The 288,358-nt window shown below is 35.7% G+C and overlaps 1 pseudogene across 1 annotated transcript; it reads right to left on the bottom strand.

Annotated features, from left to right (window-relative positions):
- Positions 1–106,860: 106,860 nt before the first annotated feature.
- LOC309796230 (protein phosphatase 1G-like) lies at positions 106,861–262,054 on the bottom strand (annotated as a pseudogene). The gene is made up of 4 exons: positions 261,923–262,054; positions 260,014–260,077; positions 108,469–108,854; positions 106,861–108,369 (listed from the first exon to the last, which is right to left on the bottom strand). The product of its transcript is annotated as a protein phosphatase 1G-like (transcript).
- Between the last annotated feature and the right edge of the window lie 26,304 nt (positions 262,055–288,358).

The raw sequence follows: 288,358 nt of genomic DNA, 5'->3' as shown, positions 1-288,358 counted from the left end.
GAATTTTGTCAGAAAGCTTTTTCTGCATCTATTGAGATGATCATATGGTTTTTATTCTTCAATTTGTTAATATGGTGTATCGCATTGGTTGATTTGTGTATATTTAAGAAGCCTTGCATCCCTGGGATACGTCCCCCTTGATCATGGTGTATGATCCTTTTAATGTGTTGTTGGATTCGGTTTTCTAGTATTTAGTTGAGAATTTTTGTATCTTTGTTCATTAGTGATATTGGCCTGTGATTTTCTTTTTGTGATATGTTTGGTTTTGGTATCAGGGTGATGATGGCCATGTAGAATGAGCTTCTGAGGTTTCCTTCCTCTGTAAATTTTTGGAAGAGTTTCAGAAGGGTACTTGCCAACTCTTCTCTAAATGTTTGATAGAATTTGGCTGTGAAGCCATCTGGTCCTGGACTTTTGTTTGTTTCAAAACTTTTAATTACAGTTTCAATTTCATTACTTGTGATTGATCTGCTCATATTTTGTATTTCTTTCTTGTTCAGTCTTAGAAGGTTGTTTCTTTCTAAGAATTTGTCCATTTCTTCTAGGTTGTCCATTTTATTTGCATATAGTTGCTTGTAATAATGTTTTGTGATGTTTTGTATTTCTGTGGTGTCCATTTTAACTTCTTTTTCATTCTTAATTTTATTGATTTGAGTTTTCTCCTTTTTTTTTTCTTGATGAGTCTGGCTAAAAGTGCATCAATTTTGTTTATCTTCTCAAAGAACCACATTTTAGTTTCATAAATCTTTGCTATACTTTTTTTCTCCCTATTTCATTTATTTCTGCTCTGATCTTTATGATTGATTTACTTCCTTCTAATAACATTGAGTTTTGTTTGTTCTTCTTTCTCTAGTTCTTTAAGTGTAAGGTTAGGTTGTTTATTTGAGATTTTTCTTGTTTCTTGAGGTAAGATTGTATTGCTATAATCTTCCTTCTTAGAACTGCTTCTGCTGTGTCCCGTAGGCTTTGGATCATCACGTTTTCATTTTCATCTGTCTCTAGGTATTTTTTGACTTCCTCTTTGTTTTCTTCAGTTATCCATTGATTTTTTAGTAATACAGTGGTTAGCTTCCATGTGTTTGTCTTTTCCCCAGTTTTTTTTCCTGTAATTGATTTCTAATCTCATATCATTGTGGGTGGAAAAGATGTTTGATATGATTTATATTTTCATAAATTTCCCGAGGCTTGATTTGTGGCCCATGATGTGATCTATCTTGGAGAATGTTCTGTGTGGACTTGAGAAGAATGTTTATTCTGCTGCTTTTGGGAAGACTGTCCTATAAACATCAATTAAATCTATCTAGTTTAATGTGTCATTTAAGGCTTGTTTTTCCTTATTAATATTGTGTCTGTATGATCTATCCATTGGTGTAAGTGTAGTGTTAAAATCCCCCACTATTTTTGTGTTACTGTTGATTTCCCCTTTTATGGGTGTTAGTATTTGCCTTATATGTTGTGGTGCTCCTAGTTTGGGGTGCATATATTTACAATTTTTATGTCTTCTTCTTAGATTGATATCTTGATCATTATGTAGTGTCTTTCCTTGTCTCTTGTAGCAGTATTTATTTTAAAGTCTACTTTGTCTGATATGAGAATTCCTACTCCAGCTTTCTTTTGATTTCCATTTGTGTGGAATATCTTTTTCCATCCCCTCACTTTCAGTCTGTATGTGTCCCTAGGTCTGAAGTGGGTCTCTTGTAGACAGCATATATATGGGTCTTGTTTTTGTATCCATTCAGTGAGCCTGTGTCTTTTGGTTGGAGCATTTAATCCATTTACATTTAAGGTAATTATCAATATGTATGTTCTGATTACCATTTTCTTAATTGTTTTGGGTTTGTTGTTGTAGGTCTTTTCCTTCTCTTGTGTTTCCTGCCTAGAGAAGTTCCTTTAGCATTTGTTGTAAAGCTGGTTTGGTGGTGCCGAACTCTCCTAGCTTTTGCTTGTCTGTAAAGGTTTTAATTTCTCCATCAAATCTGAATGAGATCCTTGCTGGGTAGAGTAATCTTGGTTGTAGGTTTTTCTCCTTCATCATTTTAAATATGTCCTGCCAGTCCCTTCTGGCTTGCAGAGTTTCTGCTGAAAGATCAGCTGTTAACCTTATGGGGATTCCCTTGTGTGTTATTTGTTGTTTTTCCCTTGCTGCTTTTAACATGTTTTCTTTGTATTTAATTTTTGACAGTTTGGTGTTTTGGTGACCAGAGCCTGCCCTCAATATTGAGTGGGGTCTCCCCTTGCTCTGTGCTTGTCACTGCCCTTTCAGGGGTGAGGTCTACTCCCTAGTTGTTGGAGTAGAGGTCTCCAGACCTATTTCTTAGCTGTGTTTCTCATCTGTGGTGTGAGGTAGGCAGTATTGGAACACTCCCACTGAGAGAGAAGCCACTGAGTATTACTCTTCTGGAGCTGTTCACCTGTCAATGTGCTCTCTTTTATCCTCTTTCATTCATTGTGCAAGTTCACATCATACAATGTTGTTGACACTGGTATTGGTCCCACCTTAATTGTGGGTATGATAGCAATTGGCCCTGGTGACTCTGAGGCATTGTTTTCACCAGGCCACTGATATAGATGCACTGAGGTCAGGTACAAGGCCTGTGGTAGTCATGCACCTGCACCCGCTGTGGGAGCTATGGTGGCTGCTGAGACACTGGCCTGGCCCAAACCCTGGGTGTATATTCCCACTAAGCCCACAGCTACTAAAGCCAGACCCATCCCAGCTACAGGTGCACTTCTCTTTTCAGATGTTTTGCAAGCTCTGAATTTAAGAAGCTGTCAGAGAAAGTGTAACTTAGTGGTTTGCACAGCCACGAGGTGATATTTCAGCTCTTCTTCCTTAGTCACATGACCCTTGAGGCTCAGGTGTGCTTTCAGCCCCACCTCTACATGTGTTCCTCCCACTGGAGTCTGCTCCAGAGGTTGCTAGAGTACACAAGCCCATCAGGTAGGAAGGAGCCGAGGCCATGTTTGAGGTGAGCAGTCCATCCAGGTGGGAGAGTGCCAGGGTAGCAGTTGAATATATAAGCCCATCAGGCAAATGATAGAGGCAAGCAGGTCACCCAGGCTGGGGAGAGGGGGCAGAGGAGGTGATGGCGGTACACACAAGCTGCTTCTAGCAGGAGGCCTCCCTTGTGCCTGTGGAGGCAGGGGCTGATGCATGAGCAGAAGGGTTACTGTGCTTTGAATTCATAAACAATAACAATGAATAAACCTATAAAGAATTTTGAAAATAATTCAAGATATGTGATATTTTGGTTTACTATATTAACTCAGGCTAGTCTACTAATAATTTAATAAAAAGGTCCAAAATATTTTCCTCCCAACACATACAGGAATATATATAAATATAGATAGAAAGATAGATAGATAGAGATAGAGATATGCTTTTTTTTAGTAATAGCTCCTAGGAATAAAAGCTTTTTGGTGAGGAATTGGAAAACCCCTCTCATTGAGAGAGCAAGATACTGTTGAAGTTAAGGATGCTGATGCAGGTTTGTCATAATTAAGGGTGAGAAGACAAGGAGTGGGGTAAAAATTGCCAGTTTTGACTCTGTACTCCACACTGAGCTGGCAACTTGTGTAAATTAGCTGATTCCTAACATCCCCCTTGCCACCCCACTATTATGCCTTCTTTTACTGCACAAGTTAAAAAAACCCCTACATTTCTCAATCTTGCCTGGAACTAATGTTCTGTAGGTGTTTCAGGCTCCACCAGAGGTTATCACATAAGAACTGAAAGGTGAAAATTTGGTTGAAGCTATGCATATATTGCTGCTTTTGTTTCTTTTGACAGTTAACATCATGCAGGTATTGGATTTTTCTTCAGAAACATCAGCAGAGATTCCAGCATCATGTCACAAATTTTGTGAAGGTGTATAGAGCAAAGAAGACATACTTATTTGTGCTGCTGCAAATCTAGAATATTTATTTCTCTAACTTTTAAGCCAGCAGTTCTGGTAACAACATGCAGGTAATGGAATCAAAGCCCAGGAAGCCAATGTTTGCACTGGCTGCCTTATAATTCTTAGCTCTTGAATGGGGCAGAAGTGTGCAGCACTCCTGCTGAGTTAGTCTATGGTGGTATTCTGAAAATCATTTATGGAGATCCAGCCTAGAACCTGCCTCCAAAATCGATATCTTAAAACTACTTAAAATGACTGGGATTTATTCTCTGATCTGTAGCTAAACTCAAATGCATCATTCAACTCCACCATCTTTTCAAAAAAAATGTAACATTCTCACAGAATCTTGGTTCTTGATTTCTTTCAGGAAAGATGTCATTCTTCCTGTCATTTATAGCAAGTGATGGTTTGGGCAACAACCTTAAAATTTCATAAAAGTGTGCTCATAACTAGTTTCTCAAGTAACTTCGTATTTGTTATTATTCAGTAACATCTTTACATGTATTTATACTTTATGCCTTTTGAGGTAACATTATTCAAGACTAGAAAGGTCAATGTGAAGTAATTCTACTCTATCTTCTTTGAATGTAATTCTTCAGTCCTAAAGAATTACTTCCCAGTCTTAGTATTTTGAAATTCATTGCTACAGTATATGAATACATATTTTTCTCAGTTTATGCTGCTTGATCATAGGTTTTTCAGCCATTATAATATTAGGAAATAGTCTTATTCATTTTTAGCATCATCTAATATAGTCCTTCAATTATCTTTATAATTTCAAATATCCTCTTTCCCATTTATCTTTCTCAAATATCAGAGTCATAGTTTTGTATACTATCTAAATTTGGAATGAGCAGGATCTGTGTATATTTGGGGACACACATTCAATTTTATTTCAGAAAGACTTCCTAATGATTTATTCTGTAGGCCTTTTTCATGGTGGTAATATATAGGGACTGAAGTCCTTAAAGAATTTTGTATTGTAGTTAATAGACCACTGTTACCTCAAAGCTTCTAATCACATAGGGAGAGTCTTATTATTTCTCTATGTCATTCTTTGATTAATACATTTTTGCTTAATTCTGTTCAAAATCAGTTTTCAGGAAAAAAACCTGGGACAAAGACAAAGAAAATAATACATAATATAGAGTTAATATTTGTAATGAATAGCTGCGGAACTTCAGGCAATTTGCTGCTCTTTAGCCAATGAAAACTAGAAGAAAAAATGTTCTCCATGACAAAAACTTTTGTATAAATGCTTCCTGACCTCCTTTGTATTATAACGTATAAAATAATAAAAATAATGTGGGTAAAAACGAAACCAAGCTCAAAGCCCAAATCTCTGTGATTAGCTTAAAATTATTGCTATTCTTCCCACAAATTAATAACATTTAGATTTTATTATTCTAAAACAAGTATTGCAATGGTTTCCAACAGCAAACATTTCTGGGGCAAATTTGCTGTGTTGCATGTGTGTGTATTTCCATGTGCATGTGAGTGTGTGTGCGTGTGTGTGTGTGAAACTAAGTAAATTATTAGTCTTATTGTAGTATATTCTAGTAATAAAATTAAGGGAAAGAAAACTTGTTAACATACTTGTGGAAAGGAGACAAATTAACACATAGAGTTAGATTTTATTTTGATGTTTATAATACTGAAGATAATTATCATGCATTAGCATCAAATTCAGAACATCATGTTTGCATAGTACTGGTTGGGAGATGAAAGATAGGAAAATTGTCAGCCACTCACAGGCATGGTACTACTCTACAACTGAATCTACCAATTTTTAAAACTCAACTCTAATTTCATATTTTCACTTCCTTCCTTATTCTTCTTAAATTCAGTGGTGAACCATAATCATTTCCTTGCTTGTATCCTAAACTTCCTTGTCCTTCTGAAACTTTGTCATATTTGGTTAATTCACAACCTTAGATAAATTCAACTTTATGTGAACTTTTTGCCAGGAGAAGCTACAAGATTACATTTAAAAAGTTGTGGGTATAAGGAGTGGACAATTATGTCTGATCTTTCCAATTATTGCAACTTCCTAAGTTATATCTTCTTATTTCATGGCTTTTAGTACATATATTGATGTTTCAAAAATGTATATATATTGCACAGACCTCTCCCTTAATCTCTAGACATGTAGATCTGGCTGTCAGCTTAATATCTCTACTTGGATATCTATTAGATAGCTATCAAATTTAACATGTACAAAATTGAACAATTCATATGTCAATTCCCCATCTATATCTTCTGGTGTGCAAACAGCTTGAAATTATCTTAACTGCTTTCTATCAAAACCCACATTTAATCAATCAGCTAATCATATTGACCAAACTTTCAAGCTATTTCCTGAAATAAGCACATTTTACCACCTCTACTGCTATTACAATGGTTCAAACATCATCTATCAATTAGAATATTTCAAAAGCCTCTTCAATGGTTACCCAGCCTTGGTCTTTGCCTTTTAAATTCCATTCTGTTAAAAAGTTAGGTATAATTTTTTAAACAGGAGGCAGGTTAGAAAGATTGTAAACATGCACTAAAATGTTACCATTACAAGTAATATAATTACTAAATATATACAAATTTTATTCTATTTATTTCTAAATTTTCTACAACTATATATTAGTTTTACTAAAAAAAAGAAAAAATATATCTACTGACTGTTTTAACTTGGTATTTTGTGTCCGTATATTATAGAGTTTAAGAGCATAGATTCTGGACTCAGAATGCTTATGTTCAAATTTTGGGTTCACCACTTACTAGCTATGTGACCTTGAAAAAAATTACTTAATACAATTTGTTTAATTTTATAACCCCCAAAGGGTAATATTTATAATCCCTACCTCATGGGATTTTGTTATATAAGAATGATATAATTTTGATAAAGCAGGTAAAAGAGTGAATAGCATATAGTAAATGTTATATGTATGTAAGCAGAAGTTAACATCCCCAAGGACATAAGTTTTGTTTGTTTGTTTGTTTTCTCACTGCTGTGTATTAATTAACTACAATAGTAGCTGGCACTTTTAATGAATATCTGTTGAATGCCTGAATTAAACAATGTTCACCCTGAGCTAATCGGATTTACTCTAGAAATTTGAATATCCAAATCTTGATAATGGAATTTTATACCAGAGTTTATAGAGCTGTTTTTGCAAGAAACACAGTGAAAAAGTATGCATAAACATTATGATCAATGTGTTCTAGGATATTGTAGTAAATTTCTCCTGATACAAAAATCACCTATATTTAAAGTTGAAATATTCTGTCCAAGTTTACATTTTAATGACTCTTTTTAAAATGAAAACTGTTCTTTCCTTAATTTATATTTTGTATGAAAACCAGCAAGGCAATATTAGCACTCTGTTTGGTAAAGATATATTTTAAATTCTTTAAAATCATATTAAGAATCATTTTTGACCACTACACAATGAAACTAGAGATCAGCTACAAGAAAAAAAAACTACAAAAACACATACAAGTGGAGTCTAAATGATATGGAACTAAAAACCAAATGGCTTACTGAGAAATTAAAGAGGAAGTAAAATAACTCTAGGGAGACAAGTGAAATTAAAAACACAAAGATCACAAATCTATGGGATGCAACAAAAGCAGTACTAAGCGAGGGGTTTACAGCAATATAAGGCTACCTCAAGAAACAAGAAAAATCTCTAATAAACAACCTACCTTACACCTGAAGGAAGTATAAAAAAGAAGGAACAAAACCCAAAGTTAATAAAAGGAAACAAATAATAAAAATCAGAGTAGAAATAAATAAATAGAGACTAGACAAATAATAGAAAAAATCAATGAAGATAAGAGCTGTTTTTTGAAAAAAAAAACAAAATTGTTATACCTTTAGACAGATTCACCATGGAAAAAAAGAAGGCCTACATAAAATCAAAAATTTAAAAAGGAGAAAATACAAAAAAGCAAAACAGAATCACACAGGATCATAAGAGATTAGTATGAACAATTATACACCAATAATATAGATAATCTAAAAGAAATGGAGAAATTCCAAAAAAAGGATAATATCCCAAGACAGAATCAGGAAGAAGTCAAAAATATGAGCAGACCAATTACCAGTAATTTGTAGTATAAGAACTCCCAACAAACAAAAGTCCAGGACCAACCAGCTTTACAGGAGAATTCTACCAAACATTTAAAGAAGCCTTAACATTCATCATTTTCAACCTGCTCCAAAAAACTGAAGAATAAAAATGCTTCCAACTCTATTCTATGATGTCAGCTTTACCCTCATATCAAAACCAAAGACAACACAAAAATATTACCAATAAATATCACCAATGAACTTTTATGAAAAAATCCTCTACAAAATATTAGCAAACTGAATTCAACAATATTTTAAAATAATCAAACTCTACAATAAAGTGGAATTTGTTTCAGGGATGCAAGAATATTCAATATCTGAAAATCATTGTGATAAAGTACATTAACAAATTGAAGAATAAATATCATATGGTATCTCAATAGATGCAGAAAAAGATTTCAAAAAAATTCATCATTCATTTATGATAAAAATCTCTCAACAAAGTGTGTATAGAAGGAATACACCTCAACAGCTAACATCATACTTAATGGTGAGAAGATGAAAATATTTTCTCCAAGTATCAGGAACAAGACAAGGATGCTCATTCCACCACCCTTATTCATCAGATTATTAGAAGTCCTAGCCACAACAATCAGACAAGAAAAATAAATAAAAGGAACTCAATATGGAAAAAAATGAAGTAAAACTATCACTCTTTGTAGATGACATGACACTATATATAGAACACCCAAGAGTCTGCACCAAAAACTATTAGAACTAATAAAGGAATTCAAAAAAGATGTAAGATACAAAATCAATATATGGACATCTATTGTGTTTTTATACACCAACAATGAAAGAGAGAAGTTAATCAGAAAGAGAAGTTAAGAAAACAACCACAATTAATACTGCATCCAAAGTAATGAAATACTGGTCCAGAGACAAGATGTGGAGTAGAAGGATGTAAACTCACCTTTACTTATGGAAACAACCAAATCCCAACTAACTGTTGAACAACCATTGACAAACAAATGCTGGAACCTACCAAAAAATGATACCTGACATCCAAATACAAAGAAGCCACAATGAGATGGTAGGAGGGGTGAAATCATGATAAAATAAATCCCATACATGCCACATGGGCAACCCACAAACTGGAAAATCAAAATACGACAGAAGTTCTCCCAGAGAAGTGAAAGCTCTGAGCCTCACGTCAGACTCCCCAGCCTGGGGATCTGACAATGGGAGGAAGAGTCCCCAGAGAATCTGACATTGAAGGCCAGCAGTGATTGATCACAGTAATTCCACAGGACTGTGGGAAACAGTAACTCCAAAAGCTATGGTATGCAGCAAAAGCAGTTCTAAGAGAGAAGTTTACAGCAATACAATCTTACTTCAAGTAACAAGAAAAATCTCAAATAAACAACCTAAACTTACACCTAAAAAGCAACTAGAGAAAGAAGAATAAACAAAACCTAATGTTAGCAAAAGGGAAGAAATAATAAAGATCAGAGCAGAAATAAAGTAGATATGAAGAAAATGATAAAAACAATCAATGAAAGTAAAAGCTGGTTCTTTGAAAAGCTAAACAAAATTGATAAACCTTTAGCCAGACTCATCAAGAAAAAAAGAGAAAGCACACAAATCAGTAAAATTAGAAATGATAAAAAAGAAGTTACAGTGCACACCACAGAAATATAAAGGATCATAAGATACTACTACAAGCAACTATATGCCAATAAAATGAACAACTTAGAAGAAATGGACAAATTCTTATAAAGGTACAATATCCCAAGACTGGATCAGGAAGGAATAGAAACAGACCGATTACAAGTACTGAAATTAAAACTGTGATTAAAAAACTCCCAACAAGCAAAAGTCCAAGACTAAATGGCTTCTTAGGTGAATTCAACCAAACATTTGCAGAAGAGTTAACAACTATCCTTCTAAACAATTCCAAAAAAATTATAGAGGAAGAAACACTCCCAAAGCCATTCAATGAGGCCTCCATCAGGCTGATATCAAAACCAGACAAAGATACTACAAAAAAATAAAATTAAAGACCAATCACTGATGAACATAGGCACAAAAATCCTCAATAAAATACTAGCAAATCAAATCCAACAAAATGTTAACAGGGTTATTCATCATGATCATTGGGATTTATCCCAGGGATGCAAGGATTTTTCAGTCTTTAGAAATCAATATGATCATCTCAAGAGATACAGAAAAAAGCTTTTGACAAAATTCAACTCTCATTTATGATAAAAACTCTCCAGAAAGTGGACATAGAGGGAACATACCTCAACATAATAACCGCCATATATTACAAACCTATGGCTAACATCATAGTCAGCGGTGAAAAGATGAAAGCATTTCCTCTAAGATCAGGAAAAAGACGAGTATGTACACATTTGCCACTTTTATTCAACATAGTTTTTGAAGTCCTATCCACAGCCATCATAGAAGAAACAGAGATAAAAGGAATCCTAATTGGAAAAGAAGAAATAAATCTGTCACTGTTTTCACATTACATGATACTATCACTACTAGAACTCATCAGTGAATTCAGTAAACTTGCAGGATATAAAATAAATACACAGAAATCTGTTGCCTTTCTATACACTAACAACAAAATATCAGTAAGAGGAATTAAAGGAACAATCACATTTACTATCATATCAAAAAGAATAAAATACCTAGGAATAAACCTAAGAAGGCAAAAACCTGTATTCCATAAAGTATAAGACACTGATGAAAGAAACTGAAGATGACAAAAAGAGATTGCAAGATATACCATGTTCTTGGATTGGAAGAATCAATACTGTTAAAATGACTATACTACCTAAGGCACTCTACAGATTCAATGCAATCCCTATCAAATTGCCAATGGCATTTTTCACAGAACTAGAAAAAAAATCTTAAAATTTGTATGGAGACACAAAAGACCATGAGTAGACAAAGCAATCTTGAGAAAGAAAAACAGAGCTGGAGGAATCAGACTCCCTGACTTTATACTACAAAGCTAAAGTCATCAAAACCGTATGGCACTGACACAAAAACAGACATATAGATCAATGGAACAGGGTACATGTCCCAGAAATAAACCCAGCCACCTATGGTCAATTAATCTATGAAAAAGAAGGCAAGACTATACAATGCAGAAAACATGGTCTCTTCAATGGTGCTGAGAAATGGTGCTGGAAAACTGGGCAGCTACGTGTAAAAAATGAAATTAGAATATTCTTTAACACCATACACAAAAATAAACTCAAAATATATTAATGACCTAAATGTAAGACCAGTTAATACAAAACTCTTAGAGGAAAACATAGGCAGAACACGCTTTCATATAAATTTCAGCAAGATATTTTTCAATCCATCTCCTTGACTGATGGAAATAAGAACAAAAATAAACAAATGGGACCTAACTAAACTCAAAAGCTTTTGCACAGCAAAGGAAACCATAAAAAAGTGAAAAGATAACCCACAGAATGGGATAAAATATTTGCAAATGATGCAGATGACAAGGGATTAATCTCCAAATTTACAAACAGCTCATAGGTCTCAATATACAAAAAATAAAATAAATAAAATAAAAAAATGGTTGGAAGACCTAAATAGACATTTTACCAAAAAGACATACAGATGGCCAAGAGGCACATGAAAAGATGTTCAACATAACTAATTATTAGAGAAATGCAAATCAAAACTACCATGAAGTATCCCCTTACACCAGTCAGAATGGCCATCATTAAAAAATCTACAAACAATAAATGCTGGAGAGTGTGTGGAGAAAAGGGAATCAACACTGTTGGTGGGAATGTAAACTGGTACAGCTGTTATGGAAAAATTAAAAATAGAGCTACCATATGACCGAGCAGTCCCACTCCTCGATATATATCTGCAGAAAACGATGGTTTGAAAAGATACATGTACCCTAATATTCATTGCAGTGTTGTTTACAATAGCCAAGACATGGAAACAACCTAAATGTCCATCAAAAGACAAATGGATAAAGAAAGTGATGTACATATATACAATGGAACATTAATTAGAGCACAGAAAGAGTAAAATAAAGCCATTTCCAGGAACATGGATGTACCTGGACATTATCATACTAAGTGAAGTAAGTCAGACAAAGACAAATATCATATTATATCACTTATATGCAGAATCTAAAAAGAAAAATAATGCAAATAAACTTATTTACAAAACAGAAACAGACTCACACACTTGGAGAATAAACTGATGGTTACTAGGGTGAAGGCTGTAGGGGAGGAATAATTTCGGAGTTTGAGATGGACATGTACATACTGCTATATTTAAAATAGGTAAACAGCAAGGACCTATTGTATAGTACAGGAAACTCTGCTCAGTACTCTGTAATAACCTAAATGGGGAAATAATTTTAAAATAATAAAAAGAAATAAATAATAAAAAGAAAAATGGCATACCTAGGAATACATCTAACTAATGAGAAAGAGAACCTGTCCTCAGAAAGTATGAAACACTAATGAAAGCAATTGAAGGTGACACAAACTAACTGAGAGATATACCAGGCTCATGGATTGGAAGAATTAATATTTTTTAAATGAGCACACTACTCAAGGCACTCTACAGATTTAATGCTATCCCTACTAACATATCAATGGCTTATTTTACCAAACTGAAAAAGTAACTTTAAATTTGTATGGAGGGGGTTGTAGGAAAATGGAGGAAGAGTAAGACGCGAAGATCACCTTCCTCCCCACAGATACAACAGAAATTCATCTACACGTGGAACAACTCCTACAAAACACCTACTGAACACTGGCAGAAGACCTCAGTCCTCCCAAAAGTCAAGAAACTCCCCACGTACCTGGGTAGGGCAAAAGAGAAAAGAATAAAAAGAGACAAAACGGTAGGGATGGGACCTGCACCAGTGAGAGGGAGCCATGAAGGAGGAAAGGTTTCCACACACTAGGAAGCCCCTTCGTCGACAGAGACTGTGGGTGGCGGAGGGGGAAAGCTTTGGAGTAGCGGAGGAGAGCGCAGCAACAGGGGTGCATAGGGGAAAGCAGAGAGATTTCCACACAGAGGATTGGTGCCCACCAGCACTCACCAGACCGAGAGGCTTGTCTGCTCGGCCACTGGGGTGGGCGGGGGCTGGGAGCTGAGGCTGGGGCTTCAGTCAGAGCACAGGGAGAGGACTGTGGTTGGCAGCGTGAACACAACCTGAAGGGGTTAGTGCACTACGGCTGGCCGGGAGTGAGTCCGGGAAAATGTCTGGACCTGACAAAGAGGCAAGAGACATTTTCTTCCCTCTTTGTTTCCTGGTGTGTGAGGAGAGGGGATTAAGAGCCCTGCTTAAAGGAGCTCCAGAGACAGGCACGAGCTGCGGCTAGAAGTGTGGACTCCAAAGACGGACATGGGTTGCTGGGGCTGCTGCTGCTGCCACCAAGAGGCCTGTGTGTGAGCGAAGGTCACTGTTCATACCCCTTTCCAGGGAGCCAGTGCATCCCACCACTGCCAGGGTCCCGGGATCCAGGGATGGCTTCCCCAGAAGAGTGCACAATGCGCCTCGGGCTGGTGCAATGTCACGCTGGCCTCTGCCACTGCAGGCTTGCCCCACACTCCCTAACCATCCCTCCCCCCAGCGTGAGTGAGCCAGAGTCCCCAAAGCAGCAGCTCCTTTAACCCCGTCCTGTCTAGAAAACAACAGAGGCCCTCAGGTGACCTACACACAGAGGCAGAGCCTAATCCAAAGCTGAACCCAGGGAGTCGTGAGAACAAAGAAGAGAAAGGGAAATCTCTCCCAGCAGCCTCAGAAGCAGAGGATTAAAGCTCCACAATCAACTTGATGTACCCTGCATCTGTGCAATACATGAATAGCCAACGAATCATCCCAAATTGAGGAGGTGGACTTTGAGAAAAAGATTTATGATTTCTTCCCCTTTTCCTCTTGTTGTGAGTCTGTATGTATATGCTTCTGTGTGAGATTTTGTCTGTATAGCTTTGCTTCCACCATTTGTCCTAGGGTTCTATCCGGCCGTTTTTTTTTTTTGTTTTGTTTTGTTTGTTTGTTTGCTTTGTTTTTTTTCTTAATAATTATTTTTTATTTTCATAACTTTATTTTATCTTACTCTATTTAATTTTACTTTACCTTCTTTCTTTCTTTCTTTCTTTCTTTACTACCTTCCCTCCTTTAGACAACAAATCATCCCAAATTGAGGAGGTGGACTTTGAGAGCAAGATTTATGATTTTTTTCCCTTTTTCCTCTTTCTGTGAATGTGTATGTGTATGCTTCTCTGGGAGATTTTGTCTGTATAGCTTTATTTCCACCATTTGTCACAGGGTTTTATCTGTCCAGTTTTCTTTCCTTAATAATTATTTTTTTAATAACTTTATTATATTTTATCATACTGTATTCTATTTTACTTTATCTTCTCTCTTTCTTTTATGCTACCTTCCCTCCTTCCTCCCTTCCTCCCTCCTTTCTTCCTTTCTTTCTTTCTTTTGTTCTATCTTTCTACTTATACTAATTCTTTCTGTCTACTTTTTCTCCCTTTTATTCTGAGCCATGTGGATGAAAGGCTCTTGGTGCTGCAGCCAGGAGTCAGTGATGTGCCTTTGAGAGGGGAGAGCCAAATACAGGACACTAGTCCACAAGACACCACCCAGCTCCACATGATATCAAACGGTGAAATTTTCTCAGAGATCTCCATCTCAACACCAGAACCTAGCTTCAATCAACGACAAGCAAGCTACAGTGCTGGACACCCTATGCCAAAAAAATAGCAAAACAGGAACACAACACCACCCATTAGCAGAGAGGCTGCCTAAAATCATAATAAGTCCACAGACACCCAAAAACACACCACCAGAGGTGGACCTGCCCACCAGAAAAACAAGATCCAGCTTCATCCACCAGAACACAAGCACTAGTCCCCTCTACCAGGAAGCCTACACAACCCATTGAACCAACCTTCGCCACTGGGGAGAGACACCAAAAACAATGGGAACGATGAACCTGCAGGCTGCAAAAAGGAGACCTCAAACAAAGTAAGATAAGCCAAATGAGAAGTCAGAAAATCACACAGCAGATGAAGGAGCAAGATAAAAACCCACTGGAACTAACAAATGAAGAAGAAATAGGCAATCTACATGAAAAAGAATTCAGAATAATGATAGGAAAAATGATCCAAAATGTTGGAAATAGAAGAGAAAGATGCAAGAAACATTTAACAAAGATGTAGAAGAACTAAAGATGAATCAAGCAACGATGATCAACACAATAAATGAAATTTAAAATACTATACATGGGATCAATAGCAGAATAACTGAGGCAGAAGAACAGATAAGTGACGTGGACAATAAAATAGTTTAAATAACTGCTGCAGACCAGAATAAAGAAAAAAGAATGAAAAGAACTGAGGACAGTCTCAGAGACCTCTGGGACAACATTAAACATACCAACATTTGAACTATAGGGGTTCCAGAAGAAGAAGAGAAAAAGAAAGGGACTGAGAAAATATTTGAAGAGATTATAGTTGAAAACTTCCTTAATATGGGAAAGGAAATAGTTAATCAAGTCCAGGAGGCACAGAGAGCCCCATACAGAATAAATCCAAGTAGAAATATGAAAAAACACATGTTAATCAAACTGTCAAAAATTAAACACAAAGAAAACATATTGAACGCAGCAAGGGAAAAACAACAAGTAACACACAATGGAATCCCCATAAGTTTAACAGCTGATCTTTCAGCAGAAACGCTGCAAGCCACAAGGGATTGTCAGGACATATTTAAAGTGATGAAGGAGAAAAACCTGCAACAAAGATTACTCTAACCAGCAAGGATCTCATTCAGATTTGATGGAGAAATTAAAATGTTTACAGACTAGCAAAAGCTGAGAGAGTTCAGCATGACAAAACCAGCTTTACAACAAGTGCTAAAGGAACTTCTCTAGGCAAGAAACACAACAGAAGAAAAAGACCTACAATAACGAACACAAAACAAATAAGAAAATGGGAATAGGAACATAGGTATCGATAATTACCTTAAATGTAAATGGAGTATATGCTCCCATGAAAAGACACAGATTGGCTGAAAGGATACAAAAACAAGACCCACATATATGCTGTCTACAAGAGACCCACTTCAGACCTAGAGACACATACAGACTGAAAGTAATGGGATGGAAAAAAGATATTCCATGCAAATGGAAATCAAAGAAAGCTGGAGTAGCAACTCTCATATCAGAAAAAATAGACTTTAAAATAAAGATGATTAAAGGAGACAAAGAAGGACACTACATAATGATGAAGGGATCAATCCACGAAGAATATGTAACAATTGTAAATATTTATGCACCAAATATAGGAGCACCTCAATACATAAAGCAAATACTTACAGCCATAAAAGGGGAAATCGACAGTAACACACTCATAGTAGGGGACTTTAACACCCCACTTTCACCAATGGACAGATTATCCAAAATGAAAATAAATAAGGAAACACAAGCTTTAAACAAAATATTAAACTAGATAGACTAAACTGATATTTATAGTACATTCCATCCAAAAACAACAGAATACACATTTTTCTCAGATGCTCATGGAACATTCTCCAGGATAGATCATATCTTTTGTCACAAATCAAGCCAAGGTAAATTTAAGAAAACTGAAATGGTATCAAGTATCTTTTCCGACAACAATGCTCTGAGACTAGATATCAATTACAGGAAAATATATGTAAAAAATACAAACACATGGAGGTTAAACAATACACTGGTTAATAATGAAGTGATCACTGAGGAAATGAAAGAGGAAATAATAAAATACCTAGAAACAAATGACAATGGAGACACGACGACCCAAAACCTATGTGATGCAGCAAAAGCAGTTCTAAGAGGTAAGTGTATAGCAATACAATCATACCTTAAGAAACAGGAAACATCTCGAGTAAACAACCTGACCTTGAACCTAAAGCAATTAGAGAAAGAAGAAAAAAAAAGGTAGCAGGAGGAAAGAAATCATAAAAAATCTGATCAGAAATAAATGAAAAAGAAATGAAGGACACGATAGCAAAGATCAATAAAACTGAAAGCTGGTTCTTTGAGAAGATAAACAAAATTGATAAACCATTAGCCAGACTCATGAAGAAAAATAGGGAGAAGACTCAAATCAATAGAATTTGAAATGAAAAAGCAGAAGTAACAACTGACACTGCAGAAATACAAAAGATCATGAGAGATTACTATAAGCAACTCTATGCCAATACAAGGGACAACCTGGAAGAAATGGACAATCTTCCAAGACTGAATCAAAAAGAAATAGAACATATGAACAGACCAATCACAAGCAATGAAATTGAAATTATGATTAAAAATCTTCCAAGAAACAAAAGCCCAGGACCAGATGGCTTCACAGGCGAACACTATCAAACATTTAGAGAAGAGCTAACACCTATCCTTCTCAAACTCTTCCAAAATATAGCAGAGGGAGGAACACTCCCACACTCATTCTATGAGGTCACCATTACCTTTTTACCAAAGCCAGACAAGCATGTCACAAAGAAAGAAAACTACAGGCCAATATCACTGATGAACATAGATGCAAAAATCCTCAACAAAATACTAGCAAACAGAATCCAACAGCATATTAAAAGGATCATACACCATGATCAAGTGTGGTTTATTCCAGGAATGCAAGGATTCTTCAATATACACAAATCAATATATGTGATACACCATATTAACAAATTGAAGGAGGAAAACCATATGATCATCTCAATAGATGCAGAGAATGCTTTTGACAAAATTCAACACCCTTTTATGATAAAAACCAGCAGAAAGTAGGCATAAAGGGAATTTTCCTCAACATAATAAAGGCCATATATGACACACCCACAGCCAACATCATCCTCAATGGTGAAAAACTGAAACCATTTCCACTAAGATCAGGAACAAGACAAGGCTGCCCACTCTCACCCCTCTTATTCAACCTAGTTTTGGAAGTTTTAGCCACAGCAATCAGAGAAGAAAAGTAAATAAAAAGAATCCAAATCGGAAAAGAAGAAGTAAAGCTGTCACTTTTTGCAGATGTCATGATACTATACATAGAGAATCATAAAGATGCTACAAGAAAACTACTAGAGCTAACCAATGAATTTGGTAAAGTAGCAGGATACAAAATTAATGCACAGAAATCTCTGGCATTCCTGTACACTAATGATGCAAAGTCTGAAAGTGAAATCAAGAAAACACTCCAATTTACCATTGCAACAAAAAGAATAAAATATCTAGGAATATACCTACCTAAGGAGACAAAAGACCTGTATGCAGAAAATTAGAAGAAACTGATGAAAGTAATTAAAGATGATTCAAATAGATGGAGAGATATACCATGTTCCTGTATTGGAAGAATCAATATTGTGAAAATGACTCTACTACCTAAAGCAATGTACCGATTCAATGCAATCCCTATCAAATTACCACTGGCATTTTTCAGAGAACTAGAACAAAAAAAATTCACAATTTGTATGGAAACACAAAAGACCCAAAATAGCCAAAGCAATCTTGCGAAAGAAAAACGGAGCTGGAGGAATCAGGCTCCCTGACTTGAGACTATTCTACAAAGCTACAGTAATCAAGGCAGTATGGTACTTGCACAAAAACAGAAAGATAAATCAATGGAAGAGGGTAGAAAGCCCAGAGATAAACCTACGCATATATGGTCAACTTGTCATTGATAAAGGAGGCAGGAATGTACACTGGAGAAAGGACAGCCTCTTCAATAAGTGGTGCTGTGAAAACTATACAGGGACATGTAAATGTAGGAGATTAGAACATTCCCTAACACCATACACAAAAATAACCTCAAAATGGTTTAAAGACCTAAATGTAAGGCCAAAAACTATCAAACTCTTAGAGGAAAACATAGGCAGAACACTGTATGACATAAATCACAGAAAAATCATTTTGGAACCAACTCCTACTGAAACGGAATTAAAAACAAAAATAAACCAATGTGACCTAATGAAACTTCAAAGCTTTTGCACAGAAAGGGAAACCATTATCAAGACCAAAAGACAACCCTCAGAATGGGAGAATATATTTGCAAATGAAGCAACTGACAAACGATTCATCTCCAAAATTTATAAGCAGCTCATGCAGCTCAATAGCAAAAAAAAAAAAAAAAAAAAAAAAACCCAAACAACCCAATCCGAAAATGTGCAGAAGACCTAAATAGACATTTCTCCAAAGAAGATATACAGACTGCCAACAAACACATGAAAGAATGCTCAACATCATTAATCATTAGAGAAATTCAAATCAAAACTACAATGAGGTATCATCTCACACCATTCAGAATGGCCATCATCAAAAAATCTAGAAAGTATAAATGCTGGAGAGGGTGTGGAGAAAAGGGAACACTCTTGCACTGCTGGTGGGAATGTGAATTGGTACAGCCACTATGGAGAACAGTATGGAAGTTCCTTAAAAAACTACAAATAGAACTACCATATGACCCAGCAATCCCACTACTGGGCATATACCCTGAGAAAACCATAATTCAAAAAGAGTCATGTACCAAAATGTTCATTGCAGTTCTATTTACAATAGACCGGTGATGGAAACCACCTATGTGTCCATCATCCGATGAATGGATAAAGAAGATATGGCACATATATACAATGGAATATTACTCAGCCATAAAAAGAACTGAAATTGAGCTATTTGTAATGAGGTGGATAGACCCAGAGTCTGTTATACAGAGTGAAGTAAGTCAGAAAGAGAAAGACAAATACCGTATACTATCACATATATATGGAATTTAAGAAAAAAAAATATGAAGAACCTAGGGGTAAAGCAGGAATAAAGGCACAGACCTACTTGAGAATGGACTTGAGGATATGGGGAGGGGGAAGGGTAAACTGTGACAAAGCGAGAGAGAGGCATGGACATATATACACTACCAAATCTAATGTAAATAGCTAGTGGGAAGCAGCTGCATAACACAGGGAGATCAGCTCGGTGCTTTGTGACCAGCTACAGGGGAGGGATAGGGAGGGTGGGCGGGAGGGAGACGCAAGAGTGAAGGGATATGGGAACAAATGTATATGTATAACTGATTCACCTTGTTATAAAGCAGAAACTAATAAAAAAAATTGTTTGGAAACAAAAAAGACCTCAAGTATCCAAAACAATTGTGAGGAAGAAGAACAACACTGGAGGTATCACACTCCTTGGTTTCAGATTATGCTACAAAATTACAGTAATTAAAACAGTGTGATACTGGCACAAAAACAAACACATAGTTCAATGGAACAACTTAGAAACCCTCTAAATAAACCCACACTAATATGGTAACTTAATCCACAACAAAGAAGCAAGTATATACGATGTGGGAAAAGACAGCCTCTTCAATAAATGTTGCTGTGAAAACTGGACAGTTATGTGAAAAAAATCAAACTGACTACTTTCTCATACCATACACAAAAATAAATTAAATATTATTAAGATTAAAGACTTAAATTTAATACCTAAAATCTTAAAATTCCTACAAGGCAGTGTGCTCTTTGGCATTGGTCTTAGCAATATTTTTTTGTATGTGTCTCCTCAGGAAAGGAAAACAGTAGGAAGAGTAAACAGATAGGACTACATCAAACTAAAACAATTTTGCAGAGTAATGGAAACTACTAACAATCAGAAACACTGCCTACTGAATGGGAGAAGATATCTGCAAACAGTATATGTGACAAGGGGTTAATATCCAAAATATACAAATACTCATGCAACTCAACATCAGAAAAACAAAAACAAACAAACAAAAAAACAGTTAATAAATGGACACAGAAACTGAATTATTTTTTTCAAAGAAGACATACAGATAGTCAACAGGCATGTGAAAATATGCTCATCATCACTAATCATGCGGGAAATGCACATCAAAACCAATGAGATATCACCTCATACCTGTCAGAATAGCTTTCATCCAAAACCCAGAAAATAACAAGTATTGGACTGGATGTGGAGAAAAGCAACCTTCTTGCACTGTTGGTTGAAATGTAAATTTGTTCAGCTACTATGGAATACAGTATGGAGGTCTTCAAAATTAAAAATAGAGCTACATAAGATCCAGCAATTCCACTCCTGGGTATCTGAAAAAAATGAAAATACTAATTGGAAAGATATATGCACTCCTGTGTTCACTGCAGCATTATTCACAATAGCCAAGATATGGAAACAAGTGTCCATTGATACATGAATGGATAAAGAAGATGTGGTATGTATATATCCATACATGCATATATACATATTAGTCATAAAAATAATGACATCTTGCCATTTGCAACAACATGGTTGGGCCTAGAGGGCATTATGCTCAGAGAAAGAGAAATAGTATATTATATCACTTATATGTGGGATCTAAAAAACAAAACAAATTGACAACAATAACAAAACAGAAACAGATTCATAGATACAGAGAACATACAGGTAGTTTCTAGAGTGGGGAGGGATGGGAGAATAAGTGAAATTGGTGATAGAGATTAAAAGATAAAAACTTCAGTGGTTGCCAGGGCTTGGTGGGGCTGGGGATAAGAGACAAACAGGCAGAGAACAGAGGATTTTTAGGGCAGTGAAAATACTCTGTATGATACCATATTGAGACATACATGTTATTATATTTTTTAATATAATATACAAAATATTATACAGCATATTATACAACATATCATATAATGTACAACACCATGAGTGACATTACGTTTAGTCATCATATCTCCTTAAGCTCTGTTCCAAAAGCTTGAAGATAGAGGACAAATATCTTCTTTGGTGAGATTTTGTTAAGGTGTTTGGCCCATTTTAAAATGAGTTGTTTGCTTTCTTATTGTTGAGTTTTAAGAGTTCTTTGTATTTTGAATGAGTACTTTATCAGATGTGCCTTTCGTAAACATTTTCTCCAAGTCTATATAACCTGTCTTCACATTCTCTTGAGATTGTCTTTCATAGAGCAGTTTTTAATGAATCCATCTTTTCAATTATTTATTTCATGAATCATAACTTTGTTTCCCATCCCAAAGATATACTGATAGAAAATAAGGATATGAAAATAAGCTCTATATCTATGTCATCAGGAGAATGCAAATTAAAGTTCTAATTAGATATTACTACATAACTATTAAAATGGCCAAAATTCAGAACACTGAGAACCCTAAACGCTGGCAAGAATATGTGGCAACAGGAACTCTCATTCATGACTAGTGGGAATGCAAAATGGTACAGCCGCTTTAGAAGATAGTTTGGTGCTTTATTACAAAGTTAAACATACTCTTACCATATGATCCAGTATTTATGCTCCTTTGTATTTACCCAAACGATCTGAAAACTTATGTCCACACAAAAGGTTGCACATGGATGATTATGCAAGTTGGCATCCTAGAACAGGAAAACAAAACCAACAAGGTAAATGCTAAGGAAATCTAATGACGTATGGACTTTAGTTAATAACCATGCATTGATATTGGTTAATTAGTTGTGACAAAGGCATTATACAAATGTAAGGTGTTAGCAATGGGGGAAAGTGAGTGTGGGGTATAAAGGAACTCTCTGTACTGTCTTTGCAACTTTTCTGTGCACCTAAACCATTTTAAAGTTAAAATTTTATTTAAAGTATGTACTTTGAAACAATAAGGCAGCTCTTAGGAAATTCCAGAAAATGAAATGTGTTAGATTGACTAATCTCCTTTCTTTTCACAAGAATATTCCAGTTTTAACACTGAAAATTCTTCCTCTTGGTGAAGTCTTAGGTCTCAAGCAAACCATTTTAATTGTTCAACTTAAATGTGACTAAGTAAATCATATTTGAGGTAGCTCTGTGGAGCTTTTAATCCTAAGCCTGAATATATTCATGATTTTCATATGATCTTAGCACTTGTATGTCTTGACACATTGATGGTTGCTAGACTTAGTCTAATCGTAAAACATTTTTGTATTATTATCATATGGCCCATGATGACAGCTCTGTCACCATATCTGCCTTATTTAAACTCACTTAATCCAAGCAAAAGTTTTTAGTATATTTTCAGAGAAAAGAGTTAGAGGTGTATCTCTGATACCATACTAAAAAACCTATTGTCGGCTACTACTGTCTTCTGAATCTGTTCAGGGTTGGTTGCTTGTTTAGGGACTGCCAAAGCACATGTACTGTTGGCAGTATGTCTATGTCTGTGGCCAGTAGGTGAAGAAAAAACACTCCTTGAGTTTGTATTTTATAGCTTTAAACTATTTTTGCTTATAACCCAGAATTTCTTAATGTGATTATTTATTTAATATTTTATTAAAAGAGTTAAGTCTCATATAGCTTTTAAAGAAGCAAATGATTCTTGAGGCTCTATTAGTCATTACACTAGCTATGCCAATATATTCATGTGATTTAGCAAAATGAGGAGGTTTTCTCTGTTGTAAAAATATTTTTCAGAATGTGTGTGTGTGTGTATTTCATTAGTATTTAAAAAATTAGCTATGCCTAGTAGGTGAACTTAATCAGCAAGTATTTAGCTACTGCTTCGTTTCTTAATTTTGAAACTGTAATAAATACTCTTAAAAGAGATAAGGAAGGAAACTACATAATGATCAAGAGATAAATCCAAGAAGAAGGTATAATAATTATAAATATTCTTGCACCCAACATAGGAGCATCTCAATATATAAGACAAATGTTAACAACCATAAAAGGGGAAATTAACAGTACAGAATAATAGTATGGGACTTTAACACCCAACTTGCGCCAATAGACAGATCATACAAACAGAAGATAAATAAGGAAACACAAGCTTTAAATGACACAATAGACCAGGTAGATTTAACTGATATTTATAGGACATTCCACTTAAAAGTGGGAGAATACACTTTCTTCTCAAGTGCACACAGAACATTCTCCAGGATAGGTCACATCTTGGGTCACAAATCAAGCCTCAGAAAATTTAAGAAAATTGAAATAATATCAAGCATCTTTTCTGACCACAATGCTATGAGATTACATAGATAAATGGGGGCTACACACTGCATTGCTAAAAAAACAAGAGATCACAGAAGAAATCAAAGAGAAAATTTTTTAAAATACCTCGAAAAAAATGACAATGAAAAAAAGGCGACCCAAAACCTATGGGATGCAGCAAAAGCAGTTCAAAGAGCGAAGTTTATTTCAATTCAGTCTCAACTAAAGAAAGAGGAAAACTTTCAAATAAACAATTTAACCTTACACCTAAAGCAACAAGAGAAAGAAGAACAAAGAAAACAAAAAGTCAGTAGAAGGAAAGAAATAACACAGGTCAGAGTAGAAATAAATGAAATAGAAAAGAAGAAAAAAAGAACAAAGATCAATAAAACTATAAGTTGGTTCTTTGAGAAGCTAAACAAAACTGATAAAACTTTAGCTAGACCCATCAAAAATAAAAAAGGAGGGGATGCAAATCAATAAAATTAGAAATGAAAAAGGAGAAATAACATCTGACACCACAGAAGTAAAAGGATTATAAGATACTACTACAAACAACTATATGTCAATAAAATGGACAACCTTGAATAAATTGACACCTTTTTGGAAAAGTACAATTTTCCAAGACTAAACCAGGGAGAATTAGAAAATATAAACAGACCTGTCACAAGTAATTAAATTGAAACTGTAAATAAAAATCAACAAAGAAAATTACATGACCACATGGCTTCACAGGTGAATTCTACCAAACATTTAGAGAAGAGCTGACATCTACCTTTCTCAAACTCTTCAAAAAAATTGCAGAGTGAAGAACACAACCAAATTTGTTCTACAAGGCCACCATCCCCATGATAACAAATCCAGACAAATATTTCACAGAAAAAAAGAAAATTACAGACCAATATCACTGATGAACATAGATGCAAAAGTCTTCAACAAAATACTAGCAAACAGAATCCAACAACACATTAAAAGGATCATACACACATGATCAACTGGGATTTATCCCAGGAATGCAAGGATTCTTCAATATATGCAAATCAACCAGTGTGACACACCTTATTTACAAATTAAGGAATAAAAACCATATGATCATCTCAATAGATGCAGAAAAACTTTTGGTAAAATTCAACACCGATTTATGATAAAAACTCTGCAGAAAATGGGCACAGAAGGAACCTACCCCAACATAATGAAGGCCATATATGACAAAACCACAGCAAACATCATTCTCAATGGTGAAAACTGAAAGCATCTCCACTAAGATCAGGAAGAAGACAAGGATGTCCACTCTCGCCACCCTTATTCAACATAGATTTGGAATTCCTAGCCACGGCAATCAGAGAAGAAAAAGAAACAAACTGAATACAAATTGGAAAAAGAGTAAAACTGTCACTGTTCACAGATGAAATGATACTATACATAGAAAACCCTGAAGATGCCACAAGAAAACTACTAGAACTAATCAATGAATTTGGTAAAGTGGCAGGATACAAAATTAATACACAGAAATCTCTTGCATTCCTATACACCAGCGATGAAAATCTGAAAGAGAAATTAAGGAAACACTCACATTCACCATTGCAACAAAAAGAAAAAAAATACCTAGGAATAGACCTACTTAAGGAGACATAAGACCTGTATGCAGAAAACTATAAGAGACAGATGAAAGAAATTAAAGACAATAGAAACAGATGGAGAGATATACCATATTCTTGGATTGGAAGAATCAACATTGTGAAAATGATTCTACTACCCAAAACAATCTATAAATTGAATGCAATCACTATAAAACAACCAAAGGCATTTTTCACAGAACTAGAACAAAAAATTTCACAATTTGTATGGAAACACAAAAGACCCCGAATAGTCAAAACAATCTTAAGAAAAAGAAAATTGAGCTGGAGGAATCACACTCCCTGGCTTTAGACTATACTACAAAGCTACAGTAATCAAGACAGTATGGTCCTGGCACAAAAATAGAAATATAGATCAATGGAACAGGATAGAAAGACCAGACATAAACCCACACACATATGGCCACCTTATCTTTGATAAAGGAGGCAAGAATATACAATGAAGAAAAGACAGCCTCTTCAATAAGTGATGCTGGGAAAAGTGGATAGCTACATGTAAAAGGATGAAATTAGAACACTCCCAAATGCCGTATACAAAAATAAACTCAAAATGGATTAAAGACCTTAATGTAAGGCCAGATACTATCAAACTCTTAGAGGAAAACATAGAACACTTTATGACATAAATCACAGAAAGAACCTTTTTGACACACGTCCTAGACAAATGGAAATAAAGAGAAAAATAAACCAATGGAACCTAATGAAACTTAAAAGCTTTTGCACAACAAATAGAACTATAAATAAGACATAAAGACAACCTTCAGAGTGGGAAAAAGTATTTGCAAATGAAGCATCAGACAAAGGATTAATCTCCAAAATATACAAACAGCTAATGGAACTCTCTATCAAAAAAAAATCAAAACAAAACAAAAGTCCAATTAAAAAATGGGTGGAAGACCTAAATAAACATTTTACCAAAAAGACATACAGATGGCCAAGAGGTACTTGAAAAGATGTTTAACATAACTAATTTTTAGAGAACTGCAAGTCAAAATTAAATGAGATATCACCTCAAAATGGTAGAATGGTCATCATCAAAAAATGTACAAACAATAAGTGCTTGAGAGGGTGTGGAGAAAATGGAACCTTTTTGCCCCATTGGTGGGGATATAAATTGATACAGCTTCTGTGGAGAACAGTATGGAGGTTCTTAAAATCTAAAAATAGAACTACCGTATGACCCAGTAATCTCATTACTGGGCATATGTCCTGAGAAAACCATAATATTCAAAAGGACACATGTACCCCAATGTTCATTGCAGCACTATTTACAATAGCCAGGACATGGAAACAACCTAAATGTCCATTGATAGATGAATGGATAAAGAAGATGTAGTACGTATATACAATGGAATATTACTCAGCCATAAAAATGAATGACATTGGGTCATTTGTAGAGATGTGGATGGACCTAGAGTGTGTCATACTCAGTGAATTAAGCCAGAAAGAGAAAAACAAATATCATATATTAACACATATATTTGGTATCTAGAGAAATGGTACAGATGAACCTATTTTCAGGGTAGGAATAGAGATGTAGACTTAGAGGACAGATATGTGGACACAGGTGGGGAAGGGGAGGGTTGCACGAATTGGGAGATTAGAATTGACATATATACAGTACCATGAGTAAAATAGATACCTAGCAGGAGGACACTCTAAAGCACCGGAAGCTCAGCTCAGTACTCTGTGATGACACACATGGATAGGATTTGGGGACAGACATGCAAGAGGGAGGGGATATAAGTATACATATAGCTGATTCACTTCATTGTACAGCAGAAACTCACACAACATTGTAAAGCAAGTATACTCCAATAAAAAAAAAAAGACAGAGCAGAAAGATTGGAGCAGATCCCTACTGAGAAGTCAGGAATCCAAGCCCCACATCATGATCCACAGCCTGGGAGACCTGAACCAGAATCACTTGTTCCTATAATTTATGCCTTTGTAGACCAGTGGGCCCTATGTTCAGGAGAGGCAAAATGCTGTGGGAAACTGAGACTATACTCTTGAAAGATTCACACACACACACACACACACACACACACACACACACACACATATATATATGAATATATATATAGCTAAACAGAAACAGACTCATGGATATAGAAAACAAACTGGTGCAGACCAGTGGCAAGAGGAAAGAAGGGAGGGGCAAGATAGAGGTATGAGATTAAGAGATAAAAACTATTCTGTACAAAATAGATAAGGAACATGTCTATATTGTAAAGCACAGGGAATTTTAGCCATTACTTTGTAATAAATTTAAATAGAGTATTTAAATTCTGAGTCACTATGCTGTACACCTGAAACTAATATAATGTTGTAAATAAAATTTCTTTCAATTAAAAAAAAGATACAGAAAAAATTTTAAAAGGCCCATCAGAACTGAATAATTAAATAACTGAAAGGAAAAACACACAAGACAGAATAAATGGGAGATTAGAAGATGCAGAACAGATCAGTGATCTGGAATACAGGGTGGTGGAAATCACCCAATAAGAAGAGCAAAAAGAAAAAAATAATCTAAAATATGAGGATAGTTTAAAAGACCTGTGGGAAAACATCGAGCATACTACTATTTTCATTACAGAGGTCCCAAAAGGGAAAGAGAGAAAGGAAGGGACAGAAAACCTATAATGGCTAAAAACTTCCCTAACATGGCAAAGAAACAGATATTCTAGTCCAGGAAACACAGAAAGTCCCAAAGAAGATGAACCTAAAGACATCCACACGAAGACACATTATAATTAAAATGTAAAAAAGTTAAAGGTAAATAAATAATCTTAAAGCGGCAAGAGAAAAAGAGCTAGTTACATACAAGGGAACACCCATAAGATTATCCATTGATATTTTAGCAAAATTCTTACAGTGCAGAAGGGGCTAGCATGATACATTCAAAGTGCTAAGAGGAAAAAAAAACAACTTACAATCAATAACTCTACTTGGAAAAGTTATTTTTCAGGACTGAAGCAGAGATATTTTCCCAGACAAGCAAAAGCTAAAGGAATTCATCACCACTACACTGGCCTCACAAGAAATGTTAAAAGGACTTATTTAAATGGAAAAGAAAATACTATAACTTGGAACAAGAAAATTATGGAAGAAAAAATTTCTCACTGGTAAAGGCAAACATATAGTAAAGGTACTGGGTCAGCCACCTATAAAGCTAGTATAAAGATTAAATGACAAAAGTTATAAAAGTATCCATATCTAAAATAGTTAACTAATACACAAAATAAAGAGATGTAAAATATGATGTCAAAAACATAAAACATATGGGGGGATTAAAATGTAGTGTTTATAGAATGTGCTCAAACTTAAACTAGTGCTCACACTTAAAATGTGCATCTATTTAAAATAGACTGCTATGTACATAGGTTGTTATATATGAACATTATGTTAAACAGACCCAAATACCTATAACAGATACACACAAAAAGAGAAATAAATAGAAATATAACACTAAAGAAAGTCATCAAATCACAAGAGAACAGAAGAATAAAGCAACAGAGAAGAACTGAAAAAAACAACTGGAAATCAATTAACAAATGACAATAAGTACCTAGTATCAATAATTTAGGTAAATGTAAATGGTCTAAGTACTCCAAGACATAGGAAAGTTGAATAGATAAGGAAACAAGACCCATATATATATATATATATATACTGCCTATAAGAAACTCACTTCAGATCTAAGGTAACTCACAGCCTGAAAGTGGAAGAGTTGACAAATATATTCTATGAAAATGGAAATAAAAAGAAAGCTGGGTTAGCAGTATTTATATCACACAAAACAGACTTTAAAATAAATATTATAATGAGAGACAGAGAAGGGTATTACATAAAGTTAAAGGGGTCAGTCCAACAAGAGGATATAATATTTGTTAACAATTATGCACTGAACACAGAAGAACTTAAATATATAAAGCAAACATTAACAGAAATAAAGGGACAAATAGACAACAATGCAATAGTAGAAGGATCTTTAATATCCCATTTATATCAATGGATAGGTCATCCAGACACAAATCAATAAGGAAAAAATGGTCTTAAATAATATCTGAGATCAGATGCACTCGATATATACAAAAAATGTCATAAAAAACAAGAGAATACACCTTCTTTCCAAGTGCACATGGAACATTCTATAGGAGAGATCACATGTTCAGACTCAAAACAAGTCTCAATAAATTTAAGAAGGTTGTTATCATATCAAGCATCTTTTTTGACAACTGTATGAAACTAGAAATCATTTATAACAGAAAAACTGTAAAAAACACAAACATGTGGAGATAAACAATATACTTCTAAACTACTAATGGGCCAATGAAGAAATCAAAGGCGAGATAAAAATATACTTCAAGAAAAATGAGAATGGAAACACAACATTTCAAAATCTATGGGATACAGAAAATCATTTTGAAAAGGAAAGTTTAGCATAATACAGACCTAACTGAGGCAAGGAAAATCTCAAATAAACAATCTAACTTTACTAATCTAATAAAGGAAGTAGAAAAATAAGAATAAATAAACCCCAAAGTTAGTAGAAGGAAGAAAATAATAAAAATCACACTGGAAATAAATGAAACAGAGACTAAAAAACAATAGGAAAGATCAATGAAACTAAGAGCTGATTCCTTGAAAATATAGAAAAAAATTGATAAACCTTTAGCCAGACTAATCAACAAAAAATAGACAACACCCTCAAAATAAAATCAGTAATAAAATATTAAAAGTTACAACTGACATCACAAAAATAAATTATACAACCTAGAAGAAATAAATTCCTACAATCACCCAAGACTGAATAAGAAAGTAATAGAAAATCAAAACGGATGAATCTCTAGTACTGAAATCAAATCAGAAATCAAAAACACTCTCAACAAACAAGGTCAATGTTCAAACATCTTCACAGGTGAATTCTATCAAACATTTAAAAAGGGTTAATGACTACCTTTCTCAAACTATCCAAAAAAAAACAAAAAAGAAAATTGAAGAGCAAGGAAAATTTCCCAACTCATCTATGAAGCCAGCATTGACCTGATAACAAAACCAGGCAAGGACATCACAAAAAGAGAAAAGTATAGGCCAATATTCCTGAGAACATAGATGTAAAAATTCTTAAAGAAATATTAGAAAACTGAATTAAAAAATATATTAAAAGGATCATACACCATGATCAAATAGAATTCATTCTAGGGATGCAAGGATGACTCAATATCCACAAATCAATCAACATGATTTGCTACATTAACAAAACAAAGAAAAAAAATGTGATCATCTTAATGGATGCAGAAAAATCTTTTGACAATATTCAACATCCATTTATGATAAGGACTTTCAATAAAGTGTGTATAGAGGGAATATATCTCAAAATAATAAAAGTCACATATGACAAACCCACAACTAACATCGTACTCAATGGCAAAAAGCTGAAAGCTTTCCATCTAAGATGAGAAACAAGACAAGGATGTCCACTCTTGCCAATTTTATTCAATGTAGAATTGGAAGTCCTAGACACAGTAATCAGACAAGAAAAAGAGATAAAAGGAATATAAATTGAAAAGGAAGAATTAAAGCTGTCACTATTTGCAGATGACATGATGATATGAATAGAAAACCTTAAAGACTGCACCAAAAAATATTAGAACTAAAAGATGGATTCAGTACTGCAGGATACAAAATCAATATTCAGTAATATGCTATATTTCTAGTCACTAATAAGTAACTATCAGAAAGTTAAATTAAGAAAATAATCCCATTTACAATTTCATCAAAAAGGATAAAATACCTAGGAATAAATTTAACCAAGAAGGTGAAATATCTATACTCTGAAAATTATAAGACAATGATGAAATTAAAGATGACACAAATAAATGGAAAGATATTTCATACTGAATGAGTGAAATAATTAATATTGTTACAATGTTCATACTAGCAAAGGAATCTGCAGATTCAATGCAATTCCTATCAAAGTCCCAATGGCATTTTTTACTGAGCTAAACAAGTAATACTATCATTTGTATAAAAGCACAAAATACCCTGAATAGGCAAAGCCCTCATAATAAGAACAAACCTGGAGGTGTCATGATTCCTGATTTTAATCCACACTACAAAGCTATAGTCATCAAAACTATATGTTACTGGCATAAAAACAGACACACAGATCAATGGAAGAGAATTGAAGGCCGAGAAAGAAACCCATGCTTACATGGTCATTAATTTATGACAAAGGAGCTAAGAATATACAATAGGGAAGGCAATGAATGGTGCTGGACAAACTGGACAGTTAAATGCAAAAGAACAAGACTGGACTAGTTTCTCACACCATATACACACACAAACTCAAAAGGGAATAAAGATCTAAATTCAAGTCCAGAAACCATGAAGTTCCTAGAAGAAAATTTAGGCAGTATGCTCTTAGACATTGGTCTTATCAAAAAAATTTTTGATCAATCTCCTCAGGCAATGACAACAAAAGCAAAAATGAACAAATAACACTACATCAAGCTAAAAAAAACTTTTGCATAGTGAAGGAAACCATCAACAAAATGAAAAGGAAACATACTGAATAGGAGGAGATATTTACAAACAGTATATCTGATAAGGAGTTGATATCCAAAATACATAAATAACACACACTCAATATAAAAATAAATAAATAAATAAATAAATAAATAATCCAATTAAAAAATAGGCACAGACCCTGAATACACATTTTATTTCCAAGGAAGAAACAGGTGGGTAACAGACACATGAAAAGACAATCAACATCACTAATTGTCAGGAATATGCAAATCAAACCACAATGAGCTATCACCTCACACCTTTTAGGATGGCTACTATAAAAAAGACAAGAGAAAACAAATGTTGGTGTGATGTGCAGAAAAGCTAATCCTTGTGCACTGTTGATAGGAATGTAAATTGGTGCAGCCATTATGGAAACAGTATAGGGGTTCCTCAAAAAATTAAAAATAGAACTACCATATGATCCTGCAATTCCACTTCTTGATATTTATTCAAAGAAAACAAAAATGCTAATACAAAAAATATATGCGCCTCTATGTTCATTGTAACATTATTTACAATAGCCAAGATATGGAAGCAACCTAAGTGTCTATTAATATATGAATGAATATGAAGAAGTGGTGTATATCTATACAATGAAATATGAGTTATAAAAATAAAATAATGCCATTTGCAACAATGTTGATGAATGTAGAGTGTATTATGCTAAGTGAAATAGGTCAGACAGAGAAAGACAAATACCATATGATCTCACTAATATGTGGAATCTGAAATACAAAATAAATAAAACAGAAACAGACTCATAGATATAGAAAACAAACTGGCGGTCACCAGAGGGGATGGGTTGTGTACACTTGGGCAAAATAATTTCAACTTCCAGTTACAAAACAAACAAGTCACAATCATGTAATGTATAATATGGAGAATATAGGTAATATTTTTTTTAAACTTTGCATTGTGAGAGATGTTTAGTAGACATCATAATGGTCATTTCAAAATGTGTATAAATGTCAAAAACTATTTTATACATTTGGAACTAGTATAATGTTATATGTGAACTATTCTTCAATTTAAAAAAAAAAGAAAAAAGAAGACATAGAGTGGATGGATGTATTAAAAAACAAGACTCAACTATATATTGCCTACCACAGACACACTTTAGCCTTAAGGACACATGTAAGTTCAAATTGAAAGAAAGGAAAAAGATATTCCATGCAAATGGAAACTAAAAGAGAGCAGGGTTAGCTATACTTATATTAAACAAAATAGACTTTAAGCTAAAAACAAAAAAAGAGAGATAAAGAAGTTCATAATATAATCATAAAAAAGTCTATTTATCAGGAAGATATAAAAATTGTAAATATATATGCACTCAAGTTTAGAGCAACTAAATATAGTAAGCAGATACCAACAAATCTGAAGATTGAAGTGGATAACAATACAATGTTAGTAGTGATTTCACAGTCCACTTTCAACAATGGAAAAATCATCTAGATAGAAAATCAACAGGTAAAATTTAGACTTCAAAGATGCTTTAGTTGAAATGTACCTAAGAGAAATATGTGGACAGTTCCTCAAACAACAGCAGAGCACACATTCATCTCAAGAGCACATGAAACATCCTCTAGGATAGACTATCTGTAGGTCACCAAACAAGTACTGGCAAATTTAAGAAGACTGAAAGCATACTAAGTATCTTTTCTAATCAAAGTGGTATAAGAGAACTGGAAAAATCACCTATATGTGAATATTAAAGAGCACACCCCTGACAACAACTGAGTGAAAGAAAATATCAAAAAGAAGAGCAAGAAATATTTTAAAGAAAACAAAAATGCAATCACTGCATATCAAAATGTATGGGACACTGCAAAAGCAATTCCATGAAGGAAGCATATAGAGATAAACACCTATATTAAGAAACACAAAGTATTTCAAATAAAGAAGCTAACTTTACACTTCAAGGAACTAAATAAAAAGAAAAAAACTGAAACCAAAGTTAGCAGAGGAAAGATAAAGAAAAGTTAAGGGCCAGAGGGCTTCACTGATGAATTCTATAAAACATTCAAAGAACTAATGCCAAACCTTCTTAAACTTTACAAAAAATAAATAAATAAATACATAAATAAACAAATAGAAGGTGTGTGAAAACTCAAAACTCATTTTATGAGGTTAGCATTACTCTGAAAACAAAGCCAGGTAAGGGTACTAAAAGAAAAGAAAACTACAGACCATTATTCCGGATAACAAAATCCTCAACAAAATGCTAGCAAATTGAATTCAACAGCTTATTAAATGGTCATAACCCATGATCAAGTGGGATTTATCCATGCAATGTGAGGATGGTTCATCATATGCAAAGTAATAAACATGTGATTCACCAAACTAACAACATGAAGTATAAAATCATATGGTAATCTCAATAGATGCAGAAAAATATTTGACAACATTCAACATGATTTCATTACTATAACTCACCATAAGTTTGTTATAGAAGGAATATATCTCAACATAATAAAGGCCATATATGAAAAGGCCAGAGCTAACAACATACTCAATAGTGAATTGTAGAAATGTCATTCTCTCAAACCAGGAACAAGACAAGGGTGCCCATTCTTACCACTTTTATTCTTGTATTACTGATATTTCTAGCCTGAACAATCAAAAAATCTAAACAGGAAATGAAAAGGTAAAATTATCTTTGTTTGCAAAGGATATAATCTTATATATAGAAAATCCCCAAATACCAACCAAAAACTTAGAACTAACCAATGAATTCACTAAATTTGCACTATACAAACTCAACATACATAAATCAGTTGCATTTCTATACACTAACAACAAAACATCTGAAGAAGAAATAAAGAAAACAATCTCATGCAAGATAGCATCAAAACCAATAAAATACTTAGGAATAAATTTAACCAAGAAAATGAAGATTTGAACACTAAAAATTAAAACACACTTATAAAAGAGGAAGAAGACACAAACAAATGGGAAGATATCTCATGCTCATGGATTAGGAAAATTATTAGTTTTAAAATACCCATGCTATCCAAAGACAATTATAGGTTCAATGCAATCACTATCAAAATTCCAATGACATTTTTCCACAGAAATAAAAAAAAATCTTAAGATTAGTATGGAACCAACAAAGACACTGAACAATCAAAGGAATCCCGAGAAAGAAGAACAAACCTGGAGTTATGAAACATCATGATTTCAAACTATACTAAAAGCTTATAGTAATCAAGACAGTATAGTACTAACATAAATATAGACCTGTAGACCAATGAAACAGAATCAGGAGTCCAGAAATAAACGCACATGCATATGGTCAACTAATATTTCTGAAGGCATCCAAAATCATTCAATGAGGAAATGATAGTCTCTTCAAAAACTGGTATTTGGAAAACTTGATAACCATATGCAGAAGAATAAAATTGGACCATTCTCTTACACCACTCACAAAATTAACTCAAAATGGACTAAAGACTAAACATAAGAATAGAAAACATAAAAGCTGTAGAAGAAAACACAAGGAAGAGTACTCTTTAAAACTGAGCATGGCATCAATTTTAGGATGACATAAAAAGCACAAGCAGGGGGCTTCCCTGGTGGTGCAGTTGTTGAGAGTCTGCCTGCCAATGCAGGGGACATGGGTTCGTGCCCTGGTCCAGTAAGATCCCACATGCTGTGGAGCAGCTGGGCCCATAAGCCATGGCTGCTGAGCCTGTGCTCTGCAATGGGAGAGGCCACAACAGTGAGAGGTTCATGTACCGCAAAAAAAAAAAAAAAAAAAAAAAAAAAAGCACAAGCAACAAAGGCAAAAAATAAATAAATGGGACTACGTAAAATTAAAAATCTTCTTCACAGCAAAAGACATAATCAAAAAAAATGAGAAAACAACCTACAGAATGGGAGAAAATATTTGCAAATTATGTATCTGATAAGGGGTTAATATGAAAAATATATAAAGAACACATGCAACTCAATAACAAAAACCCAAAAGGATCTGACTTAAAAATGGGCAGTGGAAATGAATAGACATTTTCCCAAAAAAAGGCAGAGAAATAACCAAAATGTAAATGAAAGCTGCTCAACATCACGCATCATGAGGGCAAGGTAAATCAAAACCACCATGGGCTATGACCTCACACATGTTAGAATGGCTATTATCAAAAAGACAAGAGAAAATAAATGTTGGTGGGGATGTGAAGAAAAGAGAATCCTTGTGTAGTGTTGGTAGGAATGTATATTGGTTCAGCCACTATGAAAAACACAGTGGATTTTTCTCAAATAATCAAAAATAGAATTATCACATGATCCAGCAATCCCACTTTTAGGTAATATCCAAAAAACTAAAAACAAGATCTTTAAGATATATATGCATTCCCATGTTCATTGCAGCATTATTTAAAATATTCAAGACATGAAAACAACCTAAGTGTTCATTAGCAGATGAATGGATAAAGAAGATGTGGTATGTTTATATATATATATATATATATATATACATATATATATATATATACACATATACACACACACAAACACATACGTATAAAATAAGGTATTATTCAGCTGTCAGAAAGTATGAAAGAATGTAGTCCTGCCTTTTATACACCATGGAGGAACTTGAAGGAATTATGCTAAGTGAAATGTCAGAAAGACAAAGTCAGATATTATGTAATATTGCTTATATGTGGAATCTAATAAAGCTAAACCAATAAAAACAGAGAATAGAGTGGTGATTATTAAGGGCTGGATGGTGGGGGAAATGCAGAGATGTTGGTTAAAGGGTACAAACTTCCAGTTATAAGATGAATAAGTTCTCGGTAATCTAACATAAAGCTTGGTGATTTTAATTAATTATATTGTATTATATACTTGAAAGTTATGAAGAGAGTAGATCTTAAATGTTTTCAACACAAAAATAAATAGTAATTATGTGAAGTGATGGAGGTGTTAGCTAACACTATGGTGATAATCATTTAGCAATATATACATGTATCAAATCAAAAGCTCATACATCTTAAATTTACACACTGTCATTTTTATCTCAGTAAAGTAGTAAAAAATCACTCACCAAACTGGTACATTGTTTACCAAGGATAAACCCACATTGACATATCATAATCACACAAAGTCCATAGTTTAAATTAGGGTTCACTCTTGATGTTGTACATTCTATTTGTTTGGACAAATGTATAATTACATATACCCACAATTTTAATGTCATACAGTGCATTTTCACTGCCCTAAAAACCCTATATGCTCTGCCTATTCATGTCTCCCCCACTGCTCACTCCAGAAAGCCATTGATCTTTTTATTGTCTCCATAATTTTGCTTTTTCAAGAAGTTGGAATCACACAATATTTAGCCTTCTCAGATTGGTTTCTTTCACTTAGCAATATGCATTTAAGATTACTCCATGTCTTTTCATGGCTTGATAGATCATTTATTTTTAGTGCTTAATTATATTCCATTGTCTGGATGGGACAGAAGTCACTTATTTACCTACCTACTGCAGAACATCATGGTTGCTTCGAAGTTTTGACAATTTTGAATAAAGCTGCTATAAATATTTGTGTGAAGGTTCTTGTGTGGCCATAAATTTCTAGCTTGGATAAATACTAAAGAGCATGATTGCTAGATCATATGTTAAAAGCATTTTTATCTTTGTATGAAACTGCCAAACTGTCTTTCAATGTAGTAGTACCATTTTGCATTCCCACTAGCCGTGAATAAGTATTCCCATTGTTCCACATTCTCGCCACCATTTGGTGTTGTTGGAGTTTTGAATTTTGGCCATTCTAATATGTGTGTAGTGATATAGTACTACTGTTTTAATTTGCATTTCCTGTATGACATATGATGTGTGATATCTTTTTGTATTTATACTTTTCATTTTTATGAATATATATTTGCATAAATTTTCTATTTTTACTCCCAGGTATTTCATGTTCTTAAACAAAGTTTACATGGTATTTTATTCAAATGTTCAATTGTTCTTGATAATATGTAAAAATATTATTGAATTATGTATATTGACATTGTTGCCTGTGAAATTGTTAAAATTACTTAATAGGCTGAATAACTATTTAAAAATATTGGAGTATAGTTGTTTTACAATGATATATTTGTTTCTGTTGTACAGCAAAGTGAATCTGTTCACAGCTGGAGAGAAATTTGCCTCAGCCTGAATCATACCTCACATCATACACATATGGATTTAGATGATATTTTAGACTAAGCATTGATGCTGGAAAGGGGTTAAGACTCCTGGATCAGTTGGGCTAGTGTGAATATATGTTTCATGTAAGAAGGTCACGAATTTTGGGGACTAGAAAGTGGAGTGTTACTGGATGAGTTGTGTCTCCCCAGTTTTAGGTTTTGAAGTCTTATTCCTCAGTACCTCAGAATGTGACTATATTTTCAGGTAGGATTTTTAAAGAGGTAATTAAGTTAAAGTAAGGTCAGTAGAGTGACCTCTTATCCAACATGATTAGTGTCCATATAAGAAGAAAAATATTGGACATGGACATGTACAGAGAGAAGATGCTGTGAAGACACAGGTAGAAGATGACCATCTACAGGTCAAGGAGGAAGGCCTGAAACAGAAGGAACAGAAGGATCCGTCCCTAATTACACTGTGATCTCAGACTTCCCAGCCTCTACAGCTGTGAGAAAATAATTTCTCCTTGTTTAAGCCACCCAGTCTCTGCTAGTTTGTTATGTCAGTCCTAGCAAACTAATACACCTATCTTCACTGACACTTCTCCATTGTAGTCCCTCATCATTTCTCAACTGAACAGCAGCAGAATTCTAAATGCTGTCCAAGGTGTCAAGGTAATGGTAACGATCTTATGCTCTTCCTCACCACTGGATATCTGCATGCTTTGTTCCTTCTGCCTGAAGTGTCTTCCTCCACATCTACCAAGCACCCTTTATGATTCTCCCTCAAAGCCAAGTTAAGGATGCTTGTGAAGACTGCCCTGATCATACTCTCTTTTTACTACCATTGTAGTTGATAACACATCCATTATTGGATTTACTTTACTGTTTAGACTGATTTACTTATAGCCCTGTTTCCCCTATGTCATGTGTTCTTAGAGATCAAGGGTCATATCTTTAAATCTTCCTATTCCCAAAGACAAGGAATTGAATTAAAGAGGTGAAATTGTGTTATAAGCAGGTCCTTATGACATTTCCATAGATAAATTCATATGAAATAGGTCCATCAGTGTCTCACTTTATACATTCATTCATTTAATGAATAAAATATATATTAAATGCCTACTAATTTTCAAGCATTAGATAAACTACTAAGGGCTTAAGATGGAAAAAGAAAATAGTCCCTGCTCTCAATAAGCCCACAGTATTTTGAAAGAGGTAAGGAAATCAATGACTTAAATACTGTATAATAAGAGCTGGAATTGAAATATGCACAGAATACTATGGATGCAGATAAATAATGAGGACAATGAAGATTACATAGGTTAAAAATTTTGGTCAGCATCACATAGCAAGTAAGTGACAAACCTGTAATATAAACTAAATTTGCTTTAAGGCAGTGTCCAAACTATCAATCATTATGTTTTCCTTCCTAGAATATCATGGGAAAAATTCTATACCAGTGCCATCAAATAAACTGGGATTCTAGCGTATATGAAGACTCCAGTATCATCTTTTTTTTTTTTTTTTTTTTTTTTTTTTGCCTGAGAGACATCTGCATAGCAGGGCAACATTTGTTTACCAAACTTTTCCTCCTCTCACCTTCTCTAGAATTGCCCTCCCACCCCCAACATCTCTTTTGTCTTCATCTGAAGATGGATTTGAGGCAGTTTCTTGGGCCATCCCAAGGAATTTACTTATTTTTCTTGCGTATCTCCTATATATAAGGTATACATGTTAAGAAACTTTGCTGTTTTTTTCTTGTTATTCTGTCTTTTATTACAGGGGGGTTTCAGTAAAGAACTCAGAAAGGTAGAAGGAAAATTATTTTTCCACCCCTACATACAACTATATATTTTCTGCCAACTGATAAAAATATTCATTTTTGAATATATATGAAACAATTCATTCTGTTCAATGGGTAATATCATTCTGTAAATCTGCTACTAATAATTGTGACCAGTTTTTTAAAGTGCTCTATGGAATTGTAGGTGTTGTTAAAAGCTAAAGTGAAGCATATTAAAAATTTTAAGAATTTATTTGAGCAAAAATCAATTTGAATTGTTTAGTATTCAGTCTAGCAGATAGCAGTTCCAATGAGCTGTACAAAATGAAAGACTTTTATAGACAGAAGGGAGAAGAAATAAGGAAGTTATATTAGGTTAAAAAGGTGGTAGGTTATAGCAAGTGGGAATGAAAAATATTTCCTGCCATACTGCCATCAAGCCACTACAGCCACCCCCAAGGGTGCACCCTGAGGGGACGCAGGATAGGAAAGAAAAGGATACCGGTCCTAGATAGCTAAGGTACATATCAAAGGAATGACTTCACTGAGCCACTACTCTTGAATCTTCCCATATACAGAAAAGTGCTAAACTCCTTAACTTGAGATATCTGGTTTTCTTTAATTAACAGTAATCTTTTGATGTTCCGACTACCTGGTCTTTGTTGCAAAAACCCCTATATATCCTGGCTTCTCCCTTACCTCTTTGGAGAGGTCTCTTTCTTCTATAACTACTTCCTGCTGAGAGTGGGCATAATCTTGCTTAGTTGAGTAGAAATCTCTCTCCACCTGATCTAAATCGAGGTATTCTGTGCCCAAAACCAGCATTCACCCTCGTAGTAACAACAATTTAGCCTGAAACTGTTGGACCCTGTCAGAGATGAACCTTGTAAGCAGTTGAAACAGACAGGGGCCAAACTGGAGGCCTAACAGGATGATCATACCTGGGCCCAGGAAAGAAAGGCAAATTTTGGGGTAAGGGCTGCAGGGTGTAGGACTTCCACCCCAGTTCCCAAGAAGTATCTTGAGTATGAAGTCTCTCAGGGGGGAGTTGTTAGGGAAACTACTGACTGAAACCACCCGCCTTGGCCAGTCACGAAAGAAACCACTTGCATGAGTTATCTTACAACAGGAGGTCCTGGTAAGGAATGCAGAACCAGCAAGCTACCACCAACTGGAAGAATTCAGGAAAGGTCAAAAGGAGAGAGGTGACTCCAGTCCATATGTCCTACCAACCTTCCATAATCCTTCTTGCTGGAATCCATCTTGGCTGAGGGATGCTCTCACCACCAGGAAGGACCCTAAGTCAGTGATTGGCCAGAGACAACCCAGAAACTCACTCCATTATCATAAAACCTGAGACCGCAAGTCACATGGCAGAGCAGTTCTCCTAGGTTCCCTTACCCTGCTGCTTTCCACTCAGGTGCATTTCTGGGAGAGTTAAAACTAAATTATAGTGACCTGGGACTTAGCATATGCGACTCCTTTTGGGGCTAATTTTCTTGTTTTTAACAGTGCCCAGATATCGTGTGTAATAAACACACTACACTGAGGTTTGTTGTACATGAATGTGTGCACACACATGTTCTTGTATGCCTATGAGCATATACAAATCTCAGGAAGTTAAGATTTTACACTTTGATGGTTAAATTCTTCTTGGAGCCTATTTTCTTTTTTTTTAACAAGTAATATATTTTTTTTATTAATTGGCACATACACTTTCAGGATATACATCACTGCTGTTATAAAGATTAATTCCGATGTAACTCTACAATCTGGTGAAGATTTTATGCCTATATCAAGCATTGGAGATTTAAATTTCTTTTTGTGTTTTTCCTGAATTTATTCATTTCAACTTTGTCTTTTGATATAATTCACAATCTTCTCACTCAATGTTACATTAATATTAATAAAGATATTAATAAATTCAATTTCTCTGCAGATATAATTTTCCTGTCATCTCTTTAATTGTTATTGTTATTTTATCATTCTATTTCTCATTATTATTTTTTTAATTATAGCTGACATACCATTCCCTAGTTTATTTTCCTAATTGATAGTTTTTTCTTAAAAACAAACCATTTTAATATTTAATCATCTGGTCTAAAACAATAAAACATATAAAAATCTTATAAAAATAATATATATAATTAGTATGGTCTCCCAAGGTAATCATAAATTTTGTGATATATAAAATACTGCAACTCTTGTTATTTTAGTCCTAAGACTTTCTTCTCATAGTAGAGGGACTGTTATTGTTCCTGCTATCTTGATTGTATTATGTAATGCCAGCAGCATTGTAACAGGGAAGAACTAACCTGACTCCATATTGAATCTATTTCTTTAAGCTGTATCCTTTGTGCTCTATAGTTAATTGCCTCCTGCCCAGCCTTGTTAATTTTGTGGGTAAGCATATTAAACATTACAGGAATTTGACCTGTAGCTTGAAGTATACCTAATATCGCCTTTCCAGAAACTCTCTCTCCCCTGTTTAACTTTTAAAGCTAGAATACTTTTGCTTAACTCACAGATATATGAATCATGAGAAAGATAACTTTCCCTTGCTTGGTGACCACTCATCCACAGAGATAAAGAATTACAGAACAGAAAATAACATCTGCCTTGTTGAATATTTCCAGGAGCATCATCACAAGGTCTATGTTGAACAACTACAAGAAAAATGGATTACCCTGTCCCCTCCAAGGTCTGGTCAGGACCAAGGAGTCTGCAAGAACACATCATCTCTTGACTTCAACGCCTCCTGTCTCTCCCTTTTTGTAGCATAAATGAAGCCTGTATTCAAACTGAACAAGATATTTCTTTAGGATAATAGTCTGCCATTTTATCAGTTTGTTGGCTTTCTGAACAAAGTCACTATTTCTTGTCCCAAGGACCTATTGTCCTGTTGTGTGGTGATTTATTGACCTATCTCTCAACTTACTGGTCTGTCATGAGGTGATAAGTGATCCTTGTTCCTTCCTGATTTCTGTACAGTCTGTAGGAAGGGCCATGAATATCAAGAGAAAAAGGAAGACCTGAAATTTGCCAGCTGAACAAGCATAAGCTCAGTAACAGCATGAGATTAGCAAAGCCTATAGTGAGTGATCAAAGAAAACCTGGGTCATGATTTTAAAAACACAGAGAGATAGGAGAAAAATCTTCTAGATATTTTCCTTTGGATGATACCATCATTGTAATGGTTTTATTATAAGAAATACACACTTCTCCTATGGATTAAAACAAATCAAATTTTCTCAAAGCTCTTTTTCCCCTTCCCTTCAAAATACAGATGTTAAGAATAAAGTATGAAGATATTTATATATAAAAATATTTCAAAAATTTTAGTGAGATTAATTAATCATAAAAAGACATATTATAAAGAAATGGGCTGACAAGGAAAATATATAAATTTATTTCACCTCCAGAAAAATACCATGCTAAACTAAGCTATATATAATATACCATCATATTTAAGGAAGTCAGCACTTCATAATATACATAGAATCTGATCAGACAAACATAATTTTCCTTTAACTATTATTCTATTTACAACATTAATTTTTCATTGGAACCAGAGTGCTACAATTTAGAAGAACACATCTGTTAGGGACTATTGGGTCAACATCCCTGCTACTAAAATATATATTCATTGAATTTCTAAAGAAAATCCTTCATTATAGTTTACAGTTGTTTATCATATAGTTTTTAATATTTGCCAACTTGAATATGCTTTGCTAATAAATACAACATGGGCTTCTGATATTTGTCTTACACACGTGTCAGTTCTGTTAGAAATGTAACTCATGTATAATTGTAACAGAGCTAGACTCTATAGGGCCTTCCCAAGACACAGCTCCCAACCCCATGTCCTCTGCCTGCCTCTTGTTTGTAGAAAAGCTTTAGTCTCCCAGGCCTCCTCTGAGTCACAAAAGCCTAGCTCAAGAATTAATGATTGAAAGAATGTGAACATGTAGAGACAAAAAAAAAATAGCAGTTAGGCAAGGAGAACAGGTAACAATTTAAACAGTAAATCAGCCATATAACAGTCACAGAATGTTTAGTTTCTTCTGAAGGACACAGACAAGAGTGTCTGATGCACACTTCTGACTTGTTTTACATGTACTAAAATCCCCACTAGATGGAAGAAGTTAACTGCATCATGACCATGAGTACATAACCCCCAAACCAGTTGGATCTTGAGGATTGATGATGTTAACCCTTGTGACACCACCCTGTTACCTTACCATCAACCAGTCAGAGAACTGTGCATGAGCTGGTTACATAACCTGCAACCCCCTTCTCTCACCTTGCCTTTAAAACCCCTCCCCTGAAATCCATCTGGGTTTTATGAACATTAGCTGTCTGCACTCCTCACTTGGTGCCTGCAATAAACGATGCACTTTCCTTCACCACAACCCGGTGTCAGTAGATTGGCTTTACTCCATGTGGGCGAGAAGACCCAAGTTCAATAACATAATTTCTTATGAATTTGTATAAAAAATAAAAACTCTATAATTATATTCAATATTATTAATTAGTTTTAGTCATAAAATAATCCATCTTCTTAAGAAATAAAAATCCCAACATTTATTTAAATACAGAATATTTTTAAACAACCTAAAGTCGGAAAATGGAGTCATGAAGAATCCAGATGTCCTGACCAAGAGCGTGGAATAAATCACTGCAGTAAATTAGAGAGAAAGAAGATATAACTGAAAATTATTCAGTTATATTCCTTTAGAACAGTAGTTCTCAAACTTGATAATATATCAGAATCACCAGGAGGGCTTCTTTAAACAATTTCTGGGTCTTACTCCCAGGTTTTCTGTAGGGCTGATGTTAAGCTAAATAATTTGTATCTCTCTAAAGTTCCTAGGTGATGCTGATGCTGCTAGTCTGGAGATCATACTTTGAAATGCGTTGCCTTAGACAAACTGGAAATTAAGTTTAAAACCTTTTGGCATAGTTAACATACTTGACTGGACACAGGTTTCAGTGGAAGTATTTCTTTACTGGTAGTGGAAAATAGTAGTCAAAAGTCTTCAAGGTGTATTTATTTTCATTTTTATTTAAATTGTAATCTCTCTCAACATAAAGTTTTGAAATTCATTTCATTTACTGGGAAAGAGTAAATATTTTCTTTTATGTAGCCTCATAAAATTGATTTTTATGATGAATTTTTAAAAATCATGGTTCTGGGACCAAGAATAAAAATCAGCATTTGTTTTTTTCAAAAAAGATAATCTTCTATTTCCTATGTTATGAACCTTCAATAAGTCATCATGGTTTTGAACAACTGTATTTGGTCCATCTATTTCTACTCCATTTGCCCTTTTAGTTTATCTAGGGGAGACACATATTATGTTTCCTTGACAATATGACAACAACTAAACTAAAGCCAATTCAAAACCCCTTTAGAATTTCAAATGCTTGTTTACACTTAAGTCAAATAAAAACAAATCTAGAATTAGATAGGAAGAAACCTTTAATTAAAAAGAAAGAGTATTTTAATGGGGAGCACACTTGGGATCTCAGAAGTCTGCGAGCATTTTCAAAATCAAACAGAAACATATTTTGTTAAGGCTAAAGAAGAGGCAAACAGAAATAACCAGAATCTTCGGAGGGGAAGCTGGACAAACAAGGGGAAATGGCCAGTGGGTTCTGACAGGGAAGTGTCTTGCTGTACTCAGATAATTGCTAGGAGTACTTGATGAGGAAAGCACATTCCACTGCGTTTGTGCCTGTTCAGTCTTGGGGGCAAGAAGAGTTCAGGGTTCCTGTAGGAAAGAGAGAAACCTGACTAAAATTTGGTCACAACAAAGCAGAAAATAAAGAGCAGGCAATTGTAAACACTTGGCAACTTACAAGAAAAGTGTCAATTAAATTATAGTTAGCGGTCTATAGTTTCTGAATCGTAGTACTTAAGAAAAGTTGACATAAAACAGCAGAGATTTACTTTGTTAGATTTATTACATTTTTTGTAATGTAAATATATAATTTTTGGATAGAACTAAAAGGTTCAGAAAAGTAATATTTAAGTAATATGTTACAATTTTTAATCCTCATTACCATCTACACACACACACAAACACAGCATGATAAAATGAAAAGTAAAATATATTTGCAAGCACAAAGAGTTATGATATTTAACAAAAGTTGTCAAATTATTTAACCTCTGATTTCAGTTTCTTTATCATTAAAATTATTACAATCTATTTAATGTGATGAATAAATTAAATACAAAAACAGTAATAAAATACTGAACATAAGTGCTTGGCACATAGTAAAAATTATAATTTTATATTTAATTAATATTTGTTGAATGAATAAATTAATACTTGCAAGGGGTGGCAGAATATGCCACCCCAATATATTCCACTTTAGCATAGAGAATATTTTAAGCTGAAAGCAACTGAGAAGAAGTAGATACAAGAAAAGCTCCTATTCGTCCCTTAATTGCCTAAAAGCAGGACATAGCTTTTCAAAGGTGTCCTTATTCCCCTCTCTACCAGAAGGAAAAAAAGTTAATCACTCGAGATAAATTTAGACCCTTTCACCCTGGATGCAGCACTAAAGGAATCTATATAACAAACTTTACTCACTAGACGTTATCTACTGTTAGTTTGCTCCAATATATTTACTTTCCACAGTTGTAGCATTTGGAGTCCTAAAACTGCTGTACATTTTTTTCTTTTTATTTCTCTATAAATGTATTGTTCTTTGTGGAAAATACTATATAAACTGGAGTTCTAAGTCACCACTCTGAGTTACTCATTATTTTCTTTAGTATCCCCCATGTATACATGAATTATACATGATAACAGACTTCTATTGGTTTTTCTCTTATTTATCTGTCTTTTATCACAGGGATCTCAGCCAAAAATTTAGAAAAGCGTAAAGGGAAAATTGTATTTTCTGTCCTAAACTTGCTTATCGGAAAGTATACTATAGAAATCAGGTTGGATTAATTGACTCCTTTATTTTCTTGATATTCATTAGTGACCATTTTGCACAATAAAATCATCTCAAAAATTCTCAGTTTCTAAATACAGATGGTCCCTGATTTATGATGGTTTGACTTAGGATTTTTTTGGATTTTATGATGATGCAAAATCAATCCACATTCAGTAGAAACCATCCTTTGAATTTTAAATATTGATATTTTCTTTCTTGGGTTAGTGATTGTGGTACAGTACTCTCTCATGATGCTTGGAAGTGTCAGTGAGCCACAGCTCCCAGTCAGCTAGGCAATTATGAGGGTAAACAACCAGTAATCTAGAGTGTACTGTTTTTGAGCACTTTTAAGGTAGCCTAAGCTAAGCTATACTATTTGGTAGGTTAAGTGCATTAAATGCCTTTTTAACTTACAAAATTTTCAATTTATGATGGGTTTATCAGGACGTAACACCATGATAAGTCAAAGAACATCTGTAAATGAATAATTCTTAAAACTATTCTTTTTTATCTATTGTCATTGAAATCCATGAAACAGTGGTTGCCTTAAAATTCACTTTTTAATCATGTAGAAAAATAAATCAGCCTCTAGAAGACATGGAATTAGTATCTATTACTTTCTTGTAAACTGCCTAATATTCACTATACCTACCTAATAAACAATAAATGTGAGTACCTGGTAGAACATTTAGTAAACAAGTAGAATATTACCTGGGGCTATATGTGTCATGTATAAACATGGATTCTTAATATTTCTGTCTAAGAAAAAAAAATATTTGAAAAAGACTATAGACATTCCAATATTAGCAAATTGTTTATTGTTTCCACTGTAATGATTTTAGCTATAACAAAATTCTTAAGGAAGATAGTAATATCAGAAAGGCATCCATTTATTTTTGTCTTACAAAACAAAAAAGTACTTCTGAAATAGTTACAAATCAATATAACTAACTCATACTTAAAGTTTATAATATTTGGTGTAATAATTTTTAGCATTAATGAAAAAACATTTAGCATTCATGAAAAAACAAATATCTTATTACATCTACTAAAAAATTAAAGTGATTTTCTGTAAGAAAAATTATTAGGTTCTCTTTAAAATTCTTTTTAAAATTTATTTTATTGAAGTAGAGTTGATTTGCAATGTTATGTTAATTTCTACTGTGCAGAAAAGTGATTCAGTTATACATATATATACATTCTTTTTCAGATACTTTTCCACTAAGACTTAACACAGTAAGAGTCATATTTATATTTGATCAATTCAAATGAAATATGAAAATAATAATAATTAAACATGGGTCCATTAGAAAGTCATAATATTAAACAAAATAGTATCCACACTTGAAACGCTGAAAAAGTAAAATTTCTAAAAAGCCCACATATAAAATACAATTAACAAAGTCATTGCTTTTAAAAAATTAAATAAAATTTGTAAGTAGTAGCGAACACTGAGGAAAAAAAGAATTGTGTATTTCAATACAGATCGAAAAGACATAGAAAAAATATATCGAGAATACTATCCACGGATTTATTCACATATTTATGAGAATAATTTTAACAAATTTAATAAAGTAGACAAATACTTTGAAAAAGAAATTTCATAACTGACACAAGAAGACATTTAAAAAATGAATAGTGGTATGTCTATTAAATAAATTAAATCTACTATTAAAGCCTTTCAACAAACAAAAGCTAGAGTGACCTTATCAGGAATTCTTTTTCCAAATATCAAAATATATTTCCCCATTCTGATGATTGTCTTTTTGCTTTGTTTATGGTTTCCTTTACTGTGCAAACGCTTTTAAGTTTAATTAGACCCATGTGTTTATTATTGTTCTAACTTTCATTACTCTAGAGGGTGGGGTGAAAAAAGATCTTGCTGCTATTAATGTCTAAGAGTGTCCTGTCTATCTTTTCCTCTAAGAGTTTTATAATGTCAGGCCTTACATTTAGGTCTTTAACCCATTTTAAGTTTATTTTCATTTATGGAGTTAGGGAGTGTTCTAATTTCTTTCTTTTCCATGTAGCTGTCCAGTTTTCCAGCACCATTTATTGAAGAAGCAGTCCTTTCTCCATTGTATATCCTTGCTTCCTTTGTCATAGATTAGGTGACCATAGGTGCATGGGTTTATTTCTGGGCTTTCTGTTCTGTTCCATTGATCTATATTTCTGTTTTTGCGCCAGTACCATATTGTCTTAATTACTGTAGCTTTGTAGTATAGTCTGATGTCAGGGATCCTGATTCCTCCACCTCCGTTTTTCCTTCTCAAGATTGCTTTGGCTATTAGGGATCTTTCATGTTTCCACACAAATTATAAAATTTTTTGTTCTAGTTCTGTGAAAAATGCCATTGGGAATAAGATAGGGATTGCAAAGAATGTGTAGATTGCTTTGGGTAGTACAGTCATTTTCACAATATTGATTCTTCCAATCCAAGAACATGGTATATCTCTCACTCTGTTTGTGTCATCTTTTATTTCTTTCATCAGTATCTTATAGTTTTCTGCATACAGGTATTTTGCCTCCTTAGGTAGGTTTATTCCTAGGTATTTTATTCTTTTTGTTTCAATGATAAATGGAATTGTTTCCTTAATTTCTCTTTCTGATCTTTCATTCTTAGTGTATAAGAATTCAAGAGATTTCTGTGCATTAATTTTGTATCCTGCAACTTTACCAAATTCATTGATGAGCTCTAGTAGTTTCTGGTGACTTGTTCAAAATTTTATATTTATAGTATCATGTCATCTGTAAACAATGACAGTTTTATTTCTTCTTTGCCATTTTGGATCCCTTTTATTTCTTTTTCTTCTTTGATTGCCATGCCTAGGATTTCCAAAAATAGATTGAATAATAGTGGTGAGAGTAGACAAGCTTTTCTTGTCCCTGATCTTAGAGGAAATGCTTTCATGTTTTCACCATTGAGAATGATGTTTGCTGTGGGTTTGTTGTATATGGTCTTTATTATGTGGAGGTAGGTTCCCTTTATGCCCAGTTTCTGGAGAGTTCTTATCCTAAATGTGTGTTGAATTCTGTCAAAAGCTTTTCTGTATCTATTGAGATAATCATATAGATTTTATTCTTCAATTTGTTAATATGGTGTCTCACATTGATTGATTTGCATATGTTGAATAATCCTTGCATCCCTGAGATAAACCCTACTTGATCATGGTGTATGATATGATCCTTTTAATGTGTTGTTGGATTCTGTTGGCAAGTATTTTGTTGAAGATTTTTGTGTCTATGTACATCAGTGACATTGGCCTGTTACTTTCTGTTTTTGTGATATCTTTCTCTGGTTTTGGCATCAGGGTGATGGTGGCCTTTTAGAATGAACTAGGGATTGTTATTTCCTCTGTGATTTTTTGGAAGAGTTTGAGAAGGATAGGTGTCAGCTCTTTTCTAAATGTTTGATAAAATCAGAAAAGAAAATAACTCATTATAAAAATGCAGGGAATATCTAAATAGACATTTCTCCAAAGGAGACATACAGATAGCCAACAAACAAGTGAAAAGATGCTCAACCGCACTAATTATTAGATAAATGCAAATCAAAACTGCATTGAAGTATCATCTCACACCAATCACAATGACCATCATCAAAATATCCACAAACAATAAATGCTGAAGTGGTTGTGGAGAAAAGCGAACCCTCTTGCATTGTTGGTGGGAATGTAAATTGATACAGCCACTATGGAGAACAGTATGGAGGTTTCTTAAAAAACTAAAAGTAGAGCTACCATATGACCCAGCAATCCCATTCCTAGACATACACCTAGAGAAAGCCATAATTCAAAAGGAAGCATGTACCCCAGTGTTCATTACAGCACTATTTACAGTAACCAGGACATGGAAGCAAGTTAAATGTCCATCAACAGAGGAATGGGTAAAGAAGATGTGGTACATATATACAATGCAATATTACTTAGCTGTAAAAAGGAACAGAATAATGCCATTTGCAGAGATATTGATGGACCTAAGACTGTCATACAGAATGAAGTAAGTCAAAAGAGAAAAACAAATATTGTATAATATCTCTTCTATGTGGAATCTAGAAAAATGTTACAGATGAACTTATTGGCAAAGCAGAAATAGAGTGACGGATGTAGAGGGCAAACATATGGTTACCAAGGTGGTGGGGGGTGGACAAATTGGGAGGGTGGTATTGACATATATACACTAATATGTACAAAATATATAACTAATGAGAACCTACTGTTTAACACAGGCAACTCTACTCAATGATCTGTGGTGACCTAAATGGGGATGATATCCAAAGAAAGACTGATATATGTATATGTATAACTGATTCACTTTGCTGTATAGCAGAAATTAACACAAGATTGTAATGCAAATATACTCCAATAACAATTAATTTAAAAAAACAAACAATAAACAACAAATATCAAAATAAAAGATACAATAGCATCACAAAACATCAAATATTTATGAATAAACTTAAGAAAATATATGAAAGACTGATACATTGAAAATAACAAAATATCAAGATAAATGAAATATAATAAATGGAAGGATAAATAAATCATCCATGTATTAAAATATTCTATCTTTTTTTTTTTTTTTTTTTTTCAGTACGTGGGCCTCTCACTGTTGTGGCCTCTCTCGTTGCGGAGCACAGGCTCCGGACACACAGGCTCAGTGGCCATTACTCACGGGCCCAGCCACTCCGTGGCATGTGGGATCTTCCCGGACCGGAGCACTAACCCACATCCCCTGCATCGGCAGGCGTACTCTCAACCACTGTGCCAACAGGGAAGCCCTCTATCTTATGATTTTTAATGATGCCAATCAGAGGAGGGAGCACAGGTTATGGAGGATTATAAAATAGTGAAGGTTAAGAGGATCTAAATGATCGTAAAGTTTATTTTTATCACTTTATTTTTTAATTAGGCATTTAAATTGTAACAAAAATAAAATACAAATGTACCAATTTGTATGCTACTGACAAGCAGTAAGGTAAGTTTGGTTTTTGTTTATTTTTAACTTTCTATTGGTATAGCCATTTAACAATGTTATGACAGTTTCAGGTGCATATCAAAGTGATTCAGCCATACATATACATGTATCCATTCTCCCCCAAACTCCCCTCCCATCCAGGCTGCCATATATCATTCAGCAGAGTTCCCTGTGCTATACAGTACGTCTTTGTTGGTTATCCATCTTAAATATATCATTGTGTACATGTCGATCCCAAGCACCCTAACTATCCCTTCCCTCCACCCTTCCCCTTGGTAAGCATAAGTTCATTCTCTAAATCTATGGGTCTGTTTCTGTTTTGTAAAAGAGTTCATTTGTATCATTTCTTTTCAGATTCGACATATAAGGGATATTATACAATATTTCTTTCTCTCTGTCTGACTTACTTCACTCAGTATGGCAATCTCTAGTTAAAAGATTGTAAAGTTTTAACATCCCAATTATGATTGTAAAATATTGATTTTAAATAGACTGAAAATTGTGCAGGTATTTTATAATCCTTACAGCAACCACTGAAAAATATATGAAATGATACCATAAAAAGTATAATAGATAAACTGTAATAAAATAATAACCAATGTTTAAATGACCAAAAGAATGAAGGAGAAGAAATGGAATAAGAAACAGAAAGAAAAAATAGAAAGCAAAAATTAAAATGGTAGACCTAAATTCAAACATGTTAATAATTAAAGTAAATCTTCTAAGAACGTGAATTAAAAGTCAGAGTTTATCAGAATAGATGTTTTTAAATGACACAATTATGTCATGATAGTCTGAACAATAAGCACCAAAAGTACCAGGGCTTAATCCCCTGGAATTTTTAAATGTTATCTTCTAAGGAAAAATAGACTGTTTGCAGATATGATTAAGTTCAAGATCTTTACAGAGGGAGATAAACTTGGATTGACAGGTGGTCCCTTAATTCAATTACAAACTTCTTTATAAGACAGAAGCAGAAATTAGAGCACCAAACACAGAACAGGTAGAAGCAACATGAAGACAGAGGCAGAAATTGGAGTGGTGTGGCTACAAGCAAAGAGTGCAGTCACCCAGTAGAAGGTGGATGAAGCAAAGACCTTTCCCCTCTAGAGCCTCCAGAGGGAGTGTGGCCTTGCTAACACCTTGATTTCTGCCAGTGATGCTGTTATTGAACTTTGAGCCACCAAAACTTTGAAAGAGTACATTTCTGTTTTTCTGAGTTTTTTGTTTTTGTTTTTGTTTTTTTGTGTGTGTGTGGTACACGGGTTGCTCACTGTTGTGGCCTCTCTCATTGCAGAGCACAGGCTCCAAATGCACAGGCCCAGCAGCCATGACTCATGGGCCCAGCCGCTCCGTGGCATGTGGGATCTTCCCGGACAGCGGCACGAACCTGTGTCCCCTGTATCATCAGGCGGACTCTCAACTACTGTGCCACCAGGGAGGCCCCATTTCTATTTTTTTAAGCACTCAGTTTGTGGTAATTTATTAAGGCACTCTGTGTTGTCAGATCTAAAATGTCGAGTGTAGACTTGACGTTTTTGAGTCTCACAAGGTCCCAAAGGTCTTGCATGAGTACCCCTGCTCTCGTCTGATATTAACTCCCTACCCAGTGGGAAAGATTTTCACCAGGCTAGTTCCCTTATCAACCAGATCATCTATAACCTACCCTGTCGTTGACCTATCAGGTTTTGCTTTCTTGCAAGCAAGCAAAATTATTCAAAGAAGCCAATCACGTCTTTTCACAGGAACCAAGAAACACACTGCCTTCTTGATCCTACCAAGACTACTTCCCACAGCCCTTTTGGTTCACTCTGCTCACCAATGCAATCCTCCTTATGGCCTTAAATTATATATGGTTTCCTCCTCCCTAATAAACTGATGTGAATCTCATCTGTCTAGTGTCAGGTATATGTGTTCAACCATCTTGCACTGTTTAGGGAGGGAGATTCCTCCTTCACTGACAACAATGTGAACAGTAGTTGATCCAAACAATTGGTGTCACAAACAGGATGGTTCGACCAGGATCAAGGCATCTAGACAGCCTTAATTAACTGCTCTTTTGCTAATTATTGGGTTCCTGATACTGTGAAGGGTACCTAAGATGGAACTCCCAATCACTGGCCAGTTTGTGTTTTAGGGTGGACTGTGTTGAGTTGTTCTTTCAGGTGTTGCCATCTTCTCTCACTCTAAAGTGTCATTCTCACCACCAAGGAGAGAAATATCATTAATTAACTATATTTTATCATGGGATGCCAGCAGGTTCTGGGTGGGCCTGTGTTTGGCAAATTGTCTCTGGGATTCCCACCACTCAGTCTGAGGCAAGGACCATCCACAAGCTGTACAGAGAACAATTGGATGTTGATTTACCCATAGGGGCTAGGGGTCACAAGAACACAGCACCTGGAACTGGTTGGCCTTTGTTTCACTCTTGTGAGAAATAAGGTTAGAGTTCTGAAGGATAAAGGTTCCAGTATACTGCATTTAGCCTGGTTACTAGAGATTGGTCACTTGGAGTGATCACCTGGCCACCCATCATTTGGGAATTTATCCGCATCCAACACATACACCCAAGATACAACCTCCTAAGGACCTACAGCAAGGCATAAACTTAGGCCACCAACAAGAGAGGAATTAGGACCTCTATTCCTGAGGATAGTGACTGGCATTCCAAGAGGAGGAAGAGTCCCCCACCCAAGATATCACCACCCTCATCTTTCCCTATAACTATCCAGAAGGAAAGAATTTTAGTGACCAGATGAAGAACTGATTCCTCACTCACCAGACAGCGATAAAAACTGACTCCACTATGTGGCTAGAAACTCAAAAGGTAAAAGATTAAGCAGCAGGAAAGGGGCAGAAGCCATGGCAGACAATGGTTTCAATTTGTCAACCTCTGGACTGTGTGCCCATCACTCTTCCACTGCATTACTCTGCTACCTATAACTGTATTTGCAATTAAAAGACTAATCCTCAGAATTATAATGGAAAATACTCTGTGAAACTGTGAAGGGGTTGATTCAAACCTGAGGGTCCTTAAACCAGGAAACCATTTCCATGGGGGATGTTCCTAGCCATGAGGATACTAATTTGAGTCTTTCTAGAGAAAGACTTTTATAAATAAGAACAGGGTAAAAGAGAACACTTCCTCCCACCAAGTATATCCAGAGATCCAAAAAAATAAAGGAGGGAGGGAAAGAGAGAGAGAAGCAAGCAGGATACAGGAACAGGGGAATGAAACAAACAAACAAAATTGAAAACAAAAGCCAACTATGTGATCTAATTGAAAGTCCAAAATTTACTAAAAAAATTAATAGCAATAAATAAATAAATAGGAATTAATTTCCTTTTGCACCTTTACCACACAAGTCTGAATTAACTTCAACATCTGCTGAAATGCACTAATTTGCAAAACTTCATGGACTTAATCAATGCTGGGGCTCAAATTACAGTTATACCTGGGGATCCCACTAAATTTAAACATGACACTCCCTATAATTGTAGGTGAGAAACTAAATATAAAATTTTGGATGAATATATATGCTTCATGTTAACCATCAAAACTGATGGTTAAATTTGTCTAAATTTCCCATATTCATAGAATTAACTCCCTAAAATATCCTGTAATAGACATGAACATTCTGATATAATTATTAATAAATTAAACTTAATTATTTGACACTTAAAATTGTCTTAATAACATTGGACCCCATAAGTGCTCCATACTCTTGTCCTCTCCTTCCTTTTTCTCCAACCATAGGCATAGCTCATCCTAGTTTTAAATCAAAGGTTTATCTTTTGTGGTTATTGAAGAGAAATGATTTAAGGACTGAGGCAGAATATCTTAGTTTTCTGGCTATTTTTCTTTGTTACTGATGTCTGATTGAATTTTTATTTTAACTGTAACTTATATTCTAATTGGGAAATATATGAAGTCACTAAAGGAAAAGCATCTAATTAAGATAGACAAAAAGAGCCAAGAGTAAGTTGCATCTGAAAAAAAAATCTAGAAAGGGGTAACTGAGGGGAAAAATGGAAATTGGAATGGAAAAATGAAGTAAACCTGTAAAGTACGACGTGAGATGTTTCCAAGAAACAAAAGAGTTAATAGTGATGAAGAAAGCATCACTTCTCTAGACTCACAGGAGTGCATATTGAGCTTTCTCTGTTGTTTGAACAACCTTTCGGAGAAAGAATATTTCCAGAACAGGATATCCTAAATAGAAAAGAAATGCTCAGGAGTGGAATGAAACATAATAAGGTTATTAAACATCAAGAGAAAGAAAGGGAAGAAAGGAGGCTTTAACCAAGTATATACTGTTACTGAATATATTTGCTTTGTGGTGGGGAGTGCTTGTTGTGAAACAAATGGTATAAAAGAAAAAAACTCTAGCGACTCCTAATTAAGATTTGGAATTATTAGAAGCCTATGAAGAAGAAACTTGTTTTGTTTTAGTTGTAACCATGTTAAAATTTTGTGTGATATTGACAATAATTTGAAATATCTGTGAGTACAGGTATAAAATAATTTGAGTGGTTTGGGGAAAATTAGAGCTGAAAATAAGATAATCTTATCACAGTCAATCATGTCATCAAAATATTGTGATGTACACATGATTAAATGTTGTACCTTTTAAGATAATAAGCTCTTCTGGTAACACTGGAAAAATTGGTAAAAATAGCAAATGTGGCATTTATGTCAGAGAAGAGCCTATAATATGGCCCTAAGATTTGTCATCATTATCATTTTTCACATGAGCAAATAATTTAAAAAGTTTTTTTGAAGATCAAAGATCTTTATACAGGAAAGCTTAACACCACCACAAAATACATGAGAAGAGCATCAGGCTGAGAGATCATAATAAATATAGATTTTTAAATTTAACTTCCTTGTAAATACAGGGAACAAGTGTAGAAAGATAGAGGAAAGACATGTTGTAGTGTATCTCAACTCATTAACAGTTAATGAAGCAGAGGATAATAGGGGTCCAGAAGGAGATGGTGAATATCGGTGAAAAAGGCCAGGAAATGAAGACAGATATGGGTACAATGAGCCAACATAGGTTTTCAAGTTTTGATTTGTATGTAACTCCAGATGCCTTCTCCCAGTGACTCTTAGAATAAAGCCCATGGAGAAGGTAATCTTCAATGGTTAATTATATTTAAAATGTTTTTCCCCAAAAAGGGCATGAAAGTTGACAGTGTTTTTGTTGTTCTAATAATTATTTACAACAGAGTTAAACATAGAATGGTCAGGATTACGAAATAAATGTCAAAATATATTATTTTCCATCTATGCTTGTCTCTAGATAGCTCTCTTTGCAAATCACCCTGTGAAAAACTTAAAAGATGTAAAGGGACTTCCCTGGTGGTCCAGTGTTTAAGAGTTTGCTTTCCAATGCAGGGGGTGCAGGTTGGATCTCTGGTCAGGGAGCTAAGATCCCACATGCCTCATGGCCAAAAGCCAGAACATAAAACAGAAACAATATTGTAACAAATTCAATAAAGACATTAAAAATGGTCCACAATAAAAAATAAATCTTTAAATAAAACAAAAGATGTAGAGAATTTGGTCCTGGGCTCTATCAAATACATGTTACTGAAGTCCCTGAAATATTAGGATAATCCTGGATGCATTTTTCCTTGAATAAATAATTTCATAAGATATTCTTACATTAGAATCATCACATTCTTTTATTTCTATTTTAAGGGAGTTTGTATCTAGGTATATAAATATTGAAAAATAAATTTGGGAAGGTGGACTTTAACAGGAGGAAAAGGAAACAAATATTTTTCATAACTCACAAAAATTTATTAAACTGTTACATGAAACACTAGTATAAACAATTATTATTATTTAGCTTAGGGCCTTGTGAGTATTTTATCAGAACACTTTAGAAAAATATAATACAAACAACTGACTTGGCATTATCAGTTGCTGTTTGTTTGTTGTTTAGTCTATTTTTTATCGTATTTTTAGTTACTTCATATAAAATAAAAAATATATATGAAGCTTAAAACTACTTTCTTATTGGAGGCAGAATAATAACAACCCAAACATGTCCATGGCACAATTCATGGAAATTGTGAATATGTTACTTTATATAGAGAAAGGGACTTTGGATATGTGATTAAGTTACAAATCTTGAGATGGGTTCTTTGTTATCTGTATGGACCCAATATAATCATAAAGGTACTTATAAGAGAGAAGAGGGAGTATCAGAGTCAGAAAGAAATATTTAAGGATTTATGCTACTGGCTTTGAAGATGGATGAACAGGCCATGAGCCAAGGAATGTAGATAACCTCTGGAATCTGGAAAAGGCAAGAAAATGAATTCTTTCTTAGAGTGTTTAAAAGGAACCCAGGCCTGCTAACATCTTGGTTTTAACCTAGTGAGATCCATTTTTGATATGTTACATCCAGAATTATAAGGCAATAAATCTGTGTTGTTGAAAGCCACTAAGTTTGTGGCAATTTTTTACAACAGCAATAGGAAACTAACCACCAATGTTCTTTACTGAGTCTCTACTACATCAAGCACTATGTTAAATTCTAGAAAGATATTAATGAGCAAATTTAACACATAGAGTAATTAATATATCCTTGAATGACAGAGTGAGTTCTACATATCTTCTTCCCAGCAAAACAACCATAACAGGTAAAATTATTTTAAAAACCATCAATAGCAACAACAATATTTAAATTCACTGAAAATTGCCCTAGAGTAACACAGCATATAAGTAAACATTTATTCATGAAAAACTACTAAATACCATTAAGAACAATACTGTAGCCCTTGAGATTCTCCCTCTGCACCCCTCCGTCCCCCTCCCCCATACTCAGCATTCAGATTGATGGAAACTCCACTACAGGTGGTTGTGGCCAAGAACACAGGGTTCTTTCCTCCTCCAGCTTCTAGTCATGTGCTACATCATATCCAGAGGAGGAGATACCTGCATTTCTCACTACTCCTAAAGTCTGTGATGTAGGAGCAAAATTCTAAGACAGTATGGCCAAAAGGTCACCAGGCATGACAGGTGAATACTGGGCATGAAATTGTCCTCATCCAAGCTTGTTTGTAGGGCAAAGTTTCAACGTTGCTGAGGCAAGCCAAAAAGATTAGAGGTTGCTACACTAGCTCAGCATCTTGTTTGCAAATTGAATGTAATTCTGGGAAAACCAGAACATTGTCCCTGCCCCTAGCTCTGGAGCAATGGTTCAGAGATTTTGCTCAGGTGTAGATGCAGGATTTAAAAAGAGAGAATTCTGAGATCCCTCCCAAAAGATATTGACTTTATTTGAAACACTGTATAAGGAACTTCAGGTTTAGAGGTTTGGTCCATAATGGTTATTTATGGGGTAAGTAATTAAAAGGAGGCTGTTAGCTCCAAGAGACCAACAAGCTAAATCACAGGCCAGAAAATTTACCAGAGAGAAACAGAGAAGCAGACAGCTAAGAAAACACTTTCTGGGATCAGGACAAACCTCAAACACTGGACTTATAAACTACCCCTGTAAAGTGGCCCAAATGTAATTGCCTCAAAATGTGAAACAATTTATGCCCCAGGGTACTATTGAAAACAATAGAGGAATCATGCTATAATTACTGGAGTTTAACAGCTATGGGTGATCATTGAAAAAGATGGTCAAATAGAATCCTATGAAATCATTGTCATCCCAGAGTGACTGTGCGTAAACTCAAGGCTGTATCATCTCAGCAGTGGAACAAAAAGGTTTCACACTGTGGAAAAATAAACTTGAAAAAAAGTCCAACTAAGCCACAGAACAAATAAACAAGTAAGTAACAATAGTAAAATGCTCTGAAGAGAACCCTTGCCCAGAGTTGCTACATTTATTATGAAAAAGGTCCAGTTTTTAACATAAAATCACAAGGAATGAAAAGAAATAGGACAGTTTGACAGAAACATAGAATTTCTTTTTCATCAGGTAACAGAAACCACTGGAAAAAGACCTAGTTGTTGCACATAACAAATATTTACAAACAAAAAACTATTTAAATATTTAAAGAACTAAGTAAAACTATGTTTTAAAAGGTAAAAGAAGGGATGTTGACAACTTTTTATCAGATACAGAAAATTACTAAAGATATAGAAATTATAAAAAAATCAAATGGAATTATGGAGTTGAAAAGTACAATAATTTAAATTAAAATGACCATTGGAGGTATTCAACAATTGATTTGAACACACAGAAGAAAGAATTAGAAAAATTGAAGATAAATTGATAGAGATTATGTAATCCAACTATGGAGAAAATAAATGAGAGAGCATAATTCAAAATGGATTCTCATATATTTATAAAGTTAATTGTAATTCCCAGGTTGGCTATTAAAAAATAACTAAAAAAATATATACATGGAAAAGGAAATGAGAAAGGAATCAAAATGATACACTACAAAAATCAATTAAACATGGGAGTGACATCAGCAAGATGGTAGACCAGGAAGCTCCAGGCCCTTGTTTCTCATTGAAATATCAACTAAACTGCTACAGATGATTAAAAGAGCTTTGTGGGAGTCTTAGAAATCAGTTGGGTCTGCAGTAACCCAGAGAAAAAGCCACACTCAATAGGAAATATCATGGCATACTTGCTCACCCTAGCCCACCCACTCACTGGTGTGACATGGTGCAGTCAGGAAGAAACAGCTCAATTATAAATTCCCTCCTTTCACATAAAAGAAAAAGAGTGAAACTTATTTGTCATGTTCTGGTCTAACTCTGGATTGCCCCCAAAACAGGTTTCTGTCATTCTAGACTTGGAGGCCACAAGAGCATGGCAGCATAGTTAGCATAGCTAAGACCACAGAAGGCAGTGAGAAAGACCACAAAAGGCACAGAGTGCATGTAAAAACTACAGGGGTATAAAAGACCCACGGAAGCATGGAAGCAAGAGAATACTGGTAGAGTAATAAAATGGAAAACCTAAGGCCCAAAGAAGAACCATAGATGAGACTCTAAAGGAAACTAAGAAAATTGAAAGATATCAAATATGTGGGGAATTAGTGGAAAAAGTAAACACAGAGACAGGCCTAAGGAAAGTGCATGCCCAGAAAAGATCTGAGAAGATCTTAAGTTTTCATGCTGAATTTCTTTAAAAAAATTATTGAAGTATAGTTGATTTACAATTACAATGTTTTGTTAATTTCTTCTATACAGCAAAGTGACTCAGATATATATACATATATATATATATATGTATATGTGTATATATATATATATATATATATAGTAAATTACAGATTTTTCTTAGGTACACAGTCAATAAATTACATACATTAGGTCATATCTTATTAAATGTAAAACACTGAGATCATTAAAGTAACTTTTTCTGATCAATATAGAATGAAACAAAAAATCAGTGAAACAATGAGGATAACTGGAAATCCACAAATATGTGGAAACTAAACAACATCTTTTTAAAAAGGCAATGTGTCAACAAAAAAACTCACAAGGGAAATTAGAAAATATCTTGGCACAAATGAAAATAAAGCCATAATTTACCAAAATTTATGGGATGCAGTCAAAGCAATGCTAAGAGGGAAATATATGGCTGTAATGCTTACATTAAAAAGGAAGGAAGATCTCAAATCAGCAACACCTTAAGGAATTCAAAATTAAAAAAAAAAACCAAAAAGTCACAGAAAGAAGGGGAAAATAGAGATTAAAGTACAGATAAACAAAATAGACAATATAAAAACAATAGTGAAAATCAATGAAATAGAGTTAGTTCTTTGAAGAGATCAACACAATTGACAAACCTTTAGCTAGATTGATTAAGATTAAAAGAGAAAAAACTCAGATACATAAAATCAGCAAGGAAAATGAGGACATTACTATTGATTTTACAAAGAGTTTTAAAAGGTTAGCACAGTAGTATGAACAAAACATGGAATAGTCTACTTGAAAAGGAAAATATCCTAGAAACAAAAAACCTTCGAGATTGAATTTAAAAAACAAAACAAATCAAACAAACAAAAAACACAGAAACTCTGAATAGACTGTAACTAGTAGGACAATTGAATCAGTAATCAAATATCTCCCAAAAGAGGGGATATGGAAACATATGTATATGTATAACTGATTAAATTTGTTATAAAGCAAAAATAAAAAAATTAAAAAAAAGAATAAAAAAAAATATCTCCCAAAAAAGTAAAGCCCAGAGTCAATATAGTGGTAAATTATACCAAATTTTTAAAGAAAAATGAGGACTAATCCTCTTAAAAATCTCAAAAAATTGAAGAGAAAACACTTCTAAAGTTATTCTATGAAACAAATATTACTTTAATACCAAATCCAGGGAAAGACGTTACATGAAAATTATAGACAAATATCCCTTACTTATATTGATGCAAAACTCCTCAACAAAATATTAGGAAAATGAATTCAACAGTTTACTAAATGAGTATACACCATAACTAGAGAAGATTTCTTCCTGGAAAGTAAGAATGGTTTAACAAATGCAAATCAATCAGTGTAATATATCACATTAATGGGATAAAGGGGCAAAAGAAACATGATAATCTCAAATGGCACACACACACAAAAGCATTTGATGGAATGCAACACCTTTTATTGATTAAAAAATAAAGGCAAATAAAAAAAACCTAGCAGTAGTAGGAAACTACTTCAACATAGTTAAGATCATATATGAAAACCTTACAGGTAACCTCACACTTGATTGTGAAAATCTGAAAGGTCTTTCCTCTAAAATCAGAAACAAGGTAATAATGCCCAGTTTTACAACTCTTTTATTCAGCAATGTACTGGAAAACCTTGACAGAACAATTAAGCAAGAAAAATAAATTGAAAGCATCCAGTTTGGAAAAGAAGTAAAATTATCTCTGTTCACAGACAACATTATTTGATATTTAAAATATAATAAAGTTTCCTCAAAAAACTGTTAGAACTAATAAATGAATTCAACAAAGTTGTAGAATACAAAATTACAGTATGCAAAAATCAGTTGCATTTCTATGCATTAATAATGAAAAATTGAAAAGGAAATTTAAAAAATAATTAAATTTACAATAGCACCAAAAAAAGTAAAATACTTAGGAATCAACTTACCCAAGGAGGTGAAAGACTAATATACTACAGACTAGAAAATGTTGAAAGAAATTTAAAAGGACAAATAAATGGAAAGACATATTTTGCTTAAGCATTGACAGACTAATTATTATTAAGATGTCAATATTACCCAATGCAATCTACATATTCAATGCAATCCTTATAAAAATTCCAATCACATTTTTTATAGAAATAGAAAATCCACTCTAAAGTTAATATGGAATTTCAAGGAAACTCAAAAAGCCAAAACAATCTTGAAAAAAAAAAAAGAATAAATTTGGAGGTCTCACACTTCATGATTTTAAAAGTTACAGCAAATCCCCAGTAATCAAAACAGTATGGCATAAAGACAAACATATATAGACCAATTAAATAGAATAGAGAGCCCAGAAATAAACCATCACATATGCGTTTAATGATTTTTGACAAGGGTGCCAAGACTATTTGTTGGGGAAAGGATAGTCTTAAATCAATGATGCTGGGAAAATTGGATATCCATATGCAAAATAATGAAGTCAGAACTTTACCTTACATTATATACAAACATGTACTCAAAATGAATCAAAGACCTAAAAAAGTTATAAAACTAAGAAGAAAAGATAAGGGAAAAATGTCATGACATTTGATTTGGCAATGATTTCTTGAATATGATACCAAAAGCACAGGCAACAAAACAAAAATAGATAAATTGGACTACATAAGAATTAAAAACTGTTGTGCATCAAATGACAATATTAACAGAAAGAAAAGGCAACACACATGATCAGAGAAAACATTTGCTAATCATATATCTGAAGAGGGATTAATATTTAGAATATATAACAAAACCCTATAACTCATCAATAAAATTCCAAACAAGCAATCCAATTTTAAAAATGAACAAAATGCTTAAATAGACATTTTTACAATGAAGATATACAAATGGTCAATAAGCACACAAAAAGATACTCAATATCACTAATAATTAGGGAAATGCATATCAAATCACTTCCCAGCCATTAGGATGGGAATTACCAAAATAACAGAATAAAAAAATGTTTAAAATATATGGAGAATTTGGAACTCTTGTGCATTACTGGTGGACATACAAAATTATGCAGCCAATGTGGAAAATATTATGGCAGTTCTTCAAAAAATTAAATGGAAATTTCATATGACTCAGGTTAATTCCTAGGTATATACCCCAAAAAGCAGGGATTCAAACAAATACATGTACACCAATGTTTGTAGTAACATCATTCACAATAGCCAACAATTGAAAGTAATCCAAGTGTCCAGTGACAGATGATTGAATAAATAAAAAAAAATAAACAATCGGCTATTATTCAACCATAAAAACTAATGAAATATATGTCATATGCTACAATGTGGATGAACCTAGAAAAATTTATGCAAAAGGAAATGAGCCAGACAAAAAAGGACAAATATTGTGTGATTTGACTTGTAGGAAATAATAAGTATAGGCAATTTCATAGAGACAGAGATTAGGTTAGAGTTTACTAAGGTCTGTATTGAGATGGGAATGGGGAATTATTCATTAATGGGTACAAAATTTATACTTGGGGTGACAAAACATTTTGGCAATATGCTGATGGTTGTACAAATTTTGCACAGCAAAGGAAACCATAAGAAAGACCAAAAGACAACCCTCAGAATGGGAGAAAATATTTGCAAATGAAGCAACTGACAAAGGATTAATCTCCAAGATTTATAAACAGCACATGCAGCTCAATAACAACAACAACAACAACAACAAGAAAACCCAAAAACCCAATCCAAAACAGGGCAGAAGACCTAAATAGACATTTCTCCAAAGAAGATATACAGATTGCCAACAAACACATGAAAGAATGCTCAACATCATTAATCATTAGAGAAATGCAAATCAAAACTAAAATGAGATATCATCTCATACCAGTCAGAATGGCCATCATCAAAAAATCTAGAAACAATAAATGCTGGAGAGGGTGTGGAGAAAAGGGAACGCTCTTGCACTGTTGGTGGGAATGTAAATTGATACAACCACTATGGAGAAGAGTATTGAGGTTCCTTAAAAATCTAAAAATAGAACTACCATACGACCCAGCAATCCCACTACTCGTCATATACCCTGAGAAAACCATAATTCAAAAAGTCATATACCAAAATGTTCATTGCAGCTCTATTTACGATAGACAGGACATGGAAGCAACCTAAGTGTCCATCATTGGATGAATGGATAAAGAAGATGTGGCACATATATACAATGGAATATTACTCAGCCATAAAAAGAAACGAAATTGAGATATTTGTAGTGAGGTGGATGGGCCTAGAGTCTGTCACACAGAGTGAAGTGAGTAAGAAAGAGAAAAACAAATACCATATGCTAACACATATGTATGGAGTCTAAGAAAAAAAAAACGTCATGAAAAACCTAGGGGTAAGACGGGAATAAAGACATAGACCTACTAGAGAATGGACTTGAGGATACAGGGAGGGGGAAGGGTAAGCTGGGACAAAGTGAGAGAGTGGCATAGATATATATACACTACCAAATGTAAAATTGATAGCTAGTGGGAAGCAGCTGCATAGCAGAGGGAGATAAGTTCAGTGCTTTGTGACCACCTAGAGGGGTGGGATAGGGAGGGTGGGATGGAGGGAGATGCAAGAGGGAAGAGATATGGGAACTTATGTATATGTATTACTGATTCACTTTGTTATAAAGCAGAAACTAACACACCATTGTAAAGCAATTATACTCCAATAAAGATGTTAAAAACAAACAAACAAAACGAACAAAAAACATTGTAAATGTTATTAATGCCACTCAATTATACATTTAAGAATGGTTGAAATGACACATTTTATGCTATATATATTTTACCATGATAAAAATAAAAGAATGAAGCACTGATACATGCCCAAACATGGACAAACCTAGTAAACATTATGCTATGCAAAATAAATAAATAAATAAATAAAGGTAGACACAAATAGCCACATATATGATTCCATTGATATGAAATGTCCAGAATAGACAAATCAAGAGAGACAAGGGATGTGGAAAGTTACATATTGGAATTAATTTTGAAATGGTATAGGATTTCTTTATGAGGTGATGGTAATATTTTGGAATTAGATAATGGTGATGGTAGCACAACATTCTGAGTATACTAAAAACAACTAAATTGTACACTTTAAAATGCTTATCTTTTTATGTAAGTTTAATCTCAATTTTTTAAATTATCAAAAAAAATGATGTCTGTTTTATCACTAAGTTAATATGGCATCACTTCAAATATTTTTGCTTAGATTTTGACTTTTATTTGTATTCAGTGTGAAATAATAATATGACAATAGCTTTCAAAACTATTATTATTAGGAAGGAATTAATAATACAGAAAAAAAATCAATGGTTATTTTAAAAATTATGGCTCAGACAAATAGGAATATGCCAAGCATCTGCAGTACAAAAGTGCAGACAAGCAGAAACAATAGATTCACTACTGTTAAATTCAGAAGTAGTAAAAGGGAATGTAGTAAAACATTGGAACGGATGATAGAGATAGGGTACTTAGGAATTTTACCCCAAGCAAATGGGAAATCAATTTTTTAAAATGTCAGAAAAAAATACTCAGGTAAATATTATGGCGGAAAATTGTTTGGAAATGTTCTGCTTATAGAATGAGTTTTTTATACTGTTAATTTCTAGAAGACATAGGATTGTCAGTCATTTTTTTAAAATCAAACTTCGAAGCATTATTTCGGAGCTCCATTTACTTTTTTTATGTATTAAGTGTTTATTTGTTTTGTTTTGTTTTGTTTTTGTTTTGTTTGTTTTTATTGGAGTATAATTGCTTTACAATAAACTCAAACATTGCTGAAAGAATAAGAGGGAAAGGAGAAGAAACACCAGTCAAGAGACTAAAAATGTTAAATATACAATAAAAATCATTTTTATCAATCCTAAATAGTTCTCTAATTACCTCAAGGTAATCTTCAAGAAGCAATAACCTCCCCAGTGAGCCATACTTCAGAGACAGATTTTATTGTATAGGATGTGGCTATAGCTTTCAAAATTCATTTAAAAGACATAATATTAAATTTATTGATTTAAAGACAAATTTTATATCACATTTGGGAAAATACTTTGTAGTACCAACTGTTTTAAGTGTATGAATTTCACACCAAGCCTTTTCTTCCCCACAATCCTCAAACTTGTTTTTATTAGTTTCTTTCTCATTTTCACTGAAGGCTGGCAGGGACTTTGTGCTCTGTCTACATGTAGACATTCACCTGACAGTAAATGTAGGATTTAATTGACTAAATGCATGACAGGTGTATTTTAAATTATACGATAAATGGTGGAAGTAAACTGTGCATATGAATTAGTGTTATAATCTACTTTCTTGTTTCTTCCTCATTTTTGTAAAAAATAAACCATGTTTTGTGAAAAGAGGGTTCTGTTCATTGGTTTCAGCTTTGAGCAAAGAAGACTAGACCAGATTCCAGTTGTTTACATTAAAATTCCTCTACTCTTTGGTTTCTAACCTCTTCATTAGAATTACACTATATGGTATGCAGCCCAATAAGTGAGTTTTTATTTAAAAACTGTAAGTGAGTTTTTATTTAAAGAGACCCTGTTAAAACCCATCCATCTTTTACCTGTTTATTTTGATTTTATGCATGCTTCTATTTGGTCCACAGTGAATTTTTCCCATTTTAAAAACATAAAATAGGGCCTCCCTGGTGGCGCAGTGGTTGAGAGTCCGCCTGCCGATGCAGGGGATACGGGTTCGTGCCCCGGTCTGGGAGGATCCCATATGCCGCGGAGCGGCTGGGCCCGTGAGCCATGGCTGCTGGGCCTGCGCATCCGGAGCCTGTGCTCCGCAACGGGAGAGGCCACAACAGTGAGAGGCCCGCATACCGCAAAAAAAAAAAAAAAAAAAAAAAAAAACATAAAATAAAATAAACAGTAAATAATGAGGTCAGAAAAAAATTAAAGACACGGATTTTCTGTGGTCCCAGGAATCATACATTTGAAACATTTCATCACTAATGTCCATGCACTCATTAGAAATGAAACATGTTTAATTAAAGAGTTTCCTTCAGAAAATATGAAATGGAAAAAAAATCAGGTTATGCACACAGTTCATTAGATAACATAAACAATTGGTTAGGAAAGTAAAACAGTGATTTGTGTGACATATATAATCTACTGAGAATCTCAATAAAGAGAACACTGAAATAAAATATTTCCAACAATGTTAGAGAAGAAATACTAATAAATAATTATAACAATACGACTATTACTAGTTTTATGGTGCTGACTAAACACCAGTCACTTTTCTAACTATTTTGCACATAATTAATCCTCACAAAAACCTATGAAGTAGCTACTACTGTTATTCTTATTTACAGATGAGTGAACAGAGTGACAAAAAGGTTAAGAACTTGCTCAAAGTTAGGCATAGAATAAAAGGAAATATCAGTATTTTAACCTAGGCAGCTTTGCTTCTGCTTCTAGTGTTCTTGAACATCAGACTATCTTTTCATTTTATTAATATCCAAAATGATAATAGCGGTTACTAGTTACCAGGTTCTTACTATGTGCTAGGTGCTCTTTCACTCTAACACTACGAAGTCAAAATTATTTTCCCTTTCCTGCAAATGAGGAACCTGAACCTGTGCCTCAAGGATGTTAGATAATATGCCAAGGTCCTAAAACTAGTAAGTGGCTGAGCCAAAATTCAAAGAGTCCATTCTCTTAGGTACAATACTACATTGTTTCCTATGGATATCATATACATATAAAATAGAACATAAACATATGTATGTGTAACAGGAAAATAACACGTTAATTGAAACCAAAATTGGTGTAAATAAGGAAATTGTTGCGTTCTAAGGAAAGTGGTATATTTCACACCAAAAAGAAATAAATATTTCTATAATTCTTCCTATCCCTGGTCAGGGAGGAAGAAGAGATTTTATAAATTCCCACAACTGTTTAGCTGAATGAATTAGTGACTATTTTCATATGCAAAAATATTCCTACAGCTAAAAAAGATGCAGGGGTAAAAATGTTCTGCAAAATTAAACTGGGAAGAATAGTTTCTCAAGGACAGTAAGTGGAGGAAAGGCTGATAGTGGGAGGTTGTCATGAAGGAGATAACTGAAAAAACCCTCGATAAGTCAAATCTTCTGTCAGACTGGAACCTACTGAATTCTTGTGAGAGCGACACTTTTTAAAAAAAGGGGCCTATGTTTTGTATCTAGTTTGAGCAGACTAAAGTAAACACGGGTAGGCTAGTGAGTTGAAAAAGTTTGGAGATCTCTTAAGATGGATACAGGGCTCCTGGCTTCAGTGGGGCAGAATTTTATCCAGTTGTATGAGTACTTATATTTACAGTCATATAATTTATCTGTAAACACAACTTTTATATAACCACACACACACACACACACACACACACAGAAATTGGCAGAAACAGCAACTTCATATATTATGGTTTGCCAGAATTAAAACAGGCAAGAGATAAGGAAAGAGGCTCAGTATATAATTTTTGTATCTTAGTAGGGCAGGATTTAAATCAAAATCTTTTTTAACTCATTTTTATGAATAACCTATTTTTTTCAGAAATTGTATACTATTTTGATTGTTTTGACTGTCCCTTCCAATTATATTGAATGCAGACTTAAATATCTTTTGTTACAGAATCAATACATGAAAATTAATAATTATAGCAATTTTTTTTCCTGGGTACTTCCTTGCTATAAGTAGATAAATATAGGATTAGTACTTCTCCTTAGTCCTGATTGGAATTTTCTCACAATATTGGATCTGAATGTGGAGAATGGGAATGGCTCATTCCATTCCACCATAGGAAATATGTAGCTGAAATATCCCCAAACTTTCTGTTTGTTTACTTACATCTTTGGATGGTAACGTCTTACCATTATTCACCTTTTCCCTTCTCATATTCAGAGCCTGCATCTGGGCAGCTAATTACACCAGAAGCCATAATTGCTATGATCAGTTCTCCATCTGTTATTGGCAACTGACTCTAAACAAAATACAAAGAAAATAGAGGTAATGGAGGGTTAAATATCAACTCTCACCAATGGGCTGAACTCTTGACTTTTCCATTTGCCTCAGTTAACTAGCTGTCTGCAACTACATTAGCAGTAGCAATACAGACTGGTCCTCTCTGGGTCAGGCTTTTCTGATCACTGCACTCTAGACCTGCACATGAGTTCATCCTCTTTATCCAAACTTATCTGCAACCAATCTTCTCAAAATATTTTTTTAAGGCACAAAATAAGAAAAGCACAATTTAGAAGTTTCTGGAGTGACTACTCCATAACTGTCTCTTTTTATTATCAGGTTCACTTCTCTCCCCTTTAGAAAAAGTGGTGTAGCTCCTTTACACTAAAGTTTTAATGATGATATTTATTGGACATCCCAGAAGAATGTGGATTTTATGGAATAACTCATCTGCTCTAAGCTGTGCCTCAGAGGGCATCCTTTATATATGTGAAATAATGAACCTTTAACTTAGATGGGTATGTCCTACTTAGATAAAGCTCTCATACTCAGCTTTTGGTTACTTAAGAAGGCCACAGATACATACTGGAGATTTTTTTTCTTTTGCACATTGATCAGTCTTGCTTGCAAGTAAACACACTCCATGTGAATATAAATCTATCCTGGTATTTTTGCAAATATTATCATTTTAATTGAAAGCTAATCCATTGTAATACTTTATACTCTATAGTTTAACTTGTGACTGGCTTTAGAAACGATAATTGAGTAAAGGTTTGGCTTTATTAATTTATTTCAATTATGCCTTATTATACCTGCTTTTCTTAGTACAAATATAATAGACATAATCTAAAAAAGCAAATACACACAACACATAAATTTATCCATGCTAGAGACTGAATATTTGTGTTCCCCCATAACTCATTTGTTGAAACCTAACACCAAAAGTGATGGTATTTGGATGTGATGCCATTGGGAGGTGATTGGGTAGTGAAAGGAGACCTCATAAATGGAACTAGGATTTTGTCAGAAATAACACAAGCTAGAAGACAAGAGAGAGGCATCCTTAAGAAAAATGGAAAAAAAATGAAATTCTGTACTCAAAGAAAATATCTTTCAAATATGAAAGCAGAATTAATAAGTTTTTAGACAATAAAAATGAGATAATTTATTACCAGGAGATCTGAACCAGAAATGTTAAAGGACATTTTTCAGACAGAAGCAAAATATATCAGATGGAAATCCAGGTCTATTAAAAATTAATTTAAAAACATAAACTTGGCAAAAATATATAAACATTAGGAAAGACAATGTTTCACACTTTTCATTTTTAAGAGATTTATTGAGATATAATCCACATACAATTCACCCATTTAAGGTGCACAGGTGACTGGATTTTAGTGTAGTTACAGAGTTGTGCAACCATCATCACAATTTATTTCATAATATTTCAATTACCTAAAAAAGAAATCCTGCATGACTCAGCTGTTAATTTCTGCAGTGAATTGAATAATGTCAAAAAATTCAAGTCCAACCAGGACCTCTGAATGTGATCTTATCTGTAAGATGAATCTTTGCAGATGTAATTAAAAATCTCAATATGATACCATATTAAATTCAGAGTGGGACATAAATCAGATGACTGATGTCCTTATAAGAAGAGAGGGGCAGGCGAACAGGAGCTGCAGGCCTGGGTTTGCTGCAGCTGTGGAACTCAGGGACATGGGATCAGCCAGAGGCCGAGGAATAGAAGCTGCCTGAGGCCACTAGAGCCAGCGGACACTGAGATGTCAGCTAACAAGTTCGAGAGCCAATTCCTGATCATTGGAATTCATACACCTTTCTGGTTTTGATGGATAAGGGCAAAGAAGGGAAAAAAAGTCTTGTGGATGAAAGGCTCTTGGAGCTGGAGCCAGGAGTCAGTGCTGTGCCTCTGAGGTGGGAGAGCCAACTTCAGGACACTGGTCCACAAGAGACCTTCCAGTTCCACATTATACCAAATGGTGAAAAGTTCCCAGAGATCTCCATCTGAGCACAAGCACCCAGTTTCACTAAATGACCAGCAAGCTACACTGTTGAACACCCAATGCCAAACAACTAGAAAGAAAGGAACACAACCCCACCCATTAGCAGAGAGGCTGCCTAAAATCATAATAAGTCCACATACACCTGAAAACACACCACGAGATGTGGAACTGCCCACCAGAAAGACCAGATCAAGCCTCATCCAACAGAACACAGACACTAGCTCCCTCCAACAGGAAGCCTACACAACCTACTGAGCTAACCTTAGCCACTGGGGACAGACAACAAAACAACGGGAACTAGGAACCATCAGCCTGCAAAATGGAGACCCCAAACAAAGTAAGATAAGCAAAATGAGAAGACAGAAAAACACACAGAAGACAAAGGAGCAGGATAAAAACCCACCAGACCTAACAAATGAAGAAGAAATAGGCAGTCAAGCAGAAAAAGAATTCCGAATAATGATAGTAAGGATGATCCAAAATCTTGGAAATAGAATAGACAAAATGCAGGAAACAATTAACAAGGACCTAGAAGAACTAAAGAAGAAACAAGCAACAATGAAAAACACAATAAATGAAATTAAAAATACTCTAGATGGGATCAATAGCACAAAAACTGAGGCAGAAGAATGGATAAGTGAGGTGGAAGATAAAAGAGTGGAAATAACTACTGCAAAGCAGAATAAAGAAAAAAGAATGAAAAGAATTGAGGACAGTCTCAGAGACCTCTGGGACAACATTAAACACACCAACATTCGAATCATAGGGGTTCCAGAAGAAGAAGAGAAAAAGAAAGGGACTGACAAAATATTTGAAGAGATTATAGTTGAAAACTTCCCTAATATGGGAAAGGAAATAGTTAATCAAGTCCAGGAGGCAAAGAGAGTCCCATACAGAATAAATCCAAGGAGAAATACGCCAAGATGCATATTAATCAAACTGCAGAAAATTAAATACAAAGAAATCATATTAAAAGCAGCAAGGGAAAAACAACAAATAACACACAAGGGAATCCCCATCAGGTTAACAGGTGATCTTTCAGCAGAAACGCTGCAAGCCAGAAGGGACTGGCAGGACATATTTAAAGTGATGAAGGAGTAAAACCTGCAACCAAGATAACTCTACCCAGCAAGGATTTCATTCAGATCTGATGGAGAAATTAAAACATTTACAGACAAGCAAAAGGTGAGAGAGTTTAGCACTACCAAAGCAGCTTTACAACAAATGATAAAGGAACTTCACTAGACAAGAAACACAACAGAAGGAAAAGACCTACAATAACTAACCCAAAACAATTAAGAAAATGGGAATAGGAACATCCATATTGATAATTACCTTAAATGTAAATAGATTAAAGGCTCCCATGAAAAGACACAGATTGGCTGAAAGGATACAAAAACAAGACCCATATATATGCTGTCTACAAGAGACCCACTTCAGACATAGAGACACATACAGACTGACAGTAAGGGGTTGGAAAAAGATATTCAATGCAATTGAAAACCAAAAGAAAGCTGGAGTGGCAATTCTCATATCAGAAAAAATATACTTTAAAATAAAGTCTATTAGAAGAGACAAAGAAGGACACTACATAATGATCAAGGGATTGATCCAAGAAGAAGATATAACAATTGTAAATATTTATGCACCCAACATAGGAGCACCTCAATACATAAGGCAAATACTAACAGCCATAAAAGGGGAAATTGACAGTAACACATTCATAGTAGGGGACTTTAACATGCCACTTCCACCAATGGCCAAATCATCCAAAATGAAAATAAATAAGGAAACACAAGCTTTAAATGATATATTATAAAAAATGGACTTAATTGATATTTATAGTACATTCCATTCAAAAACAACAGAATACACATTTTTCTCAAGTGCTCATGGAACATTCTCCAGGATAGATCATATCTTGGGTCACAAATCAAGCCTTGGTAAAATTAAGAAAATTGAAATTGTATCAAGTATCTTTTCCGACCACAATGCTATGAGACTTGATATCAATTACAGGAAAAGACCTGTGAAAGATGCAAACACATTGAGGCTAAACAATACACTACTTAATAACGAAGTGATCACTGAAGAAATAAAAGAGGAAATCAAAAAATACTTAGAAAAAAATGACAATGGAAACATGAGGACCCAAAACCTATGGGATGCAGCAAAAGCAGCTCTTAGAGGGAAGTTTATAGCAATACAATCCTACCTGAAGAAACAGGAAACATCTCGAGTAAACAACCTGACCTTGCACTTAGAGCAATTGAGAAAGAAGAAGAAGAACAACAACGAAAAACAAATTTCACAGAAGGAAAGAAATCATGAAAATCAGATCAGAAATAAATGAAAAAAAATGAAGGAAACAATAACAAAGATCAATAAAACTAAAAGCTGGTTCTTAGAGAAAATAAACAAAACTGATAAACCATTAGACAGACTCATCAAGAAAAAAAGGGAGAAGGCTCAAATCAATAGAATTTGAATTGAAAAAGGATAAGTAACAAATGACATTGCAGAAATACAAAAGATCATGAGAGATAACTACAAGCAACTCTATGCAACTAAAATGGACAACCTGGAAGAAAGAGACATATTCTTAGAAGTGCACAAACTGCAAAGACTGAATCAGGAAGAATTAGAAAATATGAGCAGACCTATCACAAGCACAGAAATTGAAACTGTGGTTAAAAACCTTCCAACAAACAAAAGCCCAGGACCAGATGGCTTCACAGGCGAATTCTATCAAACATTTATAGAAGAGCTAACACCTATCCTTCGCAAACTCTTTCAAAATATAGCAGAAGGAGGAACACTCCCAAACTCATTCTATGAGGCCACCATCATCTAGATACCAAAACGACACAAGGATGTCACACACAAAAAATACTACAGGTCAATATCACTGATGAACATAGATGAAAAATTCGTCAACAATATACTAGCAAACAGAATCCAACAGCACATTAAAAGGATCATACACAACAATGAAGTGGGGTTTATTCCAGGAATGCTAGGATTCTTCAATATATGCAAATCAATCAATGTGATACATCATATTAACAAATTGCAGGAGAAAAAAACACATGATCATCTCAACAGATGCACAGAAAGATTTCGACAAAATTCAACACCCATTTATGATAAAAACCCCACAGAAAGTAAGCATAGAGGAAACTTTCTGCAACATAATAAAAGCCATATATGACAAACCCACAGCCAACATCATTATCAATAATGAAAATCTGAAAGCATTTCCACTAAGATCAGGAACAAGACAAGGTTGCCTACTCTCACCACTCTTATTTTACATAGATTTGGAAGTTTTAGCCACAGCAATGAGAGAAGAAAAGGAAATAAAAAGAATCCAAATCGGAAAAGAAGTAAAGTTGTCACTGTTTACAGATGACCTGATACTATACATAGAGAATCCTAAACATGCTACCAGAAAACTACTAGTGTGAATCAATGAATTTCATAAAGTAGCAGGATAAAAAATTAATGCACAGAAATCTCTGGCATTCCTATACACTAATGATGAAAAATCTGACAGTGAAATCAAGAAAACCCTCGCATTTACCACTGCAACAATAAGAATAAAACATCTAGGTATAAATGTACCTAAGGAGCGAAAAGACCTGTATGCAGAAAATTATAAGACACTGATGAAAGAAATTAGAGATGACACAAATAGATGGAGAGATCTACCATGCTCTTGGATTGGAAGAATCCACATTGTGAAAATGACTGTACTACCCAAAGCAATCTACAGATTCAATGCAATCCCTATCAAACTACCACTGGCATTTTTCACAGAATTAGAACAAAAAAATTCACAATTTGTATGGAAACACAAAAGACCCCAAATAGCCAAAGCAATCTTGAGAACGAATAATGGAGCTGGAGGAATCAGGCTCCCTGATTTCAGACTATACTACAAAGCTACAATAATCAAGACAGTATGGTACTGGCACAAAAACAGAAAGATAGATCAATGGAACAGGATAGAAAGCCCAGAGATAAACCCATGCACATATGGTCAACATATCTTTGATAAAGGAGGCAGGAATGTACAGTGGAGAGAGGACAGCCTCTTTGATAAGTGGTACTGGGAAAACTGCACAGGGACATGTAAAAGTATGAGATTAGATCACTCCCTAACACCATACACAAAAATAAGCTCAAAATGGATTAAAGACCTAAATGTAAGGCCAGAAACTATCAAACTCTTAGAGGAAAACATATACAGAACACTCTATGACATAAATCACAGCAAGATCCTTTTTGAATCACCTCCTATAGAAATGGAAATAAAATCAAAAGTAAACAAATGGGATGTAATGAAACTTCAAAGCTTTTGCACAGCAAAAGAAACCATAAACAAGGCCAATAGACAACCCTCAGAATGGGAGAAAATATTTGCAAGTGAAGCAAATGACAAAGGATTAATCTCCAAAATTTATAAGCAGCTCATGCTGCTCAATAGCAAAAAAACAAAAAACCGAATCCAAAAATGGGCAGAAGACCTAAATAGAAATTTCTCCAAAGAAGATATACATACTGCCAACAAGTACATGAAAGAATGCTCAACATCATTAATCATTAGAGAAATGCAAATCAAAACTATAATGATATCCTCTCACACCAGTCAGAATGGCCATCATCAAGAAATCTAGAAACAATAAATTCTGGAGAGGGTGTGGAGAAAAGGGAACACTCTTGCACTGCTGGTGGGAATGTGAATTGGTACAGCCACTATGGAGAACAGTATAGAGGTTCCTTACAAAAAGTACATATAGAACTACCATATGACCCAGCAATCCCACTACTGGTCATATACCCGGAGAATACCATAATTTAAAAAGAGTTTTGTACAAAAATATTCATTGCAGCTCTATTTACAATAGCCCAGAGATGGGAACAACCTAAGTGTCCATCATTCCATGAATGTATAAAGAAGATGTGGCACATATATACAATGGAATATTACTCAGCCATAAAAAGAAACGAAATTGAGGTATTTGTAATGAGGTGGATAGACCTAGATTCTGTCATGCAGAGTGAAGTAAGTCAGAGAGAGAAAGAAAAATATCGTATGCTAACACATATATATGGAATTTAAGAAAAAAAAATGTCATGAAGAACCTAGGGGTAAAACAGGAATAAAGACACAGACCTACTTGAGAATGGACTTGAGGATACGGGGAGGGGGAAGGGTAAGCTGTGACAAAGCAAGAGAGAGGCATGGACATATATACACTACCAAACGTAAAGTAGATAGCTAGTAGGAAGCAGCTGCATAGCATCGGGAGTTCAGATCAGTGCTTTGTGACCTCCTGGAGGGGTGGGATAGTGAGTGTGGGAGGGAGGGATATGCAAGAGGGAAGGGATATGGGAACAGATGTATATTTATAACTGATTCACTTTTTTATAAAGCAGAAACTAAGAGAAAAAAAGGGTTTAAAAAAAAGAGAGGGCAAGGGACACTTACACAAAGCATCAGTGTGAAGATGGAAGCAGAGATTAAAGTGACGGGTTTATAAGGCAAGAAATGCCAATGATTTATTGCAATCACAGAAGCTAGGAGAGACAAGGGGTACAACTTCTGCCCTTGGAGTGTCCAGAAAGAAACAATTATTCTGACACCTTGGTTTCAAGTTTCTTGCATTCTCCAATTTTTCCATTTAATCTAAGTTAATTTATTTGATTGCATAGATTGTTGTTCATAGTATTCAATTACAATTATATTTCTTTAACCATGGTAGTAATATCACCTTTGGAAGTCTTGTTGCTAGTAGTTTGAGTTATCTTTTTTCCTTTTGTCAGCCTAAGAAAAATTGTATCATTTTTGTTAATATTTTCAAACTTCTGGTTTTACTGAATTTCCCCAATGTTTTCCTATTTTCAATTTCATTATTTTCTCAATTCTGCTTTTTTAGGCTTATTTTGCTCTTCTTTTGGAAATGTCTTTATGTGTAAAATTGGCTGTTTATTTGAGAGCTTCCTTCCTTTTTAATCATTTACAAACAGAAATTTCTCTCTAAGAATTCTTTCCCTTGAACCCCATAATTTTAGGTATATTGTGTCAATTTTATTCTTCTTGAAGTATTTTCCAATTTCCCTATTTCTTTTCTCTTTTACACATTGGTTGTTTTGTGTTGTTTAATTTTTACAAAACTTTGTGAATTTCCCAAATTCCTGTTTTAATTTCTCATTCTACTTCATTGTGAACGGACAACAGACTGTGTATTTTTATCTCTTAACATTTATTAAGGCTTATTTGATGACTTAACATATGGTCTGTGGTAGTGAATGTTCCATGTGCATTTGAGAAAAATGTGTATTCTGCTATTGTTCAGTGGTATGTTCTGTCAATATATGTTAGGTATATTTGGTTTATAATTTGTTAAAATTCTGTATTTCCTTATTAATATTCTGCTTCCAGGACAAAGAATAAAAGGGAACACATCACAAGTCATTTTTTTTGAGGCCAGCATCACTTTGATACTGAAACTAGACAAACATATTACACAGAAATTCATGTATAATATAACATAATTCATAAGGACAGAACTAATAATCCTCAACAGAATTAGAGAGAATTGAATTCAACAATACACAAAAATGATAAACATCATAACCAAGTAGAAGTTACCACAGGAATTACATTTGAAGAACAATTAGATTTGCCATAGCAGATAATTAAAAAAGAAAAATATTGTAATAATATCAAAAAATAAAGGAAAAGCTCTTGACAACATGAGAATCTATTTATTATAAAAACTCTTCATAAACAGTTATGAAGAATTTCCTAAATTTAATGATAGGCTTCTCCAAAAAATTAACATCATACTTAATGATAAAAGACTAAATGTTTTTATGCTCAGAATGGAGCATAAAATCATTTATGGTCACTTGAGCCACTATATTCAATATTGTAGTGGAAGTATTAGTCAATACAATGGGAAAATTTAAAAAAAGAAAGATAATAAATGAAGAATAAAACTATCTCTATTCTTAGAAAATATGATCACTTATATAGAAAATTAAATCTTCAAAGAGTTATTCAGCCAAATTCTATCAAACATTTAGAGAAGAGCTAACACCTATCCTTCTAAACGCCTTCCAAAAAATCACAAGGAAGGAAAACTCACAAGCTCATTTTATGAGGCCACCATCACCCTGATACCAATACCAGACAAAGATATCACGAAAAAATAAAATTACAGGCCAATAGGACTAATGAACTTAGATGCAGAAATCCTAAATCAAATACTAGAAAATGAATCCAACAACACACTAAAAGGATCATACAACATAATCAAGTGGGATTTATCCCAGGGATGAAAGGATTCTTCAATATATGTAAATTAATCAATGTGATACACCTTATTAATAAATTGTAAAAAACATATGATCATCGCAATAGATGTGGAAAAAGCTTTTGACAAAATTCAACAACTATGTACGATAAAAACTGTCTAGAAAGTGGAAATAGAGAGAATTCACCTAAACATATTAAAGCCCATATACAACAAGCCCACAGCAAACATCATTCTCAATGGTGAAAAACTGAAATCATTTCCTCTAAGATCAGGAACAAGACAAGGATGTCCACTGTCTCCACTATTACTCAACATAGTTTTGGAAGTCCTAGACACGACAATCAGAGAAGACAAAGAAATAAAAGGAATCCAAATTTACAAGGAAGTAGTAAAACTCTCATTGTTTACAGATGACATGATACTATACATAGAAAAATTTAAACGTGACACCAGAAAACTATTAGAGCTAATCCATGAATACGGTAAAGTTGCAGGATACAAAATTAATACAGAGAAATCTTTTGCATTCCTATACACTAACAACAAAAGATCAGAAAGAGAAGTTAAATAAACAATTCCATTTACCATTGCAACAAAAATAATAAAATACCTAGAAATAAACCTACATAAGGAGGCAAAAGATCTGTACTCAGAAAATTATAAGGTACTGCTGAAAGAAGCCAAAGACAACACAAACAGATGGAAAGATATACCATGTTCTTTGATTGGAAGAATCAATATTGTGAAAATGACTATACTACACGAAGCAATTTACGGATTCAATGCAATCCCTATTGGATTATCAATGACACTTTTCACAGAACTAGAACAAATTTTTTTTTACAATTTGTATGGCAACACAAAAGACCCAGAATAGCCAAAGCAATCTTGAGAGAGAAAAACGGAGCGGAAGGAGTCAGGCTCCCTGATTTCAGACTATATTACAAAGCTACAGTAATCAAGACAGTATGGTACCAGCACAAAAACATAAATCTAGATCAATGGAACAGGATAGAAAGTCAAGAACTAAACCCACATACCTACAGCCAATTAACTTATCTATGACAAGGGTGGCAAGAATATACAATGCAGAAGACAGTCTCTTTGATAAGTGGTGCTGGCATAAATGGACAGCTACATGTAAAAGAATGAAATTAGAACACTGCCTAACACCATACACTTTAAATAAACTCAAAATGGATCAAAGACCTCAATGTAGGGCCAGACATTATAAAACTCTTAGAGAAAAACATAGGCAGAACACTCTCTGACCTAAATCACAGCACAGTCTTTTTTGATCCACCACCTAGAGTAATGAAAAAACAAAAACAACAACAACAACAACAACAAAAATGGGACCTAATTAAACTTAAAAGCTTTTGCACAGTGAAGGAAACCAAAGACAAAACTTAGAATGGGAGAAAAATATTTGCAAATGAAGCAACCAACAAGGGATTACTCCAAAATATACAAACAGTTCATGCAACTCAATATCCAAAAAAACAAATGACCCAATAAACAATGGGGGGGAAATCTAAATAGACATTTCTCCAAAGAAGACAGAGATGGCCAACAAACTCATGAAAAGATGCTCACCATCACTAATTATTAGAGAAATGCAAATCAAAACTACAATAATGTATCATCTCACACGATTCAGAATGGCCATCATCCAAAAAAAAAAAAAATCTACAAACAGTTGCTAGAGAGGGTGTGGAGAAAAGGGGACACTCTTATACTGTTGGTGGGAACGTAAATTGGTACAGCCACCATGGAGAACAGTATGGAGGTTCCTCAAAAAACTAAAAATAGAACTACCATGTGACCCAGCAATCCCACTACTGGGCATATGCCCAGAGAAAAGCATAATTCAAAATGATACGTGCACACCAATCTTCTTACAGCACTATTTATAATAGCCATGACATGGAAGCAGCCTAAATGTCCATCAACAGGAATGGATAAAAAAGATGTCGTATATGTATACAATGAAATATTACTCAAACATAGAAAGGAACAAAACTGGGTCATTTGTAGAGATGTGGATGGACTTAGAAACTCTCATACAGAGTGAAGTATTTCAGAAAGAGAAACTCAAACATTGTATATTAATGCTTATATGAGGAATCTAGAAAAATGGTGCAGATGAACTTATTTTCAAAGCAGCAGTAGAGTCACAGATGTAGAGAATGAATTTAGGATACCAAGTGGGAGGGGGGTGGGATGAGTTGGGAGATTCGGATTGACATATATACACAATTAGGTATAAAATAGATAACCAATGAGAACCTACTCTATAGCACAGGGAACGCTACTCAGTGCTCTGTGATGATCTAAATTGGAAGGACATCCACAAAGGAGGGGAAATATGTATATGTATAACTGATCCTCTTTGCTGTACAGCAGAAACTAACACAACATTGTAGTTCAACTCTACTCTAATAAATATTAATAAAATTCCCTCCCCTCAAAAGTAATGAAGTTGTCCAAGTTCTCAGTAAGTTAGAGTAATCATCTGGAGACAGGGCATTTTCTCCCTGTTTTTGTTTTCAAGAATATATTTAAGTTTCCAAGCAGATATTTTTAGCAGCCATCTTTGTCAACCTCTGCCTATTTTTAATCAGTACTATAGACATATCATGGAAGTTCTCTTAATTATGGTTTAACCTCACATCCCGTGATGGATTTTCTTTTTGTTTTGGTTGGGCATTGGGGTATATTTGGTTGTAAACAAAAGGGTCAATACAAAGGTTTCATTATATATGTATTTTTAAAATGGAAGTTCTGCTATCAACTTTAAGTATCAACTCTGCTGCAAATGAAACAAAAATTAAACTTTACATTACATATTTCAAATGGTAAGTCAATAATGTATATATTGTAATATTTCAACATGTGGAAGGTAACAAAACATACATACAGGCTATATCTTACTGAAGCAAATTGAGATTTAAATTGATATATGTTCATAACATAATAAATGCTAACTCCCTAGCTTAAGTGACTTATTTAATATACCTCTTCATATTTGTGATACAAAATGTGGAAGACAGGAACAAATACTATTTTGATGATACATCAGAATTTGAAAAAAGCATTACATTTATTTTGTAGGCAGTGTATCTCAATCTATGATGTTCAGAATCCCACTGTTCTATGAGTATGCCTCATGGCCTGCTGGTTTGAGAGTGAGAGGGCAAAGTTCTGGGATAATTTGCCTGTTGCCAAACAGATAAGCCACTTGTTCCAGATATGTTTGAATATATGCAACAAACTGCCACAAAATGTGAATGTTTGTCAAATTTTAACACCTGTACTGAAGACAGTGAATGAAACAGGTAACATAAGATAGCTTATTGTCAATAGATTAGCAATATAGTCTTACCCAGGAAACAGAATATTTCTCCCCCAAGCATGTAGTATAGTGTTTCCAGACTTGAACTTGTACATCAGAAGAACATCACACATGTGTTGTACAAGTGGTTGGTTTTAGTGATAATACTTCTGGTTATAGAGTAAAAGAAAGGTAAGCAAAGAGGGGATAAAAGTCACAATTTTCACATTATTAGTATTCTGCACTAACCTGTTCTATTCCAAACTTTCTGGCTCGTGAGAACCATGTGGTAAGTTTATTAAACATGTGGATTTCCAGGCTTCTCCCTTAGGGATTCTGATTTAGTAGGTCTGTGGTGGTTTCCAGATTCTTATCATCAGAGTAGTTTAGGAAATCTAGCTGTAACCAATACCACTATCAGTGGTTTTCAAATCAGACTGTGTCCTTAAGCTCTGAGCTATGGGAAATTTGAACAGGTTAGGAAACTAAGTGGAAAGTCTTCATATTACTTTGGCTTCTGATGCACTTTGACTTCCTTTTGTTTTCTTCCACTGGTGACCTGAAGAGTTGTAGGAAGATGGCATTGACACTGTTTATTTTGATAGACTGTTGGCACTCCTGCAGACTGAAGCATCAAAACACATTTATAACAAATTTGACTTCAAAAACCATTAAAAATAAAAGAAAACTAAGAAAACAATGTAAATCAGGGAGGGAATATGCTGTGAAAATATATAAAATATTTTTTGTATACTCTGGACAGCAGATACTCTTATAAGGATCTAAAACAAAACAACAAACTACTATAAGAGCACTTATTTTCCTGATTTTTTTTTTTTTGCAGTATGTGGGTCTTTCACTGTTGTGGCCTCTCCTGTTGTGGAGTGCAGGCTTCGGACGCAGGCTCAGTGGCCATGGCTCACGGGCCCAGCCGCTCTGTGGCATATGGGATCTTCCCGGACCAGGGCATGAACCTGTGTCCCCTGCATCAGCAGGCGGACTCTCAACCACTGCACCACCAGGGAAGACCCCTCCTGATGGTTTTAATCAAAACAAAACAAAAATAAAACAAAAACAAAATAAAACATAACACAAAAGCAAAACATTATTATTTTTTTTTTTTGCTTTTTTCAGACAAGCTATTCATTACTTTGGATGTAATAAATTTTATATTTTTTTCTTTTTAATACAAAGTTAAATTGGCAGTAGAAAACACACATAAATAAAGCATGTATTAAAAATATAAATATTTTTGTGAGAAATATTTTTGCATCAGCCCAAGTACCACCTGGAGATATACTAGTGGTCTATGTACTACCAGATGAGAAGCACTGCTTTCTAACAGTTAGATCATAGTGACACCCACTGCCTCTGCCTGCTGTTGGTTTTGTAGCCAATCCATCCACAAACACATTTTTTATTCCTGTGAGGGGCTTAGCACACATGGTAATGATTCATCAGATATTAAAAGATGTAAGAGTTACATGCCTTGAACAACATCTTTTTCATTACTTATAAAAATATGTTTCTTTTGGAAAATTTAAAGTATGATTGTGCTGTTTCTTCTAATTAGAAAATTTACAGTATTTCTTTCTATTTATTTTACTGTATATCACCCATTTCTGTGCCTTTATTTAGGCATTTGAAATAGAATATCTAGATTTTAATATTTGATGGAATATACTGAGATCATTATTATGAATATAGTAATTGTGTCTATACTTTATCATGAATTCATTGTTATATTGGGGTTTTTACAGATTAGTAAGAATAGGCAACATGTTTATTGAATTTGATGACATGTAACCTATGCATAGAAGGCTTTTCTCCCCTGCAGAATGATTTTTAAACCCTTCATCAGTTCTAACACTTTGGCATCAATACCCCAGATCACATATTACTGAAACAATTGGATGAGGTAAAAAAAAAAAAAGGCATAATGATTAGCTTGAGTTTTATAGAAATGGTAGCATCAAAGAGAATACTGATGAAATCATTGAATAGTAACCTCATTGTCTCTTCAGCCACAATAGCATTCATTAAGAAAAAACAAAACATTTGTACCTCCTTGCACATATGCTTTGACTTTTTGAATGTGACAGCAGTTCTGATCTTTTAAGGTGATATTGAAGTCTTGGGACTTTCCTGGTGGTCCAGTGGTTCAGACTTTGTACTTCCACTGCAGGGAGCATGAGTTCGATCCCTGGTTGGGGAATGAAGTGTCCCACATGATGTGTGGCAGTAGACAAAAAAAAAAAAAAGATGATTTTGAAGTCTCCATATATACTAGAATCCCAGTTTATTTGATGGCACTGGTATAGAATGTTTTCTATGATATTCTAGGAAGGAAAACATAATGATTGATAGTTTGGACACTGCCTTTAAGCAAATTTAGATTATATTACAGGTTTGTAACTTACTTGCTATATGATGCTGACCAGAAATTTTAACCTACGTAGTAATCTTCATTGTCCTTATTATTTATCTACATCCATAGTATCCTGTACATATTTCAATTCCAGCTCTTATTATACAGTATTTAAGTCATTGATTGCCTTACCTCTTTCAAAATACTGTGAGCTTATTGATAGCAGGGACTATTTTCTTTTTCTATTTTAAGTCCTTAGCAGTTTATCTAATGCTTGAAAATTAGTAGGCATTTAATATATATTTTATTGATTAAATGAATGAATGTATAAAGTGAGACACTGATAGACCTATTTCATATGAATTTATCTATGGAAATGTCATAAAGACCTGCTTATAACATAATTTCACCTCTTTAATTCAATTCCTTATCTTTGGGAATATGAAGATTTAGAGATATGACCCTTGATCTCTAAGAACACATGGCATAGGGGAAACGGGCCTATAAGTAAATCAGTCTAAAGAGTAAAGTAAATCCAATAATGGATGTGTTATCAACTACAATGGTAGTAAAAAGAGAGTACGATCAGGGCAGTCTTCACAAGCATCCTTAACTTGGCTTTGAGGGAAAATTATAAAGAGTACCAGGCAGATCTGGAGGAAGACACTTCAGGCAGAAGAAACAAAGCATTCAGAGATCCAGAGGTGAGGAAGAGCATAAGATTATTACCATTACCTTGACACCTTGGACAGCATTTAGAATTCTGCTGCTGTTCAGTTGAGAAATGATGAGGGACTACAATGAAGAAGTGTCAGTGAAGATAGGTGTATTAGTTTGCTAGGACTGCCATAACAAAATAGTAGAGACTGGGTGGCTTAAACAAGGGGAAATTATTTTTTCACAGTTGTAGAGGCTGGGAAGTCTGAGATCACAGTGTAATTAGGGTTGGATCCTTCTGTTCCTTCTGTTTCAGGCCTTCTTCCTTGGCCTGTAGGTGGCCATCTTCTCCCTGTGTCCTCACAGTGTCTTCTCTTTGTACATGTCCATGCCCCAATTTTTTCTTCTTATAAGGACACTAATCATGTTGGATTAGAGGCCACTCTAATGACCTTATTTTAACTTAATTACCTCTTTAAAATTCTTATCTGCTAATATAGTCATATTCTGAGGTACTGAGGAATAAGACTTCAAAACGTAAAACTGGGGAGACACAACTCATCTTGTAACACTCCACCTTCTGGTCCCCCAAATTCATGACCTTCTTACATGAAAAATATATTCACACTATCTCAACAGACCCAGGAGTCTTAACCCAATCCAGCATCAATGCTTAGTCTAAAATATCATTTAAATCAATATGGGTATCATGTAAGGTATGATTCAGCTTGAGGCAAATTCCTCTCCAAGTGTGAACTTATGAAATCAAAAATTAAATAATGTGTATGAATAGGATAGGCATTCTTATTCCCAAAAGTATAAACAAAATAAATAAATAAATAAAGGTTTCATGGATCCCAAGCATGTCTGAAATCTAGCAGGACAAATTTCATTATATATTTTTATTGTGGTATGTGTGGCTGAACCACACTGACTCCATATTATCAGCTCCATCTTAAGCCCACAGTCCTACGTCTTCCCCTTTCTGTGGGACTGAACTTTACTCTCAAGGAATGTGCCCAAGCCAGATAAATTCCTTATCAACTTTTGCCCTTGTTTTCATCTGATATGAAAACTAGAAAAGTGACTTTTGCTGACAGCAGATGGCTAATGGTCATGAGAACACAGTGGGGAGGAGGTGTCCCAGTTGTTGCCAATGCCAACGTGCTTCTCTTTTCATAGATTCTATTTTTAGCTTTGGCCCCTTTTACTTCCCTTGAACCACTTTTCAGCTGCACAGTGTGCAGCTACAAATGCCTCTGGATTTTCCATCCACCTGATACTTCCCACTTGTCTTTAAGTTACCCACAATAAACTTCATGATTGCACTTTATGCAGTTGCCTGCTTCCATTTTTAGTCCCAAAGTTTCTTCTCAGTTTTGAAGGATATTATTCAATGTCTCCTCCTCCCTACATGGTAAAACACATGTAACATGAGATCTAATCTCTTATGAGATTTTTAAGTGTATAGTACAGTTTATTAGTTATAAACACAATGTTATACAATTAATATTTTTAAGGATTGAGAATAAACCTCTTTGAATCCATTCTCTGTTCTATAGGTTCATAAGGATGTTAGTGCTGCCACTTGGCTCTGAGTGATGATCCTACCCTCTTAGTCTTGAGAGATAATGGCCTGGCTTCCTTAATCTGAGGAGGTTGCTCTGACCTGTGAAACTGAGAGGAGACAGTCCCACCCCCCAGAGCTAGTAGTCTCTGAATCTGTGGCAGTATTGGCAGTCCTCTCAAACTCTGAACTGCATTCAGTGTTATTTTTCCTTTTTCTTGAAGGATAATGCATTTTCACAACTGGATAGTGGAATCATGAGTTCAATTGTGTATATGTTGGGGTTTGAAATTACTGTGGAAAACTTAAGTAAATATATCTGGTAACCAGATGTATATAATGATCTGAAGCTCAAGGAAGGAGATAGAAATGATAAACCATAGAATTAAATTTCCAAAATGCTTTTATTCAAAAAGCTTTAACATGGGTTTTAATATGAGTTTTGTCATCTGCTAATTATCTTGGTAGATCAAAAGAATTTAAAGATATATGTAAGTCACTTTTGAGAAGTTACATGAATCAATAATGTTGTGCATGTAAATTACATGAGAAGTAAAATATTTGATGTCTCAGTTACCATTTCTAAATCTTCTTCATCTGGTTAACTTAGATAATGCCAATTACTTACTTTTTGAGAGATTATATAAATATTTATTTAGCTAATGATGACATTGCTGATCTCTTCATCAACCAGGAAACAAATATATGTGTATGTTTATTTCAAAAGCTAACTTTGTTGTTGTTGTTGTTTTCGTTTACAAGATTTCCAACCGAAGACCAGAATTTAGTGATATGTGAGCATTTTTTCCACTTTGAGTCAATGAAAGAAAATTAGTTTACTACTACCTCACCAAAAGTTGCCAAGTTATGCAACAATGTTTGCCATTTTGCAATACCCTGCAACCATATGGAGGTAAAGTATAACTTATCTAATGCCAAAAGCCTGTAAAGAGATATTTAAAAAAAAACATTTTTACAGATTACAACAGTAACATACACAGTGGAAAAATCATATGATATAAGAATGTATAAAGGAAAATGATAAAGTCCTGCAATTCTGTATACCAGAATTGAACATTTTAACAGTCTGGAGTATATCCTTCTCTATTAGCCATCATATAGAAACATATTTTTTTTTTACCTAAATCAGATAGTAATATGCATTTTTTGTACTTGGATTTACCTTTTAAATGTTTAAATTAAAATATGACAACCACTATAGGAAAGTGCACAAATTATAATTGTATGTTTTACTGAATGATCACAAAATGAAAATACATAAGTAACCAGCATGAAGGTAAGAAAAAAAAAATAGAACATTACTAGAACCCGGAAGGCCCAATTTGTATCTCTCTAAATTTTACATTCTTCATTCTTATCAAATTTAAACAGTATCCTGACTTCTAACAATATAGGTTAGTTTTGCCTGTTCTCGAAATGCATATAAATGGAATCATACAGTATGTGTTATTTTCAGTTTGGCTTCTCTTGTTCAAGTATATTTTTGTGAGTTTTATCTGTATTCTTGTGATTAGCAGATGCTCACCACATTTTCAATTGTATGTTGTATTCTATTGTATGAATACACCATAGTTTGTTTTTCTGTCCTATTGTTGATGAACATTTGCATTATTTCTAGATGTTGGTTATTAAACATAGTACTGCTATGAACATTATTGTACTTGGTTTTTGGTGCACATATGCACACATTTCTCTAAGGAGATAGATATAGGTATATACATATAGGTGTAGATACAGATATAGATACATAGCTCGGAATGGAAATGTTAGGTCTTTGGTTATGCATATATTCACCAAAATGGAAAATGTCAAACAGTTTTTAAAAGTGGTTTCACCAATTTATATTTTTACCAGCAGTATATAACAGTTCTGCTTTCTCCACAACCTTGTCAACACTTGGTATTGTCTCTTTTAATATTAGCCATTTTGATGGATATGTAGTGGCATTTTATTGTCATTTAAATTTTTATTTCTTTAATTATGAATGAGGTTGAACAACATTTTATATATTTATTGGCCGTCTGGGTATTTTCTTTAGTGAAGATTCTGTTCAAGTCTGGTCCCCAATGTTATTGTTTTGTTTTGTTTTGTTTTTTCTTGATATTTTGCAACCTGCCTTATACTTAAAATAAATGCTGGATATTTTTTAATATCAATGTATAAGATCTAAATCATTCATTCAAATTAGTAAAACGGGTTTTACTTATATCCTTTGAGACACTGTGATTTATAAAACATATATATTTGGTCATTCTGATGATGAATTGGACTTTGTCCATGGTTCCTCACCCTGAGCTCCCAAAACCATTAGAATTTGCTGAGTAATAAGATCAAAGAGAGACAATATTTGGTCTCCTGTTCTGAATTCTGATTTCTGTAAGCCACTTCAGCAAGTAAAACAAACCCAAGTAGAGATTTATAGGAACCTCTAATCTATAGCCAGTTGGTCAGAAGCACAGGTGGTAACCTGGGCTTGCAATTGGCATCTGAAAGAAGAAAAACAGCCTTATAAAATAACCTGTGTGATGTGAAACTATCTCTATAGTGTCAGAATTGAGTTGAACTGTATGACACCTAGTTGTTGTTGGAACATTTGTTGTTGGTGTGGGAATAACCCCCCTCCCCACACATTGGAATTCGGTGTTCCAGCCCTTTATTTCTAAATTAAGAATTGCTGGGGGGAATGTAAATTGGAGAACAGTATGGAGAACTGTATTCTGGTTCTTTAAAAAACTAAAAATAGAACTACCATATGACCCAGAAACCCTACTCCTGGACATATATCCAGAGAAAACCATAATTCAAAAAGATACATGAACCCCAGTGTTCATTGCACAACTATCTACAGTTGCCAGGACATGGAAACAACCTAAATGAACATCAACAGAGGAATGGATAAAGAAGATGTGGGACATGTATATGATGGAATATTACTCAGCCTTCAAAAAGAACAAAATAATGCTATTTGCAGCAACATGGGTGGACCTAGAGATTGTCATACTGAGTGAAGTAAGTCAGACAGAGAAATACAAATATCATATGATATCGCTTATATATGGAATCTAAAAATATGGTACAAATGAACTTATTTATAAAATGGAAACATACTCACAGACTTAGAAAACGAACTTATGGTTACCAAAGCAGAAAGTTGGGGGGAGGGATAAATTAGGAGTTTGGAATTAACATATACACTCTACTATATATAAAATAGAAAGCTAATAAGAACCTACTATATAACACAGAGGACTCTACTCAATACTCTGTAATGACCTATATGGTAAATAAATCTTAAAAAGAGTGGATATATGTATATGCATATTTACATGCATATATATGCATGTATATGCATATATACAAAATGAATGCATAACTGATTCATTTTGCTGTACAGCAGAAACTAACACAACATTGTAAATCAATTATTCTCCAATAAAAATTAATTTAAAAAACAATCTAAAAAAAAAAAAACAAAGAAGGACTTCCCTGGTTGTCCAGTGGTTAAGAATCCACCTTCCAATGCAGGGGACATAGGTTTTGATACTTGGTCGTGGAACTAAGATCCCACATGCCATGAGGTAACTAAGCCTTTGTGCTCTAGAGCCCACGCACCACAACTAGAGAGCCCACGTGCTACAACTACCAAGCCTGCCTGCTCTGGAGCCTACATGCCACAGCTAAAGAGAAGCCCATGCGCTGCAACAAAGGGCCCATGCACCACAATGAAATGATCCGACATGCCACAAAAAAGATACTGCATGCCACAACTGACTCAATGCAGCCAAATAATTAAATAAATAAATATTAAAAAAAGAAAAGGATTGTATAGGTAGTAGGTTTTTTTGTGTGTGTGAACCAATGTTCACCTTCTTCCAAAACAGAAGGAAGTGGAAATGGAAAGATTGTTAAAATATTTGAAACTGTATCAGATTTAAATAATATCTTCACATAAAAATTGAGGAGACAAATAAGCCTCTTATAAAAAAAAACAAAAAAAATAAATGTATGACAGGTATCCATCTTGACAAAGATAATATCAGGAAGAATGCCATATATAAAAAACTAATAAAAATCTAAATTACTACTGATACTGTAACAGTATTAAATACTATATAGGGGACTTCCCTGGTGGTGCAGTGGTTAAGAATCCGCCTGCCAATGCAGGGGACACGGGTTCAATCCCTAGTCTGGGAAGATCCCACATGCCATGTAACAACTAAGTCCATGCGCTCTAAAGCCTGTATGCCACAGTTACTGAACCTACATGCTGCAACTACTGAGGCCACGTGCTACAACTACTGAAACCCACATGTCTACAGCTCGTGCTCCACAACAAGAGAAGCCACCGAAATGAGAGGTCCACCCACCACAATGAAGAGTAGCCCCTTCTTGCCACAACTAGAGAAAGCCAGCGCACAACAACAGACATCTAACACAGACAAAAATATAAATAAATAAATACCCTGTAAAAAAGATAAAACATTAAATAAATAAATAAATACCGTATAGAACAGCAAATTTATTTTTTTGGAGTAATTCAAATAAAAATTAATTAGCTTTTAGATTATACCTACAGCAAAATATACCTGTCAGAAGAATGCACATATATAAAATATATTTTGTGAAATATTTTTAGTTCATAAGTTTTAGAATTATTAATAGTTCTCATATAACATTTTAATCAATTCTCCCTAAGGAGACTGGATGTTAAAGCAGGAAAGGTATAGAGAAGAGAGGCACTGAGAAAAAATTATGCATACATTAAATTCTCTATTACAAAAAGGATTTATTTAGAAAATGAAAAACTGTTAAAAAGTGGTTTAGAGCTCTGGCTTGGGTCTGAGCCCTGGTTTTGCCACTATTGTATTATTTAAAATGTGTTTAAAACCAATGTAAGATACAAATATACTGTAAAATTTGAATAATGATAGTATCAATCTCATGAGGTAGTTACAAAAATTAAATGAGAAAATGCATGCATTTACTTCCCATAGTGCTTGGCATACAATAAACACTTAATGTGAATGTGATATTGTGATTTATAAGAAATATATATATATATATATATATATATATATATATATATATATATATATATGATCATTCAGAAGACCAAAATATATTTCTCATATATATTTGATCTTCATTCAGCCCAAGTTTCCTGGCTCACTGGTCTCAGAACCCTTGGAATTTCCTGAGCTATAAAAACAATGGGAACATCTCTTGCTGTAATATTTGGTTTCTTATTCATAGTTCCTGAAAAACTGCTTGAAAACCATAAAGATAAAATAGGTGTCTCATAATTCGTAACAAATTCCTTTTCACCACAACTGGATTTATGTTAATGAGGTGACTTTTGTAAAGCACCTAAGGATGGGGCTGGTTGCCAGGGGAACCAACCACAAATAGAAGAGGGAAACTGTTCCATTCCATGATTTCTGGGGACGGAAAGGGAACTGGAGATTGAATCAATCACCAATGGTTCATGATTTAATCAACGATGCCTATGTAATGAAGCCTCCATAAAAACCCAAAAGGAGGGGACTGAAAGTGGTTCCAGGTTGGGGAAACAGAATGCTTCCATGTACCACCTTGCTAGGCTCCAGACTCCATGAGGACAGAAGCCTCTTTGTTCAGGACCTGACTGGCCCTGTGTATCTCTTCGTCTTGTTGCAGATTTATATTTTTTAATATCCTTTGCAATAGATCAGTAATCTGTTGAGTAAGCTGGTTTTCTGCATATTGTGAGCCACTCTAGCAAATTAATAGAAACAAAAGAGAGGTTCGTGGGAAAGTCTGATTTATAGCCAGTCTGTCAGAAATATAGGTAACAACATGGAATCTGATGCTCTCTCTGGGTAGATAGTGCTAGTATTGAGTTGATTTGTAGAACACCCAGCTAGTGTTGGAGAATTGCTTGGTGATGTGGGAAAACCACTCCCCATATGCTGAAATTGATATCAGAACCTTTAATTAATTAGTTATTATTATTTGTAATAATACACAAACAGCAAGACATCTCTATGGATTTCCTAGGCTCCAAGGGTTTGGAAAACAATTAGTCTCCAGACATTTTTTTTTCCTCCTGAGCACATTGCTACACTAAATTCCCCACCTTCTGTTACAGTTTAATCTGGCCTGGTAACTGAGATCTGGCTGGAAGAACATAGATAGAGGTAATATAAGCCACTTCCAAGCATGTCTCACAATTCTCTTACAATCTCCCAAATCTCTTATCTGTCAACTGGAGTTTAATGCTCTGGTTGATCTTTGGAGCTAAGCACTGAAGATGGCAGTGCCTCTAAAACTCTGAATATCTGTGTGGAACAGAGTTCTCACCTTCTCTGTTACTGCACCCCTTCCCCTTTCTGCTGAAGACATTTGACTTTGGGCAAATAACCTCTTTAAGATTTAGTTTCCTCATTTGCAAAATGGAGACTATAAGAGTATATATTAAATATATTTTTGTGTAATGTAATTGAAACAGCATAGCATCTGTCACATAGTGGGCATGCACTAAATTATTTTTGAATGAATGAATGAACTCGAATATCGAGCAGAGAGCTACACTTATAGTAATAATCAATGGTAAAACTATGATTTTCTATTAAATAAGAGACGGAGTTTCCCCCTGCACTAAACATAGAATAAAGGACTTAAGAAGAGTGGTAAAAATGCAAAATAACTGCTCTGCAAAGTGTGCTCAAAAGTCAATAAATTATGAAATAGAATCAATAAGCATAAAACAAAGGCTCTGGACAGATATCTGATTATTCCTCCAAAATTACACCATGGAGGTGACTGATAAAACGGAACAGAAGTTTAGAACATGGTCAAGGTTGAAGGAATCTAAAAGCTTGAAGAAGTTGAAAATAAAGACATTCATCTTGCCTATTAACTGATCTAAAAGTATGTTTATTGCCTTTTATGTGTAAAAGCCGATGTTAGGCACTAAGAATATCTCAGATTTCTCTTCTTACTCTTGCAATTCAGTCACTTTAGTTCTTGAAAATCAAAATGGAAAGTTTACAGAGTCCAATATCAAAGGGGGACATACTTGTGTTTATTGTGGAAATTTTATGAACTCTCATAAATTGGATCCAGAGTAATTGGTGGATTAATGCAACAGAAGAATTTCCTTGCTTTCACAGTGTTTAATGTATGTGAAAAGAACAAAATATAAGTTTTTGCCATTACTTGGATGCTATACACCATTTTTTTTCCAAACTTAGAATTTCCAATTATTTCTCTCAGATCTCTATAATGATTAAAATTCAGTTAAATATTCATTTTAACATATTTATGGAAAACTTTTTGAAAGAAAACATGGTGGAATCAGTATCCTAAATTATGGAAAGGACATTTTTTCTAGATGAATTTTAATCATCCTTTCATGAAAGAGGCATGTAATTAAAATATTAAATAATTTTAGCTGGCTTTCCTCATTGAAAATATGTTGAACATATGTTGCAGAATCGCTCCATCTGCTGACAGCTTGCAGTGCCCTGAACTCATCTTGAATAAAACACTTTATATTTGTTTTATCAAATGTCAAATGATAGATTAAATTGGTTTCTGAAATATTTGATGCATGTGTAATTTTAAGTAAATAATGCAAGATGATTTTTCGTAACTGCAGCTCTTGCCTTCTGAGTATTGTATCTCTCACTTTACAGGAAAAATACTCATTATTAGGATTGACCCTTAAATGAAATATAGGCAATGTCTGACGTCTGACTTATAGATAAAGTGCGTTTGAAAGGAAGCATTCGGAATTTTTGCATTATGGAACACTTTAAGACAGGGAAAACATTTTGTCTAGAAAAAAATAAAATATCTCAAGAAAGTGGGTACTGAATGTGACAGTTACAATGTTGGTGGATTCTTAGGACCACTGATTCTGTTCCCAAGTATCAGCCTCAAAGCACTAAATACTAAACAAGCAAGCTCCTAACCTAACCAAGAAATCCATTACAAAGCCCTTTGACGGCAGAGAGGTGGTAGTGCGGGGGGGTTGCAAAACAGCTGTCATAACAAAGGTAAAAGTGAGACTTAGGGGAAAATGCTAAAGCAGTTTAAGAAAAATCATCCTAAAACGAGAAAAACGAAAAACAGAAAACAAATAAGCACTGCCAAAGAACTGGGTTCAAGTTACAAATAATGGTATAAAAGCAGATCCCAATTTTGATAACTCTTTACTGCTTTTTTCTTCTCAGTGATGCTGATTATCATGACAATTTGGAGGTCATCTCAGTTATATTAACATGGTGTAAACGTTTTTTTTTGTTTGTTTTTTTAAAACATGTTTATTGGAGTATAATCGCTTTACAATGTTGTGTTAGTTTCTGCAGTATAGCAAAGTGAGTCAGTTATATGTATACCTATATCTCCATATACCCTCCCTCTTGTGCCTCCCTCCCACCCAACCTATCCCACCCCTCTAGGGGGTCACAAAGCACCAAGCTGATCTCCCTGTGCTATGCAGTTGCTTCCCACTAGCTATCTATTTTCCATTTGGTAGAATATATATGTCCATGTCACTCTCTCACTTCGTCCCAGATTACCCTTCCCCCTCCCCGTGTCCTCAAGTCCATTTTCCACATCTATATCTTTATTCCTGTCCTGTCCCTCAGTTCATCAGAACCATTTTTTGGTTTTTAGATTCCATACATATGTGTTGCATATGGTATTTGTTTTTTCTCTTTCTGACTCTCATCATTCTGTATGACAGACTCTAGATCCAACCACTCACTACAAATAATTCAGCTTCATTTCTTTTTATGGCCGAGTAATATTACATTGTATATGTGTGTCATATCTTCTTTATCCATTCCTCTGTTGATGGACACTTTGGTTGTTTCCATGTCCTCGTAATTGTAAATAGTGCTGCATTGAACATTGTGGTACATGTCTCTTTCTGAATTATAGTTTTCTCAGGGTATATGCCTTGTAGTGGGATTGCTGGGTCATATGGTAGGTTCTATTCTTAGTTTTTTAAAGAACCTCCATACTGTTCTCCATAGTGGCTGTATCAATTTACATTCCCACCAACAATTAAAGAGGGTTCCATTTTCCCCACATTTTTCCCACATCCTCTCCAGCATTTATTGTCTATAGATATTTTGTTGATGGCAATTCTGACTGGTGTGAGGTGATACCTCATTGAAGTTTTGATTTTAATTTCTCTAATGATTAGTGATGTTGAGAAACTTTCATGTGTTTGTTGTATATCTTCTTTGGAGAAATGTGTATTTAGGTTTTGATATAAAATCAAAACTTCAATGAGGTATCACCTCACACCAGTCAGAATTGCCATCAACAAAATATCTACAGACAATAAATGCTGGAGAGGATGTGGGGAAAATGGGACCCTCTTTAATTGTTGGTGGGAATGTAAATTGATACAGCCACTATGGAGAACAGTATGGAGGTTCTTTAAAAAACTAAGAATAGAACCTACCATATGACCCAGCAATCCCACTACAAGGCATATACCCTGAGAAAACTATAATTCAGAAAGAGACATGTACCACAATGTTCAATGCAGCACTATTTACAATTACGAGGACATGGAAACAACCGAAGTGTCCATCAACAGAGGAATGGATAAAGAAGATATGGCACACATATACAATGTAATATTATTTAGGTCTTCCACCCATTTTTGGATTGGATGGTTTCTTTTTTTTTTTTTTTTTTTTTCTTTTTGCAGTACGTGGGCCTCTCACTGCTGTGGCCTCTCCCGCTGCAGAGCACAGGCTCCGGATGCACAGGATAAGTGGCCATGGCTCACAGGCTCAGCTGCCCTGTGGCATGTGGGATCCTCACAGACCGGGGCATGAAACCCTGTCCCCTGCATCAGGAGGCAAACTCTCAACCACTACAACACCAGGGAAGCCCCTGGATTGTTTCTTTTTTTGATATTGAGCTGCATGAGCTGCTTGTATATTTTGGAAATTAATCCTTTTCAGTTGCTTAATTTGCAAAAATTTTCTCCCATTCTGAGGGTTGTCTTTTGGTTTTGTTTATGGGTTTCTTTGCTGTGCAAAAGCTTTTAAGTTTCATTAGGTCCCATTTATTTATTTTTGTTTTTATTTCCATTTCTCTAGGAGGTGGGTTAAAAAGGAAATTGATGTGATTTATGTCAGAGAGTGTTCTGTCAGTTTTCCTCTAAGAGTTTTACAGTGTCTGCCCTTAGATTTAGGTCTTTAATCAATTTTGAATTTATAATGGTCTATGTTGTTAGGGAGTGTTCTAATTTCATTCATTTACATATAGCTGTCCAGTTTTCCCAGCACCACTTATTGAAGTGGTTGTCTTTTCTCCATTGTATATTATTGCCTCCTTTATCAAAGATAAGATGACCTTATGTACATGGATTTATCTCTGGGTTTTCTATCCTGTTCCATTGATCTGTATTTCTGTTTTTGTGCCAGTACCATACTGTCTTGATTACTGTAACTTTGTAGTATAGTCTGAAGTTATGGAGCCTGATTCCTCCAGCTCCATTTTTCTCTCTCAGGATTGTTTTTTCTATTCAGGGTATTTTGTGTTTCCATACACATTGTACAATTTTTGTCTCTAGTTCTGTGAAAAATGTGATTAGTAGTTTGATAGGGATTGCATTGAATCTGTAGGTTTCTTTGGGTAGTATAATCATTTTGAAAATATTGAATCTTCCAACAGAAGAACATTGTATATCTCTCCATCTGTTTTAATGTTTTTAATTTCTCTCATCAGTGTCTTATAGTTTTCTACATACAGGTCTTTTTACTCCTGAGGAAGATTTATTCCTCTGTATTTTATACTTTTTGTTGCAATGGTAAATGGGATTGTTTCCTTAACTTCTCTTTCACATTTTTTGTCCTTAGCTTATAGGAATGAAAGAGTTTTCTGTGCATTGATATTGTATCTGGCTACTTTACCAAATTCATTGATTATTTCTAGCAGTTTTCTTTTAGCATCTTCAGGATTCTCCATATATAATATCATCTTATCTGCAAACAGTGACAGTTTTGCTTCTTCTTTTCTGATTTAGATTCTTTTTAATTATTTTTCTTCTCTGATTGCTGTGGCTAAAACTCCCAAAACTATGTTGAATAATAGCAGTGAGAGTGGGGAACCTTGTCTTGTTCCTGATCTTAGAGGAAATGGTTTCATTCTTTCACCATTGAGAATGATGTTGGCTGTGGGTTTGTCATATATGGTCTCTATTACTTGGAGGTAGGTTCCGTCTATGCCCACCTCTGGAGTTTTTTTTTTTTTTTTTATCATAAATGGGTTTTGAATTTTGTTGAAAACTCTTTCTGCATCTATTGAGATTATCATATGGTTTTTATCCTTCAGTTTGTTAATATGGTTTATCGTATTGATTGATTTGCATATATTGAAGAATCCTTGCATTACTGGGATAAACTCCAGTTCATCATGATGGATGATCCTTTTAATGTGCTGCTGGATTCTGTTTGCAAGTACTTTGTTGAGAATTTTTGCATCTATGTTCATCAGTGATATTTGTTTGTAGTTTTCTTTTTTGTGTGACAATTTTATCTGGTTTTGGTGTCAGAGTGGTGGTGGCCTTGTAGAATGAGCTTGGGAGTGTTCCTCCTTTGGCTATATTTTGGAAGAGTTTGAGAAGGATAGGTGGAAGCTCGTCTCTAAATGTTTGATAGAATTCACCTGTGAAGCCATCCAGTCCTAGGCTTTTGTGTGTTGGAGGATTTTTAATCACAGTTTCAATTTCAGTGCTTGTGATTGGTCTGTTCATATTTTCTATTTCTTCCTGGTCCAGTCTTGGAAGATTGTAGTTTTCTAAGAATTCGTCCTTTTCTTCCATTTTATCCATTTTATTGGCATATAGTTGCTTGTAGTAGTCTCTCATGATCCTTTGTATTTCTGCAGTGTCAGTTGTTACTTCTCCTTTTTATTTTTCTAATTCTGTTGATTTGAGTCTCCTCCCTTTTTTTATTGATGAATCTGGTTAATGGTTTATCAATTGAGTTTATCTTGTCAAAGAACCAGCTTTTAGTTTTATTGATCTTTGCTATTGTTTCCTTCATTTCTTTTTCATTTATTTCGTATCTAATCTTTATGATTTCTTTCCTTCTGCTAACTTTGGGTTTCTTTGTTCTTTTTTCTCTAATTGTTTTAGGTGTAAGTTTAAGTTGTTTATATGAGATTTTTCTTGTTTCTTGAGGTAGGATTGTATTGCTATAAACTTCCATCGTATAACTGCTGTTGCTGCATCCCATAGGTTTTGGGTCGTCATGTTTTCATTGTCATTTGTTTCTAGGTATTTTTTGATTTCCTCTTTGATTTCTTCAGATATCGCTTGGTTATTTAGTGGTGATTGTTTAGACTAAATGTGTTTGTAGTTTTTACAATTTTTTTCCTGTAATTGATATCAAGTCTCATAGCATTGTGGTCAAAAAAGATATTTGATGGAGTTTCAGTTTTCTGCAATTTACCAAGGCTTGATTTGTGACCCAAGGTATGACCTATCCTGGAAAATATTCCATGAGCACTGAGAATAAAGTGTATTATGTTCTTTTTGGATAGAATGCCCTTTAAATAACAATTAACTCTATCTAGTCTAATGTCTTTTAAAGCTTGTGTTTCCTTATTTATTTTCATTATTTTATGATCTGTCCAGTGGTGTAAGTGGAGAGTTAAAGTCCCATACTACTATTGCATTACTGTTGATTTCCCCTTTTATGGCTGTTAGCCTTTGCCTTATGTGTTGAGGTGCTCCTATGTTGGTTGCATAAAGATTTACAATTGTTATATGTTCTTCTTGGATTGATCCATTGATCATTACGTAGTGTTCTTCTTTGCCTCTTGTAATAGTCTTTATTTTAAAGTCTATTTTGTCTGATATGCGTATTGCTACTCCAGCTTTCTTTTGATTTCTATTTGCATGGAATATCTTTTTCTATCCCCTCACTTTCAGTCTGTATGTGTCCCTAGGTCTGAAGTGAGTCTCTTTTAGACAGCATATATACTGTTCGGTTTTTGTATCCATTCAGGCAGTCTGTGTCTCTTGGTTGGAGCATTTAATCCATTTTCATTTAAGGTTATTATTGACATGTATGCTCCTATTACAATTTTCTTAATTGTTTTGTTTTTGTTATTCTTGGTCATTTCCTTCTCTTGTTTTACCTGCCTAGAAAATTTCCTTTAGCATTTGTTGTAAAGCTCATTTGGTGGTGCTTAATTCTCTTAATTTTTGCTTGTCTTTAAAAGTTTTAGGGCTTCCCTCATGGTGCAGTAGTTAAGAATCCACCTGACAATTCAGGGGACACGGGTTTGAGCCCTAGTCCAGGAAGATCCCTCATGTCACCGAGCAACTAAGCCCATGTGCCACAACTACTGAGCTTGTGCTCTAGAGCCTGTGAGCCACAGCTAGTAAAGCCCACGTGCCTACAGCCCATAATCTGCAGCAAGAGAAGCCACCGCAAATAGAAGCCCACACAGTGAAATGAAGTGTAGTCCTCGCTCACTGCAACTAATGAAAGCCTGCATGCAACAACAAAGACCCAACACAGCCAAAAATAAATAAATAAACTTATTAAAAAACTAAAATAATGGTTTTAATTTCTCCCTCGAATCTGAATTGGATCCTTTCTGGGAAGAGTAATCTTGCTTGTATTTTTTCCCTTTCATCATTTTAAATATGTCCTGCCACTCCCTTCTGGCTTGCAGAGTTTCTGCTGAGAAATTAGCTGTTAACTTTATGGGGTTTCCCTTGTATGTTATTTGTTGATTTTCCCTTGCTTCTTTTAATATTTTTCTTTGTATTTAATTTTTGATAGTTTCATTGATACATTTCTTGGTATGTTTCTCCTTGGATTTATCCTATATTGGACTCTCTGTGCTTCCTGGACATAATTTACTATTTCCTTTCCCATGTTAGGGAAATTTTAAACTATAATCTCTTCAAATATTTTCTCAGATCCTTTCTTGTTCTCTTCTCTTCTGGGACCCCTATATTTTTAATGTTGTTGCATTTAATGTTGTCCCAGAGGTCTCTGAGACTGTCCTCGATTCTTTTCATTACTTTTTCTTTATGCTACACTGTGGCAATTATTTCCATTATTTTATCTTCCAGGTCACTTATCTGTTATTCTTCCATTGATTCCTTGTATAGTATTCTTAATTTCATTTATTGTGTTGTTCATCATTGTTTGTTTGCTCTTTAGTTCTTCTAGGTCCTTGTTAAACGTTTCTTTTATTTTTTCCATTCTATTTCCAAGATTTTAGATTATCTTTACTATCATTAGTCTGAATTCTTTTTCAGGTTGACTGCCTATTTCCTTTTCATTTGTTTGTTTTAGTGAGTTTTTACCTTGCTCCTTCATCTGCTGTGTGTTTCTGTGTCTTCTCATTTTGTTTAACTTACTGTGTTTGGGGTCTCCTTTTCACTGGCTGCTGGTTCATAGTTCCTGCTATTTTTGGTTTCTGCCCCCAGTAGGTGAGGTTGGTTCAGTGGCTTCTGTAGGCTTCCTGGTGGAGGGGACTGGTACCTGTGTTCTGGTGGGTGGGGCTTTACCTTGTCCTTCTGCTTGGCAAGACCTCATCTGGTGGTTTGTTTTGGAGTGTCTGTGAACTTATTATGACTTTATGCAGCTTTTCTACTAATGGGTTGTGTTGTGTTCCTGTCTTGCTAGTTGTTTGGCTAGGGGATTCCAGCACTGGAACTTGCTGGCCCTTGGGAGGAGCTGGGTCTTAGTGTTGAGACAAAGATTTCTGTGAGAACTCTTGCTGATTCATATTACTTGGGGCCGATTGATATTACCAGGAGATTTCTGGTGGTCCAATGTCCTGGACTCAGACCCCCCACCTCAGAGGGTCAGGGCTGATACCAGTCCAGAGAACCAAAACCCTGCCAGTTACATTGGTCAGAAGAAAAGGAAGAAAGAAGAAAAACAGAGAACTCTAGGACAAATGGTAACAGCAAGCCATATAGTCAAAATCACACAAAGAAGCATACACATACACACTCACAAAAAGAGAAAAAGGAGAAAAAACAAACTATATATATATATATATATATATATATATATATATATATATATATATATATATATATATATATATATATATAAAGGAAGAGAGCAAGCAAACCAATAAACAAATCCATGAATGATAAGAAACTGTAAATACTAAACTAAGATAAGCATAAACCCAGAAATTCGTTAGATGCAGAAAGTAAACCCCAAATCTACAGTTGCTCCCAAAATCCACTGCCTCAGTTTTGGGAACATTTTTGTCTATTCAGGTATTCTTCAGATTCAGGTTCATCAAATTGATTTTGGGGATTTAATCTGCTGCTCCTCAGGATGCAAGGAGAAATTTCCCTTTCTCTTCTTTGTTCCCACAACTCCCAGTTTCAGCTTTGGTTTTGGCCCCACCTCTGTGTGTAGGTCGCCCTCAGGAGTCTCTTATCCGCTCAGACAGGAGGGGGTTAAAGCAGCAGCTGATTAAGGCTCTCTTGCTCACTCAGTCTGGGGGAAGGGAAGGAGTATGGTAGTCAAAATTGGAATGGAGGGTGAGCCAGAGGCAGCAGAGGCTGGCGTGATATTGCAACAGCCTGAAGCATGCCACTTTGCCCTCTGCACCCCTGTTGCTGCACTCTCCTTCATGGCTCTGAAGCTTCCCCACCCACCCACTCCCAATCCCCATCACGGATGGGGCTCCCTAGTGTGTGGAAACTTTTCCTCCTTCACAGCTCCCTCCCAGAGGTGCAGGTCCCATCCTTATTATTTTGTCTCTGTTTTTTTCTTTTGCCCTACTCATGTATGTGGGTTTTTCTTGACTTCTGGGAAGTCTAAGGTCTTCTGTCAGTGTTCAGTAGGTATTCTGTAGGAGGTGTTCCACATGTAGATATATTTTTTGATGTATTTATGGAGAGGAAGGTGATCTTCACATCTTACTCCTCCACCATCTTGAAGGTCCTCCTGTGTAAATGGTTTGACACAATGCTTGTACACCTCCCCTGAGGTGCTTGTCAGTGTCTTGTGAGAAAACTGTGTCCCTATAATCTGCAATATTTGGTTACTGACTTGTACAGTTGCTGATAATAAAACTTCAGGACTCAAACGTCTCCCTCTGCATTGCCGGACTGTCATTGTCAAGGATGAAGGATAACTGCACAGGATGGCATGTAGATGATGTCTCACTGCCATCTGTATTGGAGTGGGCTGAGAAGAAAGCTTTTCGCCCATTTTTTACAGAATTTAAAATAGGGAGAAAAACTCTGAGAATTCTCTGGAGAGCTTTTGCCACCTTACAAAGTTGGCATCTTGGTACTTTCTCACAGCTTTAATTTCATTGCTATATCTGTATATACTCTATATGATAGAATCCATTTCTGTCTTTCCCTTTATCTGTGTGTGTATGTGTGTGATAGCTTTCTTGGACGCTATGCACACATTCTTTCCTGAGAGCTGGGTTTTTAGTTTTCCAGACAAGAAAAGTGATTACAAAGGCACAATTTTTATAATCCTGAGAGAATATTTCAGAGAAGGTGAAAGGAGAAAGGGAGAAGATTACTGAATAATCAAGAAGAGAGTAATGACAGTCTTCTGCATTTTGGTACCATCCTAGGTTAGAGTAGAATTTGTGCAAAGGGAACGGTTGAGTTGGAGAATGTAACCTCACTCCATCATTTGTCAGTGACCTTACTTTTGTCACAAACCCCTAACAGCTCCCTGTCCTTGGTCAGACCTCCTTTCTCTGTCTCTCTGGGAAAAAGTAACATAAGAAAATGAGAGAAGAAATCCATGCATTTTAATATTTGTTGAAGGAATGATTTGGAAACTTTCCCTCTCTTAACTGACTCATTTATTTTTTTGTTTTACCACTCTGGCACTGTCCTTAGTTGATTGTGAGAGGCAATCCCCTGCCTCCTTTTTCCTTAAATATAGATTGAATGATGAGGCTTTAACTCTGTGGGGACCTAAACCTTTATGTTCTCAACGTGAGATGGCACATGAATATTCAGAATTTATAGTACTGACTTTGCAAATCTGTCCAGCTATGTACCCTCTGGGTTTTTAAGTTATTTTATTTTAGTTTTCATTACGATAGGATAATAATGTTTCTTCAGAGTAGGAAGGACATACATAAATTTTCTTTCTGTAAAATTGACGTTCAGGTTTAACAGCTGACTCCTCCCCCAACAAAATAAATAAATCTTAGAATAAAGAACTGGTGAATTAAAGTAGCAATCTGATTTCTTTATGAAGAATACATTATCCTTCATTCAAATAGTACTGGCTATTTCTTACCTGTTCCCTCATTTCTGAGATTTTAGTTTACTGCCATGACTATGGTGATGAGAAATGTGATATGAGACTTTTCAAGTGTGGGAGTTTATTTTTGATAGTCATAGATGTAGTAAATACTGCTTGACAATTTTCATGAAAAATCGTTGTTTCATTAGGTAAAATGATGAATATCAATTGTTTTAAGTTTTGTGAAAGAAAATAGCTGTAAATCAGAATGAATAAGAAGAACATAGCTTACAAAAATATTAACAGGTATGTGAAAAAAATAATATTTCAGTGGCCACAATGAAAACAAAGTTAAATAAGAAATTTATAGTTTCTAACAAAAGACATCTCTTGAATTAACATTTAATTAACATAGAAAGCAGGCAGTTACTTCATTAAAGATATTACAAATTAAAAATTTTTTACTCATACTTATAAAGATATACATTCATTATAGACAAATGTTGATGCTGACAGTATATTTCCAGTTTTGCTAAGATAGGCAAACATATAGCAGGTAAATAAATATATTCTTAAAGAGAAAAGTGGCATGCTGTTTACATTGATTCTTTTCTATCATCTTTCTGAGAATTTATTGCACTTAAAATGTTTTATTAAGCCACACTAAATGTTTTTTTTTCCTAAAAATACTTGTTGAAAATTGCTTATTATTTTCATTTAACTGTATTGAAGGAGAAATATAGGTTCATACTTTTAAAAAAGTATTTTTATGCAGAAAGTGAATAAGAAAGTCTCCTCCACAACTCATTTCTTACCTTTGTTTATAGATCCAAATATATTCTATGCACAAGAAAGTATACCCACAAAAATAAACACATACATATGCACACACTCAAGCACCTTGTATGTATGTTCATTTGTGTGTCTGTGGGTGTGCGCAATCTGTGTGTGTATTTTTGGATATTTTATGTGAGAATATTGTTATAATAAATCACTAATGGAATTGTTAGGGCTATGTGTATGTACACTAGTAATGATCATTGCTATGGCCACCTCCCCAAAATATATATACTCCCACCAACAGTGTATAAGATTGTGTTTTCACATTTTATCAAAACTGGGCATTTTATTATCAAACACTTGAATATTTGTTAATCTCAGAGATAACCATTATGATTACTACATGACACTATTTCCCTTTATATGAAAAAAAAATTCTATGAGAAAATGTATTACCTGAGCATGTTTTAATTTGAAGCATTTAATTAATTTGATAGACCCCAATAGTAAGTAGCCATTTGTACACAAATAGTTATGATAGATTGATAAGGAGTAGAATCTTATTATTTCTTTTTGTCTATACTTCTTTCGTATCCTGTGTGCAAAACACCAATAATAGTAGTAGTAGAAATTATAATAACACAGTTTATAAAACAAAACTATAATGAAAATTTCAGCATTATTACTCCAGGTGTTTAATATTTATTTCAGATTTGTATCAGTCAGTAGACATGTGTTTCATTTTAATATAATAAAAAGGCTAATAGAAGTTGTACACCATTGACACAGTTCAGTGAAGTACCAGCTCTTTCACAAAAGAATACATGTTAAATATTTTAATAACACTGTGTTTTACTTTTAATATCAAAATGCCATTCACATTTTAAGTTTAATTATAGCAAGCTAGCATACACAAAACATGATTCATAACCAGAATTTAAGTAAAGTATTAGAAAATTTTCAAAAGATCAGAGTTCCATTTTCTGATGATATCATTTATTTATTTACTTACTTTAGGTTTTGGCCTTTGGTCTGAAAAAGTGTTGATTGAAAGTATATAACAGAGAGTGGGTGCAAGTGGTTGGAAGTGGCTGAGGGCCATGAATCTACCAATAAAAAACAGTGTCCTTAAAGTTCACAGAGTAAAAACCAGAACCAACTGTCCTTCCCTCCAACACAATAGAGCACAGGCACAGAACGAGTGATAAGCCCCAAGGAGCAAGGAGGAGGCTGTGGAGGACAGCAGAGGCAACCAGGCTGCTCTGTGAATGGACAGTCCTCTTTGGAATGGTCTGAGCAAAGCCATCCAGCTCTCACTGCACACCTCATAACCACTGCTAAGGATAAAGGAAAAAGACAAAACTTAGTCTCAGTCTGAAGGGCTCAGAAATCAGTCTAGGTGGGAAGGGGTCTGGATAACTGCTAGTCCTGCTTGGCCTTCTTCTTGTTGTCACTGTTCCCATTTCCTTCAGCCTCCTCAGTAGAGAGCTCCTCCTCCAGTTTCTGCTTGCCACTCTCTAGCTGAAGTGCTGCTGTGTTTCAGGGTTTGAAGCAAATGATGATGCAGGTCACGTTGTCACATCCTGTACTGTCCCCAGAAGTGTCTGGTGCCAGGCAATGATCCAGCAGCTCTTCCACGATGGATGACAATAACCGAAGCTCCCCATTTTCATCACACTGGCTGATCTTTGATTGAATAAAGTCTATAACTTGCTGGCTGCTCATCACATTCCAGATGCCATCACAAGCAATGACCACAGATTTGTGATTGTCAATGAGAGTCAGCACCTTGATGTCGGGAAGAGCCGAAATCATCTGTTCCTCAGGCGGCAAGTTCTTGTTTCTCTTGTAGAAGTGGTCTCCAATGGCTCTGGAGAGGCCATCATTGACTAGCCCAGCCATGGTGACCTTGCCACCAGCATTCTTGAAGCATGCTAGCTCCACTTCACCCCCTGGTTTGTGGTCATAGGACATGTCTAAAGCTTTGCCAGACTCAGACACCTCACGGTGGGAGTCTCCTGCATTGGCTACAATCAACTGCTTCCCTCATATCAGAGCCACCACTGCTGTTGTACCACTGTCAGAGACAAGCTCCTCTTTGTCTTCCATCCCAGGCACCATCACCTCCTCTTCTTCTTCCTCATCCTCTTCAGCCTCCTCAGTGTCTTCCTCATCTTCTTCATTCACTGCCTCTTCACTGCTGTAGCCATCTTCTTCCTCACTGCATTCCTCACCGTCTTCCTCTTCCTCCTCCACCTCATCTGACATCCTCACTGTCCTCAAAAACTTGGACTTAGCAACTCGAGGCAGCTTGTTGGAGGCTGAAGTGTAGGAAGGCCCAGTCTCACCAGTGGGAGTGCCAGTCTCCCCACCTTGGCCTGCCTCAGTCCCACATTCCGAGTTGGAGGAAAGGCCCGTGTGAGCCTTGGCTGTGGGGCCATTTTCCTCTGAAGCAGTTTCCTTAGATTGATCCACAGGTTCTGCCTCCCCATTGAGGCCCTGGGACCCTGGTTCCTCTCCTGCCCCAGCTCCAGATTTGCTGTGGGGAGAAACCTTTTGACAGCTCTTCCCATAGCAAATCAGCAGCTCTTCAATAGTCACGATAGCCTCTTCATGCAGCAGCGCAGCCTCCTCATTGTCCACACCATCTTCATCAGCTAGTTTTTCTTTTTCATCCTCATCCTCAGTGGGTTGCCCTGCAATCTGTGCCAGCTCCTTAGTGACTTTCTCAGTGGTCAGTTTAGCATCAATAGCCATGAAAGCATCTTCCAAAGCCTTCTATAGCTTGCTTTCTTTGTAGGCCTTCTGATCTTTGATGATATCATGAAGATATTTGGCACAGTACAAGGCAACTTCCTCCCCTCCATGTCCATCCTAGACAGAAAACATAGCTGTCTCACTGTTCAGCTCAAGAATACAGTTGTGAGCATCCTTTGCAGTCTAGAAGCCTTAGCCTAGGAGATCTCAGTACAAATGGCAGAATGTTTGGGTGTTGGAACTCTAGACCTGACCCATTTGGATTTGTGGCAACTCCATGGAGATGCCCCAGCCTTGCATGGCGGAGAAGCCTTATGGCAGCGGCAGCAGCAGACACAGGGTATCAACCCCGTCCCAGGAGCACTTCACCACGTTGGGCTGGGAGATGTAGGCACCCATGGGGGTGGCTGACCAGCAGCCTTGGGGCAAGCAAATGGAGCGTGACCCATGCCGGTGCCGGAACCAGAGCCCCAGGTGCTCGCGTGGCAGGAGCTGGCCGGGTTGAGTGGCAGACGACGCAAGGTGCAGGTGAAAAGCATGAGGTGGGCCAGGAGGCGGTAATGGGACAGAAGCAGAGAGAGAGTGGAAGGGGAAACGGTACCGTTTCAGACCCTGCCCGGCTGGCGTGGTGCTGATTATGTCATTTTTAAAGTAAATATCTTTCAATAAAGTTTAATAAAGCCTAGCTGTCCTCAGAATAATGAAGCTTACTATGTCCTCATGTATGTCTACTGCCAAAATTGGACAAGAAGTTTTAGAAAAAGAAAATTGCAGTTAGAATTTGTTCGAGGAGACAGTTTATGGTGACCAATTACACTGAATTGGAGAGAATACCTAATTCCTATTCTCTCCTTACTATAAGTTGGAAATGGGGAAAATGTTATAGCAGTTTCTTAACAACAATATCTTCAGAAAATTGGATTGTTATTAATCAACCGAGAAATGGACAGAATTCTAATCAGTTTTTAGATGATCTCAAAGAATAAAAAGTAATTACCCAAATTTTGATTCAATATTTGTTCAGCAATTGTTTTTTTCAGTGTTAAGACACTGCACTAGTTAATGGGGATACCAAAGTGAATATAATAGACATGTCCCTGATTTATAGGGAGATTAAAATTTAATACAGCAAAAGATCAAATTTATGTAATGAAAATCACAAACTGTCCTTTAAATTCGTATTGGATTTTAAGATTTAGAAAAACTAGAAAAGGCAACAGTTTGTACTATCCAACAAGCTAGACCAACCCTATGATTATCAATGTCATTAGTATTGGTATTGGTATAACTATGTTTGGAGGGCATCTTAGACCTGTTCACTAACATTGAAAATATTAGTAACTGCAGGTTAGACTTTTTTTCCAAAATTTAAAATAAAAATTAGAGTGTAAGAATGATTAGAATAAATGACAGATAGTAGATATTTTCCTGGAAGCAGATTTTGATGTTGTATTCATAGTAACAGTTCTTACAGGGATTTGGGAAAAATATGCTTTAAGAAGAGATTTGGAAATTTATAGATTTAAAAAAATGTGTCTACTTCACAACTTTGTCTGAGAGGTAAACCCTCCCAGAAGGATATCAGGTATTAACTCCACCAGGTATTGTCCTTTTATATCATTCATACCTACAGAGTTTTATTATTTCATATGTTCACCATTTTTCTTGCTTTCCAATTATATTATGAAGTAATCAAATTTCTTATTAAACTGCACAAGTCATGAAACTTACAAATTTGATATATATTCAGTTTGACTTATTTGTACATAACTTCCATAAAATGCATAATTACCTGTAAGGCATTAAAGACAAAAACAGATGGCAAGAAACTAATATGTTTTTGTATTTAAAATTCTGTGAAGTGATTACAAATAAAACATTTTAAGGTAATAATATTGATAGGCAGGCTAAACTAATATAAATAATTATATGTTATTATCTTTTATATTGAAAATGACTCCTTTGATTCTGGGTATATGGAGCTAAAATGAATAATTTGCTCTGGGAACTCCTCCCAATGGGTTATGTGCAAAATGTAAGTAGCTTCAGGTTTGTATCAAAGATAGAAACCTACATAAACTTCTATTTTAGTGTTATTTCATTTTTTCCCTTTTGGCTTCACTTGGTGGTGGTTGTGCATACTAATATAGTTTATCCATTTCACAGTAGGAGGCTACAACATCCTTGTGGTTAAGCATACATAATAATGTATGATTAAACGATGAAAGAAACTGGTCTGATCCTAGGGGAAATTAGTGTATTCATTTCAGGATAATGACACTGTAATTAGCGGTATCAATGTTAAATGGAGAAAGGGTTGGTCATAGATTAAAACTGTTTTAACTTTTACTTCTATTTGTCAAATTTGGATATTTACTAATAATGATTAATTTCAGACAGTATTAAAGAAATATCTTAACAGCCCCAGTGAAAATTACTTTGTTTCCTGTTATATGTTTTCCTAGAATTCAAATTCATAAAATGCTTATACTTATGTCTGGAATCCCAAATAAAATTTAGCTATTTTTGGCCAAATCCTTACTGAAGAAGGTAAAGCAGAATTGAACTCTATGTTAAAGTGAGAATGTTTTTTTTTTAAACAAGACTTGAAAATAAAGCAATGTTACAAAGAAGCAGGTTTTTTTTTTATTTTGAATGAGAAAATGTTATTCAGAATATTATTTTTAAATCACGTAGAAAAATATATTTTGCTTTCAATGCAAGCATGAGAAACAAGTTAATAAAGGTGAAAGTATAATTAGAACCATAGGAAACATTTTTTAAATGTCAGTTTTTATATTGAATCTTCACTGTGAATATTTATATTTATCATATTTATACATTATGTATGTCCTTTTCTAACATTAGGTTGTTTCTTTATGTTGAGATAATCATTTTAACATAAGGATACAATATCTAGGAAAGATAACTGAACACTCTCAAAATGTATTTTTAATTTCCTAGAAGTCAAAATAAAAAAGGGGAGTGTGACATATAATCCTCTCAATCCTTGAATAACCTTGAGTTATCAGGTTGGTTTCTCTCATAAAATGGGAGTATGATCCCTAAATAAGCATGCTTTCACATCTCTTCTTTAAAGGAAAACTCCCTTGAGTTTAATTTATTTATTTTTTAATTTTTATTATTGTTACTTTGTGAATGATGATTTTTTTTCAAAGAAAAAAGAAACAAGACAATAAATCCCCATGTGGAGCTTGAAAAATTGGGTTCATATGCTGCAAACCTCTTGAAAATTCTATAAAACAGAATGAGACATTGTTTTATTCAAATTCTAGCTATTTTTTTCACTTTTTAAAATTTTATTAGTTTCTGCTTTATAACAAGGTGAATCAGTCATACATAAACATCTGTTCCCACAACCCTTCCCTTTTGCGTCTACCTCCATCCCACCCTCCCTATCCCACCCCTCCGGGTGGACACAAAGCACCGAGCTGATCTCCCTGTGCTCTGCGGCTGCTTCCCACTAGCTATCTACCTTATGTTTGGTACTGTATATATGTCCATGTCTCTCTTTCATTTTGTCACAGCTTACCCTTTCCCCTCCCCATATACTCAAGTCCATTTTCAAGTAGGTCGGTGGCTTCATTCCTGTTTTACCCCTAGGCTCTTCATGACATGTTTTTTTCTTAAATTCCATATATATGTGTTAGCATACGGTATTTGTCTTTCTCTTTCTGACTTACTTCACTCGGTATGACAGACTCTAGGTCTATCCACCTCATTACAAATAGCTCAGTTTTGTTTCTTTTTATGGCTGAGTAATATTCCATTGTATATATGTGCCACATCTTCTTTATCCATTCATCCGATGATGGACACTTAGGTTGATTCCATCTCCGGGCTATTGTGAATAGAGCTGCAATGAACATTTTGGTACATGTCTCTTTTTGAATTATAGTTTTCTCAGGGTATATGACTAGTAGTGGGATTGCTGGGTCATACGGTAGTTCTATTTTTAGTTTTTTAAGGAACCTCCATACTGTTCTCCATAGTGGCTGTAACAATTCACATTCCCACCAGCAGTGCAAGAGTGTTCCCTTTTTTCCACACCCTCTCCAGCATTTATTGTTTCTAGATTTCTTGATGATGGCCATTCTGACTTGTGTGAGATGATATCTCATTGTAGTTTTGATTTGCATTTCTCTAATGATGAATGACGTTGAGCAATCTTTCATGTGTTTGTTGGCAGTCTGTATATCTTCTTTGGAGAAATGCCTATTTAAGTCTTCTGCCCATTTTTGGATTGGGTTGTTTGTTTATTTGCTATTGAGCTGCATGAGCTGCTTATAAATTTTGGAGATTAATCCTTTGTCAGTTGCTTCATTTGCAAATATTTTCTCCCATTCTGAGGGTTGTCTTTTGGTCTTGTTTATGGTTTCCTTTGCTGTGCAAAAGCTTTGAAGTTTCATTAGGTCCCATTTGTTTATTTTTGTTTTTATTTCCATTTCTCTAGGAGGTGGGTCCAAAAGGATCTTGCTGTGATTTATGTCATAGAGTGTTCTGCCTATGTTTTCCTCTAAGAGTTTGATAGTTTCTGGCCTTACATTTAGGTCTTTAATCCATTTTGAGCTTATTTTTGTGTATGGTGTTAGGGAGTGATCTAATCTCATACTTTTACATGTCCCTGTCCAGTTTTCCCAGCACCACTTATTGAAGAGGCTGTCCTTTCTCCACTGTACATTCCTGCCTCCTTTATCAAACATAAGTTGACCATATGTGCGTGGGTTTACCTCTGTGATTTCTATCCTGTTCCATTGAACTATCTTTCTGTATTTTTTGCCAGTACTACACTGTGTTGATTACTGTAGCTTTGTAGTATAGTCTGAAGTCAGGGAGCCTGATTCCTCCAGCTCCGTTTTTCATTCTCTAGATTGCTTTGGCTATTCGGGGTCTTTTTTTTTTTTTCAAACAAATTTTGAAATTTTTTATTCTAGTTCTGTGAAAAAATGCCAGTGGTAGTTTGATAGGGATTGCATTGAATCTGTAGATTGCTTTGGGTAGTAGAGTCATTTTCACAATATTGATTCTTCCAATCCAGGAGCAAGATATATGTCTCCATCTATTTGTATCATCTTTAATTACTTTCATCAGTGTCTTTTAATTTTCTGCATACAGCTCTTTTGTCTCCTTAGGTAAGTTTATTCAGAGATATTTTATTCTTATTGTTGCAATGGTAAATGGGAGTGATTTTTTGATTTCACTTTCAGATTTTTCATCATTAGTATACAGGAATGCCAGAGATTTCTGTGCATTAATTTTGTATCCTGCTACTTTACCAAATTCATTGATTACCTCTAGTAGTTTTCTGGTAGCATCTTTAGGATTCTCTATGTATTGTATCATGTCATCTGCAAACAGTGACAGCTTTACTTCTTCTTTTCCAATTTGGATTCCTTTTATTTCCTTTTCTTCTCTGATTGCTGTGGCTAAAACTTCCAAAACTAAGTTGAATAAGAGTTGTGAGAGTGGGCAACCTTGTCTTGTTCCTGATCTTAGTGGAAATGGTTTCAGTTTTTCACCATTGAGGACAAAGTTGGCTGTGGATTTGTCATATATGGCCTTTATTATGTTCAGGAAATTTCCCTCTATGCCTACTTTCTGCAGGGTTTTTATCATAAATGGGTGTTGAATTTTGTTGAAAGCGTTCTCTTCATCTATTGAGATGATCATACGGTTTTTCTCCTTCAATTGGTTAATATGGTGTATCACATTGACTGATTTGCGTATATGGAAGAATCCTTGCATTCCTGGAATAAACCCCACTTGATCATGGTGTATGATCCTTTTAATGTGCTGTTGGATTCTGTTTGCTAGTATTTTGTTGAGGATTTTTGCATCTATGTTCATCAGTGATATTGGCCTGTAGTTTTCTTTCTTTGTGACATCGTTGCCTGGTTTTGGTATCAAGGTGATGGTGGTCTTGTAGAATGAGTTTGGGGTTGCTCCTCCCTCTGCTATATTTTGGAAGATTTTGAGAAGGATAGGTGTTAGCTCTTCTCTAAATGTTTGATAGAATTCGCCTGTGAAGCCATCTGGTCCAGGGCTTTTGTTTGTTGGAAGATTTTTAATCACAGTTTCAATTTCAGTGCTTGTGATTGGTCTATTCATATTTTCTATTTCTTCCTGATTCAGTCTTGGCAGGTTGTGCATTTCTAAGTATTTGTCCATTTCTTCCAGGTTGTCCTTTTTATTGGCATAGAGTTGCTTGTAGTAATCTCTCATGATCTTTTGTATTTCTGCAGTGTCAGTTGTTAATTCTCCTTTTTCATTTCTAATTCTATTTATTTGAGTCTTCTCGCTTTTTTTCTTGGTGAGCCTGACTAATGGTTTGTCAATTTTGTTTATCTTCTCAAAGAACCAGCTTTTAGTTTTATTGATCTTTGCTATCATTTCCTTCATTTCTTTTTCATTTTTTTCTGATCTGATCTTTATGGTTTCTTTCCTTCTAACTTTGGTGTTTTTTTGTTCTTCTTTCTCTAATTTCTTTAGGTGCAGGGACAGGTTGTTTACTCGAGATGTTTGCTATTTCTTAAGGTGGGATTTTATTGCTACAAACGTCCCCCTTAGAACTGCTTTTGCTGCATCCCATAGGTTTTTGGTCATCGTGTCTCCATTGTCATTTGTTTCTAGGTATTTTTTATTTCCTCTTTGATTTCTTCAGTGATCACTTCGTTATTGAGTAGTGTATTGTATAGCCTCCATATATTTGTATTTTTTACAGATCTTTCCTGTAATTGATGTCTAGTCTCTTAGCATTATGGTTGGAAAAGATACTTGATATGATTTCAATTTTCTTAAATTTACCAAGGCTTGATTTGTGACTCAAGATATGATCTCACCTGCAGAATGTTCCATGAGCACTTGAGAAAAATGTGTATTCTGTTGTTTTTGAATGGAATGTCCTATAAATATCAATTAAGTACATCTTGTTTAATGTACCATTTAAAGCTTGTGTTTCCTTATTTATTTTCATTTTGGATGATCTGTCCATTGGTGAAAGTGGGGTGTTAACGTCCCCTACTATGAGTGTGTTACTGTCAATTTCCCCTTTTATGGCTGTTAGTATTTGCCTTATATATTGAGGTGCTCCTATGTTGGGTGCATAAATATTTCCAATTTTTATATCTTCTTAGATCGATCCCTTGATATTTATGTAGTGTCCTTCTTTGTCTCTTCTAATAGTCTTTATTTTAAAGTCTATTTTGTCTGATATAAGAATTGCTACTCCAGCTTTCTTTTGATTTCCATTTGCATGGAATATCTTTTTCCATCCCCTTACTTTCAATCTGTATGTGTCTCTAGGTCTGAAGTGGGTCTCTTGTAGACAGCATATATATGGGTCTTGTTTTTGTATCCATTCAGCCCATCTGCCTCTTTGCATGATGGCATTTAGTCCATTTACATTTAAGGTAATTATTGATATGTATGTTCCTATTCCCATTTCCTTAAATGTTTTGGTTTCGTTATTGTAGGTATTTTCCTTCTGTTGTGTTTCTTGCCTAGAGAAGTTCCTTTAGCATTTGTTGTAAAGCTTGTTTGGTGGTACTGGACTCTGTCAGTATTTGCTTGTCTGTAAAGTTTTTAATTTCTCCGTTAAATCTGATTGAGATCCTTGCTGGTTAGAGTAATCTTGGTTACGGTTTTTTCTCCTTCATCACTTTAATGATGTCCTGCCACTCCCTTCTGGCTTATAGAGTTTCTGCTGAGAGATCAGCTGTTAACCTGATGGGGATTCCCTTGTGTGTTATTTGTTGTTTTTCCCTTGCTGCTTTTAATATGATTTCTTTGTGTTTAATTTTTGACAGTTTGATAAATATGTGTGTTGGCATATTTCTCCTTGGATTTATTCTGTATGGGACTCTCTGTGCCTCCTGGACTTGATTACCTATTTTCTTTCCCATATTAGGTATGTTTTCAACTATAATCTCTTCAAATATTTTGTCAGTCCCTTTCTTTTTCCCTTCTTCTTCTGGAACCCCTATAATTCGAATGTTGGTGCATTTAATGTTGTTGCAGAGGTCTCTGAGACTGTCCTCTGTTCTTTTCATTGTTTTTTCTTTATTTTGCTCTGCAGCAGTTATTTCCAGTCTTTTATCTTCCATGTCACGTATCCGATCTTCTGCCTCAGTTATTCTGCTATTGATCCCATCTAGAGTATTTTTCATTTCATTTATTGTGTTTGTAATCGATGCTTGATTAATCTTTAGTTCTTCTATGTCCTTGTTAACTGTTTCTTGCATTTTGTCTATTCTACTTTCAAGATTTTGGATCTTGGAAATAGAATCTTGGATCATCTTTACAATCATTATTCTGAATTCTTTTTCAGGTAGACTGCCTATTACCTCTTCATTTGTTAGGTCTCGTAGGTTTTTATCTTGCTCCTTCACCTGCTGTGTGTTTTTCTGTCTTCTCATTTTGCTTATCTTACTGTGTTTGGGGGTCTCCTTTTTGCAGGCTGCCGATTTGTAGTTCCCATTGTTTTTGGTGTCTGTCCCGAGTGGCTAAGGTTGTTTCAGTAGGTTGTGTAGGCTTCTTGGTGGGTGGGACTAATGTCTGTGTTTTGGTGGTTGAGCCTCAATCTTGTCTTTCTGGTGGACAGGTCCACGTGTGGCGGTGTGTTTTGTGGTGCCTATTGCATTATTATATTTTTAGGCAGCCTCTGTGCTAATGGATGGCGTTGTGTTCCTGTCTTGCTAGTTGTTTGGCATAGGGTGACCAGCACTGTAGCTTGCTGGTCGTTGATGGAAGCTGGGTACTGGTGCTGAGATGGAGATCTTTGGGTGATTTTCGCCACTTGATATTATGTGGAGCTGGGAGGTCTCTTGTGGACCCGTGTCCTGAAGTTGGCTCTCCCACTTCAGAGGCCCAACACTGACTCCTGGCTGCAGCACCAAGAGGCTTTCATCTACCCGGCTCAGAATAAAAGGGAGAAAAATTAGAAAGAAAAAGCAGTAGAGGAAAGAAAAAGAGAAAGAAAGATAGGAAGAAGGAAAGAAAGAAAGGAAGGAAGGAAGAGAGAAAGGAGGGAGGGAGTGAGCAAGCAAGGCAGGAAAGAAAGAAAGAAGGAAGAAAGGAGGGATGGAGGGAGGAAGGAAAGAAGAAAGAAAGAAAGAAAGAAAGAAAGAAAGAAAGAAAGAAAGAAAGAAAGAAAGAAAGAAAGAAAGAAAGAAATACAGGAGGGAGTGAGGAGGGAGGAAGGAAAGAAAGAAAGAAAGAAAGACAGGAGGGAGGGAGGGAGGAAGGAAAGAAAGAGAGAAAGAAAGAAAGGAGGGGCAGAGGGAGGGAGGGTGGAAGGGAAGGTAGCAAAAAAATAAAGAGAGAAGATAGAGTAAAATAGAATTAAGTATAAAATATAGTAGCATTATTAAAATAAAAAGTAATTATTGAAAAAAATACGGACAGATAGAACCCTGGGACATATGGTGGAAGCAAAGCTATACAGAGAAAATCTCACATAGTAGCATACACATACACATTCACAAAAAGAGAACGGGGGGGGGAAATCGAAAATCTTGCTCTCAAATCTACCTCCTCAATTTGGGATAATTCGTTGTAAAAAGAGGAAAAGGGGGAAAAGTCTGAAATCTTGCTCTCAAAGTCCACCTCCTTAATTTGGGATAATTCATTGTAAAGAGAGGAAAGGGGGGAAAAATCTTAAATCTTGTCTTCAAAGTCCACCTCCTCAATTTGGGATGATTCCCTGTCCATACATGCACTCCACAGAAGCAGGGCACATCAAGCAGACCGTGGAGCTTTAATCCGCTGCCTCCGAGGCTGCACAGAGAGATTTCCCTGTATCTTCTCTTCTCTCACAGATCCCGGGTCTCAGCCTTGGACCTGGCCCCACCTCTGCACGTAGGTTGCTGGAGGGTGTCCGTTCTTCGCTCAGACAGGATGGGTTTAAAGGAGCCGCTGATTCGGGGGCTCTGGCTCACTCAGGCAGAGGGGAGGGAGGGGCATGCAGTGCGGGGCGAGCCTGCGGCGGCAGAGGCCGCCATGATGTTGCACCAGACCGAGGCACTCCATGCACTTTCCCGGGGAAGCCGTCCCTGGATCCCGGGACCCCAACAGTGGCGGGCTGCACAGGCTCCCTGGAAGGGTGGGTGGACAGTGATCTGCGCTCTCACACAGGCCTTGTGGTGGCGGCAGCAGCAGCCACAGCGTCCCATGCCTGTCTCCGGGCTCCACTCCTTTAGCCATGGCTTGCGCCCGTCTCTGGAGCTCCTTTAAGCAGCATTCTTAATGCCCTCTCTTAGCGCACCAGGAAACAAAGAGGGAAGAGAAAGTCTCTTGCCTCTTCGGCAGCTCCAGACTTTTTCCCGGATTCCCTCCCGGCCAGTTGTGGTGCACTAACCCCTTCAGGCTCTCTTCCTGCCGCCAGCCCCAGTCCTCTCCCTGCGCTCCGACTGAAACCCAATACCCGAGCCTCAGCTCCCAGCCCCGCCCGCCCCAGCGGCCAAGCAGACAAGCTTCTCGGGCTGGTGAGTGCCTGAGGGCACCAATCCTCTGTGCGGGAATCTCTCTGCTTTGCCCTCTGCACCCCTGTTGCTCCGCTCTCCTCCGCTACTCTGAAGCTTTCCCCCTCTGCCACCTGCAGTCTCCTCCCACGAAGGGGCTTCTAGTGTGTGGGAACCTTTCCTCCTTCACGGCTCCCTCCCACTGGTGCAGGTCCCATCCCTATCCTTTTGTCTCTGTTTATTCTTTTTTCTTTTGCCCTACGCAGGTATGTGGGGAGTTTCTTGCCTTTTGGGAGGTCTGAGGTCTTCTGTCAGCATTCAGTAGGTGTTCTGTAGGAGTTGTTCCACGTGTAGATGAATTTCTGATGTATCTGTGGGGAGGAAGGTGATCTCCGTGTCTTACTTTTCCACCATCTTCCTCTCCCCCTCAAATTCTAGCTATTGATCCAACAGAATGCTTGTTTGGAGAATGCCTTTGCAGCTTTATTTGAACACAAAAAATACTTTTGTCTTTAGAGAGTGTTTGGGCGGGGGGGATTTTGTTTCCATATGCAACATTCATCTCATGTATACACATTCCTCATGCTGAGGGCAATGAAGACAGTCTGACCTTGAAATATATAGGACATCTCAAATCCCCTGTGTGTATACAAATATATGCATATATAATAAAACATGATGATTAAAGGATGATATGATAATTTTTTTGAGTAAAGAAAAATCATTCAAATAATAGCTAAATTAAATAATTCGAAATGTGATCTCTTTCCTAAGCAGAGTATGTGATTAAATTCTAAATCAGGAGGCCAGATGCCAGGAATAACAAAATTAAAAAAATATATGATTGTAAAATTTTCAGTACTGTATAAAAGCCTTTTAGCACCCACTAGGCAAGTCTGTGAATGAAAGGACAATCATCTCAGAAGAGATATGTATCATCTGTTATATTTGTGAAATTAGCTGATTCCATGTAAGTAAAATGAGATGCTATTAGTGAATGGTGCTGGACCAAAAACAGAACTTTTAACACAAAGAAGAAAGACATAAATTTCAAGAAAATATTCTAGATATAAGCCTGATGAACCATTAGGAGAGAATCTTACTTAAGAATAGTTATCATGGTTAAAACAAATACTTGTGTTTGTCCTTTTCTTCTCTTTCTTTTCTTTTCTCTTTCTTCTTTCCTTTTCTCTTCCTCCCTCGCTCCTTCCATCTTTCTTCTTTTCCTCCTTCCTTCCCTTATTCCTTTTTTTCTTAATTTCTTTCTTTTGAAACAAAGATTGAAAACTGCAATAATAGCAACACCTGCAATTACACCATTGCATATGATTTTAGATGTTTTAACTAACATCATAATGAGTAATTATTAAACTGTTAGGTCTGGCTGTCTTTTCTTTTTTTAATAAATTTATTTATTTGTTTTTATTTTTGGCTGTGTTGGGTCATTGTTGCTGTGCACAGGCTTTCTCTAGTTTGTTGAGTGGGGGTTACTCTTCCTTCTGGTGTGCCTGCTTCTCATTGTCATGGCTTCTCTTGTTGCAAAGCACAGACACTAGGCACACAGGCTTCAGTAGTTGTGGCACGTGGGATCAGTAGTTGTGGCTCGTGAGCTCTAGAGTGAAGGCTCAGTAGTTGTGGCACATGGGCCTAGTTGCTTCACGGCATGTGGGATATTCCCAGACAAGGGCTTGAACCCATGTCCCTTGCATTGGCAGGCAAATTCTTAACCTCTGTGCCACCAGGGAAGCCCAGGCTGTTTTCTTCTTATTAACAAAAGTTAAAAGTAAATACAATAAAAGTAGACATGTATAAATATAGGGATAACATTTTGTGAGAGTTTTATTGCACATTCCTACATGTAATATCTTTGGTGGAAAAACGAAAGTGAAAGTATCCTGGCAACTACACAGTGTTTAAAATTTGTTAAATTTTTGAAAGTAATATTGAAATTATCATGTGCATATCAGCATTCAGTATATTCAGTGATGGTTCAAAACATAGACTTCATACAGATGTGGAAAATTGCTACATTTAGAAATATAAACTTTGTATCTTATTACATTTCCAAATGTATTCAACTCACCCTTAATGTGAATCCTGTTTCTGGAGGTTATAAATCACAAATGGTATTGAAATACTGACTCAGAACTGAGTCAATCATAGGCAAAAGGACCTCTTGAATGATGTGATTAGCCACAGGATCAGTGAGTGATACGTAGTTGAAAAAATGGACTGGAGAATTTGAGTTATTTGTCAGAGGTTTAGTCATGGTCTAGAGAACTGCATCGCACTCAATCATACTTCTTTGATCCTTGACAAAAGTCAGTTATATTAAGAGGTAGAATATAAAAGTCAAAGTCACCAAGCCAAGCTCCTTGCTTTGTATGTTTTCTAAAGGGATGCTTTGCTTTCTCTCTCTCTCTCTCTCTCTCTCTCTCTCTCTCTCTTTCTTTCTCTTTCTCAATAGCCTTCCATATATAGCCAGTATTTTCCCAGTTTACAGGAGAGGAAATTGAATCACAATAAAAAATTTAAAACTTGCCTAAGTGGTAGAATTAGGTTTTGAAGTTGAATTTAGTCTGATTCTAGAGACCGATTCCTTAATATCAGGCATTACAGTGTAAAAGTTGAGTGCCAACCCTCAAATCGGATTAACAGGATTTGAATCCTGGTCAAACTGTGGGATCTTGGGCTTATTTTATCACCTACAAAATGTGTAAAATATCAGTGCCTTATTTATAGCTTTGTGAGCATTAAATAAGTTAATGTATGTAAATCATTTAGAGTGGGCCTGGAACTTAATGAGCCCTATATAAGTGTTGGCTCTTGGTATCAACACTTTATCTGCTGTTGCAATTAGATTGTACATTTAGATTTACTTGTGTTAAGGTTTATACACAATAGGTCTGGACACCTGAGTTTTCACGGTTATTTGATGTGATACGATAATGCATTACACTAAGTTACCAACATGATGAAAATGGAATAATGACTTCATATTTCATACAGGCTTATAAGATTTTGTAAAGCAATATTGATTCATATTCAGATGGGAGGTCAGTGTAACATGTGAAAAGAGAAGTATGAGGGTATAAAGCATTATGATTATGCTTTAAAATATGGATGAATGGAAAATAACACTTTAATTTCCTTAATCTTCTTGTTGCCATATGATAAAATTTACCTCCTTCTCTTGCCTAAGGAGGGTGACAGAAAAAAGCAGATAAGAAAGCAGAACTAGAAATACAAATTAATGTATCCAGTAATATACTTATTTTCTTTTCCTTTTTTCCACTTTAAACATGCTTAAATGAAAACTGCTTTGTGGCTCAGGTTCCTGTTTCTATGAGTTTCTGTGTCAAATATAACAGCTTAACTACATTTGGCATTACTCTGATCAAAATATTTTAATTTCTGTCCCCAGTAATCATATCCCTGGAGCTACTTCCGTTGTCTTTTTCTACCTTGTCTTCTGAGTGAGAAACAGTGAGGCAAATGTCAGTAGATTGGGTCAGAATACAGCTCTGTCACATTTTAGAGAAACTGTTACCTATATTTCATCTTTCTGTCAGGGACATAGAAAAATGCACTGAAATATGACTGAAAGAGCTTTCAGAGGTAAGATCAATAAATTAAAGCTTGCATTTAAATGATAAAAGTAAATCCCCTTCTAACAGAGCTATTTTTAAAGTTTAAACTGATGCTTTCCATGTTTTAAGCTGTATTTAAGTCTAATGAAAATTTGAAATCATTACAATACAATTTTATTGGAAAAAATAACATAGACATTATTATAACATATGCTTTCTCTATTAAGTATTGTTATGGGCTAAATTATGCCCTTCCGAATTCATATGTTGATTAATAATTCCTAGTACTTCAGGATGTGACTGTATTTGAAGATAGGTCCTTTAAAGTGATAATTAAGTCAAAATTAAGTAATTAGGGTGGGCCCTGATATAATCAGACCGGTGTCCTTATAAGAAGAGGAGATTACAACACATGGAAAGACACTAGGAGTTAATGTGCACAGAAGGATGACCATGTGAATTGGCAGCAAGAGAGATGCTATTTACAAGCCAAAGACAGACCTCAGAGGAAACCAGTATCAGCCACCCTGATCTTGGACTTCCAGACTCCAGAACTGTAAAAAAATAAATTTCTATTTTTTAAGCCACCAAGTCTGTGGTATTTTTTAAATGCAGCTTTAACAAATTAACACAGATCTAATGCAAAATTAGTGAGTCAAATAATCAATATATCTATATAAGTTGATAAATTAGTTATAATTTACAACAAAATCTCCTTTATCCCACCTCCCCTTAATCAACTCATCATATAATCAAAACTCTGAATTAACTCTGTAAAATAATCTTTATGGCTCATTTCCCATTGGCTAATTTCTTGTTTGTAAGTATTTTTTACCCTTACAAGTTAGTCTATGCTTATATATGATATTATTTTTATCAAATATAGAGATCCAGTTTTATTTATTATAGCAATTATATAATTATTATGTAAATCTATTAAAAATGAATGCAAAAACAAAGACTGTCTTTCTTTAATGGAGGTTTGCTTCCATTAAAATTAAATATATTTGCTGTGCAAAAGCTTTTAAGTTTAATTAGATCTCACTTGTTTTGTTTTGTATTATTTTGTTGCTTTTCTAATTTTCATTATCTAGGAGGTGGATCAAAAAATATCTTGCTGTGATTTATGTCAGATAGTGTTCTGCCTATGTTTTCTTCTAAGAATTTTATAGCAGGCAGTCTTACATTTAGGTATTTAATCCGTTTTGAGTTTATTTTTGTGTATGGTGTTAGAGAATGTTCTAATTTCATTCTTTTACATGTAGCTGTCCAATTTTCCCAGCACCACTTAGTGAAGAGACTGCCTTTTCTCCATTGTGCATTCTTGCCTCTTTTGTCATACATTAGATGACCATAGGTGCATGGGTTTATCTCTGGAATTACTATCCTGATCCATTGACCTATATTTCTGTTTTTCTGCTGGTACTACACTGTCTTGATTACTGTAGCTTTGTAGTATAGGCTGAAGGAAACCATAAACAAAACTAGAACACAATTCACAGAATGGAAGAAAATGTTTGCAAGTGAAGTGGCTGATAAGGGATTAATCTCCCAAATACACAAACAGCACATGCATCTCAATATCAAGAAAACAAAGAACACAATCAAAAAATGGGCAGAAGATCAAAATAGACATTTATCCAAAGAAGACATACAGATGGACAACAGGCACATGAAAAGATGCTCACCATCACTAATTTTCAGAGAAATGCGAGTCAAGACTACAATGAGGTATCACCTCACACCGGTTAGAATGACCATCATCAAAAAATCTACAAACAATAAATGATAGAGAGGATGTGGAAGAAAGGGAACCTTCCTACACTGTTGGTTGGTATGTAAATTGGTTCAGAAACTATGAAGAATAGTGTGGAGGTTCCTTAAAACACTAAAAGTAGAGCTGCAATATGATCCTGTAATCCTGGGCATATATCCAGAGAAAAAACATAATTCATAGAGATACATGTGCCCCAATGTTCATTGCAACACTGTTTACAATAACCAGGACATGGAAGCAACCTAAATGTCCATCGACAGAGGAATGGATAAAGAAGATGTGGTATATGTATACAATGGAGTATTAATCAGCCATGAAAAAGAATGAAATAATGCCATTTGCAGCAACATGGATGGACTTAAAGACTGTCATACTGAGTGAAGTAAATCAGACAGAGAAAGACAAATAACATATGATATTGCTCTGTGGAATCTTAAAAAATGTTACAAATGAACCTATTTACAAAACAGAAGTAGAGTCACAGATGTAGAAAATACACTTATGGTTACCAAAGATGAAAGGGGGGGAGGAATAAATTGGGAGATTGGCATTGACATATACACACTATTTTATATATATAATAGATAACAAATAAGGACATACTGTGTAGCACAGGGAACTCTACTCAGTACTCTATAATGACCTATATGGGAATAGAATCTAAAAAAGAGTGTATATATGTATAGGTATAATTGATTTACTTTGTTGTACAGCAGAAACTAACACAACTTTGTAAATCAACTCTACTCCAATAAAATTAATTTAAAAAAATAAAAAATAATAATAATTAAATGTGTTGCTTTGAGAGGTGTCTGTAGTAGAGAATTGCTTTAAAGATTGCAATCAAATAATGTGTGTATGAGAACTGTAAAATTAGAAAAAAATAGGAAAAATTAATTTCAAAAACCTAGAAATATTGCACTCAGATTACCTTGTGAGTTTGTTAACATTGAACCACCAAACAATATCTCTGATATAGATGCTAAATTTCTGAACAAAATACTAGCAAACCAAATTCAACAGTGCTGTAAAAAAATGGCACTATGATCAATTGGGACTCGTTCCTTGGATACAAGGATAGTTCAACCTACATAAATCAGTTAATGAGATAAATCACATTAATAAATGAAAGATAAAAATCATACTGTATAGCACAGGGAACTCTACCTAATGCACTGTGGTAACCTAAATTGGAGGGGAGTCCAAAAGGGAGGGGATATCTGTATGTGTATGGCTGATTCATTTTGTGCAGTGGAGGCTAACACAACAGTGTAAAGCAAACATACTCCAACAAAATTAATTTAAAAAAATCATATGGTCATCTTAAAAGCTGCATTAAAAACATTTGATAAAATTTGACATCTTTTCATAACAAAATTCTCAATAAATTGATTCTAGAAAGAACATAGTTCAACAAACTAAAGGTCATGTATAACAAGCCCATAGCCAACATCATACTCAGTGGTGAAAGTTTAAAAGCTTTTCCTCTAAAACCAGGAACAAACATGAGTGTAACCATTCTCATCATTCTTTTTCAACATAATACTGGAAGTTCTAGAGAGAGCAATCAGACAAGAAAAAGAAAAAAATATAATAATAATAATAAGGCATGCATGAAAATCAGAAAGAAAGAAGTAAACTTGTCTTTGTATAAGACATGATCTTCTATATGGAAAATCCTAAGGACTTCACCAAAAAACTCTTAGAACTCTTCAATAAATTCAGTAAAGGTGCAGGATAAAAAAAATCAACATACAAAAGTCTGTTGTGTTTCTACATGCTTACAACAAATTATCTGAAAAAGAATAAGGAAGTTAGTTCCATTCATAATAGCATCAAAAATAGTAAAATACTTGGGAAAATTTTTAACTAAGAAGGTAAATACCTATAAAATGAAAAGTATAAGACTGATGAAATAAATTGAAAAAGAGAAATAAATGGGAAGATATCTCACAAATATGAATTGTGAGAATCAATATTGTTAAATGTCCATACTATCCCAAGCTATCTAAAGACACAACAAAATCCCTATGAAAATTACAATGGCATTTTTCACAGAGGTAAAAAAAAAAAAGACTCTAAAATTTATATGGAACTTCAAAAGACCCTAAATAGCCAAACAATTTTAAAAGAGAGCAAAGCTCTGAAGGAAGCACACTTCCTATTTAAAACTATACTACAAGACTATAATAATCAAAACAGTATGGAACTGTCATAAAAACAGACACATAATCCAATGGAAGAGAATTGAGATAGCCCAGAAATAAACCATAGTATATATTGTCAACTACTATTTGACAAGGGTAGGAAGAATACTCAATGGGGAAGAGACAGTTTCTTCAATGAATGTTGTTGGAAAAATTGGATGTTCACATGCAAAAGAATAAAGGACTTCTATCTTACACCACTCAAAAAGTTAACTCAAAATAGATTAATGACTTCAATGTAAGGACTGAAATCATAAAACTCTTACATTAAAACAGAATAAATGCTTCTTGAAATTTAATGTAAGAGTTTTATGATTTGGTAATGATATTTTGGGTACAATACCCAAAGCACAAGCAACAAAAGCAAAAATAAACAAGTGGGGCTACATCAAAATGAAAAGCTTATCCACAAGAAAAGAAACAATAAACAAAATGAAAAGCAACCTACCAAATGGAAAAACTATTTGTAAACCACTTATCTGGTATGGGGTTAATATCCAAAATATATATTTAAAAAGCTCATAAAACTCAGTACAAAAAATCTAATTAAAAATGGGCAGAGGATCTGAATAGATTTTTCTAAAGAAGACACACAGATGGCCAATAGGTACATAAAGAGGTGCTCAACATCACTAATCATCAGGGAAATGCAAATCAAAACCATCATAAGATGTCACCTCACAACTTTTACAATGGCTATCATCAAAAAGACAAAAGAAAAGTGCTGGTGAGGATGAGGGATAAAGGGAACTTAGGTACACTGTTGGTTGGGGATATACATTGGTATAGCCACTGTGTAAAACAGTATGGAGTTTCCTCGAAAAATTAAAAATAGAACTACCATATGATCCAGGAATTCCACTTCTGGGTATATATCTAAGGGATATGAAATCACTATCTCAAAGAGATATATAAACACCCATGTTCATTGCAGTATTTTTTACAGCTGCGAAGACATGGTAGCAACCTTACTGTCAGTGGTTGAATGGATAGATAAAGGTGATGTGTATACATATACAATGTAATATTGTTTATTCATAAAAAAGAAGGCAATCCTGTCATTTTTGACAACACTGATGAATTTTGAGATTATTATTCCAAGGAAAATAAGTCAGATAAAGAAAAATAGAAAGGCAAATACTGTATGATGTTATTTAACTTTGAAGGAAAAGAAAAACATGTCCAGCATAAGGGGATATAATCAATAATGTAATATACTTGTATGGTGACATAGGGTAACTGGAATTATTGTGGTGAGTATTTTGTAATGTTTAGAAATATCAAGTCACTATGTTGTGCACCGGGAACTAACATAGTGTTGTAGGTCAATTATACTTCAAAAAACAAACAAACTCATAGAAAAATAGATCATATAATCATATATGTGGTTACCAGAGGAGGGATGGGGGCAGGGGGAATTGAATGAAAGTGGTCAACAGGTACAAACTTCCAGTTATAAGATAAATAAGTACTAGAGATGTAATGCACAACATGGTTAATACAATAAACACTGCTTTATGTTATATATGAAAATTGAAGAGAATAAAGCCTAAGAGTTCTCATTACATGGAAAAAAATTCTCTTATTTTTTATCTATAAGAGATGATGGAAGTTCACTAAACTTGTGGGGTAAACATTTCATGATGTATGTAAGTCAAATCATTTTGCTGTACACCATAAACATATACAGTGCTATATGTCAATTATCTCTCAATGAAAGTGGAAGAAAAACAGACAAGCTAACTGATAGAACACAGGCATATTGGTGGTTGCCAGTGGTCAGGTAGATGGCAAAAATGGGTCAAAGAATACAAATTTCTAGTCATAAGATGAATAAATTCTATGTGTGCAATATACAGCATGATGATTATTGTGAACAATACTGTGTTGTTTTATGAAATGTCCAAAACAGTGAATCTTAAGAATTCTCACCACAAAAATAATTGTAACTATGTGAAGTGATGAATCTGTTAGTTAATCTTATGTGATAATCATTTCAAAATATATACATATATCAAATCATTACTTTGTACAACTTTACAGATTGTTATATGTCAATTATATCTTAATAAAGGTGGGAAAAAATGAAAACTCCCAAAGGCTGTTTTCGTTCCTAACATGGCGTAGCCTACTGTTCTACATTACATTTTTTAAAGTTATGGTGTCTATAATGACCTCAACTTAAAATCCTTGAAAATATAAATGAGATTAGTTTTAGAAGAAAATTGATATACAACTTAAAGCAGACTACTAATCCCACAAGATAAATATATAGTGTTCTAGTGTCACTGTTTATGGTGTGGTTTCATTTTTTTTAATAAAAAACACTTTGGTTTTACACAAATATTTCAGATATTCATTTCTGCCTATAAATACTAATATTTTCACTGAAAATTATTCTGTCCTTATTCATGAACGTTCATGTGATATTAAATGAGATTGTCCTTTTAAATCATTAATGGGAAAATTTCTAAATCTTCTAATAAATGCCAAAGTCAATTATCATTGTTAACCCACAATCACAGGCCTTAGCAAAAAACATTACTGGGTATTAAACACACTTTGATAAAAAAACAAACTAAATTTAAATAATTATGCTTCTTTTTTTCAATTGACTTTATTATGAGTTACTTTTAAATTATGAGAATTACATGACATTTATGCTCAGTGATATGAAAATGAATAACAATATTTTGTCCCTGGGAAGTAAAGTTACTCAGAAAAGTAATGGGAACATCTAAATAAATCTCATTTGGAAGTCTGATTTAAAGAAACATTTGGCCAAACATGTTTCCTGGGCCATATTCAATTTTCAATATAGTTGTTGCAGAATGAAATATTAAATCTACACAAATAATTTATTGCCATTATCATAAAATAGCATTTACACAAATGGGTGATATGTGTTTTTTAAATGCCATGTAAGCGAACTATGAAAAGTATTTGTTCCTCAAAATATACATTCCCAAGATCATCAGTGAATTGTTGTCTGTAGTACGAGTTTGACCAAATATGTTAAGATAAAATAACCAATTAATTAGATATATTTTTGGTAAGGAACTACAGATAAGATTTTGTACTGAGAAGAAAATTAGTTAATGTAGTAATGTATCAATAGTCATTTGACATTTTAGAATTGTAACTACAAAATTTACAGTTTTGAGTTTTTAATCCTTTATGATGTGCTCTCGGAATAAAAATAATATATTTTAGAAATGGAGAAGCTGTGTGTTTCATATGTTTGATTTTTTGGTATTAGCTATAATTATTGCTTTTGAAGAAGACTGTAAATAGACTCTAATTAAAGTGATCTCTATCACAATGCTTATACTGTCAATGCACGGTGAGGTTAAAAATTTATTTTGAACAATGGACTGAAATAGCTTCCTGGAGATATTTGCAATTGCTTTATTCTTTTCTGAACGTCTGAACTTTGTATTCAATCCAGAATTGAAATCTATCTCGGCACCAATACCTAACCTTATTTGGCCCCTTAACACTCTTGGGAATAAATAAGGCAAAATCATTTAGTGAGGAAATAAGAGGGTTATTTTTAACACTTGGGTTCTCAAAATGGATACAGAATGGATATTTTAGGCAACACTTATTCTTTGCATTATTATAAAACACTCTTTCATTTATCCATGCTTATCTGCTCTTTTATTTTCATGAATTTAAGGTACTTGACCAAAATACATTCAAAGTAGAGATCTTTTCTTTTGGTTATTTAATTATCACATATTAATTTCCATGTTCTAACCCTCCAAATATAGAGGTATATGTCTACATGATTATTTTTTGAACTTGTTGTGTCGTGAAACTTGATTAAAAAAACACATTTGATAAAGTTTAAAAAAAATGTGGAGGAAAATTTACAAAATTATTTTTGCCACCAAAAGTAAAAATTCAGGGAAATGATTCATAAGTACATTGTCCAAGACTTGTCAAGTCTATTCATTTTGGTGTTCATTCTGTAGAATTATATTAACATGCTCTTATGATTGTGACTTGTTTTTATCCAATTAGAATTCAACATTTCTTAATGCCATTTAAAAATGTACCAGAAATGTCTTTTGTCCTTGGCTCTCCTGACACTGCCAGTAAAAATTCTCCATCCCTGTAGGCATCTCTTATGAGTTTCTCAGATTCAGAATAATTTATAATGAGTAAATTAAACAATTCTCTAACATCTTAATAGCTTTACTCTGCTTCTTATCCTCAAGTTCTAAAGATTTGATTACTGTGTTGAGAACATAAAAATAAATGTTATAAATTGGAAGCTGTCAGAAATGGTCAAATGAAAAAGTGCTGATGCATAAAACAATGAATGGTGAATAAAAATGAATATCCTCTGGATTTGCTAACATTGTGCATAAAGAGTAACTTATTTTATATGTTTATTTTTATATTTTTATGGATTATAGTAGGAGAAAGTTTCATGACATGAAGTATGATGTACCCCTGGATATAATCGCTAGGATTGTAGTTATGGCTCTGTGTACTCTTTTATATATACCAACTCTCAAAATAAAATACTTATTAAATAATACCCATGGGAGGGGGGATATAATAACAAAAGTAAACTAAAAGTGAGTCACAAACCATTGTAAAATTTTATCATGAGACCAAAATTTTAGCTCGTTATTGTTATTATTATTATTATTATTATATCATAACAGTTCAGAAAAATGTGGGCTAGAATAATTTTTTGAACAAGCTGTTGCAAAGTTTGGGACATGTTTAGGTTGTTTTTTGTTAGTTAATATGCAGTTATGCTTTGGCTAAGTTTATATTTTAGACAAATTTGGGGGTTGCTTTCCTGGAGGCTTCCTTATTCTGAGTTTTATGTCTTTAAAATTAATATTAACAACAGAACTTTAGCAATCATAGATATGGATGAATTAAGAAATGTAGAATTTGAAAACCATGGATGTTTATTTCCTGCAGTCACTGGAACATAATAAAGAAAATATTTTGAAAGTAAATATCAGAATGCATTGCATGCATTCTGAGTAACAAATAGTCCATCATTATCCAGCACCAACTCACACCTCCAACTTTGTTCACCTATCCAATGCCTACTCTGCTACTGAAGCTGTTTTAGGCACTTGTAATGCATTAGTGAACAATCAGATCCATGTTCCTGCCAACACAGAGTTGATTTTCTCATAGGAGGAAAATACTACTTATTCCTTTTCCCTAGAAAACTACTTGCAGTTCCTGGAATATACCATGCTTTTTACACTTCCATACCTTTTCAAATACCATTCTCTCTGTCTCTAATGCATTCCTACACACCATTATCTAAATGGTGAATGTCCGTTATTTTTTTTCTTTTCCAGCTTTATTGTGTTATAATTGACATATAACATTATGTAAGTTTAAGATGTAAAATGTGTTGATTTGACACATTTATGTGCTGCAATATGATTATCATTGGAGTGTTAGTTAACAAGAGCATCTTGCCAAGTAACTGCAATTTCATTTTTGTAGCGAGAATACTTATGACCTACTCTCTTACCAACTTTCAAGTATATAGTAGGTACATCAATGTTATCTATACTCACAATACTTTGTGTTAGAGCCCCAGAACTTATTCGTCTTATAACTAGAAGTTTGTACTCATTGACCAGCATCTTTCCATTTCTCCCAACCCACAGCTCCTAGTAATCACAATTCTAATCTCTGTATCTATGTGTTTGGCTTTTTAAGATCCCAAACGTAAGTAATATTATACAATATTTGTCCTTTCTCTTTCTGACTCATTTCATTTAGCATACTAACCTCAAGGTCTATCTATGGTGTACAAATGACAGTATTTTATTATTTCTCATGGCTGAATAATGTTCTATATTTCTATTTGTATGTGTATATATAGATAAATATATCTAACTATATATGTAACTATATATACACACACATATATATACACACACACACACACACACACATATATCACATCTTCCTTATTCATTGATTATTTGATGGACTTTTATGTTGTTTTCATATCTAGCTATTTTAAATAATGCTGCAAAAAAACATTGGATTGCAGATAGCTCTTCTATATCCTGTTTTTATATCATTTGGATATATACCCAGAAATGGAATTTTAGTATCATACAGTAATTATGCTTTTAATATTTTGAGGAACCTCTATACTTTTTCCTACAGTGCCTATACCAGTTTACTTTCCCACCAACAGTGCACAAGTGTTCTTCTTTCTCCACGTCCTTGCCAAACACTTTTTATCTCTTGTGTTTTTGATGATAGACATTTTAATGGATCTGAAGTGATATCTCATGGTTGTGATGGGCATTGCCCTGATGATTAGTGATATCAACCAAATTTTCATGCTTAAGAACATATTTCTGACTTCTTTGGAAAAAAATGTCTATTTTCTCTACCCTTTTTTAATTGGATTGTTTGGTTTTTTTGTTATTGACTTATATGAGCTCTTTTAAACTTTTGAATATTAACCTCTTATCAGAAATATGGTTTGCAAATATTTTTCTCCCATTCAATAAGTTTCCTTTTCATTTTATTGTTTGTTTTGTTGTTGTTGTGCAGATGCTTTTATTTTGATGACGTTTCACTTACTTTTGCCTTTGTTGCTTATACTTCTGGTGTCATATCCAAAATTTTATTGCCACGATCAATGACAGGAAATTTCCCAAGTTTCCTCCAGGAGTTTTACAGTTTCAGGTCCTACATTTGTTCATTTTTTGTGTGTTCATTTATTTTAAAGTACAATACAGGGGTTCAATTTTATTTTTCTGCATGTGATTATCCACTTTTCCAAGCACCGTTTATTGGAGAGACTATCCTTTTCTCCATTGAGTATTTTTGGTGCCCTTGTCAAGTATTAGTTGAAAGTATATACTAGAGTTTATTTCTGATCTCTTGGTTTTGTTTAGGGAGTCAACTGCAGAATGGAGGATGTGGGTTGGGCACATGGTACACTGTGGATGCCTCTTCACCAGTTAGGGGAATCTGTGGGTGAGGTGTTTCCCACAGATCATAGGCAGGCTTCTTGGTGGAGTCCAGAATGTACTCAGCAGTAACCTTGTCTCTTTACTCTCCTCCAGGAGCCTTACATACTGCTTTCTCAATCTGCTACATCTCCCCAGTCATGGAGTTCCTAATTTAATACTCTGGATGCTGAAAGAGAGAAATGAGTCTCTTTGGTAGTGTTCCACATATCTGGGGAAACCACAACTCACTCATTGGCTCCCCGTTTTCCCTGTAGGACAAGTTAAAGATCTGGTTTGGCCTATGCTGTGCCACCTTTGAGGAGTGGTGTTGCTGGTAAAGTCAAGCTATTACTCTTACTTACTCTCTTGCATCCAGACTAGTATTTATTTTGCTCCAAAAGGGGTAACTTCTCCTGCTGAAATGTGCACTTGCACAAAGGCTTTCTTGTCCATAGTTTACCACCTAAGTCAGGATTCTTCAAGTGGTCCTGGACCATGGCCAACAGGGGCTGAAAACACTTCACAGTCTCTTGTAGGTTTCACAGCTGGCACACATGTCTGTCTGTCTATTACTCAATGCACAGGTGAGTGAGACTCTGCATAGGTCCATTGGCGTATGGTGCTGCATCACACAACTCCTATAAAGTCATTTCTGTTTGTGAATGGAGGCCAAATTTTTGTTGTTGAAAGAGAGTGGTTCTGAATTAAACTTAGGTTTAATTGCCCACACACAGTAAAGGCAATCTACTGCCCCTAGATTGTGGTGATAGAAAGTACAGCATTTACTGCAGAGCACCAAACAGGGAGAATGGACAGCTCATGCTTAAAAGACCCAAAGCCCCCAATGGCATTTAGGGAAGGGTTTTAAAGACAGTGTGAGAGAGAGGGTCACAAAGTGCATAATCAACTTGTGCACAGTTCCTTGATTGGTTTATGGTGAGGTAATAGGGTGATGTTTTGATAATCTCATTAATCCACCTTCTGGTTCCAATAGCTCTGGGGTCTATATGCTGGTGGTCAACATGCAGTGAATTTTTTTCCATTTGGCTGGGGTTTTAGTATCTGAAAAACAACTCAAGGATATGGTTCAAGATGTTATCTATAGCCCTTGAGGAGGAACTATATGTCCTTGACTATGTTTTATGGCTAAACTACTATTATTTTGTTTTGCTTGACTGCTTTCCTTTGTTTCTCTATTTTCTCACTTCTTTAATTAAATTTGCTCTTTGGAACTCGGGGAAGGACTAGGGGGCTAAAGTTCTTTTACAAACAAGAGGTTGAAGACAATGGGGGAGTGGTCTGTCGCTGGGAAGGCAGCAGGGTCCTGCTCAGTTCCATGTGAACAAAAATAAGAGGTATCTATGTCACCATGATGCTGACAGAACTTTTTCCATTTATGTCTTGCAAGCTAACTCAACATCAACTTTATATTGTTCTTCCTGATGCTGCTACTTGAGCAGAGTTGATCACTAGCTCCTATGAAACTTCTATAAGATCACCTTTTAGATTTTATTATACTTATTTGTGTAAAGATCTATTTCACTTGATAGAGTGAGAAGTCTTAGAGTATAAGCTTTTTATCTTAGTTATCTCTGAATATCACTACCTAATACAATACCTAATATATAGAAAAAGAAAATAAATTTTGAATAAAAAATGACAATAATACACAATAGATAATGAACATTAGTTGAAAATAGATTGATCCCCATCATTTTAATGGGAAAATTACCTGTTATGTAAACATGAAAAATAAAATAAAACTCCCTTTTCATGATTAGCCAAAGGAAAGTTTGTAATCTGGAGTACAACTGCAAGATATCAGACATTCCAAGGGCTTGTGAGACTAGAAATCAACTACAAGAAAAAAAAAAGGTAAAAACCACAAACACATGGAAGCTAAACAATATGCTACTAAACAGCCAAAGGATCACTGAAGAAATCGAAGCAGAAATCCAAAAAAAAAAAAAAAATACCTAGAGACAAAAGAAAACGAAAGCATGACAATCCAAAACCTATGGGACACAGCAAAAGCAGTTCTAAGAGGGAAGTTTACAGCAATATAGTCTTACCTCATAAAACAAGAAAATTTCCAAATAAACAACCTAACCTTACACTTAAAGCAACTAGAGAAAGAAGAACAAACAAAACCCAAAGTTAGCAAAAGGAAAGAAATCTTAAAGATCTGTGCAGAAATAAATGAAATAGAGACGAAGAAACCAATAGAAAAGATCAATGAAACTAAAAGCTGGTTCCTTAAAAAGATAAAATTGATAAACCTTTAGCCAGACTCATCAAGAAAAAATAAAGGAGAGAACCCAAATCAATAAAGTTAGAAATGGGCTTGTGCCTTTGGTTTTGGACTCTCCATCACTGGACGCCTCAAAGATGACATTGGAATAATCTTCAGTGGCCAACTTTGCTTTGATTCTGGTTGACATAGTAATATGGGTCCTGAGGTAGCCCCATCTTGGGTGGTGGTAGTGGGGTCTGTGTCACCCCTGTGTCTCAAGAATGTGTCCCTTAGTCTCTGGAAATATTTTAAAATATTATGCATTATGGGGTTTTTGTTAATACTGACTGGATACTTCATTTTTTTGGCTGTGAGTAGTAGCTCAGAGCCATTATTTAACACTATCATCAGCCAGTCAGCCCCGGTTTCTCCATCCTGCCATACAAAGTCTTTTAAAATATTAAGAATCTTGAGACATGTAAAGTTTCAAATTTCAGTTTCTAATTTTTTTTTTATTTTCCTCCACTGATTTGACCTTATGAGCTGTTACCAGAAAGATCTCCTGTGTATGTGCCCAGCTGCTGGACTTCTAGGCAGCCACTTCTTTCTTCAGGTCGTCGAAATTAACCTCACTAGGATTGGGATTGGCTTCCACTAGCAAAATGGTGACAGGATCATTGAAGCTGACCCCTAGAACTATCATTATGGCATACTGATATGCCATGGCACTAAGCAGCACCCAGGATGTTTCTCTTAGCATTTTAGATTTAGTGAGGACCTTATTAACCTCTTGTTTTAGGTGGTGTCAGCACTTCCTGAGTGAGGGTGTACCCATCATATTGGTTAGGACTTGGAGTCCTGGGGCTGTCTGAAAAATACAGTCATCAAGGAAGGGATGTCTCCCTCCTCTCCTCCTAAGGGCACTGCCCAGCATCTGTATCTGGTAACCTGCACTTGGGCAGGAGTTGCCCCTGGCATGTCCCAGCCATTAACTAACACAATGGGACCTTACCAAAATCTTGGCCAATTTTCCTAACAGTCAGTAGTTGGGTCTGTACTGAGAGTTGGGAAATAAACTTGAAGTCTAAAACCTGCTAAGGGAATTTACCCCCCACCCCATAGGGCATTAACAGGTGGAGAACACATCCATGACACATCAAACCAGCTCTGCTATGCTCCAAGGTTTCAGGATTACTCTGGTTGTTTCTTTCAGAGCTTGCACTTTGAGATGAGAAGCTATGGCAGCACTCAGCATAAGCAGTATGCTCTAGTGCAAAGTAATGCAAAATAACACCCACTAGCAGTGGTCCTATCCCAGATAGAATTACTCACCTGGGAGAACCAGTCAGTAATTTGCAGCTAAAATGTATTTCCCCCTGTCAATTGCAAGTGTGACTCTACCATCCTGTTCCTGATGCCAACTGTTCTGATTTTGTTAAATCAACCTTTATTAAGAAGAGGTCCAGGGTACCAGAAGATGAGCTTCAATTTAGGGAAACAAAAACAAAAACAAAAACAAGAGAAATTGAGATAGATAAGTTTATTACTCACAGGTCCTAGAGGAAGGATACAGCAGGCTTCAAGGAGCCACAGACAGAGAGCACAATAGGATCTGAGTCACGTGACTATTAGGTTTCAATGGTGGAGTGCTTTGGGGTTCCCATGTTAATGCCAAAATGGTCTACTCAAACTAAACAGACAGGGGTGTTGATAAATTCCACAGGGGTCTTATCTAAAGAGCACACAAGAGGAAGACCCTGGGAGGTGGAGGAGACTGCTTATCCAAAGGGCCTTTGGGAAAGTCATATCAGAAACTTACATGTACTCATGACTTTGTGGGTTGTTATCTAATGCATACACTTGTATGAGGGGCTAATATCAGTTTAAGTCCCCAACAGCCTTCTTAGTCGAACAAAATGGGTGCTGAGACAGCAATACCATGGTGTAGCTTAGCTAAACTCCTTACAATGGATTAGATGACTAAGTAATTTTATTACTGGTACTATTTTTAAATATTAAAATACAATAAAATAATTATAAAATTTAGAATTATATATAATAAAGGCAATAGTAAATTGAATTATTTAGATGTATTGTTAATACTAAGAAAAGTAAACAGTGATCACTATGAGTAAACATGAGTTCAGAAACAAAAACAATAATATGCAACAGACTGCATGTATTTGCTTTCTTAATCAACTATGATCTCATTAATTATGAAAATGACATAGATATATGTAGTGATCAGAAAAAAGATATTGCAAAGGTACATAATATTCTTCTGTGCAATCCGGGAAAATGAGGACTGAATAATATAACCAATATATGAATTCATAAAAGATTGAGCACATCATCCAAAGGATATTAATTAAAGGATGAATAGGACTGAGGTTTCCTTAGAGTCCCAGGTCTTTATCTCCTTTTTATGTTCTCGTCTAATATTTTATCAATGACTTTGATGATGTCACTGAAGCCATGGCAAAGAGAATGGACAATATGCTGGATGACAGGATCAGAATCCAAATATATCATTTGAGCCATAACAATATGACATAAAAAATAATTTTCCAAAGGGAAAGTATAAAATTATCCAACTGGGTGGGATAAAAACTGGCATGCATTGCATATGAAATATGGGTCACCACAGCAGAGTATTGAAAAAAAATAAGCCAAATGTCTTAATTAACTGGAATTGTCATTTCTGTAATTGATTGCCAAAACAAAGCTAGCTTGATCTCAGCCTGAATTAGCGGGTATATAAAGTCTTTAGAAGAACAGATAATTCTACTTTACACACATATAGTAGGGCATGTATTTCTAAATATTATAGTTTTAAATACAGCCTATCCTGTGATAGAAATTTTTAATTCATCAGAATTCCCCCCGAGAAGAATAGTGTCTATATTTGAATATAACAATTACCAGGACCTACTTACCTTAGACAGTTTAGCAGCTCTTTTTTTATATCTGAGCATAGAATTTGGAGTTCCCAGAACTACTCCAAGTTTATCCAAGTTTTTTTTTTCTTCTAAACAGATATAGAGTAAGCAAACAATTGTTCTTTATGCCATCTGTCTGATCTAAGGTGTTGAAATGAATGTCAAAATACACTTTTAATAGCTAAAATTAGTTTTCCTCTTTTTAACATCTGTAGCTTATAATATGACATGTACTTGTTTTGGAAATTTTAGATAATAAAGACAAGCAAAGATAAAAATTAAAACCACTTCAATGCCACTAATTCAGATAGCCTTCAACATAAATTTTTCAACAAGTGTTTTTTTTTTTTTTTAAAGTCATAAGATGGTATCATATTTACCTTTGGAAGAAACTGTTAGCTGCTTATCTGATATTTATTATTCTCTTCTTTCTATCAAATAGGCCACTGATTTTATTGAGGTGTCAGAGTATATACCCAAATAGGTTATCACCCATGCTTCTTTGAAATGAGGAGCATCCTTCTGATGCATTTGTGACCAATTATATGTAAACAGATGTCCCTGAAGAGTTACTTGTATTAACAAATGAAATGACATTTGCTTTAAAGATAAAGGTTTTGACCATTATTATTTTCCACTTTGCCCTTCTCCCTGCCTGGCACACAGCCAAATTCTAATCAATGGGAAGAAAGCCACATGATAAATATAGTGGAAAAGAATATAGAAGAAACCTGGGGCTATACAGTGTCTTTGAGCAGTCATGTGCTGTGAGCTATGAACTGCCTACATGAGAACTTCTTGATATCCAAGAAAAATAAAGCTCTTACTTCTGTATGTCATGTAATAAGATTTTCTTTCATTTATAGTGAAAAAAAATTCTAACTGGCAAATTTTTCTTCTTCAAAAACGGTTCCTCAACACTGTTTTGCTACCCTAAATCTTCCCTCCTAATTTTTAGAAACTTAACTTACTGACTTAGAAACTTAAATATTAAAGGAGATATATTCAACTTCCTAGAGTTGTCTGTCTTTAATGAGATAACTGAAGGAAGACAGGCCAGAATAGTATCATTAAATTTCAATTATTTAGAGGAAAAAATATACTGTTTTCTTGCTAACAACAGTCATCCCCCATCAGGTGTAAAAGATGGAGCAGAGTCTCTTGCAATTTCAGTTTCTTCTTTAACAAGAAATATACTATTTCTGACAACTCTCCATGTGGAAATTTCATCTTGTGGCATTACTTTCATGTGTTTGTGTAGTATCTGTGTTAAGATGCTGAATACCATCTGTAACAACAAGGAAAATAAACCCCCCATAAACCACTTTTAGAAATGTTAAACAAAAACTATAAAAAAGAAAAAAAAAACTTTAAGTGTAAATAGGTAGCTTGAAATTTTCAGAACGTTTAAAAATAAGAGCATAATTATGCAAAACTTACTTTAACTACTTATTTGAAAGTTTTAATTTAATAAAAATAGTTATGTTTTTCACTGTAATTTACAATTCATTGCGATTGAATGACAAAGATATTTTTATTACATGGAGAAAATTTGTAGCAGAAAGGTGGGTGAAATTGAAATAAAGGCTTAGAAGTGTGGTTTCTTTTGTCTTTATATATATCCCCCTTCCCTCCACACAATCAGAAATTGTAAGATGAATAATATAATATACATATCATAATATATGTATATTATATTTATTAATTTATTATGAAGGATATAACTCAGGATCAGCCAAGTGAAAGAGATGCATGAGGCAAGGTATGGAAAGGTAGTGGCACAGAGCTTTCATGCTCTTTCCAGGCACAGCACCTTTCCAACACATCAATGTCCTCACCAACACAGAAACTCATTTTGTGAGTTTTTATAGTGTAGTCTCCAGCCCCACTCCCTTCCTTGAAGATTGGGGCTGGGGCTGTAAATTCTCACCCTCAAATTATATGTTTTTTAAACTTTATTGAGGAGTAATTGACACATATAATTGCAGATATTTAAAGTGTACAATGTTATGGATTGATATACATTTAAAAATTATTACTAAGACCAAAATAATTAACACATCTATCATCTTATATAGTTAACTGTTTTTTGTGTGAGTAGTGAGAATGCTTAAGATTTACTCACAGAAACTTTCAAGTATACCTTACCATATTACTAACTATAGTCACCATGCTGTATATTAGATCTTCAGAACTTCTTCTTCTTCTAACTGTAAATTTGTACCCTTTGACCTAAACCACCCGATTTCTCTCTCCCTGCCATCCCAGCCCCTGGAAACCACCATTCTCTTCTCTGTTTCTGTGATATCTTTTTTTAAACATTCTATATATAAGTGATATCATACAGTACATATCTTTCTCTGTTTGGTTTATTTCACTTAGCATAATGCCTTCAAGATTCATCCATGTTGTCACAAATAGCAGGATATTCTTCTATTATTTTGTGTGTGTGTGACATAACATATGATCTATCCTGAAGAACGCTCTGTGTGTACTTTAGAAGAATGAGTATTCTGCTGCTGCTGGACAGAATATTCTGTATATGTCTGTTAGGTCTATTTGTGTATTTCAAGTCTGTTATTTCCTTATTGATTTTCTGGTTGATGATCTATCCATTGTTGAAAGTCAGATGTTGAAGTTCCTTATTATTATTGAATTACTATTTTTGCTTTCAGATATGTTAATAATTATCTAATATATTTAGGTGCTCCAATGTCAGGAGAATATATATTTACAATTGTTATATCTACTTGATGATTTGACACATTTATCATTATAGAACAACCTTTTTTATCTCTTTTTACAGCTTTTGACTTAAAGTTTATTTTGCCTGATACAACTATAGCAAGCTCTGCTTACTTTTGTCTTCCATTTGCATAAAATACCTTTGGTCTTTGACCAAGGATCCCTTATAGCAAAAGGATCATAAAAGTTGAAAGATACTGACACATTACTAGAGTCCCATCCAGTAATTAATAATTAATTCAGTTAATTATTCTATCATATGAAAAGGTTTTCTAAGATTAGGACAACCAGGTTTGCAGGCTTTCATTTGATCTTGTCAGGTTCCAAAATCAGGTCTGGTCTCAGCAATATAAGCTTCACACTTTCAGGCATCTGGTATAATCAAGCTGAAACAATATCACCCCTTGCTCTGAGTCTCTTTCAAGGTGTTATTGTAATACTGTACTTCCATCATTACATAACCCATTTATCCATTCCTTTACTCTCAGTTACTATTTCACCATCTATCTACTTATACCCAAACTTTTCCACCTTTGGAAGAACATTATGCTTGACCACTGTGCTGCTCCAGATTTCAGTCAGCAATATTAGTATAGCAAGTGCCTCCCCCTCAGTCTACTCCCATTCAAATAGGGTAGGATTACATGAGTACAGAACTAGTGGGCTATCTGGACCACTAGGCAACAGAGCAGCATTTTCTTTCAAACCCGATTTTGTCAGATGGGATGAAGGCACGTTCCACTCTAATGGGAGTTCTGACATAAAGGTTTAAAATATAGTTATCAGTTTTTTGCTTAGGAATCATCCTTATTTCCAGCATCTGTGGATGTAGTCCTGTTCTTGCAGCTACTATATTAGGTAAGAAAAAGAAAGTTGATGTGATTAAGAAAGAAAGAAAGAAAGAAAGTATACTTGTCATAACAGTGTCCTTCCACTGTTATAAGAATTATATTAGTCATATCAGCATCCTCCACTACCTCTTCTTCCCTGGATCCACCAGAAAAACAAAGAAATCTATCTAGTGGGGACATTCCCTTACCACCATCACCCTCCATGCTGAGTGTGAGCACACACTTATAAAGTTGTGTAATTCGCCCTTAATACTTATATCTCCCCCCATTTTAGATGACCAATGTTTAGTTGACTATATCAATTGTCTATCAAAGTATTACTCTGAGGAGTAGATATCTCTGACTATTGTTGGACTTTTTGAACCATAAATTATGTTTCTTGGTCTGAACAAATGTGATCCAGCAGTATAAATTGTTGCAATATAGTTGTTCCAATTCTTTTTCGTATTCTGAGTATTTGCATCTACCACTAGTTAAGGACATCTCAGTCCAGGGTCAGTGTCTATTTCTATCAGGACACATTTGTAGCCCCCCAGAGCTACAGGTGCCTCTGACTTGCCACTTATATTTAGGGGCTTCTCTCCAGAGAATCTGAAACATATCCACCTGCAGTCTCTGTCTCTTTTGTTGGCAGACAGAACAGTTGCTATTGGCATTTTGTAACTCAAAGGGGGTAAAAGGAGTATGTCAAGATTCAGCCCATCTCTGTCTGTATTGCTGTAGTGCCCCTAATGTTCACTCAAGTGATGGACTAAGGTGACCATCAAGGACAGGAAATGTTGCCTGCCTCTGTGGTAAAAAAAAAAGAAAGAAAGAAAGAAAGAATAATTGCTGTCCCTTATGTCATTCCAGTTCTACAGGGATCAAGCCATTAGCCACTACAGCTGCCTACCAATGGTGTGCTCTGAGGGAAATTCAGAGTAGCAAAAAACAGGAAGCATTTTGTGCCTTGGATACTGGCCCTAGATAGGTAAGATATATATCTAAGAAATAATTTCAGTGAATTCAGATTCTACTCATACATAGAACATCACTAAAATCATTAACTTGAGATATCTGTTCTTTTGATTAGCGGCAATCTTTTGACATTCAAATACATTATTTTCAGCAAAATATCCTATATATCCCATCTTCTCTCTTACCTCTTAGGAGTAGTTCCTCAGAGCTGAGAGGCTGTCTCCTGGGCTATAGTTCTCAGTAAGACCCTGAATAAAACTTAACATGCAACTTTTTAGGTAGTGCATTTTTTTTTTGTCCACAGTTTTGGCAACCATGAAGGGACCCAGAACAGATTTCTCTCCTCATCTGATTCTACAAAGATCCAGAGACTTGTTACCAGCAGAGGCCCCTTGTACCAATCCACATGCTCCATGAGTCCAGACAAATTTGCATGAGTCTCTCCTGAGTCTTGAATCTCCTGTTATTGGCTGATGATCCTGTTTTATTTGGTAGTGGATAAACTCTGCTGGAGAAGTAGGTTTTCCTTGTACTTAGTTTCAAAAAGTGGTACCTGGGTTATCACATTTGAAAGACACTGGGAAGATTTTACTCAGTTGAAGTACACTAAGTAGGTTTGGACTGGGCTAATAGGTAGGAGACTAGCCTGTTGTTTTTCCTTGAATGGGCTACTTTAATAGATTTTGTTAGAATAGAAGTGGAAATATCACATGAGAACTTTCAGCTCCAAAGAAGAAAAGGAACACATTTCCTTGCATCTGGGGCAATGGTTTCTTAAGCAATTGAGGGATTTTTGGGAGTAGTGGAGGCCAGTTCTCATACTGTGTAGCTGTCCCTTAGGGAAATCCACTAATTTTAATTTAAAAACAAACAAACAAACAAACAAACAAAACTTGCTCACCCAAGGACCAAAATAAGAGCTGAACACTCAGTGATCTAAGTACCCATGGTAATTTTAGATTGCCAGAGGGAGAAACTGAGACTGGTAAAAGAGCTGAAACAACTCCAGGGTGACACCTAACATAGTTAAGCTCATAAACAGCACATTGGCCCACACACAATCATTACGATTGGTTTTATGTTGACAAATGGACTACAGAATGGGAAACAAATCTTTCAAAACCAAAGAAAAAGGAACAACAGATTACCAACATCAAACCAACCACCCCCCCACCAGCAGGTTTAGGTACAATACATATGGAATTTATACTTGCAAATAATTAATTGGTGAAACCATATTAAAGGACCTAAAAATGGTCAAACTGGGGTTCTTTTGACATTACAATTTTTTCTTGCATGTGCGGCTGGAGAAATCTGTCAATAAGATCAAACAAACTGGATAGAATCTTTATGTTTATTTCAGTTGGTATTTAGAAAATTCTAAAAGAGAAAATAATAAAGTAGCTTCTTTTCAGGAAATGAACAAAAAATTGCTTGAAATGATATCAGAATTTTTACTAAAACACTGCTAACAGTAACCCTGCCTCTCCCTCTGCTCCTCCCTCCTATCCTCTTTTATCTGAATTGCCTGACCCAGGTACTATCACTTTCTTTCTTCTATCTCCTCTGCATCCTGATGCTTCCCCTCCCCCAGTAAAGGAGAAATTTGTATTTCTCTACTGGGGACATTAAAACATAAATGTTCTACCTGATCTCCTTAGACTTTTAGTTCTGTGTTTTGAGAGCATGTTCCCTGCCACTCAAAAAGTACAGTACTCAAAAGGTACAGATACAGTATACATTTGGCAGCCAGTTGAATGGATTGGGATTCTGAAAAGTCTTTTTGTCTGGCTGTGCCAACTCTCAAGGAAATTTTTCATAAGGGGTCCCAGCCCAAAAGGGCCTTTGTCATCTCAACCATCATACTGTCACCTCTACAATGAAGTACTTTACTTCTTAGACAATTTTTGAGAGTAAACTTTTTAGATCTTGTGAAGATTGCATCCTTTGCACTCTTGTGGGGATGCCTCTTGAATCTTTTTGGTTTGAAAAGCTATTAAGATACTACTCATTGGGGATTCCCTGGCAGTCCAGTGGTTAGGACTCTCTCCTTCAACTGCAGGGGGCACAGATTCAATCTCTGGTTGGGGAACTAACAAATCACAAGCTGTTCAGTGCGGCCAAAAAGAAAAAGAAAAAAGGTACTATTCATCAATGGTCAGATGATGGGTCCTTTAAATTGGAGAAACATTTAAATTGGTAAAATTTGACAGAGCTCTCATTATAAACATATGTTTCATTGGTACCTAAGAAAATACCAAATTAGAAGTGAGATACAAGAAGTATAATGGCTAATCTTAAGAACTCCCTATTTTAAAACAAACAGGCAAAAACAATTTGGGAAGACTTATTTGTGGTCTTGGACTCCCCTCAGTGGGTCTTACAGATGCTAAAAAAATAACCATTAGATTAGTTACTGTGGATTAGGTTGATTAACAGGGAAATAAAAAGAAGTGGAGGGGAAAGTCAAGTGACTTCTTCCCAACAAGGTTGAAATTTTAAGGGACTCATCCCAAAAGAATTAAAATCTTTAGATGGTTATTAAGAAATGTAATAAATAAAATAAACATTAATGTGATTAAAATAAAGGTTTGACTACAACACTACTTAACATTGGCTGGTCCAAAGGGACCCTCTATTGGTGCCCCCTACATTATAGGGCCCCAAACAAGTTTTCTCTATTTATCCGAGTTTTTAAAAAAAATGTTTAAAAGGCTGGAAGAAAATTACATTGAGATATCTGACCAGCAATGCCTGGGGCAAGAGTTAGATCAATTAATCAAGTTAAAGATTGACAGAAGGGCCTGAGTCAATTACCCCCACCCCTCACTGTATCCATACAAAAATGGATCAAATGGCTAGGGGATGAAAAGGAAAGTTTGCAGGACTCCTTGTAAGACCAAGACTTGTTGATGGGGTCCTAATGGAAGTTAAAATTAAAGGTATAAGAGTTGATAGAATTAAGACAAAGGTTTATAAAAATTGGTGTGTTATATAAGGTGGTTATATCTCTTTTGCCCAATTGTATTGTGGAATAGACATTATGTCTTAATGGGGAATGCTTCCCCTGCCTGGTATGATAAGACAGTGTATATAAATCTGCCCCTCAAACAATATTAACTAAACATACTGAAGGAAATTAAGAGGGCTATCTGAGCCCACACAGTATGAAACAAAAATTGTTGGCTAATATTCAGAGGCTAATAGAAGCAAAATAAAGAAAATGTAGTTGGGCAAATCAACATTTTGATATAATTTAGGAAGCAAACCAATTATCAGGTAATTAAAAACAACTGTCTTTGTCTTGCATATCTCTCATTCTCTCTCTCTCTCTCTCTCTCTCTCTCTCTCTCTCTCTCTCCAAATCAGAAATATAAATATAGCCAGCAATAATCAGAGAGTGAGTGTAATTAGTGCAATGAAGTAGAACCTGAAAAGGAAAAAAAGAGACATTTTTAAACTCAAGCTGCTTGATGTGCTCTCTCATCCAAAATCTAATTCACAACCTCCATATGGATTTATAAAGGAAAACTGCAAATCTTTAAATTCTTTTACAAAAACAGTTAAAAACCTGAGTCATTTGAGCATATAAATTTAAATTATCCCAACTCTTATTTATAAACTAGTAAGTTTATATTGTAATACCCGATTCATGGCTAAGTTTTAAAATGTATGGAAAACAAACAACCCAATCCAAAAATGGGCAGAAGACCAAAATAGACATTTCTCCTAAGAAGATATACAGATTGCCATAAAACAAATGAAAGAATGCTCAGCATCATTAATCATTAGAGAAATGCAAATCAAAACTACAAAGAGATACCATCTCATACCGGTCAGAATGGATATCATCAAAAAATCTAGAAGCAATAAATGTTAGAGAGGGTGTGGAGAAAAGGGAACACTCTTGCACTGTTGGTTGGAATGTAAATTGATAGAGCCACTATGGAGAACAATATGGAGGTTCCTTAAAAAACTAAAAATAGAACTACCATATGACCCAGCAATCCCACTACTGTGCATATACCCTGAGAAAACCATAATTCAAAAAGAGTCATGTACCAAAATGTTCATTGCAGTTCTATTTACAATACCCCAGAGATGGGAACAACCTAAGTGTCCATCATCGGAAGAATGGATAAAGAAGATGTGGCACATATATACAATGGAATATTACTCACCCTTAAAAAAGAAACAAAATTGAGCTATTTGTAAAGATGTGGATAGATCTAGAGTCTGTCATACAGAGTGAAGTAAGTCAGAAAGAGAAAGACAAATACCGTATGCTAACACATATATATGGAATTCAAGAAAAAAAATGTCATGAAGAACCTAGGTGTAAAACAGGAATAAAGACACAGACCTATTTGAGAATGGACTTGAGGATATGGGGAGGGGGAATGGTAAGCTGTGACAAAGCGAGAGAGAGGCATGGACATATATGCACTACCAAAGGTAAGGTAGATAGCTAGTGGGAAGCAGCTGCATAGCACAGGGAGATCAGATCGGTGCTTTGTGACTGCCTGGAGGGGTGGGAGGGAGGGAGACTCAAGAAGGAAGGGATATGGGAACAGATGTATATGTATGATGGATTCACTTTGTTATAAAGCAGAAACTAATAAAAAAATAACTCAAAAAAAAAGTTCCACTCAAGCAAAAAAAAAAAAAAAAGGGCTAAATAAATAAATACTATTAGCTATTTTTGCATTGGTATCGAGATCTCTGGGAGAGCTTTCACTGTTTGCTATTATGTGGATCTGGGAGGTCTGTGGTGGACCAATGTCTTGAACTTGGCTCTCCCACCTCAGAGGCACAGGACTGACACCCGGCCAGAGCACCAAGACCCTGTCAGCCATTCACTCAGAAGAAAAGGGAGAAAAAAAAATTTAAAATAAAAATAAATAAATAAATAAATAAATAAAATGAAATTACTAAAATAAAAAAAATATTGAAATTTAAAAAAAAATTAAAAAGTAATTAAGAAAAGAGAAAAAAAAAGAAAAGAAAGGAAGAAGAGAGCAGCCAAACCAAAAAACAAACCCACAAATTATAACAAGCATCAAAAACTACACACACAAGAAAAGGACAGACAGAAACCTAAGACAAATTGTAAAAGCAAAGTTATACATACAAAATCACACAAAGAAGCTTACACATACACACTCACAAAAGGAGAGAAGGGGGGAAAAAAAAAAATATATATATATATATATATATATATATATCATTGCTCCAAAAGTCCACTGCCTCAGTTTTGGGGTGATTCATTGTCTATTCAGGTATTTCACAGATGCAGGGTACATCATGTTGATTGTGGAGATTTCATCTGCTGCTCTTGATGTTGGGAGAGATTTCTCTTTCTCTGCTTTGTTTGCACAGCTCCCTGGATTCAGATTTGGATTTGGCCCCACCTCTGAATGTAGGTTGCCTGAGGGCATCTGTTCTTCACTCAGGCAGGAAAGGGTTAAAAGAGCAGCTGATTAGGGGGCTCTGGCTCACTCGGGCCGAGGGTTGTGTGGGGTGTGGAATGCAGGGCGAACTTGTGGCTGCAGAGGTCAGCATGATATTGCAGCAGCCTGTTGAGCACTGTGTGTTCTCCTGGGAAAGTTTTCTCTGGATGATGGGTCCTCGACATTGGTGGGCTGCACAGGCTCCCAGGACGGGAGGTGTGGATAGTGACCTGTGCTTACACACAGGCTTCCTGGTGGCTGCAGCAGCGGCCTTAGCATTTCATGCCTGTCTCTGTGGCCCACACTGATAGCTACTGCTCACGCCTGTCTCTGGAGCTCGTTTAGGAGGTGCTATGAATCCCCTCTCCTCATGCACCCTGAAACAATGGTCTCTTACCTCTTAGGCAGTTCCAGAATTTTTCCCGGACCTCCTCCCAGCTAGCTGTGGTGCACTAGACCCCTTCAGGCTGTGTTCATGCAGCCAACTCCAGTCCTCTCCCTGGGGTCTGACCTCCAAAGCCAGAGCCTCAGCTCCCAGTCCCCACCAGTCCTGGCAGGTGAGCAGGGAAACCTCTCAGGCTGGTGAGTGTTGGTTAGAACCTATCTCTGTGTGAGAATCTCTCTGCTTTGCCCTCGGCACCCCTGCTGCTGCTCTCTCCTCCGTGGCTCTGAAGTCTCCCCCCCTCCACCCACTGTCTCTGCCAGTGAAGGGGATTTCTAGTGTGTGAGAACTTTTCCTCCTTCACAGCCTCATCCCACAGGTGCACATCCCATCCCTATTCTTTTGTCTCTGTTTTTCCTTTTGCCCTACCCATGTATGTGGGGAGTTTCTTGACTTTTGGGGAGTCTGAGGTCTTCTGCCAGCATTCAATAGGTGTTCTGTAGGAGTTGTTCCACATGTAGATATATTTCTGATGTATTTGTAGGGAGGATGGTGATCTCCACCTCTTACTCTTCTGCTGTCTTGAAGGTCACACCATATTGTTTTGATGACTGTAGCTCTGTAGTATAGTCTGAAATCAGAGAATTGGATACTTCAAGCTCTGTTCTTTCTCAAGATTGTCTTGGCTATTTGGGGTCTTTTTTCTTTGCTTTCAAATTTGGCATTATTTGTTCTAGTTATGTGAAAAATGGCATTGACAGCTTGATAGGGATTACATTGAATCTGTAGAATGCCTTGAGTAATATTGTCATTTTAACAGTATTAACTCTTCCAATCCATGAACACTATATATTTCCATCTGTTTCTGTCTCCTTCAAATTTTCTCATGCATGTCTTGTAGTTTGCTGATTACAGGTATTTCATCTCCTTAGATTTATTCCTCAGTATTTTATTCCATTTGATAGTAGTAAGTGGGTTTATTTTCTTAATTTCTCTTTCTGAGAGTTTGTTGTTAGTGTGTAGAAATGCAATCGATTTCTCAATATTGATTTTGTATCCTGCAACTTTACTGAATTCATTTATTAGCTCTAGTGTTTTCTTGGTTGTGTCTTTAGAATTTTCTATGTGTAGTATTATTTCATTTGAAAAGAGTGACAGTTTTATTTCTTCCTTTCCAATTTGGAGTCCTTTTATTTCTTTTTCTACTCTAATTGCCATGGCTAGGACTTCCAATATTGCATTGAGTAAAAGTGGTGAATGAGGGCATTCCTGTCTTGTTCCTGATCTTAGAGGAAATGTTGTCAGCATTTCAACACTGAGTATGATGTTAGCTATTGGTTTGTTTTATATATCCTTTATTATGTTGAGTTATACTTCCTCTATACCCACTTTCTGGTGAGTTTCTATCATAAATGGATGTTGAATTTTGTCAAAAGTTTTTCTGCATCTATATAGATTATCACATGATTTCTATTCTTCAGTTTGTTAATGTGATGTATCACTGTGATTGATTTGTGGATATTGAACCATGCTTGCATCACTGGGATATATCACACTTGATCATGGTTTATTATCCTTTTAATGTATTGCTGGATTCTGTTTGCTAATATTTTGTTGAGGATTTTTGCATCTATGTTCATCAGTGATTTTGGCCTGTGATTTTTTATTTTATTTTTTTTTTATTTTAATAGATTTTGTGTGTGTGTGTGGTACACAGGGCCTCTCACTGTTGTGGCCTTTCCTGTTGCAGAGCACATGCTCTGGATGCGCAGGTTCAGCAGCCATGGCTCATGGGTCCAGACACTCCATGGCATGTGGGATCTTCCTGGACCAGGGCACGAACCCATGTCCCCTGCTTCGGCAGGTGGACTCTCAACAACTGTGCCACCAGGGAAGCCCAATAGATGTGTTTTGGAGTATAATTGATTCACAATACTGTCTTAGTTTCTGTTGTACACCAAAATGAAACAGCCATATGCATACATATGCCCCATATCCCCTCCCCCTTATGCCACCCTCCCATCCTCCCTTTCCAGCCCTCTAGGTCATCCCAAGCACTGAGCTGATCTCCCTGTGCTATGCTGCTGCTTTCTACTAGCTAATGGTCAGTGGTTTTATTTTTGTGATATCTTAGTCTGATTTTGTTATCAGGGTGACATGGGTCTCATAGAAAAGTTCAGAAGCATTCCTTTGTCTTCACTTTTTAAAAATAGTTTGAGAAGGATAGGTATTAACTCTTCTGTAAATATTTTGCAGGATTCACCTGTGAAGCCATCTCATCCTAAACTTTTGTTTGTTTGGAGTATTTTTTTATTATTGATTCAATTTCATTACTGGTAATTGTTATGTTCATGCTATCTATTTTCTCCTTGCTCAGTCTTGGGACTTTGTACATTTCTAGGAATTATTTTTTTCATTTCTTCTAGGTTGTCCATTTAGTTGGCACATACTTGTTCGTAGCAATCTCTTACAATCTTTTGTATTTATGTGGGGTTGGTTGTAATTCTTTTTTTATCATTTCTGATTCCATTGATTTGGGTCCTCTCTCTTTTTTTCTTGATGAGTCTGGCTAAAGGTTTATCAATTTTGTTTATCATTTCAAAGAAAAATCTTTTAGTTTCATTGATCTTTTCTATTACTTTCTTAGTCTCTATTTTATTTATTTCTGCTCTCATGATTATGATTTCTTTCCTTCTACTAACTTTCGGTTTTGTTTGTTCTTCTTTTTCTATTTCTTTTAGGTGTATGTTTAGGTTGTTTATTTGAGATTTCCTGTTTCCATAGGTAGGATTGTATTGCTATAAATATGCCTTTTAGAAATGCTTTATCTGCATTCCATAGATTACAAATTTTTGTGTTTTCATTTCCATTTGCAATGGTTGTTTAGTAGCATATTGTTTAGCCTCCATGTGTTTGTGTTTTTTTTGCAGTTTTTCTCTTCTAGTTGGTTCCTGGTCCTATAGCTCTGTGGTCTGAAAAGAGGTTTGACATGATTTCAATTTACTTAAATTTACTGACTTGTTTTGTGTCCCACCATGTGATTTTTCCTGGAGAATGTTTTCTGTTCTCTTGAAAACAATGTGTATTCTTCTCCTTTTGGATAGAATGTTGTATGTATATCTACTGAGTCCATTTGCTATAATGTATAGTTCAAGGTCAGTGTTTCCTTGTTGATTTCCTGTCTGGATGTTCCTTCTATTGATGTAAGTGGGGTGTTAAATTCCTCTACTAATGGAGCTGGATGAATCAGACTCCCTGACTTCAGACTGTACTACAAAGGTACAATCATCAAGACAGTATGCTACTAGCACAAAAACAGAAATATAGATCAGTGGAACAGGATAGAAAGTACAGAGATAAACCCACACACATATGGTCAACTTATCTTTGATAAAGGAAGCAAGAATATACAGTGGAGAAAAGAGAGCCTCTTCAATAAGTGGTGCTGGGAAAACTGGACAGCTACATGGAAAACAATGAAATTAAAACACTTCCTAAAACCATACACAAAAATAAACTCAAAATGGAATAAAGACCTAAATGTAAGGCCAGACACCATTAAATTCTTCGAGGAAAACATAGGCAGAACAGTCTATGACATAAATCACAGCAGGATCCTTTTTAACCCACCTCCCAGAGAAATGGAAATAAAAACAAAAATAAACAAATGGGACCTAATGAAACTTAAAAGCTTTTACACAGCAAAGGAAACCATAAACAAGATGAAAGTACAACCCTCAGAATGGGAGAAAATATTTGCAAATGAAGCAACTGACCAAGGATTCACCTCCAAAATTTACAAGCAGCTCATGCAGCTCAATAACAAAAAAAACAAACAACCGAATCCAAAAATGGGCAGAAGACCTAAATAGACAGTTCTCCAAAGAAGACAAACAAATTGCCAACAAACACATGAAAGAATGCTCAACATCATTAATCATTAGAGAAATGCAAATCAAAAGTACAATACGATATCATCTCACACCGGTCAGAATGGCCATCACCACCAAACTACAAACAATAAATGCTGGAGACGGTGTGGAGAAAAGGGAACCCTCTTTCACTGTTGCTGAGAATGTAAATTGATACAGCCACTATGGAGAACAGTACAGAGGTTCCTCCAAAAGCTAAAAATAGAACTACCATATGACCCAGAAATCCCACTACTGGATATATACCCTGAGAAAACTATAATTCAAAAAGAGTCATGTACCAAAATGTTCATTGCAGCTCTATTTACAATAGCCAGGACATGGAAACCACCTAAATGTCCATCAACAGAGGAATGGATAAAGAAGATGTGGCACATATATACAGTGGTATATTACTCAGCCATAAAAAGGAACAAAATTGAGTTATTTGTAGTGAGGTGGATGGACTTAGAGTCTGTCATACAGAATGAAGTAAGTCAGAAAGAGAAAAACAAATACCACATGCTAAGAAATATATATGGAATCTAAAAAAAAAAAGTCATGAAGAATCTAGGGGCAAGACGGAAATAAAGACAGAGACCTACTAGAGAATGGACTTGAGGGCATGGGGAGAGTGAAGGGTAAGCTGTGACAAAGTTAGAGAGTGGCATGGACATATATTCACTGCCAAAGTTAAAATAGATAGCTAGTGGGAAGCAGCCGCATAGCACAGGGAGATCAGCTCAGTTCTTTGTGACCACTTAGAGGGTTGGGATAGGGAGGGTGGGAGGGAGGGAGATGCAAGAAGGAAGAGATATGTTAACATATGTATATGTATAACTGATTCACTTTGTTATAAAGAAGAAACTAACACACCATTGTAAAGCAATTATACTCCAATAATGATGTTAAAAAAAAAAGTTCCACCCCACCAAAAAAAAAAAAAAAAAACAGGGCTAAATAAATAAATATTATTAGCTATTATTAAACATTCCTGGTACAACACAGTATTTTAGCAATATGCAATCCTTAATCTCAACTCTGATTCCCAGGGAAGCAATTTACTTTATATATCTGAAAAATTAAAGCTTTTATGTTGTAACCAAAAAAAACAAAAAAACAAAAAACAAAAAACACAAGACTCTTTGTAACTGTGACTTGGGACTCTTAACATGTACCGCTGGTAATTCTAATATCTTATAACATTTGAAAGATGCTCCTGAAACTTTTACACTATGTGTTTTGAGTACAATTACCTAATTATGTTGAATTTGCAAAGCATGCTTCTAAAAGTTACTTCTGCAAATAGCAAGTGTTGGCAAGTATGTGGAGAAAAAGGAACCCTCGTGAATATTGGTAGGAATGTAAATTGATGCAACCACTATGGAAAACAGTATGGCACTTCCTCAAAAAAATAAATAAATAAAAATAGAACTATCATACAATCCAGAAAAAAACAAAATTTCCCTACTAATATTGTTACTCTCAACTTCTCCCTTCATGTCTGTTAATATCTGATTTATGTATTTAAGTGCTCCTATGTTGAGTACATGTTTATTTACAATCATTATATCTTCTTATTGGATTGATAACTTGTTTATTATGTAATGCCTTTCTTTGTCTCTTGTTGCAGTCTTTGCCTCAACGTCTATTTTGTCTGATATTATTATTGTCACCCTGGGTTTCTTTTGATTTCTATGTACATGGAATATCATTTCCAGCCCCCTCACTTTCAGTCTGTGTGTGTATTTAGATTTGAAGTCAGTCTCCTGTAGGGAGCATATATACAGGTCTGGTTTTGGTCATTCTAGGTCTTTTAATTTGAGCATTTAGTCTATATACTTTTAAAGTCACCATCAATAGATATATACTTATTTCCATTCTGTTAATCATTTTGCGGGTGTTTTATCTCATTTGTGGGCAGAGACAGGCTTTGGAGCATGTGTTTATAGGGCCAGTTATCCCAGACCTAGTGTTAGCCTGCTGGTGGGTGGAGCTGGTTCCTAACGTGCCTTGGCTATGGGCTTTGTGGTGTCCCAAAATTGGTACTGGCCTGCTTTGGAGTGGTGCTGTATCCCAGGGTGGCAAGCTGGAGCATCAAAGTTATCTTGGAGCTGGTGTTGGCTGGCTGGTGGGTGGGGCCAGGGCTCTGAGGGGCCCAGGGCAGGTGCTGGCCTGCTTGTGTCTTGCTTGTGTCCTGACAATACAGGCTGTGGGCCTGTGGTGGTCCTGGGGCTGGGATCCATCTGCTGGTGGGTGGGGTCATGGCCCAAGGGACCCCAGGGCTGGTGCCCACCCTCTTGTAGGTAAATCCATGTTCAGTGGCTACAGCTGGATCACTGGTGGGCAATGCCTTGTACTAGCATCTCTGGTTTCATGTCTCTGGTGGTCCTGAAACTTATGTCAGCCCACTGGTGTATGGATCCAAGGTCCATGGTGTCCACAGGGGGTTAATGCTGGCTCAGTGGTGGTTGGAGCTTGGTCTCAGGGTCTCTGGCTACATGGTCCGGGAGGTTCTGGGGTTAGTGCCTGTGCACTGATGTGATGATCTGGGTCTTGGGCCCTTTTGTGGACAGGGCCATGTCCTGAGGAGGCTATGGTCTCATGAAGAATTAAGGTAGCCTGCGTGCTGGTGGATGGGGCTGTGTCCTGACCTAGCAAGTTGCTTGACTTGAAACATCCCAGTACTGGTACCTACAGGCTAGTGGGAAGGGCTGGGTCCCCGTGCTAATAAGCAAGAGGGAGAATTCCAAAATGGCTGCTTTCCAGCACGAGTGTCCATGCGGTAGAACAAGTTCCCCAAACTGCCTCATACTAGTGTCTATGTCCCCAGGTTGAGGTCTCATTGCCTCCTGCCTCTCTGGGAAACTCTTCTAGGTCAGCATGTGGGTCTGATCCAGGATCTGTTCAAATCACTGCTTCTGCCCTGGGTCCCAGAACATGTAAGATTTTGTGTGTGTCCTTTAAAAGTGTAGTCTCTATTTCCCACAGCCCTCTGGCTCTCCCAAAATAAGCCCTGCTGTTCTTCAAAGCCAAGTGTTCTGGGGAATTGTCTTCCCAGTGCAGCACCCCAGGCTGGGGCACTCAATGTGGAGCTCAGACCCATTGCTCCTTGAGGAGAACCTATGAAATTGTAATTATCCTCTATTTTGTGGGTCACCCACCCAGGCATATGGGTCTTGACTATACCATGACTTCACCTCTCCTACTCTTCTTGTTGTGTTTCCTTCTTTATATCTTTTGTTGTAGAAGATCCTTATGCTAGATTTCAGTCTTTCTCATCAATAGTTGCCATGTAAATATTGATAGTTGTCTAACAGTTGTCTTCCTGTGAGAGGCTGTAAGCTCAGGGTCCTCTTACTCCACCATCTTAGCCAAGTGCTCACCATTAGTTATTTATATAAGCTTTCTATTCCTTTCTCCCTCTCTTCTTCTGTGACTCCAGTAATGCATACATTATTTCTTTTGATGGTGTCCTATTATTCCCATAGGTTCTCCTCATTCCATTTTATTCAATTTTCCTTTTGATCTTCTAATTGTATAATTTCAATTGATCTGTCTTCTAGATCAATGGTTTTCTCTTCTCCATGTTCTAGTCTGTTGTTGAATCTCTCTTTTAAATTCTTCAGTTCAGTCATTGTAATTTTCAGCTCCTGAAGATATGGTTGGCTCTTTTTTGTTTTCTATCCCTTGTGGAGCTTCTCATTTTCTTGCTGTATTATTTTCTTGATATCATTTGATTGTTTACCTGTTTTCTTTGGTAGCTCTCTCAGCACCTCAGAACAATTGCATTGGATTTTTGTTGGATGATTCCTGGATTCCCATTTCTTTGGCTACAATTTCTGGAATGTTACTGTGTTTATTTGATAGAGATATGTTTCTTTGATTTTTCATCATTCCTATAGTCTTGCATAGGTGTCTACACATTTGAAGAAGTAGTCAACTTTTCCAAACTTTATGGACGGATTTTGGTGAGGGGGGCTTTCACTTGAAGATGGGACATACTGGATCATACTGTGACCCTAGGTTAATTGGTTCAGAGTGCCAATTACAGTGGCATGTGTCAGCAATATGTCTGACGGGTGTGATATCTCTTCAGCTCAGGTCACTTGGGTCTACAGTATCAACAACTGTCTGATCCTTGGTGAACACTGTAGGGTGTTCATAGTGGCTGCAAGGACTGTGGAGCTCCTAAGCATCATCTCCAGGACCAGTAACTAGGGAGCAGCACATGCAGTGGTGGTGGCTAGAGCCAGTAGTGTGTACACATTGGGTTCTGTGGCCAGCTGCAGGTGCTTATGTAGTGACTGAAGTCACTTACAGACATACTTGTAGTGAGGGTGATCAGTGTGAATAGCAAGGGTCAGGACCAACCATGGGCTCATAGGTTCTGTGGAAGATCTGGATATCAGTGCACTCTCTTACACCTTCACCCTAGGTATGCATACTGCAGTGGAGGCCAGTGACAGCAGTAGGGCTGGAGTTGTGCATGTCCACAGCTGGAAAGATTAGCTAGCTATATGTTGACAAGGTGGTCCTAGCCAGTGACAAAGGCGGGGCCTGATCTGGAGCCACAAGCAACTGTGGGGCCATGGATGTGGTATACTCTCCTCTGGCTTCACTTTCTACACCTGGGTGTGCCTGGGTGTGCACACTGGTCTGGAGGCCAATGATGGGAGTTGGTGTGGGAGCTTATAGGTGCACAGCCTGAGCCATTTACACGTGGATGCTGAGGTGCCAGCCAGTGGCAAAAGGCAGGGTCTGATCTGGACCTGCAAGCATCTGTGAGTGCCCTGGATGTTGGTGTGCTCTCATGTGGCTACACACTCTTCCCCTTTGGTGTGCATACTAAAGTGAGGGCTGGTGATTGATAGGGTTTGGGCTGGAGGCATGCAGGAACAAAAGTGGAGGGGCTATCTATATGTGATCATAGTGTTGCTGGCCAGTGACAGAAGGGAAGACGTCATCCAGGCCCATAAGTAGCTGCAGGAAGCCATGAGTGTCAGTGTATTTATCCAAGGCTGCACACTCTCCTCTCTATGTGAGCATGTTGCAGTGGAGGCTAGTGACTGGTATTACGCCAGTGGCATGTAGGTGCACACCTGGAGGGGCATACCTGCACAGACACAGTGGTGGGAATCAGCCAAAGTCGTCTAAGCTGATGTTTTGTATTCACATAGCTGCAGAATTCTGGGCTGACTGCTATTGTAACTCCTAGGCTGTGGTGGGGACAGGGAGGGACTCAGTCATCTTGGCTGAACAGCCGCAGGGGCCTTGGATTGTACTAGTATGGATCCTGGCTCCAGTGGGTTGGGGTTGTTGGCCAGGATGCAGAGGGAGTAGGGAGGGGCTGAAGCATCTGGTGTTAGCGAACGTAAATACCTGGTCGAATGGTTGGCAAGATCTTCACAGTCAGCTGGTGACTCTATCAGTTGCAGAAGCTGCTGAGTTTGTCTATAGCACAGGTCTCTGTGAATCACAATCATTCCCACTGTGTGTTTGTTAATAATAGTCTCTGCTTTTTTCTTGTTCCATTCTAGCTCCTTTGCTGATCTGGGTTGGTTAAAACTGAAGCAGGAACTTCACGCTGTGACAGAATAAGCTAGGGAAACTTGTTGCTCATCCTTCTCTTCCCTTCCTGGCAAGAGGGACTCTTACTAGGTGGAATGTTTCTTCTTGGTACTGAACAATGTCAACTCGAGAGATGGAATCATGAAAGCAAAATAAAGCTGTCTTCCTTTTCTTCTTATATGGTTATTCTGTTTTGTTGTTGTTTGTTGGGCTTTTTTGTTGTTGTTGTTTTTCCACAATGCTGTAAAATTTTGTAAGTGGATTCTACAGGTCTCTGGTAATATATTTCTCGTGAATAGCTGTCTAAATATTGATCTTTGTGGAAGGACAGGGAATCTTCTATGGTGCCATTTTTTCTCACAATCCAGATATTATTTCTTTACAGAGCATCAAAAAAGAGATGGTGAAATAAAAGACATTATTACTTAAGTAAATCTACTTCATTATAAATTGGGAAATAAAGAAATGTCTTGGGATTATTAACTAAATATTTAGGAAGAGAAATTTGATCCAACATGAATTTTTTTTGTGTGTTAAGCTACTCAACAACAGTAATGTGTTCACTTACATAAGAAAGGCATTAGAAATATATTTTCCCAAAACTTATGACTATTATGTAGGGTACCATGATTTGGTTTCATATTTTTCTTTTAGGATATATTCTCATATATCTTTATATTTATTATTTCATTTATTCAACAGTATAGAACTTCTATTGTTAGGCACACTGAAAGTGCCAATGACAAAAAATATTCTCCTTACCTTGAATGGCATTATTTTCTGGAAAGGGAGGAGTGACCTATAATTATTGAAGACAACAAATGTTATTAAAATACCTGCTAAAAGGAAAAATAAAAGAGGAGAAGATAGGAAAAGAGAATGGAGAATAAAGAAAGTAAAAGAATGAGGAATAGAGGGAGGAAGGGAAGGAGGGAGAGAGGGAGGGAAGAAGGAAGGAGGAAAGAAAGGAAGGAAGGAAGGAAGGAAGGAAGGAAGGAAGGAAGGAAGGAAGTTCTATGGAATTCAAAATTTACTGTTGACTGGAAATAGAAATGGTTCCATCAAAGAGTTAATATTTGCCCTGGACATGGAAATACTTTTAGAATGTTTAGAGTAAATATGTGGTTTCCCAGTTTTCTCATGTTGAGGAAACAACATGCAAAATTTTCTTGATTTGAGAAAAACAGGAAATGTTTGGAGATCAATGATCAGGACTGTATACCCGGAACATGAGAATTATGAATAATAAAATGAGTCAGAGAGAAGTCTGTAAAGGTAGGAAAGTTCAGTTTATGCTGTTTCATTAGGAAAGTTCAGTTTATGCTGCTTCATTAGGAAAATATTTTGGAAGGGATAAGATGTATAGACAGAGTTGTGAAACTCAAAGTTCAGTAAATGATTGTTTCCACATGGAGTACTCTATAGTCTCTTAGGTCTCCTTCATTTATAATGTTATTCAAGGTTTTTATTTTCTGCCTAGTTGTTCTATCCATTATTAAAAGTGAAGCATTGAAGTTTCCAATATAATTGTTGAATTGTCTATTTCTCCTTTCAAATCCATCAGGTTTTCTTTTATATATACTTGGAACTCTGTATTTAGGACAGAGATTTCCTTAAACCTGGAACAAATGTTTCCCAGTATTTGCCAAAGGGCTCTGTGTATATGGTGGGCATGCCTTCAACACTCAGCCACGAAGCTGCAAATTTAGCCTTTATTTTCTGCTTGTCCTGAACCTCAAAGTCCACCAAAGATGACAGCTTAGGGCCTGCTTAACTATTACCTGAGTACACACATAGCCCTGGGAATGCTTACAGACTTACACATATGCATGACCTTATAGATTTCCAGGAATATATCAGAGCTTTTCATAAACGTATGGAATTTTATTCCCTAACTTTTCCTTTTGATCTTTTTGATTATTTTTATTTTTTTTTGCCCCAACCAGTACCTACTTCTTCATGCAACTACAATTACTTCTTAATTTTTAAAAGAATAACATTCCTGAGAAAGTCTTTTTACATTATATAAGCTAAGTATCAGGTCAAAGAATGTTCTGGAATTCTCTGGGAATAAGGCTTAGAAGGAGTTCCAACCTCATCTGGGCTCTTCCAGTGGCTGGTAAACTGCTGGTTTCCAACTGGTTGTGGGTTGTTGGTTTTAAAGGGTACCACAGAGCTGGAGGGAGGGGGATATGAATAGGGCAAGTTAAAACAGCACAAAGCTCACTGTTTTTGTTTGTATTCTGCTGTTTTTCTTGAATAAATGGTCACTAAGTTGCTGCCATCCTTTGATTAATTCCTGAAAAAGGTTGATTCTATTTTTGCTTTTTTTAATTTATATTTTGAAGGAGATGAATTTAGAAATTCTTACTCAACCATTTTTGCTGACATCCTTGTCCAAGATCTTGTTTCCTCAAATCCTGTATGACTTGATAACAATAAACATACTACCCACGAGTCTCCAGAGGGTTCTGAGGCCCCATAGTTTTCTTATTATCTCAAACCCTTACAGCCTATTTCACACTCAACAGAGGTGGAGAGATATAAGGTATACCTCATTGAATTTCTTATCTCTTCCTGACCCTGGACCCTCAAATCTTGGTTTCCTTGGATGTCCTCCAATGCATTCAGAAAGCTGTTTGTATTTTTACATTTGATCCAGTTTATATAGTTGTTCTCAACTAGTGGGGTTGTTATGATGTAAGCTACTCCATCAAAACTAGAGGCAGAAGTCCCTCAATAATAAAAGTCTCTGAATTATTAAGATTCGTTCTAATTTGAGATCATAGTTTAGTTTGTAGCTCTGACCTGACACCACTGTGACAGCATAAAATATGCTTTAAGTTTAAATGAAGGAATGAGTTTTGAATCTGAATATTTATTCTTTACATTAATAATTAAGTAATTACTTGGGTAATTACTTTTTATCGTTCACTCCTTTAATAGATGGAAGGCTCCACAATGCCATAGAGTATGTTGTGTTAGTTTCCTCTATGGCATCCCAAGAACTTGGCACAGGTGGTGCATAGTAGATACTTGATAAACATAAACAAAGAATATTTTAAAAGATTTAGTTCTTAAATTGAAATATAAATACATATGATCACAAAGATCACTTGAATTCCTAGCATATATTTAGTAACTATAAATATAGTTGTAGTTTTATTAATACTAGTTGAAACATCCATTTAAAAATTATGCTTTCCCAATCTTTAAAATGCATTACACAAAATAACTCAAGCGATTAAAGGACTATGGACACATTGCTAGAACTGCCCTTCCCGCTCTTTACCATACAAAAAATAAAAGCTACAATTTTGTTTTATCCAATTAATATGAAATCTTTTTCGTTTCTTATGTTCTTGCATCTTGTGAGCTAACTACATTTTATTCTTTTTATCTATTTACTTTAAGAAGATTTACAAAGTGCAGCACAATCACATTGCCCCACTGCATTTTTAAGGCAGTTGATAAAAACTACACTGCATATCATTTATACTATCTAGCAATAATAAATAATCACTAGACTATTTGCTTAGATAGCATTCAGAATGTAAATATTTCCCCATTAGTTATCTTATTCAGACTAGAACAGCTACTTTGTATTTTACCCTTGACTGACTTTAAAACTGGGTCATTGAAGTAAGCACCATGAATCACCTACCACTATCGAAATTTTTCTCCAGTCATCTGTTAGTTATGCTATGCCCTTCTTTTTCTTTGATTTTCTTTTTGATTATCCAAAAAATAAACTATTTACTAAATTCCTTTTTTAGAATTGATAAAATAAATGACTCATGTGGAGTTTACTATTTTATCTTTTTGTTTTGTCTATTTATAATCACATTACAATACATTTAAACAATTCTATCTATTTTGACTTCATGCCAACATCCTTCGCAGGCAGGCAAAAAGTAACCGAAGTCCTGACAACACGTTATACATTAGAGAGAATTACAAAAATATCTAAAAATCTGGACTAGCTCAAATTGTGTGAAGGTCCAGTCAGCAGGAGTAGAGAAAAGAGAATTTGATCAAATAACAATCTTCAAGCGTATAATAAAAGTTGGGACACAGTGAGAGACTGGCATGGACTTATATACACTATCAAATGTAAAATAGATAGCTAGTGGGAAGCAGCTGCATAGCACAGGGAGATCAGTTCAGTTCTTTGTGACCACTTAGAGGGGTAGGATAGGGAGGGTGGGAGGGAGGGAGATGCAAGAGGGAAGAGATATGGGGATATATGTATAAGTATAGCTGATTCACTTTGTTATAAAGCAGAAACTAACACACCACTGTAAAACAATTATACTCCAATAAAGATGTTAAAAAAAATCAACTCACACACACAAAAGTTTCTAATGAGCAAGACCTTGAACAACAAAGAAAAATAACAAGTAAAAAAAAATAGAGAGGATAGCCACACTACAACCTGTAGGGACACATGAAGACTAACAAAACTGTATCTAGGAGGAGCTCATACAAATTACTTTAAAGAGAAGTGATATCTACAAAAAAGGGTAACATTGTTTAGTGCTTCTAGTTTAGATAAAAACATTGATAATTAAAAGAAATAAGATACAATGTTTAGCCTATCATATTGGCAACAACAACTATTACACACTTAGATACAGACACACATAGATACATGCACAGAAAATCAGAGGCTGAAATGAAAAGGGCACTGGATGGGACTACAAATTGGTAAGATATTTCTGAAAAGCAATCTGGCAATACCAAGACTTTTCTAACCAGTTGATCTCTATACTTTTTATTTCCAATCCTAGAAATCCATCTTAGGGAAATTTTCAGAAATGACAAAGATTTGTGGACATAGAAAGATATTATAGTCACATTTTTCACAAAAACAAAACATTAGAAATAAACTAAACTTCAAATAGTAAATATATAAAATGATATCCAATGTTAGTTATTAGGGAAAGATGAAATAAAAGTAAAAGTGATACCACTATACTTTATTAAAATGGAAAAGCAAACAAATAAAACAAACAAAAAACCTCAAACCAAAAACAGCAAACAAAAACTAAACACTGATAACAGCAAATGCTGGTGTGATGCAGAGCAGCTGGAACTCTCATACACTGCTGGTGAGAATGCAAAATGATACAGCCACCTAGGAAACAATTTGACAAGTTCTTAAAAAGTTAAACATAAGCTCACCATACAGCCTAGCCATCCACTGAAAACACTGAAAAAGTATTAACCAAAATGAAATTACAGTTTATGCTCACACAAAAATCCACATGCAAATGTTTATAGGGGCTATATTTGAAACTTCCAAAAACTAGATACAACCCCAAAGTACCTCAACTGTTAAGTGAATAAACAAACTGGGTACAATGGAATACTACTTAGGAATAAAAAATAACAAGTACTGCTGGATGCAACAACATGGATGAATCTCAAATGCACTATGCTAAGTGAAAGAGCCAGACACAAAAAGGTATCTACTGTATGATTCTATTCATAAGACATTCTTACAAAGGCAAAACTATAGGGTCAGAAAACAGATCAATGGCTGCTAGGGGCTTAGGATGGGAGAGAAATGACTACAAAAACACGAGGGGTTTGAGGGGTAATGGAACACATTGTGATACCTAAATTGTGGTGGTGGTTACACACACATTTGTCAAAACTTGTGGAACTATACGTTAAAATGGTAGATTTTTCCATAGGTCAATTATATATTAGTTTAAAAAAATGTTGAGAAAAATCAATGAGCAGAAAAAGGATTGGGATATTCTTCTGTCAAATAAAAAAATGATACCTAGAGACAGAAAAAAAAAGTATAATAAAGAGTCTAGTTTGGATAAAATAAATAGCATTATAAATATTTTCTCAAGCAATAGGAAGACATTTAATCACCGTAGAAATTTTTTTAAATTTTTACAGGATAAGAAGTAGGACAAAGGGCAAATGGACTAAAACAGTTAATGTAAACCTTAGATTGAAATAGTTTGTATCAATGTTCACCAAATAAATAGGTTTCTGAACTTTATTCATGATAAATTTTCTACTTTAACTTTTTATCATCTCAAGCAATGTATACAGTATGTCCTTATTCTGGCAATGGATGACTAAAATTAGTGGAAACTTTGGGGATCAACACTGAAAGCATTTTGAATAATGAGATGAATACTTGGAAATATGGAACAATTGAATGTCAAACTATTCTTGATGTTAAACCTAAGAAATGGTAGAGTATTGTAAGCAATGAAGACCTCTCTAGTATTCCAATCATTTTCTCAGGAAGGAATTGGAGTCCTTTTTTTTTTTTTTTTTTTTTACTTTGGGCTCTGACCACTTCTGCTAACCATAAATCCTTTATAAAATATAGATCCAGTTAAATGACTTAGAGTTGTAAATAGTAATCACAAAAACCCATCTAATCAGGAGAATTTCAAGATAGTTTTACAGTTATTTTTGTGTCCCAAAGATAAATTTCCCCAATAAATATGTATTATCATGCAATATGTGTAATACATGTACTATATACAATACCAAGGATAAAAGGATGCAGTATTGGCCACAATTTCTGTGAAAGTAGTCCAGTCCTAATTAATACTGTTCAGATATTTAAATTTGTCTCTGATATTAGAGCTCCACTTGCTCCTGGTGGGACTTTAACTCAATAATTACACTGCCCTCTATAGGAGTAAATGAAAGCCAAGATCTCCCACCCTTCCCTTCTCAGAACATTCATTGTCTTACCAGCACAGTGTTCTCATGAGACCCTCAGGACTAGTGGTGTCATACTCTATATCTTAATGTATACAAGTATATATTAATGTATATACTTAATGTATACTTCAACAAGAAGTAGAAGTCTCCCAAAATATCCCTCAAATCTCAGACCTTCATCACTATAAATTACTTCATTTGACTTTATCTTTCAACCCTCCCCAATACCCACAAATTTTGATAAAAACCCTTGAATAGTTTTCTACTTTATTCAAAGTATTGAATAATAAAATAAAAGCCAAAATCTTTACAATTGCTTATAGGACCTGGTCTAATCTACCTTGCACCACATCTCTCTAACTTCATTTACTACTTGCTCTCCAGCTCAAGTAATCCAGCCATATTGGTTTTCTTGTTGTTCTTCGTATGCTGCTGACATATTTTCTCCTCAGAGTGATTCTATTTGTTGTTCTACCTCTCTGGAATACTCTTCCCCAAATTAACTACATGGTTTGTTCTCTCACTTCCTTCTGATCTCTAATGTCAACTTATTATGGAGGTCACCATCCTGTATATTAAATAACAACCCTTCCCCAACACATCAGTGCCTATCTTATCCTTCATTTTTCTTGATACCATTTACTGCCACCTGGCATTTTATATAATTATCACGTTATTTATTTATGGTCCATCTCTTTCACTGGAATGTATTCTCCTGAACGGAAAGGAATTTAGGTTGTTCTGCTTGCTTCTATATCCTCAGAGCCCTTAACAATGCCTGTAACATAGAAAGTAACTAATATATATTTGTTGGAAAATATGAGTTAATTTCACCACTCAGGACCATGCCCCATCCAGAGTGCTTGTGTCATAAAATTGGTTCCTTGCTTTCCAAAGCCTGTCACTGTTTTCCCATTTTACCTTTCTCACATTCAATAAGGCTTCTGTATTCTGGATTTTAACTTCACTCATCCTTTACTCTCCCCAATCAACATTTACTCATACTAATTCTGAGTCTCTTGGGGTATATATCTCAGTGACTTTATGGCAGAATTTTCCAACTTTTATATTGAAATGCCATTAATGGCAGAAGAGAACAAGTTTCTATCCCTAGAGTACTTAAAAAATACAAATTATTAACTGTGAATTGAAGGTTTTATTCTTAAAAGCTCCAGGTTAATTTTACATTCTATGCCATAGTATATCTATGTTTTGTATGAAAATTATGTTTTAAATATTTCAACAGTGAAGATTCTTAACTTTACTTCTGAAACAATTCTCAAGTTAACTTATGTTTCCATGAGTTATAATAATATTAGTAATATTTATTATCAAAGTACCAGGTCCTATGCTGATTGCTTGGCAAATACTACCTTTTTAATTCTTAACAATTCATTTTGAAGGATGTAGGCTGAAAACTGTAAAGTGATATGCCCAAGATAAAACTCTAGACTCTAGATTAGAATTCAAGTCTTTCTCTCACTTGGAAACCCATGCTCCTAACCCCATATATTCTGTGTTCTGTTTATTTTGCAGTTTTAGTTATTCCTTGCTCACCTCCATACTTGAAGTAGCGATACTCCAGTTTGAAGAGCAATATTTATATTTTAATGAGATCCTTCTAGAGACCTGTTGCATTAGCTCAAAAGAGAAATTCTAACGGTAGGAATTTCAGAAGCCATTGATGACAGATGATAGAAACAAGGAGATATTCCTTAAATCACACCATAGGAGAGGCTGGCCACTCTGCTTCTAATCTGAGTTATCTTCTTACTGATAAACCACCTAACGAGCTTTGTAGAGAAAACAACCACTACATGTCTTTAAATAAAATTTTGGAAATATCTCTGCATATAGTTTTCCAATCTGTGGAATTGTCATTTTAGGTGAATAGTATAAAGTGGGGTTGTTAATTTATATAGTAAATAGAGTTTGCATATTGGTGTATATGGTCAAACTGCTTTTCATAGAAGCTGTGCTAGTTTATACTCTCACCAATTAGTTAACATTAGTAGTAGTCTCCCACATGAGGGTATTTTATACATTGTTGTCTTGTTTTGTTTCTTTGTGAAACTGCACTGAGTTCATGAAGTAATATACTTCCAAAGTTAGTATTCAACATCTTACAGAAATGACAAAGATGATGTTTGAAAGAAATTTAACCAAAGATAAAAATTTATAAAATTTCAACAGGTGGTACCATATTACAAGTGCATAAATTTTTTTCTCAAGTTCATAACATCCTTAAACAAGAAATGAGTTAGTATTTCACCTTGCCCCTCAAGTTTATTCTGTGTATTACTGCCAGTAATTCATCTCCAAATATTTTTAGAGCTCTGTATTGCCTGTAGGATAAAGAAAAAACATTTCAGCATGGAGTCTGAGACTTTAAATTCTAACTTTCCATTTTCTCCCATTAGTACTCAACAACAATCCTTCAATCTTCACTTTAAAACAGGAGTCTCAAAATCAAATTCCTACAGGGACAACAAAGAATGTAAATAAGCAAAATAAGACAGTCATTTTTCTAAACTGCAAAATGACAATTATAGGCTAAAGGTAGTCTTAATTATTATTATTTTTATATTTACTGATATTATCAGTAAAATATGTTTTTATTTCAATCTACATTTTACTTGCATTTTTAACACCTTCAGGTGTTTATTTATAATTTATTTTAAGAATTTATTTGTTGTATCTGTTGTCCATGTTTCTATTGGTGTATTTGCCTTTTGCTCATTGTTTCCTGACTCCTTTATCTTGAATGTTTTATTTGCTGCCATATGCTTTGCTATTATTTGTCCAAGTCTTATATAAGCCACACAACTCGGGCTAGCTTCTATTTTATTTTTCTACATAAATAGATTAAATTATGTGTAGTCAAATTCAATTATTTTTAATATGTGTCACACGTACAAAAAGATTTGTCATTACCAATATTATATACATGTGTATATACGTTATTACAACATTCTTTATCATTTCCTTTTATAACTAAACATTTATATTCCATAGAAATTACTGTATGTGTGGTATTTGGCATATGAAAAATTTTGTAGAAAATAATTTTTCTTTTTTTGAATTAATTTTTGTTGGAGTATAGTTGTTTTACAGTGTTGTTTTAGTTTCTGCTGTAGAGCACAGTGAATCAGCCATACGTATACATATATCCCCTCTTTTTGGATTTCCTTACCATTTAGGTCACCACAGAGAACTGAGTAGGGCTCCCTGTGCTATACAGTAGGTTCTCATTTGTTATCTATTTTATACATAGCAGTATATATATGTCAATCCCAATTTCCCACTTCATCCCACCCACCCCCCTTTGCACCTTGGTATCCATATGTTTGTTCTCTACGTCTGTGTCTCTATTTCTGCTTTGTAAATAAGTTCATCTGTATTATTTTTCTAGATTCCACATATAAGCGATATTATAGAATATTTGTTTTTTCTCTTTCTGACTTTACTCTGTATGACAGTCTCAAGGTCTACCCATGTCTCTGCAAATGGCATAATTTCATTCCTTTTTATGGCAGAGTAATATTCCATTGTATATATGTACCGTTGATGGAAATTTAGGTTGTGTCCAAGTCCTGACTGTTGTAACTAGTGCTGCAAAGAACATTGGGGTGCACATATCCTTTTGAATTGTGGTTTTCTCTGGGTATACGTGCAGTAGTGGGATTGCTGGGTCATATGGCAGTTCTATTTTTAGTTTTTATTAAGGAACCTCCATAATGTTCTCCATAGTGGCTGTATCAATTTACATTCCCACCAACAGTGCAAGAGGGTTCCCTTTTCTCCACACCCTCTCCAGCATTTATTATTTGTAGATCTTTTTTTTTTTTTTTTTTTTTTTTTTGCAGTATGCAGGCCTCTCACTGCTGTGACTTCTCCCACCGCGGAGCACGGGCTCCAGACACGCAGGCCCAGGGCCCATGGCTCACGGGCCTAGCCACTCCACAGCACGTGGGACCCTCCCGGACCAGGGCATGAACCCACGCCCCCTGCATTGGTGGGCAGACCCGCAAGCACTGCACCACCAGGGAAGCCCTATTTGTAGATTTTTTGATGGTGGCCATTCTGACTGGTGTAAGGTGATAGATCATTGCATTTTTGATTTGCATTTCTCTAATTATTAGTGAAGTTGAGCATCTTTTCATGTGTTTGTTGGCCATCTGTATGTTTTCTTTGGAGAAATGTCTATTTAGGTCACCTGGCCATTTTTAGATTGGGTTGTTTGGATATTTTTTTGAAATTGAGCTTCATGAGCTGTTTGTATATTTTGGAAATTAATCTCTTGACAGTTGCTTCATTTGCAAATATTTTATCCCATTCTAAGTGCTGCCTTTTCATCTTGTTTATGGTTTCCTTTGCTGTGCAAAAGCTTTTAAGTTAATTATGTTCCATTTGCTTATTTTTGTTTTTATTTTTATTACTCTATGACGTGGGTCAAAAAAATCTCACTGATATATGTCAAATAGTGTTCTGCCTCTGTTTTCCCCTAAGAATTTTATAGTGTACAGCCTAACATTTAGGTCTTTAATGCATTTTGAGTTAATTCTTGTGTGTGGTGTGAGGGTGTGTTCTAATTTCATTCTTTTACATGTAGCTGTCCAGTTTGCACAGCACTATTTTATGAAGAGACTGTCTTTTCTCCATTGTATATTCTCTCCTCCCTTGTCATAAATTAGTTGACCATAGGTGTGTGGGTTTCTCTCTGGCCTTTCTATCCTTTTCCATTGACCTATATTTCTGTTTTGGTGCCAGTACCATACTATCTTGATTCCTGTAGCTTTGTAGTATAGTCAAAAATCAGGGAACCAGATTCCTCCAGCTTCGTTTTTCTTTCTCAAGATTGCTTTGGCTATTCGGGGTCTTTTGTGTTTCCACACAAATTGTAAAATTTTTGTTCTAATTCTGTGAAAAATGCCATTAGTAGCTTGATAGGGATTGCACTGAATCTGTAGATTGCTTTGAGTAGTATAGTCTTTTTCACATTATTGATTCTTCCAATTCAATAACAAGGTATATCTCCATCTGTTTGTATTTTCTTTGATTTCTTTCATCAGTATCTTACAGTTTTCTGAGTACAGGTATTTTGCCTCCTTAGATAAGTTTATTCCTAGGTATTTTATTCATTTTGTTGCAATGGTAAATGAGATTGTTTCCTTAATTTATTTTTTCTGATTTTGCATTGTTAAGGTATAGGAATGCAAGAGATTTCTGTGCATTAATTTTGCATCCTGTAAGTTTACCAAATTTATTGATGAATTCTAGTAGTTTTCTGGTGGCATCTTTAGGATCTTCTATGTATAGTATCATGTCACCTGCAAAGAGTTACAGTTTTTCTTCTTCTCCAATTTGGATTCATTTTATTTATTTTTCTTCTGATTATCATGGCTAAGACTTCCAGAGTTATGTTGAATAAGAGTGGTGGAGTGGACATCCTTGTCTAGTTCCTGATCTTAAATTAAATGCTTTCAACTTTTCACCATTGAGAATGATGTTTGCTGTGGATTTGCTGTATATGGCCTTTAATATGGTGATGTAAGTTCCCTCTATGCCCACTTTCTGGAGAGTTTTTATCAAAAATGCATGTTGAATTTTGTCAGAAGCTTTTTCTGCCTCTGTTGAGATCATCATATGGTTTTTACTATTCAATGTGTTTATATGGTGTATCACATTGATTGGTTTGCATATGTTGAAAAATCCTTGCATCCCTGGGATAAATAGCACTTGATCATGGTGTATGATCCTTTTAATGTCTTGCTGGATTCTGTTTGCTAGTATTCTGTTGAGGATTTTTGCATCTATGTTCATCAGTGACACTGGCATGTATTTTTGTGTGTGTGTGTGTGCTATCTTTATCTGGTTTTGGTATCAGGGAGATTGTGGCCTCAGAGAAAGAGCTCGGTAATGTTCTTCCCTCTACAATTTTTGGAAGAGTTTGAGAAGGATAGGTGTTAGCTGTTCTCTAATGTTTGATAGAATTCACCTGTGAAGCCATCTGTTCCTGGACTTTTGTTTTTGGAAGATTTTTACTCACTACTTCAATTTCATTACTTGTGATCAGTCTGTTAATATTTTCTACTTTTTCCTGGTTCAGTCTTGGAAGGTTGTATCTTTCTAAGAGTTTGTCCATTTCTTCCAGGTTGTTCACTTTATTGGCATATAGTTTTTTGTAGTAGACTCTTATGATTCTTTGTATTTCTTCAGTGCCAATTGTAACTTCACTTTTTCATGTCAAATTGTATTGATTTTATTCCTCTCCCTTATTTTTTTTGTTGAGTCTGGCTAAATTTTTATCAATTTTTTCTTCTTAAAGAACCAGCTTTTAGTTTCATTGATCTTTTCTATTGTTTTCTTTTCCTCTATTTCATTTATTTCAGTCATGATCATTATGATTTATTTCCTTCTACTAACTTTTGGGTTTGTTTGTTCTTCTTGCTCTAGTTGGTTTAGGTGTAAGGTTAGGTTGTTTATTTGAGATTTTTCTTGTTTCTTGAGGTGGGACTCTATTACTAAAATCTCCCTCCTAGAACTGCTTTTACTGCATCTCATAGGTTTTGGGTCACTGTGTTTCTGTTGTCATTTGTTTCTAGGTGTTTTTTGATTTCCTCTTTGATTTCTTCAGTGATCCATTTGCTATTTAGTAGCATATTATTTAGTCTTGTTGGGTCTGTGGTTTTAATATGTCTTTTTTGGCAGGAAATCATTTTGAATCTCATAGTTTTGTGGTCAGAAAAGATGCTTAGTACAATTTCAATTTTCTTCAATTTACTGATGCTTGATTTGTTGGAGAAAATATGATCTATCTGGGAGAATATTCCATGTGCACTTGAGAAGGGATTGTATTCTTTTGTTTTGGGGTGGAATGTCCTACAAATATCAATAAGTCTATCTGGTGTAATGTGTGTTTCCTTATTAATTTTTCATCTGAATGATCTGTCCATTGGTGTAAGTGGACTGTTAAAATTCCCCACTATTATTGTGTTACTGTTGATTTACCCTGTTTTTGTCTGTTAGCATTTTCCTTATGTATTGAGGTGCTCTTAATTTGGGTGCATAAATATTTACAATTTTTGTCTCTTCTTCTTTGATTGCTCCCTTGATCATTATGTAGTGTCCTTCCTTGTCTCCTTTAAGAGTCTTTATTTTAAAGTCTATTTTGTCCAATATGTGTATTACTGCTCCAGGTTTTCTTTTTATTTCCATTTGCATGGAATACATTTTTCCATCCCCTCATTTTCAGTCTGTTTGTGTCCCTAGGTCTGAAGTGTGTCTCTTGTAGCAGCATATATATGGCTCTTTTTTTCTCTATCTATTCAGCCAGTTAGTGCTTTGGGTTAGAGTTTTTAATCCATTTAAGGTAATTATTGATATTTGTGTTCCTTTTACCATTTCCTTAATTGTTTTATGTTTGTTTTTGTAAGTCTTTTATTTCTCTAGTGTTTTCCACCTAGAGAAGTTCCTTTATCATTTGTTGTAAAGCTGATTTGGTGGTGTTGATTTCTATTAGCTTTTGCTTGTCTGTAAATCTTTTGATTTCTCTGTTGAATCTGAATGAGATCCTTGCTGGGAAGAGTAATCTTTGCTGTAGGTTTTTCCCTTTCATCACTTTAAATACATTCTGCCACTCCCTTCTGGCCTGCAGAGTTTCTGCTGAAAAATCAGCTGATAAACTTAAGGGGAGTCCCTTGTATGATTTTTGTTGGTTTTCCCTTGCTGTTTTTAATAATTTTTCTTTGTAATTATTTTTTGTTAGCTTGATTAATATGTTTCTTGGCATGTTCCTCCTTGGTTTTACCCTGTATGGGATTTTCTGTACTTCCTGCACTTGGGTGAATATTTCCTTTCCCATGTTAGGGAAGTTTTAGACTATAATCTCTTCAAATATTTTCTCAGACCCTTTCTCTTTCTCTTCTTCTGGGACTCCTGTAATTTGAACGTTGGTGTGTTTAATGCTGTCCAAGAGTTTTCTGACACTGTTCTCATTTCTTTTCATTCTTTATTCTGCTCCATGGCAATTATTTCCACCATGGTTTGGGCAGCTCAGTTCCTAACATGACCCAACTCCTGCATGTACTAGCCCCCAAAGTCCACAGCTGTTAAAGCTAGACTGGTCTCAGTTGTGAAAATACTCATTTTCTATTCAGATATTCCTCAGACACAGGGTTTACCACACTGATCACGTGGACTTAATCCATGGCTTGTGCAGTCACACAGAGAGATTTCCATTCCTCTTCCTTAGTTGCACAGCCCCTGAGGCTCCACTTTGCTTTTGTCCATGCCTCTGCTTGTGGGTCAACCTCAGGCATTATTTCACTGTGCAGGTGAGAGGGGCAAAAACAGTGGATAGGGCTTCCTTGGTGGCGCAGTGGTTGAGAGTCCACCTGCCGATGCAGGGGACACGGGTTCGTGCCCCAGTCCGGGAAGATCCCACATGCCACGGAGCGGCTGGGCCCGTGAGCCATGGCTGCTGTGCCTGTGCGTCCGGAGCCTGTGCTCCGCAACGGGAGAGGCCACAACAGTGAGAGGCCCGCGTACCGCAAAAAAAAAAAAAAAAAAAAAAAAAAGAGTAAAGCTTTCCTTTAAAAAAAAAAAAAAAAAAAAAACAGTGGATAATTGGGGCACACATATTCGCTAAGGCCAAGGAGGGATAAAACAGCCACAACTGGGCATGTTCTAATTGCCTGTGGCCACTGAGTCCAGCAGGAAGTTGCAAAAGACTGGAGCATACTGTGACCTCTCCAGGGGTCACAGGATCCTCGGTAGCAGCGGTGGCAGTGGTAGTAGTTCACACCCACCTCTGGGGTCTAAGATCGAAAATAATTTTTCAATCTTGGAAATTCTATAACTCATTCAGAAAATAGTTTGTGATGATAGAATTGAGATCTAAATAAAATGTTGTTCACAACAGATAATAGAGAAATTTATTACCATAAAACAGATATCAAAAGCAGTCAACTGAAATATTCCTGGTAATCTTTTTGATTAAGTTAAAATGATAGGAGTATTACTAAATATTACTTTAAAATTTGTAAATTCTATTGATGCTCTCTCACCACATTTGTGTGTCATTGAAAAATAATTTTACCTAGATTCAAAACTATTGAATTTACACGTCAACATTATCTATGTCCATGTACAGAGTTGGCTAAAATAGAACTGTGAGATGGAAAAGATTTGGGTCTTCCTAAAAGCTGTTTTTAATTTATTCTCTTTCTCCTGTGCCCATAAGCTCAGTACTGTTCACATTTACCAACATATTCTCCCCTAAGCCAATATGTAATGAACTTGTGTCTCATCACTTAGGCATTTTCTTAGATATATATCTAATCAGGCAAGTTCATTATATTTTTTATCGAAAATATACTCTATCTTCTGTAGCAAACTACATCTGTACACTAAAGAAAGAAATCTAGCCCACCAATCTTCTATTTAAGAAAGCATGTGTAACATATGAGATATAAATGCACCCCATATTGGCACAATTTCACCAGACATAAAAAAATAGATTGGATTTCTCTTAGGTGGGCATAACATGTTTGGACTGGTGTAAGAATTGGCATTAGCCCATCGTTTTTTGTCATTAGTTTTCCCCATCTCTGTACTTTTAAAAACATTCTTTCCATCACATCTTATGCCTTTAATAGTATGTCTTTGGGGGATACTTGCATTCTATTGCTTCACATATGATCCATTTGATAGTCAAATTATTTTAACCAAGGTTTTTTAATCATTTTAATTACATATAATAGATAAAATTCACTTTAAACAGGACTGTCAAGAGCAAGTGAAATTACTGGAATGAACAAGGATTTTATAAAACTTCCACAATATTATCCTTCAGTAAGCAAAGTAATGCAGCAAATGGGAAGTTATCTTCAATGTCATGCTCCATAATTATTTGGAGTTTCTGATTAACTAAGAATGGTGAAAGCACAGTAACATAATTCTTTACATATTTTATCAATATTCTATCTGTAACAGGATATTCAAGAAATAGAGTAAAGGACTATTTTCCTCCAGATGACTGCTAAATTATTCTATTATTTTTCTAAGTGAGGCCAGAAACTAGTTGATTTCTTCACATAAGGATATAGCTGTCAAGGACAGCATGTGGCCTACAGTCATTTCCAAAAGGGATGATATAGTCAATCTGCTATTTGAAATTCAGCCAAAGACAGTGCTGGAAGTAGTTCTTACTCGGCCAAATTGACTTATGAATGGGAAAATATTTTATCTCAAAAATATATCTCTCTCTATGGGCTTCCCTGGTGGCTCAGTGGTTAAGAATCTGCCTGCCAGTGCCGGGGATGTGGGTTCAAACACTTGTCCAGGAAGATCCCACATGCCACAGAGCAACAAAACCCATGTGCCACAACTACTGAGCCTGCACTCTAGAGCCCATGAGCCACAACTACTGAAGCCCGCATGCCTAGAGCCCATGCTCCACAACAAGGCAAGCCACCGCAATGAGAAGCCCATGAACCACAACAAAGAGTAGCCACTACTCGCTGCAACTAGACAAAGCACGCACGCAGCAAGGAAGACCCAATACAGCCAAAAATTAATTAATTAATTAATTAATTAAAAAAAATACATCTCTCTGCTTCAACTTGTTATTTCTCAGCACAGACTATCTTTTGGTATTACCACCAAGATTTGTTGTAAATCTTTGTATTATGCTTCTTTCAGCTATCTTCTGCAAGAGTAAAAATGATTCCCAGAAAACAAGTAAAATTACTGACAGATCTATTAACCTTTTCAAATAACTGGGGAAATGTGCACTGAACACATAGTTGTCAGCATCAAGTATAAAATATACTGCTAGATATAGAACAGGGAATTTATATAACTGTATCTTAGACTCAATGAGTGAAAACTATGGAAAGGAGTTATGAAAAATGAATTTCTGAATAATTAATTTAAGGAGGACAATTATTTGTGAAGTAGATTTAAGAAGGTATTAAAAAATATTGAACCTGAATCTTGGGACAAGTATTATTTATTCCACTAGGTACATATTAGCCCAAGGCTCACCATCAGCTTGGCACATCTCATTATTACATCTCAGAACACCCCATCTTCAACCAAGCCACATGGTTATTATGGGAGCCTCTATGAGGATAATAAGACCCTGTCACTGACCATAGTTGATTAGTTCAGGTGCGGAAATCTGACCAAAGCTGCACAAATTAAACTCTTTTACTCAAGAATGTCACAACTTAAACTGGGAAAAAGCTCTCAGTCAGTATCCATTTGGCAAAAGTTCAGGAGCTGTTAGCAACCATTTTCTGCCATGTAAACTAAAGAAAAAAAGATGAATCAAACACAGAGACATGAGTAGACTCTCAAAGAACAGGCAAAACACACCAGAACAAAACAACTCCTGGGGATTGATGTCAGCAAAATGAAGAAGTCAGCTTAAAACATTCTTTGCTCCACAGAAACACTGAAAAATAAGCAAAAAATGATCAGAATCAACTTTGTTAAGACTCTGAAAACAATCAAAGGATTACAGCAGCAAGTGAATGTTGAATCAAGAAAAAAAGCAATTTAAAAATATTCTTGCCCCACAACTAAACACAAATTAAGCAAAAATTTAGGAAACGAGGGGAAAATATAAGGTATACAAAAGCAACTAGCAAAGTGGCAGAAGTAAGTCCTTCTTTATAAGTACTGAATAATTATTGTAAATTTAAATGGATTACACCCTGTATTTTAAAAATGGCCCAATTAGATACTGTCAACAAGAAACTCACGTTAAATCCAAAGATGAAAATAAGATGAAAGTATAAGTGTGGAAAAAGTTGTTCCATGTAAATAGTGACAAAAACGAAAGATTTGTGGCTAAACAAAAATTAGCCAAAATAGACTTTAAGTCAAAAAATGTTACAAGAGAAAAGAAGAATTTTATGTAGTGATAAAAGGGTAAATTTATCAAGAAGATATACCAGGCAAAATCATATACACCTCAAATAACCATTGCACCAAAATATGTGAAGCAAATACTGATTGATTTGAGGGAAAAAATAGTCTTCTACAAATCTTAGAGACTTCAGTACGTCATTTTCAATAAATGGTAGAATATCTAGACAGAAGATCAATAAGGAAATAGAGCTCTTTATCAACAATATAAACCCAAAAATCCTAACAGACATTCACAAATCAATCATCCAACCATAGCAGAATATGACACATTTTTTCAAGTGCACATGGACCAGTCTCCAGAATGGATCACATGGTAGGCCACAAAACAAGTCTAAATAAATTGTTAAATGTTGAAATCATACGAAGCATCTACAAACTTTCTTCTCCAACCACAGTGGAAGGAACTTTGAAATTAATAACAAAACAAAAACTGCAAATTTGACAACTTTGCTGAGAATGGAGTTTAAATTTAATTTTCTTCATACACACACACACACACACACAAACACAGGAAACTTAGCAAATATTAAGTATGCAATGCAGTATTGTTAACTGTTGTTACCATGATGTATATTAGATCTCCAGATATTATTCATCTTACATAACTGAAACTTCATATCCTTTGACCAATATCACCACCTCCCCTTGGAAAAGTGTATGACAGTTCTTCAAAAAGTTAAACATAGAACTACCATATGATACATGCATTTACACTCTTTAGTGTATATCAAATATTTGAAAACAGGTACTCAGATGAGTACAAGTGTATGTTCATAGCAGCCTATTTCACAGTAGCCAAAAGGTGGAAACTGTGCTAATGTTCATGAAGAGATTAGTAGATAAACAAATTGTTCTATATACAGACAATAGAATAGTTTTCAGCCAGTAAAAGAGATGAAGGAGTTCTATATGCTACAATGTGGATGAAACTTTAAAATATTTTACTAAGTAAAAGGCTAGACACAAAAGAAACTTATGTTTAATTACATTTATAAGAAATATCCAGTATAGATAAATCCATAGCAATAGAATGCAGATTGGTGGCTGCCAGAGGTTAGGCAAAGAGGGAATGGGAAGAGACTGCTTAATGAGTGTGAGTTTTTAATTTGGCATGTTGGACATATTTTATAATTAGAAAGAGGTGGTGACAGCACAGCATTGTGAATATGTTAAATGCCACTTATTTTCTCACATTAAAACAGCTAATTTTGTGTTATGAAACTTCTGACTGAATCAATTATTATTTTTAATTCCTGGGTTCCCTACAGGATTACTATTCCTTGTAACATATCATTCTCAATTCCTGCATTCCATAAGAAAATTTTGTATCACTAACAAATCCCCCTTTTGTTTTGCTTAAACCAATTGTATTTAATTTCTATTATGTGCAATCAAAATGTCTTATCAATACACCAACTATTTACATTCCACTGTATACTTAAATTTTTCTAAATGTATCAGTGTACTTTCGAGAAAACAAAAACAACTTTCAAGACAAAGGAATATTTGAAGATGCATCCAGCCAAAATAATATCAGGAAGAAAAGTTGTAATTTTAATATTTATTGTACCTGCATACATTTCAATTTGTAAGAAAAGCTTGAGCAAGATGGCTTATTTATTCTTACATCTTTTTTTCCTGAAATTAAGATAAAGTGTCACCAAAATAGTAGCAGTGCTGTTCCTATGTTGCTATTGCCTGGCCAGATACAACAAACAGAAAGCTTAAAATAGTTCTGTAGATGTTATTAAAACATATTATAAAGCCACTGATTTTTTTAAAATATAAAATAAACACACAAATATACAGAAAGTTTAATGTAACACACTAGAAAATTCATAAATAGACAAAGTACACATGAAAGTTTATCATAAGATAAAGGCAGCACATCAAAATGGAGGAAATGATGGACACTTTAATAAATGATGTTATGAAAACTAGACAGATTCATAGAAAAATGTAAAATTGGATCCACTCCTCACACTAAGCACCAGAATAAATTCCAAATGTAGCAAATAATTAAATGTAAGAAGTAAAACTATATAAATACTAGAAAAATAATGGTTGCTTAATTTGTTACTTGGAAAAAGAGAACAGTTACCTAACAGTGGCTCAACTTCCAGAAGCTAAACGTGAAAATATTAATTTGATTACCTAAAAAATGTATTTTGCATGGTAATAAAAACACCATAAAAAAAGTAAAAAGACAAATTGTAATGTGGAACAAAGTTTACAACTAATGTTACATTAAAAGTGTTAATATGTTAATATTGGTGATCAATAAAGTGCTTTTATATCTGTAAAAACAAAAATGACCAAAAGTCTTAGAGAAGAATATGGAAAATATTAAACAGACATTTCACAGAAAAGAAAGCAAATAAAAAGATACTTAACGTAACTCACAATTATATAAATGCAAATTAAAATCACAGAGAAGGATCATTTCTCAAATATCAGACTGACAAAAACAAAATTCTGCCAAAAAACTCTTGTCATGACTATAGGGAATTAGGCACTCTAAAACACGAAAAAGAAAAATGTATGAGCCTTACAGAGAATTCTATACCATGCTTATCTATTAAAATTGCATATCCATTTACCTTTTGATCCAGTGATACAACTTTTAGGAATTTATCCCAAATACACCTTAAGAAAAAATAGGAAATGATATGTACACTGGTTTATTCATTTCAGTCTTATTTACAATAGCAATGATTGGAGACAGCCTAAATGCCTATCAATAGAAAACTGATTGAACAAACTCTAGGAATCAACAGAATTGAGTACCATGGAGATGTTTCACCATGGTGAAGAAATGAAGAATGAAGAAATGAAGAAAATCTGTAATTACTATATGGTATCATCAGCAGAAAATATTAATAAAGGAAAAGATGGAAAATCATGTTCAGAGGATGTTACAATTTTGTTTAATGAAGATGGAGATCTAGATTCCAATTTAGGTGAGACAGTGTAAGAAGTTCTGTGAACACACTCTGTAGCTAAACTACTGAAAACTATGAAAATACAATAATTAAATGTCTCCATAAATGACCCTAATTTCTTACAACAATTTAAAAACTATTTATTCAAGAAATTCTATAAAATATTGGTAATAATATTGAAATTTTGTGGCATGTGAACTAAGAACTACACTTTCTCTACCCATTCCCAGTACAGTGAGACAGAAATTCCACACCACACTGGTGTAGCCAAGAACAAAGGGCTCCCTCTCTCAAACAAAGTGCCACTTTCACAAGAAAAGTAAGATGTCAGCATTTTTCATCCTGCTGCTAGCTACCTGTTCTGATGCTATGTTCTGGGTGAGAAGTGGTGGCTCCTTTCTTCTACACAACACCTTCCATAAGATGGAGGCTCTACACTGAGAGTAATTGGGTCTGAGAATATTAGGGCCCGAATCACACTTGCTATGGCTTGTAAGGCATTGATGCCCACCTGGAAAAGTTAAGCCTAGAAGAGCTGAGGCCACTTCCTCATTCTCCAATGATTATTCAGCTCCTAATCCTGAGGATTTGCTAAGAAAGAAATGCATCACTGTCATCATCCAAAATTATCCAGAGATTCAACACAATCCCCATCAGAACACCATCTGATTTCTAGGTAGATATTGACAAGTTTATTTTGAAATTTATATAGAAATCTAAGTGACATAAAATAGCCAAAACAATCTTGAAAAAGAACAATATAGGAAGACTCACACTTCCTGATTTCAAACTTACTATGAAGCTGCAGTATTCATGGAAGTGTGATACTGGCCTACGGGAAGATATACAGACCACTGGAATAGAATAAAGAGTACAGAAATAAACTTATGTATCTATAATCAGCTTCTTTTCAACAAAGTCACCAAAACGATTACATGGAGAAAATCATCCTTTTCAAAAAATGTCATTCTTTTCACCATATGATGCTGGGAAAAGTGAATATCTACATGTGAAATAATGAAGTTGAAACCTTATCCAACACAATACATAAAAATCAACTCAAAATGTATAAAAGATACAAATGTAAGAGACGCAACTATAAAAATCTTACACGTAAACAGGGATAAGACATCACAACTTCGGGTTTAGCAATGGTTTCTTAGATATGACATGAAAAGCAAAAGCAACAAAATAAAAAATATATATATACCATGTTCTTGAATTGGAAGAATCAATATTGTCAAAATGACTATACTACCCAAGGCAATCTACAGATTCAATGCAATCCCTATCAAACTACCAATGACATATTTCAAAGAACTATAACAAAAAGTTTTAAAATTAGTATGGAGGTGCAAAAGACCCCAAATAGCAAAACCATTCTTGAGAAAGAAAAACAGAGCTGGAGTAATCAGGCTCTCTTACTTCAGACTATGCTATAAAGCTACAGTCATCAAAACAGCATGGTACTGGAACAAAAAAAAGAAATATAAATCAGTAGAACAGGATAGAAAGCCCAGAAATAAACTCATGCACCTATAGTCAATTAATCTATGACAAAGGAGATCAGTCTATACCATGGAGGAAAGACAGCTTCTTCAATAAAGGGTGCAGTTAAAACTGGAAAGCTACATGTAAAAATGAAATCAGAATATTCTTTTACACCATACAAAAAAAATACTCAAAAAAATGTATTAAAGACCTAAATGTAAGACGGAATACTATAAGACTCTTAGAGGAAAACATAGAATACTATTTGACATAAATTGCAGCAACATCTTTTCTGAGCCGTCTGCTAAAGTAATGGAAATAAAAGCAAAAATAAACAAATGGGGCCTAATTCAACTCAAAATCTTTTGCATAACAAAGTAAACCATAAAGAAAATGAAGACAATGCACAGAATGGGAGAAAATAATTACAAATGATGAAACTGACAAAGGATTAGTCTCCAAAATTTACAAACAACTCATGTGGCTCAATATCAAAATAACAAACAACCCAATCAAAACACGGCCACAAGACCTAAATAGACATTCCTCCAAAGAAGACATACTAGGTGGCCAAAAGGCACATGAAAAGATGCTCAACTTTGCTAATTATTAGAGAAATGCAAATCAAAACTACAATGAGATATCACGTCACACCCCTCAGAATGGCCATCATCAAAAAATCTGCAAACATTAAATACTGGAGAGGGTGTGGAGAAAAGGAAACTTTCCTACACTATTGGTGGGAATGTAAATTGATATAGCCACTATGGAGAACAGTATGGAGGTTCCTTAAACAATAAAAAATAGATCTACCCTGTGATTCAGAAAGCCCACTCCTGGGCATATATCTGGAGACAAACATGGTTCAAAAGGATACAAGCACCCCAATGTTCATTGCAGCACTGTTTACAATAGCCAAAGCATGGGAGCAACCTAAATGTCCACCAACAAATGAATGGATAGAGAAGATGTGGTGCATATATACAATGGAATATTACTCAGCCATTAAAAATAATGAAATAATGCCATTTGCAGCAACATGGATGGACTTGGAGATTATCATACTAAGTGAAGTAAGTCAGATAGAGAAAGACAAATACCATATGATATGACTTATATGTGGAATCTAAAAATAATGATACAAATAAACTTATTTACTAAACAGAAACAGGCTCACAGACTTGGAGAATGAACTTATGGTTATCAGGGGGGAAGGGTGGGGTGAGGGATAGTTTGGGGGTTTGCGATTGGCATGTACACACAGCTATATTTAAAATAAATGACCAAAAAGGACCTACTGTATAGTGGCAGGGAACTCCTCTCCCTATTCTGTAATAACCTAAATGGGAAAATAATTTGAAAAAGAATAGATATATGTATATGTGTAACTGAATCACTTTTCTATACACCTGAAACTAACACAACACTGTTAATCAACTATATTCCAATATTAAAATAAATAAATAAATAAATATTCAAACATATTGCCTAATTTAAAAAACAAAAAACCTGGAAGACAAAAGGAGCTATCTGTAGCAAATAAGAAAGATTAAGGAGGAATAAGTTGAATGCAAGAATACTACAAAAGCAAGGAAGGTGTGGGAATAATCTAGATGTGAGTTAAACTAAGTTTAGATTACAGTGATATCAATGGGAAAGATGTGGTATATCAAGAAATGTAACTGAGGACTTATTAAGGGATTTGATATGAAGAGTCAATGGAAATGAGAAGAATTGACTTCAAGATTTCTTACTGGGTTTGTATTCCCCAGTAATCAAGAATAGGAAATTTAAACCTCAAAGCAGACTTTGGAAGAAGCTAATATACTTAATTTTACAATTATAATTATAGTCAATTATAGCAAGCATAGATTTAGAAATATGGTACTGATGTTTAGGTAAAAAACTGGATATAAATGTATACACTTCAGGTATTTTTAAATTGGATTAATACAATCAGATTACCAGGTTATCTTTCTAAGGATGATCACATGCATACAGAGCGGCATCAATTCCAAGGACTGATATTTGGAGGAGAGGAGACAAAAATTTAAAAGAAGAAGAAAAATTAAATAAAGAAGAGAAGTAGTCAGATAGTTAAATCTAGATAACATCAACAACATCAATCAAATTTAGTGCCATTGAAGCCAAAGATGAGGGAAAAATAAATAAATAAAAGATGGAAATGAAAAAGATCAGATCTCCAGTGAGATTTCAGAGCATTCTTTCAATAGCATAGTATGAATGAAAGCTAGATTTCACATGCATATACAGGCAAAGTTTGAGAAGAATGGAAGCCTCAGGTGTAAACTATTTTCAGGGATGTTTAAAAGGGTTGGGGTAGATCCACCAGAGGGCAGATGGCAGAAGCAAGAAGAACTACAATCCTGCAGCCTGTGGAAAAAAAAATTTCATAGAAAGAGACAGAAGATGAAAAGGCAGAGGACTATGCACCAGATGAAGGAACAAGATAAACCCCCAGAAAAAACAACTAAATGAAGTGGAGATAAGCAAGCTTCCAGAAAAAGAATTCAGAATAATGATAGTGAAGATGATCCAGGACCTTGGAAAGAGAATGGAGGCAAAGATCGAGAAGATGCAAGAAACGTTTAACAAAGACCCAGACGAATTAAAGGACAAAAACCAAACAGACATGAACAATTCAATAACTGAAATGAAAACTACACTAGAAGGAATCAATAGCAGAATAACTGAGGCAGAAGAATGGATAAGTGACCTGGAAGACAGAATGGTGGAATTCACTACTGAGGAACAGAATAAAGAAAAAAGAATGAACAGAAATGAAGACAACCTAAGAGACCTCTGGGACAACATTAAGTGCAACAGCATTCACATTATAGGGTCCCAGAAAGAGAAGAGAGAAAGAACCCAAGAAAATATTTGAAGAGATTCTAATCGAAAACTTCCCTAACATGGGAAAGGAAATAGCCACCCAAGTCCAGGAGGCACAGAGAGTCATATACAGGATAAAGTCAAGGAAAAATACACTGAGACAGATAGTAATCAAATTGGCAAAAAATAAGACAAAGAAAAATTATTAAAAGCAGCAAGGGAAAATGGCAAATAACATACAATGGAACTCCAATAAGGTTAACAGCTGATTTCTCAGCAGAAACTCTACAAGCCAGAAGGGAGTGGCAGGACATACTTAAAGTTATTAAAGGGAAGAATCTACAACCAAGATTACTCTACCCAGCAAGGATCTCATTCAGATTTGATGGAGAAATCAAAAGCTTTAGAGACAAGCAAAAGCAAAAATAATTCAGCACCAGCAAACCAGATCTACAAAAAATGATAAGGGAGCTTCTCTAAGTGGGAAACACGACAGAAGAAAACGAACTACAAAAGCAAACCCAAAACAATTAAGAAAATGGTCATATGAACATACATATCAAAAATTACCTTAAACATGAATGGATTAAATGTTCCTACCAAAAGAAACAGGCTTGCTGAATGGATATAAAAACAAGACACATCTATATGCTGTCTAGAAGAGACCCACTTCAGATCTAGGAACACATACAGAGTGAAAGTGAGGAGATGGAAAAAGATATTTCATGCAAATGGAAATCAAACGAAAGCTGGAGTAGCAATACTCATATCAGATAAAATAGACTTTAAAATAAAGAATGTTACAAGAGACAAGGAAGGACACTACATAATTATCAAGGGATCAATCCAAGAAGAACATATAACAATTATAAAAATATATGCACACAACATAGAAGCACCTCAATACATAAGGCAACTGATAAGAGCTATAAAAGAGGAAATTGACAGTAACATAATAATAGTGGGGGACTTAAATACCTCACTTACACCAATGGACAGATCATCCAAAATGAAAATGAATAAGGAAACAGAAGCTTTAAATGACACAATAGACCAGATAGATTTAATTGATATTTATAGGACATTCCACCAAAAAACAGCAGATTAAACTTTCTTCTCAAGTGCACAAGGAACATTCTCCAGGACAGATCACATCTTGGGTCACAAATTAAGCCACAGTCAATTTAAGAAAATTGAAATAATATCAAGCATCTTTTCCGACCAAAACACTATAAAAGTAGAAATGAATTACAGGGAAAATTACATTAAAAAAACAGAAACACATGGAGGCTAAACAATACGTTACTAAATAACCAAGAGATCACTGAAGAAATCAAAGAGGAAATCACAAAATTCCTGGAGACAAATAACAATAAAAACACGATGATCCAAAACCTATGGGATGCAGCAAAAGCAGTTCTAACAGGGAAGTTTATAGCTATACAAGCCTACCTCAAGAAACAAGAAAAAATCTCAAATAAACAATCTAACCTTACACCTAAAGGAACTAGAGAAAGAAGAACAAACAAACAAACAAACAAAAATAACCCAAAGTTAGGAGAAGGAAATAAATCATGAATATCAGAGCAGAAATAAATGAAATAGATACAAAGAAAACAATAACATGGATCAATAAAACAAAAAGCTGGTTCTTTGAGAAGATAAACAAAATTGATAAACCATTAGCCAGACTCATCAAGAAAAAGAGGACTCAAATAAACAAAATTATAAATGAAATAGGAGAAGTTACAACAGGCAACACAGAAATAGACAAATTCTTAAAAGGTATAACCTTCCAAGATTGAACCAGGAAGAAATATAAAATATGAACAGACAAATCACAAGTAATGAAATTGAAACTGTGATTAAAAATGTTCCAACACACAAAAGTCCAGAACCAGATGACTTCACAGGTGAATTCTATCAAACATTTAGAAAAGAGCTAACACCCATCCTTCTCAAACTCTCCCAAAAAATACAGAGGAAGGAACACTCCCAAACTCATTCTGTGAGGCCACCATCACCCTGATACCAAAACAATACAAAGATACTACAAAAAAAGGAAATTACAGACCAATGTCTCTGATGAATATAGACGCAAAAATCCTCAACAAAATACTAGCAAACAGAATCCAACAATACATTAAAAGGATCATACAACATGATCAAGAGGGATTTATCCCAGGGATGCAAGGATTCTTCAATATACGTAAATCAATCAATGTGATAAACCATATTGACAAATTGAAGAATAAAAAACATATGATCATCTCAATAGATGCAGAAAAAGCATTTGACAAAATTCAACACCCACTTATGATAAAAACTCTCCAGAAAGTGGGCATAGAGGCAACCTACCTCAACATAATAAAGGCTGTATATGACAAAGAGACAGCAAATATCATTCTCAATGGTGAAAAAATGAAACCACTTCCTCTATGATCAGGAACAAGACAAGGATGTCCACTCTCACCACTCTTATTCAACATAGTTTTGGAAGTTTTAGGCACAGCAATCAGAGAGGAAAAATAAATAAAATGAATAGAAATTGGAAAAGAAGTAAACCTGTCACTGTTAGCAGATGACATGATAATATACATAGAGAATTCTAAAGATGCCACCAGAAATCTACTAGAGCTAATCAATGAATTTGGTAAAGTTGCAGGATACAAAATTAATGCACAGAGATCTCTTTAATTCCTATACTCTAATGATGAAAAATCTGAAAGAGAAATTAAGGAAACTCTCCCATTTACCAGTGCAACAAAAAGAAGAAAATACCTAGTAATAAACCTACCTAGGGAGACAAAAGACCTGTATGCAGAAAACTATAAGACACTGATGAAAGAAATTAAAGATGATACCAACAGATGGAGAGATATACCATGTTCTGGGATTGGAAGAATCAATATTGTGAAAATGACTATACTACCCAAATCAATCTACTGATTCAATGCAATCCCTATCAAATTACCAATGGCATTTTTTATGGAACTAGAAGAAAAATGTTAAAATTTGTATGGAGGCACAAAAGACCCCGAATAGCCAAAGCAGTCTTGAGGGAAAAAAAACAGAGCTGCAGGAATCAGACTCCATGACTTCAGAATACACTGCAAAGCTACAGTAATCAAGATAATATGTTACTGGCACAAAAAGAGAAACATAGATCAATGGAACAAGATAGAGAGCCCAGAGATAAACCCATGCACCTATGGTCAACTAATCTATGACAAAGGAGGCAGGATATACAATTGAGAAAAGACAGTCTCTTCAATAAGTGGTGCTGGGAAAACTGGACAACCAGATGTAAAAGAATGAAATTAGAACCCTCCCTAACACCCTACACAAAAGTAAACTCAAAATGGATTAGAGACCTAAATGTAAGACCGGACACTATAAAACTCTTAGAGGAAAACATAGGAAGAACACCCTTTGACATAAATCACAGAAAGATCTTTTTTGATCCACCTTCTAAAGTAATGGAAATAATAACAAAAACAAACAAATGGGACCTAATGCAACTTAAAACTTTTTCACAGCAAAGGAAACCATTAACAAGACGAAAAGACAACCCTCAGAATGGGAGAAAATATTTTCAAATGAATAAACAGACAAAGGATTAATCTCCAAAATATATAAACAGCTCATGCAGCTCAATATTAAAGAAACAAACAACCCAATCCAAAAATGTGCAGAAGACATAAATAGATTTTTCTCCAACGAAGACATAAAGATGGCCAAGAATCACATGAAAAGCTTCTCAACTTCACTAATTATTAGAGAAATGTAAATCAAAACTACAATGAGGTATCACCTCACACCAGTTAGAATGGGCATCATCAGAAAATCTACAAACAAAAAATGCTGGAGAGAGTGTGGAGAAAAGGGGACCCTCCTGCACTGTTTGTAGGAATGTAAATTGATACAGCCACTATGGAGAACAGTATGGAGGTTCCTTAAAAACTAAAAATGGAATTACCATATGATCCAGCAATCCCACTAGTGGGCATATACCCAGAGAAAATCATAATTTAAAATGACACACGCACACCAATGTTCATTGCAGCACTATTTACAATAGCCAGGTCATGGAATCATCCTAATTGTCCATCAACAGATGAATGGATAAAGAAGATGTGGCACATATATAAAATCGAATATTACTCAGCCATAAAAAGGAACGAAACTGGGTCATTTGTTGAGACATGGATGAGTCTAGAGACTGTCATGCAGAGTGAAGTAAGTCAGATAGAGAAATACAAATATCATATATTAACGCATATATGTGGAACCTAGAAAAGTGGTACAGATGAACCAGTTTTCAGGGGAGAAATTGAGACACAGATGTAGAGAAGAAATGTATGGACTCCAAGAGTGAAAGAAGCAGGGAGGTTGTGGTGGTGGTGTGATGAATTGGGCAGTTGGGATTGACATGTATACACTGATGTGTATAAAATTGATAACTAATAATGACCTGATGTATAAAAAAAAATAAAATTTAAAAAATAAATAAATAAATAAAAGCGGGGAAAAAAATAAATAAGTTGCCAGAACTACAAGATCTTGCTTTTTATTTTTAAGTAAAAATATAATGAGAAATGTAGAAATGTACCATAATTAATCTGCCATTCATTTCAGATCATAAGAACTATTATATAATGGTTATATTTAGGCATAACCAACTACAAACAGAATAGAATTTTCTGTAATAATTTTTCTTGTTAAAAAATCATAAAATAAGAATTAACATTATTTATCTTAAAAGCTAAAACGTCCACAGTGTATGTGAGATCCAAGAATGATTTCTTTCTAGAGTAAGTCCTTTCAACTGTCATAACTATCTATCATTCCTCCCCTTGGAGGTAAAAACTGAAAGCCTGTAGTGATCTGTGTATTAAAAATAAAATGTTCAAGGCGTATCATTAAAGGTAATTTTACATTTTAAAGTTCCATTTTAGTTTGTTTGTGGTAGGCAGAGCTATAGTCCCTCAAGATGTTCACATCTTAATGCTTGGAACCTGTAACTATGTCACCTTACATAGAAAAAATGACTTTGCAGAGGTGATTAAAGTTATGGACCTTAAAATGGGAGAGATTATCCTGGATTATCTGCTTGGGGTTAATGCAATTATATGATACCTTAAAAGCAGAAGAGATAAGGAGAAGAGTGGGTTAGAGAAATGAAACAGAAGGAGAGATTCAGTGTGAGAATACAGCAACTTCTGTTGGCTTTGAAGATGGAGGAAGGGGGCTAAGAGCCAAGCAAGACAAGTGGCCTCTAGAATCTTGGAACACTCTTAGCTGACAGACAGCAGGGAAAGGAAGACCTCAGTCCTACAACAGCAGGACCTGAATTCTGCAAAGGATCTGAACGAGCAATAAACAGATTCTGAGAGCTTCCAGAAAGGAATACGGCTTCTGACACCTTGATTTTAGCTCAGTGAAACCTATATTGGACTTACAGCCCCTAGAATTTTAATATAATAAATCTGCATCATTTCAGCAACTAAATTTGTGATAATTTTTATGCAGTAGTAGAAGCCTTAATGCAATGTTGATGAATTAATTACTCATTTTGCAACCTATCTGAATCAGAATTCTCACTTAGGCCCAGCAGTAATTTTTTTTTTTTTGCATTTCTATTGTGGAATTCAAATAATAAGCTAGATTCACAATTTAACTTTGCCACTCTTCCCAGGAATTTTATAATCTAATTTAACCAGATGAAACAAACAAAAAAATAAAACTGGGAACATGAGAAAGTATGCATTCATATGTACAGGAAAATAATATGCTGGGTCAAGAAAGAACACTCAACCGGGTTTACAAATAAATTAAGAATGTTCTGGCTATACAGACACAGTGGGACTGAACTTTCAGAGATATGTCCCTCTTTCTTTGTTGCAATTATTTCCCTTTATCATTAATGAGACAGGTATTCATAGCCAGGTGAAAATAAACGTTCTAATGAGCAATGGTTTAAATCCCTATCCAGGGGGTAATTCAGTAGAATTTATTAAATCCTTTAAAATAACCATGGAGAACACCCATATGTATATTTAGCATATGGTGTTGTTCAGACCGTTAAGAAGAGAAAGGTATAGTGTAGGTTCAGTGCCTATATTCGTTCTGAATATTTTTGTATGTGTTCTTTTTATTCTCCATTAAATAAAAGCTACTTAAGATGAAAATTATCATACCTCTGACAATATTTGATTATTTTTAAAAAGTGGCCTAAAGTTTTTTAGCTAAATTATTTAATGCAAAATGAAAAAGATATTCTAAACTGTTCTCACGAGTTCCAGAAAGTGTTGTGTCTGTGTCTTTTGATCCTGATGAGATCGTATTTTTTACCTGTACCCATGAAATTCATCCAGATAATATATATTTTATATAGTCATGCAGTTTATAGCTTATGTTTATGTCTCACTGCCTACTCTAGTATCATGATTACTTTTCTATTTTCATGGCCTTTGAAGTCATTATTCACCCATATGGAGTAGATATGCCCATTTTATTGTCTACCAGAGGATCAAAATCTCTTAATATTTTATAAATGGAGTGTTTGGTCCCATATTGATTGAGGTAGATTTTTATAGTGTGTAAACTACTCCCTGGGGGAAAGTTAGGCATTTTGGGAAGTTGTGTGAACTCTTCTTTGTCACTGGAGTTCCATTAAGTAAGAACTGTTTCGTTGGCCTGAAAGAAGTCATTCAGCTTCCAAAATGCTTAATTGACTCTCTGGGAGTAGTGCAGGAGGTAGCTGCTCAGTCACCATTGTTTTCATATTGTCAATTTCCACTTCAATGGTGAATTTAATGGAAGGACAGTAAGTGAGCCAGAATCTCCCAGCATGGGAACACATCAAGGCTAAATCAGGCAGTCTCTTGACTAATTTGAGAATTCAGCCACAGCTTGGTGGTAAGAATTGGAGGTAATTGTTTAATGACTAAATAATGTTGAATGACACTGAGGTTAAAGGTCAGTATCAAGGACTTCAGTAATAGATCTGACAGAATTGTATCACATGGGGGATATTCTGGCACCAAATAGAGAACCAGAGATCAGAGCTATTTGAAAAACAATGACTGCATCTTAAGAAAGATTGTTTTAAGGACTTGATTGCATAGTCACTGAAATTAGGTGATTTTAAAGAATTTTGAAATAAAATATACTTTAAAAAGATGGGAAGGGCTTCCCTGGTGGTGCAGTGGTTGAGAGTCCGCCTGCCAATGTAGGGGACATGGTTTCGTGCCCCAGTCCAGGCAGATCCCACATGCCGTGAAGTGGCTAGGCCCATGAGCCATGGCCGCTGAGCCTGCACGTTCGGAGCCTGGGAAACATTTTGGTGGGATATTAATATATAGTCACTCTTCAGATAAGGAGTAAAAGCCAGCTTTACAGGCATCAGTTAAATCCACAGGCCCTACTGAATTACAACCAAGTGTCATCTGACATATATAGTACGAGTAGCTAATTAACATATAGGTATAATATTACACTGAAGAGGAATAAAATGTGCACACATTTTAATGGTATTATAATTATGCATAAAATGCAATTCTTAAGAATTAACCAGGGCTTCCCTGGTGGCGCAGTGGTTGAGAGTCCGCCTGCCAATACAGGGGACATGGGTTCGTGCCCCGGACTGGGAAGATCCCACATGCCGCGGAGCGGCTGGGCCCGTGAGCCATGGCCGCTGAGCCTGCGCGTCTGGAGCCTGTGCTCCGCAACGGGAGAGGCCACAGCAGTGAGAGGCCCGTGTACTGCAAAAAAAAAAAAAAAAAAAAAAAAAAAAAAGAATTAACCAATGCCCAAGGAAATGCATGATATAGTTATCTACTTTGCTTTAAATATTCAGATAAATTGTCTTCTTAAGAATTATCTAACAGCTGCTGTTTCATAGAGACCATTATTTTTGCAAACTTCTGACAGCTGTAATTTTTTTAAGTACTTAAATTATTATTCAATGATTACCCATCACTAAAAGTGTAATTGTCATGTTTTGTTTATTGATGGTTTGATTCTATTTAGAGAGACCTTAAAGAGTAGAAATGTATATTGAAAAGGAAAACTGGGATCCTGTGCTACCTTGAGAAAAGCAAGTAATTTGCCTTTCAACTGGAAATTTTAAAAAAAAATCAATAAGAGTAAAAAATATGTAAAGCATATTTGTTAACATGATAATCTAAAGCTAGAATAATAAGACCCTATCCTCACTGTAAGATTCCACAGTCAAATGCTTAAGACCAGCTGTTCCATAATCCCCATTACCTGTGCCATTGAATTTAAAGTGTGTAAGGCTTTTGTGTCTACATCCCAGAGCATCATCACTTTTCATTGTCTTTTGTCCTAGGTCTGTTTGTATTTGACAAGAAAGTGGAGAGAAAGCATTTATATGGTAATCTAGCTAACATTTCTACTTTGTAGAAATGGCCAACAAATTATGTATATCTTTGTTGGTTATCCAATATAGATTTTTCTTTAGACGCTTTCTAAGGCAGCAGAAATTAATAAAAATATTAAAGTTGAGAAAAAAGACATTTTTTTGAGCTTAGCTAAAATATTTTTCCAGAGAACTCCATTTAGATTTCTTATGCACTTGTGGTATTTTTTATATTAAGATATTAGGTATTTATGCAGTTGTGGGTATTGTTACATGTTCATCAGGAATAGGTTAATTGCCTCATCAGAACATGTCTTTAGTGGATTTCCAAGAACCCTAAAATTAATCATTTCATTGACATCATTTTCCTTTTTCTATTACCAGTCTAGTCATAAGCCCTGGGGTTGGGGCAGGGAGCAGAATATACCACCCTGGAATGTGCATTTGGCATGTGGATTACTTTCAGCTGAAGACAATCAAAGACGACTCAGGAAGAGCTTTTTACCTCCCACTTAACTGTTTAAAATAATTTAGATAAAGGGCCTGTACTAGGAGGAGAGCTATTGCTAGAGATAACTATATCAGAAACTCTTTTTATATTACCTATATGGCATGGCAAACATTTTTTTACCAAACTTTTGCTTTTCCCATCTTCTTGTGAATTGTTTTCTTCCCTTTGAAACCCCAGACTCCTACACCCTTCTCCTTAGCTCAGGTTGGCATATAAGCCTCAATTACCTGACAGCTGGGGAGTCTCATAATTTTATGGGGCTCCCATATGTACAAAATTTGGTTTTCTCTTGTTAATCTGTCATGTCAATTTAATAATTAGACAGATAATGAATCTAGAAGGAAAGAAAGGAAAAGTTTTCTCCCCCTACATCCATTTTATTCTCACTCATTTTTCTACCTCCATTCCACCTCACTCTCAAGCCCAAGGACATAAAAACTAGAAAACACCATAAATTGAAGAAGAAATGTGACTTATGCGTGTTTATATGTAGCCCCACAGGCACACACACACACATATATGCTGGGGCTCCCACAAAATGGAAGACACTCTTGGTTGGCTTGCTTAACACCCATTCCCAGTCACCATTTTTTCTTGCTTTCCTCCTATAAAGAAGGTGAAAAATAAAATATTGCCCTTCTCAAATTTCCCTGCATCTAGAACTGGCCATGTGACATGGTTTTGGTAAATTAAATGAAAGTGGAGGTTGTTGGGGGAGTTTTGAGGAAAGTTTTCTTGCAGATCACTCCACTAGTATTTGCTTTAACCACCATCTTCTTTTTTACTTTTTTTTTTCTTGCAATGCCCAGAGGTACAACTAGAGAGACGAAAGGCACTCATTAAGGCTGGCAAAGACGATGTGGTGGTATGAATAATGACTCCCCAGAGATGCCAGCAGCTTCTAAAATTCGAAAGAGGTAAGGAGCAGATTGTCCCCTGGAGCCTACAGAAAGCACCAGCCATGGCGCCACCTTAATTTTAGCTCCATAGGATTCATTTTGGACTTCCTCCAGAAGTCTAAGAGAACAAATCTGTGTTGCTCTAAGCAAGTAAAGTTGTGGTATTTTTTTTTACAGAAGCCATAGGAAATTGATATAGCAGGAATATATAAGGGTGTGCATCCTTGTCAATACTGTGTAAAGGCTGTACTGTGGACTGCCTTCCTCAAGTTTTCTTATTATTTGAGGTAAGCAAATAGAAAACAAACTACTTGTTAAGTCACTGTTTGGGCGAGTTTTCTATTATTTGGCTGATGACAACCCTAACTGATACACCATCCCACTATACACATATTGTCTCCAATAATCATGGACAGTCATGTACATGACTCCAGATCTTGTCCAGGACTATGATATAATTTACCATCCATCCCTTTTTGCTGATGCCTTAGTCTTCTCTTTCTTGTTCTCACCAACTTTGAATAATTGGAATAATCTTCTTTATGACTATCTCCCTTCTTAAATTGGCCTAGAAAAAGTTAATACTTGTTTCCAGGTGTCATTTTAAACTCATACTCTCCTCTAAAGATTATGACACCTCAAAATTTCTTTTAACAACAATTTATTATCTCTAATTTTGATCTTTAATGTCCTGCAAAATCCATTGCTTAGCTACTATTGTCTTTTTACATTGACAGTGTACCCTTTGCTTTAACCATGACAATATACTACTATCACTTTCATATGATTAATCTAATTTTATCTGCTTGCTTTTAATAATGTCACTCAATTTTCCCTGCTCTAACCAACCATATTTATTTACAACACCTCAATTAAGCCCCTTAACATTCACAAGCAGTTATGTCTATTAATGTATAAAATGTTTAACGTTTTTATTATTATTTCCATTGATGATTATCTTACCTGTCACAAAGCTAAGATGTTTTATCAATATATTTGCTGACTACTCTAGGCACCTTATTCACTCTTTGTACATTATGGCCACTTAAATGTTCTAGAGTGCTAACTGATAGGAAAATTTAATTAGAGTGTTTGCTGAGAAATTATTTTAAATGAATTATTAAAGAGCATTTCAGACTCTTACCTTTATAGTCACTTGCTTAAAATCAGACAATACTTCAATAGCCCACTCTGGAGGAGTCAAAGGAGAACAGTTCAGAATGGTTACTGTTGATTACCTCTGGTGATTGCATCAGGGTTCCAGTTAATTAAGGATAATTGTAGAGCTGACATGTGTGACAAGGCTGGTAATTATCTGGCTGAACTTATTGGGCTCACTCCATGGCAAGTGTTAAGAATATAAAATGTGTACAAAGCTGCTTATCTAACAAGCAAGCATTAATGCTGAAGTTAAATAGCTATATTAGTTAAATCACTATTTGTTGTAACTTAATATGGAAGTAGCAATTGATATGGCAATTTGTTTCAAGTGTAGAAGATTGATTGGGAGAGATATAAATTTGCAGTTCTAACCCTCCCTTATCCAATAATATTATCAAATAGAACACACCATACCCAAACAGTTCTTTCCACAGAGTTGATGATTTTTGTGGATCAGCCATCAATTCAGCTTGACAGTTGAAATCAATTATGAAGATATGGAAAACACTGTATCATAGTTTGTGTTGATAGCTGTACATAGATAAAGCTAAAAGAACTGGAAAATCTCACTTATCTTTGTTAGTTTTATATTTTCACTAAAACCAGAAAGACATCTGAAAATCCATAAGCCACTAGGAATAAATTAGTTAACTAATGAGTAAATATGAAAATAATTTTTAAAGTACAAAATAAAAATATATGCTATGTTTTTCCTGAATAACTTGTATTCCTCCAGAAAGATTTGACCCAGAAATTGTATTTTCCAATAAATATTCTCTAGGGTTAGATTAAGAGCTCTGCCTCTGTGTTCCAATGATGCCTGGGGCATACCATTATATTATTGCTTAGCAAATTAGAGTAAAATTATTGGAATAAATGATTGTTCCTCATGCTTCTAAACTCTAAACTCCTCAAAGATAGGGACTATGCCTTATTAACCTTTCTTCCTTTCTCACACCCTTCTTAGGTGCGTATCACAGTGTTTTCCACATAATAAATAATAATACACATTTATCAAACTGACATGAACTGAAATCCTCAGATCCAAACAGTTTTTGTATACAGTTAGAATTTTAATTGATTTATTGATTGTTTTAATTTATAACTTTGAACTTATTTTAGACTTACAGAAAGTTGCAAAAATGGTACACAGAGTTTCTATATAATTTCACTCAGTTTCCCCTAATATTAACATTCTATATAACCATAGTATAATTGTCAAAAGTAAGAAATTATTACTGGCACAAAACTATTAACTAAACTTCAGACGTTAATCATATTTCACCAGTTTTTCTACTAAATATCCATTTTCTTTTTCAGGATTCAATCCAGGAAACCACATGACATTTATTTGACATATTTCCTTAGCCTTCTCTAGTTTGTTATAGTCCTTCACTCTTCATTTTTTATGATCTTGACACTTTTAGAGGAGTAGTGTTCAGTTATTTTTTTAGAATATCTCTCAATTTGGCTTTGCCTGATATTGTCTCATGCATACATATAGGATATAGATTTTTGACACAAAGATCACAGAGATGATATTATAACCTTCTCTGTAAATTGTATCAGGGACTCAAAATATTGATTTGCCTAATTATTGATAATGTTAATCTTGGTTAAGGTGGATTTTACCAGGTTTATCAACTGTAAAGCTACTATTTTCCCCATTTTACTTACTATCTTAATTAAGCTACTTTAAAACTGAAAGTATTCTGTTTCTCCTAAAACCTTTAGCTACTAATTTTATCAGTCATGGATGGAACTTGTCTGCAGCAATTATTATTGTGTTGTTTGCCTACTGGTGATTTTTCTAGTTCCCAATTTTCTTCTAATTTTTTTTTAATTGGAATTCTTCCATAAGAAAGAGTTATCCCTTCTCAAATGTTATTATTTATTTATAACAGTATGAGCTCATGGATACTTATTTTATTATTTGGATTATTATCCTATACTCTGTTTACTTATTTTCTTCCTCAAAACTCTACAACTTTGGACATTAGTCACTCCTTTAGTTTAGTTGTCCTTTCAACAAGCCCTCTTCTTTAATTTCTGAAACCAGAAGATATCCCAGGTTCATCTTCTGTTTTTTTTTTTTTTTTTTTCTGCCACAACCTTAGAGTTAGTCACTTCTTCAAGGAGCCCTGAATTGTTGTATTGGGGAAAGGTATTTAGAAACCAAGATTTTAGCACTAAATTTTTTCATTGCTACTGGAGTGACATTGATTCAGGAGACAAAGCTAACACACACTTGTCCATGCATCCCTATTTCAATATCTATATATATATCTATCCATCTATACATATAAAGTCAATGAATTCTTATTTAATATCTCTGATTCTAATCCAATGTCAATCCAAAACAGGGTTCATATTAGCTTTCCCTCTTTCTCATCTATAACTTCTTTTTCCAACAGTTAAAACTCAGCTCTTATTAGCAGTTTATATATATGTATATATATATAAAACTATCAATATATATAGTTCAATTTTAGTATACATTTAATGTAGTTTTACAATTGTTAACCAATATCTCTAGGAGAAGTGTGAGATCAGAGTGCCTTATCCTTGTTTCCTCACATGGTAGAGGGGACAAGGAATCTTTCTGGAGCCTCTTTTATAAGGGCACTAATCCCTTGCATGAGAGCTCTGATCTCATCATCTCGTCAACTTCCAAAAGCCAAAATTTCTAATACTGTCACCTTAGGGATAAGTTTCAACTTATGAATTTTAAGGGGACACAACCAGTCATCCCATAGCATTTTGCCCCTGGCTTACCAAAACTCATGTCCTTCTTGTATGCAAAATACATTAATTTTATCCCAATAGCCCCCAAAGTCTTAATTTATTTCAGCATGTAACTCAAAAGTCTAAAAGTCCAAAGCCTCATTAAATATCAATTAAATCAGATATGGGTGAGGCTCATGGTGCTATTCATCTTACAGCAAATTGCTTTCTAGTAGTAAACATATGAGCACATAGCCCCCAGACCTACTGGCACTTAAGGATTGCTGTAAACATATGAAATCAAACTTTTACGAAACCAAACGTGGGTCCACTTGCCCATGAGCAGTAAAGCCAATCTACTGACACTGGATTGTGGTGAAGGAAAGTGCAGCAGTCATTACAGGGAGCCAAACATGGAGTGCAGAACAGCTGGTGCTCAAAATACCCAAGTTCCTGGATGGGTTTCAGCAAAGCATTTTAAAGACAAGTTGAGGGAGGGGTATCCCAGCGTATGTGATGATCTCATACACAATTCTCTGATTGGCTGATGATGAGGTAACAGGGCAGCGTCACAGGGGTTAACATTATCAATCCTTAAGTGCCAGTAGGTCTGGGGCCTACATTCTCATGATCATCAAGTAGTTAATTTCTTCCATTTAGTGGTGGTTTTGGCATTTGTAAAATTGGTCAGGAAAAGTGCATTAGATACTACTATCTAGGTACTTCAGAGAGGAGATAAAGCAGAGGCTATGAGGGAGGACTCTGTCTATGGAAGGCCCCATAGGGTCCTGCTCAGTAATAAGATGTGTTATGTGCTTCCAAAATATAATGATAAGACAGGCATTGGGTAGGTAATCACATTCCAAAAGGGAGAAATAAGAAAAAAGAAATGGATAAAAGGTCCCAGGCAATTCCAAAAATTTAAGACTCACTGGGGCAAGTGTCCTGTGCTCCAGACACACTGGGGTGAAGATCTCCTTGCTGGACACAGCCCACACTGTAACTTTCATGGGTTGCAGTCCTGTGCCTGCAGCTCTCCCAGGCTGGAATTTCAGGGACAACTCCATTCTCACAGCTCCACTGGGCATTGCCCTAGTCAGGACTTTTTGCTGTAGCTCTGCTCCTGCAGAGGTTTCCTTTCTGGGCCCTCTGGCTCTTCAGGGCATCCTTTGAAATCTAGGTGAAGACAGTCATGCACCTACAGCTCTTGCACTCTGTAGATTGGTGGAGAATGCTGATGCTCTTCCAGAGGGGCAGCCAACTTAGCCCACACTGCAGTTGAGGTGGCTGAAGAACATGGCACCCAAATGTGAGAAACAGAGTCCCTAATGTGAGACAGACCAAGACAAGGTGGCCCCTCCTATGAAACTGTTCTGCCCTGCAGACTCTTGTAGTCTGGGACTATGATGGGAAGGGTACCCTGAAGAGCTTTGAAATACTTCTGAGTTATTTTTCCATTGTCTTGGACAATAGGTTCTGGCTTCTGTTTAGATAACCCCATTGTCTTAATGAATAGCTCCTAGCTTCTATTGAAACAGTTGATCCAAGCCAAAGTCCTTTTCAAATTTGACCACACCCTTTAAATTCTTTCCCAAACAAGCTTTCTTATTTCTTTCAATATGGATGGGCTGAGAAATTTCCCAATTTTTAAGTTCTGCTTTTGATTAACTAATGCATTTTTAAATTATTTTTCTCTTCTGATATTTCACTATAAGCATTCAAAAAAAAAAAACAAGTCTGCTCCTTCAATACTTCGTTTAGAAATTTTTTCAGGCAAATATCCAATTTGCATTCCTAGCAGCAATATATGAGTGTCTATTTCTGTACAAATTTGCCAACAAAGTATGTTTTAACTTTTAAAAATTTTGCCAATCTGAAAAGTGAGACATGTTGTTAGTGTTGTTTTAATTTGTATTTCATTAATTTCTATTGAGATTGAAACTTTTGTATAGGTTTGAGGGCTATTTTTACATTTTATATATGTGTGTGAATGAATTATCTCTTTGCCTTTTCCCATTTTTCTGTTAGTATTTTAGTTCTCTGTCCCTTGAATTTTAAGATTTCTTCAATAGCAATAAAAGCTCTTTGTCAGTAGGATATGCTATCAATATTTTCTCCCAGTTTATCTATTGTCTGTAAACTTTGTCTGTGGTGTTTTTCTCCCACACACTTTCTTTTTGTGTAGTCAAATTTATCTACCTTTTCTTTTAATATTTCTGCATTTTGAGTCATAATTAGAAAGCTATTACCTATACCAAGATTAAAAAGGAGTTCACTGATATATAAATGTTTTTTAATCATGTGGTATTACAAAAAGTAATGAGGACATGTACAAACACTAACATATTCTTTTCAATCAAAATATAGTATATTTTGGTCACTCTATTCAACTCGCTTTGGTTATCATTTTTCATCCTGAGCAGATATAATGATAATATATTTAACATTACATTAATTTTCTGAATAAGAATACCGTAACTATCAAGCATCATGGCAGAATAAGACACTCACTTTGTCTTGCTCTTTCAATCTATAACTAGTAAAATATCCATAACTCAACAAAGGTTCCTGTGCCCAAGACACAGGATGCTGGAGAGATCCACATCTGTATATCTGAAGGTGGGTGTATTGGAACACATACAGAAAGTGGAACTGCAGGAACAGAAAAGGTGGTGCCTACAATCTTGGCCCTCTGGCCAAGGCAGCTGAACTTGCAGGCACAGAGAACACAGTAGTAGCAGTGGAGGTGGTACAAAGGACTCCAGCCTCAGGCAGCAGTGGCAGTAGGGACCACAATCCCAATCCCTCAGCTATGGCAGTGTTTGTGACTCCAGCTCCCCTGCCCACAGTGGCAGTGCCCATAAAATAGACAACACCAGAGAGGAGGGAGGTACCAAAAACTCTGGCTCCCCTTCTGCCCTCCCACTTCCCCTACTACAGTGGTAGTGTCAAAGACATGAGTGACCCTGAACACATCCAAGGTGTTTACCAGCACGATGTCCCCAACAGTGACACCAGAAATGTCAGTGACACCAGCTTCAGGAAGGCACAAGTGACCTTGGAAACACAAGCAGTGATGACAATGACAAGAGCACTGGGACATCTCTGAAAGAGGCTGTGCAGGGTGGAAAGCCCTGATTCTCAAATATAGCCAAAGACATATTATGTAAGAGAAAACAAAACTTGTGCTATAGTGCCTCCTACTGAAAAACAAAGGAAAAACCTCTAATTACCAATCTATTGAAAAGTTAGAGTCAAAGTAAACAAAGCTTTAGCTAAATAAGAAAGCTGTTCACTACTACAAATACACTAGCAGAATAAAAACTCTTTAAGCAACATGAGAAAGCATGGTAATGTGGTATCAAAAAAATGAGATGAAAATTCTCCAGAAACCATGCAAGACTGTGATCTAACTGACAGAGAATTCAAAAGAGTTGTCATTAAGAAACAAAATAAGCTACAAGAAAACTCACTAAATCAGTTCAATTAGCTCAGGAATAAAATTAATGAACAGAAGGAATAATTTAACAAAGAGATTGAAACTCTAAAAAAGAACCAAAAGAAATTCTGGAGCTGAAGAACTTGATGACTGAGATGAAGAATGCATTAGAAAGCATTGGAAATAGAACAGACCATATAGAAGAGAGAATGAGAAAACTAGAAGGTAGAAACCAGAAATGACTCAAGTAGAAGAGGAGAGAGAACTAAGTTTTTTTTTTAAATGATGAAACTCTACAAGAGTATTTGACTCTATTAGAAAAGGCAATATAAGGATAATGGATATCACAGAAGGAGAAGAGAGGGAGGAGGAAGCAGAACACTTATTTAAAGAAATAATAGCTGAGATCTTCCAAAACCTTGGGAAAGAACTGGATATAGAAGCCCATGAAGGTAATAGCTAATAATCTCAATGCAAAAAGGCCTTCTCCAAGACACATTATATCAAAAGTGTCAAAAGTATTGCTGAGCAACTACTGGGTCAATAATGAAATCAAAGGATAAATAAAAACAAATACATGAAAACAAATGAAAAGGAAAAATATGACATGCCAAAATCCATGGGATGCAGGAAAAGTTTTATTAAGAGGGAAATTTATAGCAATACAGGCCTACATCAGGAAATAAGAGAAACCTCAAATAAGCAATCTAATCTTACACCTAAAGGAACTAGAAAAAGAAGAACAATTGAAGTTCAAAGTTAGTAGAAGGAAGGATATAATAAAAATCAGAGTGGAAATAAGTGAAATAGAGACTGAAAGACAATAGAAGTGATAAATGAAACTAAAAGCTGATTCTTTGGAAAGATAAACAAATTGACAAACCTGTAGCTTGACTCACTAAGAAAAAAAAGGGGGGAGGAGGCTCAAAAAAAATTAGAAACAAAAGAGAAGTTACAATGGATAGCATAGAAATACAAAAGATTATGAGAGACTACTACAAACAAAAATATGCTAACAAATTGGCCAACCTAGACGAAGTAGATACATTTTTAGATTCATGCAATCTTCCAAGACTGAATCACGAAGAAATAGAAAATCTTAATATACTGATAACTAGTAAGGAGATCCAAACAGTAATCAAAAACATTAAAAAAAAAAGTCCAGAACCATATGATTTCAGTGTTGAATTCTATGAAATATTCAAAGATTAATACTTATCTTTTGCAAACTCTTCTAAAAAATTGAGGAGGAGGGAATGCTTCCTAACTCATTTTACAAAGCCAACCTGATGTCAAAACCAGAAAATGCTAATGCATTTACAACCCTGATGCCAAAACCAAAAAAGGACAACACGAAAAAAATAAAATTATAAGTCAATATCTCTGATGAACATAACTGCAAAAATCCTCAACAAAATATTAGGAAACTAAATACATTAAAAGGATCCTATGCCATAATTAATTGAGATGTATTCCAGGGACACAAGAATGGCTATACATCCACAAATCAATCAAGAGGTACACATCATTAACAAAATGAAAGCTAGAAAAACAGATGGTCATCTCAATAAGTGCAGAAAAAAAGCATTTAACAAAACTCAACATCCATTTATGATAAAAACTCTCAATAAAAAGGGTATGGAGGTAATATACCTCAACATAATAAAGGCCGCATATGACAAACTGTTAGCATCATACTCACTCAATGATGAAAAACTGAAAGCTATCCCTCTAAGATCAGAAACAAGACAAAAATGCCACTCTTGCCGCTCTTATTCAACACAGTACTGGAAGTCCTAGCCAGAGAAATTATGCAATAAAAATAAATAAAATGTATCCAAATAGAAAAGAGAGAAATAAAACTTCACTATTTTCAGATGACATGATTTTATATATAGAAAATCCTGAAAACTACACCAAAAACTATTAGAAATAGTAAACCAATACAGTAAAGTTGCAGGGTACAAAATCAACTTGCAAAAATCTACTGTGTTTCTATACACTAATAACAAACTAGCAGAAATAGAAGTTAAGAAAACAATTCCATTTATATTTGCATCAAAAAGAATAATATATCTAGAAATAAATTTACCCAAGAAGGTGAAATACCTGTACAGTAAAAACTATAAAGCATTGTTGAAAGAAATTAAAGAAGACACAACTTAATACAAAGATATTCCATGCTCATGGATGGGAAGAATTAACATTGTCAAAATGTCCTTATTATCTAAAGCAATCTACAGATTCAATGCAATCCCTACCAAAATTCCAATAACATTTTCCATAGAAATAGAACAAAAAGTTCTAAAATTTATATGGAACTACAAAACACCCTGAATAGCCAAAGCAATCATGAGAAAAAATAACAAAGCTGGAGGTATCACACTCCCTGATTTCAAAATATACTACAAAGCCATAGTAACCAAAACAGCATGTTTCTGGCAGAAAAACAGACACACAAATCAATGGAAGAGAATCAAGAGCCCAGAAATAAACCCATGTGTATATGGACAATTGATTTACAAGAAAGGGACTAAGAATATGCAATGAAAAAAGGATAATCTCTTCAATAAGTGGTGTTGAAAAACTAAATAGCACATGTAAAAAAATGAAACTAGACCACTATTGGTCTGCATCAGTCAGACTATTCTGGTTGCTGCTTTGACTCTACTGTTCATTACAGTAATCATGTCCACCTTGCCTTTGAAAGTTGAATGCCAACATGGCCCCTTCTACCTCCAAATCCTATAACTCCCATTTCATTTAGGTTTCCTAATTCAGTGACCACAGTCCTCTCTGTAAGATCTGGCCTACGAAGGAAAGCAATCCTAGAGATTTAAAGGATGCTGGGGCTCCACTCATAAATTTATTTCTCATAGTCACAGTGGAAGGTATATCTCATAACCCTCTCAGTGTGGATGAGTAGGTGTTAAATGAAAAATCCACTCTAATACTCCAGTCTCCCTAAGCCTTTGAATCCCTCCCTCTACATTAAACCAAGGCAGGTCCAACATTTTCAACTTACTCACTGTTGGCCACCATTTGACCCATGTTTTTGCCAACCAAACAAGCTGCTAGAGTTCTTTTCACCCCCACCCCCTCCTGCAATATTAAATGCAGAATCTGTACTTAGTAAACACATATCAGTAAATTTGGCCTCATTCAACTTTATGTTCCTTTCACCATTAGCCCATACCCTTAATATCCATTCTCACACATTTTCCCCAGGTTTCAATTTGTATAAATTAGAAAATTTAAGTAGTTTATTTGGATTGTAGTGTACCTCCTCAGGGGTCACACTATGTACCTCACCTCTAGGGACCTGCTGAGATTTGAGCCTAAGTATAGCTCTAGAAGCAAAGAAGCTTGTACAGAGTGGTTCCTAAGGAAACTCACCATTATCTTGAATGGCAACTAACTCAGGGGAGGCCATTAAAAATTCGCCAGGTCATGCAGAGCTAATCTCCTCACATGGGAGTGGAGAGACTTTTTCCACTAGCAAAGAAGACTAATCAGAATTTAGGGGCTCAATGTCCCCAGCTTCATCATGGACTTGTCACATATCTCTACTTCAACTTTCAGAATCACATTCCTTCCCAATCAATTCCCGCTTTAAAAACAGTTATTCTTTGAGGTTGGGAGTTCCACTGCATTGTAATTCAGCCAGTCACAAGATGAGATTCTGTGTTTGAATTTTGGCAATCTCAGCTCTGTGTCTACAGTAGATAAGTGTTTCCTTCAGGTCACATATAGAAGCTTTCAGGTTATTTATGCAGTGCTTTAGCTGGGAATTCAAATCCCTCAGTTCATCATTTTCTCTGCTTCAGTTTTTCAAGCAACGTTAGGAGCAACCATCAAATTTCATTATATTTGCTTTTTGCCAAAATTGTTCAAAAGTATCATATACACTATCACCCAAATCCTTCTTTTCCATAAGTGTTTGAATAGGAGTAGCCAATGAAGATATTTTGTGTATCTCTATTGCCAGCTCACACCATGGACTATTAGTGCTCTCTTTACTACTGGAAAGAGTCCTTGATATATTTAAATCTAATCAAATTATATAATCAATTCCAGAAACTCTAAGAAAGTTCATCCTAAATTTTCGGTTCCTCTAAAATCACTCTGGGTACCAAAATATCTGTTAATCATCATTCTCCAGAGAAATAAAACAGAACCAATAGATAATGAAAGGTGACAATTTCCAAGATCTGCAAATGGCAAGATGAAGACACAGGAGAGCCTCTGTGTTACACTGCTTCCCACATAAGTCTCCAACAGCTTGTAGACTCTCCAAGGAGAGGAACTGTGTCTCATTTATTTTCTCTAAACTGAATTCTGTTTAGAGCCTCCAAATGGAAATGTCTCAGTTACATTAAAGCACATCCTTTGATGTCAAAATCATCCAGAACGTGGAATCAGAGTCAGAGAGAGATGTGACGACAAAAGAGAATACCACAGAAATGGCAGCACGAGGGCTCAGCCTGATATTTCTGGTTTTGAAGATGGAGGAAGAAGCCATGAGTCAAGGACAATTAACAGCCACTAGAAGCTGGAAAAAAGAAACAAGAAAATTGATTCTCCTTTGGAGTCACAAGAAAGGGACACAGCCCACCCAATACTTTGATTTTAACCCAATGAGACCCATGTTGGACTATAAAATGTACAATACTGTAAGATAATAAATGTGTGTTTTTAAGCCACTAGTTTGTGGTAATTTTTACAGCAGCAAAGAGAAAAGTAATACCCCGTAAATATCTGTATCAAATTATTATACTTAGAATGACCATTACACTTTGATAAAGATAATATTAGTGTGATCTCCAAGATACTCTAATGCAACTTTTTTTTAATAGGTTTTTCACTGACAATGCAGTAAACACAAAGGTGTTCAGACTGTGATCTCTTGCCTTGGTCAGTGCCAATTCCTATAAGCCATGCACCCCTGATGCTCCATCTACTTGGAATTACAACTGACTTAGGTAAAGAGCATCTCAACTACTCTAGCACATACTTCTCAACTCCAATCTAGTGACCCTGCATGCTGATTCAATTAACTCAGTTGAGAAACAGTACCCAGTTATTTCTTCTGAACTCATTACTTGTCACACCTTAATCCCTATCTATCAAAGGTAACCCAATTCTGATAACATTGGTTCTTCACCCAAGTTGATGAGTGTGTTGGTCATGACTGCTGGACTTGCAGTCCAGTCAGGTTCAAGTACATATATATTGGCTCTATCACTTATTACTTGTGTGACCTTAAGCAAGTTATATAAACCTTCCTCTAAACCAGTATTTCCCACAGATAAATATGTATAATAATAACACACAATTCATGGAGTTAGTGAGAAGTTTAACTTATATATCAGGAGCTGAGCTGAGCTAGAGAGAGTTGAGTGGTTGGTTAAAATAACAAGCCAAAATACAAGTAACAACCAAGGCTTTAATCACTTACTGTGATAGTATAAGCAAGAGGTTAAACCAGAGAAAGTGCCGATACTCCCACTGTTTCATCTTTTCAAATGGAATATTGATGCTTTAGGGTACAGTGGATGAGCACTGATGTGAGGAATTATTTCACTGAACAAAAGGCTCATGTAATTTTATGGAACCAGGACCTGGGATAAGGAGAAGAGAAAGAGTGTAAAAGTACTGAGTACTGAGTCAGAGTGGAGAAAATGTGTCTTCAAGTTCCCTTCCATCTTTCCCTCCTCATAAGAATGTCTTGGCAGAGACACCTAAGGAAAGCCTTAGTCAAAGGCCCAGATAAAGAAGCCTCTGAATGAAGATGCCTGGGCTAGAAATGCAGACATGCATAACAGCATGGCTGGCCAGGGAAGCCTAAGTTTTTGACTGCAACTGCCCTCAGGTACTCAATGCATTTGGCTATATACCAAGCATGGTAATGAGAAGATAACCTTGTCCTGTGAAGCCTTCCAGGTAAAATCTTTGTAATTAACTGCTTATGATTGGATATGAAAAATTCTACCTGGGTTTTAAGCCAGGAGCTAGACTCTTCTTGTGATTTGTGTGAGACAACTAGCACAATAATCATTGTGAATTCTCAATAAAGGGTAGCTATTATTATGTAGATATTGAGTTCTCTTAGTTCATTCTGTCATGATAACTATCTTTTATAAGTCTTTTGCTCTGTTTTTGTACATTTGGTGGAAGGTCTCCCTTAGGTATCTGAACAAGAGAAATGTAGCCCCATCAGCATTTTCCTTACATTACTGTGCACATCTAGAAACAGTCCAGCTGCTCCATTTTGTCTGGCTTCTTGCTATTAATAAGATGAAATATTTCACTGAAAAATATGAAATCAGGTAAGAACTAAAGCAATGTCAACCCATTAGACTCCTTCCTAAGACTTCTAAATTAGAGAATAAGTATCTGAAGACATTAAAATGACCTTAGGACAAGTATAGCTGAATGTAATATCTATCTGATCAAAAAGGAAAATAAATCTATTAATTCAGAGGCTGAGTTAAATTAAAAGCAATCTCACGTTCCCTTCTCTATATTCTATGTACTAATTTATGATTTTACAAGTATTTATCTATATGATTTTAGCAAATGTCTTTCTATAACAACAAAAAAAATACTATATGAATAAGCTAAAGTTAAAATTTTGGCCTTCTATTGGTTTCATTTAAAATTAGTATTTAAATAGAGTTATGATTAAGATTTTCATAGAGGGGCATTTCAAAGTTAACAAAATATGCCATCTTAAACTTAAACATAAAAACCATGCAAGAAAAATTTTTCTTTAAGCTAGATTTGCCCTCTATATAACCTTTAATATAGTGTTCAGCTGCATCTTGCTTTACTACTCAATCTCATTTATCTTATTAAGTACTCTGTGCTTTGATGCATTTTATGGGGCATTGCATAATGATTAAAATATCTTAATATTGCTAAACAAGGGTTGTATTATTAAATATCTGATAGTAAGTAAAAAGGAACAATCGTTAATTTTGAGTCCATCTTTCCTAAGCATTTATGTATTTATATTTTAAAGGGATAAACTTAGAATAACATGTTAAACAAATATTAAATATAATGCAGATTCAAATTATTTGAATTTCTCCCACTTCTAGGTATTTGTGCATGTTAAAATGAAAAAAAAAATAAGTGTTTAAGTCCAAAAGTGACCCTAAAAGAGTCTTTTGAATATCCCCAAAAACACCATGATATGTTCCTTTTTACATAATACTTGTTCTTTTCGGTTAAGTATACAGACTTTTAAACTCATCTTTAGAAGAATGTAATGGTGACATAGACCTTGCTTCCCCTACCAAAGTCCTCTAAAGAAAATCATCAGCTCAGAAGGCAAAGAGTATGTTCCAATTAAAGTACTTTTCATTAACTTTATTTTAATATTGTATAGCTATCACTTTGATGATTGTAGGTTCGATTTCTAAACTTCCATCAAAACAATATAGACAGAGAGGTGAGGAAGATGGCGGAAGAGTAAGATGAGGAGATCACCTTCCTCCCCATAGATACATCAGAAATACATCTACACATGGAATTGTTCCTATAGAACACCAACTGAATGCTGGCAGAAGACGTCACACCTCCCAAAAGGCAAGAAACTCCCCAAGTACCTGGGTAGGGCAAAAGAAAAATGAATAAACAGAGACAAAAGAATAGGGATGGGACTTGCACCAGTGAGAGGGAGCTGTGAAGGAGGAAAGCTTTCCACACACTAGGAAGCCCTTTCTAGCCGGACACTGTGGGTGACAGAGGGGAGAAGCTTCAGAGCAGCAGAGAAGAGCACAGCAACAGGGGTGCAAAGGGCAAAGCGTAGAGATTCCCACATGGAGGGCTAACCAGCACTCACAAGCACAAGAGGCTTGTCTGCTCACCCGCCGGGGTGGACGGGGGCTGGGAGATGAGGCTCTGGCTTTGGTCAGATCATAGGGAGAGGCCTGCAGTTAGCGGTGTGAACACAGCCTGAAAGGGTTAGTGCACAACGGCTAGCTGGGAGAGAGCCTGGTAAAAAGACTGGACCTACCAAAGAGGCAAGAGACATTTTCTTCCCTCTTTGTTTCCTGGTGCACAAGGAGAGGGGATTAAGATCGCTGTTTAAGGAGCTCCAGAAATGGGAGCGAGCCGGGGGTAACAGAGCAAACCCCAGAGAGGGGCATGAGACCCTAAGGCTGCTGCTGCAGCCACAAAGAAGTCTGCGGGCAAGCACAAGTCACTATCCACAGCTCCCCTCCAGGAGACTGTGCAGCCCGCCACTGCCAGGGTCCCGTGATCCAGGGAAAATTTCCCTGGGAGAAGGCAAGGCACCCCTCAGGCTGCTACAACATCATGCTGGCCTCTGATGCCACAGGCTCGCCCTGCATCCGTACCCCTCCCACCACCGGCCTGAGTGAGCTAGAGCCCCCGAAGCAGCTGCTCCTTTAAGCCCATCCTGTCTGAGCAAAGAACAGACGTCCTCAGGTGGCCTACATGCAGAGGCGGGGCCAAATCAAAAGCTGAACCCCAGGAGCTGTGAGAACAAATAAGAGAAATGGAAATCCCACCCAGCAGCCTCAGGAGCAGCGGATTAAATCTCCACAGTCAACTTGATGTACCCTGCATCTGTGGAATAACTGAATAGACAACGAATCATCCCAAATTGAGGAGGTGGACTTTGGGAGCAAGATATCTTATTTTTTCCCATTTTCCTCTTTTTGTGAGTATGCATGTGTATGCTTCTGCATGAGATTTTGCCTGTATAGCTTTGCTTTCACAATTTGTCCTAGGGTTTGGTCCGTCCGTTTTTGTTGTTGTTGTTGTTCATTTTTTCTTTTATTTTTACTTAAATTTTTTTCTTAATAATTATTTTTTATTTTCTGTTTTAATAACTTTATGTTATTTTATCTTACTTTATTTTATTTTATTTTATTTTATTCTCTTTCTTTCTTTCTTTCTTTTTTTTCTCCCTTTTATTCTGAGCCGTGTGGATAAAAGGCTCTTGGTGCTCCAGCCAGGAGTCAGTGCTGTGCCTCTGAGATGGGAGAGCTAACGTCAGGACACTGGTGCACAAGAGACCTCCGAGCTCCATGTAATATCAAATGGCAAAAATCTCCCAGAGATCTGCATCTCAACACCAAGACCCAGTTTCACTCAATGACCAGCAAGCTACAGTAATGGACACCATATGCCAAACAACTAGCAAGTGAGGAACACAACCCCACCCATTAGTAGAGAGGCTACCTAAACTCATAATAAGGCCACAGACACCACAAAACACACCACAAGACGTGGACCTGGCCACCAGAAAGACAAGATCCAGCCTCATCCACCAGAACACAGGCACTAGTCCCTTCCACCAGGAAACATACACAACCAACTGGACCAAAATTAACCCCTGGGGACAAACACCAAAAATAATGGGAACAAGTAACCTGCCGCCTGCAGAAAGAAGACCCCAAACAAGGTAAGATAAGTAAAATAAGAAGACAGAAAAACACACAGCAGATGAAGGAGCAAGATAAAAACCCACCAGACCAAACAAAGGAAGATGAAATAGGCAGTCTATTTGAAAAAGAATTCAGAATAATAATAGTAAAGATGATCCAAAATCTTGGAAATAAAATAAAGAAAATACAAGAAACATTTAACAAGGACCTAGAAAAACTAAAGAGGAAACAAGCAATGATGAACAACACAATAAATGAATGAGATCCTTGCTGAGTAGAGTTATCTTGTTTGTAGGTTTTTCCCTTTCATCACTTTAAATATGTCCTGCCAGTCCCTTCTGTCTTGCAGAGTTTCTGCTGAAAGATCAGCTGTTAACCTTATGGGGATTCCCTTGTGAGTTATTTGTTGTTTTTCCCTTGTTGCTTTTAATATGTTTTCTTTGTACTTAATTTTTGATAGTTTGATTAATATGTGCCTTGGTGTGTTTCTCCTTGGATTTATCCTGTATGGGACTCTCTGTGCTTCCTGAACTTGATTAACTATTTCCTTTCCCATATTAGGGAAATTTTCAACTATAATCTCTTCAAATATTTTCTCAGTCCCTTTCTATTTTCTCTTCTTCTTCTGGAACCCCTATGATTCGAATGTTGGTGCATTTAATGTTGTCCCAGATGTCTCTGAGACTGTCTTCAGTTCTTTTCATTCTTTTTTCTTTATTCTGCTCTGCAGTAGTTATTTCAACTTCTTTATCTTCCACATCACTTTTCCATTCTTCTGCCTCAGTTTTTCTGCTATTGATCCCATCTAGAGTATTTTTAATTTCATTTATTGTTTTGTTCATCATTGCTTTTTCCTCTTTAGTTCTTCTAGGTCCTTGTTTTATGGTTCTTGCATTTTCTCTATTCTATTTCCAAGATTTTGGATCATCTTTACTATCATTATTCTGAATTCTTTTTCAGGTAGACTGCCTATTTCCTCTTCATTTGTTAGGTCTGGTGGGTTTTTACCTTGCTCCTTCATCTGCTGTGTGTTTTTCTGTCTTCTCAATTTTCTTTACCTTGTTTGGGGTCTTCTTTTTGCATGTGGCACGTTACTAGTTCTTGTTGTTTTTGGTGTTTGTCCCCAGGGGTTAAGTTTGGTTCAGTGGGTTGTGTAGGCTTCCTGGTGAAGGTGACTAGTGCCTGTGCTCTGGTGGACGAGGTTCATTCTTGTCTTTCTGGAGGGCAGGTCCACGTCTGGTGGTGTGTTTTGGGGTGTCTGTGTCCTTATTATGATTTTAGGTAGCCACTCTGCTAATGGATTTATCTGTGTTCATGTTTTGTTCATTGTTTGGCATAGGGTGTCCTGCACTGTAGCTTGCTGGTCGTTGAGTGAAGCTGGGTCTTGGTGTTGTGATGGAGATCTCTGGGAGATTTTTGCCATTTGATATTATATGGAGGTGAGAGGTCTCTTGTGGACCAATGTCCTGAAGTTGGCTCTCCCACCTCAGTGGCACAGCCCTGATGCCTGGCTGGAACACCAAGAGACTGTCCTCCACATGGCTCAGAATAAAAGGGAGAAAAAATTGAAAGAAAGTGGATAAAATAAAGTTAGATAAAATAAAATAAATTTATTAAATTAAAAAATAAAAATAATAATTATTAAGGAAAAATATTAAAAAGAAAAAAAACAAAGACAGATGGAAAGAATCTTAGGGCAAATGGTGAAAGCAAAGCTATACAGGCAAAATCTCACACAGAATCATGCACATACACACTCAGAGAAAGAGGAAAAGGGGAAAAATAAAATATCTTGCCCTCAAAGTCCACCTCCTCAATTTGGGATGACTTGTTGTCTTTTTAAGGTGTTCCACAGATGCAAGGTACATCAAGTGGATTGTGGAGATTTAATTTGCTGCTTCTGAGGCTGCTGGGAGAAATTTCCCTTCCTCTTCTTTGTTAGCACTGTTCCCAGGTTTCAGCTTTGGATTTGTCCGCGCATCTGCATGTAGGTCGCCTGAGGGTGCCTGTTCTTTGCTCAAACAGGGCGGGGTTAAAGGAGCCACTGATTCAGGGGCTCTGGCTCACACAGGCCCGGGGAGAGGGAGGGGTACGGATGCGGGGTGAGCCTGTGGTGGCAGAGACCGTCATGACATTGCACCAGCCTGCAGTGTGCCATGCATTCTCCTGCGGAAGTGGTCCCTGGATCAGAGGACCCTGGCAGTGGCAGGCTGCACAGGCTCCCGGGAGGGGAGGTGTCGATAGTGACCTGTGCTCACACACAGACTTCTTGGTGGCTGCAGCAGCAACCTTAGCATCTCAAGCCCATCCCTGAGGTCCGCGTTGATAGCTTCGGCTCACGCCCATCTCTAGAGCTCCTTTAAACAGCAATCCTAATCCCCTCTCCTCACACACCAGGAAACAAAGAAGCAAGAATATGTCTCTTGTCTCTTCGGCAGCTTCATACTTTTCCTGGACTCCCTCCCAGCTAGCCTTGGCTCACTAACGCCTTCAGACTTTGTTCACACCACCAACCCCAGTCATTTCCCTGTATCAGACCAAAGCCTGAGCCTCAGCTCCCAGTCCCACCCACCCCAACGGGTGAGCAGGCAACCCTCGTGGGCTGGTGAGTGCTGGTCAACACCGATCCTCTGTGCAGGAGTCTCTCTGCTTTGCCCTCCGCACCCCTGTTGCTGTGCTCTCCTCTGCAGCTCCAAAGCTTCCCCCCTCCACCACCCGCAGTCTCCACCCACGAAGGGACTTCCTAGTGTGTGGAAACTTTTCCTCCTTCACAGCTCCCTCCCACTGGTGCAGGTCCCGTCCCTATTCTTTTGTCTCTGTTTTTTCTTTTTTTTCTTTTGCCCTGCCCAGGTACGTGGGGAGTTTCTTGCCTTTTGGGGGGTCTGAGGTCTTCTGCCAGTGTTCAGTAAGTGTTCTGTAGGAATTATTCCACGTATAGATGTTTTTCTGGTGTATCTGTGGGGAGGAAGGTGATCTCCACATCTTACTCTTCTGCCATCTTCTCCTATCTATCTGAGTTTGATAACTTAAAAATAATCATCTTATTGGCATTTACATAAGGAAAAATTAAATCTCAATGGTTTTATTTATAAAGAAAATTAGAATCTTACTACCCATTCCCCTATGGCTCCCTCTCATAACAACACTTGAAGTAATGACTACCACTGCCATCCTTAGTTTGTGCTGTGCTTTGTATTGATGACTACTTATTAAACTATTACTTTGGTGGGTCTAGGTGAGAGAAGGAAAAATAAGTGTGATAGACACTTTCACTTTGGTTCTTTCTGTGAAACTTAGCAAAAATGTTTTGTTCTTCTTGCTTTAAAGATGCATATGGGGAAAATATCTTCTGTATTGTCATAAGGCCTATGATGTGTCTAAGCATGCCCTTATCATTATAGTCCCTAAAACAGTATCTATAAAATGTAGTTTAGCTTTTTATTATTAATTTAATAATTTATCATCAATAAGTAATCTAGTATGGACATGGATGTTTTAATATGTAGAATTCATCCATTAAAATTTATGTTAAAATTTACTAACTTAACACAAAGGTTTATAAATTAACAAAATGGATTGTATATGCTACTTTTGACAACACAAAAATTACCTCAAAATAGTATAAGAATATATATTACCTTCCTTTAGGTTACTACTGAATTTTCTTGCTTTTTAAAGTAAACTCTAGGGAATTTTTTGAATAAGACATTTTCTAAGATGGAAAATTTCATGCTGAAAGCACTTCTCTCTACAAGGTAGTTATAAATGATGTCTCCCATCCTGAGTTTGAGTTTTTCAATTATATATCTAACCCCTTATCTCATTCCTATCACTCTTTAGAGATTTATTCCCCCAATATCTTACAGAGATGACAGGATACCTACGAACTTGTCCACTGCATGGTATTGAGCTTCCTAAAGGGCAGTGATACAATTCTTGATGATCCAGGAGCTAATTTATTCCCTGCCTCAGCTTGGGGAAGTAATTTTCAAGCTTTTAATTCCAAAGAGTGAGTTCTATATGTGATGTGTGCTCTTTGCTGATATAGCCTTAAAATTATTTTTTAATGTTGCAGACCTGTAAACGTATATAATCATAAACCCTTTACTGCAGATGTAGTTCTACGTAACTGGGAGACTAGGTGTCTATAGTTGGCATAACAAACCAAGAACATCAACACAGGTAGCAGTTTTGGAAACTGGACAGTAATATTTTAGAAAGAGCAGGGAAGAAATTAATTGCTAAACATTTTGTTTCTGTGAACTCATTCTGGCATTAGTTGGTGTGGTTATTTTTGCTGTTTCTCAAATTGAAAGCTGTGGCCTCCAATTTCTGAAAGAAAAATCAGTTTTATTGCACAAGAGACATACAACATAATATGTCAAAAGGTCAATAAGCATAGTATATTTTTAGCTACAGTTTTATTGCTTTTAAAGAGACCTTGTAAAATGCACCAACAATCATGAAATAGTATCCAATACTTATCAATACAACATATGGAACATAAGAGTATTTTTTTTAATTTTTAGTAAGATTGGAGGACAGTTACAAAGAAAATCTTCACATGGTGCAATATGATTCATTTAAGCCTCAGAAATATTAGAGACTAGATGTGGTCTTTCTGATTCCCATTATGTTTTTGGAGTAATCAATCATCCACATAAGTCAATTGACCACCCTTTGGGAATAATATATTGAAATCAGTTATTTTAGTACTCTTAAGAAATACTCATGAACTCTCCCACTCTTTTCCCCATATTTTAAAGTTATGGAGCACTCCTAACTTTGTAACTGTGTCTGCTTCCCAGAGAACAAATGGCAGCACAATTGGTACCACAAGTGGTCTGAAGGAGTAGCTGGGAAAGGTAGGCTAATTGCATATCTTACACACTGTATAAAGCTTCCATATATTAGACCTAGAAGAAATGAAGTATGTTATTGAAGAAAATTCCTTTGATGGTTGGAAAGACAATTTCAATTTCAATTTGATATTTTCAAATTTATAGAGTATTAGGTTCATCATTAGCAAAATCGATTGCCCTATCATCCTAAAAGTGTTTGAGATGAAGCTCCAGTGCTTTTTATCTGCGTGTTTTTGTGATATTTTTTGATAGTGTAGCTCTTTTCCCTAAACAAGTAATATAGAATGAGTATATATGTACATATTCAACATATCGTATGAAAAGTCTATTTCGAGCTAGAGTATACTTCAGTTAATAATGCTTCTTTCCTTTTGATAGAATTATTGTTCAGAAGCCTATGACATATGCCACTGATAGTAAGGTTAACATATACCAGAATTTTTCAAAGTGCATGGAACTTTGAGACATTTTCACAAGATTCAGGAAGTCTAATTATTTTTAGTAATAATTTTAGGAATTTATTTGCTTTTTTGATATATTATTATTTATATTAATGATGAAAAAGCAGTGGTGGGTAAAACTGCTGGTACCTTAACATGAATCAAGCTAGAGACGCAAAACTGTTCTAATAGTTCTTGTATTCTTCAACATTATACAAATGCTGCATGTAAAAAAAAAGTATTGATTTCATTACTTAAAGATGTTCTTGATAAAGCAATAAAATTATTAATTTTATTAAATCTTGACCACAGTATACGTCTTTTTTTATAATTCTGCATAATGAAATGGAAATATAAAGAACATATGTTGCATACTAAAGTATGCAACTCTTCTCATTAGTTTTTGTTTTGGAAATATACATATACTTTTAATAAAAATATGTTGTTTATGTAATATATAATGGGTTTTTACAGTTATTTTTAAATCAATATATTTTTTAAATTTCTCTTTTAATTTTTAATATGATAAATATTGAAAAATATAACCCACATAAACAAAGTTTTGTGGAGTCATCAATTTTCAAGGGGGTCATGATACCAAAATGTCTGAGAACTGCTGAATAAATGATCTCCTTTTCCCTAATTATAATTTCTATTTCACAAAAAATTATATATTCCTAGGAAAATACATAATGAAAATGGAAGAATTGTAAAGAAAAAAAACATTCTAGAAAATATAATAATTAAAATTTTGAGGTCCACTTAGTTATAGGATAAGAGAAATTAGGTAGTCTATATGTATAAATTGTGTTTTGAAAATTTGGGTTAATTAGCTATACTCTAAGCTACTTTAACATTTAATATTGTTCCCTTCTTACAAGCAGAAGTAAATATGAAAAGAATTATTTCTAAAAGAGGTAATCTCCAAGCAAAAGAATGAAAAGTGAAATACAGGTAGAACTCTTAGGCTTACTGTTAAAAGGGAGTTGTTATTTTATCTTTAATATTAAATTTCTTAAGATCTAAGGGTACATTTAGTGTTCTGCTGACTTTGGTAGCTCTCATTTTGCATCCAACTTATTTACGTTTATTTGATAAGGAAACATAGAATTAATTTATGTTCTAGGGAAAGATTTCTTATTCTCTCACATATAGAACTGAAACACATCCTCTCATTTGATTCAGATTGAATTTTTTTTTTTTGTGGTATGTGGGCCTCTCACTGTTGTGGCCTCTCCCATTGCAGAGCACAGGCTCAGCGACCTTGGCTCACAGGCCTAGCCACTCTGCGGCATGTGGGATCTTCCTGGACCTGGGCATGAACCCATGTCCCCTGCATCGGCAGGCGAACTCTCAACCACTGCACCCCCAGGGAAGCCCCCATCTAGAGTATTTTAAATTTCATTTATTGTGTTGTTCATCGTTGCTTGTTTCATCTTTAGTTCTTCTAAGTCCTTATTAAATGTTTCTTGCATTTTCTATATTCTATTTCCAAGATTTTGGATCATCTTTACTATCATTATTCTGAATTCTTTTTTCAGGTAGACTGCCTATTTCCTCTTCATTTGTTAGGTCTCATGTGTTTTTATCTTGCGCCTTCATCTGCTGTGTGTTTTCTGTCTTCTCATTTTGCTTATCTTACTGTTTTTGGAGTCTCGTTTTTGCAGGCTGCAGGTTCGTAGTTCCCTCTGTTTTTGGTGTGTCCCCAGTGGCTAAAGTTGGTTCAGTGGGTTGTGTAGGCTTCCTGGTGGAGGGAAGTAGTGCCTGTGTTCTGGTGGATGAGGCTGGATCTTGTCTTTCTGGTGTTCAGGTCCATGTCTGGTGGGGTGTTTTGGGGTGTCTGTGGACTTATTATGATTTTAGTCAGCCTCTCTGCTAATGGGTTGGTTTGTGTTCCTGTCTTCCTAGTTGTTTGGCATAGGGTGTCCAGCACAGTAGCTTGCCTGTCATTGAGTGAAACTGGGTGCTGGTGTTGAGATGGAGATCTCTGGGAGGTTTTTGCCATTTGATATTATGTGGAGCTGGGAGGTCTCTTGCTGACCAGTGTCCTGAAGTTGGCTCTCCCACCTCAGAGGCACAACAGTGACTCCTGTGTGCAGCACAAAAAGCTTTTCATCCACACGGCTCTAAATAAAAGGGAGAAAAAGTAGAAAGAGAGAAAGAAAGAAGAAAGAAAGAAGGAAAGGAAGAAAGAAAGAAAGAAAAAAGAAAGAAAAAAGAAAGAAAGGAAGAAAGAAAGAAAAAAGAAAGGAAGGAAGGAAGGAAGGAAGAAATAAAGAGGATAAAATAAAATAAGATAAAATAAAATAAAGTTATTAAAATAAAAAATAATTATTAAGAAAAATTTTTTTAAGAAAAAGAAACAAACAAACAAAAATGGACGGATAGAACCCTAGGACAAATGATGAAAGCAAAGCTATACAGACAAAATCTCACACAGAAGCATACACATACACACTCACAAAAAGAGGAAAAGGGGAAAAAATAATAAATCTTGCTCTCAAAGTCCACCTCCACAATTTGGGATGATTTGTTGTCTATTCAGGTATTCCACAGATGCAGGGTACTTCAAGTTGATTGTGGAGCTTTAATCCACTGCTTCTGAGGCTTCTGGGAGAGATTTCCCTTTCTCTTCTTTGTTCTCACAGCTCCTGTGGCTCAGCTTTGAATTTGGCCCTGCCTCTGCATGTAGGTCGCCAGAGGGCGTTTGTTCTTCACTCAGACAGGACGGGGTTAAAGGAGAAGCTGCTTCGAGGGCTCTGGCTCACTCAGGCTGGGGGGAGGGTGAGGTGTGGATGTGGGGTGAGCCTTCAGTGGCAGAGGCCGGCAGAACGTTCCACCAGCCTGAGGCGTGCTGTGCATTCTCCCACGGAAGTTGTCCCTGGATCCCGGGGCCCTGGCAGTGGCGGGTTGCACAGGCTCCCTGAAGGGAGGTGTGGATAGTAACCTGTGCTCACACACAGGACTTATGGTGGTGGCAGCAGCAACCTTAGCATCTCATGCCTGTCTCTGGGGTCTGCGCTGAGAGCCGTGGCTTGCAACCCTTTCTGGAGCTCTTTTAAGCAGAGCTCTTAATCCCCACTCCTCGTGCACCAGGAAACAAAGAGGGAAGAAAAAGTCCTTGCCTCTTTGGCAGGTCCAGACATTTCCCCTGACTCCCTCCTGGCTAGCCGTGGTGCACTAACCCCCTGCAGGCTGTGTTCATGCCACCAAACCCAGTCCTCTCCCTTCACTCTGACCGAAGCCCAAGCTGTTCTAAATGTAGATGTTTTTCTGGTGTATTTGTGGGGAGGAAGATGATCTCCACGTCTTACTCTTCCACCATCTTCCCGATTCCCCTGAACCTCTATATCTTTATGATTAAAGAAGGTAGGGGGTAAGATGAGTCAAGATGTGAGTCAAGATGGCGGCATGGGAAGATGTGGAGTTCACGATTCCCCACAACCAGGGCGCCTGCAAGATGTTATTGTGGTACCTAGACACCCAAGTAGATGGGAGGGGTTCCCAAGTTACCAATTATGTTGTGGGGGCACTCAGGGGCGAGTAGAAGTGGAGGCTAGACAGGACTGGTGCCCCTGAGAGTTGACTGGGAGGGGCAAGTTGTTACCACACCTGGAGGGAACCACAGAGTCTCAGAGGAAGAGGGGGGAAAGTATCCAGCATTTCCCTAACCCAATCAGGCCCTGGGAAGCCTGCAGGGCTACCACACCAGGTCCTCCACCCTCCAAGGCCCCCTTCAGGCCACTTTGGTCTTCCAGGCATAGGAGGGAGAAGAGGAGGAGAGGCAGATGGGGAGAGTTCCTCCGGGAACAGAGCCTCAGGGGGATGTAAATGGTTTTTCCCCCATCACTCGGCCCCAGGAATCCTGTTGGGCTTCCGGGTCTGGTCTTGAGCCTTCAGAGGCCCCCTGTGGTTTCATGCTCCTAGGGGCATGGTGGGGGAAGAAGAGATGCAAATGGGGAGGGTCCCTGCAGGGTCAGAGGATCAGGGGGCAATGTGCTTAGCTTTTCCCCAGCCCAACTGGCCCCAGTGAACCAGCTGGGGTCTTGGACCTAGTGTTCCAACCTCCAAGGCCAGAGGCATTCCTGGGAGCCTCCTACTGTGTAGAAACTAAGCTCCACCCCACACACCCTAGGACCTTTTCAGGCCCTGTGGGTCTTAAGCATAGGCCCTGACCACTGCCTAAACCCCACCACTTTCCAAGCCCCACCCCCAAAGCCAAGGCCTTTTCTGGCTTTTTTTTTTTTTCTCCTCGTTTTTACTGTTGTGGTTCTGTTTTACCTTCCGGTTGTTGTTTCATCTCTATTTTTATTCTTTTATTCTTTCTAACATATCTGTTAGTTTTCTAATCTTATTTTATTTTTTACTCTTTGTTATTGTTCTGCATATTTTTTTTTCTTTTTTCTTTCCTTTTATTTATTTATTTCTTTGTGTGTGCTGCCCTGTGTGGCTTGCAGGATTTGGTTCATGAGCTGAGGGCTGGGCCAGAGCTCCTGTGGTAGGAGCTCCAAGTCTGAACCACTGGACTAACAGAGAACCTCAGACCCCAGGGAATATTCACCAGAGTGAGGTCTCCCAGAGGTCCTCATCTCAGCACCAAAACCCAGCTGTACCCAACAGCCTACAACCTTTAGTGCTGGAAGCCTCAGGCCAAACAACCAGTAAGATAGGAACACGATCTCACCTATCAAAAAATAAAATAAAATGAGATGACAAAAATGTGTCACAGATGAAGGAACAAAGTTAAAATCTACAAGACCAAATAAATGAAGAGAAAATAGGCAAACTACCTTAAAAAGAATTCAGAGTAATGATAGTAAAGATGATCCAGAATCTCATAAATAGAATGGAGACACGCATTGAGAAAATACAAGAAATGTTTAACAAAGATCTACAAGAACAGAAGAACAAAGAGAGATGAACAACACAATAACTGAAATGAAAAATACACTAGAAGGAATCAAAAAGAGAATAACTGAAGACAGAAGAATGAATAAGTGAGCTGGAAGACAGAATGGTGGAAATAACTGCAGATGAACAGAATAAAGAAAAAAGAATGAAAAGAACTGAACACAATTTCAGAGACCTCTGGGACAACACTTAATGCAATAACATTAAAACATAGGGGTCTCAGAAGAAGAAGAAAAAAAGAAAGGGTCTGAGAAAATATTCAAAGAGATTATAGTCAAAAACTTCCCTAACATGGGAAAGGAAATAGTCAGTCAAGTCCAGGAAGTGCAGAGAGTCCCAAACAGGATAAATCTTAGCAGAAACACAACAATACACGTATTAATCAAAGTAATAAAAATTAAATTCAAAGAAATAATATTAAAAGCAGCAAGGGAAAACCAACAAATAACATAGAAAGGAATCCCCTTAAGGTTATCAGCTGATTTTTCAGCAGAAACTCTGCAGGCGGGAAGGGAGTGACAGGATATATTTAAAGTGATGAAAGAGAATAACCTACAACCAAGATTACTCTAACCAGCAAAGCTCTCATTAAAACCCAACAGAGAAATCAAAAGCTTTTCAGACAAGCAACAGTTAATAGAATTCAGCAACACGAAACCAGCTTTACAACAAATGCTACAGGAAATTCTCTAGGTGGGAAATGCAAGAGAAGAAAAAGACCCACAAAAACAAACCCAAAACAGTTAAGAAATGTTAATATGAACAAAAACATTGATAATAACCTTGAATGTAAATGCTCCAAAAGAAAGATATAGCTGGCTGAATGGTTACAAAAACAAGACCCATATATATTCTGTCTACAAGAGACCCACTATAGACCTAGGGACACATACAGACTGAAAGTGAAGGGACTGAAAAAGATATTCCATGCAAATGGAAATCAGAAGAAAGCTGGAGTAGCAACACTCATATCAGATAAAATAGACTTTAAAAAAATGTTACAAGAGGTAAGGAAGGACACTACATAATGATCAAGAGATCAATCCAAGAAGAAGATATGCAAATTATAAACATATATGCACCCAACATAGGAACATCACAATACATAAGGCAAATGCTAATGGCTATAAAAGAGGAAATCGACAGCAACACACTAATAGTGGGGGACTTTTACACCAAATTTACACCAATGGACAGATCATGCAGACAGAAAATTTAAAAGGAAAAACAAGCTTTAAATGACCCAACAGACTCAAAAGATTTAATTGATATTTATAGGATATTCCACCCAAAAACAGCTGATTACTCTTTCTTCTCAAGTGCACATGGAACATTCTCCAGGGTAGATCACATCTTGGGTCACAAATAAAGCCTTGGTAAATTTAATAAAATTGAAATCATAACAAGTATCTTTTCTGACCACAGTGCTATGAGACTGGAAATCAATTACAGGAAAAAAAAGGCTGTGAAAAACACAAGTACATGAAGGCTAAACAGTGTGCTACTAAATAACAAAGAGATCACTGAAGAAAGCAAAGAAGTAATAAAAATACACAGAAAAAAATGACAATGAAAATAAGATGAAGCAAAACATATGGGCCACAGCAAAAACATTTCTAAGAAGGAAGTTTCTAGCAATTCAATCTCACCTCAAGAAACATGAAAGATCTCAAACAATCTAACTTTACACCTAAAGCAACTAAAGAAGAAGAACAAGGAAAACTCAAAGTCAGTAGAAGAATATAAATAATAAAGTTCAGAGCAGAAATAAATGAAATAGAAATGAAGAAAACAACAGAAAAGATCAATAAAACTAACAGTTGGTTCTGTGAGAAGATAAACAAAATTGATAAGCCCTTAGCGAGACTCATCAAGAAAAAAATGGAGGAGATGCAAACCAATAAAATTAGAAATGAAAAAGGAGAAATCACAACTGATACCACAGAAATGCAAAAGATTAAAAGAGACTACTACAAACAGCTATATGCCAAAAAAATGCACAACTATGAAGAAATAGACAAATTCTTGGAAAGGTACAATTTTCCAAGATTGAACCAGGAAGAATTAGAAAATATAAAGAGACCTTTCACAAATAATGAAATTGAAATGGTGATTAAAAACCTTCCTACAACAAAAGTCCAGGACCAGATGGCTTCACATGTGAATTCTATCTAATATTTAGAGAAGAGCTAACACCTATCCTTCTCAAACTCTTCCAAAAAGTTGCAGAGGGAGGAACACTCCCAAATTCATTCTACAAAGCCACCATCACACTGATACCAAAACCAGGCAAATATATCACACAAAAATTTACAGACCAATATCAATGATGAACATAGATGCAAAAATCCTCAACAAAATACTAGCAAACAAAATCCAACAACACATTAAAAGGATTATACACCATGATCAAGTGGGATTTATCCCAGGGGTGCAAGCATTCTTCAATATACACAAATCAATCAATGTGATACACCATATTAACAAATTAAGGAATAAAAACCATATGATCATCTCAATGGATGCAGAGAAAGCTTTTGACAAAATTCAACACCCATTTATGTAAAACTCTCCAAAAAATGAGCATAGAGGGAAACTACCTCAACATAATAAAAGCCATATATGACAAACCCACATCAAACATCATTCTCAATGGTGAAAAACTGAAAGCATTTCCACTAAGATCAGGAACAAGACAAGGTTGTCTACTCTCACCACTCTTATTAAACATAGATTTGGAAGACCTAGCCATGGCAATCAGAGAAGAGAAAGAAATAAAAGAATACAAATTGGAAAAGAAGAAATAAAACTGTCACAGTTTGCAGATGACATGATACTATACATAGAGTATCCTAAACATGCCACCAGAAAAGTACTAAAGCTAATCAATGAATTTGGTAATGTTGCAGGATACAAAATTAATGCACAGGAATCCTTTGCATTCCTATACACTAACAATGAAAAATCAGAAAGAGAAATTAAGCAAACAATCCCATTCACCATCACAACAAAAAGAATAAGGTACCTAGGTATAAACCTACCTAAGGAGGCAAAAAACTTGTACTCAGAAAAGTATAAAACACTGATGAAGGAAATCAAATATGATACAAACCGAGGGAGAAATATACCATGTTCTGTGATTGGAAGAATCAATATTGTGAAAATGACTATACTACCCAGAGCAATCTACAGATTCAATTCAATTCCTATTAAATTACCAACGTCATTTTTCACAGTACTAGAACAATAAATGTTACAATTTGTATGGAAACAGAAAAGACCAAGAATAGCCATAGCAATCATGTGGGGAAAAAAAGGAGCTGGAGGAATCAAGCTCCCTGCCTTCAAACTATATTGCAAAGCTACAGTAATCAAGACAATATGGTACTGGCACAAAAACAAAAATATAGATCGATGGTACAGGATAGAAAGTCCAGCGATAAACCCACACACATATGGTTATCTAATTTATGACAAAAGTGGCAAGAACATACAATGGAGAAAAGACAGCCTCTTCAATAAGTGGTGCTGGGGAAACTGGACAGCTACATGTAAAAAATGAAGTTTGAACACTACCTAACACCATGAACAAAAATGAATGTAAAATGGATTAAAGACCTAAATGTATGACCAGACAGTATAAAACTCTTAAAGCAAAACATACGAGAAACACTGACATAAGCCACAGCAAGATATTTTTTTGACCCACCTCCTAGAGTAATGAAAATAAAAATAAAAATAAACGAATGGGGCCTAATTAAACTTAAAACTTTTGCACAGAAAAGGAAACCATAAGCAAGATGAAAAGACAACATTCCAAATGGGACAAACTATTTGCAAATGAAGCAATGGATACATAATTAAATGCCAAAATATACAAACAGCTCATGGAGCTAAGTATCAAAAAAACAAACAACCCAATTAAAAAATGGGCAGAAGACCTTGATAGACATTTCACCAAAGAAGACAAACTGATGACCAAGAGGCTCATGAAAAGATGCTCCATATCACTAATTATTAGAGAAATGGAAATAAAAACTACAATGAGGTGTCACCTCACACCAGTCAGAATGGCCATCATCAAAAAATCTACAAAATATAAATGCTAGAGGGGCTGTGTAGTAAAGGGAACAGTTTTGCACTGTTGGTAGGAATGTAAATTGATACAGACACTATGGAGAACAGTATGGAGATTCCTTAAATAACTAAAAATAGAACCATATGACCCAGCAATCCCACTACTGGGCATATACCCTGAGAAAACCATAATTCAAAAGGATACATGCACACCAATATTCATTGCAACACTATTTACAATAGCTAGGACATGGAGACAACCTAAATGTCCATCATTGGATGAATGCATAAAGAAGATGTGGTACATAACTACAATGGAATATTACTCAGCCATAAAAAGGAACAAAATTGGGTCATTTGTGGAGATGTGTATGGACCTGGAGTCTGTCATACTGAGTGAGGTTAGCCAGAAAGAGAAAGACAAATATCGTATATTAATGCATATATGTGGAATCCAGAAAAATGGTACAGATGAACCTATTTGTAGGGCAGGAATAATGACGTAGACATAGTGAACGGACACGATGACACAGGGGGAAGGGCAGGGTGAGACGAATTGAGAGATTAGGTTTGACATAAATGCACTACCAGGTGTAAAATAGATAGCTAGTGGTAACCTGCTGTATAGTGAAGGGAGCTTGGCTTCGTGCTCTGTAACGACCTAGATGGGTGGGATTGGGGGATGGTAGGGAGGTCCAAGAGGGAGGGGATATAAGTATACATATAGCTGATTCACTTCATTGTACAGCAGAAACTAACACAAAATTGTAAAGCAATTTTACTACAATAAAAAAATTAAAGTATAAAAATTGTTTTGATACACAAATGAGATAGTATGTGAAAATTACTGAACTAAAATGATATTTACATGTATAGTAGTATTATTATAAAATATAATTTAAAGAGGTTTCTGGAGGTAGAACCAACATACTTATGGAATCTTAACTTTTCATATTATGGAGGCTTCTATTTGAAATCAAATATCCTGATAAGACAAATTCACTTACTTTCATTTATTCATTCATTCACTTATCAAGGTGTTAAAGAAGAGATAAAAATAATGTAGGCAAAACCTCCAAATTCTTGTGTATAACATATAGTAAGTACTCCAAAATATCTGTCAAATAAAGGAACATAATTTCTTTTAGAGATAATTAATTCATTCAAAAAATAGTAATTGGATATTTATTTTGTTTCAGTATTGTGTCAGGTGCTGGTGATACAAAGGTGACAAATACAGACCTGATCTCTTACTCAGCAGAGCTTACAGAGATGAAGATAAGACATTATTAAAATAATGGCATAAATAGACATAAAATTATAATTGTGACAAATATTATGAAAGGGGGGCATATAGTGCAATAGCAACCTATAAGAGGAGGGCATAATCTAACTGAGGTGTTCAGGGAAGCCTTTTGTAACAAAGAAACTCTTGAACTGAGCTATGGTAGGTAAGTATTGATTTGGTAAAAAGGAGAAGGAGATACATTCCAGGCTAAGGGAACCACATGTGAAATGGCCAAGTGGTCAAACAGAACATGACATCATGCCCTGAAATAAGACTATAGCAGTGTTAAAGTCTATACTAAAAACAATAGCAAACCTTTGCAGAGTTTTAAGCCGAGTAATTAATGTTATTCAATTAATGTTTTGAAAATATAAACTAGATGCAGTGTGAAGAATGGATTACAGGGTCCCTGAATAAATAAGGAGAGATTTTTAGAAGGCTATAAAAGTAGTCCCAGTAAGAAATGATGCTAGCTTGGACCAATGACTTTTCAGTGGGAGGTAGAAATAGGTTTGAGTGTCCTTTGTAAGTAAGTGCTTCAAGAGTCGGCAACAAATTGGCTATGAGAGGCAAGGGAGAGAAAGTTGGCAGAGATAGCCTGACTTAGACAACTGAATGATGTCACTGTCATTTGTTGAGACAAAGAACACTGGAATAGAATCATATTTGAGTGTAAAACAATATTATGAGCATGGTTTTGATTATGCTGAGTTTGAGTAGTGTTTTTGATATTCAAGATGAATTGCAAAATTGTCAGTTAAATAGAAAGGTCTGGAAATCCCATGGCTAATCTCTTTTAAAGATATAAATTTGCCAGTCATATGCATAAAAACCATAGATATTGGAAATATTACCTAAGGAGAAGGTATAGGATGACAGAGTACCTGGGGCTGAACTTTGAAAAAGTTTAACATTTAATGGCTATTTAGAAGAGCAAAGAAAATGAACAGGAGCATTTGGAGCATTCAAAAGAGATAAACAGGAATAACATATTATTTTGGAATCCAGTAAAATAGTGTTTTAAGAAGTAGGGTTTGATCAACAATATTGAATAATACTAAAGATCATATAAGGGGGGACTGAGTCAATGATAGTGGTAGTAACAGGAAATAGACCAATGGAAGAGGACCAAATGAGGTAAATACAAAAAGAATTACAGTTCCACACTCATAGAAGAGAAAATTATTTCTATCTAGGAGGAATTAGTGGAGGCATCATGGAAGAGTTAGGCTTTGATTTAGGCTAAAAAGGATAGGTGGCTGAATATGCATATGATGTGAAAATGAATTTGCAAAGAAGTAAAAAAAAGTCGAAAAAACAAGCAATTCATCTAGAGAACATGTATCTCCACGTGGGTAGAACACAGAGAATGTTCAGGGTAGTCATGAGGATTACATTTAGAAGAGGGTAGATTGAAAGCATAATGTGGAGGGCCTTGAGTAACAGGCTACAGGTTTTAAATTTCAGTTGGTAAATACTGCAGAACCATTTTAAGCTTTTGAAACACAGAGACAATGAGCTTCAAAGAGAAAAAAATACCCTAGAATTGGAAAAAAAACATTTGGAGACTATTTTCTGATCCATGGGAGATAAATTGAGGGTCTGAACTAGGACAGTGACAATAGAAATGGTGAGGAGAATGTTGATGCAAACGTTCTGAAGATGGAGAAGGAACAAAATTTAATTATTAATATAATTACTTATATATCAATGGCTTTGAAAAAAATGATTATAACAGGCATGGAAAAATCTTTCACTGGTAAGAACGAGTAATGATTTTAAGGCTATTTGAGAATGTGTATGGTCATCCCTATGCAAGTGTTAAAAGATTTTTTATACATTATTTCACTCCTGGTTCAAATTGCTAACCTGCTTTTCAAGTAATTTTCCACTTGGGTTGACTCAGGCCTGAGGTGGTCATTTTGCCCTGACCCCGTTACATTGCTTTCTTATTCTCAAATCTTTCTCTGACCCTTACCTTTAATGAGAAAATCCCTCTGCCATATTGCCAGCATCAGCTACAATTAGTCACTGTCACATCTGTCATGACTATGCTTTATTGCAATCCTGATGTTTATGGCTCTTCTTGGAAGAGAAAAATGTGTACTGAGAGTCCTATAAGTAAACCCTGAGAAAGATGAGATGAAATACTGCAATTGTAAGGTGACTTTGTGTTTTCAGTCAAAGAAATTGGGTTCATTTTAAGGAGTATGATGGGAAGACAGGAAAACTTATGGACTTACAAAATTTCAATAAATGGGATCCCTATATAATTAGATATGTTCTATTTGAAGTGAGTAAATTGTTATCTTGTATAGAAGTTAAAAACTCTTTCTTAATGCCATGTCACTCTTAAAGCCTGACTGAACTTCAACACTCTCTACATAACTCGTTAAAAAGCTAAAATAAAATACTAACCAAAACTCTACCTAGGTTATTTTTTTTTCTATATGGATACAAATAATTAGCTTAACTATATATATATTTTTTCCAAACCAAAATGGTTATTGACTTGGTGCTGTGAAAAAAATGCATTAATCTATTTATCCTCCAAAACATTTAACCACGTGACAAGCTTGTTTATGGAAAGTAATTGTGAAAGTATTTACAGAGCTGATTTTTGTCCTTGATTAGTTGCCTAACTTGACCAACATGTCAATGTAAATCAATAAAAGTGAACATCGAGTCAGAGCGCAGGGAGAGGACTGGGGCTGGTGGCCGGAAGAGAGCCTGAAGGGGTTAGTGCACCACGGCTAGCCTGGAGGGAGTCCGGGGAAAGGGTCTGCAGCTGCCGAAGAGGCAAGAGATTTTTTCCCTTTTGTTTCCTGGTGCGCGAGGAGAGGGCATTAAGAGGGCTGCTTGGGGAAGCGCCAGAGACAGGCGCAAGCCGTGGGTAAGGCAAGGACCTCGGAGACGAGCGTGGGACGCTGGGGCTCCTGCTGCCGCCGCCGCCGCCGCCGCGGGGCCTGTGTGCGAGCGCGGGTCACTGTCCGCCCCGCCTTCCGGGGGGCCTGTGCACCCCGCCACTGCCGGGGTCCCGGGACCCGGGGACGGCTTTCCCAGGAAAGCGCACGGAGTGCCACGGGCTGCTGCAACGTCACGCCGGCCTCTGCTGCCGCAGGCCCGCCCCACACTGCGCGCCCCTCCCTCCCCTCTGCCTGAGTGAGCCAGAGCCCACGAATCAGCGGCTCCTTTAAACCCGTCCTGTCTGAGCGAAGAATGGACGCCCTCCGGCGACCTATGCGCAGAGGCGGGGCCAGGTCCAAGGCTGAGACCCGGGAGCTGTGAGAGCAGAGACAGGGAAATCTCTCTGTGCAGCCTCGGAGGCAGCGGATTAAAGCTCCACGGTCCATTTGATGTGCCCTGCGTCTGTGGAGTGCATGAATGGACAGCGAATCATCCCAAATTGAGGAAGTGGACTTTGAGGACAAGATTTAAGACTTTCCCCCCTTTTCCTCTTTTTACAACGAATTATCTCAAATTAAGGAGGTGGACTTAGAGAGCAAGATTTCAGACTTCTCGCCCTTTTCCCCTTTTTACAACGAATTATCCCAAATTGAGGAGGTGGACTTGGAGAGCAAGAGTTTTGATTTTTCCCCCTGCTCTCTTTTTGTGAATGTGTATGTGTAATCTTCTGTGTAAGATTCTCTCTGTATAGCTTTGCTTCCACCATATGTCCCAGGGTTCTATCGGTCCGTTTTTTTTTCAATAATTACTTTTTAATTTTAATAATGCTACTATATTTCATACTTTATTCTATTTTACTTTATCTGCTCTTTCTTTTTTTCCTACCTTCCCTTCCTCCCTCCCTCCCTCCGCTCCTCCTTCCCTTCTTTCTTTTTCTTTCCTCCCTCCCTCCCTCCCACCCTTCTTTTTTCCACTTTCTTTTTCTTTCCTTCCTCCCTCCCTCCCTCCTGTCTTTCTTTCTTTCTTTCCTTCCTCCCTCCCACCCTCCCTTCTTCCATTCACTCTTCCTTTTGCTTTCATTCCTCCCTCCCTCCCTCCTTCCTTTCCTTCTTTCTTTCAATCCTTCCTCCCTCCCTCCCTCCTTTCTTTCTTTCTTCAGTCCTTCCTTCCTTTCTTCCCTTCTTCCTTTCTTTCCCTCTCTCTTTCTTTCTTCTACTAATTCTTTCTTTCTACATTTTCTCCCTGTTATTCTGAGCCAGGTGGATGAAAGGCTCTTGGTGCTGCAGCCAGGAGTCAGTGCTGTGCCTCTGAAGTGGGAGAGCCAACTTCAGGACATGGGACCACAAGAGACCTCCCAGCTCCACATAATATCAAGTGGCGAAAATCTCCCAGAGATCTACATCTCAACACCAGCACCAAGCTTCAGTCAACGACCAGCAAGCTACAGTGTTGGTCACCCTATGCCAAGCAACTAGCAAGGCAGGAACACAACCCCACCCATTAGCACAGAGGCTACCTAAAAACATAATAAGGCCATAGGCACCCCAAAACACACCACCAGACGTGGACCTGTCCACCAGAAAGACAAGATCGAGCCTCAACCACCAGAACACAGGCATTAGTCCCCCCCACCAGGAAGCCTACACAACCTACTGAAACAACCTTAGCCACTGGGGTCAGACACCAAAAACAACGGGAACTACGAATCTGCAGCCTGCAAAAAGGAGACCCCAAACACAGTAACATAAGCAAAATGAGAAGAGAGAAAAACACACAGCAGGTGAAGGAGCAAGATAAATACCTACCAGACCTAACAAATGAAGAGGTAATAGGCAGTCTACCTGAAAAAGAATTCAGAATAATGATAGTAAAACTGATCCAAGATTCTATTTGCAAGATCCATAATCTTGGAAATAGAATAGACAAAATGCAAGAAACAGTTAACAAGGACCTAGAAGAACTAAAGATGAATCAAGCATCGATTAAAAACACAATAAATGAAATGCAAAATACTCTAGATGGGATCAATAGCAGAATAACTGAGGCAGAAGAACGGATAAGTGAGGTGGAAGATAAAATAGTGGAAATAATTTATGCAGAGCAAAATAAAGAAAAAAGAATGAAAAGAACAGAGCACAGTCTCAGAGACCTCTGGGACAACATTAAACGCACCAACATTCGAATTATAGGGGTTCCAGAAGAAGAAGAGAAAAAGAAAGGGACTGACAAAATATTTGAAGAGATTATAGTTGAAAACTTCCCTAATATGGGAAAGGAAATAGTTAATCAAGTCCAGGAGGCACAGAGAGTCCCATACAGAATAAATCCAAGGAGAAATACGCCAAGACACATATTAATCAAATTGTCAAAAATTAAACACAAAGAAATCATATTAAAAGCAGCAAGGGAAAAACAACAAATAACACACAAGGGAATCCCCATCAGGATAACAGCTGATCTCTCAGCAGAAACTCTACAAGCCAGAAAGGAGTGGCAGGACATAATTAAAGTGATGAAGGAGAGAAACCTGCAACCAAGATTACTCTACCCAGCAAGGATCTCATTCAGATTTGATGGAGAAATTAAAACGTTTACAGAAAAGCAAAAGCTGAGAGAGTTCAGCACCACCAAACCAGCTTTACAACAAATGCTAAAGGAACTTCTCTAGGCAAGAAACACAAGACAAGGAAAAGACCTACAATAACGAACCCAAAGCAATTAAGGAAATGGGAATAGGAACATACATATCAATAATTACCTTAAATGTAAATGGACTAAATGCTCCCACCAAAAGACACAGAGTGGCTGAATGGATACAAAAACAAGACCCATATATATGCTGTCTACAAGAGACCCACTTCAGACCTAGAGACACATACAGATTGAAAGTAAGGGGATGGAAAAAGATATTCCATGCAAATGGAAATCAAAAGAAAGCTGGAATAGCAATTCTTATATCAGACAAAATAGACTTTAAAATAAAGACTATTAGAAGAGACAAAGAAGGACACTACATAACGATAAAGGGATCGATCCAAGAAGAAGATATAACAATTGTAAATATTTATGCACCCAACATAGGAGCACCTCAATACATAAGGCAAATACTAACAGCCATAAAAGGGGAAATCGACAGTAACACAATCAAAGTAGGGGACTTTAACACCCCACTTTCACCAATGGACAGATCATCCAAAATGAAAATAAATAAGGAAACACAAGCTTTAAATGATACATTAAACAAGATAGAATTAGTTGATATTTATAGGACATTCCATCCAAAAACAACAGAATACACATTTTTCTCAAGTGCTCATGGAACATTCTCCAGGATAGATCATATCTTGGGTCACAAATCAAGCCTTGGTAAATTTAAGAAAATTGAAATTGTATCAAGTATCCTTTCTGACCACAATGCTATTAGACTAGACATCAATTACAGGAAAAGATTTGTAAAAAATACAAACACATGGAGGCTAAACAATACACTACTCAATAACGAAGTGATCACTGAAGAAATCAAAGAGGAAATTAAAAAAATACCTAGAAACAAATGACAATGGAGACACGATGACCCAAAACCTATGGGACACAGCAAAAGCAGTTCTAAGGGGGAAGTTTATAGCAATACAATCCCACCTTAAGAAACAGGAAACATTTCGAGTAAACAACCTGACCCTGCACCTAAAGCAATTAGAGAAAGAAGAACAAAAAACCCCCAAAGTTAGCAGAAGGAAATAAATCATAAAGATCAGATCAGAAATAAATGAAAAAGAAATTAAGGAAACGATAGCAAACATCAACCAAACTAAAAGCTGGTTTTTTGAGAAGATAAACAAAATTGACAAACCATTAGCCATACTCATCAAGAAAAGAAGGGAGAAGACTCAAATCAATAGAATTAGAAATGAAAAAGGAGAAGTCACAACTGACACTGCAGAAATACAAAAGATCATGAGAGATTACTATAAGCAACTCTATGCCAATAAAAAGGACAACCTGGAAGAAATGGACAAATTCTTAGAAATGCACAACCTGCCAAGACTGAATCAGGAAGAAATAGAAAATATGAATAGACCAATCACAAGCACTGAAATTGAAACTGTGATTAAAAATCTTCCAACAAACAAAAGCCCAGGACCAGATGGCTTCACAGGCAAATTCTATCAAATATTTAGAGAAGAGCTAACACCCATCCTTCTCAAACTCTTCCAAACAATATCAGAGGAAGGAACACTCCCAAACTCATTCTACGAGGCCACCATCACCTTGATACAAAAACCAGGCAAGGATGCCACAAAGAAAGAAAACTACAGGCCAATATCACTGATGAACATAGATGCAAAAATCCTCAACAAAATACTAGCAAACAGAATCCAACAGCACATTAAAAGGATCATACACCATGATCAAGTGGGGTTTATTCCAGGAATGCAAGGATTCTTCAATATACGCAAATCAATCAATGTGATACACCATATTAACAAGTTGAAGGAGAAAAACCATATGATCATCTCAATAGATGCAGAGAAAGCTTTCGACAAAATTCAACACCCATTTATGATAAAAGCCCTGCAGAAAGTAGGCATAGAGGGAACTTTCCTCAACATAATAAAGGCCATATATGACAAACCCACAGCCAACATTGTCCTCAATGGTGAAAAACTGAAACCATTTCCACTAAGATCAGGAACAAGACAAGGTTGCCCACACTCACCGCTTTTCTTCAACATAGTTTTGGAAGTTTTAGCCACAGCAATCAGAGAAGAAAAGGAAATAAAAGGAATCCAAATTGGAAAAGAAGAAGTAAAGTTGTCACTGTTTGCAGATGACATGATACTATACATAGAGAATCCTAAAGATGCTACCGAAAAACTACTAGAGCTAATCAATGAATTTGGTAAAGTAGCAGGATACAAAATTAATGTACAGAAATATCTGGCATTCCTGTACACTAATGATGAAAAATCTGAAAATGAAATCAAGAAAACACTCCCATTTACCATTGCAACAAAAAGAATAAAATATCTAGGAATAAACCTACCTAAGGAGACAAAAGACCTGTATGCAGAAAATTATAAGACACTGATGAAAGAAATTAAAGATGATACAAATAGATGGAGGGATATACCATGTTCCTGGATTGGAAGAATCAATATTGTGAAAATGACTCAACTACCCAAAGCAATCTACAGATTCAATGCAATCCCTATCAAACTACCAGTGGCATTTTTCACAGAACTAGAACAAAAAATTTCAAAATTAGTTTGGAAAAACAAAAACCCCGAATAGCCAAAGCAATCTTGAGAACGAAAAACAGAGCTGGAGGAATCAGGCTCCCTGACTTCAGACTATACTACAAAGCTACAGTAATTAAGACAGTGTGGTACTGGCATAAAAACAGAAAGATAGATCAGTGGATCAGGATAGAAAGCCCAGAGATAAGCCCACGCACATATGGCCAACTTATCTTTGATAAAGGAGGCAGGAATGTACAGTGGAGAAAGGTCAGCCTCTTCAATAAGTGGTGCTGGGAAAACTGGACAGGGACATGTAAAAGTTTGAGATTAGATCATTCCCTAACACCATACACAAAAATAAGCTCAAAATGGATTAAAGACCTAAATGTAAGGCCAGAAACTATCAAACTCTTAGAGGAAAACATAGGTAGGACACTCTATGACATAAATCACAGCAAGATCCTTTTGGACCCACCTCCTAGAGAAATGGAAATAAAAACAAAGATAAACAAATGGGACCTAATGAAACTTCAAAATTTTTGCACAGCTAAGGAAACCATAATGAAGACCAAAAGACAACCCTCAGAATGGGAGAGAATATTTGCAAATGAAGCAACTGACAAAGGATTAATCTCCAAAATTTATAAACAGCTCATGCAGCTCAATAGCAAAAAAACAAACAACCCAATCCAAAAATGGGCAGAAGACTTAAATAGGCATTTCTCCAAAGAAGATATACCGACCGCCAACAAACACATGAAAGATTGCTCAACAGCATTCATCATTAGAGAAATGCAAATCAAAACTACAATGAGATATCATCTCACACCAGTCAGAATGGCCATCATCAAGAAATCTAGAAACAATAAATGCTGGAGAGGGTGTGGAGAAAAGGGAACACTCTTGCACTGCTGGTGGGAATGTGAATTGGTACAGCCACTATGGAGAACAGTATGGAGGTTCCTTAAAAAACTAAAAATAGAACTACCATATGACCCAGCAATCCCACTACTAGGCATATACCCTGAGAAAACCATAATTCCAAAAGAGACATGTACCAAAATGTTCATTGCAGCTCTATTCACAATAGCCTGGAGCTGGAAACAACCTAAGTGTCCATCATCAGATGAATGGATAAAGGAGACGTGGCACATATATACAATGGAATATTACTCAGCCATAAAAAGAAACGAAACTGAGCTATTTGTAATGAGGTGGATAGACCTAGAGTCTGTCATACAGAGTGAAGTAAGTCAGAAAGAGAAAGACAAATACCGTATGCTAACACATATATACGGAATTAAAAAAAAAATTGTCATGAAGTACCTAGGGGTAAAACGCGAATAAAGACACAGACCTACTTGAGAATGGACTTGAGGATATGGGGAGGGGGAAGGGTAAGCTGTGACAAAGCGAAAGAGAGGCATGGACATATATACACTATCAAACGTAGGGTAGATAAATAGTGGGAAGCAGCCGCAGAGCACGGGGAGATCAGCTCGGTGCTTTGTGACCGCCTGGAGGGGTGGGATGGGGAGGGTGGGAGGGAGGGAGATGCATGAGGGAAGGGATGTGGGAACAGATGTATATGTATGACTGATTCACTTTGTTATAAAGCAGAAACTAATAAAAATAAATAAATAAAAGTGCACATCTATAATATGCAGTGGACTATGTTGGACACTAAGGAAGAAACAAAAATATAAAAAGTCACTGTCATCAAGGAGCTCACTATAATTGTATAGTCGTGTATACCTATAAATAGTACAAGGCAAAGTGATAAACGCTATATAAGTGGAATTGGTAAAAGGGAGGGATCTAGGAAGGGAGGGATTTAGGAAGGGATCTAGGAAGGTAGATGATGTGAGATTTGAAGTTCGCTTTAGTAGGATTTATTGTTGCCATGAAGATAGTGGCATTCCAGGCATAAGGGACAGTTTGAGCAAGTTGTAGAAATGAGAGATATCAATTTGTTTTCAGGAATGGCATGTTTTTCAGTGAAGCTAAAAACTAAATATTTTGAGAGGAAGTGGGATAGGAGTCAAGAGAGAAAAAGTGTTATTAATTATTACTATAAAAATTGCTCTACACTTATCTTGGTAACATTTAGCCAACTTATATCTCCTAAGACAATTAGAGAATCGTGGTGGATCATGACCAGGCCTTTCTCAAGGCCAAAGATGGAGTAAATATATATATATATATATGGTAGGAAATTTTGTGACTGGGCACAGCAAGCATTTTCTTTAGTCTTGATGGCATAAGCCCTGAAGGCTACTATGGTATAAAACTCAAAAGAGAGGAAGGGATCCTCACTCCACTCAGACAGCATTGAGCGCCAAAAGTTGTGCATGCCTTTGGGAAGAACTTAGGAGGCACTGGGGAACTTCTTCCATTCATTTGTATCTTTATTTCAAATATCTTTTTCCACTACCTATTGGCTGGTTTGGTAGTAAACTGAAGTAAAACTAAGAAACCCAAACAAAAGTAGCTGAGTCATGTATCTTTTCATTCTTCAAACCTAGACCAGTTTTTCATTAGCCTACTTAGCTCAAGTGTTAACCTTTATTCTTGGCTCAGGTCAGTAAATAACATCAAAGCAGAAATTGGCTGATTCCAAAGAGCTTCTGCAGGAGGCGCTTTCAACATAGAAAAACATTTCAAATGAAGTCAAGTTATTAACGAAGGCTATGGCAGTATTAAAACATGTCCACAAATTAATTGACCTTCTTCCCCCTAAGACATGGAGTTTAAACTCACTCCTCTTAAATTCTTAAATTTTAGCTCACCTTATAAACTCATAAACCATTAGAATGCAGTTTAAATGATGCTTATTGGCTTCTGAGGCTAGGCCATACAAGATAATCCAGCTTCTCTCTTACTGGAAAAGTCATATTTGGAGCTTTTAGCTATCATTCAAAAAGTCTGCCTACTTTATTATCTCCATGCTGTGAAGAAGCACAGACTATTTGGAGAGGCCAAGTGTACGTGATCTAGTCAACAGCACTAGCTGAGGCCCCAGATGATAAACAATATCAACTGCTAGCCATGTGATTAAATTATCTTGCACATTCTACTCATGAAGCCTTCAGATGACTATAGCTTCAAGTTGACATCTACTTTCAGGATAAACCGCACTTGAGAATTGCCTATTCAAGCCCTTACCAAATCTCCAATTCACAAATAGTGAGCAATATAAAATGGTTAGTGTAAGCTGCATACATTTTCCAGTTATTTGTTATGTAGCAATAATGAGAGAACAAGCTAAGGAATCAATTGATAGGAGGCATGGTTTTCTGTCTTCCAGTGTTACTCTCTGCAAAGCCATGTGAGAAGAACAAGTAGAATAGAAAGGAAAATGTCTTGAAAGAGAAAGCTTCAATATCCCTTCTCTTATTAGCTGGATGAATTATCTATATAGAAGGAGGGTACACACCTCTGCCAAAAGGGTGATCCAAGGCAAGGGACTAGTAAATCATTAACTGATGGGAAATTGGTGTATCACATGAGTGTATGCATTTAATAATCTAAATTTGTACAACTATTGAGTATTTATTGCGTGTTTAATGCTCTGAAAGTCACTTTGGGAAATATAGTTGACCCTTGAACAACGCAGAGGTTAGGAACACTGACCTCTGCACAGTCAAAAAAATCCACGTATAACTTTACAGTCATCCCTCCATATTCGCAGTTCCACATCCATAGACTCAACCAACCAGGGGTCTTGTAGAACTGTAGTTATGTATTTACCAAAAAAAATAAAACATGTATATGTGGATTTTTGCTGTTTAAGCCCATGTTGTTAAAGGGTGAAGAAAAAACGTAGCAATGTCTCTTTTTTCAAGGAACTTACAATCTTCTCAACACTATTTTTCTTGTTGTTTCATTTAATCAGTGTTTTTGAAAGTTGTTACATAGTGTAAATTTCATAAATACAATTTAGTTTAATGTTCAAGCCTCTTCCTATGTCACTTCTCTCATATTCTCTCACTCACTCAACTCCAGCCAAATTGGCCTCCTCAATGCTCCTCACATAAGCCAATCATTCTTCTTTTTCTTTATCTGACCTCCCCAGTTGGTCATAAGAACTCCATGCTTTAAATTGACTTGTTTCTAGTATGAAATTTTATCACCAACACACACTATGGTAATCATTTGTTTGGTTGTATGTGTTTCTCTTCACTAGAATGGTGTCCCTTGAGACAATTTTAATTGTCCTTTTATCCTTTGGCCAAACAGAATGCCCAGGATATCTACAAGAAATATTTTTGGGAGAGAAGGATTCACTCAGACATTCCTCCAACTATTACTTATTAGAAATCTACTGTGTGTCTCACTATTTTGGGTTTTTGGGAATACAATGGTGAACAAGATAAATAAAGTTCTTGTGCTCACAAAGTTTACATTCTATATGGGGAGACACACAATCTCTTTCAAACAATGATAAGGACTAAGGAGACAGTGTGATGTGATAGAAAGAGAAAGGAGGTAATTTGAGATAAGTTAGTCAGAAAGACATCTCTATCATTTGAGCAATAATAGAAATGATAACAGCCATTCCTACTAAGATGTGTGGGAGGAACACTCTAGATAACAAGTATTTAAGATAGAAAAACAAAACAAAACAAAACACTTGGTGTTACTGAGGCACAACAAAAAAGCCAATATTTCTAGTGTAATATATGCAAGGTGGATTGGAAGAAGATGAAATTGGAGAGACAGCAAGGAATAAGATTAAGTAAGCCATTGTAGAAATTTCAAACCTTCCCTGTGTGACAATGTAGGCCATTGTGAGATATTTTGCAGGGGAAGGAAGCAAAATAATTTACATTTTAAAGTCACTGTATGCAGTGTGGAGAATGGATTGTAATTCTGTCAGAGTGGAACTGGGAAACTAGCTAAAATGCTATTTGTTATTGTAGTGGTCCAGGCTAAAGAAGATGCTACTTTACATGGATGAATAAATGAACTGGTAAATAAACAAATGAGTAAACAATTGAAAAGATTAACAAATAAGTGAGTAAATTAAGAAGGAATAAACAAATGAGAGAAAGAACAAAGCAAAGAAGGAAGGAAGGAAAGAAGAGAGACATACAACTGGTGAATATATTAAATGATAAGAAGGGGTGTATTCCACTATATGAAGTCCCTTTAGACTTATTTGTCACTCTTAGTAATTCAAAAACAGGCTAAAAACCCAATTTCCTTCAGCCATGGCTTTAGTTGTTACTTTAGTGAAACACTGAATATAACAAGCCTGCTAGAATAGAAGTCATTTCATGCACTCTATTTTGTAATCCACTGGAATTTCCCCTAAACAATTCTGCCTCTAAAACAAGATATTTGTAATTTGTTCATAGTGTGAAACAACCTTGATGATACCTTGATGATTAAAAGATATAATCATTATGTCATTTTAATGCTTATTTGTTCAAAATTACCTGAAGAATATGTTTTTGAATTTTTTTTTATAAAAGGGCTCCAATGCCCAATCTTGATGTGTAGGGTTTTTTTTGTTTGTTTGTTTTTTGTTTTTTTACCCTTTCCACTTTTGCCTGGCTACAAAAACATGATATTTATACAGATTCAGAAACTTCCTTCGGAATTCTCTCTAAAGTACCTCATGCAAAAATCTGCATAGAAAACCTCAATTTGTTTTAGCCAGAAGAGAATGTATAGTGAAATGTATTATTTGCCTGTCTTACAGTTTTGAATAGAGTTGGCATAGATTTCACTGTCAAGGTGACTGTTTTTGGTTCATCAACCAGAACTGTGTGAAAGGAACATGCTACCATTTGTGCTGCTGCCATGCCCATTGTCTCTAAGGTACAGTTCATTTAGCAGGACATCTGAAAAGAGCATGCTGCTCATGTTGGCTGCCAACCTGAGGAACCTAACCATGCCATTGAATACAAAGGGTCTACAATCTCCCTCTTCAGAGAAAATAAATTAGTAATTGTTTGGCTTTTATAAATCCAAGAAGATATATATATATATAGATATATATATATAGATAGATAGATAGATAGATAGATAGATAGATAGATAGGTAGGTAGATAGGTGGATAGCATCAAAAGGGGATTAGTTATTATTTGACTTTTATAGGGCTTGTTTTGAAAAAAAGAAATATAAGAAAAATAAACCAAAAATAATAAAAATGGCTCTCTATAGAAACGAGGCAGAGAAACGATAAAATAGACGAGACAGAATGTGAAAAGCAAGACAACTATGATTATCTTTTAAAATAGTTGCTTTTTTAAACTATACATATATTTTGCTTCATCAAAAACCAGATTTGCATCCAAAATTAAACATTCTAAAACTGAAAAAAGGAAAACAAATAAACTTAATTATATATCAAATTGGTAACAGAGAAAATAATTGCTGACTTTTGAACATAATACACTGAGCATACATTCTTAGTAGGATATATTTTAAAAGTTTAAAACCCTGCAATAAAATTTTATTCTTCGTTCACTGCACTTCATTTTTTAATCTTATTTTTGTTAATATAGTTATGGCAATTTGTATCTACTTATGTATGATGTAAGATAAGGAAATAAGCAATTATGATGCTTTTAAAATATGACCATAAATAATTTGATACTCCTCCCTTCAAGAGGTGGACCTTAATTCCCTTCTCTGTGAGTGTGGGTTAGATTTAGTGGCTTGCTTCTAATGAATACAATGTGGTGGATATGATGGTGTGCCACATCTAGGACTGGGACTAACAGGCATGAGGCTTCCTCATTGCTTCTCTCTCAGATCACACTCTATGGGGAAGCCAGCTGACAAGTCATGAGCTTACTTAGGAATAATTATGAAGAAGTCAACTTGGCAAGCAACTGAAACCTCATGCCAATAGCAAGTGAGAAATAGAGGCCTCTAGCCAACAGCCTTGGAAGAACGCCATCTTGGAGACACATCCTCCAGTCCTTCTCAAGCCTTCAGAAGACTGTAGACAAGTTGACTACTACCTCATGTATGATTCTGAACCAGAATCACCCAACTAAGCCACTCCCAAATTTCTGACCTACAGAAGCATGTGACCCAATAAGTGTTTGTTGTTTAGAACTTCTAAATTTTGGTATCATTTTGTATTCAGTAATAGATAACATATATATCAGTTTAGTAAAATGTATATATTGTAACTAAATTAATGTATTTATATATGTACATTTATATATGTATAAATGATATAAAATCAATGAATTGAGATAAAATCCTTTAATGTTCAGTTCAAATTGGAAATAGCAATACAAAATAATTAACCTTTAAATAAGTCTGTTCACTGAAAGATCTAGCAATGATCAAGCAATGATAATCCACTAGAGTGGGCTCATTTAACACCTAGCATATTTATTTGTTTTTAAATACCATTTTTCACTAAAAAGAAGACTTGGAGCTATGGATTATTTCAGAACCTAAAATTATTCTGGCCAAAAGTATTAAACTTGAATCTAGACAAGTCTTTAGACCTAACTTCCAGGAAATACTGGGATAAAGGAACAAATTAAACAATATCACAATACCACAATATTTAAACAAAAATATATTAGTCTGGGTCCATTCAGAAGATAGAAGCCATACAGTAAATTTAAAGAGGGAAACTAATATAATTAATTATTATCTGTGATAGGAAAATAATTCTAAAGATGGAAAGAGAACTATAAGTGTTATTCTAGTTCTGAGGGAGAGTATCCAAGAAAGGACGAACTTGGAAGGAGGGATAACCTCCCCAAAGCTGGCATTCAGACCTTGCTGGAGAAAGTATAGTTGCAGTCCACTGATGGTAGGGAAGTTTTTTGGGTTGCTTGGGGAAAGATATTCCACAGTCACTGTGTAAGACGTAAGCAACAATCGGGATGAAGGGGAACTGAGGTTAGTGTGCTGGATCACAGAGGGAATGATAGTGTGGGGTCTAGAATGTGCAATGTCTTCATAGGGAGGGCAGTGACAAAGTGAGGCAGTGCTGTGAAGTTGCTGAGGGACTGTATACTCTGAGCATTTGTCTGAATCAGGGTACCACCAGATGTTTTCACATATGTACCTCTGACCATGCAGCAAGTGTAGCAAACAAAGCAAAATGCAGAATACCTGAAAAAAGAGATGGCACCTTCCTCCTGCAATGTCTTCTAACACTGTCTATTGACAAAGTTTAGCATAATGTTCTCTGTAAATGAGAAATGTTAAATGTCCAGTCCCTTATCTCAGAGCAGATACTGCACTTGATTTTTGATCTGAGTCAATAAATTAATAACAAGCACACAGACAAATCTAGAATGAAAGACACTGTATAGATATACAGATCAACAGGTATATACAGATATATAGATCAACAGGCTTGATCTATACAACATGTTACTGTCATGAAGAAGAAGAAGAAGAAGAAGAAGAAGAAGAAGAAGAAGAAGAAGAAGAAGAAGAAGAAGCAGCAGCAAGATGAGAGTACTCTTCTGCATTAAAAATAGCATTAAATGACAGCAAGCAAATCCATTTATGAACCCACATGGGATTCTGAATCAAAAAACACAATTTAAAAAGGCATTTTAAACACTTGGGGAGTTAGGACCTTCAAGATGGCAGAGGAGTAAGACGTGGAGATCACCTTCCTCCCCACAAATTACATCAGAAATGCATCTACTTGTGGAACAACTCCTACAAAACACCTACAGAATGCTGGCAGAAGACCTCAGACTTCCCCAAAGGCAAGAAACTCCCCACGTACATGGGGAGGGCAAAAGAAAAAAGAAAAAAAAAAACAGAGACAAAAGAATAGGGACAGGACTTGCACTTCTGGGAGGGAGTTTCAAAGGAGGAAAAGTTTCCACACACTAGGAAACCCCTTCACTGGTGGAGACGGTAGGTGGAGGGGTGGGGTAAGCTCCAGAGCCATGGAGGAGAACAGAGCAATAGGGGTGCAGAGGGCAAAGCAGAGAGATTCCCGCACAGAGGGTCGGTGCTGGCCAACATTCACCAAACTGAGACGTTTGTCTGTGCCCCCACTGGGGTTGGCGGGGGGTGGGGGCAGAGGCTCTAGATTGGCTTTGGAGTTCAGATCCCAGGAAGAGGACTGGGGTTGGCTGCGTGAATACAGACTGAAGGGGGATAGGGCACCACAGCTAGCCAGGAGGGAGTCCAGGAAAAGTCTGGAACTGCCTAAGAGGCAAGAGACCATTGCTTCCGGGTGCATGAAGAGAGGGGATTCAGAGCACCACCTAAATGAGCTCCAGAGATGGACACGAGCTGCAGCTATCAGCACAGACAACACAGATGGGCATGAAACACTAAGGCTGTTGCTGCAGCCACCAAGAAGCCTGTGTGCAAGCACTGGTCACTATCCACACCTCCCCTCTTGGGAGCCTGTGCAGCCCACCACTGCCAGGGTTCTGTGATCCAGGGACAACTTCCCTGGGAGAACACGTGGTGTGTCTCAGGCTGTTGAAAAGTCGCATCAGCCCCTGCTGGTAGGCTCATCTCGCATTCTGTACTCATCCCTCTCCCTGCCTGAGCAACCCAGAGCCCCCTAATCAGATGCTGCTTTAACTCCATCCTGTCTGTGCAAAGAACAGACTCCCTTGGGTGACCTACATGCAGAGTCAGGGCCAGATCCAAAGCTGAAACCCAAGAGCTGTACAAACAAAGAAGAGAAAGGGAAATTTCTCCCAGCAGCCTCAGAAGCAACAGATTAAATCTCCACAATCAACTTGATGTACCCTGAATCTCTGGAATACCTGAATAGACAAGAAATCATCCCAAAATAGAGGCAGTGGACTTCGTGTGATTTTGTCTGTATAGCTTTGATTTTACCACTTTCCCTAGAGTTCTGTCTGTCCAATTTTTTAAAATAGTTTTTAGCACTTATTATTGTTATCATTGGTGGATTTGTTTTTGGTTTGGTTACTCTCTTTTCTCTTTCTTTTTTTATTAATTTTAAATTATTTTAATTTTAATATATTTTTTATTTTTAATAACTTTATTCTCTTTTCTTTCTTTCTTTCTTTCTTTCTTTCTTTCTTTCTTTTTTTCTCAATTTTCTTCTGAGCCATGTGGCTGTCAGGGTCATGGTGATCCGGCCTGATGTCAGGCCTGTGCCTCTAAGGTGGGAGAGCCAAATTCAGGACATTGGTCCACCAGAGACCTCTTGGCTCCACATAATATCAAATGGCGAAAGGTCTCCCAAGATCTCCATCCCCAATGCTAAGATCCAGCTTCACTCAACGACCAGCAAGCTACAGTGCTGGACACCTTATGCAAAACAACTAGCAAGACAGTAACACAACCCCACCCATTATCAGAGAGGCTGCCTAAAATCACAATAAGATCAGAGACCCACACAATACACACCACTGGACACAGTCCTGCTCACCAGAAAGACAAGATCTAGCCTCATCCACCAGAATACAGGCACCAGTCCCCTCCACCAGGAAGCCTACACAACCCACTGAACAAAACTTAGCTACTGGAGGCAGACACCAAAAAAAAAACCCCAAAAAACGGGAACTACGAACCTGCAGCCTGTGAAAAGGAGACCCCAAACACAGTAAGTTAAGCAAAATGAGAAAACAGAGAAACACACAGCAGATGAAGGAGCAAGGTAAAAACCCACTAGAACAAGCAAATGAAGAGGAAATAGGCAGACCACCTGACAAAGAATTCAGAATAATGATAGTAAAGATGATCCAAAATCTTGGAAATAGAATGGAGAAAATAAAAAAAAAAATGTTTAACAAGGACCTAGAAGAGCTAAAGAGCAAACAAACAACGATGAAATAAATGAACAAAATAAATGAAGTTTAAAATGCTCTAGAAGGAATCAATAGAAGAATAACTGAGGCAGAAGAACGGATAAGTCACCTGGAAGATAAAATAGTGGAAATGATTACTGCAGAGCAGAATAAAGAAAAAAGAATAAAAAGAATTGAGGACAGCCTCAGAGACCTCTGGGACAAAATTAAAAGCAGCAACATTTGAATTATAGGGGTTGCAGAAGAAGAAGAGAAAAAGAAAGGGACTGAGAAAATATTTCAAGAGATTATAGTTGAAAATTTCCCTAATATAGGAAAGGAAATAGTGAATCAAGTCCAGGAAGAACAGAGAGTCCCATACAAGATAAATGCAAGGAGAAACACACAAAGACACATATTAATGAAATTACCAAATATTAAATACAAAGAAAATATTACTTAGTTAAATATTATTAGTAGTATTTAATAATTATAATATCAATGTTATTAATAATATTAAAATAGTAATTAATTAATTAATATTTGGAATCCCCAAAGATTAAGAGCTGATCTTTCAGCAGAAACTCTGCAAGCCAGAAGGCAGTGGCAGGAAATATTTAAAGTGATGAAAGGGAAAAACTTACAACCAAGATTACTCTACCCAGCAAGGATCTCATTCAGATTCGACAGAGAAATTAAAACCTTTACAGAAAAGTAAAAGCTAAGAGAATTCAGCACAACCAAACCAGCTTTACAACGACTGCCAAAGGAACTTATCTAGGCAGAAAAGACAAGGAAAAGACCTACAATAACTAACCCAAAACAAGAAATTGTAATAAGAACATACATATCGATAACTACCTTAAATGTAAATGGATTAAATGCTCCAACAAAAAGACATAGACTGGCTGAATGTATACAAAAACAAGACCCATATATATGCTACAAGAGATGCACTTCAGACCTAGGGACACCTACAGGTACTGAAAGTGAGGGGATGGAAAAAGATATTCCATGCAAATGGAAATCAAAAGAAAGCTGGAGTAGCAATTCTCATATCAGACAAAATAAACTTTAAAACAAAGACTTTTGGGCTTCCCTGGTGGCGCAGTGGTTCAGAGTCTGCCTGCCGATGCAGGGGACACGGGTTCGTACCCCAGTCTGGGAGGATCCCACGTGCCGCGGAGTGGCTGGGCCCGTGAGCCATGGCCGCTGAGCCTGCGCGTCTGGAGTCTGTGCTCCGCAACGGGAGAGGCCACAGCAGTGAGAGGCCTGCGTACCACAAAACAAACACAAAACAAACAAACAAACAAAAAAAACAAAGACTTTTACAAGAGACAAAGAAGGACACTACATAATGAGCTAGGGATCAATCCAAGAAGAAGATATAACAACTGTAAATATTTACGATCCCAACATAGGAGCACCACAATGCATAACACAAATGCTATCAGCCATAAAAGGGGAAATCGACAGTAACACAATAATAGTAGGGGACTTTAACACCCCACTTTCACCAATGGACAGATCATCCAAAATGAAAATAAATAAGTAAACACAAGCTTTAAATGATACATTAAACAAGATGGACTTAATTGATATTTATAGGACATTCCATCAAAAGTCAACAGAATACACTTTCTTCTCAAGTGCTATGTGTCTAAGTGTCCATTTACAAATGAATGGATGAAGATGTGGCACATATATACCACAGATTATTACTCAGCCATAAAAAAACAAAATTGAGTTATCTGTAGTGAGGTGGATGGACCTAAAATATGTCATACAGAGTGAAATAAGTCAGAAAGAGAAAAACAAATACCGTATGCTAACACATATATATGAAATCTAAAAAAAAAAAAAAATTGTGGCAGAACCTAGGGACAGGACAGGAATAAAGACACAGACATAGAAAATGGACTTGAGGGCTCAGGGAGGGGGAAGGGTAATATGGGACGAAGTGAGAGAGTGACATGGACATATATACACTCCCAAATGTAAAATAGATAGCTAGTGGGAAGCAGCCACATTGCACAGGGGGATCAGCTCGGTGCTTTGTGACCACCTAGGGGGTGGGATCGGGAAGGTGGGAGGGAGACACAAGACGGAGGAGATATGGGTATATGTGTATATGTATATCTGATTCACTTTGTTATAAAGCAGAAACTAATGCATCATTGTAAAGCAATTATTCTCCAATAAAGATGTTTAAAAAAATGAATACTTGGGGAAACTTGAGCAAAGGCAAGGTATTAGAATTAATTAATCAATATTATAGATATTAAATAATGTCATGAAATTGCTAATTTCTTTATGTGTGGTAATGGTGTGAGGAGTTATGAAAATATCCTTGTTCTTAGGAGGTTAATGCTAAATTATTTAAGGTTAAATTGTCATGATGATTAAAATTTACTTTCAAATGATTCAGAAAAATATGACTGTGATGTATATGTGTGTGCTGTATGCATAGATAAAACAAATATTGCAGAATATTAACAATTATGGAAACTAAGTGGTTGATAAATGTGTGCTTTTTGTACTATTTTAATTTTTCTGTGTGTTTCAAAATTTTTGAAATATAATTTTGGGAATATAGATAATGACATAGCATGTTTAAATGAAGTAGTTTTTATAGCTGACATTTTTCAGAGAGCTGACCCCCTCACTATAACACCCCCTACCCTTTTCTCTAGGAGAAACACTCAGGTGTATGTGGCTGGGACTCCACCAAAGCTGAAAATTTTGAATTTAGAGATACAAGGAATAGAGCTCACCACACTTAATCATACTATGAGCAGAGCCCTCTGTCTTCACAATAAGTCCAAGAATTCCTGCTGATGAGTCTACCTACGTGCCCTGATTCCTGCACTTTAAAAGGTTTGGTTGGCTACTTTTACCTTGGATTCCCTGAAATGTCTCCTATAATCTTTCCAATAAATTACCTTTTATTTTTGCTAGGCTAGGTAAAGTACATTTCTATTACTTACCATCACACGTGCAAAAAAACAAAAAAACAAAAACCCTTAAGTAATATGGAACAATTTTTATAAAGTTTCCAAATTACTAAAGATAGATATATGGCTAGAGAACATATTTGTGGTTTCCATAGCAGAAAATAATGTTTTGCAAATTTATAAATTTTTTTTCGCTTTAGCTCTAAGAAATTGAGTTCCCCTGCAACGTTCAGTAATTAGTGCTGGCTAGTAAATTATAAGCTAAAAAAAACAAGAAAAAGAGTCTTCATACACACACACAAAAAGTATCCTTCATATAAGATATGAAAAACTCCTGATATGTGCACTTGCTAATTATTTTTCTGCTACAAACATCAGCTTCAGTTTGATCTTTAGAGATAACATATGTCTTTATTTACATTTTGATGTCCTCCCATCTGTGAGTAAAAGTGTGACTGAAAAGACTAATGTCAGACCAATGGTCCTTTGCACACTGTGTACATACAAAGACATTTCTTCAGAATCATGTCTGCAGTTATTTAAAGAGTTTGTTTTGCTTCGGCCTCTATCTTTGAAATTCTTGCTTGGTCTGAAACCCTTACTAATAAAAAAGATAGTCCATTCTTTAAAGTCATACACCAGACTGATGATTCAGTGGTTCATTTATTTCTCAGCTGTATACCATTGTGCTTTGTTGCTCAGGATTTTTTTAATGTTTTACAGTTGTCTGGTGGAGTTTAAAAGAAATAACAGGACAAGCAAAAAACCTTTGGAGACGAAGAGACCTGGGTTCAAATCTAAGTTTTGTTATTTATTATCTGTGTGACCTTGGAAAATTCATGCTCACTCTTCCTCTATTATTTCCTTCTGTGTACAGTGTGGAGAATAATGCATCATCTCAGGGTTACAGTGTTGCCATGAAGCTTAACACAATGTATGTAAAGCATCTGATGCAGAGGTTATACGTATGTTGTTAAACATATACACCCCTTTATATCAGTATCTTTCAACTTTTCTAAGTCCTACACACCCAAGGGTCATAACACAGTAACAGTGGTTCAAAACAGCTGTTATTTATATTTATGTTGGGCATACTCTCCTTCCTAGACTGAGGGTATATCATGATTTTGGTAACTGTATAGTTTGAAAAAGCCTCTCAATGATTCCGATGTTTCCTCCTCTCCCCAATCCTAGCAACTTTGGAAGATATGGATAATAATAGCTAACATTTACGTAGTATCTCCTATGTGTAAGGAACACTTCTAAATATTTTACATATTCAAACTCATTTAATTCTCACAGCAACTCTATGAGGTAAGTGTACTTTGATTATTTCTCTGTTACGTATGAGGAATGTAAGGCTCAGATAAGTAACTAGTGTAAAACAGTCAGGATTTGAGTCCAGGCAGCCCACACCCAGAATTCATAATGTAAATTCCCTTATTAAACCAAGCAATATTTTGCTATAGACTCAATAATATTTGTAGTGTGACATCATAGGTCAAATTTTTCCTGTACATATTTATGAAGAAATAACTGATAAGCCCCTGAAACTATAGGATTATACTGGAAATCTGGTCTCAATTATAACATCACCTTGGGCTTGGAGCAGAGTAATGTATTAATACTGAAACCCACTACCGTTATTTTTCCCACTTCTTTTGTTTTGTACTTAGGTTTAGGGAGACATATATTGGAAATAATAATCCTCCTTCTCCATCCTTTGCATTATGACCAGATTGTTTCATTACTTGTAACATCAGCATTCACATGCTTCCCTTGGACTTTCTAGCAGTATGTAAATACTTATACAGGGAAGAAGTTAAGAGAGAAAGATAAAGAAGAAAACTTGTGCAATAATTTTCTCTTAGCAATAGGCATTGTTGGAGTTGCTTCAACACCTGCAGCAAAATACGAGTAAAAAGGGCTTTGCCCCAGATTTTGAAAAGGGACTTTCATATCAGAATTTTTCTTCAGTATTTTATGGTAAAGAAACCAACAAACATAAAATGGATTTGTTCCCTCAGGGAATACAGAGAGGCTTTTGGGGCCAGATTAGCTAGGAAGCTGCTGGACAGAGATTGTTCATCATTTTTCAAAAAAGACATTTCACTTACAGCCTAAGAAGTGTTAATGAAGCATTCACACTTTTACCAAGTGAAGAAGCAATAGAAAAACAGCTCCTTCAATCTCTTTTCAGAAATTCTCAGCAGTAACACATGGACTGCTCCTATGCAATCTTCAGACAGCTGTAGTATTAAAAGATAAAAGATGAAAGTGGACTCTCAAAATAGGAAAGAAAGGAAAAATGAAGGGAGAAAGAAACACACACACACACTCACTGTTTTGAAAACCTTGCTTCTGGTGCCTTAATGAATAACATATCATGAAAGCAGAACTTCTGGGAGATGTCTCCTTTGACAAAGGCATTTTCTAGCATCCTTGCATAAAATGAATTCCTTACCACAAATAAAACAATTAGAGATCAGACTTTCACTTCTCTATAAACTGTTGTTGATAGAATTGTATGGATGAACAACAAAACCTGTTTAAGTTTATCAGGCAACTTTCTTTTTTCTTTCTTTTTTTTTTTTTTTTTTTTTTTTTTTTTGCAGTACATGGGGCTCTCACTGTTGTGGTCTCTCCCGTTGCAGAGCACAGGCTCCAGACGCGCAGGCTCAGCAGCCATGGCTCACGGGCCTAGCCGCTGCGTGGCACGTGGGATCTTCCCAGACCGGGGCATGAACCCGTGTCCCCTGCATTGACAGGTGGACTCTCAACCACTGCACCACCAAGGAAGCCCTCAGGCAACTTTCAATAACTCATATTGCTAGTATCAAAGACTTTATATCACAGCATATGCCCCTTCTCTGCATTCATTACAGATATTTATGTTGTCTGTAAATTATTTACACAAACTGTTGCCAGTCTTTAAGAGGCAGGGGAGATGGCACAAGCTGCCAACTATTAGATTTCCTTGAAGGAGGCCATTATAAATCATCATCCTCAGGAATTTTTTTGACATAAGATACTTAGGACTTATTCAAGACAAGCAGGACAAGCCCTCTGAAAAACTGTGAAGTTTACCCTTAGTTGCTGTCTACTTGTCTGCTTAACCTTTCCTTATTCATTTAGTGGAAAGTTTTCCAGGACTTTTATTTTTGGTGTTAAATGCAATCTTAATATAGGACAAGAAATCAAAGGGCACCCTCTATCTTAGAGTAGAATATTCAGGCTCATGTATCTGAATGTAGGCCGTCCAGATTTGCTGTCTCACATTTTTTACCCAAAAGAATGGCCCTGATGTTTAGGTGGAGCACTTGAATGAGAGAAGTGTGCTAGACACATATTCCAGAGTTTAAGGAGTATGGCCCTGTATTCCTATCTCTGAAGAGGCCGCTTTAGTGCTGATTAAAATGTTATTAATATTGAACAACATAGTGACCACCTCCTCCTCCCTACTCTTTTGTCAACAAGGAGCATGACTGTTTTTTTTTTTTTCTGGAAAGATAGACAAAACTTACTCCCTGAAAAGGAAAAAGAGGATTTGGACAACATAGAGGCAAAAGTTGAAAATTACACTGCCATATAATCTTAGTACCATTTCTTTTTAAGTATTCTGCAATCTTCATGTTATTCAGACCCCAATAAGGAAGTATTTTTAAATGATGCATTGGTTTCATATTACACTGATTTGAAGGAAATCCCACACATAAAACTGCATTACTTAGAAAATATTTCTTTCTTGGGTGATTGCTGCACAAGCATATAATTGAATCAGTGTGATATCTCAGCTCCATAATGGAAGTCTTCCTGCCCATAGAATAAATATATATTCCTACTTGTACTTAATGTAATTTTTAAAAGATTTGTTTTAATCCTATCTATATGTAGTTGAAGAAGAGAACACACAGACCTTCATTTTACAATTTATAATGGACATACATTTTCTCCACAATTCTCATATGCAAAGAATGCCCCATATCTCTATATTTTCTTTTTTTCTCTTTTTTTTTTTTTGTGGTATATGGGCCTCTCACTACTGTGGCCTCTCCCGTTGTGGAGCACAGGCTCTGGACACGCAGGCCCAGAGGACATAGCTCACGGGCCCAGCCACTCTGTGGCATGTTGGATCCTCCTGGACAGGGGCATGAACCCATGTCCCCTGCATTGGCAGGTGGATTCTCAACCACCGCGCCACCAGGGAAGCCCTCTCTATTTTCTTAACTCAAATTACATCTACCTCTATACTCCAACTTGTCAGGATGAGACCTGTATCATTGGTGATTTTGAGCCTTCTTTGAGACTGGAGTCCTACAGTGACAAGAAAATACAGGAAGGTCCCTATTATCTTCATTCCATTTTTTTAATAGTCACTGAAATATTCATTGTCCAAGCCCCCTTAGTCCATTTTGAAAGATCATTGTTTACTTGTTCTCCATGTCTTCCTTCACCTTTAATTAGCTCCCACCCTCTAATAAAAAGTTGGACCTTCTTGATACATTAAACTTCTGTTTTGGGCCCTGAAATAAAAAATATATGAAGGACCTCATGAAGCAAGGAGCCAAGATTCAGAAAAGGCGTGTTTATTTCCCCAGGATACAAGAATTAAAGCACTTCTCATTCTTTGCAGTTTCCTGCTGCATAAAGAACAAAATGGAAAAAAACAAAACAAAAAGCAAAAAAAAAAAAAAAAAAAACTAATGACAGTTAATCCTGACTTAAATGTTTGTTGAAAGTTCAGTGCAGTCAGTGATTAATGAAGCCAACTTTGTAGGTTCTATCCCCGGGTGGGCTAGTTAGCATCATTTTATCCTAGTCACAGATTATATCTGAATTTGTAAATATCTTGCAAATATTTGTAACCAGTCACAAGGATAACTGACTGCAGATGATCTGACACAAACTCCTAACTTGTAAGAACCATAATGTAGTGTTATATGCATCTTCATATTTTCAGTAGCACCTAGATTATGTTTCATAGACGTTTGTTCAATTGAACTGAATTTAATTGAAATTGATCATCATTGAAAGATAAGTGGCTAAGTAACAATCACTCTTTGTCTAAAGTAGATGATGTTATAGAGTCATAAGGATCACAGTTGAGAAGAGTGGCTGGTACCAAAACCTGAGTAAAAAGATCAAAAACATTCTGGATTAGTAAAACTTTTCTAAAACAAATAAGTACTATTCTTAAGTTATTTCATTCATAGAAAAACTCATTTTAAAGATAATTATGTATTTTCATGTTTGGGAAATGTTGACTTACACCATAATATTTGAAGCTTGAGAACTAAAGAAAGAGTGCATGATTGGATTGAGAAGTGGAGGCAAAAGTGGACACACACTTAATTTGAGAGAGCATCTACCAACCTGTATAATTTTAAAGATCACACTCATCTTCCTGACCTCAACACTATTAGCATTCCTTTACCAAGGGTTCAAAGAGTTAATTCCACAGTCAGAGTTAATTCCTTAGTTTCTAATACCCTGGTAAAGGGAACTGTTTGAGCTTCCATAACAAAACACCATAAATTGGATGACTTAAACAACAGAAATTTATTTTTTCACAGTTCTGGAAGCTAGAAGTTCAACATCAGAGTGCCAGCATGGTCAGTTTCTGGTGAGAACTCTCTTTCTGACTTCTTATGGCTGCCTTCTCTCGGTATTCTCAAATGGAAAGGGAGAGAGAAATCAAGCTCTCTGGTGTCTTTTCTTGTAATGTTATTAATCCCATCATGAGGGCCCCAGCATCTTGACCTTATCTAAATCTGATTACCTCTCAAAGGCCCCATCTCTGAATACCATCTCATTGAGGATTAGGGCTTCAATATATGAACTGGAGGAGGGAGACAAACTTTCAGTCCCTAACACTGTAAGGGTACAGAGCACCCTTTGGTATTAGGCTATGGAGAGAACACACCAAGCACCTTTGGCAGGGAAAAGAGAGGCCCAACAATAGCAAAAGAGAAAGAGAGTAGAAACAAAATGAATCTACTTCAAAATTGTGTGGCCAATCCAGATACTTCAAAAACATTAAATTTAAGTCAGGAATTCTGTTCCCTTAAGGCAAATGTTATATGATTTAATTATTAGTGCTATACAACATGAGACTCTCCATCTTTCCAAATATCTAACCATACTCCATTAGAAAAGTCTAATATGTCATTTTTCAAAGTAATACAGAACATCAGTATGATTTCTACAGTATTTCAAAATATCAATTGTCTCTCAAGAGCTATTTTGAAGACAATGATTTTTTGTATTTGAATTTTTACTTAGTTTCCCCCCAACCTATAATTTTGCCCTGTTCATCTTTGTATCCTACAGAGAGTGCATAATATTTAGCAAACACTAGATACCTAAAAAAAATGATTAGTGGATTTAAAGTAAAAAATCTAAAAATCTGCTGTGATAGTTAAAACCTTGAAAAAAAAATTTATAATAACAATTTTGGTTTTCTGTTTTTAAATAGCAAGCTTCCATATGTTACTTACCCTTCTAATTTATTTTTATATCTCTTATTATTTTAAAATTATCTCTCAAGATGTTTTCAAAGTAAGAAGGCAGTGAGGTATTGTGTTAAAGTTAAAATAAAATAGATTATCTTAACCTCTACTGTGGTATTGCTTCTAATGAATAAATCATATAGTAACATTTAAATGAACAGTATGTTAAACAGAATTTGAATTGAGGGAAGTGACTTGTCATTCATCACAACTATACATTGTTCTAAGGAGACATAGAATCATTCACAAAAATATGACACTAGGAGAAAATGTTGTAGATTCAGCTTTGGAACCAATCCAGAAATGTTTTTAAGTAAGTTCCACAATTTTCCTTAAGCTTTACTTATGCCACATATATTTGCAGATTTTTTGTAGATTTTTTAAAGAGCTTATTCCCCAGCTGTGTTTTCTTTGCAGAGCACTGTAGTTAAGCTTTTATTTTTAATCTGCTTTTAAAATGGAAAGAAAACTTCATAGTTGTCCCTAATTTCCAATTTTGAATCATGTCATTACTGGGTATTTCTATTGAAAGCTGAGTTATCAATCTTGTAATAATTAAAAAAAAAAACCACAAGGAGATGTTTAATGAAAGAAATTATTTGTTTTGTTATGTGCTTTTATTCTGAATAAAATCCCCAGATATATCATCTTTCTTATAATATACCACAACTAAATCTATTAGAGTTTTCTATCAACACATGAAAATAAAATTCCTTATGAATTATTAATACAGTTCTTGGGTACTTTTCAGTGTTGTTGTCATGTTTTTGCTATTGTTGTTGTTTTCCTGTTGTGGAAATTAATTACTGGGACAAATGTGAGCCATATGAGGTGATGAACCTTGAAGTTCAAGGTTGTATTGAGACTACTCAGGTGGTGTCTAGTTTCTCAATGAAACACCTTAGTAACTTATAGGGTTACTCTCAAAACTTCTTCAGGTCTCTACTGAAATAGAATGCCAGCTTGTTGTTTATTGATATACACTTGTATTATCTCCATAAATACAGAATGTGAATGAAAATCATCAAGTTCCTTTTGTCCTTTACATGGAGCACCTCTTCTCTATTTATGACAAGTCATATTGTGTGGATCATACTAAGAAAGTGAAATGTAACCAATTATAATTCAAGGTAATCGGATATAGCCATACACACATTTTAAACATTTGCACAATGTGTCTGTTCTTTAACTCAGCAAAACAGATTTGGAAATATTTGCAAAAAAGGGCACCTTACATATTGAAACAAAGTTTCTAAAAGTCTTACATACATTTTCAATATATCTAACTGCCTTTATCATGGAGTCACAACCCTTGATTGATTGATTGCATTATAGGAAAGACAGTAAATATTTCAAAGAATGTCATCTAATTTTCCTCTTAAGACATTACCCTCTAATATATTTCAAACTCAAATAAAATTTTGTGAGTGTCCTGATCCTCTTGGCCTTATTTTGTTCATTGTTGCTTTCTACTTGCTTCTCCTCCTTGACTTTGCCATTGAAACCCATGCAACATTGACCTTTCCTTTTTTCATATTCTCGTACCTTCATGTCCCATAAACATGACCAATATGACTATCTGCTGTAATTTGGGAAAACAACATACCTGCTATATCTATGAATTCTTCCAAAGTCTGTCTTTTCATGGTGTATGTTTTAAAATGGCATGTTTTATAACAATATCATGAAATCTTATTTAATAGTGGGGCATTATAATAAATACCCAGATTTCAGTAAATCATACTTGATATTTTTATGTGAAAACTATTTAATTTTAAACGAGGTTTTAAATTTAAAAATCAACAAGGGAGATAGTATTTACAAATATGTAAAGGTCAATTTTATCATCATATGACACACTTGAAAACAAACATGGATAATTTTGTTGATTTACTTCGGAATTATGTAAATTAATTGAAGACAAGGAAATGACCCCAAACTGAAGGTTCAGTACAATCTAGTCAACAAAGTTCATAAGCTTTAAATAGAAAAGGAATTATTAACAAATATGATACATAGCACCTTGTTTTATGATGAATAATAATTCTACTGATAGAAAAACAAAAAAATAAGACTTCTATATCTGTGCAGCTACTACTTACACTTTATAAAAAACTCATTAGAGAATAGCAGGAGAAAAATTGAAGTATTTATGCTATGTAAATAATAGCATTTTATAACCATATAGTTTCAGAGCTAGGAGGGAACACAGAGTTAATTCTAAACGGGTACCATTATAAAGGTCACCCAACTGGTTTAAAACAGAACCAAAGCAGAATAGAAGCACTATGAAAAGAGAAAGGAATTAACATAGAGTCCCTATGGGATTGATAATGGGTTCTTTACATAAATTCTGTCTTGTAATACTCCTCATACCCTGGTGAGCTAAGTACTATCATTATTCGCATTATACCAATGAGGCAGCTGAAACTCACCCAGGGTCAATTCAGTACTGATGAACCAAGTCAGTCTAAGTCCAAAGTCCTTGCTCTTTCCATTATGCTGCTCTGCCTCTCATATTTTCTTTTCCTGATTTCCTGTCCAGTGTTCTTTGGCTATATCATTCTGTTGATGTGCCTTTTCTGCTTTACCATTAATAATTGAAGCTCAAAGTGCAAGAAGATTTGAAACCATGCCTTATCCTACATTTTGTAGTACCTATAATATATTATATCTCCACTGCTTCACTTGAAATCTCAGCCACGTGTGTGTTGCATAGATAGCAATTGCATGAAGATGAGAAAGTGTAATAACTTCGTAATAGAATGATAATAATGTGCACGGCCATTAGGGCATGTTTTAATTCCAACATGCACTGAGTCTAGGATCAAGAAAGGATCCAATGGATGTAGTATTGGACCATAAGGTAGGAAAGGCACTCCTTAACCTTCTCTGAATCTTAGAAGATTTAAAAAGTGTGAAAGATAGACTGTGTCACAGACTTTCAAGCTCTTTTTCTCAAATCCATTTATAGAAAGCAGAGGGTAAAAAAAGGGAGTGCAGACATGGCCAGGCTCCAGAACACCCACTTCCACTGTAACTGTAAGCTCCATTTCCATCTGTTTTGTATATTAGACTTCTGTTTAGTACTTGATTTGAAGAAAATATATTTCTGCCAAAAATTTTAAAATAAAAATATTTTGATGATCTTTAAAGTTCCCTACTGTTCCAAATAATGTTGGTAGTATGATATTTTTAAAATTTATTTAAATCTGACTGAAAACAAAGATCTGTTTAAGTAGTAAGAATACTTAGACTACACAATTTTTTTTTCTTCTGCTTATACATTTTCTTGGAAACACACCATTTTTTTGCTGGTTTCAACTAGCACAACAGTTTTTTATCCAGCAAGTAATTTTTAAGGTCTCTAGTGTTTGAGTATATAGAAGGGATGTAAAAGGAAGCTATAAATTATAGAAGTTCTTTTTGAAATAATGAGAAAAACTGTCCTCTAAGACTAGCCAACTATAGAGCAAAAAAAAGCTAATTAAATGAGTCTGAATGTGCAAAAATGTGCTTCTGACTGGCCTAACAGAAGAAATCAGTGTTCTTTGTTTTATTTCCCTTGAAATAATTAATTTATCATTAATCTATTTTTAATCAAAAATGTGTATTAGTCACTTCCATTTTTTATTAGCAGACTCATCCTGCCATCTAGTGGTGAGCTTGATGACAATTATTGTTGAAATAAGATAGTTATTTAAACCTACTAGGTAACTCGGTGATAAATGGAAAAGAATCCCCAAAAGCAAAAAAAAAAAAAAAAAACAAAGAATTTGTGTCAGAGTAATTGAACACCTTTTTACTTCCTTTGCATCATCAGGTATATTTCTCAATTCCTTTTCTTTTGAGTTACCTAGAACATTTAAAATAGTTTTGTACACTGGTTATCCTTAATTGTTCGCTGTCATTTTTACTGACCTTGATGAAAATGTTACTGTCAGTTAACTCATCCTCATTATTTTGAGAACTCTTAGGAACATCCAGCGAGCCTATCTAAAAAGAACTTGCTTTTTGTTATTGAGAAGGCTTCCATCATCACCTTTTTAAAAATACTTCAATGTTTTTGTATTTTATTTATTAAACAGTAAATTGAATTGAGTAAAAATTCTTACTTTAACTTCTTGCCAATCTTATCTTCTCATGACTTTGTATGTCTATTCTAAGCTCACTGTTCCCACAAAACCCCACTTCTGTGTTTTGACCATCTTTTCACTTTACCTAGAAAGATTGTTGAATATATCTCTGTCTGTCAATATTCTACATATCTCTTAAGATACTTTCATTCATTTAGTAATATTTAAGTGTCCACTTTATGCAAAGTATAATTCTGGGAATAGTTGAGGTAAGTGAAAAGAGCTTAAGGGTTTATGTCAGAAAACCAGAGTTTAAATGTTAGCTCTGCTTCTACCTAGTCATGAGACATTGAACTAGTCATCTCCCCTGCTTTAGCCTCAGTTCTTTAATCTCTAAAAAATTGAATTAATAATAGTTGCTCACTGGATTGTTGTAAATAATGAATTACATAAGATACGCAGAAAAAAGAAAAGTATGACATAAACATCTAGCACGGTGTGTCTGCCACATAAACACACCTTGAGTAAAACGTTACTTCTTCTTTGAAGCCTTTATCACCCACAAAGATGTGTTTTCCTTTACCACACAACACTTTGGAGAAGTATGGCATAACAGTTAAGTGTGAAGTTTTGGGAGCTAGATAGATGGAGGTTAAAATGTCAGCTTAATACTCACTAGTATGTGAGCCTGAGAAAGCCATTTAATCTTCTGATCCTCATCTTCCCCCCCCCCTTCAAACTTTAGATAATAACAGCTATTACTCACAGGGTTCTTGTAAGGATTAAATGTTATGCATGTAAAATGCTTTGATAGTATCTTCTGCTGTTGGTATCATAACCACTTTTTAATATTTGTCTAGTCTCCATTACCTAATTGCAATATTTCTGAAGAAAAAGCTATATTCTACTCATGTTTATGTCATCCATAATGCCATGGACCTAGGTTTGTCTCAATAAATGTTTGTGAAATGACTTTGAAAAGCAAGCATTCATTCTTCAGGTATCACTGTACACGTGAAGGAGTGGAAAGCACTGATGTACATGTAGGGTTACTTTACTAATCTCAGTGCCTCAATTCACATAAAACTGAGATCAGTTGCTAAATTTCTCTTAATATGTGTGTTTTGTTAAAACAGTCAAAAACACTTTGCATTGTTTTTTCCTTTCAGACATAAAATATTCAAGTGTTCAATATTTCCAGGCCACAAAACATCAAAACTGGAACACAAATGAACATGAAGCATCAAAGGCACTAGGTGGGCAATGGGCAAACTATTGCTAGTAATCTTACCAATATCTAGGCTTTGGCTAGAAATAGCAATTCCTTTGCCATAAACTTGATGATTTTCAGCCTCCTATAAGTAGGAAAAAAAGTATTAAACATTTAATTATCTTAAAGTGACTTTGCTAAGTGAATTATCCAATATAACAACAAATCTGTGACAGAATAAACTGTAGAATATGTGCTTACTCCACAGACTACTGGTTATCTAGGTGTTCTGGCTGTTTATCAACATTACTATTAAAATATGGTGTGGTTCTCTAAAAGATCTGGAGTTTCCCTTTTCTTGGAAGGCTGTCTTGATTAGAGTCAGACAGCCCTAGACTTGAATTCCAGCTTGCATGCTCATTGTCTGTGTGACATTTAATGAACGGCTAAACCTCAAAAAAATAAAATAAATAAAATAAAATAAAATAAAAGGTCTAGAGTTTCTATGAAAGTAAAAAAAATGTATATTAAATATCAGAATCAGTTTACATTTATGAAAACTCTTATGGCAATTATAAGGTAAGTTTTCATTACCTCTTTATGTGAATGAAATATCACTCTGGTAATTGTTTTATCTTCAATCAGATACAGTTCACAAATATAAAGTAAGAGATTCATTGGACCATTCTAATCTATTTTAGTAAGTAAAATGAATTGCCCAATTCAGAGACCATAATTTCTCTCATAGAAATTGTCTCAAATCCTTTTCTGGAGAGGAAGTGAAAAAGGCAGAAAGCAACCTAGTAAAATTCATCAGCCATTTGAAAAACCCTGCTTTAAATCCCACAATTTCTATTGACTCATTAAGAGGAAAAATGAACGTTATCATGGGACTCAATTTTTTTTTTAATTTTTGTTTGCCTAGACAAAGTTGGTATGGAATTTGCAAAAATAGACACTCAAAAATAAGAACATGACCATGTATGCAGAACAGAGTTGTATAAGAAACCTGGACAAGGAATGTGCCATCAGGTCTGAACACTCAAACACAACAATCATTTGAATAAATTACTTAAACAGATTGTGCCCATCTCTCCCTTGAGATAGTTTAAATGCAGCATCTTTAAAAATCATGTTCAATCTTATGTCTACTGTCTGGCATAATATAAGAGAATGATGCCCAAGGCTAGGTAATAGACTAGATTAAGCCTAGAGAGTCCTTCTGTTCTTTTATAATTATGATACAGTGAAATTTCAATTAACCAGAATATTTGGAGGACTGAACATCCTGAGAAATTTTATGTTATTTTGGGTTTTTTTTTGAAAACTGAAAAGGAAAACCATCTTAAATTTGGTCCAATTTTGTAAATCTTTTTTAGGTTGTCTGATTCTACTTTCCTGTCACATGACTATCATATTTTCTTCTTTGAAGCTTTGTAAAATTCAGGGTCATCAACTTGCCCATCAATTCTTATTATCCAGGATTATGGAAATAACAAAGTTCAAGTGATATATTCTTAAGGCAGAGCAAACAAGATTTTATAATGGATTTGATGTGTGCACAAAGGAGAAAGCCTAAAGATTACACCATGATTTTGGGGCTGAGCAAGTGGCAGGAAGGAGTTGCCATTAACTGAAATGGGAAAATATGTGGAAGGATCTCATTAGGGTTGAAATATCAGGAGCTCAGTTTAGAATGTTCCTTTTGAGATGACTACTTGCCATTCAAGAGGAGATGATTGGTAGGCAGCTAGTCGTATGGATCTGTAGTTGAGGGGAGAGCCAGGTTTCTACTGCACAATTACCCAATCATTCTGTAATCCCCAACTTTAGTCAAAGTAACCATGTTCTATATCAGCGGTCCCCAATATTTTTGGCACCAGGGACCGGTTTCATGGAAGACAATTTTTTTCATGGATGGGCGTGTGGGAGGGGGATGGTTCAGGCAATAATGCGAGCAATGGGGATTGGCAGATGAAGCTTCGTTCACCTGCCTGCCACTCTCCTCCTGCTGTGCAGCCCGGTTCCTAACAGGCCGCAGACCGGTACCTGTCGGTGGCCTGGGGACTTGGGACCCTTTTCCTATAGCATCGGGTACAAAACTTTGAAGCTTCAAAGACATTTCCCCCCGCTAAATCATTTTTCCTCATGGTTTCCTATTACACATAAAAATGTATATATAATGTACTAAAAATCATAATAACAATACCCAATATATGCGTTATCTCATGTAATTCCCAAACTAGATGAGAGATACTTTTATTATCCTACATTACTGATGATGATACTGAGACTTAGATAGCTTTACCAAGGTCACACAAATGTGAGTTGAGTACTGGTTTAACTGTCTTCAGATCCCCAAATTTTAACCACAACCTTGTTCTGCCTCTCTCCTATGACATCATTTTCCCCTTTCTGCATTATTTTGCTTTTTTCAGCACACGTGCATGCACACACACGCACACACCTACTTGTCAAGGTTTGTTATCAGTACAGATCAAGGTTAACAGAACTGCCATAGGCTCAGGTGCTTCTTACTACTGGTAGCTTCTTCAATCCAATTTCTCCTTTTCCCCTCTCAGTGTATTCATTTTGTTTTGGTATCAGATGAGAAAAATATTTGTTACATACTTGATATACATATGTGAGTACTTTGACATCACACTTCTCAGTTACAGCAGTGGGGGGAACATAGACCTGGCAAAAATTGACATAATTTTAGGTAGAAAAGGGGCTCCAATTAATATTTTGGCATAATTAAATTTGCTACAATTATTTTGCCATGCAGATTGATTTCTGATGATAGTATTTTTGAATTCTGTAAACATGTTGTCAAGAAATCACTTGACATATAATTGAGTTATGCTTCTACTTACAACAGTAATGAAAACAAATATGGAAACTATGCATTCTGGGCTTTTTCCCCGCAAATAATACTTTCATATTGTTGAGCAATGTATTTTTTCTCTCTTTCTCTTCGTTTGTACTCAATGTGAGGATAAATTTGTCTATCATAGTCTAAATTTATTTTAAATGAATTTCTATGTCATCTTTTTACAGTTCCATGTACTTGTAGTTTCAAAATCATGTTCACAACCTGAGTTTGATTTCATTGACAATAGTCCTGTTTTATAGCTGAAGAGCCTCAGGGTCAGAGAAAGTAGGTGATTGACCCAAAATTTCTTATTCTTATGAGCAGCAGAGCTAAATTTACAACCTGATGTTCGAGTGCAATTTATCTCAAAATTTAGTGTACATAAGAATCATCCATGGATCTTGTTAAAATGAAGAATTTGATTCATAAGATCTAGAATGCAGTCCAAGAGTGTATTTCTAACATGCTCCTTATTGGCAATAAGGCCACCAGGTCCAGGACCACATCTTGATTAGAAAAGGGCTAGATCAAACTGCTGTTCATAGTTGAATTCAGAAGAAGGATTTAGACTATTTGCTAAGTTTATTCACTCACTTTCAAATACCTACTATGTTGAAATTTTGTGGATGTAAAGATGAAGAAGCCATAGTCCTTGTCTTCAAAGAATTCACAGTCAAATTGACAAGGTAAACCCCTCTAAAAACAAGTACATTGTATAATATACATATATGAATGTGAGGTAATTTTAAAAGGAAAGCAGGATTTCATTCTTTCTGTAACTACAAAAACTCAAACAATGAAAAGATATACAATATATAAAGTGAGAGATCCCCTTTCATTTTCATTCTTAGTCTTCAAAAGTAACTACATTTTTTCCAGTTTTATTGAGATATAATTAATATACATCACTATATAAATTTAAGGTGTATAACATAATGGTTTGACTTACATATATTGTGAAATGTTTGCCACAGTAAATTTAGCTAGAAGTAACTACTTTTAATAGATCAATGTATATTCTTCTAGATTTTGAAAATGAACAGAGAGATACATTAATTTCCAAAAACAGGATCATATTCTACGTATTGTTCAGCAAGTATTTCTTTTAATTCAACAATGAACGTCTTATTTCAATGTATCTATATATCTTTTTCCCCATTATTTTTAAAATTTTATACATAGCAAATTTTTTTCCAGTAGCAGTACAGCTTTATTAGATATTCTGATTTTGGCTGTTTACATTATATATATAAAAAAAACAATTACTCTGATTTGTATCAGCCAAATTGAAAATTTTAAAGGCATCAATATTAAAAAATGGAAGAGACAAAAATTCCCTGCTTATATTCCAGTTTAAGCTCTCAAATTAATATATTCTGAGTATTTTTCTTTTTCTTCAGTTACATATATATTATTTTCCATATCCTTTTCCATTAAGGTTTGTCACATAATATTGAATATAGTTCCCTGTGCTATACAGTAGGACCTATTTGTTTATCCATCCTATATATAATAGTTTACCTTTGCTAATCCCAAACTCCCAACCCTTCCCTTCCCTACCCCCTTTCCCCCTTGTAAACCACAAGTCTGTTCTTTATATCTGTGAGTTTCTTTTTGTTTTGTAGATATGTTTATTTGTATCGTATTTAACATTCCACATATAAGAGATATCATATGGTATTTGTCTCTCTCTTTCTGACCTACTTCGCTTAGTATGATAATATCTAGGTCCACCCTAGAGATATTCCAATGTGTATATGTGTGTGTGTGTATGTGTGTGTGTGTGTGTGTGTGTGTGTGTGTGTATATATATATATATATATATATATATATATATATATCTCACAACTTTTTAATCCATTCATCTGTAGATGGACATTTAAGTTGTATCCATGTTTTAGCTATTGTAAAGTGCTGCTATGAACATAGGTCTGCATGTATCTTTTCAAATTATAGTTTTGTTCAGGAGTGTGATTGCTGTATCATATGGCAACTCTATTTTTAGTTTTTTGAGGAGCCTTCATACTGTTTTCCATAGTGGCTGCACCAATTTACATTCCCAGCAACAGTGTAAGGGGGTTCCCTTTTCTCCACACCCTCTCCAGTATTTGTTATTTGTAGACTTTTAATGATGGCCATTCTGACTGGTGTGAGGTGGTACCTCATTGTAGTTTTGATTTGCATTTCTCTAATAATTAGTGATGTTGAGCAGCTTTTCATGTGCCTCTTGGCCATTTGTATGTCTTCTATGAAGAAATGTCTATTTAGATCTTCTGCCCAGTTTTTTGATTGGGTTATTCTTTTTTTGCTGTTGAGTTGTATGAACTATTTGTATATTTTGGAAATTAAGCCCTTGTCAGTGGCATCATTAGCAAATATTTTCTCCCACTCCAAACATTGTCTTTTCATTTTGTTTATGGTTTCTTTTGCTGTGCAAAAGCTTATAAGTTTTGATTAGGTCCCATTTGTTTATTTTTGTTTTTCATTGCTATTGCCTTGGGAGACTGACCTAAGAAAACATTGGTACAATTTATGTCAGAGAATATTTTGCCTATGATGTCTTCTGAGAATTTTATGGTGTCATAACTTAGGTTAAACTTTTTAAGCCATTTTGATTGACATGCAGCTGTCCAACTTTCCCAGCACCAGTTGCTGAAAGGACTGTCTTTTACCCATTTTATATTCATGCCTTCTTTGTTGGAGATTGATTTACCATAGGTGGGTAGCTTTTTTTGGGGGGGGGGGGCTCTCTCTTCTGTTCCATTGATCTGTATGTCTGCTTTTGTACCAATACCACACTGTTTGGTCTGAAGTATGGGAGGGTTATGCCTCCTGCTTTGTTCTTTTTCCTCAGGATTTCTTTGGAAATTCTGGGTCTTTTATGGTTCCATAAAATGTGGAAAGTTCCATGAGTAATTTGATAGGGATCATTATAAATCTGTAGATTGCTGTGGGTAGTATTGCCATTTAAATTATGTTAATTCTTCCAATCCAAGAATACGGGATATCTTTCCATTTCTTTGATCATCTTTAATCTCCTTTTTTAACATTTTGTAATTCTCAGCATATAAATATTTCACCTCCTTGTTGATGTTAATTCCTAAGTATTTGGGGTTTTTTTGATGCAATTTTAAAAGGAATTGTTTGTTTACATTACTTTTCTGATATTTCATTGTTAGTGTAAAGAAATGCAATTGATTTCTTGTATCGTGCTATGTTGCTGAATTCATTTGTCAGTTCTAGTAGTTTCTGTGTGAAGTCTTTAGGGTTTTCTATATATAGTATCATGTCATCTGCTTATAATGAAATTTTTCCCTCTTCCCTACCAATTTAAATACATTTTATTTACTTTTCTTGTCTGATTGCTGTGGTTAGGACTTCCAATTCTATGTTGAAGAGAAGTGGTGAGAGTCTACATCCTTATCTTGTTACAGATTTTAGTGGGAAATCTTTCAGCTTTTCACTATTTTGTATTATATTGATTGTGGGTTTGTCATAAATAGTTTTTATTATGTTGAGATATGTTCCCTCTATACCCACTTTGGTAAGAGTTTTTATCATGAATTTATGTTGAATTTTGTCAAACGTTTTTTCTGCATCTATTGAGATGATCATGTGGTTTTAGTCCTTTCTTTTGTTTATGTGGTGTATTGTATTGCATTGATAAATTTGCATATGTTGAACCATGCTTGTGACCCTAGGATGACTCCAACTTTGTCGTGGTGTATGACCTTTTTTATGTGTTGTTGGATTCAGTTTGCTAATATTTTGTTGAAAGTTTTTGTGTCTATATTCATCAAAGATACTGGCCTGTAATTTCCTTTTTCAGTAGTGTCTTTTTCTGGTTTCAGTATCAGGATGATGGTGGCTTCACAATATATCTTTGGAAGTGTTCCTACCTCTTCAAATTTTTGGAAGATCTTGGGAAGCATCAGTATAAGTTCTTCATTTTATGTTTGGTAAAATTACCCAGTGAAGCCTTCTGGTCCTAGACTTTTGTTTGTAGGCAGTTTTTTTTTTTTTTTTTTTTTTTTTTGGTTGGGGGGACATTTAAATTACAGATGCTGCTTCATTTCTAGTGATTGGTCTGTTCAAGTTATCTATTTCTTCTTTATTCATTTTCAGCGGGCTGTATGTTTCTAGAAATTTGTCCATTTCTTCTAGGTTGTCAAATTTTTTGGCATATAATTGTTCATAGTATTCTCTTTTTGTTTTGTATGTCTGTGCTATCAATTGTGATTTCTTCTCTTTCATTTCTTATTTTGTTTATTTGGTTCTTCTCTCTTTTCTTCTTGGTGAGCCTGGCCAGAGTTTTGTCAATATTTTTTTAACCTTTTCAAATAACCAGCTCTTGGTTTTATTGATTTTTTATTGTTTTTTAAATCTCTATTTTATTTATTTCCTCTCTGAACTTTATTATCTCCTTCCTTCTGTTGACTTTAGGTTTTGTTTGTTCCTCTTTGTCTAATTATTTTAGGTGGTGGGTTAGGTTGTTTATTTGAGATTTTTCTTGTTTCTTAAAGAAGGCCTATATTGCTATGAACTTCCCTCCATGAACTAGTTTTGCTGCATCCCATAGATTTTATCTGGCTGTATATTCATTGTCATTTGCCTCAAGGTATTTTTTAATATTTTCTTTCATTGTTCACCTATTGGTGTTTTAGTATCAGGTTGTTTAGTCTCCATGTAATTGTTTTTTTTTTCTTTTTTCCCCCCGTCATTGATTTCTAGTTTCATGCCATTGTAGTCAGAGAAGATGCTTAAAATAATTTCTAAACTCTTAAATTTGATGAGGCTTGTTTTGTGTCCTAGTATGTGGTCAGTCCTAGAGAATGTTCCATGTTCACTTGAAAAGACTTTTCTGCTTTATTTGGAGGTAATGTCCTGAAGATGTCTATTAAGTCTAACTGTTCTATTGTATCATTTAGGATCTCTTTTGCTTTATTGATTTTATGTCTTGAAGATATGTCCATTGATGTGAGGGGGATGTTAAAATTTCCTACTATTTTTGTATCCCCATCAATTTCTCCTTTTATATCTGTTAGTATTTGTTTTATGTATTTGGGTGCTACCATATTGGGTGCATATATGTTGATGGTTGCAATATAATTTCCTTGTATTTACCTTTTATCATTATATGGTGTCCATTTTTATCTTTCTTTATAGCCTTTGTTTTAAAGTCTACTCTGTCTGATGAGTATTGTGACCTCTGCTTGCTTGTTATTTCCATTTGCATGAAATATCTTTATCCATCCCCTCACTTTCAATCTGTGTATGTAATTTGCCCTAAAATGTGTCTCTTATGGGTAGCATATTATAGACTTGTTTTTTTTTTTTTTAATCCAATCTGCTGCTCTATGTCTTTTGATTGGAGTATTTAGTCCATTAACATTTAAGGTAATTATTGATAGATATGTACTTATTGCAATTTTAAACCTTATTTCCCATTGATTTTATATTTCTTCTTTCTCCCTTTCTTTTTCTTGTTTGTTTTCCTTTCGAGGTTTGATGATTTTCTTTTATATTATGCTTATGTTAGCTTCTTTTTGTTTTTGTGAATCTATTGTATGTTTTTGATATGTGGTGCCCTATTTTTCAAACATGTTAACCCCTTCCTATCTCTACCTGCTTTAGACTGGTAGTCATATAGGGTCAAATATATTCTAGAAGAAAAAACCCTGCATTTTATTACACTCTCCCCCATATTTTATGATTTTGATGTCTTCTTTTGCATCTTCATGATCATTATTTTGCTGTTCATTGTGGTTATCATCACTTTCACAGAATTTTTTATTTATTTTTTAATCAGTGTACTGGTTTATTTAAGTGATTTACTTTCCAATTGTGATTTTCTCTTTCCTATAGATTCTTACTTCTTTTCTATTTAGAGAAGACCTTTTGATATTTCCTTTAGGATAGGTTTAATTTTGCTGTATTCTTCTAGTTTTTGCTTGTCTGAGAAAATATTCCTCTCTCCATCTATTTTAAATGCTAATCTTTCTGGGTAGAGTATCCTAGGTTTCAGATTTTCCCTTTCAGAATTTTGAATCTATCTTGCCACTCTCTCTGGCCTGCAATGTTTCTGTAGAGACATCAGCTGATAGCCCTATGGGGGTTCCCTTGTAACTGACTCTTTGTTTTTCTCTTGCTGTCTTAACAATCCTCTATCTTTAAATTTTGCCATTTTTATTATAATATGTCTTGGTGTAGGTCTGTTTGAATATATCTTATTTGGGACCCTCTGTGCTTCCTGTATCTGGATATCTGTTTCCTTCTTTAAGTGTGGAAAATTTTCAGCCATACTTTCTTCAAATATATTTTAAATCCCCTTTTCTTCTCATTCTGGGATCCCTTATTATTCATGGATTGGGACACTTTACATTATCCCATAGACCTCGTATATTGCTTTAATTATTTTTTTATTATTATTTTTTAAATTTGGATTTCTGTCTGCTGTTCTAATTAGGTGATTTCCATTATTTCATCTTCCAGATCACTTATTTGTTCTTCTGTCTTATTCATTCTGCTATTCATAGTCTTTAGTTCAGCTTTCCTCTCCTCAAATGAATTCTCTAATTTTTCTTGTCTCCTCCTTATACTTTCTAGTTTGTTTGTACAGTAATCTGCATTTCTGTCAATAGCTTTTCTTAATTCCTTCAGTGTTTTTATTATCTCCTTTTTGAAATCAGTGTCTATTAGACTGAAGAGGTGTATTTCATTGTTCTTTCAGGGGAATTCTTTGGATCTTTTAATTGGATGTGGTTCCTCTGCTTCTTCATTTTACTTATATTTCTCTTGCTCTATGAGTTTAGGAGAAATAAGTATCTACTGTGGCCTTGGAGGGCTATATTTATGTGGGAATGTCCCTGTGTGCGTTTAATATTCTTTGGTGCAAGGGCTGTTTTAGTATGGATGCCTGCCACTTCTTTCCTGAGTGTATGACAATTATCCCCTTGATAGGAAGTGTAACTGAAGTTTTGGTGACCAGAGCCTTGATAGGAGATATAACTAATGTTGTGGTGACCAGAGCCTGAAATGGATATTGAGCAGGATCTCCTCTTTGCTCTGTGGTTCTCACTGCCCTGTCAGGGTCAGGGTCTGCTCCTTAGTTTTCGAGTAGAAACCCCCAGATCTGTTTCTGAATGCATTTCTGATCTGCAGTGCAAGGTAGATGGGATTGGGGTGTTCCCACTGGGAGAGGAGTCACTGAATATTCCTGTGCTGGATCTGTTCACCTGTGAGCATGCTTTGTTGTGTCACCTGTCACCTGTAGAGTGTGCTCACAAAGAGCACTGTTGTTAGCACTGTCCTTGGCCCCATCTCAACCATGGGTATTCTGGCAATCAGCTCTGGTATCTCTCAGGCATTTACCCCAGGCTACCAGGACAGATCCACTGAAGTCTGGTCCCAGGACTGCAGTAGTCGTGCCCCTTGGCCCACTGTAGGAGTTATGGAGGCATCTCAGACCAGGGCCCAGCCCAGCTCCCATGTGTACATGCCCACAAAGCCCACAGCTGTTAAGGCCAGATGTGTCCCAGCCACGGAAGCACTTGCTGTGTGTTCAAATGTTCCACAGGTTCTTCATTTACACAGCCAGCAAAAGTATGTAAATAAGATTGTCTATACCAATGTTTTCAGGTTCCACATATATGTGTTAATATACAATATTTATTTTTCATTTTCTGACTTACTTCACTGTATGACAATCTCTAGGTCCATCCAATTCTCTACAAATGACCCAGTTTCATTCCTTTTTATGGCTGAGTATTATTCCATTGTGTATATATATATATATATATATATATATATATATATATATATATATCATATCTTCTGTATCCATTTCTCTGTTGATGGACATTTAGGTTGTTTCCATGTCCTGAGTGTTGTAAACAGTGTTGCAATGAACATTGGTGTTGCATGTGTCTTTTTGAATTATGGTTTTCTCTGGTATATGGCCAGTAGTGGATTTGCTGGGCCACTTGGTAGCTCTATTTTTAGCTTTTTAAGGAAGGAACTTCCCTACTGTTCTCCATAGTGACTGTATCAATTTACATTCCCACTAGCAGTGCAAGAGGGTTCCCTTTTCTCAACACTCTCTCCAGCATTTATTGTTTTTAGATTTTTTGATGATGACCATTCTGACAATTGTGAGGTGTTATTTATTTACAAAGCAGAAATAGAGACACACATGTAGAGAACAAATGTATGGATACCAAGGGGAAAAGGTGGAGGGTGGGATGAATTGGGAGATTGGGATTAACATATATACCCTATCAATACTATGTATAAAACAGATAACTAATGAGAACCTACCGTATATCACAGGGAACTCTACTCAATGCTCTGTTGTGATTTAAATGGGAAGGAAATCCAAAAAAGAGGGGATATAATTATACTTATAGTTGATTCACTTTGCTGTACAGTAGAAACTAACACAATATTGTAAAGCAACTATACTCTAATACAAAGTTAAAAAAAAAGGAATATAGCCTCATCTCTGGAAGGGTTTCAAAGTGGATATCACAGGAAACAGGATTCAATGTTTAGAGGACTTGGGTAGTCTGAAGCAATCTGGGGCACGTTGGATGTGGCAAAGGCTATCATAGTCTCTCAACAGCCATTGTTCTCTCCCACTGAGCAGAACACTGACATTTTGATATGCACATTTCACAGGTTCTTTTGTAGGTAGGTGAGGCCATGTGATTAAGCAGAAGTATTGTATGGAAGAAAAAGTATTGTATGGGAGTAAGTACTTAAGTAAAGAAAGAAATTTAAAAATGAAAAAATAAAATAAAACAAATCAAAACAAAGCCAGAAGTGGAGAGGTGTTAATTCATAGTGCATGCAGCTGTGGGGAGAAATTTCAGCTCTATTTCCTAAGTTGCATCCTGGGGCTCAGCTGTGATTTCAGCCCCACACCTGCACTTGGGCAACTTACCCGCATCTGCTCCCAGGACCTGCCTTGGTGGCCAGGGTGAGGGAGCTTACCCAGGCAGGAGAGAGCCAGGGTGGTGGCCATGGCATGAGAGACTGCTCAGGTGGGAGGTGGCCAGTGTGGTGACGTGGACACACCAGCCTGCCCAGGTGGGAGCCTCTCCTGGAACCTGCAGTCTCAAGAGCCAGGGTGTGGGGAAAGAGGCTGCAATGGCAGCCCCACCTCTCCCTTTCATGCCACTTAACAATGGCACTTCACATCTATAGCAGCCCAGGCTTCTTCTGCAAATACTCCCAGTTGCGGCAACACACACTCCAGCCCTTTCAGGCTGTCTTCACGCAGTCAACAGCTGTCCTCTCCCCAGGTCTGTTCTCCAGCACCCAGCCCTTGCCCACACTGGTGGAAATGCATCTCTGGCTGGGCCATGTAGGACAGTGGCAGAGACAATCTGTGTAGATCTCTTTCTGTCCTGCTTGTCAAAAACTGTTTGTTGCACTATCCTCTGAGACTCTGAAGCTCCTTTTCTGTCACGCTAAGCTCCTCACCAGGGCGGGTGCTTCTCAGGGTTCAGGAACCCCTACTTTCCTTCACCTGCCTCCCAGGGTCTCGCAGGTCCCATTCCACTACCTCTTTTTTTTTTTCCTTTTGTCCTACCCAGTTATGTGGAGACCTTTCTTGTCCTTTCACATCTTTGAGGTCTTCTTCTAGGGTTCAGTAGGTGTTCTGTGAGAATTGTTCCATTTGTAGATGTATTCTTGATGTATTTGTGGGAGGAGGTGACTTCCAAGTCCTACTACTACACCATGTTTATTGGAGACTCTTTCCTCACTCATTTTAATGATGATGTAATTTTCCTATTAAGGAGACAACATAATTTGTTTAACTATCCCCCTATTATATACATTCAGTTTGCCTCTATTTTTTTCTTGGTACAAATATTGTTTTAAGGGAGACCTTCAAGATGGCGGAGGAGTAAGACATGGCGATCACCTTCCTCCCCACAAATACATCAGAAATACATCTACATGTGAAACAACTCCTACAGAACACATACTGAACGCTGGCAGAAGACCTCAGACTCCCCAAAAGGCAAGAAATTACTCACATAGCTGGGTAGGGCAAAAGAGAAAAGAAAAAACAGAGACAAAAGAATAGGGACAGGACCTGCACCAGTGGGAGGGAGCTGTGAAGGAGGAAAAGTTCCCACACACTAGGAAGCCCCTTCACAGGCGGAGATGGCAGGTGGCAGGGTGGAAACTTCGGAGTCATGGAGGAGAGCACAGCAACAGAGGAGCAGAGGGTAAAGCAGAGAGATTTCCACACAGAGGATTGGTGCCCATCAGCACTCACCAGACCAAGAGGCTTGTCTGCTCACCCATGGGGGCATGTGGGGACTGGGCTCAGGCTCAGGCTTCAGAAGTCAGATCCTAGGGAGGACTGGGGTTGGCTGCATGAACACAGCCTGAAGGGGGTTACTACACCAGAGCTAGCCTGGAGGGAGTTTGGGAAAAAGTCAGGAACTGCTTAAGGGGCAAGAGACCACTGTTTAGTGGTGCACAAGGAGAGGGCATTCAGAGCACCTCCTAAACGAGCTCCAGAGTCAAGCGTGATCAACGGCTAACAGTGTGGACACAGAGACGGGCATAAAATGCTAAGGCTGCTGCTGCAGACACCAAGAAGCCTGTGTTTAAGCACAGGTCACTATGCACACCTCCCTTCCTGGGAGCCTGTGCAGCCCGCCACTGCCAGGCACCCATGATCCAGGAACAACTTCCCCCAGAGAACACACAGTGCACATCAGGCAGTTGCAAAGTCACGCTGACCTCTTCTGCCATAGGCTTGTCCTGCATTCCGTACACCTCCTTCCACCCAGTCTGAGTGAGCCAGAGCCCCTTAATCAACTGCTACTTTAACCCAATTATGTCTGAGCAAAGAAGAGACGTCCTCATGTGACCGACATGCAGAAGGGGCACCAAATTCAAAGGTGAACCCCAGGAGCTGTGGGAACAAAGAAAAGAAAGGGAAATCTCTCCCAGCAGCCTCAGTAGTGGGAAATTAAACCTCCACCATCAACTTGGTGTACCCTGCATCTCAAGAATACCGGAATAGACAATGAATCATACCAAGATTGAGGTGGTGGACTTTGGGAGCAACTGTAAACTTGGGGTTTGCTTTCTGCATCTAATTTGTTTCTGGATTTATGTTTACCTTAGTCTAGTATTTAGATTTTATCATCATTGGTAGATTTGTTTATTGATTTGGCTGCTCTCTTCCTTTTTTTAATATATAGAAATATATATATTTTTTCCCTTTTCTCTTTGTCTGAATGTGTATGTGTATATTTCTTTGTGTGATTTTGTCTATATAGCTTTACTCTTACCACTTGTCCTAAGGTTTTGTCTTTTTTTTTTTTAGTATACTTTTTAGCACTTATTATCATTGGTGTATTTGGTTTTTGGTTTGGTTGCTCACTTCTTTCTTTCTTTTCTTTTTTTAATTACTTTTTTAATTTTTAATTTTTACTAATTTGTCTTGTTTTTTATTTTAATAACTTTTTAATTTTATTCTTTCTTTCTTTCTTTCTTTCTTTCTTTCTTTCTTTCTTTCTTTCTTTCTTTCTTATTTTCTCTCTTTTATTCTGAGCCTTGTGACTGACAGGGTCTTTGTGCTCCGACCAGGTGACAGACCTGTGCCTCTGAGGTGTGAGAGCCAAGTTCAGGACATTGGTCCACTGGAGATGTCCCAGCTCCATATAACATCAAACAATGAAAGCTCTCCCAAAGATCTCCATCTCAACACTAAGACCCAGCTCCACTCAATGACCAGCAATCTAGTATTGGACACCCTAGGCAAAACAACCAGCAAGAAAGGAACACAATCCCACCCATTAGCAGAGAGGCTGCTTAACGTCACAGTAAGGTAACAAACACCAGAAAACACACCACCAGACACAGTCTTACAAACCAGGAAGACAAGATCCAGCCTCATACACCAGAACACAGGCACCAGTCCCCTCAACCAGGAAGCCTACACAAACCAGTGAAACAACCTTAGGCACTGGGAGCAGACAGCAAACAAAAGGGAACTATGACTGCATCCAGAGAAAAGAAGACCCCAAACACAGTAGGTTAAGCAAAATAAGAATACAGAGAAACACACAGCAGATAGAGGGGCAAGATAAAAACCCACCAGAACAAACAAATGAAGAGGTAATAGGAAGTTTAAGGATTTTTATAAGGAACTGTGTACTGAATTAACACAACTCTCAGTTGTCACTGCTGTACGTTTGTTAAATGTATGTTCATTAGTTGATACTGATTTTCAAGTGAAAATACAGCAGCTCATCCCTGATTAAGGAAGTAATGTATATTATACCAGGTCAGTGTTCGAAGACTGTACTAACAAGAATTGGAACTAGAACAGTCTTTGATCATTTTAAACATCTCTGTCTAGAACAACTACTCCTATGCAAGATAGTTTCTATTCATCTAGGAGTAAATATAAGTTAGAATTTGCCATATCTTATTATTTTAATTTTCCTTAATAGCTGAAGAAACATGCATTTAATGTAAAGGATAGATTTTAAAAATATTAGGACTTGATCATCTGGAGATGAGGACAAAGGAAATAAAATTAAAATTTATAAATTCATGGAAGATAGCAATTGTGTAAATTCAAACGTCTTGATTAAATTCTGGTATGTTAATGATTTGGAAGTATCTTTAAAAATTGAGATATCTCATTTTTCTTTAAGATATAGAATAAGAATCTACAACCTAGATTTTCAAAGTATTTTAGCTTCTATAACTCATCTAGCCTGTGGTCTCCATCCTACTGTGCAGCTAAAGACTGAGGTTTTAGTGGGATATCATTATTTCTGCCAAATAAAGGGATCCAAGTTTGTCTGAACTCCTACTATGTACCAGGCACTAGTGTAAGTGCTTTACGTATGTAATTCCTTTAATCCTCACAGTAACCTTATGATGTAGGTACTATTATCACCCAGTTTTATAGATGAGGAAACTGAGGTACAGAGCATTTAAGTGATTTTTTTCCTGATGTTTACACATGAACATGAAAAGCTGGCTCTTTTATGTTACCCTTTGGAGTACATTTTGAAGCTTTCAGGATTGTTCATTCCTTACAGTGCCAGCATCTGTGAAGAGAAACGCTTATGTGTTCTCATGGTGATGTGTGGGGACATTTGTAGGTACACACTGTCCACTGTCTTCTAAGTATTCACTGGTTTCTTATGTGATATGATTGACTGGTTTGATTTTGTCCCAGGGCATCAAAATGTTTTCAGCTGCCTAAGTGCATAAATGATGAATCGCAAGGTCTGTTCTGCTGTTCTTTCCAGTACGGGTGATGCCTAGTTGACACTGCAATCATGTGGCACTGGTAATGTTTTTGGGTACCCAAATCCATACTTTTTCCAAAATACCTCAATATCAGGAAGACTACAGAAGCGTGTCTACCACCCTACTTCACCACTAGCAAGATATCCACATCAAAGCTTCCTCATGGGATGACTTTGTCACAGCAAGTAACTTATTCAACGGGATAAGTGGGATGGGGGTCTGGAGTTTAAGTCTCAGTTTTCATCCATAGTCTTCTTTAGGCCCATGGGGCACTTGGACATCCCTGCCATGCCAAACTTGTCTCCACAGAAAACCAGGATGATCTTTTCTCTCTCTTGTCCTTACTTTTCTGTACTATTATCCAAGGTTCCCTTTCAGGCACTTTAGGTGCTATTGAATACTTTCCCTCCCTGACTGTGATGACCTTCTTGAACCTTATATCTTCCTTCTTCCTAAGGTTGCATTTAAACTTTTTATTCCCAATGGCAATAATGGTGGAAAAATAATGGATTACAGAAAAGAGAAGCAAGTGGGAGTTACCTTAAAAATATTATCCTTATAAATTTGTACATAACACTGGATTAATATTAGTTACCTCATCAAAGTATACGGTAGTGAGGCAGAGGTGGCTTGAGAAAGAGGCATATTAACTTTTCTGTATAAATCTCTATGTAGTTTGACTTGTTATGGAAAACTTACTACTTTTGTAATTTTTAAAAGACAAAAATTATTTTTAAAAATAAACAAAAGGTAGAGAAAAATTTATCAAGGCAAATAAGAAGAAATACTACTTAAAATGTCAAAGAGCAAATTTTGGAATACCAAGAAAGCAGATACAGAATAAAATATAGATTTATGAAATTTTAAAATGTTTTTCAGATATTCACATATAACAAGATCTGTAATGGGATATATATATATATATATATATATAATATAATATATATTATATATATATTACATTATATATATATATATATATATATATATATATATATATATATATATATATATATATATAAAATAGGCTGTGTCAGAACTAAGTTACAGGTCTAGTTTGAGAGTGATAAACTTCTGTTAGTGTTGTTGTCAGAGATAACCTCTTGCCATGAAATGACTACCAATTGAGTTTGGATGGCATTTCTTAGTTTTTTAAATGAATTTTCTATATATCACTCAAAAAATTCCAAATGCCAGTTGTGAATTTCACCTTCAAGTGTTGATGTAAAATATTAAAACAAAGGTCCAAGAGATATAGGATAAAAGATACCTGATCCAGAGGAGGCATTGATGCAGAAGCAAAATTAGAAAGTGTGGTATGTTTGCAGCAATGTGAAGAAGGTGTTTCAAGTAGGAGTGAATGATAAAAGATGTCAAATGCTCCTGATATTCCAAGAGTTTTTTCAGGTCAAAAAAGTGGTGCTGAGTACCTTGTCTCTAAAACTCAAGCAGAGTATCTTCAAGCAAACTCCCAAAAGGAAAGAAATCAAACAGAGCAGCTTGGACTGAAACCCCAAAAGAAAAAAAAAATCATGAACCTGTATCTGTTTGGCCTAGAGACCAATGACAACTTGATAAAATAAAATATTTGCAGCCCCACCAGCTCAGATAGCTCACAGAATCATTGGACTGGTCCTAACAGCAAAGTAAATCAACTTTTGTGAGATGCCATCAATGATATAAGCTTTGAAGAGACCATGAGTTGAGTTTTGCAATTTTTATATCAGAATTCACACTATATGGACTATAGGTAACATCCCTGGGCCAAAATGACATCAAAGACATGTAAAAATATATTCTAAAATAATGCCAATGGTTCCCAGGTTTTCAATTTATTGAACTAAAACAATAAAATAGCCAGTTATTTTACCAGCAAAATGGTATTATTTGGGAACAGCAAAGAATTGCAATTCAGAACAAGCTATCTAATGGTGAACCACAGGTAAGTCCAAAGAGCAAAGCAGAGGAACTTTATTTTATAGAGGAGAAGGAGGAGTTGAGATGCGCTGTTATAAACAAATAGTCCATTGGAGGAAACTGGGAGTTTGAATCATATTAGCTTTCCATTGGCTGAGTTGTGGCACTCTCTCATTGACTGGGCTGTTGCTGGACAAGTAGAAATTCTTCCTTCTTCCTGCTGGGAAGTAAAGCAGTAACCTTCTTCCTGTTGGAGATGCAAAGGTATGTCTCTTCATGTTGGATCTGCAATTGACATCAAGTGGTAGGGCATGAGAGCTCCTCCTTCTGTCCTCCTGCCCTCATTTTAAATGAGTATTTCTGTTTATTATTTTTTACTGATCAAATATGTTTTCAAAATAACAAGTTGTAGCTTGATTTTACCTTATATATTTTACTATATAGAGTGTTTAAATAAAATCCAGAGCACTTATTAAATAATCACTATAGTAAAGAAGGGAAGGGAAAGCAGTAAAGAAGATGAAGAAACATGAAGAGAAGGAGAAGGAATTAGCTTCCTTCACATGAGTTTTACTTCAGTATTAGTGGAATGTCTAACCTGTCATTCCTGCTCACTTGGTTTCTTGCTGTTGTTGTTGTTTTTATGCTTCACCAATAGGAGTCATGGGCTGCAATTAATGCAGCTCTTGCAGGAACTTTTAGAATTCTTCATTTACATGATCATTCAATATGTATTATAAAAATAATAATAAGTTTATTACAAAATCATATCACAGAAAATAACAACAATTATATAACACACTGCAGGGCTAAACGTATTTAGGGATCCTAGGAGAATAGTATTCTGCATGTAAAAGACTGCTTCTTCCATATCTCCCTCTATTTTGCATCTAGAATTTAGAATCCTTTTCTGAATCTAAAATGGAACTACTAGCTTAGTGGAACGGCTTATGTGTGGGAACTTCAATCCGTCTTATGAGGAATTCTACTTCTCATGTATTTAAGAATACCAGAAGTCTGGTCACAATAACCATTGTCATGGTACTCACACAGAAGTGGAAGGTGGAATAGAGTCTGCTTGTCATATGGGAGTCATAGAGGCCACCAAAGACCAGAATCATCAGGCTCCAGAGGAAAGTGCCCATGCAGCATTCCCTATGTTCCAGGCTGCAACAAGTGAGAGGGTCTTCAACTGGTATAATCACACTGTCATTCCAGTTGGTGTGAATGTAGATACTGTCAGAAATAAACTTCTCAGACCCAAACTACCAATAACAAAAAAAGGAGCCCCAGTCTTTAACTTCTTTCATATCAGGCAGTTTGACAATGGTTTCAAGACATCAGAGAAATTTCAGGCAGACCTATTTACTCAGCAAACCAAACTCTGAGGGAATTTGAGTCCTTCCAGGTATGTATTGCCCAACCTCTCCAAATGGCTCATGTTCATTGTAAAATTTCTGACTGGCCCAACATTTAGTAGTAAACTTGCTGATGTAATTCACCCAACTATTCTGAAAGGGAAATGACTAAGGATGTGTTCTACACACTGGTCAATACAGCATAAGGTGGATCACAGTGAGGGAACTGGACCCTAGATTTACTGAAGTCACAGAATCCCTAAACCTGCAGAAGTATCCCAATCTCTGCCCCACTACCATCACCTCAGAACTCAGATTTGAAGATAAAACTCTGGTTTAATGTTAAATATTTCAAGACATTTATCCAACAAACATTTATTAAACATATACAAGGCAACAGACACTGTTTTAAAAAAGATAGGTGGGAAAAAAATTGAGCTCCTAACATTACAGAGTTTATGGTCTCAAAGAGACATAATTATACATGTCACTATAATACAAAGTAATGAGTGCTAAGATGAGGTAATCACAAGGTGCTCTGGAGGCATATGGCAAAGGCAGGATCCTAGGCTGAAATTCACATGTAAGGCTTTCTGGTGTAGAAGCATCTAAACTCAGATTTGAATAACAAATAGGAAAGACAAGGGTGATAAGGGAAATTTAAATGGCAATGCTATTATCCTCTATGTGAAATTGTCTACATAAAATTTAGCATTATATTTAAGGTCTAGTTTTATGTTTACCAAAAATAACTTTTATTGTTTTTTATTACTACAAAATAATACATGCTTACACTGAAAAATAATGACAAATACATATGAGCAATAAGAATAGAACACAAATCACCCATTAGTCCACAACCATACACAATCTTTCATCACCTTGGTAAGACAACTACTTCCAAGTCCTTTTTAAAATGCATATACATTAGTCTGAATTTTTAACAACAAAAATTTATTATGCTGGTCATATTGGTCGATATTCTGGTTTTTAATTTTTATTTAATAGTTCATGAACACCTTTATGCATCACTTAATATTCTTTTATGATCTTATCTTTTAAAAAATACCAGTAAGTAGCAGCAATAAAAAAAAAATAAATACAGGGGGGGTTTGGATTATCTTTTGCTTTGGAGGATGTTCCAAAAGGGAATGGTGGGGTAGATAAGCATTTGTTGGGAGATTCATTGTGTGTCTTGCTGTTGCTCTTTCTTTTTTCCTCTCTTTTTAAATCTGGATAAATAAGGAAGAGAGAAAAAAGCTGCCAACGCAAAGCAATGAATTTTGATTTTTTTTTTCTTTTTAAATAGCCAGTATGCATGGAGGGATCATATCTAAGAATTAAGAAGCTATTTTAAAAACATATGTGGCAGATAGGTGGAATCATAGTAGTTTAACATAACAACATAGGTTTCTTTCTGGTTGAAACCAAAAATAATAGAGAAAAGTTGGTCACTGTATTACTTTTTCTTAATTTAAAATGGGGATAGATGAAAATAAGGTTCCCATTTCTTTTCTGCTCTCTACAAAACTGAGATAATAACACCTTTCCTATCTAAATCATAGTGCTACTGAAACACAAGTCCACGTGCCCAACGCACAGTGAGGCCAAACAATACCAAAACACCAGAGTTTGGAACAAAAAGAGGTTTATTGCAGGGCCATGCAAGGAGATGGGTGGCTCGTGACTTAAAAACTCCAAACTACCTGAAAGCCTTCAGCAAAGCCCTTTTATAGGAAAGGTGAGGGAGGGGTGTGGTTAGTTGTTGCAAACTTCTTGGTGTCAGATCGTTTGTTCTCAAGGGCAAGTCAAAGTCAGGTAATAATGTTCCTATAAATCTCCACCAAACAAATGTTACTCTCTGTTCTGACAAGAAAGGGGAAGGTCCCAAGGCACAACTTTCACCCTTTGAAGTCCAGGCCTGGCTAAGAGAAGGGGATCCCTGCCAGGGGTGGGGCTTACCCTGCCCCAGAGCATTCGTCCAACATCCAATCTTGGTCCTCCCACCAGTGCCCAGGCCTGGCTGAAGAGGCAGACCTCAGTTGGTGGCTCCCTCAAGGCCAGGTCCCGAGACCCTGCCCAGCTGTCATTGCTGAGGGATCCAGGCACGCTGCACCCAACTGGCCCTCAGGCTCCTTAGGCCGGCTAAACGGTGGGGGCCAGGTCTCCCAGATTGTGTCCCATGCAGACTTCTGCTGCCATTAGGTTGCAGAAGAAGGAATGGGTGAGAGGTTCACTTCTAACTCAGGGTCTGGGCCCAGACAGTGGGCAGATTTGGCAAAGGCTCTGGAGCCCTGCAGGTTCCCTGGGCCCTTCCCACTAGTTCACCTGCCATCCCGAACTGGAGGGCCCCAGGGAGAAGGCCAGGATCTGCTTCTTACCTCTCTCTCCACCTGACAAACAGCCCCCCCACAACTATTTGTGCAATGCCCCTCTAATGGTCACTTATTGACAGTTGCTCACTTGGGTACGGGACCCACTGCAGCGCCAACCAATGGCTGAATGGGGCCCACTGTGGTGCCGACCAATGGCTGAGCAGGACTTTTAATGCCACTCTAACCATTCCAAATTAATGGTCTCTGCAGCACTCTATTCCAATAGCATTGCTGTGAATCTCAATTAAATTTGTGCATACGAATGAGGTTTTGGTAAACTGAAAAATCCTATACAAATTATAGAATGCATTTTTTCCTTCTCACATGCCTGTCCTAACTCCCTTTCTTCTTTTCTTCCTGCCTTATAAAGAAATGCACTCAAAGCTGTAAGCAGCATAAATATAAGAATGATTAGGGAGCTATCAAGGAATGATGGAGGAATGTAGCTCTCTGGGAATTTTAGAGAATTACTACAGAATTTGCAAACACCAAATTTTCTATGGTAGGAAGTCTTAAGCAGTAGATAGACAGACAGACAGATAGATAATAGAGACATGGATATAATGAAGATTAGAGGGACAAAATAGTATTGATAAAATATGGTAAATATATTTCTGAGGAAGAAAAATAGAGAATCTTGTAAAAGTCACTAAGTGAGACTTTTGAAGTGAATGGAGGTGACTCAGGGCTAAGGCATGGGAAGAGTGAAAAAAGTAACAGAGATGCAGAAGAAGTTGCTGCCATGGCTCTGTTTATATCTCCATGTCTATAGTAACAGCCAGTATGTATCTCACTGAATGCATGCCTAGAGCACTGCTAAATTTTAATGTGGATTACCTCCTAATGACAACTCTATGAGCAAATAGTATTGCTATCCCCACTTTTCATATGAGGAAGCCTAAGTCAAAGAGAATAAGAGAAGTTTCCAAAGCCATAAAATTAGTAGTGACAGAATCAGAATTTAAACCCAGGCACTCTGTGTTACTCTTAAGCTTAGTCCAGGATCTATCACCTCAGTTCTAAAAGTGATTTTCTGGAACCATTCCTTCTAAACCTACCCTATAACTTTTCCTAAATATACTTTCATCATATTACTTACCTACAGGATCCTCTTAAGACTTATATCAGGACTAACCTCTGTTAACTGTTTAACCTTTGCCTGTTGTAGGAGCCTACCCTCCATCTCTCACCATGTTTCCTACTTCTCTGACTCATACAGTCTCCCACTTGAGTAAGGGCTTTGAGGAAGTAACTGTCTATTGTATTTAAAAAGTTCGAGTTGGGGCTTCCCTGGTGGCGCAGTGGTTGAGAATCCGCCTGCCAATGCAGGGGACATGGGTTCGAGCCCTGGTCCGGGAACATCCCACATGCTGCAGAGCAACTAAGCCCGTGTGCCACAACTACTTAGCCTGTGCTCTAGAGCCCATGAGCCACACCTACTGAGCCCACGCGCCACAACCCCTGCAGTCCACGTGCCTAGAGCCCGTGCTCTGCAACAAGAGAGGCCACCACAATGAGAAGCCCGCGCACCGCAATGAAGAGTAGCCCCCACTCACTGCAACTAGAGAAAGCCCGCGGGCAGCAATGAAGACCCAACGCAGCCAAAAATAAATAAATAAATAAATCTAAAAAAATAAAAAAATAAAAAGTTCGAGTTAATTCAATAATTTCATTTATAAGATTTAATCCCTCAGTTTTCTCCACATCAAACAACCAGCAAATTGATAGAAATTTTGAAATTTTCTTTTTTCTTACATCACCTTCTATTAAACCTGGCAATTATTCACTAAGTATTATATGCATAGACCAAAATCTTGGTTGGGAATCCAAAGGTGAATTCATGAATTCCAGAGGTCAAGGAATTTATAATGTAGATGACAGGACAGATATGGACTATAAGAGTTAAGAAAAAGATCAACCATTTAAAAAATGTGTTTTAATAATCAACATAGTTTTAGAAGTCTTAGCCATGGCAATCAGAGAAGAAAAAGAAATAAAAGGAATACAAATTGGAAAAGAAACAGTAAAACTGTCACTGTTTGCAGATGACATGATACTATACATAGAAAATCCTAAAGATGCTACCAGAAAAATTCTAGAGCTAATCAATGAATTTGGAAAAGTTTGCAGGATACAAAATTCATGCACAGAAATTTCTTGCATTCCTATACACTAACAATGAAAGATCAGAAAGAGTAATTAAGGAAAAAGTCCCATTCACCATTGCAACAACAACAACAACAATACCTAGGAATAAACCTACCTAAGGAGGTAAAAGACCTGTACTCAGAAAATTATAAAACACTGATGAAAGAAATCAAAGATGACACAAACAGATGGAGACATACACCTTGTTCTTGGATTGGAAGAATCAGTATTGTGAAAATGACTGTACTATCCAAAGCAATCTACAGATTCAGTGCAATTCCTATCAAATTACCAATGGCAATTTTCATAGAACTAGAACAAAAAATCTTAAAATTTGCATGGAGACACAAAAGACCCCGAAGAGCCAAAGCAATATTGAGAAAGGAAAATGGAGCTGGAGGAATCAGGCTCCCTGATTTCAGACTATACTACAAAGTTAGACTCATCAAGACAGTATGGTACTGGCACAGAAACAGAAATATAGATCAATGGAGCAGGATAGAAAGCCCAGAGATAAACCCACACAGCTATGGTCAACTAAACTATGACAAAGGAGGCAAGGATATACAATGGAGAAAAGACAGTCTCTTCAATAAGTGGTGAAAACTGGACAGCTACATGCAAAAGGATGAAATTAGAACACTCCCTAACACCATAAACAAAAATAAACTCAAAATGGATTAAAAAGCTAAATGTAAGACCATAAAACTCTTAGAGGAATACATAGGAAGAATACTTATTGACATACAGTACAGCAAGATCCTTTTTGACCCACCTTCTAGAGTAATGGAAATAAAAACAGAAATAAACAAATGGGACCTAATGACTATTAAAAGCTTCTGTACAGCAAAGGAAACCATAAAGAAGACACCAAGACAACCCTCAGAATGGAGAAAATATTTTCAAATGAAGCAACTGACAAAGGATTAATCTCCAAAATATACAAACAGTTCATGCAGCTCAATATCAAACAAACAAACAACCCAATCAATAAATGGGCAGAAAACCTAAGTAGACTTTATGCAGAGAAGACATACAGATGGCCAACAAACACATGAAAGGATGCTCAACATAAGTAATCATCAGAGAAATGCAAATCAAAACCACAATGAGGTATCATGTCACTCCGGTCAGAATGGCCATCATCAAAAAATCTACAAACAATAAATGCTGGAGAAGGTGTGGAGAAAAGGGAACACTCTTGCACTGCTGGTGGGAATGTAAACTGATACAGCCACAATGGAGAACAGTATGGAGATGCCTTAAAAAATGAAAAATAGAATTACCATATGACCCAGCAATTCCACTACTGGGCATATACCTGGAGAAAACCATGAATCAAAAAGACACATGCACCCTAGTGTTCATTGCAACACTATTTAGCTAGGTCATGGAAGCAACCTAAATATCCATCAACAGATGATGGATAAAGAAGATGTGGTACATATATACAATGGAGTATTACCAAGCCATAAAAAGGAATGAAATTGGGTCATTTGTAGAGATGTGGATGAACCTAGAGACTGTCATACAATGTGAAGTAAGTAGAAAGGGAAAAACAAGTATCATATATTAACACATATATGTGGAATATCTAAAAATGGTAGAGATGAACCTGTTTGAAAGGCCGAAATAGAGACACATTTGTAGATAACAAACCTATGGACACCAAGGTGGGAAAGTGGCATTGGGATGAATTGGGAGATTGGGATTGACATATATACACTAATATGTATAAAATAGATAACTAATGAGAAATTGTGGTATAGCACAGGGAACTCCACTTCGCTGTACAGTAGAAACTAACACAACATTGTAAAACAATTATATCCCAATAAAAAATATATATAGGGAAAAGTCCCAAGGTAGAGAATTGGGATTCCACTAGTTAAATATATACTCTGCATTCATGTGTGCAAAGTCAGGAGTTTGGAAAAACCTCATTTCAGAAAGTTTGATCTCCCTTGATGGTGTAAGCCCTATGAGAAGCATAAATAAACTGCTTTTGAATTGACTTAAAAAAATGGGCCTCATTTTTAAGTTGGGAGCATTTTCTCCCTCCTTTTAGATTAGGGAGTGATGGAGGTTTAGGAGCTACTGCAGGTTTTAGATTCCTTTCACTGTTAACTTATTTTGATTGTTTTATTTGCCATAGTTAAAACTATAACATATCAGAGTCAGTTGTAGTTAAGAAGCATGCATTCTTAATGAAACTAACAAAATTTGGTTTTATTTTATTTTTTTTTCAATTTTTAATGCCTTCACAGTTCACATTGACATGCAGTTCCACCATTTAATTAATTAATTAATTTATTTATTTATTTGGCTGTGTTGGGTCTTCATTTCTGTGCGAGGGCTTTCTCTAGTTGTGGTGAGCGGGGGCCACTCTTCATCGCAGTGCGCGGGCCTCTCACTATCGCGGCCTCTCTTGTTGTGGAACACAAGCTCCAGATGCGCAGGCTCAGTAGTTGTGGCTCACGGGCCTAGTTGCTCCGTGGCATGTGGGATCTTCCCAGACCAGGGCTCGAACCTGTGTCCCCTGCATTGGCAGGCAGATTCTCAACCACTGCACCACCAGGGAAGCCCCCAAAATTTGGTTTTAAAATCAATATTTTAAATTGATTCTTAAATGAAGATTACCTCCCATTTGTCATTATGCACAGAAGTGGATATACTATATCTTCACAGGTGATATACTTTTGAAAAAATGGTTAATATACACAACTACATAGTTTTTACGCTAAATACCAATGCTATGAAATCTTTCTCATCCATATGAAGACTTTAGGTGTTGCATTTAAATTCATATGATTGCATCCTTTTCTTTCAATAATCAGATTGAAACAATGATAATCCCTCATTATTACACTGGAATCATGTGTGAAAAGCAAATTGGTGCTTTTTCAAAGATGATAAACTTATCTATATTCGTTACTATCCCAGGTCTCTAAAAGTAACTACATTACTTTCATATACAAACTTATAGTACAGACCCTTTGAGACTCAGAGATGAATTTATCCTTAACTTTAATGTGCCTGAATTATTATCAACATATTTGTGAGGGATTAGTTGGAAATATTTATGATAATTTAAAGGAAAATATGCAAATTAAGCTCATTTAATCTTTTTTTAATTTCATCAGCTCTTTCTCAATTTGTTTTGAAAGTGAACATTCTACAAAATGATATTCTCATGAGAAGCATACAATTGACTAGCTTAAGAACAATATGTTTATTGCTACCATTTTTCATCTTATTAATAAAAAAAAATGAAAACTCAGACAACTACTAACAAAATTGTTGCTATTTCTAATTCCCCTGAAATGTGAAGATTATAAACAGACTTTGCCAGGAAAAGTACACATTGAGAATTCCTCAGATCATTACTAGAATTTGTTTTTAATATGACAGATTTTCAAATTTTAATTAGAACACAAAACATAAAATGTACCATATGTGTAACTGAAATAAATCTGATGTTCTGATACTTTTTGTAAACTCAGCGTCATTACTAGATCTTATCCCAGTGATGAAAAAGGAGATAATATTATTTCTTTTCACTTTGAACATAACGATGATTTAAGATAAGGCCATAGCTGTTAGGTAAAATTACTCAGCAATATAATTGGGGTGAAATGGTCACAGTGGACAAGAAATGCTGATTATAGAAGTAGAACAGGGCAATCATAGTAGATATCAACATAAAATAGGTGGATTTAGCATGGCTTGGACATGTGAATGAAATAACAGAAATATGAAATTTAAATATAGATATATGTTAATTAAGAAAACCTTCAAGTATATTGGAGTGAGGTGTTTTCTAGAAAAGATAAAATGTTGTGGGCTCCAAGGGGAAAGAAAAAGATTTTAAAAATTAAATTTTATGAATTTCAAAAGTACCATTTCCACCATATATTTCTGGGTTTTGCCTTTTTTTCTCCTTCTGACATTATTTTTTAATTCCTTCTTTTTGATCAACCAATTTCATACAGATTCAAGTATATAGAAGTTTGGTGTTGAAGAAATCTGCCTAATATGAGTTCATCCTCAAGCTTCTCTCATCTCCAGAATATACTGTCACTTGCTCAGTCATCCAGACAGGTGGTAGAAAAATTATGTGGGGCCTATAGGAAGTGGGGAAATTCAATAGTCAGAGCCTACTTGTAGCTTTTGAACCCTGCATTGGAGTGAAGTTTTCTGAATGCTCAATGCAACTTTGGTGCCAGGCAAAATTATCTAGCATTATGATAAAAATGACTTGCAAAGATCTCAACAAGTAATATTCTAATATAAATGTTATCATGAAATTCACTTATTCTCTAGACCAGGGACTGGCAAACCACAGTCAGTGGCCCAAATCGGACCCACTACTCATTTTTTAAAATCACTTTAGTTTTTTCAACACAACCATGACCATTTTTTTATTATTGTCTATGGCTGCTTTTGGACTCCAG

The sequence above is a fragment of the Mesoplodon mirus genome (genome assembly GCF_964341445.2).
Source record: "Mesoplodon mirus genome assembly, chromosome: X".
NCBI classification, from domain to species: Eukaryota; Metazoa; Chordata; class Mammalia; order Artiodactyla; family Ziphiidae; genus Mesoplodon; species Mesoplodon mirus.
This window is presented reverse-complemented; position numbering and strand designations above follow the sequence as displayed.